Source organism: Clupea harengus, chromosome 15 (genome assembly GCF_900700415.2).
Source record: "Clupea harengus chromosome 15, Ch_v2.0.2, whole genome shotgun sequence".
Classification (NCBI taxonomy): Eukaryota; Metazoa; Chordata; class Actinopteri; order Clupeiformes; family Clupeidae; genus Clupea; species Clupea harengus.
In genome coordinates, this window is record NC_045166.1 from 4,554,708 (window position 1) to 4,843,065 (window position 288,358).

The 288,358-nt window shown below is 40.3% G+C and overlaps 4 protein-coding genes across 10 annotated transcripts; 2 read left to right on the forward strand and 2 right to left on the reverse strand.

The window, feature by feature from the left end:
• The first annotated feature begins 14,449 nt into the window (after nucleotides 1-14,449).
• Nucleotides 14,450-88,280, forward strand: enah (ENAH actin regulator). Of its 7 annotated transcripts, XM_031581937.2 has the most exons (17): nucleotides 14,451-14,878; nucleotides 18,530-18,661; nucleotides 20,119-20,197; nucleotides 20,290-20,344; nucleotides 51,956-52,121; nucleotides 53,345-53,522; nucleotides 65,025-65,097; nucleotides 65,737-66,080; nucleotides 76,078-76,185; nucleotides 77,626-77,942; nucleotides 78,369-78,508; nucleotides 78,605-78,653; nucleotides 81,594-81,642; nucleotides 81,810-81,876; nucleotides 83,843-83,927; nucleotides 84,511-84,568; nucleotides 84,815-88,280. In XM_031581937.2, the coding sequence occupies exons 5-17, from the start codon at nucleotides 51,990-51,992 to the stop codon at nucleotides 84,850-84,852; spliced, it is 1,638 nt and encodes a 545-aa protein (XP_031437797.1). In that variant the 5' UTR covers nucleotides 14,451-14,878; nucleotides 18,530-18,661; nucleotides 20,119-20,197; nucleotides 20,290-20,344; nucleotides 51,956-51,989; the 3' UTR covers nucleotides 84,853-88,280. The 7 variants fall into 7 exon arrangements, with proteins under 7 accessions (XP_031437795.1, XP_031437797.1, XP_031437798.1 ...); XM_031581938.2 differs by lacking the exon at nucleotides 18,530-18,661; XM_031581935.2 differs by lacking the exons at nucleotides 18,530-18,661; nucleotides 20,119-20,197; nucleotides 20,290-20,344 and having other exon boundaries at nucleotides 14,450-14,878.
• A 5,655-nt stretch (nucleotides 88,281-93,935) lies between these two features.
• lbr (lamin B receptor) lies at nucleotides 93,936-123,619 on the reverse strand. The gene is made up of 14 exons (XM_031581437.1): nucleotides 123,459-123,619; nucleotides 113,477-113,668; nucleotides 113,200-113,388; nucleotides 111,785-111,847; nucleotides 110,198-110,357; nucleotides 109,765-109,961; nucleotides 109,208-109,262; nucleotides 108,890-109,084; nucleotides 103,807-103,910; nucleotides 103,518-103,643; nucleotides 97,189-97,357; nucleotides 96,979-97,059; nucleotides 96,773-96,895; nucleotides 93,936-94,913 (listed from the first exon to the last, which is right to left on the reverse strand). Exons 2-14 carry the CDS (start codon nucleotides 113,636-113,638, stop codon nucleotides 94,753-94,755), a joined length of 1,785 nt encoding a protein of 594 aa, XP_031437297.1. The 5' UTR covers nucleotides 113,639-113,668; nucleotides 123,459-123,619; the 3' UTR covers nucleotides 93,936-94,752.
• Nucleotides 123,620-194,684: 71,065 nt separating this feature from the next.
• On the reverse strand, nucleotides 194,685-232,482 carry cnih3 (cornichon family AMPA receptor auxiliary protein 3). The gene is made up of 6 exons (XM_031581766.1): nucleotides 231,796-232,482; nucleotides 226,833-226,901; nucleotides 214,777-214,824; nucleotides 206,882-206,994; nucleotides 203,284-203,427; nucleotides 194,685-195,869 (listed from the first exon to the last, which is right to left on the reverse strand). Exons 1-6 carry the CDS (start codon nucleotides 231,874-231,876, stop codon nucleotides 195,842-195,844), a joined length of 483 nt encoding a protein of 160 aa, XP_031437626.1. The 5' UTR covers nucleotides 231,877-232,482; the 3' UTR covers nucleotides 194,685-195,841.
• Nucleotides 232,483-240,468: 7,986 nt separating this feature from the next.
• Nucleotides 240,469-280,515, forward strand: LOC105900088 (CD2-associated protein). The gene is made up of 17 exons (XM_012827341.3): nucleotides 240,469-240,786; nucleotides 243,993-244,150; nucleotides 247,624-247,789; nucleotides 250,234-250,334; nucleotides 250,791-250,914; nucleotides 257,982-258,151; nucleotides 260,303-260,390; nucleotides 260,666-260,760; nucleotides 263,290-263,388; nucleotides 268,779-268,815; nucleotides 269,207-269,366; nucleotides 271,558-271,667; nucleotides 272,819-272,937; nucleotides 275,696-275,785; nucleotides 276,471-276,649; nucleotides 277,192-277,255; nucleotides 278,618-280,515. Exons 1-17 carry the CDS (start codon nucleotides 240,783-240,785, stop codon nucleotides 278,657-278,659), a joined length of 1,806 nt encoding a protein of 601 aa, XP_012682795.1. The 5' UTR covers nucleotides 240,469-240,782; the 3' UTR covers nucleotides 278,660-280,515.
• The last annotated feature ends 7,843 nt before the right edge of the window (nucleotides 280,516-288,358 follow it).

A 288,358-nucleotide genomic window follows, 5' to 3' on the forward strand; every position in this document is an offset into this window, starting at 1 on the left:
GACAGCAGGGTGTTCAACACAGCAGGCTGCTGCTCCCAAAAACGCTCCAACATGTCAAGGGAACTGTTCCATCTTGTGGGAACATCATGGACGAGCTTGTGATTTGGCATGTGTAACTGGGCATGCATTTCACGTAAAACCTCAGTTGCTTGTGGGCTTCTGTGAAAAAAAGTTGTCATCTTCCTCACTTTCACCAGAAGCTCTGACACCCTGTCCACCTTCAGAGATTTTTGCGAGGCCAGATTTAGTGTGTGGGCGATGCATCGCACATGGGGGTTCATCTCTGCATGAACTCCAGCCAGTATCATGTTTTTTGCGTTATCCGTGACCAACGCTGGGTTCTTGTCTTTGATCTTCCACTCGCGACAAATGTCCTTCAGTAAAACGGATAGATTATTCCCTGTGTGAGCATCGTTGAACACTCTGGTTTGTAGAACGTGGTTTTGCAAAACCCACTCGTCATCAATGTAGTGTGCCGTGACTGTGACATACGAGTCAGTGGCACAAGACGTCCAATCATCAACTGTTATTGCAACTCTTTGGGCATTGCTCAATGATTCAGCTATCTCTTGTCTTACTTTATCGTACAGAAGAGGGATTTGTTTCTCTGTGAATAGCTTTCTATTTGGAATGTGGTACCTCGGCTCCAGTATGTTGAGGAGGTATTGGAAGCCCTAGTTTTCTACAACACTGTAAGTCTGGATATCTTTACAAATAAAGAAGGCAATGGCTTCGGTTATTGCTTTTGAACGAGCTGAGTTGGTAGCCAGCGGGGCATGAAAAAAAGTGGCAGTACTTTGCTCAGTCTGCTTGCTAGGTGTACTGGTGGAGCTAGCCACTGTAGCCATAACTGAATCCGAGGAGGAGGCAGATGTCTCACCATGTCGCCTTTTCAGGTGAGTACCTAAATTAGTCGTGCTGCCTGTGTGTTTATGGCAGCACGACATATTTTGCAGATTGCATGGGTCTTATCGAATTTCCCATCTTTCTTCGTAAATCCAAAGTGTTGCCAAACCTTGGATTTATTACAAGTTGTAGGGACGTCTAACTCTTCATCCGCCATGGTAACACTCTCCCAAACATGCCTCCAACTCGCGCGAAACTTGGCCGAGAGACTTCACGAGAATCGGCCACTGACAGCAGTGGAGATGAGAGCACGCTTAAGAAACAGTTAGAGAGGAGGAATCTATCTAAATATAAAATTATTGGTCACAAATCATTAGTGACATTTCTAAATATTAAATGGTGCTCGCCTACACACGATTCTATATAAATACAACTGATTATACCGATGCAAAAATGTTAGAAACGATGCATCGCGAATCATCCCAGATTGTATCCGGTGTACACTTTTTTGATCCGGGCCATCGCATCGTGAGCTTTTATGCCGATGCATCGATGCGAACCGGTGAATCTTCCCATCCCTAATATACATATACATTTGCACATAACTTGTAAGTCACAAACACCCCTAGGTTCTCTGTGTGACAAGCAAGCAAAGGAATGCAGGATATGGTAATGAGTTAAACTGTGTCCATCCCAGTGTATCTGATAGCCCTCAATGCACAAGGGTTGCTGTGAATACACACAATGGACGTCTTTTGGTGTGAGGAGATCAGCAAGAGGTCCTCTGGTAAGATGCCATTTGGCCTTCTGGCCAGACTGGGAGTCCATTATGTAGATTTGATTGACATTTTTAAAGGGTTTTCTGCCTTACACTTGCAACTGTGATAGCTATATATACCACCTTCCAACCTTGTGTACAACACTTTTATAACACAGGTTTGAATCACTGCCTATTTTTATGTATTGGTATTTGTCCTTCTTGAAACGTTCTAAAATAAACATTATTTCTACCCGCCACTTCTTTAATTTGGTTGCTGTCTTCTCAGAGGTTATGAAGGAAGAAGACTTGCTGGGAAATGCTCATTTGTTTGTCCAATGACCTTGCTCCCAGCCATTTGTGATAACTTGTGTGGACGTCATGGCGTCAATTTCTTCTCAAGTTTTCTACAGCAAATGGATGATACGACAAGTAATACATAATGTTTATCAGGCACACACAGACAAGTGGTACACCAAAGACGAAGGAAAAGAGAGAATAATGAGTGTACTGCTAAACTGACTAAATTAGATCCATGCTCAATCGAATGGCTATACTCTCAATAGGGAACAGCAGAGCCAGGAATTTGAAGCAGTACTGTTAATGACTTGTGCTCGACAAGGCCCATAGGATGAACTTGTAATGGGTGAGTGCAAGTTTTTCTTTGTTATGGAGTGGGATCAGGGATTGACATCTATAGCAATGTACCTCTCACATGTTGGAAAATCTGCACCTTCTGCAATCTGTGTAATTTGGCCGCTGTGCCTCTGTTATGATTGTTACACCCCTCTGCCCAAATGGAGATCTTTAGAAAAAGGTCTTGTCTTTATTTCCTAAAACACAGAAGATCCAGATGAAAAAAGAGGGACAGGAACATCCCCAAAACACAAAATATCCAAAAAGAACTAAAGATATCACTGCCAAAAATAGGGCAGAAAAGCTCGGTAAATACAAACTCCAGAATGAGTAAAAAAAAAAAAAAAGCATCTAACTGCTCAACAGTAAAGAAAGAAAGAAAGAAAACAGGAACTTCCCAAATAAAAACCTCACGGGTAGACACAAGGTAACTTCAGCGTGGTGACTTGAGATACAAAGACCAATAAGACTCAGTGATGAGTATGCCAAAGGGTCAGGTATAAATACTGGGTTAAATGGTCATGTGGTTTACTGATGAGCAGGTGGGAACAGAAAATGGCAGGAAAAACAAACAAAGGCAGGAAATAAATGCAAAAGGTTAAAGGTCAGGACTAAAGCACATGGACAACCAAAATAAACACACAAACACAGGGAGACGCCAAACACAGGTAAAGAGTCCTTTGGCATCCTCTAGAGGCCAACAAATGTCCAAACTCATGACAAGGTCAGAGTAAGGGGCTTAAGTTTAATTCTAGCAGCTACAGGGTGCCAGTAAAGGGGGACCAGCAGAGGAGTTACGTGTGTGTGTGTGTGTGTGTGTGTGTGTGTGTGGAGCCAGTGAAGGGTGACCAGCAGAGGAGTTACATGTGTCCCCTTTGGCTGATCAAAGACCAAACGTGCTGTCACTTTCTGAATCATCTGCAACAATTGCAATAGTCTAGTTTAGAAATAACCAGGGTCTGCAAAAGAAGTTGTGTATAATATTCAGAAGATTAGACCTTCTCACCCAATATGTTAGAGTGTAAACCGACAAGACCTCGAGACAGAAGCTACTGTTCATGCTGAGAGAAATTAAGTTGTTCATTGATTATAGCACCCAAGTTTTGTGCAGTTTTAGTTGGGGTCAATACCAAGCTGAATACAAATATTGTGTGGGATGGACAGATTGACTGGGAATACCAGGAGCTCAGGTTTTGAACGACTGAGCTGAAGGTGTCGATCCCTCATCCAAACTGAAATATCTCTAAGGAATGTTGAAATTCGAGTCAATATTAAGGAATCATCCATGGGGGAAGGACACCTGTTGCTGCTTCAGGTGTGTTGTAGTAACTTTGGTTAAGTGACTCTTTTGGTTTATGTCTGTTGTGAGTCTGTAACAGACTGTTTGTGCAGTCTGTTGTGTTTTGTGTTGGTTACTTTTGTTGCTGTTTGAACTGAGTTGTAGCAAGTTTGTTTCATTTGATCACGAGTAGTTATGTTGAAGCTCCCATTTGTGTTGAATATTTGGTTTCTGTGTCTCCCTGCCTGCCTTTTGTCCTAGGACCCAGGACTTGAAGGATTGAAAGATGGATGAGGACACACAGGGTCTTTGTTTTAGCAGTGCAATAGCAAGGGCGGAATCACTTAATTGTCCACACCTGAGAATGTGTGGATATAAGAAAAAAATCTCTCTGGATACTCTGTCTGGAGCTCTCACCATGCCCTCCCTTTGGGTTGGGATTTGGCGGGGGGGGTTTTTGTGAGTGCACATTGACACATTTATCCTTACTATAGTTTTTGTAATAGTCTGTTGTTATAGTCATTTTATGTTGCGGCCCACAAGGCGGGTCATAACAATGATGAATGATGAATTCTATAAAAAGTGTTTGTGTGATCAGGTGCTGTCATCTATTCATTAATACTGTTTAGAACTATAATGAGTTGCTGTAGGCTGGCTAAAGCGATGTTGATGTTTGATTGACCTCTTCAAACTTGTCTGTTCTGTATGCTTTGTACGCATAAGTAGTGTTCAGAATGGTTATTTTATTCAAGGATACAGCCAGGGGACAAGGGTAACAGGGAAACAGACAAGGTAGACTAACAGGCACACTTGGGTTACGAACAGGACAGATATCAAAACGGAGAACTCAAAAGATAACGCTTAACCAAAACAAAGGTACACAGGCTCAAAGCACTGGTATTAACTATAACTTCAAACAGGGTAAACTGAAACAGGCTAAGCGCAGGGGCACGGAAAACAAAAACCGAGTCTCACTCTGGCAAACTAAGCGCATGAGCGCGAACAGAGAACTACGAGTATAAAGCCCAATTTATGGTTGTCTGTTTACGGAGACATGGAGAGCCCTCTCCGTCGTTGCAAACCCTCTCCGAGCACCTCTCCGTGGCCTGACGTGCATCTCCCAATTTTTTTAACTATCCGTCAAAATGACGGAGAGCCCTCGGAGACCACCAGGGCCGTGATTGGTCCGCTAACTACATCATGTCCGGTTTCATTCCCTCTATATCACAATACCACCATTTTTAAAAGCCAAGGAGAACTTGCAGAGCGTTTCAACAATGGACCAAATTTAAGAGCGCCTGATGGAGGAAGTCAGAAAGTATGAGCACCTTTACAATCCGTCTCTTAAATACTACAAGGACACACAGATGTCGGCGAACGTGGGTTTGGAGGTCCCAGACTGCGTGAAGAAATGGAGGAGGATTCGGAACAAATTTGTCCGTCAAAAGAAAGCCATTAAAGGCAGCAGTGGAGATGCAGGGGGCCAGAAAGTCCCTGCATTTGATTTGTTCTTGTCGTGGTTGACGCCACACATCAAGCACCGTGAGACGGTGTCAAACTACGATGAAAAGGTAAATATTTCTTGGTTTTTGAACAGCCTCTTTGTGGACATTGTCACGTTACATGAAAATCAGCTCATACCTGCGTTATGCCTTTATTTTACTATTAGCCAATCATAGGCCAAGTTTTGGAAAATCTGGAATATGATTATCCTAGATTTTATGCCATGAGTTCTAAATAGTGCATAGACAACTTGGTAACCATCGGAATTGAGTTCTATGGTTGACAATCCCCCCTGACAGACCTTTCACACGAACGCGTTGGAATGCGTTGATCCGTCAGGGTTGACGGATCTCCATTCACTTTGAATGGGGTGATGTCATCCTTTGCCGAACTGAGTTGTGGCTCCGTTGGGTTCCCGTGCGTTGCGTTTCATGCTTTGCTTGCAGCAAGAGTTGAAGAATGTTCAACTTTTCGTGAGGCAATGCATGCATCAGCCAATCAAATTGCCTTTCATGCATAACTGACAGCACAGGCGCTAGCCAATCAGATCCCGTATATGCTCAGGTCTAAAACGCGGCAAGCTCAAAAAAAAAGAGATGGCGACCAAACTCCGTAGATGGTCGTATTTGTACCTAAAAGTTGTTTGTTTGACTTTTTTTTGCTTAGATTTTTTAAAAGTTACCGAGAAATAGACTGTACAATGTAAAAACCCCTTTATTGTAACTGAAAAATACGTCTGAAAGGATTTGCGAGGTGTGTGAGCACCCTACCTAATGTTAGCATGCTTACTAGTGGCGTGATTGGTTTGTTGACCTGTCAATCTCACTATAACGTCTCTGGTATCAACAGAACCCCACACGCCAGACTCCTCCTCCGTCATCCGTTGGCGCAACGCATTCCAACATGCACATCTGAATGCTGCCTGAGCCACAAAGCAGGAGTCGAGGAAGTTCTCCTCTGCAGGGCTCTACGCTAATGTTTTCCCCAAGGAGTGCTCCTAAATGAAAAAATGTAGGAGCACACAAAGAAATTTAGGAGCACAATGTTTTTTATTGTATTCGTTATACACAAGTTTCATGCATATACTGCGCGTGCAAAATCACACATTGGCCTAGATGCAAAGGATATCGGTTGTGCAGCTGCTTTTATATGTTTATATCAGGGCTGTCAATAGATACAAAAAAATGACTAATTAATCTCACATTTTGAAATTCATTCATCTAGATTAATCGCGTTTAAAAATGTGTTTGTCTGTTTTTTTTTTTTTTTTACTTCCAATGAAAAATATCTCAATTTCCAAATACATTGTCAATAAAATGAGCTGTGACACCCAGGTAATTGTCATTGCTGTCAGTGGTCACCAGTAAGGGCGACAGTGGCAGCTTGCTCGAGGAGCTGAATTTTTTGTGCTCTCTCGCCGTCATACAAGGAATGTATGCGAGACACAATGGTGCCCCTCAACGGTAAATCGTAAGAGTTGTCCCCTGAAGTAATTCGAATCACCTCAGTCAGCCCAACGTCCTTAACTATGTTGATGGTCCGACAGTCACCGGCAACCCAAACTGCTAAAGCGTTGGTAACCTTTTCACGGACTGGTCTAGTTATTTTCCTAGAGAAGTCGTGGAGTGTGGGTTGGCGACCATCTAACCTGGGACTGCTTTCTGTCGGGTGCTTTGCATTAAGGTGATAACTTAAAGACGAGCTGCTTCTGTGCTAAATTCAATTTGACAAATGATGCATTGATTGTTCCGTCATTTTGCCTATTAAACAGAAACTTTCCGCCCAACAATCACTCAGCTCTCTCCATGTTCAACTCCCGTCTCGGTCTCTCCTATTTAACTGACTGCAGGCACGCAGCGGTTTTGTGTCAAGGGTTAACGCACACCGGAAATAAACAAAGTTGCGTTAACTGCGTTAAAATATTTTATCTCGGCCACAATAATCTCATAGATTAACGCGTTAACTTTGACAGCCGTAGTTTATATGTTGGTGTTCGTTGGCATACAAAGTTAGTCTTATTAGCCTAGTTAATACATCTGATTAGAGCTAGCAACAATGAATTGCAGATTAAGGGGTGCCCTATCGTCCAGCTAGCTCTCGACGCTCGGCAGGTATAAGATATAAAGTATCAGACAAATACATGATACAACACACCAGTAACCAATTGATATTATGTGTTAATATACCGAAAATGTCAGTAAATCGAGATGGTGCTGCTGTCTGTCCCGTCGAAAACCATTCAAACGGGTTACCAGCAGTGGGTTTATTGCGAGCTACTTGAACCAAGTGATCACGTGTCGGCGAGATCAGAGAACTCTCTTTTTATATGGCTCTGGCCCATTGGTTGCGAATCGTCACTCTCATTTGCATAAATATAAGCGCGTCATCATGCTATGTTCACATCGTGCAGTCGCGACCCCGTCACTTGCTTTCCATGTGAAATCAATGCTTCACTTAATCGCGCTGTTCCGTGTATTGACAACAGCCCGTCACTCGCGCACTGTGCTCGTAAATTATTTTTCAAGTTCGCACATACCTATTTTTAGGCGCAAATGCGACTGAAATACTCGCTCTGTAGAGCCCTGCTCCGCGCCGGAATAAATCAACGCCACCACCTCCTGTTGTTGGTACCCCTACTTCAGGATGGCAGGAAGAAGAGTGCGTTGTTCTAAGGAGGGCTGAACGGGTGTCACGCTCACCAGTACCTCTCTTACTGGTGAGCATTGGTTTTTACTGGGAAGGAAGAGACGAAGTGCCCTGGCTGGCTACAGTACAGGCAGGAACGGGAGCTGAACCTTCTCTGCCACTCAGCCAGGGTCAGACGGGTACGGTCTACCTGCATGGGTTCTGGTCCAGAGGTGTCAGAAGCCGATAAGGGTGCTGGTTGGGTGGCAGGGGTGACCAAAGAGGACCTAGGAGAACCCCCAAAGGCTCTCATGCGTCGGCGCTGTTGTAGCCACATATCGATCATGATGGCAAGGTTAACCAGGGCCTCGCAGGTGTGAGGTAGGTCATGGGCGACAAGCTCGTCCTTGATTTCCTCCGACAGCCCATTCAAGAAAGCGTCGAAGAGACCATCGGCGTTCCAGCCGGAAGGTCTGGGAGGGTCTGGAAGTCGATGGCGTAGTCTGAAACAGACCTGTGCCCCTGGCGCATGTGCAGAAGCTCACGAGCTGCCTCATGCCTGTGTTTGGAAAGATCAAAGTCCAACCTAGGAGTCCAAAAACAGGCAAGGTAAAAAACACCAAGACATGGAAGCAAGGCAGACAAAGAATACGGGCTAAAATACAGAACCAGAATCTCTCACCATGCTAAAACTGACAAATCCAAGCGAAACACAAGACAGACTGAACTTAAATACCAAAGGGGGAACTAGACAACAAGACACAGGTGAGCTAAACAAGGGGAATTTAACAAGACAACCTGTAAAACGCAGGTGTGGTAGGTGACGGTAAAAACCAGGAACTGGTAGAGGGCAGGAGTTTCAGGACAAAGACAGAAAACGCATGACAAAACAAACACAAGAAGCATATGCCAAAATAAACAAACAGGGGAAAGGAATCAAGGAATCACGGGATCAAGGAAACACAAAACAAAGACAGAGCAGGATCCTGACACTACCCAGCTCATGATACTCTGATTTAGCCTATTTACCCATAATGTAAAGAATTGATTGAGTTTTCTGTTTCATTGCTCTCTTACACTTGTAATAACCTTACGAGCACACTGTATACCCACTAAGCTGTTCTACAATACTTGAATGCTCTCTCCCCATCTTATCCCCATCTCCTCATCTTATTTTATATGTATCATACAGTTAGGTCCATAAATATTTGGACATTGACACAATTTTCATCATTTTGGCTCTGTACACCACCACAATGGATTTGAAATGAAACAATCAAGATGTGCTTTAAGTGCAGACTTTCAGCTTTAATTTCAGGGTATTTACATAAAAATCAGGTGAACGGTGTAGGAGTTACAACACATTTTATATGTGGCCCCCCCTTTTTAAGGGACCAAAAGTAATTGGACAAACTAACATAATCATAAATCTAATTGTCACTTTTAATTAGGGCTGTCAGCGTTAACGCGTTAATCTATGCGATTAATGCGGCCGCGATTAACGCGATAAAATATTTTAACGCAGTTAACGCAACTAAAAAAAAAAAAAGAAATTAATTATTATTTTTTTTTTTTTAACTTTAGTTTAGTTAGGGCTGTGTAGGCTACGGTTAACTCACCTTGCTCCTATATTGATGTCAGGTGAAAACTTATGAGTGAAACAATTATACACAAGAAACCAAACACAGAAAAGTTACTATTAGATTCATTACACCAAGGATCAGAGCAACAACAGATTACAACACAGCTGGCTAATAAGTGCTAACGTCTGCCACCAACTGGGTAATGATTGAATGGTGTGCTAACGGTCACATATTAGAACGTAACGTATCTAAATTAATAATAATTACATTTTACGTTACAACGAACTAACACAGTTCATAGAATTTAAACATAGGTCACTTAAACATATTTATCACAGTGTGAGACAGCTAAATAACTTAGTCATTGTTTTTGAGTGTGCAAGGGAAAGCATAATTTAATAGAGGCTTACTAGACATGTGCGTTACTAACTGTCACAGTTATCAAAGTAAAAGTCTGTCAACAGAAATAAATACAATAGTGTGTGCGTGTGCAGGGATGGATTACCGAACGGGCTGAACGGGCCCAGGCCCAAGGGCCCCTGAGCTCAGGGGGGCCCTAAACCAGAGCCTCTGTGTGAAGTCGCTGTTATTAACTTTGCTTGCTGTCAATTGTTTTTAGACTTTGTATTTGTTAATATCAGAAGTGGCTTAAATGTATCTCTTATTTGTGGTTGGAAGCTTGAAAAGCCCCCCTTGTTCAAAGTGGGGAATGACAGAAAAAGTTTGAGAACCACTGTGGTAGTTGAAGATGGAGAGAGATGAGGGATTGTTGGGCGGAAAGTCTGTTTAAGAGCCAAAATGACGGAACAATCGACAAAACTGAAGTTGTATGTAGCATTTGTCAAGCTGAATTTAGCTATCACAGAGGCAGCTCGTCTTTAAGTTATCACCTTAATGCAAAGCACATTAACGATCTTACGATTTACTGTCGAGGGGCACCATTGTGTTGAATTTTTTTTTTTAAATACAATTAAACAACAGTGTCTAAAATTCACGCTGTATGAAGAGATTATTAGTTAATTTATAAGATTTAGTTTTAAGAAGAAAAACAAACTTTGAATCGCGATTAATTCATTTCAAAATGTGCGATTAATTAGTAAAAAAAATGTAATCTATTGACAGCCCTACTTTTAATACTTGGTTGTAAATCCTTTGCAGTCACAGGGTTCCCGCGGGTCCTTAAAAAGTCTTAAAATGTCTTAAATTAAAATTCGGGTAATTAAGGTCTTAAATTGTCTTAAATTTCACGTAAAGTTGCTGTAGGTATTATTTTTTTTGCCGGTGCGCTTAATGACGATGAGAAAGCACAGTGGCGCATCGTAAAACATCTAATAGTTGATTCATTTAGTATTGTGTGAATTGAGTCTCCGCAATTTAATAGCTGTTTACGGTACGTCGGCTACAGACGCTGACGTCAGGCTGCGTGTCGCCATTACGCGGTTGTCGATGTGAGGTTCAAAATGCAAAGAAGATGGGGAAGTGCAACGCAGATTTCGGTGCTTCATTTCGGTGCCTGAGCAAATTGAACACGGTCGCTAGGCAGATTCCGTGGGGCACATGTAAAACTGCCCCAGCTCCCAATGTAAACTTTGTCCTGTGTCGCTCACGCTCATTGGTGTTTTCATAGCAACAGTCTTACGACAGTGAAGAGCATGCAGCATTTCACAGAGCAAGCACAAACAGAACTAGTCAATCAACCTTTTAACAGAGAAAATACCGAAAGGTAAACGGTCAAAAGTGTGACTGTATTTCGCACAAAAAGATTAAAACATTGCGACGGGCAGCAAATGCAACAAAAAAATTGCGTGAAAAGAGGGGAGAGAAGGCAAGAGTCAAAGGCAGATCAGCAACCGAAGACTGAAAAATAAACGGAGATGACAGCTAAAGGTAGTCTCTTAAAGGGGCAGTACACATTTTCTCGTACTCAGTGTGTTCAAGTAACAAGATTAACTATAAACAATATAGAAAAGATAGGTATAAACAAATCATAAAATGGTGAAATTTCATGAAATAAATGCAAACAAAATAATACATTTTTGACTCCAATAATACTATTTTTGCAAAAGAAGTTTGAAGCTGTTTTTTGTATTTATTTATATTTATTTAAGTATACTATAAACTGTTGTTTACAGTTAATATAATGTTCATAGTTTGAAGTTAAAAAGTTTGAAGCTGTAGTTGGAAGCCAAGTGTTTTGTATGTATTTATATTTATAATATACTTTAAACAGTTAATATATTGTTCAATTTGAAGAAAAAAGCCTTTCTTTAATGTCGTCAATCGTCGCTTTGTGCTTTAAAAGAAGTATCGGTTCAGGCACCGTTTATGCACCGGTATCATTTTAAAAGTATCGGTTTAGCACCGGTATCGGGGGAAAAAAAAAAAAACGATACCCATCCCTACTAAAGACGATACAAGTTCAGTGATTTCCATTGTAGGAGGCAATAAATTGAGTATTCCAAAGAAATTGTGACATTTTTGGGTCTTAAATTATATTTGTTGAGGTCTTAAAAAGGTCTTAAAAAGCATTACATTTTACTTTTGAAATGGTGCAAGAACCCTGAGTCAATCACAGCCTGAAGTCTGGAACCCATAGACATCACCAGACGCTGGGGTTCGTCCCTGGTGATGCTTTGCCAGGCCTCTACTGCAACTGTCTTCAGTTCCTGCTTGTTCTTGGGGCATTTTCCCTTCAGTTTTGTCTTCAGCAAGTGAAATGCATGCTCAATTGGATTTAGGTCAGGTGATTGACTTGGCCATTGCAGAACATTCCACTTCTTTGCCTTAAAAAACTCTTTGGTTGCTTTCGCAGTATGCTTCGGGTCATTGTCCATCTGCACTGTGAAGCGCTGTCCTATGAGTTCTGAAGCATTTGGCTGAATCTGAGCAGATACTATTGCCCGAAACACTTCAGAATTCATCCTACTGCTTTTGTCAGCAGTCACATCATCAATAAATACAAGGGAACCAGTTCCATTGGCAGCCATACATGCCCACGCCATAACACTACCTCCACCATGCTTCACTGATGAGGTGGTATGCTTTGGATCATGAGCAGTTCCTTCCCTTCTCCATACTCTTCTCTTCCCATCATTCTGGTACAAGTTGATCTTGGTCTCATCTGTCCATAGGATGTTGTTCCAGAACTGTACAGGCTCTTTTAGATGTTTTTTGGCAAACTCTAATCTGGTCTTCCTGTTTTTGAGACTCACCAATGGTTTACATCTTGTGGTGAACCCTCTGTATTTACTCTGTTGAAGTCTTCTCTTGATTGTTGACTTTGACACAGATACGCCTACCTCCTGGAGAGTGTTCTTGATCTGGCCAACTGATGTGAAGGGGTTTTTCTTCACCAGGGAAATAATTCTTCTGTCATCCACCACAGTTGTTTTCCGTGGTCCTCCGGGTCTTTTGGTGTTGCTGAGCTCACCAGTGCGTTCTTTCTTTTTAAGAATGTACCAAACAGTTGATTTGGCCACACCTAATGTTTTTGCTATCTGATGGTTTGTTTCGATTTTTCAGCCTAACGATGGCTTGCTTCACTGATGGTGACAGCTCTTTGGACTTCATATTGAGAGTTGACAGCAACAGATTCCGAACACAAATACCATACTTGAAATTAACTCTAGACCTTTTATCTGCTCCTTGTCAATGAAATAACGAACTCCCTTTATGAAGGAATAACAAACACCTGGCCATGGAACAGCTGAGCAGCCAATTGTCCAATTACTTTTGGTCCCTTAAAAAGGGGGGGGGGGGGGCACATATAAAATGTGTTGTAATTCCTACACCGTTCACCTGATTTTGATGTAAATACCCTGAAATTAAAGCTGAAAGTCTGCACTTTCATTTCAAATCCATTGTGGTGGTGTACAGAGCCAAAATGATGAAAATTGTGTCAATGTCCAAATATTTATGGACCTAACTGTATATACACCATCTTATGTTTGTATGTATTGTCTACATTGGTCACATGTATGCTAGCATGCTTATCCTGATACGTGTATGAATTATTCTGCCATGTTTCTGATTCTCTACCCTCCTTTCCATTCTGCCACCCCCTCCCCTTTTCTCTGTCTCTACCTCTTTACCTGGCCATCTCCAAACAGATGCTGAGGTTATGACCTGCTAATGAGCTGAGGTTCTGCCCAAGGTTTCTTCTGTTAACAGGGAGTTTTTTTTGGCTCCTGTCACCTTTGTGCTTGCTCCAGAGGGTGGGAAGTAGTGAGTTGCCACAGACTGTAGTGCTCTTTTTGAGGTAATACCATAGGTGGCCACTGTGGTGTGACACATATGTGTGTGTAATAATGCTGGCTGTTATGAGTGGGGTTGGTTGATGGTCAGCTTTAGGCACATTTATACACACCAGTTCTACTACCACCTAATAGAGTTTGAAGACATCAAATTGTGATTTATTCTTTTGATTATTTTAATTAGTTTTATTCATTCTCTGCCCCAACCTAAAAACACTAACCACTAAAAGCAATGGATCTTTCCTTTAGTATCCTGTAGTTTTACATAAATGAGTGTTCAGTTGCAAAACAACTATGACTCCATTTAATAGTGCATAATGCAATACAACAAAGGCTACACTATTCCTCAAAATTGAAATATTTAATGTGGTATAATTTCAGTAGTATGCTGTAGTATAAAAGTGCCCAAGTAGTCATTATGCTAATTCAGGACATAACTTTTTGGTCTGTTTCATTACCTCTAGACAGTAGACATTGACATTGTTTAGCATTTAATGTAAATGCAAATTTACTTCTAAACAAGGCATGCAAAAACTTTGATAAACCTGAGAATCATTAAGGTTCAGACTAGTTTAATTTTTTCTGCATGGACACAGAGTATTTCTGTCTGAAGTTTACAAATATTGTGTGAGGTTTCTAACCATTGGTTGTGTTCAGAAGAGTTTGTACAATTATGCTAAACTAGTTGAAGGTAAAGAGTTTTGCTGGTGGTGGCCGTTGAAAGGAAGCCTATTAATGAATTTCGATATGAGCATTGGATGCAATACGCATGAAATACAAATTTAAAACATATTATTACACTCAAGGCAAGAATGTATAGTGATTTCAATGAATGATCTGCGCCAAACCAATTAAAACACCTAGAATCTGAGAATCACTCTATAAATGATCACTAGAATGCGAAGCCTTGGAGGGGGCGTGGCACCATGTTCTCTGTGCGTCCCTTGCGTGACTCACGTTGTTCGCAAAGGCTCTGCGTCTGTCTGGGGATAGAACGGGTGCTTGGCTATATGTCTATGCTTGGCGGCACTTCTACATAGAGACTGCAGGTTTTTGTAAATTCTGTTTGAGGATTAACGCTAGAGGTTTCTAGTTTCCAGCCATATCTGCTGCGATGTGTTAAGTAATTTACAGTGATTGTTCTATTTATAATTTTATTTCAATTTATTTTATGCTTTGGTTGTTAAATGGATTTAACGTTTCAGTCCTTATCCTTGAGCAACGTTAGTCTGTTTTTGATAACAAAAGTGTGAACTTTCCAAAAAAAACCTAGCTATTGCTAGCATGCTAACATAACTTGCTGCGAAACATCTGAGGCTTGGTATTCCTGACGAAGCATCACCCAATTACACTTACTTGGTTCTATCTCTGAAGACTTTTGGCTAACCACAATGAGGTAAGGAATATGGAGTTTTAAATTCCCATCACGTTGTGCAGCAAAACCCTGTTCAAAGCCCCGTTTTAATCACGTTTTTTGTTGTCGTTTTGTTGTTTTGTGTGTGAGCTAAAGGGGTAGTGGAGCTTTTTGAGACGGCAAATAATTCCGATTTGCTTTCTAATGCTGGATGCAACGTTATGAATCAGTAGCAAGTTCCAGCGTCAACGTTAGCTTTGTGTCACAGTGTTGCTACTTACTCGCACTAAAAAACGGTATAACGTTAGATCACTAATAGTGGTTGATTTCAGTAGATTAATAGTGTCGATATATTACATATGTATAATATGTGTTTGTGTCTTAGTTTGCACATGTGTCTTATGCATGGTCATCATAAAGGCATTGCTACAATTAACACTGGCTAGTCAGTTTTTGCAATGCAGCTGTTATAATTGCTGACGCAACCAGTGAAATCTATGTAAAATTTCAACAGCCTCAGTTTAGTACATGTAATTACTACCAGCATTGTTTATTATTTAGATAGATTAATTAATGCCCAGAATGACCAGGATTTAAATATGCCCACTCAGCGCTAATGCTTTTGCCCACGTTTAGGTCTTCATCAGACACACAAAGACGAAAGGAGAGTTTACTAGGCAAAACAAAACATGTAGTTGATCTTTCATATAAAAAAAAACCCAAGGTAAAGTTACGCAACACAGATTACACAAATAACCAGACAGATCAGTTACTTCGCTCGTTGACAATTCATTTTAACTTTTGATTTAACTTTTTCTCTTCATTATACTGATGATCATTTTTTTTTTTTATGGACACTGCTTTTTTTTCAGTCCCTTTGTTTATACTTGTGTGTGTGTGAAATAAGCCATATCTGCATGAGTCAAACCACACCTCCATCAAAGAACTGTGCTTTTGATCCAACTATGAAAATGCAGACTAGATTTAATTTATCTTACTGTGTAATTTAACAAAATGCTAGCCAAATTGATAAGAAATAAGCCTAATGTTCATGTGGGTATGACCTTGGATGCTAATGTGATGAGTTGATGGTTAAGTTTTATAGGCCATTACCCCCATTCCAAATAACACACAAGAGAAATGCAAAATTAAGTGTTACTATGAAGTTACTCTAGTAACTGTAACTGCCAGGGAATTATATAATACTGTACCCCCTTACTGCCAGACACATATGGCTGACCTACATTCTTAATAACAAAAATCTGTATTTTTTGTTTTACACATTTTTCTGATGGCTGTAGTCAAATAACAAAGAAACACCACTGGCTCTTAAAACAAGGGCTGGGTGATATAGCGATACATAATCATAATTTTTAAAGACCTATTTTAAAGGTGCAGTCCGTGATTCAAACCGAATACACTTTTTTAATGTCAGCTAATTGCTCCTCATGATCCTCTAGCTGTTAAGTGTAATTTTAAAGTGTGCATATTCATAAAAACGCCGGTGTTCGTACCCAGTCCTGGCTCTGGAAATAAAAAAACCCTGTCCTAAAGGTCCAGCCAATCAGCACGTTACCTCAGCATAGAAGTTAGGGCTATAATTTGATAGGCCATTGAGCTTGAATATCAACAATCTTTCACCAGAATTGCGACTGCATCTTAAAGGCTATATTTGTTAAATATGAGCGGGTGGGAAAAGAAGAATATAACTACTTTAATATACAAAAAAAATCATATGGTGTGCAACTAAGTACTGAAGGAGTTGCAAATAAAAGATCAGAATTAGTAGTGAATCCAATTCATCTCATTTGTATTTTGCCTCTTAATAAGACTTAGGTTAGAATTTAAGGGTCCTGCCATCTGGAATACTGTGTCCTAAGGATAGCAAGAGGTGTGATGTAATGTGTATTTCAACCTCTTCTCCGGTCATATCAGAGTGGCATTGTATTCCCCACTTATATCCCCCACCCCCATGATACAGGCCTTTGAAATATTTGCTCACGGCTGGATCCTTGTGGCAGTTCCCATATTAGAGAAGCTGCCTGATACATATTCATGTGGGGTCAGGGCTATTGGTTGACATCCATTCTTCTGTTTAGAATACTTAAACTTGGACTGTTTCTATGTCTAATCAGACACAGGTTAATCTGCTGTGTGAAACCTTCCTCTAATATTGTTGGTATTAGAAAAACTTACCAACAGTACCTCTCCATTGTAGATTGTGGGCTGTTTCTTGACATTTAGCAGAGGCAGGACGTGACTGATGACAAGTTGCATGCTCAAATGGATGGAAGTGGCTATAATGGCCAAATCTGAGCTGTATAGAGTTGTGTCAACAGAAATCACTGATGAAAAGAGTCATCATCTTTAAGTTGGCTATAGTCTTTGTTGTCCTTACATTTAGTGAAATGTTCATACACCACAAATGAGCCACTAATGACTTAATACGGCCCACTACTTTAATATCAGCTAACTTCATGAGGTGAGCCTAGATGATCCTGTTCAATTATACATTAACTGTGTACATATGGAATGAATATTAGGGGTGGGAATCTCTTGGCACCTCACGATTCGATTCCGATTCAGTGGTCAACGATTCGATTCTAAACCGATTATCGATTCTACACCGATTATCGATTCTAAACCGATTATCGATTATCAATTCTAAACCGATAAAACGATTATCGATGCATGTCGATTTTTTAAAAATCTGAGTTTGCTACTCAGTCTCAAATCACTTCCTACTTTGTGTTTGATAATTAAAGAAAATCAACAGATGAATTACCTTCTCTATTTTTTTATTAGAGAAAAAGCTTTCCCTTGTCACAATTATGACTTTCAATGAACAATGCAATAATCGATGCAGCTTGCATTTCAACACAAAATGAATGTGTAAAAAAAAAAAAAAAATTTTTTTATTAAAAAGTCGATTATGAACTTTTCTGAATCGAGACAGAATCGTTCTAGAGAGAATCGAGAGAAATCGAAAAATCGATTTTTTTCCCCCACCCCTAATGAATATCATGCCATATTTCAAATGAAATAAAAAAAAGCTCTGAAATTTTTGAAGGCTTGTAAAATGTTTTGATAAGCTGAAAAGAAATTCTGCAAACATTATTTAGTATTTGAGATATCCTTCTTCACAACTGCAGCACTTTTTTTTTACAGTGTTTTGCCAACACGTTTTCAGAGTTTCAAATTTGTCACTGTTGGCCTGGTGCATTTAGTTTGTTTTCCAGGTTTGAAACCTTGTAAATGATCTGAAAACTACTGTTTATCTGTTGGGGAAAATTTTTCTGAATTGTTGGAACTTGAGTTTCGAAAGGGTGAATCTTTTGGAGATGTACATTTGCAGTCCCGTTGCAGGCTGCGAGTTTACAACACCCACTTTTCAGAGATTTGCCCACACAGTTGCGAGCTTGCGAGTCATGTGATGTTTGGCAGTGTTGTCTCACAGCTCTGATTTTAAACTCTGGGGGAAAAAAGCTGGAACACTGAAGTCAGGGGCATTTGCTTGTAAATTATTGGTTGCTCTCTGCTGAAGCACAGTTCTATCACATGTCGTATTTATGGGGTTAGGTGGGATTGACAGATGGCTGTGCCAGTGACTGACGTGCAGGGTTCTCCGGCTGTCCACAAGCTGTGCCTTTGACAGGCATGGACGTCTGCAGTTGATTAGCTCATTTTTGACAGGTCGACTGAAAGACAAGGGTTCGTGGTTCACGTTTGATGTTCATCGAATGGTACCTTTGGAGGAGCCTTACTGTGATAGATAAAACGATGTTGCTAGCGTTGCTGGAGACCCAACCATGCACGGATTACCAGGTAGGCTCTGATCTTGCACCCTTGAATAGATGGTTACCCAAGTATAATTACCTAGATGTACATTTGTGTTTTAATGCATGCTTCATGTTTGGTCGTTTTTATTAGCCTAGACCTAGCTAGCTAATGAAAAAAGTTTTTAATTCAGATGGCTTGCTTGCTAGATAGCTAGGTATCTAGCATGCAGGACTCGGCATGTTATTGACAGCTGGACTGTGGCTGTACTGTAGCCTACACCAGTGGTTCTCAACTGGTCTAGCCTTGGGCCCACAATTTCCCATGATCATTATGTCACCAGAGCTGATAGAATTCAAACATAGGGCCAAGTTTTCTCCCTACATTCATAGCACATTCACGTCCATAAGATTCCTTAGAGTCCATAAATCTGACATCATATTTTAGGAGGTTTTTATTTATTTACTGATTTATTTTAAAACCATCTAGGGACTATTTGCTTCATCTTTCACCTGACTGAATGATTCAAACAATACTTTATGTTCTTCATCAAATTACGTCGTTATACAAACATACATCGATTTCTTTCCCCCAAACAAAATTGCATATACAACGTGCTAACCACAAATGACAAGGCAATACCTTACCCAACAATATATATACAGCAGTTAGTTAAACGTTTCACTTTTCTAACAGAAATATGAATTCTAAAACAAAGATTCAACTAACTCACCCCTGGTATCCCTGTAGAAAGCTAGTACGTTGAAGCTCTCCCCACTCATGTTCAAGTGCTACTGAAGCTGGCACTCTCATACAGCAGGCCGCTCACGCAGGATTTCCTCTGTCTCTTTCCGAGAGCTCCCTTTTCCCATTGTGATTGAGGCATGAGAACCGAGAGGACTCAGCTTCTTCCATTTAAAAATGTAAGCTATTGTTCATATATTAGAATACAGAAGTTATTAAAGTTCTGAAGGAACACACACACACTGTGCAACTCATTTAGAATGATTCTGCGATCCACCAGTTGAGAAACACTGGCCTACACAGTACTTGCAAAGCCATTCTTAAAACGTTTGTGCTTTATGTTTGGAAATGTTCATTAGACCTATATAGCCAATAAAAACCTTTTAGCAGAGTTTAATCAACCAGATGGCTTGCTTGCTAGCTAGCTATCTAGCTTGCAGGACTTGTTATCGATAGCTGTTCTGTAGCTTACACAGTACTTCCAAAGTGCTTCTTAAAACGTTTCTGGTAAAGTTACTCTTGTACTTTCGTGTAACCTATTGAATTGGAATTTAGTTGGTAAAATTCCTAAAGAAGACAGTCAATAAATCCATACACCAGCCTGGGAATTAATTTGTGATTGTGGTGTTAAGGCATGTCCAAATACTGAAATACACATTCATCTGATGCTGTGCAGTGGTACATAGCAAAATCGATACAATTCTCTTCCACTCTGCCTGTACTCTTTGTATGCTTACACTTGTCTTGTGTGCTCACATCAGGTGCACTGGATACAGCTCTAGTGGAGAACCATGGGTCAGAAGACTGACAGACATCCAGCAGCTCCAGCTCAATAGATTGGTGAGTGGGATTTCAAGTCAGGTTACTTAGGTCTTCCCCTTTTAACATGTTTTGTGATCTCTGCCTTTTTTCATACACATTGTGTGTTTCAGGAATAATAGTTGTGATTCACCCCTGTGGCACAGGATGCAAGGCTAGTGATAGCAAGTGAGTCATTTCATTTTCCTGCTCTTCTGTACACACACACACACACACACACACACACACACACACACACTCTCTCACATACGCAGTCAAGTAGAGTTGCTGTCAGATGTGACAGTAATGTCAGCACAGAATCCATAAAATATATAGAAAAAGTAATATTTCATTGTTGGATTTTGGGATGTAATTTTAATTGTGTTTGTGATTACAACAAAGTAATTGTATAATGAATTTGTCCCCTGACCCTCCAACACATACAGAACAAGCCAAGTGTGTATCTCCCTTTCTCTCTCACACACACACACACACACACACTATAAATGGAATGAAATTTCAACAAAATATTGGGTGAATTCACCTAGCTCCACACACACACACACACACACACACACACACACACACACACACACACACACACACACACACACACACACACACACACACACACACACACACACACACACACACACACACACACACACACACACAAACAAACGCACGCACGCACCTGGGTGTTTTTTTTTTTCTTTTCCCCACAGTGAGCTTCATGTGGGATGCCTCTGTGATTGCGGTGTTAATGTTGGGACACTTAACCTCCACCAGCCCAAAGGGTAGATCTCTAGGGTCTACGATCTGGTCACCTGGACTTCAGACAAGTGCACAGTTAAGCCACAGGGGTTTACTTGGCAGATGTTTGTATACTGCTAGAGCACTTCTGCCGCCAGCTCCAATCTTCTTGTACATTAAACGTCTTTATTTTTACATGAGCTTTTCCTGTCTGTTTATTCAAATATAACCTGCTATCTGAAACAGTAATGTTTACCTGAGTGAGTGGCTGGAGCCAAGCCACAGGGAGCAAATGAACGATAGCTGGCCCATGGCGCTGTAGTGTGCTGTCTGGTACAGGAGTGCTATGATGTGGTTCCAAAATCCTCTACCTGCAGTACACGAACAGGCACACCTCCACAGTCCAACAGGTTTGGTAGTGTGAATGGTCATCTACAACATTTACATGGTGGTGTCACAGTTTTAAGTAAAGCCTGTGGCTTCAGATTATCACACGCTGCTAAAGTCATGGGGGTACTAGCTAGTTAGCTAACATTAACATATACAACATGGTAATGTTAACAAAGTGTCTCACCTCTCTCTCAGCCATAACTTTGTCAAGAAAAATTAGGTAGTCGACTGCAGACTGTTTTATTAGACTGCTTGTGGACAGCCGGACAACACAGAGAACCATGCATCCTGCATGTCAGTCGTTGGCACAGCCGTTTGTAAATTCCACTTAACCCTGTAAATGCAACATGTGATAGGACTGTACTCAAGCAGAGAGCAACCAATAGGGTACGATGCCCCTAACTTAAGTTTCTTGGCTCTAAGCCCTCTTTAATGTCAAAGAGAAAACAGATTTCTACACAGTAATGTCAATTAAATAGTCTGTGTGGATAAGTCTCAACCAGGCTTGCACATCTGGACACTGCAATTTTACTCCATTCTTCTTTGCAAAACTGCTCAAGCTCCGTCAGGTGCCCTTTTCAAGTCCAGCCACAAATTCTTTATTGGATTTAGGTGTGGACTTTGACTTGACCACTCAAGAACATCCACCGTGTTGTCTTTTAACCATTTCTCTGTAGCTTTCGCAGTTTGCTTTGGGTCATTGTCTTGCTGGAAAATAAATCTTCTCCCAAGCCGTAGTTCTCTTGCAGACAGAATCAGATTGTCCTCCAGGATTCCCCTATATTTTGCTGCATTCATTCTACCCTCTATCTTTACAAACCTTCCAGGGCCGGCTACCTAGAAGCATCCACACAGCACGATGCTGCCACCACCATGCTTCACAGTGGGGGTGGTGCGTTTGTGGTGATGTGCAGTGTTTGGTGTCCGCCAAACATAGCGTCTTGTCTGATGGCTGAAAAGCTCCAATTTGGTCTCATCAGACCTCAGGACTTTCTTCCAGTTTACCATAGAGTCTCCCACTTGCCTTTTGGCGAACTCTAGTTGATATTTAATGAGTTTTCTTCAACAGTGGATCTCTTCCATAAAGCTTTGATTGGTGAAGAACCCGGGCAACAGTCTCTCCCATCTTAGCTGCTGAAGCTTGTAACTCCTTCAGAGTAGTCATAGGTGTCTTGGTGGCCTCTCTCACTAGTCTCCTTCTTGCATGGTCACTCAGTTTGTGAGGACGGCCTGCTCTAAGCAGATTTACACATGTGCCATATTCCTTCCATTTCTTGATGATGGATTTAACAGAACTCCAGGGGATGTTTAGTGCCTTGGACATTGCCTGACTTATACTTTTCAGTAACCTTTTCTCTGAGTTGCTTGGAGTGTTATTTTGTCTTCATGGTGTAACGGTAGCCAGGAATACTGATTAACCAGTGAATGGACCTTCCAGACACAGGTATTATTATACTACGATCACATTAACTGCACACTGATCCCCATTTCACTAATTGTGAGACTACTAGCACCAATTGGCTGGACCTCTGTTGAATTAGGTCAGTCACTTAAGGGGGTGAATACTTATGCAATCACTTATTTTACATTACATATTTTTATTTAATGGACATTACTGTGTAGAAATCTGTTTTCACTTTGACATTAAAGAGGGCTTTTTTGTAAAACGTGTCAAAAAAGCCAATTTATATTGACCATGATTGATTTATAAAAGGGTAAAACATCCAAGGGGGTGAATACTTATGCAAGGCACTATATGACAAAATAGGCTTTACATCAGGATGATGCACAAATACGAGTGTAAAGCCACGTTATGTAAGAATTGGTATTGGGCACTGCCTGCCGTTGCAGAGTGTAATTCACTTTTACGCCACTGTCGTAAATACAAATCATGCTTTGAGCACCCCTCATGGACAACGGTACACTAGCATGTGTTGACAAGCTGAATGATACAGAACTGGCAAGGACAACGTCAAAAGCCAAAGAACCGGTGTGTATTAACTGCAGTTTATTGAGATTATAAGATTATCGACCTGGTACTAGGTCGCCAGGGGGTCAATTAATTAGACTTGTTTAGGATCCATTCCCACACCACAACATTCAGTAAATGCTCAAGGAATGGTTTTCACTGTAAGTAGGAATGGGCTATTTGTGTGTGTGTGTGTGTGTGCGTGTGATGAGTGGGTGTAGGTGTAGTGTTTTTTTTTTTTGCCTGAAATGCGTACTTCATAGAACTTTTAAATGGCTTGTAGTGCTTATATCACAACTGACATGGCATGATGTTATGTTCAATAAACTGCGGTTAATACACGGGTGTGGTCAATACACAGGTTTGTTTTGTAAAATTGCATAAAATACTGTAATGCAGTTTATTTACGGTGCGGTTAATAGATGGGAAAATACGGTCCACAAGTGGTTGTGATCACACTGAACCCAAGTCTGCCTTTTATTGGTCAGCTGATTTTGAGAAATGAAACTTTGCCTCAGGGTATGCCCAGGGGCGGAGATCCCATTTCATTGTAGGGGGGGACAATACATGGTCAAATTTCAGTGAGTAATTCCGGGGGGGGGGGGACGTGAAAAAATTGCTTTCACGAGAGCTAGCATAAGCTGCTAAATACCGAATTCTCTTATCACATTTACAAACAGAAATTCGAAGTAATTTTAGAATTATCTAAACAGCATTAAATATACTCACACGAAATATTTATTTACAGACAAATAATGTCCAAAGTTCAAGAGAACTTGATGCTCAAAATAAGTTATAAAACAGCTCACGGACACTTCAACTGGGAATCGAACTAGCAACCTTTTGATTACAATACGACTTCTCTACCCCCTGTACCACTGCCACCCCATATTGCAATACCAGCATAGTTAATGGACCGCAGGAAGAGATGACATTAATTTACCTTCAGATAATTTAACAAATCTGGAGAGGCACTGAGATGTAGACCTACGTTTATTAACTAGCATGAACCTGCCCCTGACAGGACAGTGTCCTAGACTGTCTAGCTAGCTATCTTAACGGTGTTAATTACCGGCAAGCGTGTGTTATCGGCAAACGTTAACGTTGTCATGCCAATCCATTAATAAACTTATGTATACTTGTGCATATCGATTGGAACTTCGTAAATGAAGTTTAGAAAAAAACTTCTTCTTTACATGTTCTTACTGCGTTCGAGAATGAGGTAAATCTCTTTACATTCGTGTATCATAGCGGCAGCGACAGGGGACAGAGGAGGAAACAGTCTGACAATCTGACCGTGTAGGCTACTGGGCTGATGAACTGAAACACGGAGCTGCTGGTAGCCCTGCCCGTTAGAAACAGCATGTGAACCAATCCACTTTGAGGAATAGGGGGAACATGATTTTTAAACACTTAAAAAACACATTGTTTTACGTCTATAATTAGCACCGCTTGTGTCGTCGTATTTTTATTTCATATTACTATATTTTTCAAAACAAAAAATGTTCTCAGGATCTCCGCCTATGGGTATGCCACAAACGGTGTTACTTGGTTGCCTAGTTGCTATGCTAGCTAACCTTAAATGGTTTAAATGCTAGAGTTCCATTTGCATGACAAGATTGATCGTTATCTACAGTCCCTTCAAAAGTATAACAGGAAAAGGTGGAGAGATTCAGGGTTTCGGTGCAGCTTTTAACACAAGTTCATATTAACACAAGCTAGCAGCTGTCAACTGTGAAGATGGTTTTCCTAAACATGAGAACTTGGATAGTAGGAAAAGTAGGTAGAAGGTAGAAACCCTCTGGGTCCCTGTGCAGCTTCATATTAAACATGCTATTAACTACCAGCTGTTAAGATGGTTCCCTAAGCTAAAGATAGCAAGTATAGTTCATAGCTAGGTTAACTGGTGAGAGACTGCATGTTTTACACGCGCCTCTCGCAGAGGTTCGAGCTCCGTAGCATCCCGTTAAATAGGCTACAGTTAGGTGGTACAAAGGCCTGTTTCTTTATCGTTATGGAAGACTGACTGTCAATGAAAATGTGTTCTATCCCTTGTTGTTTTTACCTGATACATTAATTGGGTTTGTATGTGAAAGAGGGAAAGAGACCTATTCTACCTGGCAGAGTTACTGTGTGCGTTACTGACTGCCAGGCGAGAAAAATGCATTCCCATGTAGACTGCACCCGAGTATTAACCGCAGGGCTGCAGACATAACAAAAAGAATAATAAAATAACATACTGCCCATAGTTGTTGGTATGTGATGTGGTTTCAAAACCAAATAATGCAGTTTCTCACGAGAGGTCTTCTGCACAATCCAGTTTCGTAGTGCAATTCCAGCTATTCTGGATGCAGAATGGCAATGACAGACACCACTCTCCCCATTTCACTTCAGTATTCCATTAAAATTATTTTGAAGCTATTATTTTAAGGTAAAAGTGTTGCTTAGCAACCTAAAGTTTAGCCTACTGACAACATTACCTAATATTAGCCTTTGTTAGCGATCGTTAAAATTAGCTAGCAAGCTGCAGTAGTATCAATCATCATTTAATCATTTCACAAGGCCATGTATGTGCTGGATAAAAAAAAGTAAAAAATAGATATAAATGATTATTTCACTCCAACATCCTCCTGTTTTCCAGTGCATGTTGATAACTGCTGTACATAATCCAAAATAACTCAACCCAGCATCTTATTAAAGTGTAAGTAATTATAATATAAAATAACTTTTCATTGTTCAATACAGGCCATTTCGGTAGAGGGATTAAATATAGGACAAAACAATAGAAAACCTGTGGATATATTTAGTTTACTTTTGTTTGGAAACAGCATCCCATTGTACATTTTATTTTATATTCATATTATTATTTATTTCTTGTTTCGTAACAACCATAGTGCATCCTAGGAAAATAAAACCAATTAATTTAGTCTTCCAATGAATTGCACTACGATTGTAATTGTTTTTTTTATCATAGAAATACTCACTTAGAAGTATCAGTACTCTGTACTAGCAAATACATAAACTCATACTCTGTGCATTCCTATTTTATAGTCTTGCTCAAGGACACCTACGAAGCTGGGTTTTGACAGAAATATATTAATATTAGGAGTGAACACATTCAAGGACGTGCAGGTGCAGGTGTTCTGATAAGGGGTGAACCTCAGTTTAAGGCAACGCACCTGGCCGGACACCTGGCGAGCTATTGTTCAAGGAAACTTGACAAGATATGACCACACATTAAAACATATATATGTAATGTTAAAAGATCAGCTACAGTACATACTACTTTTCTGCATACAAAGAGGAATATATTTCATGTCAACAGTCACGCACACAGCATGGGTGAAATTAGCATACATGGATAATCTTATATGTATTGTAAGTAGGGCTGGGCAACGATTAAAAGTTTTAATCGCGATTAATCGCATGATTTCCCTGATTAATCACGATTAATCGCATTTGTATACGCAAAATCCAATAATGAATTCAAAAGTAATGTATAGCGCACTTTTATTTTAAATGTTCTGCCATATGAATGAAAGTGGCATAACATTTGTTGTGCAAACACTTATCAGCATTTTTATATGGTAGCAGTTAAATACAATAAATACTTTGTGTAAATCTCAATTTAAACAATGTTATCAAAACAAACACAAGACTAAAGCTTATTGCCACTGCCATGGCATTAATGTGAGTGTGGTGAAGCACCAAAAAGTTCACTGCTGGCAGTTACTGTGCTGTACGTAGTCTGCCGAAGCCTCGCTCCACTGTCTGTTTCGTTGAATGATTTGCTGGTATCAACTGTCTGTTTTGCATTTAGGTGATATTTTAGACTGGTTTATTTCGATATTTTCTTTTCAGTATTTCAAAGTGAATGAGCTGTGGGAGCACCAGAAAAGTGAGCGTCTAGCAGCGATTATCACATGTATGTATATATGTCTATGGCGATTTTAGCCTAACTATCGAGATTATCGAAGTAACATGGAGACTAAACTTTGTTTGGTACTCCACGTAGATCCTAAACCCTTGAATATACAAGCGACTCAATAAAATCGGTTGAGAAATGTAAACGCCATAGTGCTTTTTATCCAGAAACACTGCAGCTCCACCGTTCACTTGCGTTTGTTTACAGTCCAGTCTTCACCTCCCCAAGATGGCTGCGAGTTGGCACGTCGCAGCAACGTTCTGAAGCAGTCAATGGGGCGTCTATGTATATACAGTATGTCTATGCCCTTCTCCATGTTTATTTATCCGCCCATTCTTTTCTTTTCCGGTTCCGCAGCAGTCAGCAGCAGAATTTTACTAAATAAAAGCCTGTGAGCAACAGACTTTTACAATAATAAAATAAATAATAAAACCTGCGTTAATGTGCGATAAAATTATTGTTGCCGTTAAATAATTGACGAGTTAACGCGATAATAACGCGTTAACTTGTTTAGCCCTAATTGTAATCATCAAAAGAAGAATTTTTCCCTCATTCTGTATTTACCAACATTTTTGCAACACTGGGAACTATTTAACTGAACACGGAAACATGTAACCACTACATCTTCTACCAGTGCTGGAAACATTCTCTTTGATTATCTGGGTTTTCATTCCAGGACACATTTTTCAGACATCAGTATCCCTAAACAGAAAAGCATCATCATACTCAGGTACAGCATATGCATAAGCAGGATTTTGATTTGCTTGTAGATGACGGGGAGGCTTTTTGAAAAAACTATAGCACAGAAGTCTGAGGACAAAATAAAGCACAATAATGTTAAGTACAGGAGTTAATATGGGCAATAATAACATATTATTCTGTAGTTACATAAACATGAAAGAAATCCTATTCCCTAGTCTTCAACAGGACACCAATTAGAGGGTTTCTACACCCTCCCCTGGTTACTGCTAAAAAAGAACAAACACAAAATAACAAACCTGTGATGCTAAACTGGGTTATCTCTTAATTTTATGTCAATCAGTATGACATTTTGTATAACAGCATTTACAAGGGTTCTGTGTGATGTCCGAGTGGGTGTTTTAGGTCTTAGAGGACATGCAATAACATGGTCTTACAATACTGATATAAAATCGTTGCTTTGAGTTGGCGTGTTGTGGTGTGTGAAAAAAGTGTAACAGACTGAACTAGCGAGCTAGTTAGTGGGCTATCCAGTCACTTGTCTTTATATCAGACCTGTTATTCTGTTAAAGTAAGTACACAATTAAATATCTAACATACCAAGAACAACAACCACCCTTTAAAAGGCCCCCAAGCTTTTCTATTTAACAAATTAAATGACCGAACAACGCCATAGTTCTGCCATTTTCATTCAAACCATCAGAGACAGCAACAAACAATCTGATTGGCCGCTGCTAGCGAAATTAGTTCCTCATTTGTATAGGATTACTTTTCTCGTCTAACTTGTTTTGCCCAATTTGCTCGTCTTCGTCACAATCGCCTGCATCCAACAGAAATAAATGGAATACAGAACTTCGCTTTGTTGCTTCACTGGCATAAATTGGCAAACACTGTTATTTTGTGTACACATTGTATAGTTTTTTTTTATTATCCTTTACACATACTGATTACAATACACATTTTTGGAATGATCAAATACACATACACACCCTTTCCAACAGTCATTCACGCATATCACAAGCCTGCCACTCACATATACTTCCACACAAGATTGCAAAAGCTCGAAATTCAGATCATGTGATGGTGAATACAATGAATTCAGTTCAATCATTTGCTGCAAAGCCTACCCTATTGTTTTTGTAAGGATTACTGCTCTTATATTCTTTTGTAAAAGTGTATGGGCAGCAAAAAAGTGAAGCCGTACAGGTACCAAACTTGGTATATTCGTTCCTTAACTAGGAGTGATCTCACTAAATTGTAATTCCTCCATGACTCTAGGGGGTGCTGTAATAAGTACATTTACATTTGGGCTCATATCTCAAGAATCATATGGGTTGGAACCAAAATGCTTATTTTGTATCTGATTCCTTGAAAGCTCACAAATCTAACACACTGTAGGTACAATGGGTACCATCCTCACATGGGCACAAGAATAATGTAGGTACCTTACCTTGTGAGCGGGCGCCGAATAAATGTGGATGCAATTGTGCATAAATAGTAATACTGTCTTCACAAGGGCCACCAAAACAGTCCTTGTACATTGGTACTAGCCTGAAAACAGCACCAATAATATGTTGGTGATCTCACCCGATTGGACAGGCATCAACCATGCAACACTACAGCAGATCAATTAAGTTACCTACCACAGTGGTCAAAATAAAGATCAGCCACAAATCTGTCTCATAAATCAATGTAATATATCAGTCTCATAATATATATTAAACTATCAATTTGAAACTGAATAATTATTAAATTAATAACTGCACCCAAAGTTACCTTAGCAAGTAAAAGTTGAAGGTCTTGGCAGCATTCATTCTTGTGTAACATTAAATAGATCTGCGTATATAATCAAAGCATTTATTCACACAATATGTAATTAACTAAATGTAACTAACTAATTAATTAAAGGAGAGTGTGTGTGTGTGTGAAAGAGAGGGATCTTATGTGCTTGAGGATGCGCTGTTGGGTGCGCACAAGAAAGAATGTTTGTGTGTGTTCCTTTGTTTGGTCACCGTAGTTCCGCGTGCATGACGATGCTTGTGCGAAATAAGGGGCGAATTCGCCTTGGCAGGTGAATCAAAGTTGGTGAATCTTTAACTTTATGCAAATGAGAACTACCCAAGAGCCAATCAGTTCGGCGTGTGTATGATTTGGAAGCATAGGTTGTTCACAGGGGCGGGAGTAATTAAAAAAATCGAAAACAAGATGGCGGAGTCTCGGGAGTCTGTTTTAACATATGAAATATTTTATGTGAAATACTATACTACACTACTTTTTACATGTCTACATCGACTCGGTTTGTTTTTTATATGCTACACGAATGCTGTCAGGGCAAACAGAATATTGTAGGTCTTAACTGAAGCTCTCAACCATTATTGTTAGCTTGCTGCTAACACTAACCGAAGATCCATTAGAACACATTGGAGATAGCTAGCTTCTAATAAGTTACATATAACATTAGCATGCTGATATGAATTATTTGGTGTTTCTGTAGAACATGAGTTGTTGTCAACAAACAATTGATTGTTGTTTACTTTGCACATGAACGTATTTGGGGCAAATAACCCACTGTGTATGAAATCTGAAGCACTGACCCGTTTTCTACTAGCTATTTAGCTCTTTAGCTTCCTAACTGCCGGCGCCGGGCGGGACGCTGCACTTTAACTGATCTTGCTACTTGACAGCCAAACCTGATGTTTCTGACCACGTCCCCTTGGCGAAATTTCGCCAGGTGATAAGCTGTGTGGAAACCTACCGTTAGGGAAAAGGGTTGCGCTGGCAGATCCGATGTTGATGAGGCAAAGAGAAGAGTGTCAGTAAATGAAGCTTGTCGTAGCTGATGTCGTTGTTGCTGTGTTCGCGGGTTGTCTTTGCAATGGGAGCAAGCAAAGCAAAAAAAGTTAGCTAGCAAGCTTTCTGTTAGCTGCTCGTTCTAAACTAGCTTACTCTCGGTTAACGGTGCGTTCCTGGCTAACAAGAAATCTTTGGCGGTCGTTGCCGTAAGACAAATAGTTTGTTGCATTGAATGTGAGAGCGAGGGCCTGCTCTTCTGAGTGTATAAGAGACAAGTGTGTGGGGGAGAGGAGAGATGAGACGTGTTTTCCCGCTAAATGCCGGTAGAAGAGAGAAAGATATGTGTGACTTGTGTCTTTTGTCCACTAGTGCACAGTTAAGGTGACATCAGGCTACAGTTACAGATTGATTGGAGGAGAAGCTGACTGTTTACGTAGGTTCCGGATTAAACCATACACAAGTTCCAAACCCAATGGGCGAATTCCAGGTGTACCATCAACACCCATTCATGTCAATTGACCTTTAGCTGGGAGTTTGATTGATAGGCAATCTGACCATTCAGAAGGCCGATATTATAAGCCGATATTGTTGCTATCCGCCATTTGCATCAAAGTATCTCTGTCAACTTTGGATCCTGGGAGGTATCCCTGATGTTTGTCAGCGATAGATAGATCAAACGCTCAATGTCACTATAAACAAAAGCACATGTTTGGGTTGTTTACACTGACCACAGAGATACACGAAGATGGTGCACTTTAGGGAGGCAATGGTACATGGTATTATGTCGAACTGTCAAGCCTGTCATTTTCCTTTCATTTCCAGTCTGCGCTTGTACATTCAGATCAACAGAACATCTCTGGAGTCTGTCAGAATTTCCCTGGAGTCTGTAATCATATAAGCTGGGGGAACTAAAAACAAAGTTATTTCAGCTCCAACTCAACAATGGCGAACACTAGCTAGACAGTGAGAAGCAAATTTGGAGAGGCACCGCAGTCTTTTAAATCTGCTGTGAGGGAATATTTTGGACAAGGTGTAGTCAGTATACTATGCAAATTATTCATTGGTCCGCTTGAAGGCATCTTAGACTTTACTTTTGCAGTGTTTGCCAAACAACCTTTTCCTCTGTTACATGATGATGCAATCTCGCAACAGAGTCCTTATTGCCCAATGACGATGTCAGAACATACTGTGCTGATTGGGAGCAGGGGGCTCAAAGACAGTAGCTCTCACAAAGCGTTTCAGACAAAGGGTGAATAGAGATGTTCAGTATAAGAGAAGTAATGAGGTTTTGGATTAGTGAAGCATTCAGATCTATTCTAGTAGACCCCCAAAATTAAATTATGAACATTTAAAATGAGCATAAGAGGTCGTATTTAAGTAAACACATCAATTACCAAAGGATTTGATAGCCGCAACCTGTTGCATAGACTACACCAGATATTTTATGTTGCTAGAGCTGTAAAGTTGTGTTTCATAAGATACCGCAGGGAGTTAAGAGTTGTGTGGTAACCATGGAGTTCTGGAACCATGGGTGAAGCTCCACATGCTGCTTGACACGTATGTTTCGTACGCATGTTTGTAGCAACATCTTTAGACAAGACAATAGTTATTTGCAAATTACCAACATTTTCTACTGGCGTTGTTTCGCTCACACCATAGTTTTGTCGATTTAGTGAAAACCCATTCATTTTTCCAGAGGGTTTTTTTTTTGGAACCAGAGAGAGTTAAAGTGCTGACACCAAAAACTACAAATTTCCGGCCGACATGCATACTCTGTCTCACTCAAGGACTGTGTACTATATATTGAAAGCAACACAATGCAATAATTTGTCTCTTTTTGAGGTATGGTTTTATAAGCAATTACTTTTGGTATTATCTTCAAATTAATTTTGATGGTATATGGTCATGTGAAGGACAGATAAACACATCCGGCATTCCCACTAGCTGTTCAGGCTAGGCTCTGTGTAGTTCTGTGGTCCGGGACCCAGTGAAAATGTTAGAAAAGCCTTCACAGCACGACATCAGTAACAGTATCGCCAAAACACGCCAGTTAGCATGTTAGAAAACATTTATCCGGTTCCTCCGGGCTATTGGTGATGTTTGCAATGTTTTTGCATACTTTTTAGGTAGTTAGCTCACTATTTTCTGACCAAAACTCTATAATGCTGTGTTAAATGGACAGCAGCTTGAGATCACTGTAATCACCAAAACTATTATTCTTCAATTTAAATCAAACACAGCTTTTTTCTGTTTGATTTTTGAGGAAGCATTTACCCTGCCTTGCTTGCCCCTAGAAGCCTCCTGTGTCAAGCACATGCATGTGTTTTTCCCTCTTAGTGTTGCATAACCACAGTCCTTACTGATGAAGTTACTTCATTCTTAAAATAGCCCTCATGCTCTCCTGCAACGTAGAAGGTTTGAAAACTGAGGTGACTTTACTTAAAGCAAGTTAAGTCTAGAGGAGCTCTAGAGATACTGAATGGCTTTTATGTATATGATGTGTTACTATGTTCTGACTCACAGGGTGATGACTTTGGATTGGGTATCCACCTATCCACCATAGTTTGTTTTCTGCACCAGAGATTTGAAGGTAGTAGTATAGCGATGCAAGTCAACCATTCTAAAAGTCTGTTTTATTTTTGTTTTTGTTCACACCTGTTGCTTTTGTCTGTTATGTACCCTTTGCCATCTGTGATTCTGATTTACTTACTGTTACATAGAGACAGACTCCCAGTAACCTAAGAGTTGGAGACTCCCTCTATCCCACCCCCCTGCATTTGAGCTCATGAAGCCTTTCAGTCAGCAGGTTTATTCTGGGGTTAGGAGACATTCTTGTAGGGCTGCCCAGTTGCCTCTTTTAGCAAGGAGGGAGGGGATTCATCAGCAGGGTGCTCAGAGCACTAACAGGACCCTTCCACTTTCATCAGGCAGCTCAGAGGACACCTTGGAAACCTAGGACACGAGGAGAATCTTTTGGGGAAATTTTTTAGGGCAGTGTGACTCCTTGCGGGTGGAGTTTTTGGATATACTGCCAAGATGACACTTGATGTGTAAGTCTGCTTGTGTATGTGACCATCAACTAACTTCAATCAATTAACATTTCATCTATTTATTTTGTATCTGGGAGTTTATCCAAATCTGTGTTGTATGTTCAGAAGAAAATACCAGCCTAGAGGTTTTGGTCATACAAAGTGTCTACCGGGTCTCATTCATTTGAATGGTTAACATGGAAAGGCAAATACAACCCTTTATTTTGAAGGAGTTAATATCATCATGTTTGTTGTTTGTTGTCATTTTCAATATTACTGCATCTGTTGGCTGCCTCAAACAGCAATGTGAACTGTAATGTTCAGAGATTATGTTTCTCTATGTCCCAATCAAATCAGTACCCCCATTCATGCCATTTTCCTTCTCTGCCAGGCAGGATGTGCTTGATCTGAGTATATGAAAGAACAGCATACTTGTACTACTATCAGAGTTAGCCTAATGTTGACCTTTTCTGCTTTTTTCGGAAACTTGTGTCAGTGTGCCTGGACTGCCAGTTAGTTTATTTTTTTCAGTGTCTGGCATCATTCTCGGAGAAAAATTAAATGGATTTAGTAATTGTCTTGGTGTGCTTTGCTTTATATTCTAACTGCTGGCAGACGCAGATACTCCTAGAACGTTGGCTAATAAATGTGGTCTAAGCTCTTAAAAACCACAGGACAGCAAACAGATGGATTTAAAAAGATACGGAATGCATTTCATCCAACATTCATCACTACTTTAGGTCAGAGTTTTCTTTTTTTAGTGTCTTCTCGTCAGTACTTGGTATTGGTTAACTTCAGGTGACTTTTGGAATGTCTGGTTCTATGCTGGGATCCTGTTTTCATTCCATTCTCAGTATGTAGTGTCATAGTTTGTGCTGAGACAGTGAGTGTGAGGCCACCTGTTTCCTTTAATCACCATGTGTTCCATGGTCACCTGTTTCCTTTAATCACCATGTGTTCCATGGTCACCTGTTTTGAAGTTGTAACTGATGACAAGTGTGTAGAATGTGGGCTATCCCCATGACAAACACCTTTTGCTCCTCCATGTAAAAGAAACATAATGCACTTACTTAACTACGATTTGTAGTTTGAAACTTGGGATTACTGCTTTAAACTCTCACATCTTTCATTCAGAAGTCTATTCACTCTGACTTCTATGAATGAAATATTGAATGGCCTCCAGATACATTGCATTTACCATAAACAGCTCTTCATTGAAAGTATCTACCCTCTGATAAGTACGGGTTTGTTCCAAGACCCACGTTAATCCACCCAACACATACCTGGGAACCAACAATAGTAGATGATGACACGCATTCCTGCAGTGTTCTGTCAGTGAGGGTCCATCAAGCTTTGTGCTGTCCTCGAGGTCAGGCTGTTGACATCCTTGGTGTGATGTTTCATGTTGTTTCATCATCCATCATAACACGTCTATCTAAACATTTAGGTCTATGACACAAGCATAGTAGAACTAATCCTGCACTCTATTTTGAATATAAGTGCCCGTTCAGGCAGTAGAGAAATTGATGTCATGCCAAGTTGTAAAGATAAGCATGTCTTTGTCTCTATATTTTAAAAGGCACTTTCTTGCTGTTTGAAATCGCAATAAGTTTCCCATGGTGTACTCCGTGATGTTTTCACCATCCCTTATGGTCCATCAGCCATGGTATTCTGTCAAATGTAGCTGACTTTAGCAGTGAGAGGACCATGTTCCAAAAAGACTTGTCACATACACTAGTAATGTAGAAATATACTGTTACATATACATACTTAGGTTTTTTTTTTACAACCATTCTATGTGTGGTTTGTTGTGGTTGGCTTTGTGAAAGGTACATTATGCATGCATGTCCACAAGAGGGCCGCAAGTGTGGCTTAAAAAGAGAGGCTATCCTTAATATGTAGGGCTGGGTTCAAAAAGGCCATTATTTATGCAATGCAGTTTTTTCAGATACAGTATTCATTTGCCAAAATTAAATATCAAGACTTGTGATACTTCTGCAGAAAAACATGACTAGTCTTTTTCCCGCTGTAATTGTATTATCTTCACCTGAATTCACGCTGAATATAGTTTATTTGTTGATGTATCTGTGTTGTAATTGTTCATTCAGCCACGACATCTATATATTGTAGAAATATATATACATAGGAAATCATATGGCCAACCAACTACACCCCCTACAATACAGAATGAAAAGTTAATTTGATTCATTAAAAGATGTATTGGGATGTTTCATGACTACAGTGTTAATGCAGTTGTAACTGCTAGTTTTCATTATAATTTATAATATTCAGTCTATATTTCAACCATATTGGGTTATTATTACTCCTTATTGGATTTACATTCCAAATCTTTGCTGCAGCCCTATGAGTGAGTTTACTAAACATGTGTGCAGTCAGTGGTGGGACATTTCCAGGCTGAATTTGGGGTGCTATGAGTGTCCTTCTTACTACAATATTTACATTATTTTTAATGCTCAATACATTATTATTTTCATTTTGAGTGGGAATTAGGTATTTGTGTGTGAGCGTGTGTGGGTAGGGCGTCGAATATTTGCTTGAAATGCCCATCCCTTTCTTCTTACAACTTTTAAATGGCTATTAGCGCTCGCACCAAAACTACACTGCATTTATTTGTATGTGACATAACACTGAACAATCTGCGGTATTAACAGATGCATGTTTGTTTTATAAAATGACATAAAAAACTGTAATGCGGTTTAGAAACGGTGCTAATGTTAAAGCGTTAAAGTTACCCATAGTCTGCTGTTGATTCAATGTAATTGAATGGTAACATTAGAATGTTGTTAAAGTTAACGTTAGTCGCTTTCTCAGTAGGGCCTAAGGTATTAAGGTACTTATAAATTATAAGTATATACTGTAAATAACTTTAGATAACGTGACCTGGTAGTGTAAAGGCCGAAATATGCTTCTACGACTGCGTTACGCAGTTGCTTCGACGATCCAATGACCAGATCAATCAAATCGCGACACTGAAAAAAGAAGATGGCGGACCAAACTCCGTAGATGGTCGTATTTGTAAGTTGTTTGTTTGACTTTTTTTTGCCTTCGATTTTTTTTTTTTTTTAAAGTTACCAAGAAATAGATACTGTGCAATGTAAAAACCCCGTTATTGTAAATGAAAAATACGTCTGAGGGGATTTGCTAGGTTTCTGAGCCAGCTATCTAATGTTAGCATGCTACAACCTACAAGGTAAACAGCGATGTATTGACGGATTGACGTAGACGGATAGTTAAAAAATTTGGGAGGTGCACGTCAGGCCACGGAGAGGTGCTTGGAGGAGGTTCGCAACAACGCAAGGGGCTCTGCATGTCTGCGTTAAGGCCGACCATAAATTAGGCTTAAGTGTTCATTCATTCGTCATTGGTGTTGTCGCTTGTGTCACTTTTGGCGAGGCTAGCCTTCAGGCCTACAAGATTTGGTTATTTTATTATTTTGTTTATTCAGTGGTTTGTGATTAAGTACTTGAATGTGCATATGTTTATTAGACATTGCATTGTAACCAGTGGCGGTGCGTCAATACAGGGCGCAAGGGCGCCGCCCCTCCTAAAATTTTGAGATGAAAAAAAAAAAAAAAAGTAAAAAAAACATTATATACCAAACAATTAAAATAGGAACTGTACTGTGTTAACGCATTACATGTGTGTGGGAGACCGTAAGCCCCTGCCAACAACCACTTAAATGAGAGCAACATAGCTAGCAGAGACTTTGATTCTGTGAGTATGCCGACTGAAAACTTTCGAATCGACGATCAGATGTCGATAAGAAGAGACTGAAAGACATGGGACCCGAACGTCCGGATTTAAAAATGCAGCAGCAGAGCATCGACCGCGGGAGGACGTACAACCGTAGCTTCTCCTCAAGCCTGTATGCTAACCGGAGCTGGTTAGCTGGTTGTTCAGACAATCTGGACTGCAACGGGGATGAGGGATCTAAAGCACTTTAACGATAAATGTAAGAAGCACGAATCTTGCTGCAGCCATCTAACTAACAGCCTGAAGCTAAGCCTCTTTGGAAGACGAAGTATTGCAGAGCAGTTGGACGAAGGGTACCAAATTGGCATTCGAAAACATGTAGTATCATCCAGTGTTTCTGAATCTATTCTGCTCTAAACCTCTAGTATAATCCAGTATTTCTGAATCTATTCTGCTCTAAACTACTGGTATCATTCAGTCTTTCTCACTCTATTCTGCTCTAAACCTCTACACCCTGTGTTTTTTCATTTTTTTATCTACTCTGTTTTAAACTTGTACACAATGTTTCTGAATCTAGTCTACTCTAAACCTCTACTACCCAATATTTAAACCTCTGGAACCCAACCCAATGTTTCTTAAACCATTCTGCTCTAAACCTCTCATGCCCAATTTTACAGTTTGTTGAGAGTTGTTAGTGGACAGTGTTGAGCACTGTGTTTTTCATGAAATAAATCTTTTGGTTTTTAATATATTCTACTCAAAACCTCTCTTGTGTTTTTGTTTTCTCATTGTGGAGTGCTATTTAAATCGCACTGCCCAACTGCGCCTATAGTCTATATATGTCTATGATTGCGCCCCCCCAAAAAAATAAATCACCAGCCGCCACTGATTGTAACATTTTATATTTTGGGCATAACCCTACATTTGAATATAAAGTAACAATAGTTTAACTTGAGTATAGCTTTTGTTTACTTTACCCACCTCTGTTCTCCACATACCCAGTGAGCTCTATTTAGACAAAGACCACATCAATTCCACTCTGCAATATCACATGTAAAGAAAAACTGTTCATGTGTGGCAGGCAAAGTGGCGTGGATCTCTAATCTGAGGTGTTAGTTTCATGTGTGGCAGGCAAAGTGGCGTGGGTCTCTAATCTGAGCTGCTAGTTTCATGTGTGGCAGGCAAAGTGGAGTAGGTCTCTAATCTGAGCTGCTAGTTTCATGTGTGGCAGGCAAAGTGGAGTGGGTCTCTAATCTGAGCTGCTAGTTTCTTCATTTTTGTGGAGAGAAGAGGTGAGGTGCTTCCCTCCTTTGCATCATGTGTACTGCCAAGACCTTGCTGTAGGCACCCTCACACTCTGCTCACCGAATACATGCATACGTGCACATGCGCGCACACACACACACACACACACACACACACACACACACACACACACACACACACACACAAACACAGTCTAATCTTGCCTGCCTGCCTCCTGCTCCCAATACTCACAGTTGGCCAACTTCCTCTGCGTGTGGATCCTAGCCACGGATTGTGTGTATGAGGAATTTCAAAAAAAAAAAAAAAATTTTATCTCTTCAGCTAATTCAGTTGAGGTACCATCATGCATTTGCAGTCTATACTGTTTGGATGTCATGGACATTGTCATTTTGCCTTGAATCAGCTAAAACATATGTGTTTGATATCCCAGCATGGCTGTGTCACCTGTGGAAGCAAACACTAGTATAGAGACAATTATGTGACCCCAGAAGTTTGGAAATCACGAGGCCAGTTAACATTGGCCATGCCCTTAAATGTTATTGCCTCATTTTAAAATGTTTCAATGAATCAAAGTACCCTAACAAGTTCTGGAGATGGTGCACATATAATATTGTGCAAATCTTGTTGAATGGTTCAATTTTGTTTAAACAACTATATGCCATGATGGTTAGGAGAAATTTTAAAATGGCTGTCCTTATGTTCTTTTTTTTGTGAATATGGCTGTAATATACAAAGGTGCAGACAGCTGAGTTTTCTGCATTTATATCTTCACTTTTACAAACAACTGATTTGAGGGTTTTCCCTGCCTAAGCGTTTTTGCAGAGCGTCTAAGTTGACTGACCATAAAAATGGATTTGCAGATCATCCAAGTTGAATGAACAGTAAGAATTCTAAATGCTGAAAAAAAAGTGATTCTATCCCAAACTGGCAGTTTTGTTAGAGTGTCTGTACAATTCAGTTTGAAACAATTAGCCATACTTGATATTTAGTGTCAGTTCTGTACAATTAGCCAGACCTTTTTTTTAGTGTCAGTTGTGTACAATTAGCCAGACTTGTTTTTTAGTGTCAGTTGTGTACAATTAGCCAGACTTGTTATTTAGTGTCTGTTGTGTACGATTAGCCAGACTTGTTATTGAGTGTCAGTTGTGTGTGAATTATGAGAGTGGACACGTCTGCAGCTCGTCCCCTCAAAGACTTTGCATCATCGGCACTTAGAAACTGACAGACTTAATGTGGATTATCTGGCAAGTAAGATGGCCGTACACAGCCTTTGGTGAGGGGAAAGCAATGATTGACATGTCGTTGTCTAGAAAAAAAACAATGGCTTGCTACAACAACCACATGTTAAGTATGTGAACACTGATCATGATGAAGCCTAGGCTAATTTCATTCATTTTAGTGGCTTAAATGTATGCTATAGAGTAGCATAGAGTACATACAAAGCCACATTTTTAAATGGATATCTGCCCTGTTTAATTTAGTAACAATAGTGTCTCAAACAAGTTTATAGCTCGCTAAGAAAATGTATGCTAACCTTATTTTACTCATCATGCTTCATACTCTTAAGCTCAAACTGTTTGATGCTTTCATGCAGCAATGCTCATTAACATGACTTATTGTAGAGTATTACTCCATAATAATGATAGATACATCAGTGCATTTTCTATTCTTACGTCACAGTAAACTATCAACATATGTATAATAATGTGTAATTTAACAATGCCCTGGGACAAGGGCTGAAGAAACCACAGGATGATTGTAGACTACACACACACACACACACACACACAAACACACACACACACACACACACACACTTTGCATCTTTTGTTTTCTGGAATCTGGAAGTTAGGTAGTTAGCAAACTTTTAGTTTGTAGTGTAATTGATTTATAGTTGCATGAAAGCAGGCTATGTAGCATAGAGTAACAAGAGTTGAATAAGTTGCTGGTTTGAATAGTGCGGTGTGGTTGGCTTGTTGAACAATTGTGAGGGTAGCGGTTTGTTTGTGTGCAATCGGTGCTTGTGAGGATGCTGGAGTAAGTGAATTCAGGGAGTGTGTGTGCTTCTTTGGAGAATGTGCTTGAGTGAGTGGAAAGAGCTTGTATCAAATGACAAGTACCATTGAATCATGTGCTTTTAAAAGCTGAGCAGGCTTCTCTTTTCTTCAGTTTATTTATCAGCTTATCTTGACAGAAATATTATTGTCCTCACTAAATGTTACTGTTGTAAACCTGTTGGTATAAAAATGTTAACAGCAGGTCACTGGCAGAGAAGTGAACTAGATCTAGGAAGGAGAGCACAAGAACAAGGCTGAGAGGGGGAATAGAGAGTGGAAGAACGATGCTCTGTTGAACAGTAATAATACTGTGCAGTGAATCTATCTTCCTTAAGGATGATTCTCCACCCAACAGCTGCTAGTGTCTGCTTCAGTGCTTGTTGCCAGGTTACCCTTCATCACTGCGAGCGTTGGAGGGGGATGTTGTGGGGGTTTTCAGCACTCTACCAGCTTGGAGCAGCACCATTGATCTGCGGCACTCTTTAAATAATGAAGCAGTGATGTGTTCCCTCGCAGAGCTAAGAGAATGAATCGACAAACATAATTCTGTGGGGCGGACTGCTAGCCGCAGATAGTAAGGCTTAAGCCACACTACACCCGCGCTGGAGTGCTATTACACGTCAAAGGAGCCATGCAGCTTCAGTCCGCCTCCAACTGCAAGGCTTCGGGTTTCATTCTGAGCGAGAGATGCACCCTGGCATCTAAGATGGAAATCCACCGGTATGTATGTATGTATGTATGCTGGGACTGATCTGCTGCAGCTGCAGTGCTGGTGAGGCTATTGTACAGAAGGGATAGTGTGCTGACAGAGAGATGTGCCCTTATCAAAGCAACTGTTGCATGATCCAATTGTGGGTCATGTGTAGCATCAAAGCTGTAGGTCTATGGAGAGGAAATGGTGTGTTTATGTACAACACGAGCTGATGTGATATTTACTGATGCCCTGCACATGTTTTCATGTGAACTTGCTTCAAACTGCAACTGTGCATGTTTTTAGACTGCTCTGGGGTTTGCGTACTTGAGAGTCTTTTGTTAAGATGATTGCAGAAGAGCACAGTAATGAGGGAATAGGTATTTTTTGTGTACAGAATGCATGTCTCTTTATGTCATGAATTGTCCCTTACAGTTACAATTCAGCAGTGGATTTGTGTAGTGGTGCTGTTGTGTCATGAATAATTTATGGTTGGATCTCAAGCGATAGGCTAACACGTGTGCAATGTATACCTCAGGATAACTCTTTGTTGCACCCTGCACTCCACTCTTTTCTAGCATGGAGATGTTCATTTCTCTTGTTTTTTCCACTGTAACCTGTCATTATTAATGAGGGCTTCCATAAGGATGTAGTGGAGAGTAAATCTTCCATATTCCCTTTTAGGGAATGCTTTAACAACATGGACATTGTTTTGGCTGACAACCAATGACAGCTTTAGCAGGACTATCACACTATGTGTTGAAAGTGGCGCATGGTCATAAAATGCTTTGTTAGAAAATGTATTTGTGTTAGAGACAGTGTGATTAGAGTTTGTGTGTTTGAGTATGCTATGCAAATGAATGGTCAGTGTTCAGTGGTAGGATAAAGTGGCCTGCAAGGGAAACTGGTTCCTCTGACTTACCACCATCACACCACCAGCTCAACAAACATTGCTGATAATCTTTCTCTCTTTTTTTCTTTTTCTCTCTATGAGAATTAAGTACAACATTAAGGTTTTGCACACAGTGAGAGAAATATGAAATGGGTCCATTGGAAAGACAGGCAAGCCTGAGACAATTCATATGCAGGCCAGGCATCTACAACGTTTGGCATTTTGACATTACAGTTCCATAGCAAGTGTTATGTCAGTTAGAAGTGAGGCCATTGAACAAGAAAGAGTACAAATACTATAGAAACTCTGAATTTACTAAAGATGCTATGATGATTTAAATTTTGCATATTTAAACAGTTTTTCTAAAGAGAACAGATGAATGCTGAGCATGGAACTGATACAGCCTTAAAGAAGAACTTAAAATATTGAATAATGTATTATGTAAAAAAGATACAGGAGCTTAACCATAATACTGTTGTGTAAAAGCAAGTACTATAGCAGTATATTATGCATTTAAGATATTTAAAGCCTAGTTAAAAATAAGACAGATTCTCTCATTCATGTGGTTCGATTTTATGTTTTCTCTCTATGCTTAGCCTGTTGGAGTTACATGTGCATAAGTGTAGCCCTGGATAGATTTTAGCATATGTCCTCAGAAAAATGGTAGCAGTAATTATTCATGAAAATGATATGTTCAGTTTGAAAAGTACTCTATTTGTTCCTAAAGGGGCTGTTTATTGGGACAGTGATGCATGAACATGCAGTGTACATAAACCCAACATAACTGACAATAGAGAATAATCAATGCAATGGACAGTCTGTAGTCTATATAGAGTAACACTATTAATGAGAGTCCATTGTAAAGTTTTATTGTAAAGCAATATGAAAAACCAAGGTGCTTCATGCACCTACAGCACCTACAGCTATGGGGTGGGGATAGTGTGTATTGGTTAGCCTGGTTAGCCTGCTACATGCTACATGCTTTTCTCAGTCACTACTTCAAAAGCAAGAAAAATTCAACAGGAGACTTATGGTATGGCTTATTAAATCTGTTGAATTTTTCTCCAAATTCATTTTTGTCTAGATTCTGTATTTTCCATTGTACTTTCCTGGATTCCGTATCTGAATCTTGAATTATGTATGTGGATTAAAGTCATTAAATGACGAAGACTCTGACGTGCTTTTACACTGATTCTCTATCAACCTAACTTGATGGTGAACACTGATGGTGTGGCCATCATGGCACACAGTTTCATTTGTTCAAACTTTCAGACTGATGAAATCTATGCAAAATATTCAAAAAGTCAGTAAAAAAAGTCATGATACATGTCCATTCTATTTTAACTTTATTTAGACACTGCTCTATGACTTATTTGAAGTCCTCTGTATGCATCAGTTTGATGTCAATGTGGCAGTGTAGTACCTGAGTACATGTAGCCTCAAATGGCATTTGCTAATGAAACAGCTAATGTAGAAAGCCTTGTTAGCCCTGAGCATTCTCTCTTGTGGCAAATCACATTATAGCCTATTTTTATGATCTATACCAGGGACTTTGCCAGTACTTAATCAGTCGTATTACCAAGTTATTGAAAGGCCAGTCTGCTCATCTGTTGTTGCCAGATGTCGCCTGGGCTTGAGTTTGCATAACTTATGCTCTATAACTAATGTTTTTAAGAAGCCAACTGCTGTAGCCTACCTATGAGGGTGTTTGACAATCTTTTGTGGTGTTAACCTGTTGAAGATGGCAGCATCATTGGGGATGCTGAGGGAAAAGAGATCCATTTTCTTCTGGAATCTCGATTATCACATTATCATACCAACATGATAACAACAAACCTTTGTTGTTAAAACGTTCCCTCCAATAAATCCATACCAAATAGGGAAAAAAAACCTTTTCATTAGTGAATCTATTCACATGCTTGAGTCTTAATCATTACCTTTTGGTTTGAAGATTTAAAGTCTTAATCATTACCGTTGGTTTTAAGTCCACATTAAACAAAATGCAACCCAGGTCCAAGCATAGTTCCCTTATTGTGAGGCAAAGCAGCCATGTGGGAGTAGATATGGAATGACATGTAATGATACCTTTGTCCTCTCGCCCGTAACCTGAGAAGAGATGGCTGGGAGTAGGCCTGTGTTTTCTACATTTTTTTGCTGTGTGTGCTAGAATGAGTTCTGAAGCAGTTCATGCAGTATGCTGGTTTGAACAGTCATGGGGATAATATGTGCCCAAATGTACAACTGCATGTGTGAGTCGAGTGTATTTTTCTAGTGTATGCTGTGGAGTAGTAGTCTTCAGTTCATCTTGAAAAGATAATCACTTGTGAAAGGCTTTGTGTTCGGATGGCAAGGGGTGTTAAAGGCTGTTAGCCCTCCCATTGTTACCTTGTTGATAGCACAATGACTGTGTCTTTATCGTTAAATGGCCATTTATTTGTCCATATCAGTGGAGTGACCAATGCTTACAGCCTATCCAAGACCTTAAGTGAATCATTGCAGGTGGCCAAAATAGTTTGTCATCTTTATTTAGAATATGTTTTTGCAGGTATGCCAGAACAAGCTAAAAATACTTTTTTACTGTATGGCGTGTGTACTACTTGCATATTATTGTACCTGAACTTTTTTTAATAGACTTTGGAACCCCTCTTACTTAAGTTAAGTTACTTAATCATCAAAGTGCCTGAATCTAGCCCCGGACTCCTGCCAAAAAGTATTCCTCCTAGGGGTTAGTTGCGCTGTGGCGTCTCAGCCGGGTTCTGGCCATGTCACTGTACCGCTTAAATCACAGATTACTTGACTCACAGGAAGAGCATTGAAAATCATAGAAGTCCCTTCCAGTGCAGAACTGCTCATCATGCATTTAGTGGATCCACAGTAATGACCAATCATAGGTGCTTTTAGTGGAGCCACAGGAATGACCAATCATAAGTGCATTTAGTGGAGCCACAGGAATGACCAATCATAGGTGCTTTTAGTGGAGCCACAGGAATGACCAATCATAGGTGCTGAAATGACGTTAGGCATTGCTCCTGCTCCTGCTCTGTGTTAAGAGTGTTTGAGCAGGACTCCAGAACTCTGCATTTCAGTGGGTCACGTAGAGAGGAACAGAAAGCACAGGTAGACACTCAAAAACTTGTTGTAGTTTTCAATATTGAAATACACTGAACATTTCCATGATTATTCAAAATCACTTGTTGATATCTATGTATAAATACAAATGTGTTCTTTTTAGTGCAGTTTGAGGTTGGTTTTTTTTCACTGGTTCAGCTTGTAATCAACTGTTGTTCAACTGTTTTATAGTACTCTTGATGAAGTACCCGGACATTTAAATTCCCAAAAATGTTATTGTTTGCCCTTGTTCATTTTGGTGTTGTTTGGTATGCTATGTTCCGTGTTGCACAGATTGTTGCAGCATCAGCCAGGTCAAGCCAAGTTGGCCTCACTGCTCATGGGGATATTCAAACCTTCCTATCATCAATGAATTTGATCTCCACCTGAACTAAACTCCACTCCATATCGTCATGAGAATGAGAGCGCAATATCCCTATTGTGTGCCTTTGTACTATTGTCCTCACATTGCCATTTCAGAGATTGTCTATGTGACGCGGGACATTAGCAATGATCTCATGAATGTATCATATTGATGTATCATATTCAAATGCATCATCTATTTCACTGCTAGAACTCATTGCTATGTATTTGCTGAGCTTGTATGGCAACATCCACTCCAATCTGTCTGTAGCAAGAGACTGCAGTCCAAGACTTATTATAAGAAATGCTATGCTACTATGCTATGCTATTATAAGAAATGCTTTGGTGCTACTTCCTACTCTCAAGCAAGTAGGGCGCTTTTTGTACTGCTCCTGCTTGACCCTTCACCCTTGTTCTGTAATCTCCATTCTTTCTGGATTCTTTTATTTTCATTGTCTTGCGTTTCGTTTACAAAGTTAGTGAAACTGGCACATATTGACATTGAACTTAAGTGGTTAGTTTTAAAATACAACAACTTTACAGGAGCCAGCTGAGTCAACTGGCAACAACTTAACAGCAAGTCACCTAGAAGCTGGAACAAAAAATGTACTGAGCTACTACAGAGGATTAAAATTTTGGAATCAATGATCAATGATGAGCTACGAGAGGCATCCCAGTAAAGTGGGTACAATGACAGTTCTCCCAGGGAATGCTGAGAATGTGCCCCAACAGTCTAGGAGCGGATGAATACATCAACCTAACAAAGCCTAATGTGAGTACTGACTCTGAACTCAAATGTAGCCCAACCTGTGAACCTCAGGCATCATTACAAGAGTATAGCCCGACCTGTGAACCCCAGGCATCATTACACGGCTATAGCCTGACCTGCAGTGCTCACAGTCCCATGGTAACACTCAGCCCCTAAGGCTGCGGAGCAGATTTGAATGCTTCAGAGACTTGGGAGAGGAATTTCTTAGCGAAAACACTGAAGGTAGAAAGTAAACAAACATTAAAGGTTGGCACCAACAGTAAGTGGCTCTTAACACTGCTATCAGATATGTGGAGAAGGGATGATTACATGCTGCCTTCTAAATGCAGCCATCTCTGACACAAAAACATTTTACATGTTTAATACATAATTTATTTTAATGAATTATGTCATTGTGTTAAGTAAAACTAAATGCCATGTACTCGTGGTGCAAGTGTTCCTAGCCTTTTAAAAGTTGTATGAAGTAGGGATGGGTATTTCAAGCAAAAAACACACACACACTCGCAGTGAAAACCATTTATTGAGACTTTATTTAGTGTTATGGTGTCATGTGGGATCAAATCATTAATCGAACCCCTGGCGACCTAGTACCAGAAACAATAATCTTCTTCAGATGCTTGCATGCTATATGTATTGTGTGTGTGTATATATATATATATATATATATATATATATATATATATACATAGTACTATAACAGGGAAAGCTAGAAACCCCCAGGGTGCCTGCAAGACCCACTTGCTAAGCTGTGATTTTGTGTGTTCTTTGGGTTGTGCGGTGTATGGGAAACGGCAGTTAGACTAATAAAGTGTCATTTCCCCAGGTCATGTGGTGTATGGGGCACCGGACTTGCCTTCAAACTGCGTCCATTCTGCTGGGCTAGCTCGCCACTATATTTTAAGGAACTTCTTTGTGCCCTAAATGAGCTAGAAATGGAAGCTTTTATCAGTGGTCTACTCAAAACACAGGAAGGTTTTGTGTTCTCTCAGCAGCTCACCTGGCTTACAAAAGCGTGTTTTTCAACTGGGATGAATAGACAATTTCAACCTATTCTGGAATCGCAGAGAATATTTCAGACCAAATAGCATGGAACCCAGCTGGAGAGGAACTAAAGTTTGTAGCTTTATCATTTCTCCCCCCTTCACCCAGTGGCCTTGGGGCCCTCTGACTGGCACTTGGCAGCCATACAGAGTGAACACGGCATGTGTGGAACGGAAACATCTGCCCCCACAAGCTGAAACCAGAGGTGGAGTGCACAAGCACCTCCACTGGAAAAATGCAAGATAAGGACATTGCTGGAATGACACAAAGGCAATCACCTGCTCCAAACTCCCTGGGATCTCAGCAGTCAAATGGAGATCGTCAGCATGCGGATACTGTTAACGTTGGACTGCAGCAGCTGTCGCTATCACCAGTGGCATCTCTGGCACGGAAACCTTGGTGGGGCACAATAAACTCTGTATGGGCAGCATCTGATTCCTCAATGAAACTACACACAAACCTTGCTCAATGAACAAACACAAACACAGCTCATCAACGAAATCTCAAATGCACACATAAACATAACGCAGCACAGGAGTTATCAAGCAGTATATAATCACTGTGGTCTGCATCTGTAATTACACATCCAAAGTAACATTTCCAAGCAGGGAAACTGATTGCTTTCCAGGCTTTAATCTACAGCCAACCTTTTTGGCAAAGTACTAAATTGAACTTCTAATGTCGACTTGATTCATTATATTGCCTTGCTTTTACATTTACATTACATTTAGTCATTTAGCAGATGCTTTTGTACAAAGCGACGTACAAGGGAGAGAATAGTCAAGCTACGAGCAATAGAACCTGGTGTAACAATAAATACTACTTTACATAAGAAATATAACAAAATGAAATAAAGAAAAAGAAGTGCAGGAATGTAACTGCTGTAATTGCAAGTTACGCACTAGTCGAAGTGCCAGTTAGGACGGGAGGTGCTCTCTGAAGAGTTGGGTCTTCAAAATCTTCTTAATGGTAGAGAGGAACTATTACTAGTGGCTAGCATAACTGTGATGACTAAAAGTGGCTAGCAGTGTAGCAATGCTGATAATATAAACAACGTTTACTAAACGTCTTGATGTATGTCATTCTGTTATTTTTTATCGGCTGTGGGGCCGGCATCGTCATGCCCCACAGATCATTAATAAAAGTGTGTTGAACATGCACACTTCAACTTTCAACTTGGTTAAACAAAAGCAGAGGGGCTAGACTGCTAGGAGAAGTACTGTCCTTGACTCAACAGGTACAGGAAGATATTTGGAATGTATCGGACAACACTACCATGGTGATATGTAATAAATGCACACCAATGTTAGTTATGAAGAAAAAAATATATTGCCAAATGTCTATCTATATGAGACTCGTGACATGTGAACTGCGGAATAGTACATTTATTAATTGTAACTTCAGGACATTTTAGCCATAATCCTATGTTCAAAATATAGTTTGAATATTTTATTTGTGCATTCATTTATTTGGTTGCGTTATGTTGTGTGGGTACCTGTCAATGGGCATGATGCCACTTTGTAGATAGCATATAGCAAACGTATGTTGGTCCTGTGGCGGATTTTGGTCTGCACCCAGCTGGTGGTGTGCCACTTCTGGTCCGCTCTTGGAACATCATCATCTTTAGTTTATAGAAAAATTGTAAATGAGAACCAGACCCAGACACAAATTCACAGACAAGCATTACATTTGTTCTGGGGGGCACAAATGAGGTCAAGCTCATCGTGGGATGGAGGGAGGGTATTGATGAGATTGATAGATAGGTTGGATGAGATTGATAGATAGGTTGGATGAGATTGATAGATAGATAGATTGTTTATTAGCCACACGACCAAGGCTGGTGGATTTGTTCCTCGGTTAAGCATGTGAAACTCTGGAGTACAATATATATACATGGACAACAGCATACATAACACATTATAAATAATGAACAATACAGTGTTGGATACATAGGTGAATGATATGCATGATAGTGTGAGGAGAAGACTAGAGCAAGAAGTTCAGAGTCGTGATAGCTGTGGGAAAAAAGTTGTTTGTGAGGCGGCCTGTAGCGCCTTCCCGATGGGTGACGAACAGGATTTGAGTGGTCAGAGATGATCTTCTTTCCTCGTTTTGCAGTCTGGTGAAATATATAGAGATTCGACTGAGGGGAGTGGGTTGCCTATGATTATGAATGCCTAGTTAACAATATGCTGTAATTTTTCCTGTGTTTGATTGTCCGTGCTACCGTACCATACTGTAACAGACGATATTACAAATTACGTTACAGATAAAATTAATTATTATTATTAGTATTATGTTGTGACTTGATGATGGCTGAGTAGAACAGGACGAGAAATTGATGATTGATCCGGTATTTTTTAAGCTGTCTAGGGAAGTAAAGCCCCTCCGGATTATGAACCCGGTTTAGGGAAAAGAGTGGGATACAAACCCTAGTCACCTTAGACACCCAAGTAATATGGCCATTCCATCTGTATCAATGACACTCTACAATGATATAGAGAGAGAGAGAGAGAGAGAGAGAGATACAGGTAGAAGGAAAGGGAGAGGTTGACAGGTATGGTAAATTAAAATTGTAGTTATACACAGGAAAAGATGTTTAATTCCTCATGCTATTTATTGGAGACTTCCCGGGTTTGAGTTAGATTAAGTTCCCAGGTTTGGATAAGTCTGTGTTCCAATCGCTCCTTAACTTGACTGCTGAATTTGTGCCAGTGCCATTGGTAGATATAGGGCAAACCCAGAGATGGCTTTGGCTGCTGATGTTTCTGATAGATTATAGAATATAGATTATAGAATACAGTTTTGATTGGTTGGCCACAATGTGTCACAATCAAAATTAGATTTTCGATTCACTGCCACTCCTAAAGATGTGGTGAAGGCTTTGCACTGAACTTTACAACCGATACAGCCAAGTTAAAAGAAGACCAGGCGTAGCTCAGCACCTCCATTTACATAAGCCTACTGTAAGACTTAGCACACGACCAGATCAAATCCTCTTAGAATTATTGTTAATAATCAGACCAAACACATTTTTATTTTTATTCAGGAGTAACGTAGCCGACACAGAACGCTAATGGTAATTGGTGGGAGCTGGGAGGTGGAGCCTGCCAGGCCCCTCAGTGCCCACCCAGGGAAACAGCTCCTATAAATCCCCTTTCCAAAAAGAATAATCTTTACGCTTCCATACTAAACAACTGTCCATCTAAACCCAACTGTTCTCAGATGCTTTTTGTTAACTGATTTAATTTTAATATTTTTTTCTTTGTTGAGAGATGAAAGAAAAACATGCATTGGTGGCTATCAAGTTTACAGGTTGCTCCTGTTTTGGGTTGATGATTTAGTGCATGGGTGTTTTTGACCAAACAGGCTTTCTCATTTGAACTTTTTGTTAACTTTGTTTTCACTCTTTCCATAGTTGAATTAAGTTGTTTGTGGATTTTCATTGAACTTTCAGCAAATCACCAGAATGTCTTGAGGACTAAGTGGGGTTGTATCATCCCAAATACGATCTCATTCTTTTCGATTAGGATAACATAATACAACTGTTCAGAAACTGTTCTTGGGGGTTCAATTATGGTCTAAAAATGATCAAACCTTTTTTCAGAAATCACGGTGTTCCATGCAATCAATTTCCAAAAAAACGAAGATACCTCACAAAAGTGTGTACCAAATTATTGTTATTATTATTATGGAACAAACACTCTGAAAACATTCAGAAATCAAGAACTGACTTTTTGTGAGATTTTATCTCTTTCCCATCCATATGAAAGTCACCCCTCACAAAAACATCTGCAGCATACTTCTTTGCCGACAATAGCAGTATGGGACAGAACCACGCTGAAAGAAAAACCAATGGAAAATTATGAATCCAGTGATAATTCATGCAGCTGTTTCATATGTAGTCAAAATAGTTATGTTGCACCCAGAACAAATCTTGTGGATTTTGCTAATGATAACCTTTGGATTGAATCGATCTGGCTTTTTCTGAACTAAGTGTTTTACAAGGAAGCATCATTTGTTGTCTGTTTATTTTTCTACTGTTTGTAACTGCCTATTCAGAGTGAACAACATGAGAGCTTGCTCTGTTCTGCAAAGATTAAACCAATCTTGGTCCAATCAAGAACTAACAATAAAGGAAAGACAGGCATTTCTTTAGTACCATGTATATTTATAACTTGCCATATGCTTTTGCCAATGAGTTCTTTCCGGTTTTCTAGCTAAAACCAGAGGTAATCCCAAACACCTTGGGTGAAAACACTGTTCACATTGTTGTATAATAAATGTCTCATGTTTTATGTTCCACCCGCTCATGATGATTCTCCCCATATTCCTTCACAGCGAGCAGAGTATCTGTCAGGCAAGAGCCGCTGTCATGGTATATGACGATGCCAATAAGAAGTGGGTTCCTGCTGGTGGTTCCACAGGCTTCAGCAGAGTTCACATCTACCACCACACAGGAAACAATGCCTTCCGTGTGGTGGGCCGCAAAATCCAGGACCATCAGGTGAGTGGGAGATGAATAGAGACTGATAGGATCAATAGGATTAATCAGCTAATATATCTATAAACCAGATATGCCTTTATATGCAGATATGTGTATATTACTTCAGTGTGCGTTATGTTTTTCATTTGATCATCTCCTTTATTCGTTTGTTCTTTTGGGGTCCTTCCCTCCTCTAGACCATTCCACCAACACTATGAATGTTCATTCACTTTGGTAGCCCACTAATGTGTATGAAAATTAGTTTTCGTCCATTTGAAAAGCACAAATAAAATACAATTCAAAAATGTACAATTACTACATTGTAGAGGAGGAAATATATAGTATAGCTGCAAATGGCAAAACTCCTGGTCCAAGCAGCATGCACAGTGGCCAAAGTTTGAAAGATTTCAACATATGGAAAAGAAAATTGGATTTTTGGAATTTTAACTAAATGTGTCCAATTAAAAATACATCAAGTGTGAACCCACAACACAGAATATATCAGGTATCACGGGATCCGTGAAGGCCGTAAAGGATGAACATTGAACAAACTTTGTGGGCAGAGTAGCAAAACATGGCAAATCAAGTTTCCCTATTCTAGTCTAATGAGAGCGCCAAACTTAAAGAATGGACCGGAAGGCGTAGTCTGGATTTTGGAGTTTATTTTGAGAACCCTCTTAGCATGTTACTTACAGAATGGCTTACATGACAGTAAGAACGTATTTATAGCAATCAGTCAGGTGGGAGAATACAGGAGAGTGATATAAGGTGTGGTCTTAAGTTTATGGTGAAGGGGAGACAATGGGGGATTTCACCTATGGGGGAGCTGTACCCCTGAGGGGGGTGTTAGGACAGACGACAACAGGTGGGAGGAGGTTCATAGCAGGAAGGAGGGTATCTGGGGGAAAGGAGTTGAAATGCATAAAGGAGACCATCAATCCTCACAAGAGCCATTTGAATGCTGAATCAGGTCTCCGCTATTTGCTCTTACTGAGACAAAGACAGAGTACATGAAAAGGAACATGGGTTACAGAGTAAGATAATACAAAATAACGTAAGCACTTAGTTCATGACACGACAGGAAAACGGCAATATTCAGTTCCATCACCTTGAAATAAATTGTCAGAATATTAACCATTGGAAATAGTTTTTTTTTTTTATATGTTATTCATATGGGTGCCATCCATCTTTTTTGCAAAGAGTAATCACGGTTGAATTAAAGGAGACATCTGGTTGCATTCCAGGTGGTGATAAACTGTGCCATTCCCAAGGGGCTCAAATACAACCAGGCCACACAAACCTTCCACCAGTGGCGGGACGCCCGGCAGGTGTACGGCCTTAACTTCGGTAGCAAAGAGGACGCTAATGTGTTCGCCAGTGCCATGACGCACGCCCTGGAGGTGCTGAACTCTCAGGATTCAGGTAAGACATTTGATTCAATGATGAAAAGATCAACAGCGTAAACTCAATTCTGCACCCACAGATTTGGTGTTCAGGAGATCAAGTTACTCAAAGCACCGTAGTCCTTGATTTTCAAGGACTTGTTTGGGGATTTGAGGTTATTTGGAGAACATCAGCACATTTTTTGAAACACTTGATACTCCTTGTGCTGTATATTGTGAACAGCTTGAACCAGGTAGAGGGTTGGTGAAAGAGCCCCTGTACAGCCCCTCCACCGCTGGCCCAGATCATGCTTGTGTTGATGCAGGGACAGCAAGCAAGATCCTCTTCAGGACATCAGTGGTTTCTTTGCTCATGTCCCATTGTGTCTGGTCTCCTCCCTGAAAAAAAGATTTTAAAATATACATAAATGAACATGCATGTTACATTTATTTATACATACATTTATTTATATGTTTCTATTGTCAGCAAAGTGCTAGGGCAAGTCATGAATTTGATGATTTTGTCCATCGGCATCACTCTTGTGTCTCCAGAATGGGCATCACTCTTGTGTCTCCAGAATGGGCATCACTGTGAGTCCCCTGCTCTGGCACTCCTCAGGCTCAGCACCTTGATCTTTACTTATCCCTACGATATTGAGGTAGAGCATAAAGAAAGCAGAGTAGAAATGTGCTATGACTCAAAGTAAACAAACCCGACCACAAGGCCCAACTGTTTATTTACAGAGATGTTGGTTTCCTTGTCGACCTTAAGTCCTCAAAGCTGGAGACCTGGACACCTCTGCCACCAGCTCCTCAGCTAGCTCAAGACCTACTATGTCAATCATCTCATTGATGATGCAGGCACTTGTGTAATTTGTGTTTGAGTCATTCTAAAATGGAAATGTGATTGGATCTCTCAGTACACAACAGATTCAGCCTAACGTGGCATTCAGTGAATGCCCTGAGTTGATAGAACAGAGAAATATTCATTAAGCCATTTGGTCTTGAACTGAGCCAATGTGGGCAGCATTCTGATCATGGTTTCATTACAATCTCTCAATTCTCTTTGCTCTTGCTTTCTGATTCTCTTGTTTTGCTTTCACCTACACTCTCATTTTCTCCCTCCCTTCTCTTTCCTCTATCAATTCCCTTTTCATCTCTTTATCTCATTCACTCACTCATTCAGGTTGGGGTTTCATTTCTTTACATCTGATGCATTCAGGTTTTTCAAGTATATTTGGTAATTTAAGTGTATTTGGTCTAATTGGCATGCAATTTGTGTATTCAATAATTTCATGGAGTCAGATTAATTGTACATTTTCCGCAACATTTACTACTATAATGCATTCTAGTGTCCCATAATGTTCAGACACATATTAACCTTCCTGGGGTTTGGCGTCTTTATTAACATTTTGACTGCCCTCTTACACAGGCCACTCCTGTTGCCAGCTTCGCTTTTTTGGTCAGTGCATAGAATTCTCACAGTTCTCATTTTGTATTTGCGATTTCTAGCAGAAATTCAATTACAAGGCTCAATGGGTAGGCGGGACAGGCTATTAAGACATTAAAACACACAATGTGTCTTGGTTAGTATAACATTTGTCAAAAAAAGAATTAACCTAGTACACAGCAAATCAGTCTATTTAATGCAATACACTGGTTGCACTTTGACCTCGGCCCAATTGATTTTACCCACACACAATAATGTCTGTTCTGTTCATAGCCCAAGAGAAAATGATCCAAGATAATCATAATGAAGTACATTCCGAGGGCTGAGGAGGCTATAGTGGGGCAAAATTCATGTTGTCTCTGCGGCAGGGTAATCTATGGATTAAAGTCTTTTATATAGCCAGGGTTCTTTTTAAATAGGCCTACTTTTACAGAAAGAGATCATTAGGAGACCCACCCTCAGGGAGAGTTAAAGAGGGACACACACTAGTCTCGTTGCCACTCACTTTGAAAGACATGATTTTGCTGGCAGTATGCCACATTGGCGTCATTTGAGAAAAGGAGCCACTATCGATGTGCCGGGAAAGTAAATCTGGATTTGACCTACTTGGGGCCTAGTAACAATGCAAGCAATCTTCTGCGATGGTTTTAGTGAGAATGGGATCTACAAGATTCCCGTCTTCAAGTAGTGCAAAGGGGAGGGGGTACTTACCCCCTTCATAAATTACGTTCATATCAGAGTAAGCCCTCGCCCCACTGATCACTGATTAAACACTGACTTGTTTAATTGGTATGCGCAGCCATTTACCACCATCCACAAATGGTTGCGATCACTTTGAGCCCAATACTTTCTTTAAGGGGTGAACAGAGAAATGTACCTTTATTTCAGGCTTTGCTGCAAACTATTTGTATTTCCTAGGATTGCCTGGTTTCTGTGCTAGCTATCTAGCTAGCCAGCTAAGGAAACTTTTACATAACCTTAACCCTAATATTTTAAACAGATTAGTTCCATCTGCATGAAATAGTAGCTACTTACCTAGCTGATGTTTCAGTTTCCTCAAATTAACGTACAACATTATAATAAAAGATAAAAATACTCCTGGTACACGTGCAGCTTCGCTGCTTGGCTCCTGTCACTCATCAGCCCTAGCCTTGGAAAGAGATGAATCTGTGTTTGCAAACATGACTCACCTGAAATCCATCCATAAAACACGACAATCTTTCAATCATGGATTGGATTCAATTATTATTGGATTAGTATCGCAAACTGTACCTTTTAAAATAAGTCTTTAAAAAACATCAATAATTATCAGTTATCAAAATAATCAATGAATTAACTATATCGACAGATATGAAAAAAATGATCATGATAATGTTTTCAGCTATATCGCCGAGTTGAGAGTGTAAACTCTTTTTACAAATTCTTCAAGGTTTCAAACAACAACAACAACACTCTATCTTGTGTTGGACCTTTGCTTTTTGCTGAGGACATTATAAGTTTATACATACTGAAATGATTGGTTTAAAAGATGGTTCCCACAAATAGACTTTACTTGTGTAGACTGCCCAGGTCTGGTAATGGCTACAATTTACGCATTTCTTTTAACCTTTCAAGTGAACAATGCAACTCCTTCTCTCATTATTGTCTACTTGTTCTCTGACTTTGGTAGTCGCTTCGATTTCTATGAAAGTGACAAGACTCAAGCGTGCTTAGCTAAGGTTAGACTACTCATTTTTCATTAGCACATTAGCATATATAGTAATATGGCAATAAATGAATGCATAAGCCATAATAATTTCATGTGTCGATTAATTTGATATGAAATTACAATTGTAGTCAGCCATGAAACGAAATGCAGATACCAAAGATTCAAGCTCAGGCATGTGCACAGGTAGTGTGCCCTTTTTGGTGGACAATTTTTTTCTATTTCTAAATTTATATCTTAGTTTTTCAAAAAACACTTACATTTTGAATTGGCTCATGGTATCAATTTTCAAGTAAACAGCATGAGTTCAACAACTGCTTTTGAGTTCTAATTCTGAAAGACCACCCAAGCCCCTGCCTCGGTCTCTCCCTTCCCCCCACATCAGTGTAAATTACAATGCCCAAGCAGTCCCAGGGTTAATATAAGGCTGTTTGCAGTGCATTGGGCTCATCTCTGATGAAGATGAGTCTGCCAACACAGACCGAAAGTTAATATAGTCTCGTGTGGTCATTTTACACAATTGAGTTTTGTTTTTCCAAGCTTTCGAGAAAAACTCACAACTAAGCCATTTAACCCTTTTTAACATTCCACGACATTTATCATTCTAATAGAGGGTATAACAATGCCTAAACTAAAAAATAAATCAACCATAATCAGCAGCTGAAAAACAGTAGGTAAAATACTGTGTACACTATATGTTACCAAATGCTTTGGCGAGAGGGACACCTATATAAAGCAGAAACAAATGTCAAATTCCTCCTATGGAACATTACCCCAAACCCAAGAACCCCAGAACCCCTACAAAAACAAAGTAAACATTATAAAAATATTCACTGTGAAGTAAGACAAAAAAGCATTTACCAACATATCCTAAACCCATCGTCCAAAGACAATTGTCAGTGCTGTCAGTGCTGTGACAAGAAGGCTTCCCCATTATTCGGTGGACATGAAATAGCAACACCAGACCCTGGTTCTTGCTTGAGAGAAGGGTAGATATCTATAGTACTCCTAGTAAGTAGCAAACTTAAGAGGGTGAGGAATTTTTCCTGTCCTTATTTTTAAACACATTGTCTAATAAAAGCACCCCTGCTTAGAGACAGTCCTGCCATAAGTGGTCAAAGTACTGGGGGTTGGGGGCCTAAAGCTGACACACCATGCCACATGCAATCCAACACCTGTTGATGATCTCATGACTGAATCACTCAGGACCATGCCTTCATCCCCATTTCCAGCTGCACTGGAAAAAAAGGTCAACTTCAACTTCCTGTTCGAAACATTTGGAATTTGTATATTAATTCATGTGATTAATAGATTTTACATCTGACCACAATTTGAAGTACTCAAAACAACTAGATTTGCATTTCCTGGAGGAAATACCAGCACTTTCAAAGCAAAAAATAAATAAATACAAAGGGCATGTACTGTATACGCAGAGAGCACATTACTAACATAATTACTGACATAATACAATATAAATACATTGTAGATTGACTGACTGATTGATGACCTCAGACTACAAAAATAATTAAGTACTTAAGATTAAAAAGCACTCAAGCGCTGTAATACGTACAGAACATTTTTTTATTAACGAAGTACATACGATTAAAGGAATACAGATAGGCCAATGCATTAATTTATTAAATAAAACCCAATATGACGGGGTAATTACAATTTATTAAAAAGAGTGAGACGGTATAGAGTATCTTTGATGAAGACAAACATAAGGATAGAGAAGTAAAGAAAGAGGAAATAGATAGAGGAATAGAGGCAGTAAGTGAGGGAAAGAGATTAAACTGTTTAAGAGAGAAAGAAATAAAGAAAAAGGCAGATAGTTGTAGTGATAGTGTGATGGTAATAATGACAGGGATCAAGTGAGGAAGTTAGATAGTAAAGAGATACTCTGCAGATAGAAGCATACTTGTGCTTAAAACAAGCACATTTGACTGCCAGTGCAGTAAGTGAGTTCCACTTGATAAGATGTATTGAAATAAACCAGGCTGTCCGACTGGCGATGCGATCTTGACATACGATCAAAAAGACAAATTCCAAGCAATCTAATTAAGCCTAGTTAATTCAAAAGAAGCCTAGTATCACTCAAAACTATGGTATGTTTTAGCATCAAATTACTTAAAATAAAAGTCTTATTTTTAGGGGGCTAAATTAGACCACATACTCTTTGAATAAGGAAATATGACAACACATTTTTATTAACAAGGACCCAGGAAAGATGCAGTAATTCTCATGGTTATTTCTTGACTACTAGCTTTTAACTGTTATGTTGTCCTTCTGTGGCTAACAAAGTTGTCAACATTATTAAACCAAAGAACTGATCATTTGCTGTGTATGGGCAGAACAAACGATACAGACACAACATAAAGGCCATTGGTGGTCAAGTTGAAAATGAAAATGTAAGACCTATGGCAAGATAGTAAACGTAACAGTGCTCTAAACCTTATAATAAACATTAAACGCCCTGCCTATTAATTCAAAGCAATTCAATCGGATCACTTCTCTGATAGGCCGATACATACAGTTCTTGATCAGAAATGAACACAAGTGTATCGTGCAACCCTAGTCAGTCATGAACTATTTCCACTTGACAAATGGGCCGTGGACAACTCCGGTGTCTGAGAGGACAGAGAGGCTCTTCGGCCATGTGAGGTGAAAGGTGTAATAACAGGCCATGAGTCACATCACCCTTTCATAGATGTCCTCTTTTGGGAAGGTCACCACAGGCGTGATGCAAACGGCCAGTATGCAGTTGATTGTGAAGGCAGTCACGACAGGGCTGAACAGTGGTCTCGCCTGAAGAAAGGGGTCGTGGGTCATCTGCAGACTGACACAAACATAAAAGAGAAAAACAAATATGATCAAAAAAACAATTCACACCCTTTGTATCTTATGGTCAAGTAATGTGAAAATGCTCATACTCGCACAAATGTCTTACCTCACATAGCTATGTGTGAAGCATAGCCTCACTGGAATGTCCCAACTTCTTGGCTGGAGCCACAGATGATGAGAACATGTCTGGTGCATCACTTCTACCAACAAAAATAGTCTCATTTGATTTACTGCAGGTTCAGGTTTTGCATCTCATATGCCTAAATATAGCATCTACTGTATATATCTATGGGCGTATAGGTTATGAGACACTAGCATACTGTCTCCCCTTTTACAAAGCTAGCTAACATTAGCGTTAGAGATTACCTGCATATCATTAACATTGACATAACATTTAATTACTTTAAACCAAAGGAATAACAATACGACAGTGTCAATCATTAGGCCACATTTACACCTTATTGACACTATTTCTATCTATCAGATCTGTTTCTATCATTATCTGTCTAACCAAAGTTCAAGTGTTTTCAACAAATGGCTGTTCATGCAGTTATCAACTGCTAATGTTAACAGTCAATGTAACCTAACTAGTTAAAATTAGCATGCTAACTTCATTGGCCAACTTCAAACTAACGTTAGCCTGCTAAGGAGAAAGTTAACATTAGATGGGTATAAACAAATTAACATTAACTTTTAATACGGCAGTTGATGCCTACCTGGATAGATTCGCAGATGCTTTCCACTGAAGTAATATTAATTCATGATTAGTTAATACCAGGACCTTTACTTTTTCGTTGACTAATGGTGTCGATTGCCTGACTTTTAAATTATTATTATTATTTTTTTTTTTTATCCTGTTAAGGTATTAATTTAAATCAATTTTATTTATATAGTTATCTCTAGGCGCTTTACAGAGCCCAGAGCCGGAACCCCCTTAGTGCAAGCACAATGGTAACAGGGGCAAGAAAAAACTCCCTGTTTGTCAGGAAGGAACCTTAAGCAGAACCACGACACATAAGGGGGGACCCATCTGCTTGAGGTCGGCCGGGTGGAGATAGGCAGGGGGGGATGGGGGAGGGTTGTGTGGCAGAAGGGGAAGGGAAACAACAGGTGTTGTACACAGCCTACATTTGGTAGATGTACATAATATATATACAGACATCCGGTGGTAAATACATGATACAAACAAGACCAGTTTAGTGGGTATACACTGTGCTCATAGGGTTACTGTTACAGGGGTAAGGGGAGTAAGAGTAGAGAAACATGTCGGTGGTGGCAATAATATATATTGTATATAAATGCTAGCATAGGGTATGGGGTAGAGTAAGTGTACGGCAGTGCGGTGGCGGTGGGTGCAATTGGCCGAGGGTTTCTACAGGTAGACCGGGTGGAGAGACTACAGCAGTGTCCCATAGTGAAGATTAGGAGAGAAAGAAAAAGAACAGAGTGAGTGGGTAGAGTTTGGCTGTCCATATGCGTAGATGAGGAGTAGTGGGGGTGAGGAGCAATGTTTTCACTTCCATCAGCAATTGGAACATGCATACTGGCACCGTAAAGGAGTGCTCAGGACGGTTATCGTCAAACTAAGAGACAGCTGCTGGATATGTTGTATATGTCTTTTGAGTCTGCTAGCAGTTGCTATTTCGGGCGAAATTCGGTTTTCGGTTTGCTAATCTGTGGCTAATTTTCCTTTGGTATATTAGAGTAGGCTAATAGTTACTAGTACACTCAGCTATACAGTACAGTACAGTACAGTAAAGGGCCACCCAAATGACTGAATGAACAGCCTGCATTGCTGTCTGTGTGTTTAGCTCTGTCTACTACCGCACACTTGTGCACTTCAAACACTGACTTTCAGTGCTTAGGGTGTTCACACTGACAGAACCAGCAGAATTCAGGGCACTGAAAGTACCTGGATGGCGCACTGCAAACGGTAAAAAAATGCAGTGTGAAACAATGGACACTATTGCCCTAAACGTAGCAGAAGAGGAGGAGCCCTTTCGGCAGCTTTTTAGTTTGCTGACTGACGCCTCGCAAATCACTTCAACCATTATTGCTGGTTACAATAACTGTGTTATCTGATAGTACAGTGTCTATTTTCGGTAACTTAAAAAAAATCTAAGCGAGAAACCACCAAAAGATGTACATTTACATACAAAACACAGCCGTCAGCGGAGTTTGGTCTGCCATCTTTGTTTAAAATTTCCAGTTGGCCTGGAGGAAGCTGGCGCACAGATTTATGGGTAAAAGGCTTGCACATTTGCGTCAGTCAGTGTTCCATTTGAGACAACACTAATCAGCGACAGAACACACTACAGATGTAAATGCACTGTATTGCAGTGCACTGTATTGCAGTGTACTTCGTAAAGTGCGCGGTAGTAGACATAGCTTTTGTGTGTGTGTGTGTGTGTATGTGTGTGTGCTAGCGTGAGCTAACCAAACACCATGCTAGTTAGCTTGCATAAGCTATTGTAATTTAACCTTGCCCTAGGTAAAAATACCACGATTATGTGTGTTTGTGATGTGTGATATCAGTCCTTTACGTTATCTACCGCTAGTAATTACATACACTGACATTACTCCGCCACAAGTGTAATTTGGGTACTATTAATGTTAAACAGCTGCAATAAACATGACACAACATTAAAATCAGGCAATCGACATTGTATCTCAAGGACAAATAAAGGTCCTGGTATTAACCAATCATTGATTAATATTACTGCCATGAATAAGGATTGTTTTTCTGTTTTCCGATCAGGTGACTAAATTAACCACTCATTAGTTAGTATTACTTCTGGTTATACCGATCGTCCACCCTTCCACCCATCGTCTACTGACGATATCTTCAGCTGCAACTGACTTTGCACGCTCTCTAAAGAAAAGGAAAAAAACTTCTAAAAGATTACGCTCTTTGACGTTCTTTCCATGGGAAGATGCCATTTCAAGCGGGCTGTTCAAGTTTCTATTTTACAGTGCTGTGCTGTCAGGGCTAGAAAGGCAGCTAAATCTAAAAATAGTTATGAATTTGAATTATATTGTTGCGGTAAATATCTGTAGCATATCTCTCCATTTACAATCTAGTACTGTTTTGAGTTTTGCCCTTACTTCCCTCTTGTGATCATTGCGCTGGCCTGAAATAATGACTCTTTCCAATAAGGTGACCAGACGTCCCCGTTTTTGGTGGCCTGTCCCCGGCTGGAGCTGTCCCCAGAAATGTCCCAGGTTTTCACTGTGACCAACAACAGACCCGCAATACAAATAAAAAAAAGAAAGAAAGAAAACAATGACCAAACGTTTAGTTGCGTAGCCTACACGCCACGGGCTCAAGCAATCCAGCCAGCAGCCAGGGCGGCAATCTCTAGCTCAGAGCTCAAAGATGTTCTAGAATGCCCGTCTTTGTAGTATTTTGATTGGTGGGATATGCAGCGCGGTAAAATCTTTGCCATTAGCTTCTTTTTTTTTTTATTCAGAGAGAGATCGCGTCCAATTATTCATTTAGCCAGCGAGCTCTGACAATTCGAGTACAACAAGACAGGATAGCATTGGGATAGGCGATTAGCGAACGGTGTTTCTTTTAAGTTTCATTGTTTATCATCTATGTCATATATTATTTAACCTATGATATGTATGTAGCCTATGATCTACAATTTGCAACAATGTGTGTGTGTTAAGCAACAGCTATCAAGGTCAGGTGTCAGCCACAGCTTTACTTGCTAACTAACTTTGTTAACTTTTTAACATTAGCAGTGATACTAACTACAGTACTATGACATTTCTATGACTATGACTACCCTAGCAACCAGCATAGCAACCACTTCAAAGACCAGCAACCACCTCAACTAACCTAGCAACCACCTCAACTTACTTAGCAGCCACTACCATAGTGACATCCTAGCAACCACCTAAACCACCATAGCAACACCTTAACAACCACGTTTTGGAAAACAAATCAAATTGACAGGCATACTACATACAAAACATGTTTATTGCGCTGCAGACTGCACGCACGTTGTACATTCAGACAGATCCACAGAACATCTCTGGATTCTATCAGCACTCTGTATGCAAATATGAGCTGGAGAAGAGAGGGGAAACTTAACACAAATATTCTCTTAACTCCAATGGCGAACACAAGCTAGACAGAGAGAAGCTAATTTGAAGAGGCACTGCTGTCTTTGAAATCCACTATGTTGGAACATTTTGGATTCAACGTTCAATACAATGACAAGGGTAGCGACACTGTAAACAAAATACAGTCTGCAAGCATTTCTTTGTCACTGTTTGCTACTCAAGTGGAAACACTTCCAACATGAAGTGTCACGTCGCCATCACCCGGCCGTATCCTAGGTGGAGCAAGGAGACTTATTAGCAGAAACACAATAATCTCTCACTATTGCCTTCCAACCACAATTTGCGACAAAAAAAAAACCGAACAAAAACAAAACTAGAAGGGCCCTCGGAGAGCACAAACCTTCACCAAGGTCAAATGCCGTCATCAGCAAGAGAAAGGGAATTCATGGAGCCATCTGCTATTCTTGGAAGTTTCCTGAAAGTTGTGCCAGTAGTTTTTGCATAAACCTGCTTACAGACAGAACATTTTTACAAACACACCGCACAGAAAACCTAACCTCCTTGGTGACGATAATAATGAAAGCAGTAGGAGTATTCATTGCCAAATATTTGCAGCCCTATTGTTTAAAAGGTGAGGTACAGTGTGTAGTTTTTAGTGCCATCTGGTGATGAGGTTGCTGAATTGCAATCAGCTGAATACCCTTCCCTTATATTCATGTTTTCCTTGGTGGCCATCAGGGACAAGAAGTTGTGTGCGTAAAAAGAACGGTCACTGTTCCACTGATTCTGATCTTTTGCACCCATCTGCGGAATAGGCAAGCTCCGACCCTGATGTTAGCCTTGTTCGCATGAATGATTTCATGAATCTGTCACTAAAGACATGTTATTACAGATCAAGGACCAACCAAATAATCAGAAGGTTGAGATTTGTTTTGCATTGGACTCTAGCTAGGATCTTGAAATACATTGAAGGGCTTGAACAGCAAACTGTCAAAACAAGTTCACTTTATTTTGAAAGCCTCTGTTTTACCTGCAGGAGGACCCAATGAAAGCAGGAACACACTTGTTTATGCAGACTAAAAGCCTATGCTTCTTTCATTTGCTGCAGCGGTTATGACATTAGACAAGTAGGGCCATTGGTTTGACAGGGATGTTGGCTTCAGAAAGGGGTGAAGACATGATGAGGACAATAAGTAATTGTCACGGTGAAGAGTAAGACCATTAAACAGAAATGAATAACTAGAAGAATCTATTGACAAACCCTGACACTGGACACTCAATATGAACATAACTCTCAATGAAATCAGAAAGGATGAAACCTTTTGTCACATTACGCTATCCTTTTATGCAGCAATATAGAATGGTCAAGTGTCAACCATGGGTGTGTGCGTGTGTGTGTGTGTGCCTGTGACATAGTGTAAACAGTTTTGGATGCGTATTTGGAGTCTACAGTTTGTGTATGTCTGTTTCAACAGGTTCAACGTTGCCTCGACAAAGCCCTCAGGTTCAGAATGGCCCTTCACCAGAGGACCTGGAGATGCAGAGAAGGTGAATCACCTGACCGAGGTTTTCATATGGCTGTTTATATCATACAATAATTACTCACACACTGAGTATCATATGTATATACTCACAGATTATCTCTACATGTTGTAACCCTATGGAGTACCTGTCAGGCACTTCTTGTGATTGTCATGCTCTAATACATTCGAATAGTCAAGTCACTTTATTTTTGTAGCACATTTAAAACAACAGCAGTTATACCAAAGTGTCAGCTTTACCACTTTGTCAGTTTGTCTATGCAATACGTAGCAACACAGGCAAGTAATGGATCGCTAACAGACACATGCTGTTTGACTCCATGCGTGTCGTTTTTTTCTTTTGTATTTTTTTTTATTAAGTATTGCTTCGTCTGCTTAAATGGGCAAGCCGCCCTTGCTTTATCACTGAGGAAAAAATCTCACATGTATCTTAAATTATGAGAATGTTGCCCTTGTGTGTTACTGCTCATTCACTAACTAACTTAAACCCATCAATGACTGATTTTGTGTTTTCAAGTTTTGCAGTTAAAAATAAGATATGAACTGTTACTGGTCACTGAAATTGTTACCTTTCAGTTCTTCCCTCCCCTCCATATATACACCTCTCTTCCATTCTGTGTTTTTTTTTCTCTTTTGATGTCCTCAGGCAGCTGCAAGACCTTCAGCGCGAGAAGGACCAGGAGCGGGAACGGCAAGAGCAGGATATGCAGGAGCGGGATCGCCAGGAGCACAAACGGCAAGAACGCGAACGTTTGGAGCAGGAGAAGCTGGAAAAGGAGCAGTCGGAGCGTGAACGCGCAGAACGTCAGCGTCAAGAACAGGAACGGCAAGAGCAAGAGCGTCAGGAACAAGAGCAGCTTGAGCGTGAGCGGCTGGAGAGAGAACTGACGGAGCGAGAGAGGTTGGGAAGGGAGAAGCAAGACAGGGAGCAGGAGCAGCTGGACAGAGAACAGATGGACTGGGAAAGAGGCAGGCGCATCTCCAATGCTGGTGAGTCTCTGTTTGTATTTATTGCTTCATCTACACCCCACACTGTAGATTATTCAACCTAATTGAACAGCAACACATTACAAGTTTAGATATTTCCTTAATCTATTTACTAGTGCAAAGTGTCCCCTTATCCCTTAGCATTTGTAGTGCCTATATTTTATGCAGTGATTCCTTGTGTTCCCACCATTTTAACTATACCCCTCGGGCAACAGTATTTTCGACTTCTAACCATACTATTTGAAATAGAACTTGTGAGCTTAATGCATGTGACTTTGCATGGTGCTACGTCATGGTACCTAACTTGCTCTCACCCATCCACTCTTTGTAGTATTGTGTGGGTGATGCTTAGGATGGGTGATTTTAACTCCTAGCCCCCTTAGTGCCAAAGCAGGCAGCTGCCAGAAATGGGTGTCTGCCAGTCCTCTCCTCTGAAAGGCAGGGGTTGAGAGGAACTGAGCTACTTTGGAACACAAGCTGCTTACCTGTGTGTGTGAATCCCATGCTTAACCACATTCAATTAGTCAGATTGCTCTGCTCTTCAAACATAGGTCTGTTGCACTGATTCCATGCGAAGGGTTATGTAGTTCTCGTCCCCATGTGGGATTCCTAGACTGTGATTATGTAGTTCTCGTCCCCATGTGGGCTTCCTAGACTGTGATTATGTAGTTCTCGTCCCAATGTGGCCTTCCTAGACTGTGATTATGTAGTTCTCGTCCCCATGTGGGCTTCCTAGACTGTGATTATGTAGTTCTCGTCCCCATGTGGGCTTCCTAGACTGTGATTATGTAGTTCTCGTCCCCATGTGGCCTTTCCTAGACTGTGATTTTGAAATATCGTCACTGTAATAACTCAAAGGTGCATTCCCAGGTGACTAGTATTTCTTATTTCCAGAAAGTCAGTTACCTGGAGAAATACATTATTTAATATGAATGTGATCTTTATTCACCATATACATAAATCATAGAAAATAAATACCTTGCCATTTAGCACCCGAAGACTGTTAAGGATGCCAGTGTTAAATTGATACAAAAAAATCCAATTCTGAGATAGCCAATTGGGAAGGTTCTCAAATTTGGATTGATTTCAGAATGTGTTTTAATGTATAATCAGTCAAATAAGATTTATTATCATGGCCTGCTCCAACAGTATTTAATAATGAGCAAACACAGTTTAAAGGGCCCTTAAGGTTTCCCTATGATGATGTGGAAGTCTTTGGTATGGGTGGATCCCAGTTTTATTATTGAAATCATCCTGTACTAATTAAAAGATGGTCTAGTGTTAGTGATGCACATAAATAGCTGTACTAAAAACAAGTGACAAAAATGTGAACATCCCTCTGTTGCTGAACATCTCTCTGTTGAAATAACATCAGTCTGAATGTCATGGCATATTATGATTTACTCTGTCGTACTGTGTGTATGTGTTTTTGAATTCATGACACCTCAGGATTCCTTAGTGATTGGAGTTTATAGCATCAAAAGGGCCCCTATCCTTCGCATGTATGACTGCAGTGAATTGTATCTCCTCATCTTTCTTTCTTTTTTTTCATCCAGTTAAACGCATGTTTCATGTAAATGCATGTTTTGTGATTTCATCTGCTTCCTGTCTTGCAGTGTTTTACAGTCTTTAGTATATTTCTACACTGAGCTACTCATTTATCCCACTTAAAGTAGGCTTTGAATGCATATGGATGACAGAGGTTCTGAACTGGCTGCCAAGCAGGTCATAGTTATGGCCTTGCAGACAGATAAGGGTATTGTTTGCCATCTAATTTTGCTTTGGCAACTGTGATGGACACACAATCTCTGTGATATCAAAGTAAATATGTGCATAAACACATTTAGTGTACTGAGAAGATGAGGAAATAAGTATTAAACAGGGACGGTATTCACAAAGCATTTTATCTTATCACTAAGAGTACTCAGTCACACTAAAAGTTTCCAACCAAAAGTTTTCTCCTATATCCTATTCATAAAGTTGTTGAGACCGACTTTTACTTAGGAAAAGCTAGAACTCCTAAGCTAAGAGAAACTCTGTTGGTATGGTTGACGTCAAGTCTCATGCACGAGAGCTTGCTTCCAAAGACCTTGTGATTGGTTGATGAGTGACAGACCTGTGCCGGTGAGTAGGCATGCGCTTAATAGCCTACCGCAAAGTGTGATAGATAAATAGACAAATAAATATATATCAGCAAGTTCAGAGCTACTTAAAGCCTTAAGATGCTTTAGGGAATAGTGGCCCAGGACTGTAAAGCTTTATTTGAAAGGGTTTGGAATGTGCCGTTTTGTCCAGAGTATTTTCATTAAGTCATTTGGCAGAAAAAATTAGAATAATTATGTTTCAAGCATGATTGTGTTATGAAGTTGCAAGTGTAGCCTACACTATTGGGAGACAGGTAGGTTTTGGACATGATCTATTCATGTTGAATTTAGTGTATCCCCTCTGTGCTTTTCGAATGGAAACGCCCAAACCTATGTTGACAGTTTTTGACAGCTCTGAAGACATAGTGTGTGCAATTTGTTTTTATTTTTTATTTCAAATGAACACAATTATTTACAGCTTTAGATATTTTTTGAGTGCTTTTTTAATATTACAAATAAATACTAATAATTTACCATTATACTTTTCATCATATATCATATCATATCATGTCACCTTTTCCCTTTGAGACATTTTTTTTCTCACGAAATGGCAACAAAATCACTTTAATAGTAATATTTTGGAGGAAGGTCTTTTTATGGTTTTGGCAAGTAACAAATAATAAGCGGTATAATGTATCAGGACGAAACAAGACCCCTCGGTTGCACATCATTATCCCTTCCATATCGCCCAGTGCTATGGAAATAGTCTTCTTGTCATATTTGTATTCTTCTCTGAAATCACAAAACAATGTGACAACAATGACAATAGCCGTTTAAAAAGTAGCTTTACTTAATGTGCTGGGATATTTGCCAAAACATATACAGAACCATAGTGATAAACTGAAAACTACGATTTAAAAAGGTAAAATGCATTAAAACAGTTAAAAGAACAGAGAAAAATAAAAGATTGAAAAAGAATAGTGCATTAAATCAGCTAAAAGAACAGAATATATGAATAACTAAAAGGGTACTCTGAGAGCAAGGCTAATAGTCCACCCTTGACTAAATATGCCCTCCCTACTACAAAATACAAATATTACAGAAAGTGAAAAAAGAAATCCTGGATCGCCCCTTGATCCTCATCCACTCCTAAATATAATGGGTTCTTCTTCAGCCCGTTCCCCTCCACCCCTCACGCTTCATGAAAATGGTCTGGTAGTTTTTGCATAATCCTGCTGTCAGATAGACAAACAAACCAACAAATGCCAATAAAAACATAGACTCCTTGGCGGAGGTAAAAAAATAAATAAATAAAAACCTACCCTGTTTTCGATCATTTAACAAAAAGCATATAAGAACTGCTGGGTCTTTGAGATTTGAAACTGGCTACAGTTGGGTCACCGTCTATGTCATCAGGAAGTTGGTTCTAGAGCTGAGCAACATAGCAGCTCAAATCTGATCACCATGTTTAGTTCTGACAGTTAGTTATTACTAACAGAACTCTCTCCAGGGATCTTAGATGTCTAGTAGGTGTGTACTGCTCAAACCTGTCGGCCAGATATTTTGGTCCTGTCCCATTTAGTGTTTTATAAATAAGTAGCAGTAAATTCTGTGACTTACTGGAAGCCAACGTAAGGACTTTTGGATTTGGAGCACAAGCTGAAGCCCATTGCCAACCCTAGTCAACCCTTCTGGAAATAAAAGCATTGAGAGTTTTTTTTTTTTCTAAATCATGCTTTGGCATAAGGTTCCTAAGTTTGGTTTTGTTTCTGAGATGATAAAAAGCCAATTTACTTACAGCTTTCACATGGTTGTTAAAACTGAGATGGCAGTCAATTAAAAGTCCCAAGGTTTTTAACAGTGTTCTTTGCTTTAAGTCCTTTGGTGTCAAAATGAGTAGCAATCCTAAATCTCTCCTAATTTTTTTTCCAAATGAGATTAATTCAGTTTTGGTAACTTAAGGTTACACTAGTATTTAACTTTAAGACAGAGAGCTATTACTGTGCAAATTTGAAAGTTAATTTTTCATTGTCATGCAGAGGAGGTGTCTCCCCTGCCGGTGCAGAGAGAAGTTGCTATACTGGGTGACTACAGGGAGTAGGAATGACTTCCTGTAACATTCCTTATCACAGTAGAGCTGAAGAATAAAATTATTCTTGCTGTCCGATCAGAAGACCATGAAGGGGATGTGAAGTGTTGTCCGTTATGTTAAGCAACATCCCTCTCTCCACCACCAACTCTAAGGCTCCAGACGAGTCCCCGCCACAGAGCCAGCCTTCTTCATCAGCTTGGGTCTTAGTATCACTGGCTCTAATGCTGCCTTCAGCCTTCTTCATCAGCTTGGGTCTTAGTATCACTGGCTCTAATGCTGCCTTCAGCCTTCTTCATCAGCTTGGGTCTTAGTATCACTGGCTCTAATGCTGCCTTCAGCCTTCTTCATCAGCTTGGGTCTTAGTATCACTGGCTCTAATGCTGCCTTCAGCCTTCTTCATCAGCTTGGGTCTTAGTATCACTGGCTCTAATGCTGTGGCACCAACAGATGGCTGCAGAAAAATTGCACTTGGTACAACAGACTGAGAAAAGAAACACATTACAGGACTTCAACTTCCTCAAGAAGTGGAGTCTGCTCTGTCCCTTCCTGTGTGCAGCTTTAGTGTTACTCCAGTGAGAGAGACACTCACCTGAGGTCTGAGAAGGGCCAAAGCCAGTTTCTCTAGGACTTTCAGTATGTGAGATGTTTGGGCAACCAGTCTGTAGTCGATGAGGGCAGATGAAGTTGATGACTTTGGTATCGTAACAAGGCAGGATGTCTTCCACAGGAACCACTGGAACCTTCTCCTGGCTCAGGCTAAGGTTAAAATGTTGGTGTAGAATCTGACACAGCAGGTCCACACAGGCCTTCGGGACCCTGAGGCTGTTGCCATCCAGACCAGCAGTCTTGTTCTGGCGTATTCTCTCCAGCTGCCTCATCACCTAGCTGCTGGAAACAGACAGGCAGGTGAGCGAGGTAGAGGGGCCCTCAATGTTTCTTAAGACGCCTGCAGGCCCCCAGCTCACTCTTTGTGACCCACTGGTGTAAAGTGAGTCAATGTCAAGAATGAACAAAACAATTTGACTAAGAGGTGGAAGACTTTTCAAAAACAATACAAATGTGTACTATCTTTTGCTTTCAGAGGAAACTCATTGATTAGAAATGTTGATTCTTTTAGGAGATCAACGTTATGTACACATTCTTCACAAAGTATTGTCAGTTCATTGGAGAATTACTTTGTGGGATCACATTTCATAAAAACCCTCATTCTCGAACATTTTCTGAAGTTTCTTCTGAAATGTTTCTTACGGGCTTCGGAAAAACAACGTAAGCAAAAGACATCCGCCAAATTCATGCACGCTTGAAAATGTGGTCCTACGCAGCAGAAGTTTTCTGGGCTGTGCTCCCCCGGAAGAGTTTTCTTAAATTGAAAGCGCGTTCTCGTGCTCCTGAATTTGCATACATACACGCCCTGCCAGCTCCTTATAAGGGCACGCAACCGTAGTGACGTGTGCAGTCGGAATCGACCGAATCTACACGAAAGCAACAGCAGTGTTCGTGTACATTACATTTAGTCATTTAGCAGACATTTTTGTCCAAAGCGACGTACAAGGGATAGAACAGTCAAGCTACGAGCAATAGAGACATAGTGTAACAATAAATACTACTTTACATAAGAAATAGAAAAACGAAATAGGAAATAAAAACGAAGTGCAGGAATGTAACTGCTATAAGTGCAAGTTAAGCACTAGTCGAAGTGTCAGTTAGGAAGGGAGGTGCTCTCTGAAGAGTTGGGTCTTCAAAAGCTTCTTAAAGGTAGAATGGGACGCGCCTGCTCTGGTAGTGCTAGGCAGTTCGTTCCACCAACGTGGAACTACTTGAAAATTCTGGATTGCCGTACTTGCACAGACGGCAGTGCCAAACGACGCTCACTAGACGAGCGCAGCATTCCGGTGTAGTGCTTTTATTTATTTTATGACATCACGGTGCCTCGTAGAATCATGACTATAGGCCTACATGTGAAACGTAATTGTTAATGATACTTTAATCCGAGGATCTGTAGAGTTGATGTGAACGCAATCACCAACGATTTCTCACAAATTCATTAACACAGAGAGTTTTCTTAAATGCGATTCCTCAAAAAACCACAAGATGGCCCATGGGGCCATCTTGTGGTTTTTTAAGGAATCGCATTTGAGAAAACTCTGGCCGAGTTACGACTGCTATTTCGAGTTCGGAAAGTCTTCTGAAGTTCAGAGCAAATCCCAGATGAGAAAACTTTCATGAATGCCAAATGTTGTCCTAAATCCAATTCAGAAGAAATTCCTCTTAAATTCCTCTTAAATTCTTCTTAACTGCGTTCGAGAATGAGGCCCATTGTCTGTAAAAATCATCGTCATACTTTTCCTTGTCCATCACAACACTAGCCACTGTCCTTGAACAAAAGGACACAACAGTCCATGATCCTTCTCTGTGTGAGGCCCTACATCATTAGTTCTTCCAGCTTGTTCGTTAGGACGGGACATCGTCAAGGAAGATGCTGGGTACTTATAGCTAGAAGTAAGTTGTTGCTCTAGTGTAAGGTTGTAATCAATTCAATTTGATTTAAATAATAACAGAGCCCAGGGCCCGAACCCCCATAGAGTACCTTTTGAGTAATCATATTTCTTTGCTCTAATGTTTTTTAAGGTCTTTTTAAAACTATTTCTAAATCTTTCTCACCACTCTGAAATGCCCTTTTCTTCCTGTTTAGTCCCTCGTTCATATCTTTTCATGTATGGCTTATTGTTAGGGATACAATTCGCTTTTTAAAAGAAATTACAGCATCAACACAGCAATTAATCTATCCTATGACACAGTCTGAAAGGTCTTCTACATATATGCCCCAAACATTGATGGACAAGCCCCAGTTTGTGCTTTCCAGGCAGTTTTGCAGATCTACTTTAGCGTCCCCGCTCCACTGCTGACCACTGGACTATGGTAGCAGCAAAACTAGGCTGTGATTCTAACAGTGACATTGCAGAACTCTCGCAATGATAATACGGTCTGTAGCCAACGGAAAGTGCCTTTGGGTAAATACCAGAGACCTAGCGCCAGATAGCTGCATGTATGTCTTATGCAACCCAGGCCTTTGTAACTCAATGAAATGTACTCAGTTAAGAGTACAAGAGTCCTGTCTTAAAGTTTGTTGTTGACTGTCTCTATCAATCTCGATAATGACCCCAAGATTTCTGGCAAACTTTGATGGGACAATCAGCGACAGCCCCAAGTTAACACTGACGCTATTGAATATGGATGTACTGATTAGACCCCACTTTTCACACTTAATTTGCGAAATCCTTCACAGGCTTTGCAGCTTATGTATTAGCCCAAAGCTAAGGCTAGCACAGTAGATTATGTGTACACGTACTTTGTATGTAATCTATCTGTGTGTATGTTCACAGGTGTTTGCATTGTAGTTGTGGGAGTGTCGTTTGAGGGTATTTATCCTATGTTAGTTTTTTGGCTTTGAACAGGATGCTTTAGGAATGTGGTGATGTAGTTCTGAGAATGAGACATGAGGTAGTTGGATGCGGTTAGCGATGACGATTCACTGTGCTTTTCTCCCCAACGTTAAACGCTCTCTCTCTCTTGCTCCAGTAGCCAGGCAGTGTGCGTTAATGTGTTTTGTAGGAGTGCCTGAAGGAAGGGGCTGAGATTTTTTCAGTTGTAAACTTTCTAAATCTATTGCGTGTTTCTCCAGAATCACCTACCCTACCTTTTAATTCAAGTTGTGATTGGTTGGGCATTTGTCAGTCATATTCAGGTTGTGCATAATTGAATGAAATGATTGAGGGAATACTTCATGTCTTCAATTTTTCAAGTTTTTCACAGTTGTCCAATCAACTGCCAGTCATACTGTGAGAATGGACCTGTGAGGCAGTGACACCAATGTCTCACTGACTTTTATTTTGGACACCTGAGGCTGAGAGTGGTGCTGCTTTGTTTCACCAACGGTAAAATTAGCGACTGGAGTTACACATGAAAATGGCCTCATGTCCGTAACGCAAGGATACAAAAAAAAAGAAAAGAAAAGAAAAAAAAAATTTTTTTTTTTTTGGTCACCCATAGTCTTAAAGGGACATTCGCTTGTACTGAGCAAAGTAACAATTTCTGTTATATTTTACACCAAATGTGTTAAACTACTCACTAATTAGCCATATAACAACATGAGGTCATAATAGAACAAACTGGTTTTTATGCAATTACCATTTTTGAATAAGACTTATGACCTATGAAAACCTCTGGGTTTTGCACAGTGAAAAAAAAAAACATGCAACAATTGGATTTATGGTCTAAAAGTCCAAAGGATTTATGGTCTAAAACTAGTGAACTACCTACTTCAAAGGTATGCAAAAAACGTCACTGATAAAACCTTGCTATCATGCAAACTTGTGTCTTTTGGCAATACATTTGGCCATGTCGTGCTGTGAGAGCTTTTCTTCCAGTTTCATGGGGTTGTCCGACTTGGACCACATAGCCTGGGCGCTAGAGGGAATGACCATAAACCTTGTATATGAATTTAAAGATGATACCAAAACAAGTTGCCTATAAAACATACCTCAAATGCGGTACATTCCTGTATACTGTTGCTTTAAATAACTGAATGCTGAACAAAATAGCTTTGATATTGCAATGCCACTGGTACTACATGACATTAACTCACCAAAGTTTCACATTCATTATTTCTGTATGAAGTCAGTTGCAGTTGTGGCATGGGCCTTATAATTAGTTGTCATTTTAACATCTAACGTTTTGTCTTCCCCTTGTGTGTGTGTGATTTTGGATGCACACAATATATACTACATCAGTTGCATTCCAGAGCTAATATTTCCTAGACCAAACGCACCATAAGTTTTACTTTGAGTCAGTGAAGCCACATCCGTTCTAGTTATAGGCTGATGCATTTCTACAGTGCGTCTGTGGTTTGTCCCAAAAGCTAACCCTTAGTACTAATTGTAGTGTTTTGTGAAAGACAAATCCAAAAACACAAAAAGGTGATGTAGCCTGATGTGCTAGTTGTCTTGCTTCATTGCCCCTTTCTCTCTTCTTTCTTTTTCTCTCTTTCTCTGTCTGGTCTGTTTCTCTTCCTCTGCACGGTGGCTGCTTATTCCCCCGTCATGTCATCTGCTGTGTTCAGCATTTGAAAGCACCCTCTACACTCCTCCAACCCCTGATTACTCCAGGACCACTTCTTCCTCCCGCGCTGCCTCTCCTTCCACTCCTAGCCACCCTTCCCCCACATCCTTACCTCCTTGTTCAACGCCTCCCACCCCACCCCTGCGACACTCTGCCTCCCGGTTTGCCACCTCACTGGGTTCTGCTTTCCACCCGGTCCTGCCACATTATGCCACGGTGCCCCGCAAGCAACCAACCCTGGCGTCTTCCCCGACCCCACACTCTCCCCCAGCTCCTGTCCCTATCCCTCCAGCTGCACACAAGTCTTCAATCTGGTCAGCTTCTAACTTCAGTCCCCTTCCCCCATCTCCTCCAGTCATGATCAGCAGTCCTCCAGCCAAAGCCACGGGTCCACGGCCAGTCATTGCCATTCCATCCCCTAGCCCTCTTATGCAGAAGCCCCCATCACCCACACCACCCAATGGCCAGCCAGCATCACCTAAACTCCACTCACCCTCACCTAAACTCCACTCCCCCTCACCTAAGCTCCATGCACCCTCACCGATATTAGCCCCGCCTCCACCATCAGCGTCCACACCCACCCCCCCTCTCCCGCCCCCGCCCCCTCTGCCCTTCTCTCCATGCCATCCAGCCCCCCCCATGCCCACCTCACCTCATGTGTCCTCTCCCTCACCCCTGCCTGCTGTTGTCCCCTCTCCTTCCGCAGCCTCCCCTGCCTCTGCTGAACTCTCTGTATACTCTGTGCTTGGAGACTCCTGCTCCACTCCTCCAGGTCTGCCAGCCTGTCCACCTGCTGATGTCCCCTGTCAGCCGGGTAAGGGCCTCTTCTGTCTGACTCTCTCTGCCTCCACTAATCCACTAACAGTGCTGGGAGTAGTGGACTTTTCACTTGCTATGCTTCTCTGTGCTGAGTTCCATGAGGCCTATAGCTAGACCTAGCTATGGGCTGCTCTGTGGCAAGCCATGGGCGTGTCTCCTTGGGTTATCCCAGAGCTTGGTAGTATCATTGGTTTCAAAGTATAGCTTTATTTTTGCTTTTTGATGGGCTGTTTTTTTGCAGGTTTTTTTTTAATCTGCCCATGATTCTTTCAGTTGGCCTGCATCTGACCCTTTTGGCATGAGATTACATACCTTATGACCACCCGACAGTGCCTAATATTAAACTCTGAATTAAAATCTTTCTAACCCAAGTCATGCTTATAAAAGTTTGTCCTGAATTTTTTTGTTGTAATCGCATGCTGTGTATTAATGTATTTCATTTTTATATGATAATCAAAGGAAGTATTTTTTATAGAATGGTCTCTGTTAAAAACAGAAGTAGATACGTTTGCATTGCACATTAACTTTTCCCCCTTTCTTTTTAGGGGTGGAAAATGGCCGTGTATAATTTACTTTGACCTCATTTGCTTTGTGTCATTCTTGCCAATGCATATCTACCTCACTTTTTCTGAATGGTTGTAGTCCACACCAGGTCTATCACCCCTTCCTGGCATGGCGTTCCATAATGTTTAGTTTCTCCATCTACTGCACTTGGCCCAGTGGTTCAGTCCGTCAGTCTCCTCTTTTTGAATTGGACTCATTCGTTGACTAATTCAGATGACAAAAAGTATATCTTGGTGTAACTGAAATTCTTTGCATCTCAACGCCCAATAAGTATGGAGGATTCTTTAAGCTGATACATTATTAATGTTGTCTTAGCATCCACTGTGACAGAGTGCCCTTGATACAGCTGAACTTGATATAATTCAACCCTCTCAACCCTCAAGTCATTCTTGTGATTTGTGGACAATTTAGTGAACATATATCTAATAAGACCCTTATCAAAAAATAAACTATCGAAAGGTTTGAGTCACAAAACATCCATGAACTAAATGATTCAACCCCTTTTCAATTTTGCCTTTGATTATTTGCAACTGTATAGCTCATGTTATAAGATCAGATGAGGAATACTTTCTAAGACTTCTAGGATTTCCTGATGAAATGGGAACAAAAGCTTCAATGCAGACTTTCAGAAAAACACTAAAGCATCAGATTTCTCATTTCAAGTACGTATTTGTAAACACAACTTTATGTTGGCTAATGTGTAAAGGTGTTAGTTTAGATTTTCAACTGTCTGCAAACCACCAGAATGTCTGTCAGAACTAAGGGGGCTGAGTAATCTCAAGTTCAGTTGTATGTGCAACTGAATGCACTAGCTTTGTGCCCATGTATGATCTTCTGATGGTGTAATCTCCACCTCTTCACCTCCTTGTAGATGCAGTGCAGGGCCTTGGTCTACCCATGCCCACGCCCACACCCCCTCCACCTCCACCCCTTCCTCCAGGCTCCAGTGTAACCTCTGCCATTACTGGACCTCCGCCTCCTCCACCTCCCCCCCCTCCTCCCCTCCCTCCTACACTCACTCTTCAGCCTGCATCTGGACACGCACCCATTCCACCTCCTCCCACTCCTCCCCCACCTCCACCCCTGCCAAGTGGTCTGTTCACAATCTCACGCACTCTGGAAGATAACCAGCCCCTGTCTGGCCTGGCAGCTGCCATCGCCGGAGCGAAACTGCGGAAAGTGCCAAGGGTGAGGAAACAATGCAGTACTCCCCCTACCTCTGTCATCCCATCCTGCTTTACTTCAACACCATAGACATACGTGTATGCATGATGTGCAGTGGAAATAAGTCATTGTTATAGATTACTGTTGGTACAAGTCCTTTATTTCATCCAGAAATCATGACATCCCATGCTCAGCCTAGGGATCATTAAGCAGCATGAAGGTGGTTCAAACCCACATTACATACACATGTGTTGAAGTGCAAACTGGCTGATTGATTTACAGTCCAAGCTGTGGCATTGTTTGGTGTTTAGAAAGTTATATTGTTTGCTGTATTCTAACCATAACTTAGTCAATAAGTGTAATGGCGTAATGCAATTAGCCATTAAGTGTATCTGTGTATTAATTCTATATAATTTTACAATGTGGTGTAATATGAGTTTGTGTTTACAGAGTGATGACGCCTCAGGCGCAGGTGTTGGAGCAGCTGTAGCAGGGGTAGGTGGTGCTAAAGCGGAGGCGGCGCGGGGCAATGGACCACTGTCTGCGGGAGGAGGTCTGATGGAGGAGATGAGCGCTCTCTTAGCTCGGAGGTGAAACCTGCACTTTTTGGGTGTTTTTCTTTATTTTCTATAATTTGTAATCAGTATAACTGACCAGCCAATATGTTTTTTTTTTTTCCTACACAGAAGAAGAATTGCAGAAAAGGGGTCGTCACCTGAGCCAGAGCAGAGAGCAGTAAGTAACTAGTGATTCATTTCGGCCATAAAAACAAAAAAAAGTGTGATTGCACCTCAGCAGCAGTTGGTCGTGTCATTATGTAGCCTATGCAAGATACACAGATGCCAACACTTTGACTTACCAAAAGGAGTTATCATTTAAATAAAGTTTTCACTAGCCTACACTCCTGACTACCACAGCTTGCATCAAGATGATAAAGACCATTTCAAATTAAAAAAAACATCACACGTTGTCCGACAGAGCGCAAGTTGTCACAATGGACATATCTGCTTGTGTTGGTAAAGTCAAGGCTAGTCCATTTGAAGTGTGGGCTGCAATGGGAACTACATAAGCTGTTCACAGTCCTGGCTCTGTACATGGGAAACAAACAGTGGCGCGGACTGAGCCATGAACAATTCTAGCAACACCTTGCTTTAGGACCACATAAATGTAGCGGTACAATTTTATTGGCTATCAACATTAACAACCTTTCACCAGAATTGCAGACTCTGCCTTTAAGTGTGCCTTGAATTCTGAATTAATCACCTACTGCGTCACCAGCAAAGCACCCCCACACTATCACACCTCCTCACCTGTGCTTCCTCTGCATCTGCCAAACTATGAACACATTTAGACTTATCAGACAGACAATTTCACTTCGCTCTCATTCAGAATGTCTGTGGGCAAAATTAACTCTGATTGGGTGAAACCGGGGCGAAGCAAGCGAAATTAAGATTCCCCAAATTCCCCACTTTATGCAAATGAGAACCATATGACAGTCAGTTCAACGTGTGTTGTGTTGTGTTGTGTGATTTGTTCGGTAGAGATGGCGGAGGCTTATGGCTGCATGTAGCATGAAATCATTCATATGATTAAAAGATGTCTGGGCAACCATTAGTGTCTACATCAACACAAATTGTTGTTTACATGTTACGTGAACTTAGTCGGGGCAAATAGACCACTACATTTCGTTATGACTCCAGGATAGGATCATCATTTAAGCACTCAAACTTTTGCACAAGCTGACAGGCTAACTGGTAGCTAGTTTGCCGGCTATGCATCCCGTCATAACTACACTTGCTACCAAAAGGATAGCCAAATGAGCTTGCTGTATTCGCAACCATACCCCTAGAGCGAAAAATGTTTAGCGAAATTCACAAGGTGTTTCGATGTAAGCCTAGTGTAATGTCCATTCCCTATTTCTTGACCCAATCAATTCTCTTCAAATGAGTTAGAAGCTATCCAACCGTAAAGATCTGATTCAGTCTTCTATGGAGATGTGTCTGTCACTTGAATTCTGGGGAGCATTGATGTAGGTTATAATCTGAGGCGCTATTAATTGTTGATTTGTGAGGCTGGTAATTCTAATGAAGTCATCCTCTGCAGTAAAGGCAAGTCTTGGTCTTCTTTACCTGTGATGGGCCTTTTGAGAGCCAGTTTCATCATAGCATTTGGGGGCTTTTCATATTGACTGAGCTTCACATTTGATCTAATGATGGACTGTCGTTTCTCCTTACTTAGTTAAGCAGTTCTTGCCATAATAAGGATTATTATAGTGAAATGTGGCTTTGTTGTATACCAACTCTGCCTCAGCAGTACACAACTGATGGTCTAAAACGCATTAAGAAGGCAAGAAATTCTACCAGTTAGCTTTTGACAAGGCATACTTTAAAACTCCTTCAGAGTGATTTCATGAAGTTACTTTACTGAAGCTACCACAGTGGCTATTATTTAGCAATCTGACATAGGAAACTTATTTTGCCTTGTTTGCTTCTGTACTAAGGTATGCGTAATATAAAATATTCTTTAATTAATCATTAATCATCATAAAATAATTCATAAAATTATCAATACAATATATGGTTAGGACCAAGTTAGGAGTTAACATTAACTGCAGCATTTTGCATCTCGTGAAATTGAAGTTCAGCAGTGTGGTGCTTACTTTGATCTGATGAATCTAGACAAAAATATTAATGTAATTATACAACAGTTCCACTCGAGCAATTTATTCATTTCTGGCTAGAAAAGAGGCATTCTATGAGTGGGGATTTCCCCACTTTAAATTCTCCCATTCATTCTTAAAAAGCAAGAGAGCAGAAAGTCAGGCACTATTTTTGACATTACTAGACACCCAGAAAAGCTAATCAATTATGTACTCAACTGTGCCCACTACCCATGAGCAGCTGTCACATTTCACCAGGTGCACTATCCAGGGTAATGTACAAATTATCATGTACAAATGCCCACTACTCCTAGTGTGTGTGTGCTAACTGCTCACTGCTCCTAGTGTGTGTGTGCGTGTGCGTGTGCGTGTGCGTGTGCGCGTGCGCGTGTGCGTTTACTGCCAACGGATGGGTTAAGTACAGAATCCTGATTTCCCTCAGGGAATTAATAGGGTTTAAAAAAAATGTGGTGTCCTTAACTGTCTACTATCGGTTAGTTTGAAGCAGAGCTGTTGTACAAAAGCAATGTGCCACTTGTGTTTGTAGGGTTGGTAAAGGATATCTCCATGGCGATGATCATCTGCAGCACTAAGCCTGTGGCCTCATGCCTACAGCAGCATCGCAGTCTTGGGCTTATCCTTTAACGCCATAGTACCAAACATGCTGAAGATGGGCTCTGACCTGAAACTTCTGTTTGGTGTCAATAAGAGGGAAAAGTCACGTGTGCATACTATTTACTTTTCCTTTGTCTTGTACAGTTGATGTGGCCGAGCACTCGTTCAAGTCAACCTTCCCTTTTTTTCCTGAGTTAACCACAATTTCCAATGTTATACTTTGATATCCTTTACCAACCCCACTCTCACTTGTCATATTGCTTTAACATCAGTTTTTCATCCATTTCATCATGTGTCTGAACATCTATCTAGCCCTCTCCTATGTCAGCTCTTAGAAAGGCAAGAGCACACATTAACGCCATGTAAATGGTTTTTGAACTAATCCTTTATGTTTACAACAGGATGAACCTGAGACTGCAACTTCAAAATTCACTCCATGTAGCACTCCAGGTAAGTGTAATGTAACTAGATGAACCATATAGCTGTTCTTCAGCTGTTCTACATTTAGTAACACTGTTGTACTATAGATACTCCAGGAGCACAGGTACTTATACTTGATGCTTCTTAAGCTCAATGGTGATGTAAATTCTGAAGGAATCTCACTATCTCCTTTTCAGACATGCCACGAAAAATTTGGGAGAGAACAAACACTATGAACGGTAGCAAATCACCAGTCATCGGAAGGTAATCAGAAGCATGTACTTTTATTAGAAACATTTTGTTTGCATTTTGTTTTCAGCCTTTCCAGTGAGATGGTTATGCTAAGAATACAACACCTGGCAAGGTAGCGAGTCGAGATAATAATCCAAAGTTTATACTGTCTTGAGTGTATTATATACCAGGGGCCTTGAGTGTATTATTGCTTTTACTTGACTATCAACACATATTTAGATCATATTCATCATTTTATTCATCATTGCTTGTTTAACCATGGTGGAGCTTTGTCTTATCATGGGTTTTGTTATTAGTGGGCAGACATCAATGCCACCATAACAGATATGAAGAGTATTAGCAGGGCTGTTAAAGCTGTATCAATGACAGGAGAAATCCCTGAGGACTGGAAATTAAAAGTCTTGTATTCTGATGCTACATAGTTACTCAACAAAGTTTAGTCAGTCTTTCAGTGAGTCCTTTTTTATTTGAACCAGTGCTAAGTGTATTGGGCCCACTGCAGATACAGTAAGATCAGTGGTAGTAGAGCAGAACATTTAGCAAATTCTTGCTTACCTGGGAAGAGTGCTCCCATTTTAACAAAATGCTTAAGTAATAAAATTAAACGGGAGCTGTAAAACTTTCTATATAGCTCCGGCACTTACAAGATGGACATATACAGTGCCTTGCATAAGTATTCACCCCCTTGGATGTTTTACCCTTTTATTGCTTTTATAAATCAATCATGGTCAACATAAGTTGTCTTTTTTGACAAAAAAAAAAAAAGCCCTCTTTAATGTCAAAGTGAAAACAGATTTCTACACAGTAATGTCAATTAAATACAAATATGTAATGTAAAATAAGTGATAGCATAAGTATTCGCCCCCTTTAAAGTGACTGACCTAATTCAACAGAGGTCCAGCCAATTGGTGCTGGTCCATTCACTGGTCAGTATTCAGTAATCAGTATTCCTGGCTACCATTACACCATGAAGACAAAAGAACACTCCGAGCAACTCAGAGAAAAGGTTATTGAAAAGTATAAGTCAGGGGAAGGATACAAAAAAATGTCCAAGGCACTAAACATTCCCGTGGAATTCTGTTAAATCCATCATCAAGAAATGGAAGGAATATGGCACATGTGTAAATCTGCCTAGAGCAGGCCGTCCTCACAAACTGAGTGACAGTGCAAGAAGGAGACTAGTAAGAGAGGCCACCAAGACTCCTATGACTACTCTGAAGGAGTTACAAGCTTAAGCAGCTGAGATGGGAGAGACTCTGCAACAACTGTTGCCCGGGTTCTTCACCAATCAAAGCTTTATGGAAGAGAGCCACAAAAACACATTCTGAACATTTCTGGCCAAGACTTTCAAGCTCTTAACATTGTAGACACATGTGTTGGCTACATATTGGTGATTAAGACATTTAAGTTCTATACATTTTAATTTGATTAGGCCACTAACTTTCAAACAAACAGTGTCACTCCATGTGGACAGTGTGGACAGTGTGAATACTTATGACCATGTGATATTTCAGTTTTTATTTTTTAATAAATTTGCAAAAATGTCTACATTTCAGTTTTTTTCTGTCAAGATGGGTTGCTGAGTGTACATTAATGCGAAAATGCAAATGGCTGCAATGAAACAAAGAGTGAAAAATGTATAGGGGTCTGAATACTTTCCGTACCCACTGTATATTAAATCTAGATGATTATGATTATTTTATTTTGGCTGAACCATAACCATAGCAGGCACAACTAGAAATACCATGCTCCGCTCCATAGATCATTCATTGAACTCTCTCGTTTGGATGCTTCTGTCTTTTAAGTGAGGTTTATTCATCATGGTGTCCACAGAGGGGATGGAATAGGGTTTGTGCCATTTAAGTATGGTGGTATAATGTGCTTTTCTATTACTGCTAGACAGGCAGATAAGTATCAGGAGGATCCCTGGAATGACTTTAGCATCAACCTTACCATGTCATGCCTCTGCTCTCCTCAGATCCAAATCAACACCCTCAACCCCAGGATCCTTAAGCACCAATGGAGTTCTAACAGAAGGACTTGACTACGACAGATTGAAACAGGTATTATGATTTTTAAGATCACACAAGTACTATTGGCGTTGTCTGAGCTTAGTGACTATTTTAAGGAACAATGGAAGGAAAGGAACGAAGGAAAGAACAAATGAATACACCCCATTTGTCCTTGTTAGCCCACACACCTGAAACACAAACCAACCTTGTCTCTCAGAGCAACATGGCCCAAACACAAGATAATCAATTGCAGTGCAAAATGCTGATTTACACCATGAAAAAGACTGTCAATAAGAAAGCTGTGCACTACTTAGAAGATATGTGTTCTTTATCAAATCAAATCAAATCAAACTTTATTTGTACGGCGCATTTCATACAAGGAAGTAACACAATGCGCCTCACAGTAGGAAAGAAAAGGGGGGGGGGGTTACAAACACTTGTAAAAAAAAAAAAAACACAGATTTTCAAGAGATAAATGAATAAAATAAAATAAACGTACTAACCGCACTGGCACCGTAAAGGACTACTCAGCACGGTCATCGTCAAACTAAGCTGCTGGGGGGGGGGGGGGGGCCATAATTTGGTACTAGATCCAAACGAATTTTTCTTCTGTTTGTTTTTTTAATTACTACAGGACATTTTGGAGGAGATGAGAAAGGAACTTTCCAGACTGAAGGAAGAGTTAATTGATGGTAAGTCGTCTGAGTATACTACTTTCCTTTATGATGTCTTTGCATGAGTGTCAGGCTGAGTATGTAACTGTTTAAGTATTATTATTGTTGTAGTTGTTGTGTTTAATATCAATAGATAAATATATAATATATTGAGTGAATAAAATGTAGGGTCAATAACACATTATCAATATATAAAAAAACAAGTTATTTGACTATGTTCTGTTGTGTTGTGATTTATGTGTGCCCCTATCTCTTTATTCACAGCAATCAGAGAGGAGCTTGGCAAGTCAAACTCTGCATAGAAGTCCCTCAAGCATACTATTACTTTCATTACCAGATGCTTAAGATATACTACGGTGTCATTGGAGAGTTATAAAAGAAGTGAAACATACACAGATTAAAAAGTTGGATATTAACAGTTATCATACTAATGAAGATACATTTGAGGGCAAGTAGAAACGTACAGTTGGAGCAGGCAAATTGATTGGAGGATTGACTCATAGATGCCTACATACACCTCTGTTTGGCCTGTGGCAAGGACTAGACACAGTCTTTACAATAAGGAGTTATCATGTGAAGATGGATCTCAATCTGTAGATGATGGGGATAGATCTGTATCTGAACAACAAACCCTATTAATGAGTCAGGTTATGCTGTTATTCAAACATAAGGCATTAAGACTAAAGGCTTAGGCATAAGGCTTACAGCTGGAATTTGGAGAGATCCCCGCAGGAGATAAAAGGAAGAGATTGTTGGACCAAGTCTGTTTTTGGTTTTAATAAAGCCTCGCAATCTTGATGAAAGACGACTGGTTTTAGTCGACTGCTGCTGGCCTGTGTAGCTTGTCTTCCTGAGATACTATTTTGACTTGGATCTAAACATTGCTAAAACATGAGAAGTGTTTTCATGTCATGTATGTCATAAAGTACATCATGGCCACATCAGGTAGCTGAATCCTATCATTAAAGGATGCCGTGTCTTTACAAGATATTTATGAATGCTCCACAGCTGATTTCATGAATCTGACATTGTAGCTCTTTTCCTCTTTTCTTTTGTTTTCTGGATGAGCGATGGGATACTTACGAGGGACGATGCCTTTCTACTGTAAATCATTGTAGCTCTTTAACCAAAATCACAGTAATGGGTTGCACCAATATCAACAAGACCACATCTGTAGATAGTGCTCTGAAGAGCTAACTTTTTTATCTGAAAATCTTTTTTTTAACTTCTGTCAGACTTAGTGCATGTCATATTTTGTATCGTGAAGGAGCAATGTCTGCCATAAAATTAATGTTGTCAGTTTAAAAGCAATAAGTGTGGCATTTATTTTTTGTTTTGTTTGCTCATTGTCTAAACCAATTCACCTTCATCAACAAACATCTGTATCCCCTCTATTGTTTATCTTAGGAAGCCCACCCATTTTTAAACATAATGATTTTACAATGGCAAACCATATTGCTCTGTACAATCTACATTAATCAATGTTATCCAATAATTCTCTGTTGGGTGCCGCCTCAGTGTAATGCAAGGTCACAGTCAGAGTTGCAGGCTGCATGTTTTTATTTGGTGCCATTTGTAGTGTTTTCAATTGTCAATATTGATTATGCATCTATCTATGTTTTTGTTTGTTTTGACCTTTATACAGTGGCTAAATCAGGCACACGCGTACCCTCGTGTTTTTCATTTGGATCTTTGGCTATGCTCAGATAAGAAGGAAAAGAATATCAGATAAGAAGGCAACAAAAAATAATGCACATGTAATATTTACATGAATCATGATCAGTAATAAAATACCAGTTCTGATTGTTCTCACTCAAGGTCACATGGCATATGAACATATAACCTGTTGGCAAAAATTAGAACTGGGTTGCATCCTCCCTGTAATACAAATTGTTACCTTTGATTTGGCAGTTTCTCTTTATTGAGGTTCAAGGCCTCCGTTCTTGCTCCTGTAAGGGGATCTGCAGTGATCAGGATTTGTTTCCTCGTTGGTGAGTGAACAGAAATGGACTTTATAGTATGTTGTGCTTCACAAATATAATCAGTCTCAGTTCTTGACCATGTATCTGTATGACAGAGCCAGCAAGTTGTACAAAGAGTGTTTACAGCATTGATTGCACTTTAATAAGAGTAGAAATGCACAGTGTGTTACTGTTAGTATATCAAAACCATAACCCTCAGTGGCTATCTCACCAAAGTTTCTGCTGGAGTTCCTCAACTCATTCAGTCTCTGACAAAAATATTGGCACCCTTGGACACTAAAAGAAAAACTCACAAACTTTTTTTACTGTTAGTAGTAAACATTTACACACAGAACACATCATTTTAAATCATAAAACAGACATCCTAAATTATCATAAATTACACCCTAAATTCATTATTTGGTTGCACAACCTTTGGAGAAAATAACTGCTGGCAAGCCCTTCCTCTAAACTTCAATGAGATTCCTCCATGGCTGTACTGACAGCTTGAGCCACTCCGCTTTTGCATACTGCTCCAGTTCTCTCAGATTTAAATGGTGCTTTCTTCCAACTGCTGTTTTCAGAGTTTCACAAGGGGTTCAATGAGATTTAGATCTTGACTCAATGCTGGCCACTTTAGAACAGTGCAGTGTTTTCATTTGAACCATTTCTTGGTGCTTTTTAATGTTTTGGGTCATTGTCCTGTAAGAAGGCCCATAACCTTTGTCAGTGTCAGAGTCAGCTTGGTGACAATAGGAGGAACCTCGGGCTCGGAAAGGAACTCCAAAATTATTATTCTAGGTTTCATGATCCAAACCAGATTCAATACCCAGTACCAGAAGCAGCCAAGCCATCCCAAAACATCAGTGGGATGTCCTCCATATTGGACTGTTGGGAAGAGTGTTCTTTTCTCTGATGGCTTTTTCTGTGTGAAAAAACACTAATTTGGTCTCATTGGTCCTCAGGACTTTGGCTTGTTTGGGTTTGTTATATATGTGGATACCAAAATATATTTTCATTTCATAATAATCTGAAAGAAATAATGTGTTATTTGAAAGTATGCAAGTGTGCCAATATTTTCAGCCACGAATGTATTTCTCATCTGAGCCATCTTTTCCAAAATCACAATCAAGAGAAAAATAAGTATATATTCTTTTTGTTTTGAAAATATTTTCATCAAGGTAAGTTCCCACATGAATGAACCTGTGAATTTCATTGTTTGTGCCTTGTTCTTAAGTTGAATTTAATGTCACAAATTCTGATCTAAAATTGCTTATGATAATTCTTGGTCCTTACATAAGCTCATCCACACAAGTCACACACACACAAGACAGATTGATGTGTTTGTTTTACTTATTTAAACATTTTTGGTTGCTTGTTTTCAAATGATTTTTCCTACTTTCTGTCTTCCTTATTCAATGCAGAATGTTCCAGAGTGATTTGGATATGTTCAGCTTGTTGGTATTTAAGTCTCTCACAATGCAGTAAGAATTATTTGGACGATGTAGTTAAAATACGGTCTGTAAATTGTTCATTTGTAGATCATACTATCTACTATATGCGGAGGCTATAACAAGTGGACAATTTTGATCAAACTGAAGAAATTCTGTTGAATGTTCCTGAGAAGCATTTATCAGTTTCCTTGCTCTTTATTTGTTTCTCTTATTTGCCTTGTTCCATAGTGGTCTTGTGTTAATTAGTATTTTCATACATGCTAGAATTGTTTGGATAAATGAAATAAAAATCGCAATACTCCATCAAAAGAAAAATGCCTTGCAACATCTTATTGTTCTTTTGGTTATTATTTGTGTGCCCTACCTTATCTTTAAAAATACTTTGTGAAGGACTGTAAAGTACACTGTGTTCTTAGTGTAGTAACTGGATGCTAGAATTTTCATGAATCCCCTTTTCAGTAAGTATCATCCATCAATTGGCAATGCATACTAAATCTGTCATAGCTGTGAATCAATTTGGCATTTTTCTGTGTCTGGATTTCAATTCAGAGGAAAAAAGACTTTCACAGCCATTACCAAAAAAGGAAAAAGATGCAATTCATCACATTCATAAAAGAATTTCTACAACTCCGCTCTTTTACGCAGTGCAAATCATGATAAGATTGCTTCAACCTAGGGCCCCATTTATGAAATTTTCATATGTATATGAAATTATAACGTGCATACGCTAATATCCATGCCAAAGTTCAGATATATGTATAGGTCATGTTGTTCATTTTTGGTGATGTACAGTATGTTATCCATAGTCATAAGCTGTACTTGGCCCCACTTCAACACCTCTGCCACAGAATGTCCATCTTCCCCATACTGTGGGGCATATGCTGTACCATGGCACAAAAAAAGCCTAATGTTCGCCTTGGTTAAAAAGAAAAGACCAAAGCCTGGAGTCATTGATGATGTACTCAGTAAAGAGCATGGAGGGCCTGGAAGAGCAAAGATGCTGGAGATTGCCAGCAGATTTCAGAGCAATTCAATTTTATTCATATAGCGCCAAAGCAAGCACAATGACAACAGGGATAGGGCTTGTGGCAGAAGGGGAGGGGAAACAATCAGGAACATGGCCGATAAATCATACACGTATCAGGATCAGCATGCTAGCATTCATGTGGTATATGTACACAATACATACAAACAGAACATGGTATATACATGATACATACAAACATAAGATGGTATATACATGATGCATACAAACAGAACATGGTATATACATGATACATACAAAATTGATAGAGCATAAGGTGGGGAGAGAACATTGAAGTATTGTAGAACAGCTTAGTGGGTATACAGTGTGCTCGTAAGATTACATTACAAGGGTAAGTAGAGTAATGGAACAGAAAACTATGCTGATGGTGGCAATTATTTACACTGCAGGAAAATGCTAGCACAGAGTATGGGGTAGAATAAGTGTATGACAGTGTGGTGAGTAGGTGTAGGCCGAGGGTTTCTACAAGTAGATGGAGAGACCACAGCAGCATCCCACAGCGAAGGTAGTCTAGACTAGGATGGGACGAAGTGAGTGGGTAGAGTTCAGCTACCTATATGCATACATGTACTTAATGGATATGGTGATGAGGGACAATGTCTCCACAGCAAATTAACATTTGTGAGCAAAGGTCACGCTATATGAGAGAGAAAATTTGGTTAGTAAACATCAATTTGATAAACAGGTAAAGAGATGGATTTAAGTAAACCATTAACAGTAGGTAATATGGCCACTTTATCAGTATCCGTATTGGCATAATATGATTTAGAAGGACAGGGAGAGTCAGAGGCTGCCCAGCAAGGTCTAGGGGAATTTTATTTATGTGTAGTTTTTTGATGAGTTATGTTTACTTAGTTAGGTGCGGAAATATTTGGACAGTGACACCATTTTCATAATTTTGGCCCTGGAGTTTAGGAATTGCAACAATTTTCATACATAGTCCCTTTATTTCAACGGACCTTTTCCTAAACCCTTCCTCCAATTTTGATATAAATAGCCTCAAATTAAAGCGGAAGGGCATCTCGTTATTATTTAACGACTACAGGGCACAACATTATGAAAATTGTGTCATTGTCCAAATATTTTCAGACCTAACTGTATGGTTGGCTGACATGGTGCATGTGCATTTTAGTTAGGATAGCAAGGCTGGCAGGATGTACAACAGTAAAGGCCCTCCTTCACAGTACAACATGCGTCTTTAGGCCAGCTTTATTGATATTGGGAATTTAGTTGTGATGAGTTATGTTGGCTGGCTTGGTGCATGGGGATTTTTAGTTATACAAGCATAGTAAGGCTGGCAAGATACAATAGCAGTGCACAACTGGCTGGCGACAGCCACAACACGTGCTGTATGCTGTAGGATCCGTAAGGACCCTCCTTCACAGTACAACATGCACTGTCTGTAGCCTACTCCTGCTAAACACAACAACATGCACTGTCTGTAGCCCACTCCTGCTAAACACAACAACATGCACTGTCTGTAGCCCACTCCTGCTAAACACAACAACATGCACTGTCTGTAGCCCACTCCTGCTAAACACAACAACATACCAGCAAGAAGAAGTGAAGAATGTTGTGACAGGTGACGCATTATTCGTGACTATGGGACGCACTAAAGAGGAATGTCTTTTGTTTCGCCGTTTAGGGCTCTGCATGTTAGAAGGTGTACTTTGAAATCATACTTTTGACAGGGAGCCAGTGTAGAGAGGCAAGTACAGGTGAGATGTTAATTTTTTTGTAGTTCTAGTGTGTGAGCAGCAGCATTCTGTATAAGGTGGAGGCTCTTTATCGAGTTGTTGCAACATCCGGACAGGAGAGCATTGCAGTAGCCTAGTCGTGGTATATTAAAAGCGTGGATACGTTTTTTTTTTTTTTGCATCTTGGAGGGATAGGACTTTTTCTAATTTTGGCAATATTGCATAGATGAAAAAATGATGTCTTGGAGATCTGTTTTATGTGAGTCAAGTAGCGGCTCTTGGTTGATAATTACACCAAGATTTTTGATACCAGTGTTGGACGTTGATGAGATGCCATTGAGTGTGGGTAGATGACTAGATAGTGTAATTCTCAATTGGTTAGGGCCTACAAGCATAGCCTCAGTTTTATCTATTGAGTTAAAGCAGCACAACAGAGGAATTGCTAATCGCTAATGAGATGCTAGCAGCTAAACCTAGCAAAACCTGTTGAAATTGGATTACTTTGACACTATGACAAAACTAGTGAGTTAACAACTTTCCTAACACAGTCAAACATCATGCAAGTGCAACACAAGACAAAGCAAGACGGCAAATAAGTTACTTACCAGTCCGGCAGAGAGTAGTACTCGGGCGGCTTCCAGAAACTTACATAGCGCAGTAATATGCCTACAGACCCTGGTATGGCATTGGCACAGAGGCTGTCATGGCAAAAAGTGACCAGGTGCCAAAAAGAGCCCGGGTGATGTAATATTGGCTTTCGAACGACTTTTGAGTGACAGTTGCTATACCAACGCTTGCATTACGTAACCCGGATACTACGTAACCCGGGCACTTTTTGGTCAGTCTCGTTCGAAAGCCATCAGCTACTTGTTAGTCACTTAATATTGTGCCTAAAACTATTAAGTATTCCGTTTTAGCTACACCTGCCGGTATCCTGTACATCAACATTTGCAGTCAATACTACTTTTTTAATCGCTATATATTGTGGCTAAACAAATTTTTACCCGGTAAATAAAGTGTTCCATTTTAGCCGTTTACATCATCATTTGCATTTCAATTGAAATTGTTTAGAGTAGAAATTCGTTTTTATAACAAGGAGAAAATATACTGATATACGGTGCTTGTTTATCTACCGTTTTAGCAAGCCAGCCAGTTAATTTGCTAACATCTTAAATAATATACGGTGCTTGTTCATCTACCTTTTTAGCAGGCCAGCCAGTTAATTTGCTCACATCTTAAATAATATACGGTACGGTGCTTGTTCATATACCTTTTAAGCAAGCTAGCCAGTTAATTTAATAACATCTTAAATAATATATGGTGCTTGTTCATCTACCTTTTAAGCAAGCCAGCAAGTTAATTTGCTAACATCTTAAATACTATACGGTGCTTGTTCATCTACCTTTTTAGCAAGCCAGCCAGTTCATTTGCTAACATCTTAAATAATATACGGTGCTTGTTCATCTACCTTTTTAGCAAGCCAGCCAGTTCATTTGCTAACATCTTAAATAATTTAAGATCTACCATTATGTGTTGATATAGGCCTATTTAGAAATACTTGGGAGAGTTCATACTAGCTTGCTAGCTAAACACTAAGCAAAATAATGTGCCCCAGCTAACGGAGTAATCGCTAACGAGATGCTAGCGGCGAAACCGGTTGAAATGTACTTACTTTGACACTATAACAAAGTTGTGAGTCAACAACTTTCCTAACACAATCAAACATCAAGCACATGGTTGTTTTGCTTGGTTTATTGCAGGTAAAATACAGGCAAGCTGGTCTCAGGTAGCGAAGTATAATGCGAGATGCTCTGGGGTAAATTGCGTTATTGAGGTTGTCTGACTTCCAAAAAGAGCCCGGGTGACGTAATGCTAACGTTGGTATGGCAACTGTCACTCAAGAGTCGTTCGAAAGCCAATATTACATCACCCGGGCTCTTTTTGGCACCCGGTCACTTTTTGCCATGACAAGGCCATTCGCCATATTAAACGTCATTCCAGCGCCCCAATTTTTTTAAGATGTTATTTTAAGGTAAAATTGCTAATCCTAACCCTAAAGTACAATTGCTACATACTGTTACTTTAAGGAGCATCAATATCCCAGAGAGAGAGAGCTCAATGGAACTAAAGTAATTGGAACAGGATATGGTGCTCTTTTTATACAGCTAGAAAACAGATGAAAATGTTCAGAGGCCATTAACCATTAGCTCAGCAAAGAGGCCAGCAGCGGCTGAAGATGCAGTGGGGAAAAAGTCAGTCAATCAGATGGCTAAGGATGTGTGGAGAGGCAGCCTGCTATTGAGGGGACCTCAGAATGAATGAAAATGAATTGATTGAGTGCCATCTTCAGGAGATGTCTCAATTGATGGCCGAAACATATTGCATCCAGCGTGCAACCATCAACAAAGGAAGCCCTGTAAAGACAGTATTGGAAGAATGGCCCTTCCTTTTTGAAGCTGTTCATCTGTTTGATCACACATGTACCCTCCTTGGCTTTCTGGTACAAACATAGCTAAACCGAGGAATTGACAATTAAAAATGTCCTTGACTGGAAAAGGGATGAAGATACAACTAGGTGAAGATCAAGTACAGCTGATCTCTGGTATTGCAAAATTCTTCAATGAAAAACCCTTTTTTACCAAAATGAGGTAAGAGGTTTTTGTTTTACAGATATGCTGTCAGGTATTACAATTTGAAACATTGGAGAGGTTAAACATATGTCCAGCATATGAGCAGCAAAAATTACTCAGTTTTCAAAAGGCTGAATTAACTTTTCAATTGGAAGGACAAAAAAAACTAATTTTTGTGGTTATCAGGATACAGAACTAAACAAGTTTAATGTGACTGCTTTGTGGGTAGTTAGCTTGCTAGCTAACGTGCTAACTGGTCGCATTGTGTTTCTACTATGTTCCACGTCTGACCATAAGCTTAAAGATGTGACTACATCGGTACGCAGACCCCTGGAACGATCTTAATGTACCATGAACAGGTCGATGGCCCTATTTTAAGTTATGAATCGGTTGACTGGGTTCTGCTTCAGTATAAACTAAGCTGCTGCAGAAGAATCTTAAAAGTCATGTTACTTTCAAAATAATGACTGCCTCTCATTTGCTAATAAATCTGCACGACTTCTGGTGTTGAACTTTTACGACACTTTGTATGGATAATGTCCAAATGTTAGAAGATTTCTATATGTACTATATTACTAAATGAAAATTGAAAAACAGAAATCATTATTTATATTTATTCTTCTCAAATGTAAACTGTGAAAACATCAACATATCTGAAAGACCAATGCAAAAAAATTAAAATAAATACAAAAAACACAGGTGCCAAAATGTAACTGCGATCAATGAAACGATCTGTGGAAATGACTTCTATTCTGTTCAAAACAAACCCTAAAAACCACCTTCAGTCTACAACTACAACAGACATTATATAAAAAAAAATCAAAATCTACCTCAACATGATAATCTATATTTACATTTCAAATTACAATTCATTTGGGTTTAAGAGAGCAAAATTTGGATACAAAATATACTACAAATCAACACAAATCTAGTATAAAAATATACACAACCATGAAGATATTTTTTTCTTTCAACGTTGAAGTCCTGAGAGGGAACACCTGTTTTACTGTACATAAGAGCATTAATATCTCTTAATACAAGATACACACTGATACCAAAATATACCTTTCAAAATAAAAATGTTAAATATCAAGCTGAGACTGATTCTTTAATACTTAAGGTAACAAAAATGAATAACTTCATAAGACAAGCAATGTTGCTGGTTATCATGCGAACTTTAAAACAGATCTATGTACAGGAATGTACACCACAAAACTGATCTTTTTCTAAATGAACAAAAAGTCAAAAAGTATCAGTATCCAGTTTACTTTAGCATTAAAAACGCCAACCTTAATTGTACTCATGTTAAAAACAAACTAAAAGATTTGATCCCATTTAAAACAGTCTCAACATGAAAGATTATTTTTTCCTGGCCATCTTGTTCCAAATCCGTGGCTGGGGTGAGGCAGTGAGGTTCAGTAGATCCGGGGAAAGAAGCGGTAAGGTACTGCCTTGCAGTACTCGTCCCACGCAGAGCCATACTTTTTCCTGCACTGATGCTCATCTCTGGAGTTGCGGTGTATCAGCAGGAGGACCAGATAAATAAGATAGAAGTACGGCGCAGCGTGCACAAACCCTACAAAAAAGGTCAAACAATTAAAAGTCAACACAAAAAAACTAAACAAACAAACATAACTATAGGTAACTTTTTTGTTTGTTTAACGATTATCTATAAAATGAAGGACCTCAAATTAATCTTGAGATTCAGTCAAAATCGGACGGTGCTTAACTGCATTAAAAAAGCAGAATTTGCATGGATGGATGCCTTAAACTCCATTCAGAGGTAGTCAGTGAAAAAGTTTGGTCAAGTTCAACAACAGTGTTGATGTAAGTGCCAGGCTGCCTGCCATTGTTTTATACCACAATCTTGTATCAATTCTGTACACAATGATTAATTGATCAATTAGCCAAATTAAACTACCATGAAGTGAATTGCTTTTTTGTGTACACAAGTAAATATGGGCTATTTCTATTCTATACAATCAGAAGCTCCACGGTGAGATCTAAGGAAGAGATCCCATTCTGACCCTATATTAACCCTATTTGAGATGTGTTTTTTCTAGGGCTGTCAGCGTTAACGCGTTAATCTATGCGATTAATGCAGCCGCGATTAACGCGATAAAATATTTTAACGCAATTAACGCAACTTAAAAAAAAAAAAAATATATATTTTTTTTTTTTTTAATGCCTTTATTTGGATAGTTATGAAGTTATGACAGGAAGCGATGCGGAGAAGAGGTGGGGAGAGGATTGGGAAATTACATCAGGCCAGACTTGAACCTGTGTCCCCTCGGGCAATGTAAGTAGGGGGCTTGGCCTACCAATAGCCCCCCTTGTTCAAAGTGGGGAATGACAGAAAAAGTTTGACAACCACTGCGGTAGTTGAAGATGGAGAGAGCTGAGGGATTGTTGGGCGGAAAGTTTCTGTTTAATAGGCAAAATTACGGAACAATCGACAAAACTAAAGTTGTATGTAGCATTTGTCAAATTGAATTTAGCCATCACAGAAGCAGCTCGTCTTTAAGTTATCACCTTAATGCAAAGCACCCGACAGAAAGCAGTCCCAGGTTATATGGTCGCCAACCCACACTCTACGACTTCTCTAGTAAAATAACTAGACCAGTCCGTGAAAAGGTTACCAACGCTTTAGCAGTTTGGGTTGCCGGTGATTGTCGGACCATCAACATAGTTAAGGACGTTGGGCTGACTGAGGTGATTCGAATTGCTTCAGGAGACAACTCTTACGATTTACCGTTGAGGGGCACCATTGTGTCTTGCATACATTCCTTTTATGACGGCGAGAGAGCACAAAAAATTCAGTTCCTCGAGCAAGCTGCCACCGTCACCCTTACTGGTGACCACTGGACATCAGTCAGCAATGACAATTACCTGGGTGTCACAGCTCATTTGATTGACAATGTATGGAAATTGTCTGTTTTTTTTTTTTACTTCCAATGAAAAATATCTCAAACAAATTTTTAATCGCGATTAATCTAGATTAATGAATTTCAAAATGTGAGATTAATTAGTTATTTTTTTTTTATCTATTGACAGCCCTAGTTTTTTCACACACATCATTGCTTTCCCTAGTTGCCCAATCCCCAAGCAGTTTCAGACTTATTCTACAGTCACCATTTCCACACATAGTAACATTAGATACAATGCACAAATGAATTCTGCATGAAAGGTGATTCAGAATTTTTGTGAATTGCCCATTTTCATCAGAAGATTATTTCACAAATACGACCTAATAGCACATTCTTCTTTTTTTAAATCTGTGTATATTGGTAACTGGTACTTGCTTATGAAAAGGTTTGAAACAAAGACCATTAATCCCTTTGTTTTCACAGCAACATAAAATAACTGAATTTATTCATTTAAATCCACAACATGACCTGTACAGCTCTAGGTGATTTAACGTGGAATGTCACTCACCACACGGGAGAGACCAAGCCAGGCCCATGAGTAGGTCACCCAAGTAGTTTGGATGGCGGACGAAGCCCCACAATCCAGACACAATGAGGCTCTTTCCAGTGGCCGTAGAGATGGTCTTCAGATCTGCACAAAAGCCAATATCTTAATAAACATATTCAATTACACAATACACCTGTACAAAAAATATTTCAAATTGCTTCACTTACGGGAATGTGATGGATCAGATGGGTTTTTTCTGAAGTTATTTTTCTGGGAGTTCGCTTTGCGAAATACAAAGTATCCAATTCCTTTGGGTCAGAACAAAATGTAATGAAAAACAATTCTAGTTTACATACTATAACATACTATTCAAAAGTTAGTTACTAAATGCAACACTGCCAGTTGCTCTGAAACTAAGCATTTTTGTCTTTACTCACCTTTGATAGTGATAATGACGGCAATGAACAACATAGAGAGCTCACTTGGGTGACTGACCAAGTAGTGTGCTTGGCAGGTAAAAGTGAAAGGGACCCACACCAGGTCTCCAAAAGCCAGCATGAACCCAAAACCATCATGAACTATATCCATAGTTGTCAGAAGTTTCTCCTAAAATTCAAGAGGTAAATGAAAGTCTGTTACAGCTTCAAACCTTAACTAGATAACAACTAGGGCCCACTTGTGATCCTAGCTGTTCATATCACTACACAGCTGGGTTCAGTCCTTCAATACAGGTAAGACCCAAATGGTGGTAAGTAAGGCACAGCTTAAATAAAGTACTGCTTTTGTGGCATGAAGCAACCGTTTGTGGCATGCAAATGTCAATTCTGAATCACCTCTATGAAGCTACTGATAAGAACAGGGAAAACACCTGTGCTTATACCTGACCCTAATAATAGCATCACACAGCTGATTCAGAATTAACATTTAATGAAGAAAAATGCAAATTCCTAAATTTGTTTAAATCAAGGTAAATTAAATGTACCATGATCAACCAACACAGATGTCCTACAGTATTATACGGGAACAATAGGACAGAGAAAACAATAGCATATATCCAAATAAATTGTTATAAAAATGTACTAATTAAGTAATAAAGAGTGACTGCTTGTTATGCCATGGGTTATTCAGGAAACATACAATGATGTCATAAAAATGACAATAAGAGAATGGGGGCCAGTTGCACAACGTTAATAGCTTAACTGAATGTTTCTCTCTTAATTCAAATGCATTGCGAAAAGAATTGACCTTTCAGACAACAAAATATTTCAGTTGCTGACTAAAGTGTTCAGTCACAGGCAGCTGAGGCTGTATGCAGTTGTTAGGGCAGAATGTTTTCATGAATGTAAAGAGTTGTAAACAGTATTATTGACTTATATTTAGTGTGTACTCACTTTAGTGACAAGGGTCTGAAGTAGTTTTTAGGTGTATAAATATATGAATCTATATAACTGTTTTGAGAAATGTTCACATTTGGCAGAGGTAACTTGTAAAGTCACCAATACTAGCCAGCAAATAGTATAATAGGTAGAGCCACGCCTGTGAACCCATTAAATTGTAGTCATCTGTAGCCGTCAATCATCATCAATGGAAGTGGCCACAGCTGTCCAGTCAAGAAGGGACTCAATCGCAATTGGAATTGAACTCGTATTTTCTGTGTTGGATGGTATGGCCACTATAGTGAGTGACATTAACTTTGTGATAAAATGGAGCTCAAAAAGTTGTCTTAGGCACCAGCAACAGGCCTAATTAGCTAACAATGCTAACGTGGTTTTGTCAGCCGTCTTCAGTCACAGCACAATTCTAAAAGACCAATATGTAATCAATTATTGTATATATAAAAAAAATAAAAAAATAATGACTGTACTAAAATGACACAATAAACATGATATGTTGTCAGAGATTAAGGAAGCATGTTTCACACGTCTGTGTTTTGGCTTGTGTGATTCCGCCCTTTGCTCATTTCTCTAGTACTATTTTGACACGCCAGATAAGAACGCAAACACAGCATGCAACTGCCATGGAAGTAAGCAAACTAACTGGACCAACAGAAATAATGTTTGATTCTACCCAACCAAAACCGGTGAAGTGATCCCAAGTAGAGCTGGCTAATGCATCATCCTAACACTCATTAATTTACTACCATCAGCCACACCGAATGGTCAATGGATGTGGTCAAATTTTGCCAGCGTTAGACACTCTGTCCTCTCTGTCGTTCTTCCTCTGGCTCTTCCTCGCTGTACTCTGCATCTTGGACCAGAACCATACTGGTCAAGCCTCGTTTTATCGGTTTCATCACAAATTTTGTAAGTGCGTGACACTGTATCTCAGGGATCTCACTTAATATCATGGATTTTCACTCCCAACAGCATAAAATAATAATTACAAGTACATTAGACTCCTGTGCAGTGCAAGTCAGAAACTGCCATGGCCGCACTGTATGGCTTACTGTCTGTGTAGCAGGTTTAGGCTACTATAGGTCAACAAAGTTTCTGCATCACTGTACAACTTCTCTCAAGGCGAACCAGACCTATTTTCGAAATGACTTGCAAATGTAACAATATTCTTGCACGTGTTGTCTTTTGTTTGTATCTCACAGATTTCAACCACTGACCTCACAGATTTCAGTCATATTAAAATTCACAGGTATGCTGGACCTGCACTCTCTCTTGTCTGTCCATTTCTCTCTCTAGCTCATCCTTTCCGCCTTCTCCCTTTCACGGCGACACCTGACCTTGGCTTCATTTGACTCTGGTGAGGGCACTTCATAACCAAGGTCTGCATCGACCTGGAACAAGGGGCAACTGTAGGCTACTACGAAATAGATGTGAAGTCATGTATATGTTATCTGTTAAATTGAGCAATATGTTATCATCAGGGCCTGGAAAAAAGTAACTCAAAATCCAGTCTGTAGCCTATTTTCGGAGCAGTAGGCTTGTTTTCAGGATAATAGGTTTAGCTTTGGCTAATGTTCATAGCCAGCCTAGCATCTAGCCAACACTGCAGTGTCTATTGTTTGCAAATCATAAACCAGCTCATATTTTTTTATATACTCTGTCAAACATATACTGTACATTAGCTGATCTACTACTAGTGTAGGACTCGTTGTTGTTTGCTACTGTCAAAGTTTAATGTTGCTCATCTTGCACTCCTTCGCGTATGTTCAGTGTCCTCAACCTGGCATCCTGCTTGTGCTTCGAGTCCGGGTGAGGAGGGGCTCAGCGGGAGACCATGCTCTCCACAATATTTGAAATTTGAAATGCATGACTGATTGTAAACTACAGATAGCTCCTTTAATAAGTGCTGCTCCTGTTCACTGCCCTAAAATTCTGTGGGTGGTTAGGTGAATTGGAATTGTGTTTGATGGCACACTGGGTTCTCATTGCGTAGCTTTCTTTGCAGCCAACTATATCACTTGGTGGAACGGTCAAGAGATTTGCTTTGCTCTTTCGTGACTGTGTTTACAGCCTGGGCAAGCTCCTGACACTTCAGTGCATTGCGAATTATATTAAGCATACATAATGTAAATGCTTAAAAACCTATATGCACTATTCATGCGGTTCAATCACGTTCTGCTAGACACAGTCATTACAGTGGTTTTGAGAAACAACTGAATGGTTAGCCCACTTCGTAAAAAACACGGATATATGTTGTATATCGTATTCAGCATACAAATACTGGGGGGAGCTGTGGCGCAAGCAGCAGCATCTCTGTACCATGAATGCATCTGAACGCCCATGGGGACCCAGGTTCGAGTCCGGTTTGCGGTCATTTGCCAGTGCCCCTCCAGCTCACTTCCTGTCTCTCTCTACTGTCCTATCTGATTAAAGGCATAAAAGTCCAAAAATGATTCTTGAATGAATGAATGAATGAATGAATGAATGAATGAATGAATGAATGAAAAACAGGGATGTAATTGTTGGCCCATATCACCCAGGCTTAGTAGTTGTGTAGTGAGACATGAACCACAACTAGTCACAGACGATCATAGACTCATCACAAGGAGATCAGACAGGACTGATACCCATTATCATACAAATGTGATAACAGCACAAGCCTGAAAGCCTTCTCTAAATCCACTGATCAAGAATGACCTAAAATAGTACCTAAAATAAGAGAAATGTTCAGCTAGGGTGGGATACCCAATGAAATCAAACTGAAAATGATTTACGGTCAGAGAATTTACTTTGGAATTGTCTGGAATGCAGCGTAAGCACAGTGAGGAGTATGTTACATTAACCTTTCACCTATTTTACACAAAGCCATCATTTACCCCCGGCGCTTGGTTCTGACATGCTGTGATGTGTTTTGAAATGTTCTTACAATAAAGTCACATCTATTTGTTTAAATACTAGAATATGTAAGTGGTATATGCAGGTCATTTTTTTTCATTTGTGCTGAAATATGTGCATGTGTGCGAAAATCATGGACCACAGTGACAAACTGTTTTGGTCACTTGAAGTAAATCTCTCTTCTAAATATTGTTTTTAACATCGCTTATTCACTCTGCACACTAACGAGAATGGCATGATATCACTTTCAGAACACTGACAGCCTACACAATGAATGTTGATAAGATAGTGGGAAGAGGGACTATTACAGTTGTGTTGACACCGGTCAAAGGTAATGACCCATCAGTCTGATATGTCATTGTGGCCCTCTGCCCCCTACACAGGTGAATTGTAAGTCAGGAACTATGGAAGTCAGTGTGAATTGTAAGAAAAGAGGGAAGAAAAGGCTTTCTACAGTTTAGAGAAAATGCTGTAGTCCAAATCCAAACATGAAATGGATAAAATGTTAATGCATTCCCAGAATAATATGGAACGATGTAAGTCCATAGAATGCTATTCATTATAATGGCGATAATATTATAACTTTATCTTAGGTAGGCTATTTGAGTAAACTATTGAACATGTGGCCGATGTATGGGATCCATCATATACATTGTTCACTATAAAAGCTAGGCAACTTATCATTGGTCTGAAACACTCATTGCAAAAATCCTCCTTAAATGGGATCACAGGAATAAAATGAGCTGCTTTGATCCATACGACTATCATTAACGTTAGCTGTATTTAGCAGTTTTTACTACATCATAGGCCTTCTGTAGTGAAAGCTGATATTTGTTGTGCAAACAAAAAAAATTAAGTCTACTTGTCTGTGTAAGCTAAGGGAAATTTGTAAAACAGGAATGACTTAAGAGAGAGCCAAAGATAAAAACAGTTTGCATGTAGAAAATGAGTTGCTGATACCGCTTGTTTCAATATATGTTACTGACATTTTTTTGGTTTTTAACTGACAGAGAAGTTGGGCTACTATAGCTAACAAACTATGTTTGCCTACTATGTAAAGCCTACATAAAGTTGAGCATGCTAAGATAATTCAGAGTCTACTCTAAAACATGTGTGCACTGTAACACTATGGAGAGAAAAAACCTTTAGTCCAACTTAAGCCTTAGGGCCAATGATTTTCCACTATAACGGAAAACGGACGGAATTTGCGGAAAGTACCCTTTGAAACAGAATTGCAATTTTCAGACGGAAACATCATTTTGTGCATCAAAATCGCTAGGGTTGGGGGGGAGAAAAAAAAAATCGATTTTTCGATTTCTCTCGATTCTCTCTAGAACTATTCGGTCTCGATTCAGAAAATTTCATAATCGATTTTTTTTTTTTTACACATTCATTTTGTGTTGAAATGCAAGCTGCATCGATTATTGCATTGTTCATAGAAAATCATAATTGTGACAAGGAAAAACTTTTTCTCTAATAAAAAAAATAGAGATTTGAGACTGATGTTAAAAACTCAAATGTTTTAAAAATCGAGATGCATCGATAATCGTTTTAGAATTGATAATCGGTTTAGAATCGATAATCGGTTTAGAACCGAATCGTGAGGTGCCAAGAGATTCCCACCCCTAAAAATCGCCCAAATTCCCGTTTTTTGCCCTGCAAGACTGTATTTATTTCAAATAAGCACAACAACGATCGCAAGGATGAACAAACATTAATTAAAAAACAAAACCACTGAGAAAATGTCACGTCTGCGTTGAATTCCGCTCCGGCCACGCCCCCCCTTTTTGACGCACACACCTCCACTACAGCCTGTCACATTAATTCGCTCATCTTCCCAATCGCCTGCAAATAATGTTTTTTTTAGTCTTCTGTTTTGTTGATGGCTGACAAACAACAATCTTATAAGGTTTGGGTCACTTGTGGCACACATTATTCCCTCATTTTAAGCCATCAATCTACCTCAGGGTGAACAAAATGAGCCAAAACGAAAAACCGGAATTCACCAAAATGTGAAACGGAAAATCATTGGCCCTAAAGCCTGTGTTTACAAATCACATAAGTTGGAGAGCTGAGACAAGTTAGCTAGCTAGTCTAACCTAACTACAGGCTAATCAGCATAGCACAGCTCAACATAGCAAAACTAGTTACGACAAATCACTTAGCTACTAGTCATAAACAAAATTGTATTGAAACAAAGGTAAAAAAGAAACCTTCAGAAACTTTAAATAGTTAAAATGAACTAGATGGCAGCCTTTCATGGGTAATTTTCAAAATCAACTGTAGCGGGCATTAATTGATTTGATGCTGACACCTTTGTACACCATTTACCTACATGATTTTGAGCTGTACTCAACACTGTGCTTTTTTAAAAGTATTTTGTACCTGCACGGTATATTAAAGGATAGATTAATGTAAATACCAGCGTGTACATTGTCTTCAAATCTTGTTTAAACCTTAAAAGAAAAGTACTTCACCTCATGCCAAAGTCCATCTGCCACCCAGAGGAATTGGAAGATGGTCACCAGCCACATGGCAGGGGAGGGGCTGTCCAGCTTCTGTACTTTCATCTCAGCAAGCAGCATGGAGAAATTGATAAGAAGCTGAAGACATTTGAGATATTAGTGTTATTCCCATTAAGTAATGCATTAAGACCGATTGCATTTTAAAAGACACCTTTCAAATGCAGTGTTAAAACTAAGAAACAAGGGTCTAGCTTTGAGGGAGCCATTCAAATCAAAATAACAGACCTAAAGACACACTCACCCAACCAATTAAACCTGGACGCATTTCACAGAAGAATTTCACATCGAAGCTCCTGATGCGTGGGTTCAGCTCCCGGCCCATGAAGAAGTCATGAAATAGATATCCTAAGGGACCAATCGCAGAAACTTCAATCTCTGAAATAAGCAACACCTCAGTCCCAGTATCTACTGTACTCTAATCATGAGAACAGTTAATACAATGTGTGCTATTATGTGTGATATTAAAGAATGTAACATAGTATTGCACACAGCAAGACAGCACAAAATGTTTTTTCTTAGCTCATTAATGAAAACCTCACTGTAGGCCCTTTCTAGCTGACTGTTCCAAAGCCTCTCATGGGACAGACGTGCTGGAACTCTGAGAGCACCCAACTTTAAGTTTTTTCGGGTTGGCCTCTTGACAGTACTGCAGGAACTACAATGGAATGCAACAGCCTCAACTGAATTTTATTTTCCGAAATTCAGACAGAGATTTTTAGTTGTTTTGTTCATTGTTTTTGTCAAAGTCTCATCACTGGCTTTGTAGCGTGATGACATTAAAAATGCAGCTTGCTGCTGTCCACGCTCAATAGTTCACTAGGTATAACACAAGATACTTTATGACACTAATGTTTTTGGTATTAGCCATAGACATATCAGCCTAGCAATAAAATAACCCAACTGCTGTGTTCAAAGAACGTAGCTGAAACAAGCTTGCTATGCACACTTCACCAGTGAACAACCAAACACAGTAAATCTTAATGATGACATCTTTCAGTGGACCATATAACGTAGAGGTAAGGTAAGAGAGTTTATCAACCACGTATCACATAGTCCACTTATTTCAGTTATGGTTATAAAGTATGCTAGTCATGGTGAACTAGTAGATAACTAGTTTGAGATTAGCCTGGTCGGAGTTCCTAGTGTTATTACAGTCTTTTTTTTATTTTTAAAGACCGTTTTAAGCAACATTTTCTTTTTGTTTGGACCGGCAAACCGAACCAAAATTGCGATTGTAGCAACACTTAGACACTGTTAGAGCATTTAAAACCACATAACACCAGGAAGACATGATGCTTCTGAATATGATAGCCATTCATCTAAAACGCATGCTTTTCTGACATAATGCTCTGAAACAAAGGTGATTGCGTCCGACTAGGGGTCATCCAAGTACATTGTAGACTAACGTTATCCACAAGTTTCATTTACGTGTACCAATTCGAACCATCTATCAACTGGTGATTATACACATCAAATCAGTTCTTTGTTGTTTGGACGAACATTACAATGTATATACAATTAATACCATAGTGACACCCTAGTAACCATCTGAACTACTTTACAGCTTAGCAACCACCCTGATTAGCATAGTGATACCCTAGCAACCACCATATCAACCAACTGAACCATCATACCAACACCCTAGCAACCACTTTGAGTACCATGGCGAAACCCTACAACCACCATAGCAACAACCCCAACTATCCTATCAACAACATAGCAACCACGTTGACACCCTAACAACCACCATCTCTTTAATGTATTTGCATCTAAACTGCATATCCTCTCTCTCCATCTATCTACCTGCTTACCTTTCTTTATTTATATCTATATTTAGGTCCTCATCTCCTTTCTAGTCTCACATTCCTCTTTCGCTCACCTATTCTGTCTATCTTTCAATGTACCTGTCTTTACACACCTCTCTCCTCTTCCTTTCTGCCTTCTTTGTCCCTCTCTGCATGCAATGAATTGCATTAAAACGTTCTGATCTTTTACTTAATATTTATTTTTTGCTTTGCAAGCACTAGTTACTGTAGCAGGCTATAGGTTGAGTATGGATTATGAGCGGCATTAGTTTTCAACGGTTTTTGGCTAATTTGACCATGAGGAACAAAACTAGGGTGCTGTCGTTTACTGTAACCCGAGCGAACATCGAGATTTTGCCACGCCCTTTTAGAGCGTGTCCAGCGCATCTGTATCTCAGCTTCCGAAGGTCGTAGACACTTGAATTTGGTCTCAAAATGACCAGAATACGCATGTCATGATATGCACTAATTCTTACTGAGAGACTTACTGAGAGCTCATTCAGAACTCTGCAGCTCAGCTATTAACCAGAACCAAGAGGAGGGAGCACATTAGTCCAGTTTTAGCTGCTCTGCACTGGCTTCGGGTGACATTTAGAATTGATTTTAAAAGGTCCTTCTCCCTATATACAAAGCCCTAAATGTGCTAGGACCAAGTTACATTGCAAACTCCCTTGTCAAAATGCTTGCCTTCAAGAACACCGCGATCATCTAATGCTGGTTTATTGGAGGTTCCCAGCAACAGCCGTAAGAAAATCGGGGATGCAGCCTTTGTCAATTACGCCTCAAAGCTATGGAACACACTGCCTATAGATATCAGGGAAGCCAGCTCGCTACACATTTTTTTAAAAGAAAGCTAAAAATGTATCTATCCACCTTAGCCTTTAACTAGCTACGACTTTGCACTATCTTACTGCCGCATTTTTGTCAATTTTTAAAAATGTATTTGACTTGGATTTTCATCGTGATATAAACGTGATATAAAGGAGATAGGTAAACTATATCTCTGCAGTTTTATTTTCTATCTTATGTTATGCATTGTATGTATTCTATTTTTATATCTTAAAGATTATATATTTTAATCTTTCTCACTCCATCCCTGTTTTTATGTTAATTTTATTTTATTTTATGCACTCTATCCCAGTTTTATGTTTATTTGTATGTGAATCACTGTGCATGTAATTTCTTTGTGCACGTAATTTCTTGGCTGTGTAATTACACCCCTTAATCAGGGGTGCAAACTCATCAGGGATGAAAAAGGTGACATCGATGCGAACCCCCTAGGAGGGTCCGGGGCATGCTCCCCGGGGAATATATTTTATATACAAGAACATTTTGCACATTTTAAAAGGTCAATGCATCAATCTGGTGCACTTTGACAATGAAATTATGAGGCTAGATCTATGAAAAACTTTGTGCTGTTGTAAACAATTTTGTGCTCTGGTAACAGTTTCATCATAAACATTCCTGTGTTGAATGTTGCATGGGCACAGGCCAACCCAACCCAACCACCCACCCCAATACCCTCCCGACCACCCACTCCAGCCCACTTCACCAAACCACATTACGTCACAGATCTCCATCAGGTATTAAGCCAAAAAAAAAAGGGCCAACTATAGGAAGCGAAAATCAATATAGGCTGCATCAGGCATGGCTTAGCTTCTCCGTGTTCTTGAAAAACTGTGACAGTGGGAACACATATTCTTTTCCCTTTACATTACTCTTTGAGTCTAGCTTGTCAGGACAAGGCCCATTTGCACCTAACTCCTAGTTGAGCCACAGTAATGGCATCCTCCTCCTAAAATTCTCTCATTCTGAAAACAAACTGACGTGGGAGAGTGGTAAGTTTGTTCAGTTGCAGTGAAGCGCCCGGCAATAGAAAATGGGTCAGTGCTTCAGATTACATACACTGAGGGACGTGCGGTCAGTGGAGGCAGAGCCTCATGAAAAGTAAAACAACAAATAATGATGAAATAAATATTAATATGTATCTACTGATCTTTGCTTTAAATTAAATTTTTGTATGATTCCGATCATTTTTATAATCAAGATCGCTGAATTTGACCATGTCCTGTTCAAACAGAGAGGCGACTCGCGAGGTGAGGCAGCGATGAGCTGCGCCTCATCTCAGATTGTGCAATCCCTCACACACTGGGTTGAGCGCATGACTTTTGCTTCCTCATTGTTTGTCAATATTTGTAGACACTTTTATTATATGTAGTTTGTATCCATATAATAGGTAATGTAATGTATTTCATGTATGTGAAGAAGCTATTTAGTCTTGCTAATCTGTCATAAAACCACAGTGAAAAAGCACATAGGGGAGGCAAACCTAACCTCTGCCTCAATGAAGGGGGCGTGCGATAGCCTGGAAAATGGACTTCCAATCCAGTGAAGTGATGGATAAATACATAATGGGAGACCAATGCCAGAGCTAAAAGGTTTGCTTCAAACGACAGGACAGAATATAACTTTAGCAGCTAAACTCCGGACCAAACTCAGCTGACGGCCATGTCTTTTAAGTAAATGTAAATTTGTCTGCGTTTTCACGCTTAGATTTTTCAAAAGTTACCGAGAAAAAGACACTGTACTATCCGATAACACCGTCATTGTAACCAGCAAAAATGGTTGATGTGATTTGCGAGGCGTCTGTCAGCCAACTGTCTGACATTAGCACGTTAGATAGTATAACGTTCTTGCAGCGTACCAACGTCACACGTTACCGTAAATGCCATCTTAAAAAGGCATGTCTTGTAATACACCTGTCTATTACGGCATCGAGGCAGCTACCTTCCATTTCGAACAGACCCGAAATAAAAAGCGTGCCTGTCATGGTGAAAAAAAATATTCATGACAGCTTGCGTTCGCAGACTACTTGGAGATCTACACGAATCACACAAATGACCTATTTTGGATCAAAAACGGCGAATTTTGCCGAAAGGTGACGAGTTTGCACCCCTGTTAATACCCAGTTGCACACTGCAAGTAGTAGAGAAAAAGTATGCTTTTTTTAATGAGTTGTTATGGTGTTGCTCTCTAAATGAGTAATAATTAAACATTTCAAGTGAATACAATTGTTGACCCAAGTGTCTTATTTAGTGTAGGCCATGAATGATTATGCATTTTGTAAAACCGTAGGTACTGAAATTTATAGTGAAACCATCAAAATGATATAATATGATAAAATGATCTAATTTACTCCTACACGATGAGAAGATGTCAGGCGATCATTCGATTTTCTGTGAACTACAGGTTGTTGTTTGTATGCTACAATAAATTAGTAAAGGCAAACTAGGCACCTGTATGTCTTCACTTGACTTTTGAATTAGCAGACAGCCACTAATGTTATTCGAAATGCTTGCTAGTAAAGCCATGTCACTGCACCACACCACTACTAACAGCATAGCCAAACTTGCTTGTGGTTTTTGCTACCAAACCTGCAATGGAGGGCTACCATTACATGCAAATCCTTTCATTGATCAATAAAAAATAAAAAAAAGTCGATTGCTGAATTGCACTCACCAGAGTTCCCACTAGGGGCCTGCTCTTCCTCAGAGAGGTGGCGTGAACGAGTGTAGAGGTACACACTCAGTAGAACAGATATCATCACTGCTGATGAAAAGAACTGCAGGAAATGAGTATGGATGTAAGTGAGGTCCACCTCCTGTTGCAGAGCGACGCCAACAGCCACCGCACTGATGAGCAGTGCAAGGAAACCTGTGAGTAGATGCACAAAAGAGATCAGCAGCAACTCAATAAGCAGAGACTTGACCTGTATTTGAACCCTGTATTTCAGTTCAAACAGCACTCTCTTTAATAGAAAACACTTTAGAAGCATACCATTAATCCTATACTTCAATTTCTTTCCAGTCTTCAAGGGCATTCCATCCACAACCTGTAGATACATCATTTGAGTACATGTTTTACCTTTGCATGCAAGTGGGAAAAGAGGGAACATACTCTAGTCACGACAAACTATTCTTTTTGTGATAAGTTAACATGGACGCTACACTGAACATATGCCTTAAACCATTATTGCACAGAATGGTTGAGAATTTGGACACAAGAGCCCATAGTGAGTTTACTCTCAAGAATTTCACTAAGGTACAGTCCACGGTCCAGGGAGCAACTCACCGAATTTGACAAAAAGTGTATTAGAATTGCAGACCTTTGAGCTGTGGCCATTTTTAGTCAAAAGTTAAAGTAGGATACTAAGGTATGCCTGATTTCAATAAATCGGTTTGGATTAGGCAGACAGGACATTTTGCATGGGGGGGGGGGGTTGGGGGCGCACTGTATTTACAGCCCTCAACATTTCTGAATACAAGACATTTACTTCATCTGAGAAAGATAATCATTTGCGGTCATGCAGTTCCAGTCATGTGTGCCTATATTACCTTCCCCAACGGCAGCATACACAGCACAGCCTGAAAACACAGCCAGAGTAGGACCAGGCCAAACACCTGCCAGTCCCACAGAGCCTCAGCAGTGGGCACGCTGGCAGGGAGGGTCAGTAGGCTGCCATCATCCTGGGACACTTGGAGGAGGAGATGCAGCACAACAGATGGCAGGAACAGTAGCATGATAAACGTGCCTTCAAGGAACAATAGAATGGGAAAAGAAAAGAAAACATAAATAAACATTGTGATTGTAATAGAAAGTATATTAAGACTTTACACTTAGCAGAACATGTGAAACTATACTACTTTATAACTCTTTATAACATAATTGGTAATAAAGTTGAGGAAATAAGGATTTAAAATAAATCAATCAAATGCATATTTGAAGCATTTGCTTCCTATTTGTAGGCTTGCATTCACACAATCCTACCAATCCTGCCACCAAACTCCAGCTCAGTGGTCTTTAAGGTTGGGCATGGCGATGCTGTAGGTTCCTTCTCCACCTTCACCTCTTCAGTGGGTTTGGGGTCACCATCCTTCCGGCGACGCAGATTGTAACGGCTCCGCTGCTGCTCCGGCTCCACCTTTGGCTTTTGAGAGACGGACAACAGGAACAAGTTTGAAATGAGATGACTGGCTGTCAACTTTGATAACTAAAAGGTTACAAAATGATGGGATACTGAACACATTTAAGGACTGAGGGTAGTGTCCGAGATGAGTGAATGTGGAGGAATGGTTCAGGTTTATCTTTACCGGTAACACATCCTAACACATACTACATTTTTGGGTGTTTTGGAAGGTCAGCGTTCTAGAGTGGACCACACAACACGCATTGAGACACATGACCGTGGGAGGGCCTGCTGGCTTTGCCCCCGTCAGCTTAGTCTTTGTGAAAAGAGGCACAAGGCCCCATCAAAAATGGAAAAAACAACATGCACTCACGATGTCTCAATTTAAGGATCCACTCACCTGTTCTTTTTACTCTAAATATCTATGCTCTAGTACATTTCCAAATGCAAAAACAAGTCATTTGTATACCTGCATTAAACATGATTAAAAAACTAAAACTAAATTAACTGCTTGCATAAATTCAGTCCTTTAAATAAATATATTGTAGGAAATCCTTTCACTGCAATAATATTGTGGTACATATGTACCTGTTTTGCCCATTGTTCTACAGTGATTTTTCCCTATTCTTGGCCAAATGTATCCAGATCTAAGAGCTCTAAGTCATAACAGTAACTAGTGCTACTAATCTGGGGAAGCTGGCAGTACACTGTTAAGCATTGGAGAGTTTGCAGAAAATATGAATGAATCTGTGCTGATCCTGCTCCAGTTTGTTAATCTTAATTAAGGAATCAATACAATTATAGCCTCCATATAGCTTCCATTTCAAACAGTGCTGACAAATTGGTGAATCATTTCAGTAATGAAACATGAGCATCTATGTTTTGATCACTTCCCAATAAGTCCCCATGCAAAGCCATTTTCACGGTGTGGATTGAAGTTATTATAATACTCATGTCCATCTTTAAGCACTTGAAGCCAAGCAAACACATGTGGTCCAAGGCTATACGAGCTCTGTCTCCCTCCCTCTCAAAACACACATTACAGACCAAATGAGTGGTATTGGTGGGGTGGGTACCTTTTAGATTAGTTTAAAAAACTACTGGTAGCAAGATTTTAATGAGTTCAGGTAAGAGTATCTCTTTATTGCAGCCATACATTAAATTGCAGATAAGAGTCAGAGAATTAGAATTGCTATTCATCCAACTATGGACAAATTAGTGACACCTCTGCATCATTTGTGAATTACTCATCATCCGTCAAAAAAACAAAGAGGGGTGGATAACTTATGCAAGCAGTATATATATATACATACATATATATATATATATATATATATATATATAATTGTATGTTTGTTTATTAGTAAATAGTGATAGCTTTTCAATTTCAATTTCAATTTTGCAAGGCTCTGTATAGAGCACTTGTTCTGCAAAACCTGTAAGCTCACCTCAATGGTTTCCTGTTTCTGTTCATGCTTGTTGTTGCTGTTATTTTCAGTTGGTGGAAGCACCTGAAAGGATTGGATATGGACCCAAGGTGAAGGGAAGTAAAAATGATGACATAAATGGTTATAAAGATAAGGGAAATCATTCATTCAAAATAAAAACCGTCATTTTCTAGGTAGTTCTTTTCACAAATGGAATAATAAACTGGAGGTAGTCAGATATTTTGTATTTTAGTAATTTCACTATGACAGCCACAGGATCTACAACAGGTTTAAAACTAGGCATCTTCAACTTCAAAAGCAACACTGAGCAAAGTTCACTTGACTGAATGATGAGATGGTCAGAAAACATATGGGGGAAAATATGGCCACAATTGTTCCATAACTTTGTCTATAAGGCCACAAGCATATTATGTTCTGGGAAACTGCATCAGCATCATCTTTGTTTGTTAATGAAAGCACATTCCAAACACCTTGAGCTCTTTTGAAAGACAAATACGTTCATGATGAAGAGGAATCTCAAGGTATTCTGCTACCTTTAGCAAAGCTACCAGGCTAATAAAAGCAAATATGATCCGTATTCTTTAAAGGCATGTGTAGAACCTTTACAATTCCAGTGAACAGAAAAGTACAAATGACTAAAAAGGCTTGTGAATGGCCAGCTAGTGTTTCAGCTGGCAATGTAGGCAATCAATGGTTGATCCACAATTCTGATTCTTTGCCCATAAGAACCATTTCTGAACCATCTACTTGCATTTCCAACATGATGTGAAACAATAAGAATGTGCACACAAACTTGTATGGCACTGTAGTAACCATAATCTATCATGTAGGAGTAATCAACCCAACCAAACACACAAACTTGTATGCCACTGTAGTAACCGTAATCTATCATGTGGGAGTCAACCAAACCAAACACACAAACTTGTATGCCACTGTAGTAACCGTAATCTATCATGTGGGAGTCAACCAAACCAAACACACAAACTTGTATGCCACTGTAGTAACCGTAATCTATCATGTGGGAGTCAACCAAACCAAACACACAAACTTGTATGCCACTGTAGTAATCGTAATCTATCATGTGGGAGTCAACCAAACCAAAAGCCTATAAGGTATTAATAATCAAAACACTGGTAATGATGGGAAAAGAAAGAGAAGTGCTCTGATCTTAACCTGGCCTTGCAGAACTGACATAAGAATTGCATCAACCTTAGAATTCCAACCTGTGTGGTTACATAGTAGTTGCTTAGGCAGATTCATTTGGTTTCCCTATTCATATCAAAGTGATTACTAAATGTAGAGGCAGGGATTTGAAGATAACTCATCTATGCAAAAAAAAATAATACAAATCACACACTCTGTAAACATGGCCCTGTGTTGCCATTCTTCATGTCTCAATGCCTTGCAGATCTTACCACAGGGGTGAGCCGGACTTCCAACACCTCCTTCAATTTGTCTTTTCTTCCTTCATTGGTGCGAGAAGAGGTGCGAGATGGGGAGCGGCGTGAGGTTCTAGCTGGCGAGCGAGAACGGCTACGGCGCCGTGAGGGTGAGCGAGAGCGAGAGCGAGAACGCCCCGATACCTGCCGGAATGCGGTGTGGTTCTGCACAGAACAGGATAGAGAAAATCAATACACATTTTTTCTTGATCCTGACATTAGATCATGACCTGACAAAAAGTGTCCATTATACCTTGATATCACTGTCCTTCAGCTCCAACTCTGTGCCATCCTTGTAAATGACGGTGTACAGCTCGGTTTCTGTGTCATAACTTAGAACTTTCACCTCATAGTAGAGAGTACTGCCAGGCCAACGGCCCATCACAGTGTCCCCACTCTGGATCTTGCTTGGCATCCTAAAAACTGTTGGCAAGAGAAATATGTCCTGTACCAAAAAAAAAAAAATTACAAGCTTATAAAAGGCACAGTCAAGCCACCAAAACCCTACTCCTGTAGAAATGCATTAGAGTGACTGGACAGATAGGTCTAACATCACGCCCAAGTACATAACAGAAATTAGAGGTACTAGGTTTTTAGGTTTCTAGGTCTAAAAGTAGTGACAATGGCCTTGGACCCACAACATCGGACACAAAGAGTCTGTGATGTCAGCGAAATTGTGAGGGATGAGCTGTGCTCCTGACCAAAGTGCTGACAGACCTAATGAGCTGTGCTCCATCAGTAGGTCCCCTCTTCACTTTTGTCTGTTTAAACAATATTATGCACAAGGGACTCCAGTGAGCTCAATTGATGGCTCTGCAGAGAGACTTTGAATGTTATTTTAGAGAACAATTTTCACTGCAACGACTGCAGTGAGACATTAATAGTGCAGTCCACGATTCTAATCCACCACGACTCCAATACACTTTTTATCCAAGTCAGCAAAATGCTCGTCACAGTCCTCTAGCTGTTCGTTCTGTGTGTGTGCTCAAAACAACAAACTAAAAAAATGGTGTTTGTTTCCCCATTGACAGCGTCAGGACTGTGTACACAGTGGCTCAGACGAGCCATAAACAATTACAGCAAATCAAAATGTTGCTTTAGAAGCACAGAGGGGAGGGGTGTAATCTGATTGGCTTTGGAAGGGATTGGGATGTAAACTGCAAACTGCACTTTTAAGCTCTTTTCTGTCCTAGTCAGAAAGAGAACCAATCTTCAAAAAATGTAAAGTATGTTACATACCAACATGAATCTGTCACACACTCTACACTTAAAAGCTAACTCATCTGAACATTAGATCTCTTGTACACAAGACAGTTTGGATCAAGCAAGTGGTGTTACTACTGTCATCGAATCAACTCCCCAAACAGACACAAGAGGAGGAGAGGATAGCCACATTGTTAAAAAAATCAAAGTCAATGCATTGGTTTATATCATTTGAATACCTTTGCGCTTTCATTAAGCGTTTTCATATTTTATTAAAAACTATTTACAGGCCTTCAAAGCGCTCACTTAAAGGTTTTCTTGATGAGTTAGGTGAACTGTTTCAGGCACTGTAAAGTGCCTTGAGACAATTGTATTGTTTTGTTGCTATACAAATAAAATTGAATTGAACTAGGGATGCACCGATACCACTTTTTTACAAACCGATATGAGTATTTTTATTTGTGTACTTGCCGATACCGAGGACCGATACCTCTTAGATTTGGTCTCCATGAAAGTGCAATTAATTATCCCAAGCCAAAAATAAACAGAGCTGTCTGGTTTTAACAAAAAAAAGCCTTCAAACAGACAATATCATCACATTAGACAAAATGCAAATATAACCAGATAAAGGCAATTCAATTTGCTGCATAGTTAACAACAGTCTGCTTAACAAAAAGTGAACAGAACTATTACTGGATTAGCACAAGAGCACATTTCAGTTACAAATGGATCAAAATAGTCTCCTGCTCAAGTACACAAACAATCACTTAACCTATGTTGCACTATAAGTCTTTCTCTCTACCTCTCTCTGTGTGTGCATGTTTTTTTCTTTTGCAAGACGTCAGTTAAGATTGGTTGCTTCGGTCTTGCCCCACTAGCATCAGTGAACTCTGTGTACTTAGCACTATGGTGCATCTTCAGATGTTTAATCAAATTGCTTGTGTTAAACAAAGTACTTTCCTTTCCGCCCCTCGACACCGTAACAGTGCAGTTCTTACACTGTGCCTTTCTCCTGTCGTCGTCATTTATCTTAAAATGAGCCCAAATCGCCGTTAAGGCAGCACAACGTAATTGCTAATCGCTAACGAGATGCTAGCGGCTAAATTTAGCGAAACCTGTATACTGAAATACTTTGACACTATGACAAACTTTCCTAACACAGTCAAACATCAAGCAAGTGCAACACAAGACGGCAAATAAGCTACTTACTAGTCCGGCAGAGAGTGGTAGGACAGGTAGGACAACAAATCACATTTTGTGTCCGCATAGCCCGACCAGTTTGATGCCGTGAAATTCTGTTGAGTGGTATCGGTGCTTGGTATCGGCAATTCAAAAACAAGTACGAGTACGAGTATTTTAACGAAGTATCGGCCCGATACCCGATACTGGTATCGGTGCATCCCTAAATTGAACTGTTATTGGTCATTTGTACACATTACATCAGGGGATGTAGGGCCAATGATTTTCCGCGATAACGGAAAACGGACGGAATTCGCAGAATGAACACTTTGAAACGGAATTGCACCTTTGAAACGGAAACATCATTTTGTTCATACAAATCGCCCAAATTCCCCTGTATTTTGGGCTGCAAGGCTATATTTCTTTCAAATAAACACAACAACGATTGCAACAATGAACAAACATTAATTAAAGAACAAAACCACTGAGAAAATGTCACGTCTGCGCTGAACTCTGCTCCGGCCACGCCCCCCTTTTCAACGGTTGACCCACAGATCTCCGCTAAAGCCACATTCAGTCACATTCACGCGCTCGTCTTCCCAATCGCATTTAAAACAAAAAATGTTTAGTCTTCTGTTCTGTTGATGGCTGGCAAACAACAATCTAAGAAGGGCACATATTATTCACTCATTTTAAGCCATCAATCTACCTCAGGGTGAACAAAATGAGCTGAAACGGAAAAAAAACGGAATTCACCAAATTTGAAACGGAAAATGCATTTTTTTTTAAACGGAAAATCATTGGCCCTATGGATGTCAACTTGCATGTAGATAGTCTAGAAAACTATGGAGTTAGAATATTTCCAAAACAGCACATTTACTTCCTACAGAACTTCTGGACTTCTACTGCTGTACCATTGAGAGCATATGCACAAACTACATCTCAGTGTGGTATGGCAACTGCTCCGCATCAGACTGTAAGACTATCCAGTGGGTGGTGGAAAATGCCCAACGCATCACCAGCACCCAGTTACACACCATCAAGAGCATTTATCACAAACACTGCCTGGGCAGGACGAGAATCATCAAGGATGTCCCTCATCCTAACAGTTTCACCCTCCTCCCATCTGGCAGGTGTTACATGAGCCTCTACTCCCACACCAGTAGGCTCAGGAAGAGCTCCTTCCCCAAGTCTATGGCCCTGCTGAACTCCACACTACCACTCTAATAGCATCATTGCACTCATTACTGCACTGTTTGCAGTACTTTTCACCTTCACATTATAACTGCATGACGTAAGGTCCATCATCAGCCCATGGGGCTGGTTCTAGCAGTTCACTGTGATCCTTGAATACTTTTCTTACTGTTTCCCTTTTTTTTTTACACAGTATCTGGCCATTAAACACTACCTTATGCACATAGAAATGCAAGACTTGTTTGTTGTTTATGAATATGTGGTATATAACTACTCATCATAACACCATTCAGTATGTTAAGCTAAAAACGTTACCCTACGCTAACAGCGTTATTCTGTACAACACGCAAATGTCCTCATGTGATAGGAATATTAAAATGTACTCATCCAGTTCCTCTCATATCGTAGTAATTTATGAAGTTGTAACTCCATTTCACCCTATGTCTCAATGTCCTAGGAATTTAAAAGCTTGGTTTAAAAAAATAAATACAAAAAAACACAATACTCCATTTACACATGCCCTCTCCTTCAATGGAATTCCATCATACCATCTACATCCAAAATGGCAGGACTTGCCTCAAAATAAATGAATTATACTTGGACCTTGGTGGAGTTTGTTTACAATATACTATCTTCCGCATGGTCTTCACTGTTATTGTCTACATTGTCTCTGTTTGCTTATGTAGAAGTAATCAAAAAACTAAACGTTTATGAATAATAATAAAAATGCGTATGTGCGTAATGTGCGCATGCTCCAATGGTCAAAGTGTGCACGGAGGTAGGAACATGTCTTTACGTAACTCAATAACCTTCAGATAACTCTTCTAAATGCTCAGGACACAGCATAGATCTCTCCAATCACGTTTGTAAATTGGCGATACACCATTTCGCAACCATCAGTGGTTCAGCTTTTTGCGATCTCATTCCCCAAAACAGTAGAGTTGTTTGTACCGTTGATAACATAAAACTATCGCTTTTATCGCTGCAGACCACATGCTATCCAACAATGAAAGGCTTCACAGTTACACTTACAAGATGTGTCTGCAGACGTTTTTTGCCTAGTGAGCACAAACATCGGCCGATGGCGATTAACTCAAAATATCAGATATCGGCCCGATTAATCGCCTGACCACTAAAACATACTAATGAAAATGTGCAACTGTACGCTTCAGATAAAAGTGTCTGCTGAATGAATAAACAGTGCAAACACAGTCAAAGCGTACAAGTTCGTACAACATTTTGGCACTGCATGGATAGTCCACACGGACTGTGCTGATGACAAAATTTGCATCATCCGCACTGTGTGCAGACTAGGGCTGAACGATTAATTGCATTTGCGATTTAATCGTGATTTTCTAACCGCAACATTCGCGATTAAAAACGTGGTGTTTATTCTTACAATGACTTTGTTTAAATTACTTAAATGCACAGTGGCAAAACCACCGATTGGTTGTTCTTGATTCTGTAATGAGCAGTTAAATAAAAATGTAAAATGTGGGAAATAACATTTTACACTAAATGTATCTAATATTGTGTTGGTCATATTTAAATCATTCATTACAATTTGTTGGGGAAAAAATGAGGATAAAATTAAAGCTTCTTAAACTGATAGCATGACCATTTCTTCACTGAAGAAAAAATACCTTAATATTCTGCTGACCACATTCAACACTAATATTTACAAACTGCCAATGTTCCTGCATCCCAAACTACTTGATAACAACAGTGAACAAGATGCAATTTCTTGTGGAAGGTAGGTGATGTCATTAGTTCCATTGTGTATTATTTAGGGCTGTCAACGTTAACACGTTAATCTATGCGATTAATGCGGCCGCGATTAACGCAATGAAATATTTTAACGCAATTTAAAAAACATTTTAAACAATTACATTTTTTTTTTTATAATGCCTTTATTTGGATAGGACATGAAGTTATGACAGGAAGTGAGGCAGAGAAGAGGTGGGGAGAGGATTGGGAAATTGCATCAGGCCAGACTTGAACCTGTGTCCCCTCGGGCAATGTAGCCCGTAAGTAGGCTTGGCCTACCATTTTATGGGAGCGATGAGGGACAGGTGGGGCTTAAATAGCCCCCCTTGTTCAAAGTGGGGAATGACTGGGTTGCCGGTGACTGTCGGCCCATCAACATAGTTGAGGACAGTGGGCTGATTGAGGTGATTCAAATTGCTTCAGGGGAAATTCTTACGATTTTACCGTCGAGGGGCACCATTGTGTTTAAAAAAAAAAAGGATGACTCTTTTGATGTGCTGTTCTGGTGAAGAGAGCATGTTCTTTTATTCCCATACATTGCTCAGAGTGCAAGATCTATTCTCGCCATCACTGCGTCAAGCTTTGCAAGTGTCAGAGACTCCTATGCTGGATCTGTTATTCAGGAGGAGAAAGTCAGCCCAGAGAGTCAAGAGTGGATGACATTCTTTTTTTACACAGCAACCTAAAGCATTGCACATGAAAATTCATGCCCTGTCGTAGAAAAAGGTAGGCCACTGTAGTGTAGGGCTGTCAAAATTGCTCAAAAATGACGTTTGAATATTCGCTTTAAAAAAACACACATATATTCGAACATATTCGAATTTCTGGTTGCGCATTAGGCACGTCAATAACAGGACAAATTAATACAACGAAACATAACTACTTGTATAGGTAATTTATTTAAGTTTAAACATATTTAACAACATATTACCTACACAAAAATAAGTAAATTAACTAATGGCCAAGACCGCAGAGCTCTCGCACACACGCACTCTTTCTTTTAACAACTATTCGAATATATATTCGAATTTAGAATATTCGTTGACAGCCCTACTGTAGTGTAGGAAATTGAAAAATATATTCATATTTGAGGGGGACTTGCATGAAATTGCTGTTCTTAAATGTGAAATGAGCCCAGATTAAAATTCATACAGCAATCACCACCTTCTGCCAACACAAGTACTATTGCGGTTTAGCGAAGTGTGCTAATCATCTGTAAAATCCAAGTGTGATGAAAAGACCCAGACTTTTTTTGTTTCCATCTCTGTGGCTGGACCGGGGTCTTGGCCCAAATGGCCTAGTTTGGTCCTGGAGTGGGGTAGGGCCGGGGCTGAACTAGGGACTTTTGGAATGGAATACAATGCATCAATAAAACCAGAGAAATTCAAAATAAAAAAAATAGGTAGAGGGTAGGTTACTTTCAGGTTGCCTACCAATGGAATTTAATTTCTTTACGAATACAAGCTATCTAAAGATAAATGAAAATTTCAAAAGAATCAAAATCACTGTTTCCAACAATTTAAATGTAATTTTAATTACTTTCACATGTACTCGCGCAACCTTTTGTTAAGCACGGTTTAGAGGTTTCTAACGTTTATGTTCTCAGTTTGCAAATGTCCCCGATATCACAACTCCTAATGGAAACAGATGACCAGGACTATTCACTCACGCTTTAGCCTGAGGAAAAGCCTTAAAATGGAAAAGTGTGAAAATACCATCTGTGTGTGTGAGAGAAAACAGGAGACCATTCCAACTATTTAGGCATCTACATAGTTCTGAATAGCCTTTGTGTATGTATAATGCATAGAATAATTGAAAACTTTGCATTCCTACTTAAGCCGTGGCGAAAGACTGTCGTCAATGTTGTTAGTTCACCAGGCTAACGTAGTTTCTATCACAGTTAAACATACAATTATGCTAAGTGATTGTTTTTAGAAACGAATGTTACAAGATGAGATGACTAAGATGTATTCTGTAAGTCTGCTCAGTTTTACAGTGCTTCCTAAGTAAAGGTTTGAAAAGAACTTCAAGCTTCAGACTTTCTCTTGGGGAAACTTATCTATCTGCCAAGCCAATGTAGCAGGCTGGAGTGACCACGCCACACACACAGAGGCGGGGGCAGAATAGTAAAAAAGAAATTGGTGCACTTGGAAGTTGTTTGCCAGTTAAATGAATGAAATTCTAAACAACTGATACAGTTCACCTGAACTGAGTGATGACATTTGAAACACATTTCCTTGATAGAATACCATGCACTTTTAAGTTGTTGCAATTCTATTCGGTTCCATGCAATGCACTGTGTTGGTGGAGATACATTTCATTCTGCCTGTCACTCAAATCAGTTTAATCTTAAATATTGAGGATAATGACCAGTAAAGTTGTGTTGGTACAGCTATGTACAATGAAGTGCATGTTTTTGTTAGTTAATTGCAGTTCTCCAATTGTCTGTTAATATGGCTTGGTTATTGCTCACCTGGTTTGATTTTTGAAAACTTGGGCCTATGCGGCCTCTTGGGCATATGTTGTTAAGCACTTACAAAATAGAATATATCGACTCCTTCAGTATGTTGTTGTAATTTCTTTATTCGTTACCGTGATTACTCATATCCTCTGGCCCCTGACTTTGCCTCAGTTTCAAGAACCGGCCCCAGCTCCAAACTAATTGAAGAGCCCTGTGGTAGACAGTCTACCTAATTTTAGATGGAAGTCTAATTTTAGCAGACTAATGTTTGGCTACTCGCCATATCAGAATAGGTGTTAAACTATTTAGCTAGTTACATTTTGGAGACAAGCACCTGCTCAGAAGACAAAATAACATTAAGTTACATGATAGTATGCAAACGCTTTTGTCACATGGACCACAGCATCCCTCTCGTTGATCGATCTAGCACCAACCATCAAAACGCCAGCTATGTTTGAATGAATAAACATTATATGAATACTGATTAGCAGCACCGTTTGTCCAGGAGCTTATCAATACTTTGGTTCTGACCAATTAGGAACTGGTACCGCTAAATTAGCTAAATTCTGAATTGCACTAAAGGGGAAAGTATGCTCCCACGGACACAAAGACATTTAGGTCCATGCATGGCGCATTACCCAAATTCATCACCAGGATGGTCCATGCGGACTTTCCAAGCACCACAAAAAAAATGTGTGTCTGTCGGGACTTGTGTGCATTGACTGCCCATGGGCATGCCAGTTTTGAAGTACTGGCCCTAAACCTAGGTCAAAAGAAAACAAAATGTATGCTATTTATCTATTTAACAGAGAGACGGTATAAATGGACATTTTCACTAGTATGTTTGCTCCCTGGGAATAACACTACTGGAGACCTGTGATAAAAGTAGTCTTTCATTTATTTCATGCCTTAGCAAATCATAGCTGATAAGATTAACTGCAACATATTTTCAGGTGGGTAGCTATCACTATTTAGATAGAGGAGTAAACTGTTATGAAAGAGAAGAGAAAATTACAAAATAAAAAAATAAACAGAAAATAGCATTTGCTGCAGATTCACACGAAGTAGAAATATTATTTAAAACACTGTGGTTAAGCTTTTGCCAAAACAGGTGTCCACAACAGCAAAACTAATATACCGGTACTTTGGAGACACAAGTGGGCACATATGCATCGGTGTTGCGCGAACGCACACATTTTGGCCTATACTTAAGCCCACAGGCTAGACACGGGGTCATTTAAGGACAATTTAGCGAGTTCAGTGCTAACTTCACAATAAATGTCAAACCAACGTTATCGTTGCCTTGCTAGCTAAAGTTACCCTTATACAAATCATTGGGACATCCCTTCGCTATCCAAAACAAATGATCTAGCTAACTGCATACCTAACGTTAGATGGTTGGCTTTACAGCTGTTAACATTGTTGTAGTTTCGATATTTCTCCTTTAACAGTGTCAAAAAGGAAATGGAGGGAAAACGTCATATATTCAAATGTAGAAGCTTAATAATTAACAAGGACGTTATCTAGATACCTAGCCTGGGCTCGCTTCTAACGTTAACATAAATTGGCAAGCAGAGGAGCACATACGATTTGTACAATAACGTTAATATGCTAGTAATATTAACGTTACTCGAACAATCAAACTGTTTCTAGCTAAGTACGTTAGCTAACGTTAGCAATTAGATTGTTACCAAAGATATGTAACCTTAACGTTTACCTAGCGTTGAAGTTTAATGGCTAGTTAACGTTAAGTTGTGTGTTCATCCTAATAAACTGGCAAGTAAATTGAACAATGAGGACACAACAGTATGTTAGCTTTAGCTCCCCAAGCTGCTAACTTTAGCCAGTTAGCAAGCAATTTGGCTGAGACAAGACAAATGACGCACAGCATTAATCTTAGCTAGCGATAGCAAACTGATAGTATCGTAAACGTAACGTCACACTCTCATACACGGCAAACAAGTTGACACAAAACCCTTCAAGGAAAAGATTCAAAGCCAAACAAACTGTTGACACTAGTCAACATTACCTTATACAGTTATCCACACTGCTTAAAATCATATATTCTTCGGTGCAACCTTAATTAGTCAAAACATCACGCAGTTAACGTTGCAGTTGCCTGGTATGAACTTAGGATAACGTTACAGAACACTGACTCCGTTATGTTGTCATGTTACCAACCTCGGTATCCTAACTAACACAGCAAACACAAAATTGCAGATGAGTCCAACTCCTTTACTGGAACGAATTAATCATACCCAACACGTATTTGCTGCTCGTGGTTAAATCATAAATGTTAGCTTGGCGCCCAACACTGCAGCAATAGCTAGATATATGTTAGGCTACCGTTACTTCAACTTTTCGAATTGCAATATTTACATTTTGGACAATTACATCTTTTCGCTTAACAAAACAACTGTAGCATGCTTACCTGATGTACACTGTTATAGTGGTTCCTTAAGCAGTGGACAAAACGTACGTAACAAGACTTTTAATTTAACAGTAATTTTAAAAAGTTACTCTGAAACACAACTAACGTTCCTCCTTGTGAACGACATACCAGGTTCTGTGATGGCGCGAAGCTCATTGATTGGCTTGGAGAATGCTCATTTTGAATTCATATTTTTTCCTGATTGGTCAAGGTAGGATTTTAACGAAGCAGCGATTGGTCTTTATGGACGTCACATTCTTCAAGGTCTTGTCTCATCCACATCTTAGACCCAAATACAGTAAAAGCAAATATTTTAGATAGGGCTCCGTTAATGCCTAGATCAAGATATATGGCTACGTCTAGATTAAGAAAATTATGGCGGTGGGGAGGGGGCCTTTATTGGTTCTATTTAATCAGTGCAGTCATTACAGAGATACTTTAAAACTTTTACTTTTAAAATAGGCCAGGTCTGACGAAGAAAACATACATCAGATCATATATGAAACAATGCACTACAAATATGATTCACAAAGCACAAAAAAAAGTGTCTTTCAGCAACTAGGATCAACTTAACAGGTGAAACAGACAGGGGCGTCAGTCGCGACCAGGATTTGAGCCCAAATAACTGTTGAAAGCATGTCAAATGAATCATAATCTTTCGATTTTGCTGGTTGATAATATGGCTACAAGTAGCTTGTAATATATGAGCTTTGAAAATATACCCAGTTGATCTGTCGAACATCATTTGCATATCTGACAGACGTGTTTATTGTAGATTCTAATTTTAGCAAGTAAAGTACATTTTGTCTGCTTTACTGTTTCCTAAAGTGTTAAAAAAAAAGTGCTGATCACCTGTAGCCTTCCACATGTCTGTATTTGCAATACCATTATTATATTAAGCATAAAAGAAAAATAAGAGGAAGGCAGATCATTCATACTCAATCAAGCAAGTACTTCAGACACATTATACTGACATACATGGGACAGGTGAACATCAGGCATACATCCAGGTTGCAGAGAGTGGGATATTAAAGTAAGAGTAATCCAGCATACAAATATAATGTTCTTGCAACATATTGAGGATTTAAATGTACTCCTAAAGTTAATATTATTAATAGAATGAGCGGATGATTGTGCTCACATTAGCAGAGAAATTGATAGTCAGGCTGGAAACCCAAATGTGCACTCTAAATAATGGTGGATTGTTTTTTCAACCCAAAGGCTGGGTTGAGGCTGGTGATCATTTTTTCTTGGGTTATTTGAACTAATTCCGGGTTGTTTTCTGTTACCAAGCAGCTGGATTAGTGGTTGGACAGTGCCCTCTCCTCTCCTACACCAGATGTGACATAATCTGCCCAGTGGCTGGGTCACTTTCACTCTGTTGTTTCATTATATGAGCTAGAAACAAGTTGAAAAGAAGCCAATACTTTTCCAACTGTCCTGTCCAGGAGTTAACATGCACTGGATAGGCTAATTTCTGAGTGAAATAAAGGTTTGTATCTACTTATAACCTTTTTATCCACCAGAGATATGGCCTTTGTGGAAGGATTGAATGAAGATTGATAATTATTGCAGCTTGTTGACTGATTTTGTTGATTTTTAAAGTGTCATGTTAGCCCAAATCAATCAGAGATTCACAAAGTTGGACAATAGCAATGCTATTGTAGATAAATTAATGCAATACAGTTCTCTGGCCATTCCTGGCTAACATGAATGGTGACTGAGGCACGTCTATTTCGTGTTTGATTTACAGATCTAACGTTACCCCCAAAATGGATGGAACAGTGGAATTCTCCCTCATGATGGAAAGTAACACTTGATTTTTAAAACTAGGCCTATTATGTTATGTCAAATAAAAATCAGTTTTCTAGCATACACAGGCAATTTTTATTTATAATTGCACCGCCATGTTTCTACAGTAGCAACGGACAAACCAAAACACTGGCTCGAGATCGCTTTTTGGGTTGTTATGGCATTTGATGGCCCCCACAGATACTCACACACTCTTGTAAAGAGAAAGGTATTCAGCTGGTTGCAATTCAGCAATCTCACCACTAGATGCCACTACAAACTACACACTGTCAGAAGGGTTTAGACAAATTCTTACTGGAGGTCATGCATCAAAACAGGAAAGGTGAAAGGTTACCAAGACATGTAGCTTCTCCTCCAGCTCCTGATTGGCCCTCTGAGAGGCAGTATGGCTGTTCTGTAGTCTGTTAACACACACACACACACACACACACACACACACACACAGAGAGACACACACACACAGATAGGTAAACATTAAGATCTTTGGATTTATTTTGGACTGTCTCATCCCATTCACTGACACACCTCACCATTGACACACAAAAGGCACATTCAAATTTGGTGCCGAGTGGCAATAGTATTGTAGTCTGTGCGATTCGTTGGGTTCACGAAGGTCCAAGATTGTACTGGTTGACTGGGAAAAAAATATTAATTTGGCCACTAAGATTAAATAATGCTGCAAAAACAGTATAAATAAATTCATTAATTTACTTAGTTTGACTACAGCACACATTTCCATACAGTCCAACTGACATGCATCACTCTAAAGACCTAGTTTAAAAATAAATACATCTGTCACCTTTGCAAATACCTCTTTAATAGGCTGACATTAGGCCTGTTTGAAATTGAATGCATTTACGTTGTTTGTTTGCTTTTTTTCCCTCAGTTGCCTAGGTGCATCTTTAAAAGTTTGACTAATGTGAACCTCCACATCACTCTCTGTCACCCCTGGCATAGCTTTCACGGCTGGATATAAACATATTCAGCATCTTCATTAATGTTGCGGGAGCAATAGTGAGGCATACTTCTGAGTTCTTCTCCAATTTCAAAGTCATTAAAATGAAATATCCAAAATCCAAATATCCTAAAGTAGTTATTAAGTTCAGGGGGGCAAATACTTTTTCACGCCACTGTATATCTTGTACACAAATATTCCACCAGTTTCCACTATGTTGTCCAGTTTCATTAATACATGTATCATTGGACCTGTTGAATATAAAACATATCAATATTTCTGAAATCAGGTCAATAATTGTCCTCTTTAATTTTGTTCAGGAGAGTGTTGGTGGGAGTGTACCAATGCTAAATTTTAATTAGAATCATTTTGACATGATCAATATCAAATGTGATTTTAATATATTCATATAGGGATGTTCTCATCCTTTTTTCTTCAGTTTGTTTCTTGTTTACGATGTGTCTGATGCCTTTGCTGTCTGGAAAGTAAATAAAGACAGGAGCATTCATTCATACATTGGGCTTAATTGTGTCCTTTTGTGAAGTACCACCTTCCATTTTGGTTGCTTGTCCATCCACTGGTCACCACTGTGCATTCGTGTCTGTAAAATGGGTCATTGGCATTATTATGTAATGTTTTGGGAAATGCGCACTTCAGATTCATAATTTTAGTCTTATTTTAGCCTTGTATGTATGAGGCCTGGCAGATTGGGCATGTTCTTTGAAGTTGTCTGAGAAAACAGTCAAGCATTTGAGTTAAACGAATTTCACCTGAAATGTTGTATTGTAGTAATGGTACAATAGCTTTGGAAGTTGCTGGATATGTTTGCCCCCATCTATTCTCCTCCTGATGGATGTGCATCTCATAGATAAATAGAGATTGTTAGGCAGGCTACTGTATTCTTGGAATACAGGAATATTCTCAGAGGGTAATGCAGCTATCAATTGCATAAAACAGCAAAAAAAATAAGATCAAATAAATCAAAGCATTGCATTTTAAATAAGTTTCATTATCTCAGAAGATGGATGTGAACCGCAAATGAGCCCTCCAAAGTGCATGCACACAACCCTGTATTTAGTGATATTGAGATGATTTCTTACGCTGAAAGTGAAATTGCTGGTATCTGAGATCTAAATGAAAAAGTGAAAAATGTGAAATGTGAAAAAACTCTCAAAACTACAGCAAAATGAGAGCCAAATCATATTTCGGCAAGAGCAGCCCCTTAAAATACATAAAGTAGGCTTGTTTCACAGTACAGTCTTTACCGTTTACCGAAAATGAGCTGCTGCCACTTAGGTTATGCATGGCACACTCTTCTGGTGTCACAATTTTCTTGGCCTACCATGAACGAGAATCCAGCAGGAGCCCCTGGTGAAAACCTATGTCATATTGTTTGACTAAAGTACAGGTTGAAATATTAAATCGCGTTCTTGCCTATTATGGCTTCTTCAGACTGCCAACCCAAATCCGATTTTTGTCATAACCAGATTGTGTCCAACCTGTGTCTGGACAGCAAAAAACACATAAAATCCAATATTTTGCAAATCCCATCCAAAGCACATGTGGAGGTGGTTGCAATGTCTACCGATGCATCTCAGTCTGGACACTCTGGTTGCTCAAATTGGATTTCAAGTGTGTTTTGTGTTACTCGCAGTGCAACACACAACAATGTAATCAATCTAGAGTGACTGGAGTACTGGAATTCATGCTGCTATTAGCAGTGTGCCACAGAACTTACATTGATTGAAAAGAAAAGCGCCACATAATTGACATTGATTGATTGATTGATTGCTTCTATGCTTTTTGAGAGCACAATGGAGAAGTGTCAACATGACAACATTAGGGATGGGAATCGAGAACCGGTTCTTGTTGAGAACCGGTTCCCAGTGGATCGATTCCTTGGAATCGTTAGCCAAAGTCCTTAACGATTCCGCTATCGATTCCTGTATAGCGTTGTGCATGCGCGATGACGTCACACGCAGCCTTCTTTTGTTTAAACCGCAGCCAACATGGTGTCTAGGCTGAGGCATTCAAAAGTGTGGTTATATTTCATGCGAAAAGATGACCACAGGGTAACTTGCAATGCTTGCTAAACGTCTATTTCGTCAAAGGGGGGAAATATTACCAATATGCAGAAACATTTGTTCACACAGCATGCAATAACTTTGCAGGAATGTCACGTTTTCGATGCGCTACGGAGTGACGATAACGTTAATGAATCTCAACCAAGCAACAGCAACGTTAGTGCTTCGTCTGTTAATATCGAAAGTAAACTCCTCCAGACCCTGTCCATTTCCACTTTGTCCATTTCCACTTTGAGGTTTGTTTTTGGTTATTTAAAATATGTAAATGTATACATACATATGCTGTGCATCATTTATTCAGAGAATATTATATAAAAGAAAATTAATGTTAATAAACCCGTTTGTACTCTTTTTTTTTTCTTGCCCAATGAGAATTGATAAGAGAATCAATAACGAATCGAATCGATAAGCAGAGTCTAAAGTGGAATCGGAATTGCTAAAAATCGTATCAATTCCCATCCCTAGAAAACATGGAGAACAACAGTCCGTGCACAGATGCTGAAAACAATAGACTGCTGGCACTTTGGGGGAGTCTTCTGTACAGGCAAAGCTGGAAGGAATCTACCGTAGTTACTGACGCCTACATCATGACCACAGCAACCCATGCGGATAGGTTGGTGATGTAAGGACACACAAATCCAATCTGATTACTTGCAAATGGACAGTCATCTCAAAAGGTCTGATTTAAGAAACACATCTGATTTGCCTGCAGTCTGAACATAGCCTATACGTTGGCTAATTGAAAGTGTAATTCGTGATTCTAAACCCATACACTTTTTGTCAAATTTAGCGAATTGCTCCTCAGTCCTCTATCAGTCCTGGCTCTGATAATGAGAAATAAACATAGTGCCTCACACCGAGCCTTAACCAATCCCAGCCACAGTGCTTCAGGAGCACGGAAGGGAGGTGTGTCATTGTAATGGCTGTTGAGCACACATATCAACAACACCAACTGGCCTGACTCTTGCTCTAACTCTCTAACTCTTGCTCTAACTCTCGCTCTAACTCCTTCTCTACAACTCTTTTGCTCTGAAACGCTTACTCTCTTTTTTGTTCCCTCTCTCTTCATTTCACCTTTATCTTTCCCCATCTCATCTCTTTATCTTATTCACTCATTGAGGTTGGGATTAATTTATTAACATTTGATGCATTCATGGTTTATTAAGGTTCCTTTGGTCGTTGAAGTTTATTTGGTTTATTTGGCATCCAACCTGTTCATTCAATTATTATGTAGAGTTATTATGTTATTATGTTAGGTCTATTTGGTTTACACCTAACATCCAGTTTGGTTGATACTTTTAACATTTAAGCTTACCCTTTACTGTACTAATAAACTGATGAACTATCCATTTAACTCCTTGTGTGCCATGCCATTACTGTGCCACTAGTTTATATACTGCTTGGTAATATTGGAGGTAATTTAATAACTTCATGGAGTCAGATTAATCTTTTCATTTTTCACAATATTTACCACTCTAATGCATTCTTCTCTCCCATGAAGTTCAGACACGCTTCAGCCTTCCAGTCTGGTGTTTTTCCATTGATTTGGTAACACTTTTGGCTGTCTGGCACATGTATCCATACAAAATTGCCAGTGTGAGTTACCAGCATTAACAGACTGGTGTAATTGTGTCTCCAGTCCCACATACTGCGTCGTGTGGATCAGCTACAGGGACAGAGTGTTAAAGGTGGAGACTAAGTCCACAAACCGTCTCCACAATATTAACATTCTTAATCAGCTGTCTCTTTCGTAGGTCACTCTCTCTCACACTATGCTGTCATTTCTTCTCCTTTTTGGCAGACAAACTCCAGTTTCATGGATCTCTGTCATAATCTGGGTGTGCTATTTCTCTCTAGACACTGTGACATTACAGGTGCGTGTTGCTTGATAGAGATTTTGGATAAAATACCCAGCGTCAGGAGGATGATAGTTCCAGCAGAAGAGAACAGTCAACAGATCAGACCCAGAGAGGGAAATCAAAGGTCTGAAATACTAGGGTCAGAGCAAGGAAAGAGATCCTATGAAATAGCATTTATTCCTTAGCTGGGAATAAATGTCAAAATTGTTCTCTAATCCTAATGTTATTTTCTGTCTGGTTAAATTTCAAAGCCACCAATGATTGTTCAGTTCGATTAATATATCACAACTCCCTGTTCTGGATTATATTTCTTTCCTAGAGGAAATGGGTCTCTTCAGATGGCTGTCAATGTTGGTTCTCTTGGGAGTGAGTACAGCCCAAAGCTGTCCTGATAACTGTAGGTGCACTCAGAAGGCTAGCGCTGAAAGGACTGAAGTCAACTGCCACAAGAGAGGATTTACTTCTGTCCCCTCCAATCTCCCTACGGACACATGGATTTTGAAAATGGGTAAGATATGGGTCTTATACAGATTTGAACTTGGTTATATCCATAAATGAAATCACATCCATTCATTGGGCTAATAGTCTTTATTGTAGCCCATTATTTGCCTAAATACAATATTTTATTCAGGTAGTTTTGGTGCGAGTAAAATGTCAGATTTTGTTTTATTTATTCCCAAGGGGAAAATTTATTGGAAGAAATTCAACCAAACATTATTCGTGTGATTCCCAAAATTGAAAGTGTAAACCTCGAACGCAACGTGATCAAATCAATACATCCTCAAGCTTTTACTGGAGGGAGGAAATTGATGCTTCTCAACTTGTATGGAAACCAGATCAGCAAATTACCATCGAAAGGTTTCAAAGACCTCCTCAGTTTACGCTTCCTTCTTTTGGGACAGAATCAGATAACCACCATCAAAGCAGACATGTTCACTGGGATGAGAAACCTATCAGATCTGGACCTTCCTCTTAACTCTCTAACGGCTCTCCCCCCCAATGGCTTCAAGCCATTAATTGCCCTCAAGGTTCTGGACTTGGCTTTAAATAAGATTCAGAAAATTTCTCGCAAAGCTTTTGTTGGCCTCCAAGAGTTACTTTTCCTTAACCTAGACAATAACAGTCTGAAGAACATTCCTACTGGAGCTTTCAAGCCCTTAACCGGGCTGGAGATGCTGGTTCTGGATAACAATCGGCTCACAACGCTCACGTCCTCCACATTTGAAGGCCTACACAACCTGCAGGAGTTCTACCTGAGGAACAATGAGATAGACAAGCTGCCGGCGGATGTGTTCAGACACACACCTAAGCTTGTGCAGGTGGCTCTGAGCGGGAATAGGATGCATACTATTGATGGTAACATGCTGGCCAATCTGCAGGGTAAGTGCAAGTCTTCAAAGCAGAAATTCTGTTTACAATATATTGCAGCATGGAGTAAACAAATTCAACACTAACTGCATGTTGATTTTTTATCAGGTCTGAAGGAAGTTTATCTCCATGATAATCCTTGGATGTGCGACTGCAATATCAACTCCCTGGTACACTGGATAGCTCAAGCAAAGGTCAACCAATCTCCCTTAGAAAGGTTACATTGTGTTGGCCCAGAGGAGCTCCGAGACAAAGCACTCCACACCCTGACATCTCAGAGCCTTATCTGTGCTGCTTAGACATAGGCTGCTTAGACATATGCTGTTTAGTGGTGTGCACACACCTCAGGTTGAAGATGAACATAGAGATGTGCAATGACATTTGGTTTCTATAATATAATCACATTATACTACTACATATATTAATATTTGTTACTTTGCTTGACCTGCTATTATCCTCTTGTTTTTTAACTTTGTTTTTTTTTTCAACTGAATTTTGCTTGTCCATTGTTAACCCTCCTCTATTTCTTACTTGTTAGATTCGCTGTATATTGGAGTATTTTCATTCATGTGATTTTTGTAAAACCAGCTTTATCAAATTACTTCAATCTAAATCTAGATCTAGCAACTGGATCTTTGTGTGGGCTTATTATTAACATTAGTCAAATTGCTTGTATTTTGAGGTAGTGCACAAATAATTATTACGTTTAATGTGTCTTGTTCTTCTGACTGATTATGGTGAGACATTTTGGCAGGCTACAACCTATAGCATTCTTCCTGCTGCCTCTCAGAGCTCCACAGCACCTAAGAGGAAATATCTCATAGAATTGCTGAATAAGCATCCCGTGCAATTGTCGCTCCCCCTCTAAATTCCATCTAGGGGAGTGGGTACATTCAGGCTTCTAAATCCTGTTAGTTGTCGATTAAGTGTTGTAAAGAGAAAAGAGCCTTTATCTATTTTGTTCTTAAAGAATGTAATGGTTGTATATAGGCTTTATATGAAATATTACACATTCGTATGCAATATTTCATTCATGTTGTGGGATTTTGGTAAGATTTTTAGGTGAAGATCTATATGTAATGTAAGGATTTGTGTTAAACCATTTCTACTTCTCAGTGTGACAATGTAAGGGAGTTTTCTAGTATACGTCACTATAACCCATCAGGAGTGTGTTGTCTTTAAAATGTGTTTTGCACAGGCAGTGTGCGTCAGAAGTGGCCTCTGGATATACCATTGTGTGGGTCAAAGGCTGCAATAGGCACCTCTGGCACTAACTTTGGCCTTTTGCCTTGTTAGGATTCCCAGACAGATGTAAGCAACACTGCTTCCCAATCTGTTACTGTAATGTGAAACTATTAGGTATATGATTTACGCCCCTTTGGTATAATTGAGGGCTTCTCAGACATTCACTTGACAGCCATCTTGGAGAGCCGCAGGGAAGAGTCACCAGAAGAGACACTGGAGATAGAATATTCCATGAGGGTCAACATGAAGCCATGAGCACATTATTAGTCTACTTAGCAACTTTCAATTTTATGTTAATCAATAAACGTCTCCAAGATTTTTTCCCAGTGTCATCTTTATTTTCAGTTCAGTTTAGCTCAGTTTAGAAACACATCATAAGACACAATTGAGGAAAACCATCAAATTTCAACAATATTTTTTTGGTGTTGTCAACAAAAGTCAATTTCCCAAAAGTAGCACAAGTAGCATTATACTTAAACAACATTACTGATGTCTAGATTTACTGAGGTATAGGTACCAGCTGTATAATTTTCTCTCAAGTATAATCCAATTTGTCGGTGTGACATGGCCTCTAGAATTATATTTGTTATTACATTATGTAGTTATCCACTGTAGTTATCCACTGTACAAGACTTGCTACTTGTTGCATTACATACAGGCTGTCACAACATGAGTCAGTATAGTGAAATGGAACTTACTGTTACTCTTGATTGACTGGAGCTGCCTCAACCTTAGATCTGAGTGGGTGCAAACAAGAGCAAATCTGAGCAAACAAGAAGACTCTTGTTAAGTTAAGGAGACTCTTGTTGAGTTAAGGAGACTCTTGTTAAGTCAAGGTGACTCTTCTGAAGTTAATGAGACTCTTGTTAAGTTAAGGAGACTCTTGTTGAGTTAAGGAGACTCTTGTTAAGTCAAGAAGACTTGTGAAGTTAAGGAGACTCTTGTGAAGTCAAGAAGACTATTGTTAAGTTAATGAGACTCTTGTTAAGTCAAGGAGACTCTTGTTAAGTCAAGGAGACTCTTGTTAAGTCAAGAAGACTCTTGTGAAGTTAAGGACAATTTCATATCCATCCAATATGTAGCCTAGTTGACCCATGATTGTGTTTAGGAAGTCTTTGATTTATACCATTTTTATTATGTTTTATAAGGCTATGTGTTTTTTTAGGCCTGATTCAAAGAGATTCAAAAGATTCCATCTTAATTTCATTGTAGGACATTGTATTGAAATAAAGGCTATAGTTTTATCATACAATACACCATTACATTTGGCTCGGTCTTTTATACTATACATTACTTTAAGCTACTACATGCATGAATCACCTACCAGTTACACCTAACACTCAATAGTGAAGATGCCAACTGAAATCCACCTAGATTAGAACAGAAAACAGAAAAAATGCTCGAGTGAAACGCTATAATCATCATTGAAACTACAAAGAACTTTAACACACGGTTCTGTTCACTTCACAGCAGCCCTCTCACTTTAACTCACACGGTTCTGTTCACTTCACAGCAGCCCTCTCACTTTAACTCACACGGTTCTGTTCACTTCACAGCAGCCCTCTCACTTTAACTCACACGGTTCTGTTCACTTCACACTGGCCCTCTTACATTATGCACAAACTTGGTAAGAACTCAGTGCACTGATGTGCAGACAGTGGTTGCGACACCTTCTGAACACTTTTTTTAGAATGCCAGTGTGGCGGTGGACATTCCTGACTGAAAATGTCTCTCCCGACTGCTCAGCCAGATTTATAAGTGTTGCTGAGACAGACCAAGTGTGTCTGTGAAGATGAGCTCTCTTCCCAAAACCAAAACCACAGGTTTGTTGCACTTGGCACCCCATAAAAAGCCTGTTTAGCTGAGCTTAGCTTAGCTGATCACTGGGAGAGAGTGGACATAAAGGTGTTCATTTGTGTAACACGAGGCTAGTGGTGACCATGTGTAGATTTACTAACGATATGAGATATCACACAGACAGAGAAAGAGCAGTATAGAAATAACAAGATATGTCATCACTGTGTATTTACATCATGCATGACATTTGTTTACTGCTGTCTGAGCATTTACTTCAAATGGGACAAATTAGACTACCTCTTCCCATACACTTTTAACCTTTTGAAACATTTTTTTCTTTTTTTAAAAGTCTGTCAGGATATGTGTTAATTTTGAGGATATCCGAGCTAAATTAATTACATAAACCCTCTGATGGGATAGACCCTCTAAACTGATGATTTTGACATGCTCTGATATATTTTGAAAATTAACCTTAAATAGTGGTTCCAAAGTCAAATGTATGTATTTATATTTATGTGTATTTATTTATATTCAGGTACAATAAAATGTAAGTGGTATGCATGTCATATGTATTTTTGTCTCAAATCCCTATCAAATAAACATATTTGTAAAACATATGTTTTAGAACTACATTATCATCACTCAATCACTGTCTATCAGAATAGTGTTCATGTAATGATGTAGGCTCCATTGACAACTAGAAAACATTCTGGAGGAACCATAGGCTGCAGCTGAGAGACTGTATTCATCCATGGGAGGGTGCCAGTCTCTTTTCTAGAAATCTAACACATTACCTAACCGAAGTAGACTGCGGACAATAATAGTGTCTAATGCATATCTAATACTCTAATCAGCATTACAAATCAGTATACCACCAAAATTATTTCGAAGCTATTATTTTCTGGTAAAATTGTTACATAATGTTGCTCTAAGTAAGAAAATCAATGTAACTGCTGATAGGCATCTGTTTTTTTATTTAAAGTTAAATTGCAGGTCATATGAGAATGTCTCAAACTTTTGAAATTGTGCTTGGACATGGATAACATTTCATTTAGTTTACAGTGGACCACCTCCTGCATGACCGCAGACATGAGTGTGAAATGTGCACACCTCTACATGTCACTTATCTTTAAGTACTTAGTGAATGATGACTGTGGGCCAAGAAGCAAAGCTGCATGGGCACCCCTTGTATTTCTAGCTTGTTTTATCTCTGAACTGTCTCTGACATGTGCAAACAAGTCCAGTCCGCCAGTCCCACAAGACCTACAGTGAATATCACCGTTTTTTGCAGGAGCTGTGTCGTTGGAAATGCCTGGCCAAATCTGATGGCATTCTGTTACTGAGAAAGTGTGCCAGATCACTAGGGCTGCTGCTGTTCTCCGGAATATGGTGCAATGGTGTTCTTGCATTGTGCCAGATGACATGGACCAGGATCACCCTATAGATGAAGCATTACAGCAGTACATGAACAAAAGATACGCCATCTACAGACCACAGAAATGCTTTTAACACAGCACACATTTATCCAAGTACAATTCTCACAGCATCAGTGAGGACATGCTTCGCTGAGAACGTGGCTCGGACCTGGTACAGTCAAGACGCCGCTGGGGCCTAGTGTACACTGTGGTCACTCCAGAGTAAGCTACGGTGATCCCCAAGGCTCTTTCCTTGGACCACTGCTATTCTCCTTGTACATGCTACCTTTAGGTGCTGTCATAAGGAAACATGGCATTACCTTCCATTGGTATACTGATGAAAAGATGATAAGATAGAAGCCTGCCTATACAAGATGTAAAATCTTGGATGGCTAACAACTTCCTGCTCCTTAACTCATATAAAACTGAGGTTTTGCTTGTAGGCCCTAAAAAATTGAGAATGACACTATCTAGCCATCTACCCACACTTGATGGCATCTCATTAACATCCAAAACTAGTTTAAAAAACCTTGGTGTAATTATCAACCAAGACCTCCTACTTGATTCGCACATAAAATAATATTTTCATCTACGCAATATTGCCAAAATTAGAAAAGTCCTATCCCTCCAAGATGCCGAAAAACTAATCCACACTTTTATTACAGCGCAATTAGATTACAGCAATGCTCTCCTGTCTGGATGTAGCAACAACTCAATAAAAAGCCTCCAGCTTACACAGAACGCTCACTAGAACTAAAAAATATGAACATATCTCACCTGTGCTTGCCTCTCTGCACTGGCTCCCTGTCAAAAGGAGAATTGATTTCAAAGTACTCCTTCTAACATACAAAGCCCTAAACGGATTGACTCCAAATGACCTCAAGGAATTAGTTGCCCCCTATTGCCCGTCATGATCATTTCGTTCCCAGAGTGCAGGTCTCCTTGTAATTCCAAGAATATCTAAAAGCACAATAGAAGGCAGAGCCTTCAGCTATCGAGCCCCCTCCAGTGGAATAATCTCCCTGCCTCCATCCCAGATGCAGACACCCTTTCCATATTCAAATCGAGACTAAAGACATTACTTTTTAGTGCATCCCATAGTCATGAATAATTGTGTCAAAAACCTGTCACCTGTCACAACATTTTTCACCTCTTCTTGCTGGCCATGTTGTTGTATTTAGCAGGAGTGGGCTACAGACAGCGCATGTTGTTGTGTTTAGCAGGACTGGGCTACAGACAGTGTATGTTGTACTGTGAAGGAGGGCCTTTACGGATCCCATGTACAGCATGTGACGTGTGTTGTGGCTGTCACCAGCCAGTTGGGCCCTGCCACCCTTAATACCCTAACTTAAATCTGTCCATGTCAGCCAACCATAACTAAACATAACTCATCAAAACACATCAGTAATATAAGCACTGTGTCTTTTGAAAGTGAGCTGGGACAAGAAAATCTAAAAAAAAATCTCTTGAAAAGGAAGTAGGCAGACTTTTATAAGACAAGATGACACCCATCCCCACCTTCTGCTTCCATGAAATGGGACAAGATGAACAACACAAGGCAAGAGGGCAGCTTATGAGAGGGATGTCCCAACTGTACATGTGTACATATGTGACAAGACAACGCTGCCATAGTCATCATATTGCAAATCAGTGATTTGAGAGGGAAGAAAAAGGATACAGACCAAACAGTGATGAAACTGTCATGTGACAGCCATATACGTATCAGAGAGGTGGGAAAGAGGAAGAGGAGGAAGAAGAAGAAGCAATGTTGCACAGCATGACATGAGGGACATCTTCGGCAGCCTAGAACTATGACAGCGTTACAAAGGGATGGTGCATGTTGAGCCAACAGCATCATGGGTGTGCCTTGGAGCTGACTATACCCAACTACTACTTGCAAGCCAGAGTTGCAGAAGAAGTAAAAGAAACCAGAGGCTTGTGCTACATTTTCATGCTCCATTCCTAATTGTACAATAAACTAAAGGTTTATATTATGACATGAAAGAGAAATGGATAGGATGTCTGCTTGCTTAAGATAATCATTATATAGGGGAGAATTCATGAAATTATTCTGAGCCATTCATGCAGAGTTACGTGGCTTGTCTCTCATGTACACTCCTCCTATTAAAAAGGGCATTATTGTTGTGCTTCAGTACGTTCTCATCATGACAAAAATATCTCCTCTGAGTTAGTTATACTTGACTGCACAAATTAAATGACATGCATTGTCCAAACTCATCAATGTTAGAATAACTAACTGAAAATGAGATGAACTGTTATCTCTCAGTCAGTCAATGGCAGATATATTTGAAGAGGGATTTAAAATTGGGCTGGCAGTGAGTAAACATTTGTGAAGAAATTTACAAAAATATGTGACTGTGGTTGAAATATAATTAATTAATTTATTTCCTGTAATGGCAGTGGCAAATCATCGTCATTTTCAATCCAAATAGTTTGTAGCTTTGACTGTACTTGTACAACTAGTCTAGTAATGCATTTTACAATCATGAAAAACGTCCCCCCCCCCTTTTGCCAGCTCTATAACTGCTTGAGGATCTAATAAATTACAAGATTAATATTCTGAAGTACTAAATGGTTTGAAATTATTAAATAGGATTACAAAGAAAGCTCCTTAAAATACAGCAAGAGCTCTGAGAGGCTTTCTATTTCTGTCCTCTTAATAAATCAATATTAGATCTGTGACTCACTGTGCAGATAGAGAGACAGCCTCCCTATACCCCTAAGCCCCAAGCCTTCCAGAACAGCACAGGGAATAATAATAATCATTATAATTATTATTATCACACATAACAAAGTGCATGGGCGCATTTGCAAAACAAAATAACTAAAACACCACCTAATCTTAGAAATAGAAAAAAAAAATCATTTTTAGAGAGTACTATAGTTACTTAAAATAATTTAAATAGTCTTTAATTAGTCAAAACCAGGGATATGCTTACTATGAATGAAAGTGGATGTTATTATAATACATATCTTACAAGTGTATCACTGGAAAGCTCATTTACATTGACACGTATCAACAGGGGGAGTGTAGACCTTCAGCAGAGATTAAACATGGTTGTTGATATTTTATACACATCCAAAATGTTCCTCCATTACATGCTGTGATCAAGTAGTGAAATCTGTGTCAGTGTCAGTACGGGCTCAAATCTACACAATGTTCCATTGAAGACTGAGGATTGGTGGTCTTCATCCTCTGGCTGATTGATAAATGACCCATCTCCCTGCATACTCTGTTCATTAGCCACTACATACAGATTCAGCTGCCTATTAAGACATGGGAACAGGGGGAGGTATTTATTTATATATATTTAGCAGACATTGGTGGTTTAAATCACATTTAGTAGAGCAGCACAGACACTGAGGCAGTGAGGTGTGACATTTGATATGAAATATGATACTCTATACTGCACATGACAAGAGTGGCATTAGGCACGACTAACTGCATTCATGGAGCCTCTGTGAAATGTGCTGTTTAGTCTGATACCATTTCATTAGTTTGGTCATCATCATCATCTGTGTTAAGACTGATGCTTTTGAATATTAAAAATCAAATTGTCATGTGGTCTTGAGATGTAACTCAAATTCAGTGAAGATTAGAGAAACAAGTACAAGTAAACTGTTTTTTTCCAACAGTCAAAATGGTAAACATCCTAATATGACTTAAAGAGTGAGGAAATGAGAGTCATGACTCTAGGCCATGTACAGCTACTATGGTTCATACTACAGGCTCTCAAACGCTTGTCCATTTGTAAATCAAATAATGAATCTAGCCATTTTGGCCTCCTGCGGGCACATACATATTTATTGGCACCCTGGGTTCCATCTCTTTGGCAGTAATAAGGTCATATACACCACATGAAAGACATATCTCTGTGGGCTGTTCGGATTATGAAGCCGACTGTAATTATGCAGACATCTAAAGGAGAATAGAAATAAACTCCCATTTCCACATAATTCTCCTTATCCATAGCCAATGTAAATACAGCTAATGTAAATATCTCTCTCTTGGTTGTATACCTCCCTTTCTCCTTCTCTTCTCTTCCTCTCTCAATGCCTGGCCTAAAGCAGATGTCCACTTCCCCCAGATTTAATGCAGCCAACATAAGAGTGAAATAAGAGTGATGGGTTTTCATCATCAGTAATTGGGCACTTAATAGTTCAAGTTGAAGTTTTTTTTATATAGCACATTGTCATACACAGAGATCATTCAAAATGCTTCACTCTTAAAGCTGAAGAGACTTTAAACTTTGGCAATAGGAAATGTAAAATAAACAGCAGTACAAAGGTGTATCTAAACTTTTGACTGGCACTGTATATGCTACTTTCAAATCAGTCTCGTGCATTTTATTACCCTTGTTTAGAGAGAGGGTGTGAGAGAAAGATATAGCGCTACAGAATACTATTAACTTATCAATATAATGTAATTATAGCAATATTTATAGCTTCCACTTTCCTCTTTTATAACATTAGACTGCTAAAATGGTAAAAAAAAAAAAATGATATTACTATAGTGTCTGTGACATATAATCCAGACATCGAAACTGCAGTGAAAGGTGTCAGTTTATGTAATATTGCTCTAAGCTGTTAAGATGGGCATCTCACCCAGGCAGTGGGCATGCTTTAAGCTGTTAACATGGGCGTCTCACCCAGGCAGTGTGCATGCTTTAAGCGGTTAACATGGGCGCTGAAATGAAAATGAACAGGCAGCGCACACACAACGCAGGCAGTGTGAAACAGGCCTTTCTCTGATATCAATATAGTGAATGAAGGGGGAGAAGTCTCCCTCCCCCTTGCCCTTCTCCAACACATTCATTCATTCATTGCGATTCCAACTGCAAGCGTGTCAGAAGATTATTGTTAATTGTACTGGGTCGCCAGGGGATTAACAAAATGGCTTCAACTTGGAAACTCAAATTATTAAATATTCTTCAAGTTAGGAGGTGCAAATAGTTACATTAAATAACACAAGACAAAACAATGTCTCTCAATATTTAAGGATAATGCACATGCCAATAATTCTGAAAAATGAAATAACAAAGAAAATATGCATAGCAAGCCATACTAAGTCTCTTGATGTTTTAGTCCCTTGTGAGGTTGAATAAAGGAGGGCCAAAAAAGAAAAAGTAGGCCTTCAAACAATGTCCAGCCCTGATATGCAACAAACAAAAAAAGATTGGTCTCACCCAAAGAAAAAACTCCTATTCTCTTGCAAAAAAAGGTAAAAAAAAATCAAAGTACCGTATATTCCAATGATTCCCCCAAATAGGCAAGACAGAGAGGATGTTCTCCATGAACTGGCCCCAGGCTCCTTGCAGAAATCCTCCAGTTTTTTCTGGCACACGAAATGGCTTCTCCAGCAGCTAGGCAAGTCTCAGGTGTCCCACACATGCACACCTCCTGTTTCCTCAGGTGTGCTTTTTATGACTACTTCAAAATCCTACTTCCTGTATAAAACAGTAAAAGTCCTGATAACAATTATACACAGGGAATGAAAATAAAATATACAATTATTCCGAAAAATAAAGAATATAATGTCACCATAGTAACTTGTTAGAAAACTGGGGTTACCTTAACAGTTTAGTGCAAACTTTGTAATTTATTTATTTGTGAGGGTGTTTAAGTCCTTATTCATCTGTGGTGCCACACGTTTAGTGTCCATTCCCACATGACACCATAATACCAAATAACGCTCTCACTATGAGTGGGAATGTGAGTGGGAATGTGTGTCTCATCATTGGACACTTGGACAGTGTGTGCGTGTGCGCGTGTGCACATACGGTGGAGGGGGTATAGTATTTTTGCTTGAAATGCCCATTCCTATTTCATACAAGAGGCTAGTATCGCTCGTGCCACAACTACATGGAATTTAGTTTTACCAGACGCTGCAATCATGGGCCATTTAGAACTTCAATGGCACCCCCACAGCCCACAAATAGGTCAAGTGTGATCTTTACAAAAAATATCTTAGGTCTAACTAAATGCACAAAACGTTCCTATCTGAAAAACAAGTGTCCTAGTCCAGTGTCACACTGTCCAAGTGTCCAATGATGAGCCAATACTCGTGCAAGATGATGGATCAGGAAAGAGACAAAATGACAGAGGCACAACTTCTAGCACATCCGTTTCATCCATCCCCTAGAACAACCCACTGAATATTCTGACAAACTGGTCTTCTATGACTTGAAACTTGTCAAGATACAGGTATACATGTCCCTATTTACAACCTCAAATCAGAAAAAGTTGAGACGGTATGTTAAATTAAAATTAAAACTGAAAACAGTGATTTGTAAATTCTCTTTGACCTGTATTACATTAAAAACAACAGCACATGATTTGATTTTTTTACCTAATAAATGTTATTGTTTTTTCAAAATATACACTTAATTTAATTTTAAATCTTGCAACATATTTAAAAAAAAGTTGGGACAGTAAAGCATTTACCACTTTGTAATGTTGCCAATCCTTTTCACAACACTTAAAAGATGTTTAGGGACTGAAGACACCAAGTGCTGAAGCTTTTCAGGTGTATCTTTGTCCCATTCTGCCTGCAAACAAGTCTTAAGGGGTGTAACTGTACAGGGTATTCGTTGTCGCATTTTTTGTTTCAAAACGTGCCACACATTCTCCATTGGGGACAAGCCAGCCCAGTCAGTCAAGCCCCCGCACACTCTTCTTCCGCAGCCATGCCTTTGTAATGTGTGCAGAATGTGGTTTTGCATTGTCTTGTTGAAATATGCATTGGCATTCCTGGAAAAGATGTTGTCTTTAATGGCAGCATATGTTGCTCCAAAATCTCTTTGTACTTTTCGATATTAATGTGCCATCACAGAAGTGTAAGTTACCTTTGCCAAGGGCACTGACACAACCCCATACCATGACAGAGCCTGGCTTTTGGACTTGTTGCTGGTAACAGTCTGGATGGTCCTTTCCTTCTTTGGTCCGGAGCACACGGCGTCCATTTCTTCCAAAAAAGACCTGAAATTGATTCGTCTGACCACAATACACATTTCCACTGTGTGATGGTCTATCCCAGAGCCTAGGGAAGTTGACGGCACTTTTGGACACGGTTAACATAAGGCTTCCTTTTGGCACAGTAAAGTTTGAACTGCCATTTGTGGATGTAACTACGTATTGTAGTGCTTGACAAAGGTTTGCCAAAGTAATCCTGAGCCCATGTGTTCTATTGCTTATAGATAAATGGCGGTTCTTGATGCAGTGCCGTCTGCGGGATCAGAGATCAGGGTTATTCAGCTTAGGCTTGTGCCCTTGTCCTCACCACACTGACATTTCTCCCAGGGGTGCAAACTCATCAGGGATGAAAAAGGTGACAACGATGCAAACCCCCTAGGAGGGTCCGGGGCATGCTCCCCGGGGAATATATTTTATATATAAGAACATTTTGCACATTTTAAAGTTCAATGCATCAATCTGGTGCACTTTGACAACAAAATGGTGAGGCTAGATCTATGAAGAACTGTGCTGTTTTTTTGTGCTCTGGTAACAGTTTAATCATAAACATTCCTGTGTTGAATGTTGCACGGGCACAGGCCAACCCAACCACCCACCCCAATACCCTCCCGACCACCCACTCCAGTCCACTTCACCAAAGCACATTACGTCACAGATCTCCATCAGGTATTAAGCCAAAAAAAAGGGCCAACTATTGGAACAGAAAATCAACAGAGGCTGCATCAGACATGGCCTAGCTTCTCCATGTTCTTGAAAAACGGTGACAGTGGGAACACATATTCTTTTCCCTTTACATTACTCTTTGAGTCTAGCTTGTCAGGGCAAGGCCTATTTGCACCTGCCTCCTGCCTCTAGTTGAGCCACAGTAATCTCATCCTCCTCCTAAAATTCTCTCATTCTGAAAACAAACTGATGTGGGAGAGTGGTAAGTTTGTTCAGTTGCAGGGAAGCGCCCGGCAATAGAAAACGGGTCAGTGCTTCAGATTACATACACTTAATGACGTGCGGTCAGGGGAGGCAGAGCCTCATGAAAAGTAAAAAACAAAAAATGATAAAATAAAATTAATATTAATATGTATCTACTGATTTGTGCTTTAAATTTAATTTTGTATGATTCCGATCATTTTTATAATCAAAATCGCTGAATTTGACCATGTCCTTTTCAAACAGAGAGGCGACTCGCAAGGTGAGGCAGCGACGATCTGCGCCTCGTCTCAGATTGCGCAATCCCTCACACACTGGGTTGAGCGCATGCCTTTTGCTTTCTCATTGTTTGTCATCTGAAATATTTGTAGACACTTTTATTATATGTCGTTTGTATCCATAGAATAGGCAATGTAATGTATTAAACGTATGTAAAGAAGCTATTTAGTCATGCTGATATGTCATAAAACCACAGTGAAAGGCATAGGGGAGGCAAACCTAACCTCTGCCTCAATGAAGGGGGCGTGCGAGAGCCTGGAAAATGGACTTCCAATCCAGTGAAGTGATAAATACATAATGGGAGACCAATGCAAGAGCTAAAAGGTTTGCTTCAAACGACAGGACAGAAGATAACTTTAGATCTGTTATGTAGGACAAGGTGTTAATATCCCTTTCTGCATACTCGAGACTCTGTGGGTTGGTCGAATGATTGATGGCATCCTATGGGTTGTCAAGTGGGCGCCCTCCTTCTTCGATGTTTCGCTGATTGACCCACGACACCTCCAGAGGGTTCAGCAGTGAGATCCGGCGTCCCGGGCTCACTCCCTAGATGCCATCACTCATCCGACAGCCCAGGCGGAGTCCTTCCTCTTTATCCACAGCCACTGACTTCCCTTTTCAGCAGCCCTGGAAAGGTCTTTGACTGCCTGCCTGTGGGCCTTCCCCCGCACTCCCATCTCTCGAAGAAGCCTGGATGTTGAGGTGGCTACAAATCCTCTGCAGCCTACTTCAACTGGGCAGACCTTAGCTTTCCAGCCTCGTTGTTGTGCGTCTGCTGCAAGGTCCGCATACCTTAGCTTCTTGCGCTCGTAAGCCTCTTCCACCGCACTCTCCCAGGGCACCGTGAGCTCGACGATATAGACCTGCTTGAGTGAGGCCGACCAAAGCACAAGGTCTGGTCGCAGATTTGATGTTGCTATTTCTGCTGGAAATCGGAGCTTCTGGCCTAGGTCTGCCAGCATCTTCCAGTCCCGTGCCCCACCTAGCTGTCCAGTTTCTGGTCTTGTGGTGGTGAGAGTGGCTTGGCCCCCGCCCTCCCGGACAAATGTTGTTGCCGGCCTACGAGATGGTGGAGGAAGGGCATTGACGCTCATCCGTCGACTCTCCATCACTGCCGCAAGACACTGTAGCACCTGGTTGTGCCGCCAGGTGTACCGGCCTTGAGTGAGGCCGGTCTTGCAGCCCACCAGGATGTGCTTTAGTGTAGCTGGAGTCGGGCAGAGGGAGCATGTCGGGTCTTCTCCGTACCACTGGCTAAGATTCTTGGGAGACGGCAGTACATCATAAGCGGCCCTGATGGTGAAGCTAGCCTTAAATGCCTCCATCTCCCACAGCTCCTGCCAGGAGATCTTCCTCTTCTCCACTCCCTCCCAAGTCATCCACTGCCCCTGCTTTGCCTGTGAAACAGCTTTTGCACACCTTGCTGCCTCCTCTTGCTGACGTACCTCCTGGACCACCAGCTTGCGTCTCTGGAACGGAGTAGCCTTGTTCCAGGCCGGTGTACTGGCTCCGGCTCCAAGACCACTCCTCCCGTGCTGCACTCGGCCCACGATGTCCCTGTGCTTGAGTGCTGCCTTTGCCTGCTTGGTTACTTCCAGTGGGGTCCACTTCCTCCCAGTAGCCAGGATGGGTGCAGCTTGGGCTACAAATGGATCACTCGAATCCAATAGCATCATCTCCAGTCTAACTTTGGCGCATTTATACTCCTCTGCTAGACTGGAAATGGGCAGTTCTAATACTCCTTTGCCATAGAGCCCTATACTGCTGAGGCACCTGGGAAGCCCAAGCCACTTCCTTGCATATGAGCTCACCAGCCTCTCCAGCTTTTCCACCTTTGAGATCGGGACTTCATACATGGTAAGTGGCCATACGAGGCGTGGAAGGAGCCCAAACTGCATACACCAGAGCTTCAACTTGCCAGGTAGTGCGGTTCTGTTGATGTTCTCCAGGCCGCTGGCTACATCCTTCCTGAGCTGATCTACTTGCTCTTTGTCCTTAAGGGAGGCATCATACCATCGGCCAAGGCTCTTCACAGGCTTCTCAGAGACAGTTGGAATAGGCTCATCGCCAATGAGAAAGCGTTGGTCTGACAGCTTCCCCTTGACGATGGAGATGCTTCTGGACTTGCTCGGCTTGATCTTCATCCGAGCCAGCTCGATGTTATCTTGCAGCTTTTTCAGTAGCCGTACAGTGCAAGCCTTGGTCGTGGTGAGGGTGGTAAGGTCGTCCATGTAAGCTCTCACAGGCGGCAGCCTCAGGCCAGGTCTTATAAGCTGTCCTCCAACCACCCACCGAGATGCTCGAATTATCATCTCCATGGCCATTGTGAAGGCTAGCGGGGAGATGGTGCAGCCGGCCATAATTCCCACTTCTAGATGCTGCCATGCTGTGGTGTACTCTGCTGTTGATAGGCACACCTGCACGTCCTGGAAGTAGGCCTTGACGAGGCTTGTTAGGGCTACAGGGACCCTGAAGAAGTCAAATGCGGTCCAGAGGAGGTTGTGAGGGACTGAGCCAAAGGCGTTGGCGAGATCCAGGAACACCACGTGAAGATCTGTTCCCTCCGTCTTGGCAACTTTGATCTGATGCCAGATGGTACTCGCATGTTCCAGACAACCGGAGAAGCCAGAGATGCCTGCTTTCTGGGATTGATGTGTCAATCAGATGGTTTCTTTGCAGGTATCCTGCCAGCCTGTGAGCGACCACACTGAAGAATATCTTCCCCTCGACGTTTAGGAGGCTGATCTGGCGGAATTGGCCGATTTCTGAGGAGTCCTTTTCCTTTGGGATAAGGATTCCTCCAGCTCTCTGCCAGGATGTTGGTATCTCCTTCTTTTGCCAGACCACCCTCATGAGCTTCCAGAGGAATCGCAGGGCATCTGGTGCATTTTTGTAGAGCCTGTATGGAACTCCGTTAGGACCTGGGGCTGAAGCAGCCCTTGCTCTACGCACAGTTTTCTCCACTTCGCTCCATCTGGGTGGGCTGATATCTAGCTGGTGCTCTGGCGGGTTGATTGGTGGCATATCAGATGGGAGAATAACCTCTTCGTGGCGTTTGGCATCTGTGCAGCTAGCAGCTAAACTCCGGACCAAACTCCGCTGACGGCTTTTATGTCTTTTATGTAAATGTACATTTTTCGGCGTTTTCACGCTTAGATTTTTCAAAAGTTACCGATAAATAGACACTGTACTATCCAATAACACCGTTATTGTAACCAGCAAAAATGGTTGATGTGATTTGCGAGGCGTCTGTCAGCCAACTGTCTGACATTAGCACGTTAGCCTACGTTAGATAGCCTAACATTCTTGCAGCGTACCAACGTCACACGTTACCGTAAATGCCATCTCGAAACCAACGCTTTACCCGAAAGACATGTCCTGTCTATTACAGCATCAAGACAGCTACCTTCCATTTCGAACAGACCCGAAGACTCGAAATAAAAAGCGTGCCTGTCATGGTGACATGGGTTGACCAAACGAACAAGCTTGAAAAAAATATTGATGACAGCTTGCGTTCACAGATTACTTGGAGGACAAATTACCTATTTTGGATCAAAAACGGCGAATTTCGCCGAAAGGTGACGAGTTTGCACCCCTGTCTCCAGATTCCTTGAATCTTTTAATTATATTATGCACAGTTTCACCTAGTCTGTTAAAAGCCGAACTGAAGGAAGCTGTTGTGCGCATGTTAGTGATGCTAACACTTTCCTTGTCTTCTAGCGAAGAGAAGGACAACAGGGGAGGAAAAGGTAGTTGAGCTGGTTTAGGTTGAGTCAGTTCCTTCAGATGTGGCCTCTAATTTGGAGCTTAAGCCTCCTCGTACTGTGCCCCGATTTTCTCAGTTTTCCTTACCTAGGGCAAGCGATGATGCCCGCCATAGGCTACGCTTAGCGCGTTTGCAAATTGAGATGCAGGAGAAAGAGAGAGATGCGAAATATAGTCACCGGTTGGCTATTCAGAAGATGAAATGGAGGTGGACACCTCTAACCGCAGAATAGAGTTAGAAATAGCAGCTGATAAAGAGGTGAAGATGAAGCGCCTAGAACTAGAGTTCAGCTCAATCCCCTGGTCCTACTAGGTCCATACATACTGATCCCTCCGCGGCTGCAAAGGTTTTGAGGTGAGCAGAAATGTAGGGTTAGTACCTCAATTTCGTGAGGCGGAAGTAGACTCGTATTTTAGTGCTTTTGAGCGAGTTGCTACCTCCCTGAAATGGCCAAAAGAGGTCTGGTCTATACCGCTCCAGTGTAAACTGACAGGTAAAGCCCAGGAGATTTTAGCTGCTCTCTCTCTGGAAGATAGTTTGTCTTATGAAGCGATCAAGACAGCTGTGCTTCGTGCCTACGAACTAGTGCCTGAGGCATATAGACAAAAGTTCAGAACATAAGAAATCGCCTGGTAAAACATTAGTGGAGTTCGCCCACAAGAAAGAATCTCTGTTTTATCGATGGTGCAAGGCAAGCAACGCGACTAATCTATCAGAATTAATTCTCCTCGAAGAGTTAAAGAATAGTCTCCCTGATCGGTTAGTGTCTTATCTCAATGAGCAAAAAAGTTGGGAAGTTAGCGCAAGCTGCTGTTCTTGTTGATGAGTTTGTGTTAACGCACAAGCAAACATTTGGGACTCCCCGATATGAGAGTAGGGCTTTTACGCCTTCTGCCTCGGCCAGAATGCCGTCTAGTCCGCCACGTCCATTGCCTCTCCGATCCAACGAGGAACGGAAGTGTTACTATTGTCACCAAACCGGTCACATCAAGGCTGACTGTTTTGTGTTAAAATGCAAGCTGTCACAGCCAAGTAAAGACCAAAATAGGTTGGTTTAGTGCAAACGTTGGTGGGTCCAGTGTCACTAGCCCCGGAGATGGAGGGCGACACTCTGGAACCCTGTTACGCACCATTTATGTTGGACGGGCTGGTTTCCCTCAGTGCAAATGCGTTGAACCAGTGTCCATGCGCATACTAAGGGATACTGGCGCAGCACAGTCTTTTATATTGTCAGACGTGTTTCCTTTTTCTAATGACACTTTAAGTGTCTCTAGTGTGCTTGTGCAAGGCATTGAAATGGGTTTTGTGTTTGTGCCTCTCCATCAGATACATTTAACCTGTGACTTGGCAAATGGAGTGTTTAAAGTGGGCGTCCGCCCGTCTTTGCCCGTTAGAGGTGTCACATTTCTGCTAGGGAATGACATCGCTGGTGGCAAGGTTTAGAGGTTCTAGAATGACCTGAGATTTTGCAGCCTGATGTGTTGGCTTAGGACTTTCCTGAAGTGTTCCCTGTGTGTGTGGTCACCCGTGCTCAAGCACGTAGTTTGGGTGAAGCAGTTGATTTGTCGGATACCCTGTTCGCGACTGAGTTGACTGGCCAGACTGCCTCACCACCTGGGTTTTACTCAGTCTACTGCTGAGCTGAGTGTCCAGCTTAAGGTTCAGTGCGTTACTCCCACCTCAGAGGTTGCCTATGGTTCGAAGTAGTCTTATTGCTGCTCAGAAGGAGGACGTTACTTTAGCCAAGTGTCTTGCTGCGGCTCTTGCTCCAGAGAGAGCTCAAAATAAAGAAATGGATTATTTTGTGGAAAATTATCTCCTGATGCGGAGATGGAAATCCCGCGCTGATTTTGATAATGAGTGGAGTAATGTCTTTCAAATAGTTGTGCCTACACATTACCGACAGTCCGTTTTATCCCTGGCTCATGAACATCTCTGGTCTGGTCATCTAGGTATTACGAAAACCTATGACAGAGTGTTGCGACATTTCTTCTGGTCAGGTTTGAAGCGAGATGTGTCTATGTTTTGCCCCACGTGTCATGTATGTCAGATCACGGGGAAGCCTAATCAGGTTATTAAGCCTGCCCCTCTTCACCCGGTCCTGGCTATAGGGGAACCGTTTGAACACGTATTGGTTGATTGTGTTGGCCCTCTGCCAAAAACGAAATCAGGCAACCAAATCAAATCAAACAAACAAACAAAAAGTTGTAAAGACACACAGATTTTTTTTCTTTAGAGATAAATAAACTTACGAACCATACTGGCACCGTAAAGGACTGATCAGCACGGTTATTGTCAAACTAAGAGACAGCTGCTGGGGTGGGTTACAAACACTTGTAAAGACACACAGATTTTTCAGAGATAAATAAACGTAATAACCATACTGGCACTGTAAAGGACTGCTCAGCACGGTTATTGTCAAACTAAGAGACAGCTGCTGGGGTGGGTTACAAACACTTGTAAAGACACACAGATTTTTCAGAGATAAATAAACATACTAACCATACTGGCACTGTAAAGGACTGCTCAGTACGGTTGTCGTCAAACTAAGAGAGCTGCTGGATATGTTATATATGTCTTTTGAGTCTGCTAGCAGTTGCTATTTCGGGCGAAATACGGTTTTCAGTTAGCTAATCTGTGGCTAATTTGCCTTTGGTATATTAGAGTAGGCTAATAGTTACTAGTACACTCAGCTATCAGGGAATACAGTAAAATATTTAGTTGCATATGTTTTTTGAGTCTGCTAGCAGTTGCTATTTCGGGCAAAATTCGGTTTTCGGTTGGCTAATCTGTGGCTAATTATTTTTTTTTTTTATTATATTTTTCCTCTTAACAATTATGTGTGTAGCTACCCGGTATCCTGAAGCTACCCCTCTTAGGAGAATAACATCTCAGTCAGTAGTAAGGGCCCTGATCAAGTTCTTTTCTACTTTCGGCCTCCCTAAGATCGTACAAACCGATCATGGTACCAACTTCCTTTCGGGAATTTTTGAAAAGGTGTTAACATCACTGTCGAGATCACACAGGATCTCTAGTGCTTATCACCCAGAGTCGCAGGGGGCACTCGAAAGATGGCATCAGACGTTTAAGTCAGTGTTGCGCAAATACATCATGGAGAGTGGTAGGGAATGGGATGAAGGCGTCCCTTTGGCTCTATTTGCAGTTAGGGAAATAGTACAAGAGTCACTAGGTTTTAGTCCAGCCAAGCTGGTATTTGGTCACACAGTGAGAGGCCCTTTAAGAGTGTTGAAGGATCAGCTAACGGGCGAGAGTTCACCCACCCAGCGAAACATGCTGTCCTACGTGAGTCGCTTTCGAGAACGACTGCACGAGGCTTGCAGTATCGCTAGGGAAAGTCTCTCTGTTTCACAACAGGGTATGAAGCGGCAGTTTGATAAAAAAAAACCTTCCACGTTCTCTACAACCAGGTGACCTGATTTTAGTGTTACTGCCCATTCCAGGTACTTCAATGAGTGCTCGTTTTTCAGGACCTTATACTATTGACAGGAGGTTGAGTGCTACTGACTATGTTGTCAGGACCCCTGATAGAAGAACCAGAGTGTCTCATATAAATATGTTGAAAAATTACTACACTAGAGGTGACGTCCAGCCTGAGACACGCAGAGTTTTTGAACTAGAGTCATAAAAAGAACACCCCCAGAAACCTTTAATCTTCTACATATATGACACTTGTGCATCAATGTTTTTAGTTAGAGGAAATATACAAAAACATCAAGGCATGTCAGGCTACCTAAAAAAGTCTAACAGGCCTTTGTCCCTTGGGAGCTAAGCAGAACCACGGCACATAAGGGGGGTCCCATCTACTTGAGGTCGGCCGGGAGGAGATAGGAACAGGGGATCGGGGTTGTGTGACAAATGACGAGGTGTCTGCACAGACCTACAGAAGGGGGGAATATCAAATGTGGAAGATGATCTGTATGAAAGCATGCAGGAGATCCTGCAAAATCCAAGACTAAAATCCTCATGAAAAAAGTCATGCAGCTAGTTGCTCCAAAGATATCTCAGCCTGATCTCGCTGGAGCTGCAAGAAATTAAGCTATCCCGTCCCCCTGATATCTCAGCTCCCAAGACCTCTAAGGATAAAATCCAGGCCTCTGAGGATAAAATTGTAGGAGATGTATTCAAACATCTGCCCTCCCGAAAGAAGTACAAATTATGTTCTGTTACGGGCCTGGTCGTTGTTGTTGTGTGTTCACTGTTTGTCTTCCCTACAGATACCTTGGCTGTCACCTGCAATCACAGATGATTGCCTGCAGGTGTCGGCTCCCTTTAAGAACTGGCCACACCCCTCTTTCACTCTCTCTCTCACACTGCAACTGCTTACCTGGCGGCAGGACAAGCACCTTGCTCTCCACTTACATTTTCCTTTATACTTAATAAATATACTGGTTAACGTAAGGTTTTTGTGTCTGTGTTCACCTTATGTTGCTTCCCTAGAGCCGGGTCGTAACATATCGGGGGCTCGGCCGTTTTTTTGTAGAATTCAGTTTTTTGTTTTCATATTCCCCTAGATTTGTGGTTACGTTTTTTTGGTTTGTGGAGCAGAACCAGGCAGGGCGGTTGCAGTGAATTCCCTCCTTCGGTTTGGTGAGTGTGGCTGTTTAAGTTGTCTTTTCTTTGAACACAGTGCTTAAGCTCCCTGGATAGGTAGGGTGAGTATTCCAGCTGGACCTTTCAACGGTTCACTCTTTTGTTATTTTCCTTTTTTGTTTTTGAGGCTATCCTAGGGAGGGGGTACACTTCAGGTTCTTGCAGTGGGCTGCATCAATGGTTCATTGTAGAACTCTTGAGTTAAGTGTTTAAAGTCGCCTCGAGCCTGGTATGCCTCCGAAGACAGTTTATTTTAGCTTAATTTGACGGGTATATGGGGTTTGCTTAGTACTATTGTGTAAATCTGCACTGTTTGCACTGTGTTTTGGAGAAAGGGCACTTAACAAACATACTCACCTGTGTTTTTGCTGGGGGAGAGAAGGGAGCATTTTTGTGATTGAGTCAGGTGAGTTTTGTGCATTTTGAGGCATTAAATGGGGTCTATGATCCTGACTCTTGTGTTTAGTGGCTATTTGTAAGGTTCTAGTTAGAACTTTTGTAGGCTGGAAGTACTATAAGTGTTAACGCTTGAAAAGCGTAATTTAGGATTGAGGCTATTTACTGAGGCTGATTACTGGCAGGTTCTATTTTGGGCTTGCATGAGGCAGGTAATCATTTTGTGTGCTACATTAGTAGCTCGAGGGGTACTATCCAGGCCTACTTTAGACAATGGTGTGACAGCCATTTTATTGTGTAGTTTTGACACTTTGATAGCTGTGTGCTATATAGGACCCATTTGGTGTGTTTTTGCATGTAAAGCAGCAGCAGCAGTAAAAGTTTAGAGCCTCATTTGTGGCTGTTGCTGATCTGTGCATGACTTTAGTAGGTGAAATAATGGCAACTCTTGAGGATTTTTGTGAACAACCTATTGAAGAGCTGCTAGATAGTTTCACCAAGGAACAACTCCTTCAGCTGGGGTATCATTATGAAATTGATATTTCTAATGATGATAAAAAAAGCTGAAGGAAAAACATTAAGTTGTCATTAAAAAAGAGCTTGTGGCTAGAGGTGTTTTAGAATCACCTCTGACTTCAATGGCAGAGAGTATGCCTATAAATCCTGGTCAGACGATGTTATTCAGTTAAAGCATAGGGAGTTGGCATTGAAAGAAAAATAATTGGAGGAAAGGCAGGATCAACTGAAATTGAAAGAAAGTTGTTATTAAAACACGAACGACTCTTGAAAGAGTTGGAGTTGAGGCCGGTTTCTCGGCTACCTAGAGATGAATTTAATGTGACTAGGCACATAAAATGAGTTCCTCCTTTTCAGGAGAAATACTTTCAGGAGAGATATTTTCAGGAGAGATACAATCACGCAGACAATACAAATGGACAGAGGATCAGAGTCGCCCTCACAGATTACCTGAGTGCAAACTTCCCCCTGCGCAGACCATACCTTTAGACGTCTTGGTATTCATTACATAATTGCCAGTTTTTTTATAGGTTTGTAAATACAATTATTGTACAGTTCATGTGTGTTTCATTCCACAAATAAAGAAACTCACAGAAGTTTTAGTTAAGTGTTTTATTTATAAGAAATATTAAGAAAAGTAAAACAAGGTATAAGCACACAAGAAAGTATAAAAGGTAAAACCTTGAATGTCACAAAAAAACTAATATTTATACATATATTTATATATGTATAAATTCAGATTGTGTGTGTGTGTGTGTGTGTGTGTGTGTGTGTGTGTGTATATATATATATATATATATATACACACACACACACACACTCTGAGGTAGAGTCTAGAAATTGTGCTGTATGAACGGTAAGGTGCTTTTCAGGCGGTAGTGCAAATAAGTAAGGCGGTGTATATGGACAGTGCATATATGGACAATATAAGAGAAGACATGGTAATATTATAACATCTATTGAGAGAATGGAGATTGGAAAGAACAATAAATATAGTTTAAAGTGAGGTCTGTGCAGGTTGAGTCCAAGGTGCAAAATGACATGTGCTGAATGAGCCTAGTTCAGCTGATGGTAGTGGGAGGTGGATGGGAATCCATAACCATAATACGCATCTTGCGGTGTTTGATGATGTGGTGGTGGTGAGAATGTGTTTGGTTGAGGTGGTGGTGAGAATGTGTTTGGTTGAGGTTGAATGTTATCCATTCTCTGCATCAGCTTCTCAACCATACTGTCAGTGCGGAGGATGCTGGCGATCAACCGTTCCTCCCGGGCCTCACTTCTTGCCATGTCCTCCTTCCATTCTTGAGTCATGATTTGCATCTGGTTCACGAGCACATCGACGTCTCTCATTCGCCTTGATTGCTGGGTCCTTGTTCCTTTAAGAAATGGCAGGTATAAAGTCAGTTGTATCCCTACCGATTAGGCATGTGGTAGTAACCATCTTGGCATCAGCTGTTTGTTAGACTACACAGGATGAGTGGATGCATGGCATGAGAATTCTTTGTGATGCCCATATGTTGATGCAGTTATAATATTGCAGAACTTACCAGGTAGATCATCTGTAATTGTAGCACGCAGTGGAGTACTTGAAGGTGGTGGAGTGCAAGCTAGAGTCGACCTAACTGAGGAGATAGCACGCAGTGGAGTAGTACTTGAAGGTGGTGGAGTTGACCTAGGTGAGGAGGATCCAGGTGAGCCTCCGAGCAGCGTCTCTTCCGGGTCCATTGTAGTATCTATAAGATGGTACAGCACAAATAATAATAAAACGTTATTTATATAGCACCTTTCATGCAAAAGAATGCAGCTCAGTGCTTTACAGCAAATACGTGCGTAATTATGTGCGCAATTACGTGCACAAAGAAATTACATGTGTAACACCAGGTTCTCGGATCAACCAGTGGTAAAGCACCAAAGAAGAGTCACAGTCAGTCAATAAGTTAACAATTTATTAAGATGACCATTGGGCACACAAAGGGGAGTTTGGGGGATAACTGCTCTACTTTCAGGGGCTAAGACACGCTAGGAGCTCACAGCAAAGTGAATACACTACAAATCAACAGTTGCAAAGTTTAAAGTGAGTTAGAATCTCAACCATGACACAAATCGAAAAAGCCTAAAAGCAAGCAGCTAACCCCCCTAGCTACAGCCAGTGGCCCGTAGATGGTTATGGCAATAAATAGATTAAAAGCTTTGTTCTTTATTAAGTTAATTCCCAAGACTTAGATTAAAAATAGGGCTATCAATGCTGATCTTAAAACACCAAGCTGACCGCTGGCTGAGCCACTTAAAAGTAGTAGATGGCGTAAACAAACTCAAAAGAATCATCATGCCAAACAATTCCACTGCCACATGCAAACAACAATCACATAACAATCAAACTAAATAAACTACACGCCATCTACCTTACCCCCGTGCACAAAGGAGACCAAGAGACCCAGAAAACCAAGAGGGAGTGGATTGTTTGCAGACAGTTTTTATATGGCAGTCTTCTCCCACTCTCCTCATTACTTCCTGCTTAAGCGCGTTGGCTCCCCCGCTGTATTGGTCCCGGCATTACACCCTCATCAGTCCATCCTCTTACACATGCACATAAAAACAAACATCAAAGAAACATAAAAACTCAACTATAGTGCAAAAACAAATGTAGAAAGTACACTTTATGTAATGTACACTTCATTACGTTTGTAACTAGCTTTCATCCTAAATTGAATTCCTTGCAAGTTAGTGGGAAGGTCTACACGTTTCTCACAGACAAAGGGCTAGCTAGCAAGTGGCACCCATGTTAGCTTCGAAAGTTACGGTTATCAAGTGGGACCCAGGTTAGCCTTACGTTTTATGATTGTACATTGTTTTCATCGTCGATTTAATTCCTCGCAAGTTATGTGAAGGTACACATGTTTCAACACATATTTAGCACTGCTAACACATCTCACAAACAGCATCAGCTAGCATCTGGTATCTAGCACTTGTTTTAGTGTGATGCAACTGAAATTAACTTACCCATGGTAGTTGGCAACTGAACACCCGAATCTACGCCGTTGTGCTCTACTAGGGACAGAGGCCTGCTCCCAAGAAGGTAATCTAGGACATCATAGAACGGGCACGTAGTGCGACCACGGCCACTTACTCCATTGTCCCGTTTGGCCTGGAAGAACGCCTTCTTCACGTTCTTCCAGCGAATCCTGATCTGTTCAGGGGTCCTGGGAAAGCCAGCCTCTACCATCTTCAGTGCCACCTTTTTTAAACAGTTCACCATTTCTGGTCTTCCTCCCATCCATGAACTTTAGTATGTTCAACTCCTTCAATACATTAAGCATAAATTCTGTCTGCTCTTCGGTCCAGAAATGTGTGGTGGCTCTTGTGTTGTCCATAGCGTTGTTTGTTTGTTTTCTGCCGGCCAGGCTCCCAGCAGTGACAACTTATCGTCTCTTTCGACTTCCGGGTCACGACCTGGGAGGGAGGGAGGAGGGCGGCGGGATCTCAAGCATGCGCAAAGACGCAAAGTCCAGTTCCTTATCCAATTCACTGTTACATGCCGCAATAGTCGAATTATCAACTGGATCGGATCGAGTTATCCAGGGGTGTTAATCAAATCGTAGTCGGACCGCACATAGTCGGACAAAGGTGTTTACATGAAACGGATAATTCGATTTCAGTCCGACTAAGCCAGTTATTCGAATCCATGTAACCACGGTCATTGAGATGTGGCTACAACTTCCAAGTGGCCTAAACAATTTTGGACATTGCTCTTACAGAGTGTTCTTGTGGGGAAGGCACAAGAGGCATACTCTGCCTTACGTATTGAACAGAGTTCCAATTATGACTTGGTCAAAGAGGTTATTCTAAAGGCATATGAGCTGGTTCCTGAGGCTTATCGCCAGCATTTCAGGAGCTATATAAAACAAGAGGCAAACCTATGTTGAATTTGCAAGAGAGAAAGAGCGCTTAGGCACCACCTGTTGAACATCTCAGAAAGCTGACTCTATAGAACAGCTTCGACAGCTTGTATTACTTGAAGAATTTAAGAGTTGTTTGCCAGAGGCTGTGTGTGTGTATTTGAATGAGCAAAAGGCGGTAACCTTGGATCAAGCTGCTATACTTGCAGAGGAGTTTGTCCTCACTCACAAAATGAGCTTTACTGTGGGGCAATATCCAGGCAGTAGGAGAGGAGGCCTGCTTTCTAAGATGCCTTTTAAATCATCTCCTGTGCCTGACTCTGTTTCCAAAAGGTCTCCTTTGGCCTCTTCGGAAGAAAAACTGTTTCTATTGCAAGAAACCAGGACATATCGTTGCTGATTGTCCTGTACTCAGTAAAAAGCAGAAGTATATAAAACCTGTGGCCTTTGTGAAATCTATTGAGAAAAACGGCCTGGTGCCACCAGATGGTGAGATTTCTGACAACAAAGAGCTAGCTGGTTTGTTGTTTTTCTTGACGGATGGCTTTGTGTCTTTAAATTCTGATCCTGAGATTAAATGTCCTATCAAAATCTGGAGGGACACTGGAGCTTTTCAGTCGGTGATGCTCCATAATGTGCTCCCATTTACTGAGAAGTCTGCTCTGGGTTCTCATGCTTTGGTGAAGGGGTTTGGGGAAGGGTTTTTGATGTTACCATTACACAAACTCAATTTGGACTCTGAATTGGTGTCTGGTGAAGTTGTGGTTGCCCTTTGTTCACAGATTCCAATTGTTGGTGTTTCATTCATCCTTGGGAATGATCTAGCTGGAGGTAGAGTGCTGGTCACTCCAAAGGTAACATCTATTCCTCAGATAGCTGATGTTCCTGATGAACTAGAGAAAATGTATCCAGACACTTTTCCTGTTTGTGCTGTTACCCCTGCTATGTCCAGGCAAAAGCAGGTCATATTAAAGATGTCTGATCAATTTGACATTGGCCTGTCAGACACTTTTATGGCAAGGGGTGATTAAGATCTTACTGGGTTTGGTGACGCAATACTCTTAAAATGTGCACATATATTGGCCGCCTATCAGTGGCGCAGAAGTTAGCTTGACCTAATCCTTCCTATCCTCCGCATTTGGCCATAGATTTCCGTCCATCAGACCGAATGCTGTCTCCTGCCATACACCGTGGCTGATACCTTTGTGTGCCTTATCCAGGCCTGGATGTCTTCGACTGCTATGTCCATACACCCAGCAGCCATTGCCTTTAAAAGAGACATCTGGTCATGTGGGCGGTGGTCATAGACCTTCCACCTCCATGCTGAGAAATTCCTCAATGGGGTCGAGGAAAGGAGCGTATGGTGGCAGGAATAGAGACATCATCCTGGGATGCGCTGTAAACCACCCTGTAACTTGGTGGGAGTGGTGAAAGGCCACATTGTATGGGACAATCACCAATGTTGGCAAATTCTGCCTGTCTTGCTCTCTTGCTCAGAGCCTTTCATAAAGTTCATAAAGAAAAGCAATAAGGTGTTCTGTGTTGTATGGGCCAATCTGCAGCTCCAGTCCATCAACTGATATTGCCGCGCACATAGTGATGTTAGCACCCCTCAGGCCTGGAATATTTACAGTCGCCCTTTTCCCGATCAGATTTGTCCCACGGCGGCGTGTTTTGGCCAAGTTGAAGCCAGCCTCATCCACAAAGATGAACAAATGTTCATTTTCGCTGGCTTCAAGTTCCATGGTTCTCTTCAGTAAATTAGAGAATACACAAGATACTGTAAGACAAAAACTGCATAGCTTAATGCAATATCTCAAACGAAATGCCTGTGTGTGCTGTGTTCAGTCTTTACCTAGACGTATTGGTACCTGAGTTCCTTGATCCGCTCAGAGTTCCTCTCAAAGGGGACAGTGTACAGCTCTTTCATCCTTACTTGATGTTTCTGCAGCACTCTTGAGATGGTTGTGGTTCCAACATTGTCATGATAATATATTGCATATTTTCCTCAGCCTGATGCTGTTGTCGGCGATGACCATCTGCACTATCGCATTCTCCTGTTGAGGTGTAAATGTTCTTCCCCTTCCCCCGGAGGCAGGCAACCGCTGGGTCCTACAGTAGTGAATCAGACAGATATGCACTGATACGTCGTGAGAAAAGTCTCCAGAAAGTCTCCTATCACATTACTACTGTAACTTACACATCAGATATGCCTTCAGTCAGAATGCTGTAAATACTGTATAGTACCTGTTGGTTTGCCTGAAAATCCTCACAATTGATGCCACTGTGGATCTAGGCAAGTTAGGTTGAACCCTCAGACCTGCTTCCTTCATGGACAGACCATGATTTATGACGTGATCAATTACTGTGGCTCTGATTCCATCAGACACACCTGATCTGGCTCTTCCTCTTCCTCTCGCTGCATCCATTTTACGGTACTGACTACGTAAAGAAGTCCAAAGAAAGCAAATGCCAAAGATGGGCCCTTTTGTATATGTGGCAACGAGGCACAAACCAAAAAACATCTGGGTAGGTCTTTAGCTGAAATGACAACCAGGTGTTTTTTTTTTTTAGCTTCACAACTTGAAGCATTGCAAAACGTATCCTCTGATCTCACTGTTGAGTAAATCAGTACTGTAGACCTCACTGTTGAGAATCAGTACTGTCGATCTCACTATTGAGTGGTTACATTTACTGTAATTGCATTCTTCAATCACTATCTTTCACTGATAGCCTATGATCTTACATATAGAGCAGTACTGTAATAGTGGAAACAACTCTTCAGGAACAGCTACATCTATGTTTGCCTTCTGTAGAGATAGTAAGAAGTCTGCAAGCCAAAAAATCTAAATATTATTTCTGCTAAAATAAGACTACTTTGTCTTATTCAAGCAGATGACTTAATTTGTCTGTCCAAATACAGCATCTTTCCATCTACAGTGATCTAAATGACTAAGTTAGGTTTTGAACTGAAAGTTAACAGTTTTGAACACAGTATCTAAACATCGGCAAAAAATGCTGTAGTTGCACAGCGTTTTGCTGGTAGTGAACATTGACTGAGACAGTTATCCATGAATTTTGGAAGAAGTGGTTATTGACTGCATTTGTATCTAAGCATAGGGGCAAGTATCCACAGTTTGGTTCACATAGTCTACTGGTATGCTCAATGTGTTAAGTGATTTGGGATGTGTACATAGTATTGAGATAAGAGTGTGAATGATTGGAAAAAACTGTAATATGAAACTCAGCCGAGGTCCCTCCATCTCCCAGACGTCTCTCCAGCTGAGTTTCCTCTTTTCCAGGCTCTCCCAGTTAATTGGCCTTGTTTGACCATTAACACAGCCTTGGCGTGCCACTCTGCTTCCTCCTGTCTTATCTCCTCCACCACAATATGTCTCCTTTGCACTGATGTTGCCTTGTGCCATTGAGGAGTGCTTGGGATGACCCCAAGGCCAGCTCTTCCTTGCTGGACCTGGCCAATTATATCCTTGAAGTGAAGAGCAAACATGGTCATTAATCAGGACGACAAAGACTCTCGCTACCGGGAACTGAATGTTGGCTGCTCTCAGGAGTTTGAGGATGCTTGGTGCATTTTAATTCCTCCGTCACGCCTGTGATGGGTAACTCCAGCTTGCCTTCCCCGTACAGTCCAACTGGACTCAAGCATCTTGGAAGACCCAGCCACTGTTTCACATGTGTGCTGATCAAACGCTCCAGCTTTTACACTTTGCTTATGGGGATTTCATACATTGTCAGAGGCCACATGAGCCTTGGAAGTTTTCCAAACTGGAAACACCACAATTGGAGCTTTCCTGACAGCAAGGTTTTGTTGAGGTGAGTTATATGAGATGGTATCCTTTCTCAGTTGCTCAAAGTGCTCTGTATCTCTGAGCTATGCGTTGTACCATCTGCCCCAGCTCTTCACTGGCACCTCTGAGACCGTTGGGATAAGTGTTCCATCAATGTGGAATCTGCTCAGAGATGTGGCCTTTGACAATGGAGATGCTCCTGCACTTGCTGGGCTTTATTTTCCATCTTGCCCATGTGCATTGCAAAAAATCAGCTTTAAAAAAATAATAATAATAAAATGGGGGATATATTACTTAAAATAAGCAAAATTATCTGCCAACAGAACAGGAAGATTTGACTTACCAAGATTTTGTAAAACAAGTGAAAATATCTAGCCTCAAAGAACCCAAACATATCTTGAAACTAGTGTGGCCTGACTAAAAACAAGTACATTTGTCAAAATATTTAAGAATTATTTTCTCAGTATGTAGGAAAATGTGCTTAAATTCAGCAAATGCTAGTCCCATCATCTTGAAATGCGGCTATATGCTAGGCAGTTAATCTTGAAATCAGTACAGCTACACTAAAAACAAGTACATTTGCCTAACTACCCAAAAGATTTAAGAATTATTTTCTCAATATGTAGGAAAATGTGCTTTAATTCAGCATCCAATGATTTTTCATTGCAATATTTTTGAAATAAGGTTAAATACCCTGGAATTTACAGAGAGAATATTCTGCTTAAAAACAGTTATGATAAATGTAATAGGCTTACTTAAAGAAAGATATGACTCCATGCATTTCTTTTCACTTTATTGTGGGTGAAGACGCAGCAATGCGTCATATTCATATGAGGCTGTGTATTCAAAATAAGAGACCTGGAAACATTTCAGTCATCAGGTACATGTAAAGGAATACAAATAGTACAACAACAAAAAATCCCTCTCAAATGAAAACAATGCAATCTTATTCTGTAAACTTTTTCCACTCTGCCATAGCTTTTTTCTAAGAAGCGGTCATGTCCCCGTTGTGGATATTGTCCAACAGAACCTCTGTCTGCAGCACAGAGAGGAGTGTCGCAATACATTTAGGATACAACAGATGTTTATATATATACATATATATATATATATATATATATATATATTTTCAACAAAACAAAAAGTGTAAAATGATCCTGTCTTCTTAGAACATGACCTACAGATCTACATGAGTGGGATATTCTGATTCCTAAGGGCTCCCTGGCCAGTCATGGGTCCTGAGAAACCAGTTTGAGAAATCAATTTGCTCACATGATGTAGTTCTTTGAAGCAGGAATATGCTGCAAGAATCTTGGTAGGCCTGTCCTGCTCCCTAATAACATCACAATTAATGAAGGTCCATCTTGTTTGAAATTCAAGGTCCAGGAGCTGGTAAACGTCCTTGTTGTTGGGTTTGGCCTTGTTTTTGTACAACCATGTCTCGCCTGGCTCTGGAGGCTCTCAGTAGTTTCCCACAAATGAACATCTAAAAATGTAGCCTGAAATTAAAACCACTGTTTCAGTTTCTGCCGTTACAGTTCGGCTGGGACATTAACACACACACGCACAGTGACTGAAATAGGACAATAATACTTAAGCTGAGTAATCCAGAAGAAAAACTGTTGAAAACAGCATGATTAGTGTTGAATTTACTAAATTTAAGAGATGAATTGTCCTTAGAGTAGAAGTTACATTAATACTAAAACACTATTTCCAATTTGTGTACTTACTATCCCGCTGTTCAACCTCTGGGGTGCTGCATCGAGATTGTGGTGATCCCTCCAAGATTAACGTTGAGGTGGTGGACCCATCAGTCTCATCAGTGGACGTCTCCTGGCTCCGTGGCCTCTTTTCTTGAAGGAGTTGCTCCCTCCTTCTTTTTGGAGGGTGTGACATTTTGAACCCTTTTCAGAAGCTGCTTCACAGATTCCTGAGGAGATACAGATGATTGATCAGGATGAAGCACATCCCTCCTATTTTGAGTGCAAAATGTTTGCATTTTGCCTGCCAGCTATCCAACAGTGTTGCGTTTGGAAACACGTATTGAATACCTGAGTAGCAACTTACCCACTCAGCTCCACTGGTCACATCTGTCCCGTATCATTGGGTGATACTCAATGAAACGCTTTGCCATTAGTCAGTTCACGGCTGCATGGATAAGGGTCCTCTACTGCCCTCTTAATGGAGATCATGCTTGTTATGGCATTCTTTATTAATCGGCAGCGAAGATATTTGAAAAGAATTAAGTCCCCTTCTCCAGCACGCTGTTTATCAAAAAAGGTGCTCCTTGACTGCTCCAACTCTGTGTCCGTGTATATGACGTACTGTGGGCTGAGATATTGTGGAGCTCTGCTGACACCATGTTGGTCTCTTGGGTTTGGAGAGGGGAAGGGGGATGGAGAAGGGAAGGGGGATGGGGAGGCAGGTGGTGGAGGAGGAAGAGGGGGGTGGGAATGGTGTTGAAATGACAGGTCCCAGAGGAGGTGGCTGGTCTACAGCAGTCTGCTTCCTGACCCTGTATAAAAAAATACATGTATTTAATCGTAATTGGAAGGCAAAGAACACTACACTGCAACAGCCAAACAACACCAGAAAACCCCTACATCTTTATATGATAGTCAGGAAATGCTTCCTTGATAACAGGAAACACTGCTTGGTTTAATGTCTCCCAAATGTTAAAATCAAACATCACCTCATTTTCATCATGACTGAGTCTCCAAATGGTTCTGGCCCAGGAAAGAGATCACGCAAGTCTTCCCTAGAGAAGCTGGATAGCATGTCTGTGCTTATATTAGCACCTGGAAAAACACATTCAACCACATGGTAAATACTTAAGTAATTAGCAATACATAGTTTATAGACGCAAAGAGTCAGGTTGATATTTTCACTAATATATCGTGTATATCCAGTATATCAGCGGGGTTGTACAGAGTAACAGTTAACTTAGTTTTGTACCAAGCCTGCTAACGTTAGCCAACAGAAGGGGTGCCAAAGCAAGAAGCTAAATAATTGACTGTCAGTAACTAAAGGCTCATTTGCACTTTAACACTGTTTCTGGAAATGAAACCAAAGTTAGATTTTTTTTTTTGAGGTAGACAGGCATGAAAAATGTACATTAACGTTTAATACTGTGGTTGCTGTATGATCCATGCCCGGATATGTGACATCCCTTCTATCTTCATCCATGGCATAGTTAACTTGCAGAGGCTCAGACTTAATGACGATAGAAAAAATAGCCACCAAAATGCTAGTTAGCTGAAAAGTACCTTTTCACACTTTCACATGGGAAGGTACCATTTCATAAAGAGGGGTGTTCTAAATATTATAAATATTGAGAATATGATTAACTAATAGTCAATTGAAAATTCATACATCTATTTAAAAATCCACCTCCCGCCACAGGTTATTTACATACACGTTATTATGATATATATATATATATATATGTTACCGGCCTCAAGCCTAGGGGAACTTGGGCCAGCACAAACAGGTTCCTTACACTTGAAAAGTGAAGGAACAAACACAGGTGTCAAGGCATGGAGTTCGCTTTATTAAAGATCAATAAGACAGGCTACAATAAAAGACAGGCTACCACCATCATTTCATGTTCACTGCCAAATGCATAATTAGTCAATACAGGCTCCAAACATAATTTCAGGTTCACTAACAATTGCATAATTATTCAAGACAGGCTACCACCATCAGTGGCCCAAAACAATGTTCAATCACAATCTACAAACATATTTAAACACACACACAGACATCCTTTAACAAAGTAACACCCCATTAACCAGTATGCTTGTTTTTAGATCATACACATTCATTTGCAGCAGTTCAAACCCACAAGAAAAAGTTATATTACCTTGAAAAGTGAAGGAACAAATACAGGTGTCAAGGCATGGAGTTCAAACAAAAGCTCCCCCAAGTTCTTTTCTTATCCTTCCCTGCCTTGCAGAGTGCGTCCAATGACACCTCGCTGTCCCTAGTGGACTGGAGTGAACCAAGCATGATCGGGTGCATGCGTGTGTGTGTGGGCGTGCGACACTGAGGATAGCCCGCTACATATACATAATTACATATATTAAAGTCATTTCACAGGCCTCCCCTATGTAGCTAGATAATGTGATAGCGGTGCATCAGTAAATACTAGTAGTTAATCAGTTTCGCTGACTTTATTCCAACCTCTTCATGGACTACTGTGGGAACGTTTTACTTGCGTTTGCTTTGAGTAAAGTTCAAGATGCGTTTGTGTGCACTATCTGCTGCGTTTTTACTATTTTTTTTTCATTGAAACTATTATTGAGCCATATCAATCGACTGCACAGTCGCAGCCCTGATTTCAGGTTGCTCTGTGGTATTGACGGGTGCACTGAGGAATATCTAGTGTACAACTCCTTTTATTATCATGTAAAGAGAAGACACTCTCAACACCTTCTTTAAGGCACCAGACCAGGTGAAGGCATCTGAGCAGGTGAACAGCCACTGGAGGAAAGCCGTCAGAGACAACACTTTGTAAAGGTTACCTGAAATCACCTTTGTACATGGCTAGTGAGAATGAGAATAATATGTGTGATTTTGATATGTATGTATGTTCTCATGTCATGTATGTCAATTTGTAATCAGCTGACGGTAATGAATCTGAGTTACGGGAACATGTGACGTTCATTGAGAGGACTTTAAATATGAAGGCGGGGGCGTGAGCCCGAGGGAGAGCTTTTCCGTTTACCTGTATGGAGTTGGAGAGAAACGCGTGGCGATTTAAAGAAAACCAAAGTATTGGATTATACCCTGCATCATTGGCTTTGGATGCCGTCTTTCCAAACGGTGGAGCACTTACCAAGGCAGTTGGAATATCCTGAGTTTCGTATGGGTTCTATATCAAGCGAAGTGGTGAGATTGCGCTACCCAGGCTGTGTGGAGCGGCCTCTCACCACTAGGGTTGGGTACCGAGAACCGGTACCAATACGGAACCGGTTCCAATACAACCGGTACCTACCCGGACCGAAATGCAACGCAGATTTCGGTGCTTCATTTCGGTGCCTGAGCCAATTGAAAACAGTTGCTAGGCAGATTCCGCGGGGCACATGTAAAACTGCCCCAGCTCCCAATGTAAACTTTGTCCTGTGTCGCTCACGCTCATTGGTGTTTTCATAGCAACAGTCTTATGACAGTGAAGAGCATGCAGCATTTCACAGAGCAAGCACAAACAGAACTAGCCATCAACCTTTTAACAGAGAAAATACCGAAAGGTAAACGGTCAAAAGTGTGGCTGTATTTCGCATCAAAATATTCAAACATCGCGACGTGCAGCAAATGCAACAAAACAATTGCGTGAAAAGAGTGGAGAGAAGGCAAAGAGTCAACGGCAGATCAGCAACCGAAGACTGAAAAATAAACGGAGATGACAGCTATACTTAACCTACGGTAGTCTCTTAAAGGGGCAGTACACATTTTCTCGTACTCAGTGTGTTCAAGTAACAAGATTAACTATAAACAAGATAGAAAAGATAGGTATAAACAAATCATAAAATGGTAAAATTTCATGAAATAAATGCCAACAAAATAATACATTTTTGACTCCAAAGGCAAATATGCTCATATTTTTGCAAAAGAAGTTTGAAGCTGTTTTTTGTATTTATTTATATTTATTTAAGTATACTATAAACTGTTGTTTACAGTTAATATAATGTTCATAGTTTGAAGTTAAAAAGTTTGAAGCCAAGTGTTTTGTATGTATTTATATTTATAATATACTTTAAACAGTTAATATATTGTTCAATTTGAAGAAAACAAATTTAATTGAACAAAAGAATTGCTGAAGTATTGAAGCTGTAGTGTGTGTACAGAGTGTGTGTGTGTGTGTGTGTTTTGTATTTATTTGTATTTATTTAAGTATAGTCTAAACTTTTGTTAACAGTTCATATATTATTTAAGTTTTAAGTCAAAAGGTGTTTTGTATTTATTTATATATATATAATCTACTTTAAACCGTTCATATATTTGGCAATAAAGCCTTTCTTAAATGTCGTCAATCGTAAACATTTTTTTATTTTTTATAAAAGTATCGGTTCCGGCACCGTTTAGGCACCGGTATCGTTTTAAAAGTATCGGTTATGTACCGGTATCGGATAAAAACCAAACGATACCCATCCCTACTCACCACACTGTAAGACGTTGAACTCTCTCTCTGTGCACCGGACAATAGTTTCGTAAGAGAAACTACTTTTGTGTTTTCACTGTGGGGTTTGATCGGGAGACTTTGGGACTGTTGGGTGGATGAACTCTGGGGATGTTTTGATTGTTGGATGGAAAGTTTGGCGTTGTTGTTTATGTGTCGGCTGTGTCCGACGTTTGAGTTCGGTACGCGCCATAGAAGCGTGTTTAATTTCCTGTTGACAGAATACAACGTGCATTTCACTTAGATACCTGTGTTTGTGTCTTGTATATTGTCTAAAAGTTTGGGGTGTATGGTGAAGGTAGCCCTTAGTATTGATCTGGCAGCAACAGTTCCAGTTATAGTCAAATAGAATCTGCCAGCGACCTACATTTATAAGCGTAGTAACTGTTCTCTCTCATTAAGAAAGGGCGAATTGTTACTTCTTTCGCTCCTCATTTGCATAGGATTAAACTTTTTATACGTTTATAAGATATATATATACAGTATAGTGTATATACTATATTTAACTGGGTAATCAAATATCTAATTCAAATGTTCCTTTTTGATGCCCACAAAAAACCCTGATTGTGTGTTTTTGTTTTATGGATTGAAAAAAAGATAATACTTCAGGGGTCTCAAACTACCTGGGGGCCGATGAGCGTCCAGTCTGGTCAGTAGGGGGCCAGATTTGTTGATATGTTGGCTTGCCTATCACAATACTGTAGATACCACTTTTGAGTGTGGCAGATTTACCAAGTGTGATCAGTGGTACAATGGTTAGTGTTGTTTAATAGCAAGTAGCTTACCTTGGTTTGACCCCTGGGCAATGCAAGAGGCTCTTTTGATAAAGGTATTTGTTGTTGCATTTTTGGGTCACTTTGTGTCATTGATAGCCCATGACTTATATATACAGCAGTAATAGCGGGATAATGTCTTCATCGCCAACTACATCTATATTTTTTTCTCCATACATGCACATTTCAAAGCAAATGCTGTACTGCACCACTTTTGTATAGTTGCTGTTGCTACGCCCCTCTACACCCCCACTGGCTTTGCAGTGGCAGTGCAACAGCCTGTTGGTGGTGAAGGGGCATAATCAGTTTAATTGTCCACACCTGAGGAGTACTTAAAAACTAATATCGCTCCAGCTCACTAAAGCTGTTAGCCTGCGCTGGAGCAGGTTCAAATTTATTGATTTGTTGCTATGCTGATTTAGCCAAAGTTGCTTAGATGAACCGAAAAGGCGTACTTATGTTATCTTATCCTGAAAATTATCTCTGTAACTCGCTAAATGAGGTAAGACGAATAGGGCCCTAGTCCGAGATTTCCTCGTGACGCAGAAGGTGAGGGACGAGGCTCGGCAGGAGGCTATGGTGAGGAGGGATGAAGCCATTAAGGTTTTTCAGGCAATGCGTCCTCGGCAAGAACAACCCCTCTCACACCAGAGGGCGTTGTCACGATCCAGCCTGGTCTGCCCCGCCCCCTGCTATCATTGCTCTCTCTGTTTCCACAGCTGGGTAGCAGAGTCTGTGCAGGTTCCCGCAGGTGTGAGAAATGGTGGCTTGATGAGCTCCACCACAAGAGGACCATGGCGCAGGGTGCAGGAGGCTCCCTCTCCTTTACCCGTCGGTTATGTTTTTTTGTTTGGACATATGTAGACCCATTAGACACCGGGCTACCTACAGGGCTACCTTATCTGGTGTGGCTTGGTGTTTGGGGCCTGGTGGAGAACCAAATAGGGCAAGTTATGAGCTAAGTGCAACCCCGGTCATAGGTGAGACGCCTAAACGTTTGTTGTTTTGTGTTAAACTGTTAGCTTAAATTGGCGTGTCGAACGTGGGGGGACTGAATAGCAGTTCAATCGCAGGCGGCCACGCTGAAGACCTAGGCTGTGGACATAGTTAGGGTGTGTTTCCAGGTAGATGCCGGGCAGCTCCTTGTGTGGTATTGGCAGGCTTATTTTTCTCCGCTGTGTTTCTGATACCGAGTCACATTAGGAATGAAGGACGTGCATGAGTGAGGTGGAGTTTAAGGGTTTGGACTTTCTTGGTGAATGAGAGAGGCATTCTATAGGAAAAGGTAAACTGGCACCTGTTTTGTTTTCTTGGCAGTGAAGATTCTGTCGACGTGTTTCGGAAGATTGATCGACATGAATGTTATTTCATTAAACACAGAACCTGACTCGGTTATTCCCGAAGAGATTGACACCAATGGGTGTGTTTTTGTCATTTGATGAGCAGAAAGCTTTATTAGAATTGCAAATATACCGGCAACATTTTTTATTTTTTTTTTGCAGCAGCAGAGGCAGCCAAGAGGGCTGCAGAGCGTAAACGAGAACACAAATTTGAAGCCGTAGAGAGGGAACAAGAGCGGCATTTAGAATTGGCAAAATTAAAAGCTCATGAATGTGAGGCCGAAAGGAAAAATGCGCTTTAACTGGCTAACATTGACCAAGAGAGAAAGAGGTTTCAGCTTGTGGCGGAGGGAGGACTTTTGGGTTTTGCTCGTCGGCCATCGCCTCCACCAAGTGGTCCTGAGGATGGCCTGTCGGGTATGGTCAGGTGTCTGCAGGGTGGTGTTGTCGTGGCCGTGCTTCCTTAGTTGCCCGTTCCGGCGAGGTGGAGTTGGTGGGCCGGTTGTTTGGGCCGGTGTGCCACATCCTCCTGTTGTTGATGCTGAGCCTGTTTTGTCTGAGGGGTCTGACTGTGCAGGTGAATTTCCGGACGACGTTGCTGCTTGTGCGGTGGCTCGCTCACTGGAGGCAGATCATGCAGAGAGCCGGAGCTGTCCAGTTTTGCCTGGTTTGCCGTCGTTTCTCCCCCGTGCTGATTTGATTGAGGCACGGAGAGATGACGAGGAGTAAGCTGAAGTGCTTAATGCCGCTTTGTCTGAGGGTGAGCATGCTGGGGTGGATACTGTTGATTGTGGTTCCGTCAGTCCTCATCTAGTGGCAGTAGATGAGGATATGATTGGTCCAGATGATGCGGTACTGTGACCCCGGCTGAAAAATTCTGAAACTTTTGAATACCTGGACAGTCTTTTGAATCACCTTTCTGAATGTAAGGAGGAGTTAATTAATTCTGTTTTTTTATGTCTTGTTTTCCAATACTTTTACTGGTATGGATGTAATACAGCTTGATGTTGGCGACGCTCAGCCCATCCGTCAACGTTTTTATCAGTTTGCGCCGAAAGTTTTTAGGTTTTAGCATCCCTATAACTTAGAGAAGTTTTGGGTAAGACCTGGGAGAACCAGCAGCTGGTGGGACAACTTTATCAATGGCGTTGTCGTGGGCAATGAATGGATGGAGAACTTCCGCATGTCCAGAGCATCTCTCTTCGCCCTGAGCGAAGAACTTTGCCCGTATATTGCAGGACAATCGACCAACATGAGGGCATCGATTGAAACGGTCAAAAAGGCTGTATTATTTAATGCTTAATGCTGTATTATTTAAGCGATGAGGGTAGACTACGGAAAACTGCTAACACCTTCGGCATATCGCGATCGGCAGTGTCCATCATTGTCAGACAGACATGCAAGGCGATCGCTATACACCTGGGTCCAAAATACATTAAGCTACCTTTTACGGAGCCCGAGGCCATGGATCTAGTTTTGAGCTTTCATCGGGCTCACGGAATGCCACAGTGATTGGGAGCAGTCGACGGCACCCACATCGATATTAAGCAGCCATCCTCCAACTCCACGGACTACATCAACAGGAAAAGTAAACATTCTTTAAATTGTAGGTGAAACCGGGTTTGTTACATTAGTTTAATTAAATCAGTCTCATAAAATGTAATAATCATTAAATTTAGTATTTTATATTTTATAATTAAATTACTAAAATAATAGGAAGCTCTAGTTAATAATTAATTCATAGCGCACTCTATATTCATCTGAATCTCAGAGTGCTACAGTAAAAACAGTTAAAAAAAGTTAAAAAAAACAGTTTACAAACATAGTTAAAAACATATGTGGTGGGCCGACTGCACAGTGGTTAGGCCTCTCACCAGCCTGGCTGAACTAGTCGTAATACAGGCCAGTCAACCGAATGACAGACAGAGATGAGAGTTTCCACAAAAGCATATGGTTTTATTTGATCAAAGGAAAAGGACAACAGTTAGACATGCACTGGTACTGATAGGAGGGCTTTGATGTGCAGACCGTTCAGGAGCTAAGCATCCATGGCCTACTGAGTTTAACCTAACAAAAAGAGAAAACGGAAACAAAACACACAAGCACAGCAAATTATATGATCCAACCCAAAATCAAATGATAAATAAATCAGTGCTGCCAAATCAAATCACCAAACACAATCCTTGGGTGTAAAACCAAACATCAAACTATAATAATAATGGCAGGAAAACTCAGCAAGGCCTTAGCACACTTTTCACTCCGGGATAACACAACAAACATAAATAAACTAAAATTGCTCCGACAGTGTGGTTAGTCAAACAGTACAGTGATTCATATGATCATACGAACGAGACAAGTTTATTGATGGTCGAACTCGCCCACGCACTTACACACCACAAGCATACAATACACAGAACACACCGCAGACACGCCACAACTGCACCATACAGCCTGCCTGGAGCACGTCAGATGTTTAGTTCGTCGGGTAGCTCCGTTGGATTAACCAGGCGGTGACAGTCAGGCAGTGAAACCAAGCAGTGGAGCCAAGCAGTGTAGCAACAAGCAGCCCACAAATAAAGCAGCGTTGCGTAGTGAGAACGCAGCACAAGATGGTAGCAGACAAACGCAGCAAAGTAGCAGCCAACAAGCCTCTGTAACAAAAGGTCAGACTATAACTCATGCAGAGATTTTACGTAATTATGTACCCACCCTTTGCAGCAACATACCTGTAACGCTGCATGTTAGATCTATGGCCAGGAGACTGTAACAGTCCATACACCTCCACCTATACTGCACCAGAGAACAAGCAACCATTACCCCACGCTTATTTCCCACAATACTAAATAGCGCTCACCAACGGCACTCACCGGTCCTGGATAAGAGCTGGTTATGGAACGTGATGAATCCAACATCCAACTCCTAGTCGCTAATGACTTCCAAGAACCACGAACTAGACGCACGCCACACAAGCAATCTTTTTCCCACGAGCTCAACCAGCAGACAACGTTCCAACACTACTCTGGGCTTCAGACGATGTAACTGCAAACACCTGCGTGTTTAAATAGGCCCAGGCTAGTAGAGACACGGGAAAGGTATGGGTGGAGCTACTAATTAGCAGGGATCACCCTACCACACATAGTTAAAACATAGACAACAGTCCAGTGTCTGTGTTGCCCTTAAGTGGTCAGGGAGGCTGTTCCACAGGTGCGGCGCTGCCGAGCAAAAGGCCCGGTCGCCCATGGTGCGTAGCTTGGTGTTTGGGACCTGCAGGAGCGAGCTGTTTGTGGATCTGTGGGGAACGGTTGGATATTTGGGGAGTGATGTGTTCTTGTAGGTAGGGGGGTGCATGACCATTTATTCATTGATGGGTGAGTAGTAGGACTTTGTAGATAATACGGAATGGGACAGGGAGCCAGTGTAGTGAGTGTAAAATGTCTTTACGTACTCTCTTCTTAAGTGAAAGAGAAGGACAACTCACCTTTTTCACGCAGTCGACAGATTTTTCTGTGCCAGAGACCTTTAGCTTTCTTAGGTAGAAGGTGTTCCAGGCCACAAGTTGCTGATCTGACAGGTGTACTAAGGGAGGCGCGTCTCGAGCGCGGAGGAAACTCACTCCATAAACTGACCCAGAAGCGAGTTGTTTTTTTTTTTTTTTTTTCCTACAAGACATGTTTAATAAACCTGTTAAAAAGAACTAATAAAACTGTACAGAATTTGAAAGATTTTCCAGCATCTGGGATCAGAAGCGAGTTTTTAGTATTGGATATGTACCTCAAAGATTTATTCTCAAAGAGGTCAAAAAGATAAAAGTAAAAGAAAAACTACAAAACAACTCAAAAAGGTACTTCGGTTTAACAAACAATTCAAAGAACAAAAAGATAATCCACTTCGTCAAAAAGTGGTCAAGCTCTCAATCAGTGTACAATCCACAAAGCAAAAGAAGAGAGTGAACACACAGTGTGTTCTGCCTTTTATCACCCCTTGCTTCCTTTTAGTTACGGACCTTTTCTTATTAGGTCATGAATCTCTTTCAGATTACTCAATGCCCTTTTCCCTAAGTCATGGTTAACAAAGATGTGTTTCTCTACCTCACACATTTCAATGAACACTCAAGATTATATCAGCACTTAAACTACATACATTGTTCTCCCACAGGCATTCGTACTAAAACCTTTTCCACACAGTAAGCATATCTCACTCTTAAAAACAGCTATTAGCAGGAGATATAGATTTGTTAAACATCATTCAAGCAATTTCATACATGATTATATGGTTATAAGGCAGGATTCAAACAATTTAAAATGCATACATTTGTTTAAATGATTACAAGACATAGCTCCAGCCTTTTCAGAAAAGCATACATTTGGTATATGATTATCAGTATGAGGTAAGCCTAACATGCATATGGATCCATGTCGTGGCTGCCGGGTCCATCTTTCCGTGAATCGTTCATCAAAGTCTAAATAAACAATTTATTACAAGTGACTGTGGGAGCCTGGCCTTACAAGGGTAAACAGTGGGTACACAAACTGGAAAAGAAAAGTTCAGAAACAAGAGTTGCGGTGAATATAACTTTGGAGTTTATTTTACAAACTGAGGGGGAAAAGGGAGGGTGCGCACAAAGGTAACTCAAAAGGCTTCACCGGACTGGCAGTTGGCGTCAGGGGCTCCGTCGGGCTCTTCCTGAGGCAAGAGAGAGAGAGAGACAGCGATTATTCCTCTTCAGAAATACAAAAGGCAGGCCGCTGCTCTCTTACCCGGAGACTGGCTTGGAAGGCATCCAGTGTTGCCAACTTTTCTGTAAGGAAAGTAGCTTTTAGCTCTCCCAAAAGTCGCCAGAAGTCGCGAGATGACGTAATCAACTAATTTGCATAATATGCAAATAAGATGCGCATGCGCACAATATGAGAGAGGTACAATTTGCGCGTGAATAAAAAGTTCTAAAAATGTTCCCGCGAATACAAAGTTCTAATATTTTGCTGCTAGCTAGTCAGACTGGCCGCGCAGGCGCTGTGTGAGTGGAGAGGAGACGACCACAGCCTTAGCTGTACTCAGCTCTCGTGAGATCGGTTGTAATGTGAACTGCAGAACGCGATATGTGAGATGCTTTTTCAGTGCTTTGTCAACACAATAATCCACCAAATGACAAAAAAAGTCGCTAGATTTGTCGCTAGTCGCTTTTTGCAAATTAAGTCGCCAAGGGGGTCTGGAAAGTCGCCAGATATAGCAACAAAGTCTCTAAGTTGGCAACACTGAAGGCATCTGGTTCTCACTTTCAATGGGGTGACGTCATCCTTTGCCGAACTGAATTGTGGCTTCGTTGGGTTCTGTTGGGTTCCGTTGCGTTGCGTTTCATGCCTTGCTTGCAGTAAGAGTTGAAAAATGTTCAACTTTTCGAGAGGCGACACATGCGTCAGCCAATCAAATTGCCTTTCATGCATAACTGACAGCACAGGCGCTAGCCAATCAGATTGCGTTAATGCTCACGTCTGAAAAGCGGGAAGCTAAAAAAATTAAAGATGGCGGACCAAACTCCGTAGATGGTCGTATTTGTACCTAACGGTTGTTTGTTTGACTTTTTTTTTGCTTAGATTTTTTTAAAGTTACCGAGAAATAGACACTGTACAATGTAAAAACCCCTTTATTGTAACTGAAAAATACGTCTGATAGGATTTGCGAGGTGTCTGAGTCTCCTATCTAATGTTAGAATGCTACTACTCACAAGGTAAACAGCTTGCTAGTGGCGTGATTGGTTTGTTGACCTGTCAATCTCACTATAACATCTCTGGTATCAACACAACCCCATACGCCAGACTCCTCCTCCGCCATCCGTTGGATCAACGCATTCTAATGCGTACGTGTGCATGGTCCCTGAGAATCCTCTGGGGTAGTACCGCCCATCCAACACCATGCCTCTTGATTGCCTTCGTTTGGCTGTACTTAGCCATGTGGGGCACTGCTCACCGGCTGGGCCATCATATGACAAACAGTAATTAATGGCTAATAGTAATCAGGTATAATCACATAAACAATTTAGTATGCAGACTTCCAATAGAACAGCGTGGAACGCAGGTTCGGGGGAAAATGTCCGTGTCCTTCTCAGCAGCTCGTCAGCTGAAACTCGTGGAGGCCTTCATGGACGTCCGATCGGTTTTGAAGGATGTAGAGTTCTGTGTCGACGTAGAGAAACGTAGAAGGGAAGCCGGTCGCCTTTTCTTACTCAGAACACTGCTGGGCTGCAGTATAATTCTACCGGTATAACTTAGGTTGCAACTAAACGAGTCAAAGTATTTTCGTAACTTTGGCCAAAAGTTCAATACGAGTCGTCGTTGCGTGGTCCTTTGTTCTTGTTCTGCAGTGAGGGTATCTCTTAAATTAATGGTATTCACTAGGGATGCACCGATACCAGTATCGGTATCGGTGCCGATACTTCGTTAAAATACTCGTACTCGTTTTGAATTGCCGATACCAAGCACCGATACCACTCATCAGTATTTCACTGCATCAAACTGGCCGGGCTATGCTGACACAAAATGTGATTTATTGTCCTACCTGTCCTACCACTCTCTGCCAGACTAGTAAGTAGCTTATTTGCCGTCTTGTGTTGCATTTGCTTGATGTTTGACTGTGTTAGGAAAGTTTGTCATAGTGTCAAAGTATTTCAGTATACAGGTTTCGCTAAATTTAGCTGCTAGCATCTCGTTAGCGATTAGCAATTCCGTTGAGCTGCCTTAACGGCGATTTGGGCTCATTTTAAGATAAATGACGACCACAGAGAGTAAGGCACAGTGTAAGATCTGCACTGCTACGGTGTGGAGGGGCGGAAAGGAAAGTACTTTGTTTAACACAAGCAATTTGATTAAACATCTGAAGACACACCATAGTGCTTAGTACACAGCGTTCACTGATGCTAGTGGCACAAGACCGAAGCAACCAATCTTAACTGACGTCTTCCAAAAGAAAAAAACGCGCACGCACACACAGAGAGAGAGGTAGAGAGAAAGACTGTGCCACATAGGTTAAGTGATTGTTTGTGTACTTGAGCAGGAGATTCTTCTGATCCTTTTGTAACTGGAATGTGCTCTTGTGCTAATCTAGTAATAGTTCTGTTCACTTTTTGTTAAGCAGACTGTGTTGTTAACTATGCAGCAAATTGAATTGCCTTTATCTGGTTATATTTGCATTTTGTCTCATGTGATGATATTGTCTGTTTGAAGGCTTTTTTGTGTGTTAAACCAGAAAGCTCTGTTTATTTTTGGCTTGGGATAGCCTTCTGTTAATTTTGTACTATAGGCTTGACATAATCTGCAGAGGATAAAATAAAATCTGCCTCCAAATTAATTGCACTTTCATGGAGACCAAATCTAAGAAGTATCGGTATCGGTACTCGGTATCGGCAAGTACACGAATAAAAATACTCGTACTCGTATCGGTTTGTAAAAAAGTGGTATCGGTGCATCCCTAGTATTCACTGTTGTAAACCCACCATGAGAGAGACAGAAATTTGATTTCAACGCTGCTTTAAAGGGAAAAGTGCGTCACCTTTTTACTCCCTTGTTTGCAGCCAATTCTGTCTCAATGAAATGTAGATAAGAAAGTTAAGGTGATAAGAGAATTGTGGGTAAAGTAGTCTATGGTGGGACTACACCTACAAAATGTACAGGCCGTCTGTGATTACCACGACATCTATGAATCTGTCCTACCCTCTGTTGCCTTACCTTATGAAAGAGTATGCAAGCAGTGGTTCAACACCGCAAGAACAATACTTTGGGCTATGTTTGTGTAGGGCACACATGGTCATAGAGTGCTATGTTTGTGTAGGGCACACATGGTCATAGAGTGCTATGTTTGTGTAGGGCACACATGGTCATAGATTGCTATGTTTGTGTAGGGCACACATGGTCATAGAGTGTGCTTTTGGACGCCTCAAGGCCAGATTTGCTGCACTGCGAAGGCCTGTGGACATTAACTTGAATGACCTGCCCCATGTCATTTATGCCTGCTTTGTTCTGCACAGTTTCTGTGAGGTCAGTAAGGACACTGTGGATGAACAATCTGTGCTGGGAACAACATGACAACGACTTGCAGCCTCCTTCACAATGCAATAACCATCCAACAATCAGAGTCTAATGGCACTAGCTCCAAGACACAAAACCATGTCTGATGGCTCTCAACATAGACAAAAGCCCAGGAGCCCAGCCTGATCGCTCTGGCCTGGTGCTATTTGAGATTAAATAGATCTACAATCTGTGCTGGGAACAATACAAGGTGACGACTTCCATCCTCCTTCACAATGCAACAACCATCTCACTGACTGTCATGAGATGGAGGGTAGGAGAATGCTTACAAAGTACCTTGACCCTTAACAAAAACTGTTTTCATTCTGTGCAGTCCTCAAAAGTCATCTGTACTTTATTGCTCGTGCCATTTTTAACATTGTGTGAAATATGTGTCTACAGTAGTACTTTTGTTTTATTGTGCAATTGCAAAAACTGTCATTAGGACAGAGAAGAAAATCACAAACACACACACAAAGGAATGAACTATATACAATACAAACTAAAACAGTGTAAAGTGCAACAAAGTGAAACCCAGTGCATTGGTCACTCGGCATCCTCCTGCAGCAGTGCTCTTCTGTAGGAAAGGGACCTTTGGGCGGCATGTGTTGGTGTGTATTGCGGTGGCAAGTATTGTGGATTTGCAGGTTGAGGATATGGGTAGGGTTAGGTTTAGAAGCTGGGGTAGGAGTGGGTGAATGTTTGTGAGTAGAGGTAGAGGGAGGGGTAGTTAGGTGTGTGGGGTTAGTGGAGGAGGGAGGAGACCGGTTAGGGTTAGCTGTGAGGGAGTTGAGTGGTGCTGTGGTCATGATGGGAGGGGGCTGGTGAGAGACTGCAGTGTTGGTGATGAGAAGTTTGCTCTGTAAAGTGGCTATGGATGAGGGGGTCAGCTTCCTCCGGTAGCGAGAACGGGCCCACTTAATGGCCTTTAGTTCTGCCGCCGGTTCAAAGGGACCTAGGTTACTATGTATAGCCTCAGCTAGGTCAGCATAATGGTTCCGGAGAGCCATAATGCAATCCCATACCCATGATTCAGTGTGAGCTGCAATTACAGCATGAATAAAAGGATCAGGGGAGGCTGGTTTTATGAAGCTAGCCAGCTTCTCCACCTTTCGCTTCATTCCTGTGGGGCAGACTTTTGTTTTTAAACAGGTTTCTAAAATTTCCAGGTGATGTATGCACTGTTACATTTTAGAAATAGGCCTTGACTGGGTCTAGGGTGGGTGGATCTATATAGTCCTCTGATCTGGTTTCCCCCATACTAACGCTCTCTGTTCTTAGGACAGAGATTCTGTTCCCGGTGATGTGGGCCATCCTGTCAATGGAGGGGACAGGCAACAGAGGAGGGGGAGAGGAGGAGGAGTGGCACCAGGCCAGGTGAGACTACAGAGGTGAGTATAAATGGCGTGTGTGGGTGCGTGTGTGAGTGTAACTATGTGTGCGTATATAGATGTGGTGGGTAAGAGGTGTTTGGTGGGTACTGTGACGCCCACCTGTGCCCCCCTTCAGGCTTCGCCCTGCCAGTGCACGGGAAGGACGAACCTGAGCCTAAATGCTTTATTGTCTGCACCTGTATTTAGGGTGGGGCTATAAAAGGGTTTCTCTCTCTCTCTCTCATGAGGCACTTCTTTTCGGTACTTGTAGGCACTATATTGATATTCTCTCTCTCACACGGGCTCTTTGACTTCTGTCTCTCACTTTCTTATTCATTTACCTAACAAATTGATACATTCATTCACCCATTCATGCACGACATTGAACATTACCTTTTTCATACCCCTATTTGGTTGATTGTTGACATTGGTATAAATAAATTCGTATTATTGAATTTAAACTGTCTTGTGTCTTGTCCCTCATTATGTGACGGTAACCTTTAACGAGTCTGCCGTTACATAATTTGGGTTGCTCGTCCGCGTAACCTGTTAAAAAATATCCGGATCAAAGACTTTCGTGAGTTCAGGTGAGAACGTCTGTTTTGCATTGGCTATTCGTAATTTCGTGCAGTCTCTGGCTAAGGAAGAGTGCTCCAGCTGGGCCTTGCCTTTCCTTCGGAGTACTGGTTATTGTTCTCTCTTTATTGTTTTAGTTTGTTATTTTGAGACAATCCTGGTCCGAAGTTGTTGTTAAATAACTCTGTCAGGGGCACGCTTCGTGCAGCTTGTCTGTAGCGAGTTCAGCGTTATCCAGTCGCCTCAAGGCCAGCACGTCTCAGAAGAGCTAGCTAGGACAGTTAGCTTATTTGGTTAGATATTTAGGACGCCAGTGGACTGCCTTATTAGACACACCTTTTCAGTGGGAATTAGCGCCGGCAATCAATGGACGATTTCACCTGGATGCATGGGAGTATTTTGGTTCGTGCTTGCCGATGTGGTGAGTTCTTTTCTTTTGTTAGTCTGTAAATTAGTTTACTGCTATCTGCGTTTGCAGTGCAAGTTGGTTAACTTGTAGCTGAAAAATGCTTAGTTTGAAAGTTACTGTGCTTTGTTTGGAGGTGTCTCCGTTGGCTTGTTTGTTCTCAGTAACTTTGCCCTTTGAGAAGCAGTAAACTGAGCTAGTGAGTGCTTGTTTGAACTTTAATGTTCTTGATGTTTAGCTAAGCTAAATATTGGTAAACAGTTATCTGTTTGTAGATTTGTGTCTACTTGGTTCTGGTTATTAGTTACCAGTTCATTGGTGTGGTGCACTGCCTTGTGTATCACAGTCTGTTTGCCATTGTGTGTAGCTTACATGTGTGAAAGAGAACTAGTGGCCTAGTCTGTAATTTTCTTTGTGCCTCAAATTTTGATTTTGTTTTTGTGTCCGCTTGGTAGCCCGTTGCTGTGCATGCTTGTGTTTCTTTAAATTCCTATTGTGGCAGAATAGGTAGCACATAGCTATACTTCAGAGTGAACTGGGTTTAGGGCTGTACTGGTTTGTGAGTTTGACTGAGTTAAAATGGCAACCCCTGAAGAATTTATTGCCAAGCCGTCTGAGGAAGGATTGTCTAATTTAACTAAGGTGCAACTCTGTGCAGTGGCTGAACATTATGAACTGGCCTTAACTACTTTAGAGAAAAGCTTGAAAGAAACATTGTTTAAGTCTATAAAAAGCCAGCTTATACTTAAAGGAGTTTTGGAATCTGATTCAGATCAGTTACAATTTGAGAAACTGAAGGCTGAGAGGGAGACTAGGTTTCTTAGAGAAAAAGAGATTGAATCAGAAAGGGCTTTAGAGGTTCGCAAACTCGAGCATGAGCTCCAGCTAAAGCGTATGGAGATGGAGGAGCGTGAGCATGAGCGAGAACATGCTTTGACATTAAAGAAGCTTGATCTTGAACTTAAACAACTGCCATCTCAGCCCCCCTCTCCTGCCCATCAACAACCTGGTTTTGATGTCAGTAAGAATATTCGCCTTGTACCACCCTTCATAGAGAAAGACGTGGAGAAATATTTTTCTCACTTTGAGAGAGTGGCGACCACTCTTAAATGGCCCGAGAATGTGTGGCCTCTGTTGCTTCAGTGTGTTTTTACAGGGAAGGCGCAGGAAGTGTTTTCTGCTCTAGGTTTGGAACAAGCTATGAACTATGAGGATTTGAAAACGGCCATCCTTCAAGCTTATGAGCTTGTCCCTGAGGCTTATCGCCAAAAGTTTAGGAAGACCAGGAAGTCAGAACAGCAAACTTTTGTTGAATTTGCACGTGAGAAAGAGCGTCTGTTTGATAGGTGGTGCAGTTCACAGAAAGCAGATTCCAGGGAAGACCTACGGCAACTTGTCCTCATAGAGGATTTCATGAACTGTCTCCCTGAGGCTGTGGCTGTCCATCTGTCTGAACAGGAAGTGCAAAAGTTGCACGAGGCTGCTGTTCTTGCTGATAAGTTTGTGCTTACGCATAAGCGTGTACCTGGTAGCGGCTGGGTAAGCCATCAGAGCAGAACACGACCACTTGTTAACAGTCAGCAACAGTATGGAGGTGGAAATGATGCTCCGCGCTCATCTCCCCCTGCTAATGCTAGCCGTCCTCCTTATAACAACACAGAAGTCATTTGCAACTATTGCAAGAAGGTAGGCCATATGAAGTATGACTGTGTAGAACTTCGTAAGAGGAAAGAGAAAGATAAAGGGAAGTCCAAGAGTTTTGGCCTAGTGACTTCCTGTGGAAGCACCCTGTTTTCTTTAAATGATACTTTGAGTGTTGGACCTGTGGTTGCTTCTAAGCAAGATAAAGGTGAAGTTGATGCAGATTACACTCCCTTTGTCACCAAAGGCTCTGTGTCTTTGCCTGATGGGCATTGTAGTGTGCCAGTTCGCATACTAAGAGATACTGGGGCAGCTCAGTCTTTTATGCTGTCTGGTGTTTTGCCTTTGTCTGACAGCACTTACACCGGAACACATGTTCTAGTCAGGGGTTTTGAAATGACTCCTGTCCAGGTGCCGTTGCATCGAGTTTGTCTCTCTTCAAAACTGGTCAAAGGTGATGTGGTAGGAGTTCGTCAAGGTCTCCCTGTACCAGGTATTTCATTTATCTTAGGCAATGATTTAGCTGGGGGGAAGGTTTGGGGTAACACCGAGGCCGTCTCGCCACCTGTTGTCTCTGATTCGGTGCCTGAGGTACCACCAAAGCCTGATCAGTGCGCACGGCAGCATCCTGATGTGTTTCCTAGCTGTGCTCACTCGTGCCATGGTAAAACGTGGTCTTGATTCTGATTTGGTGTCTCTAAACGACACTTTCCTTACTAAACCTGATGTTTCATGTAGTGGTTCCTCACAATCACCTGTAGGGGAGCTAGAGACTACCAACACTAACTTGGATGACTCCACTGGAGGGGGGGGGGGGGTGTCATGACCCAGGGGGGGGTGTCATGACCCAGCCTGGTGTCTGCCCTGCTATCAGTGCTCTCTCTGTTTCCACATCTGGGTAGCAGAGTCTGCGCAGGTGTGCAAAATGGTGGCTTGATGAGCTCCACCATAAGAGGGCCAGGGTGCAGGAGGCTCCCTCTCCTCTATGTGTCATTTACGCGCCATTACCGGTCATTTGGACATATGTACACTCATTAGACACCCGCTTGCCCTACCCTTTTATTTCTTGCAATTATACTGACTTTTCAATTATTCTTTAATAAATATTCTTTACTCATTATAACCGTGCGTGTGGAACTCCCTTTCATGTTCATGCATTGAGCCGTGCAGCGTTTTCCAGCCTTCTTGGAGATGGAAGCCCAAGGTTTGATCTTCCGCCAGCAACACCATTCCAGCCCCCGGGAGATCTCCAGCAAAGAGAACTGGCCCCATCAAGACCGGTGCAGAGTTCAGACCTGCTTCGCAACCAGCCGTTCCAGCCGCCAGCAGGTCCAGCACGCCCGCCATTTCCGAGTCATCCAGTACGACCCAAACGTTTTGAACGGTTGGCACGTACCTGGCAGTGGCCAGAGAGTGAGTGGGGGTTCCGACTGAGTCCATTGCTGACTGGTAAAGCCCTGGAAGCCTACTCAGCGATGGATGAAGACCATAAGACCTTAACTTCCAGCAACTCAAGGAGGCGCTGAAGTTCAACATTACCCCAGAGACCTACCGTCAGCGGTTCCCGGAGGAGTGCTGTACCAGCAGGAGAAGCACCTCTGGAGACATACCACCGGTTAAAGCATCTCTACAGCCGCTGGGTGCAACAGGAGCTACACACCAAAGAGGGGGTCGGCGAAAAGGTCATTTTGGAGCAGCTGCTGAATATCCTGTCCCCAGAGGTACGGACCTGGGTCCGTGAGCATGAGCCAGAAGATGGAATGACTGCAGCAGGGCTTGCATTTTTATACCTCAACGCCCACAAGGTGGCACCCAACGCACCCAGCCGTCCAGCGTTCTCCTAAAGACCTGCCAGAGACTACAAGCAGGGTGGAGGTAACACTGGGGTGGGAATTGGTAGTGACAAGTTCGAAAGTAAAGGGAAGTCAGCCCTCATTTGTTTTTTCTGCCAACAGCCAGGTCACAAGGCCTCATTCTGTCCATTAAGGAAAGCCAAGTTAACAGGGTTTTGCTCTGTTCCTAGAGATGGGGATGACTGATCTGATGATAATGTGGAACCTGTAAACCAGAAAGTGAAAGTTAATGGGGTCATTCTTGACGCCATGGTGGACACTGGTAGCGCTGTTTCTTTAATTAAGAAATGTCATGTGCCTTTGAACTGTGTTGATTATCAGAACAAAAAGGTGATTGAATGTGTGCATGGTGATCAAAAACAACATCCTCAAGCTGAACTTGTTGTTGAAATTGATGGGGTAAAGTATCTGTTAAAGATGGTGGTAGTTGAGAACTTACCTTGTGATGTCATACTGGGGAGGGATGTACCAGTGTGGGGTGAGTTATTGGGGGTTGCCATTAATGAAGGGATGACTTGTGGCAATGCTGATGTAAATATGTCATGCCCTGTTGTTATGCGCTCACAGAAGGTTTTGAAATCACTACCCAACTTTGCGGATCTTTTCCAAGGTGGGGAAAAAGGGCCCCGGAAGTCACGGCGCCAGCGAAGGCTGGAAAAGTACTGTAATGGTGGTGCCTTTGAAAAGCTAGACACCCAAGGGTTAGAGGTAGAATGGGAAGTACCACATGACATTGTTAAACTTCAGAGAGAAGATGAATCTTTGAAACCCCTGTTTGAGAAGGCAGAAGCTAAGCTCAGTGAGCGGTACTTTGCAGACCGGGTTGAGAACAACATTCTCTTCTATCAGTCAGAGGCAGATGTGAAGAGACTAGTGGTGCCAGCTAGCTGTAGACCGCTAGTGCTCCATGTTGCACACACAGTTCTGTGGGCTGGGCATTTGGGACGGCAGAAAACGTACCTTAGATTAGGGAGTAGGGTTTTCTGGCCAACCATGTACACTGACACACTACATTGTTGCAGAACATGCTCTATCTGTCAAAAAACCTCAATTGTCCGCAGGTCTGAGCGAGTACCTATGTGTCAATTACCGGTCATTACATCTCCGTTCCGAAGAATTGCCATGGACATCGTTGGGCCATTGGAGAAGAGCAGTGCGGGTTACAGGTATATCCTGGTGGTATGTGACTATGCAACTCGATTTCCAGAGGCTTTTCCATTAAGAAGCATCACAACCCCAAAGGTGATCAGTGCTCTTGTCCAGTTGTTTTCCAGAGTCGGCATTCCGGAAGAAATCCTCACTGATCAAGGTACAAACTTTGTGTCACGGTTGATGAAACGGCTTCATCGTCAGCTGGGTATCAAGGCCTTGAAGACTACGCCATACCATCCCCAGACGGACAGATTGGTAGAGCGGTTCAACCAGACCCTCAAGTCGATGCTCCGCAAGTTTGTGGAAGACACAGGCCGAGATTGGGACAAATGGTTGCCATTCCTGTTGGTGGAATAGTTGGTCTCTTCCATTGGGTGGGGACAGGGTGTATATCTAGCCCTCTGAAGGGAGATCATTGAGAGTGGAGTTATCACAAGTCGGGTATGTAGTCAAGGAGGATGTACTTGAGAAACTAAGCTGTGTATAGCAATATTGCTCTGTTGTAACCTGGAGAACTTTTGTTTATAATTGCTGTTTTGAAATACATTTTTGTTGTTTTTTGACACTGGGAACCAGACCAATAAAATAACACCTTTAACTGAAGTGCTTGCTTTGGCCGTGTCCATCATTTAGTCACATTAAAGAGCCTATGTGACAGACATAAACCATGCTGTATCAGTCAAATGGATTGTGATAAATGGTACTAAATACACATGATCCTTGCCAAAACGCTGAATGGTAATATGCCAGAATTTGGACTGATGAAAAACATGTTTGTTGTTGATTTTAGGGTTTTTCTGTTTTGAATATCAACCATATCAAACAATATGCTTTGATCGAAACGTCATGGCTTATCAAGTCTATGTCCCACACCTTGGACAGGCCACTGAGTTAGTGGATGCTGAGAAGCTGGTTGATTATACCTCGTATTACACAACCAGCAGCAAGAGCCAAACTGCAGTCCAAGTAAAATACCATCTTGGGGATGTCAGAATTGCACACCAGTTCAAATGACTCGTAGTGTGTTCCCCAGATATCACATGGTATTTGAATGGCCAAAATAATGTAATGGCAACCTTTATATTCCAAATTAGATGTGCTCATTCACTTTAAGTTGCTAAAGGATGATAAAGTATGTTCTTAAAGCAAAAGTTTGACTTAGTTAAATACTGACTTTACACTGTATTGTGAAGCGTTTCAGGTGTAACTTTGTCCCAATCTTCCTGCAAACAAGTCTTAAGGTGTGCAACGGTAAGGAGTCTTCGTTGTCGCATTTTGCATTTCAAAATGCGCCACACATTCTCTATTGGGGACAAGTCAGGACTAGCAGGCAGGCCAGTCCAGCACCCACACAATCTTCTTCCTCAGCCATGCCTTTGAAATGTGTGCAGAATGTGGTTTTGCATTGTCTTGTTAAAATATGGGCTTCCCTGGAAAGGATGTCGTCTTGAAGGCAGCATATGTTAGTCCAAAATCTTTATGTACTTTTCGGCGTTAATGGTGCCATCACAGAAGTGTAAGTTACCTTTGCCAAGGGCACTAACAACCCCATACTATGGCAGACCCTGGCTTTTGGACTTGTTGCTGGTAACAGTCTAGATGCTCCTTTTTTTCTTTGGTCCGGAGCACACGGCGTCCATTTCTTCCAAAAAAGACCTGAAATACTGATTCGTCTGACGACAATACACGTTTCCAATGTGTGATGGTCCATCCCAGATGCCTCCGAGCCCAGAGAAGTCGACGGCGCTTCTGGACACGGTTAACATAAGGCTTCCTTTTGGCACAGTAAAGTTTTAACTGACATTTGTGGATGTGACTAAATATTGTAGTGCTTGACAATGTACGCCTTCAGAGGATGAGGTCGGGGCTGCAGCACCAGCGGCGGCTGGGACCGCCTGGTCAGCGATGGCTGGGTTTGCCCCAGCCACTGGTCCTGCAGTCACAGCACCTGGGTTGCCTGGTTAACTCAGGCTGGGGGTCTCCAGGACTGCTGCGTCCAGGCTGGGTGCTTCTGGAACTGCAGCATCTGGGTTGCCTGGTTCACTCAGGCTGGGGGCATCCAGGACTGCTGCATCCAGGCTGGGTGCATCTGGAACTGCAGCATCTGGGTTGCCTGGTGCACGGGGACTGGCAACTTCAGGAACGGCAGCAGCCGTCATCGGGAGAGCAAAGTTCAGGGCAGCATCTCTCTCCAGAGCAGAGGCAATGGCGGCCTTGAAGCTGTCCATGGTAATGCGGTCATAGACCCACAACATCACCGCCTGAAAAGCCCTGAGGCTGGAGCACTCGGGGCCTTGCTTCTCCCACATAGCGGTTGCCAATGCCAAGGCCTTGCCTGAGAGCAAGATTATCATGTAGGCAGAGGGTCTTGGGCCGGTGGCTGCACTCCAGATCGAATTTGAGGAGAGAACCTCTGCAGCCACCCGGATTGCCATCGTAGAGTGGGAACTGAATCTCCACGGAAGAATGGAGAGAAGGTGGTTGGTCCAGTTGTTGCTGGCGACGAGCTAGATCCTCCTGCTGGCGGTCGAGATCCTTCTGCAGCTGCACCAAGACCTGCTCGCGCTGAAGCAGCGTTTCCAACGTCTGCTTCAACTTCTTGCATCCCTGTTGAGCAATACCCGCTGGGTCCATGATGGTCAGGTCGTTCTGTCAGGCTTCTCTCAGGGATAAAACCTGAGTCGCTGGTTTGGCTAACCAACGCTTTATTTTGAGACCTGTATCAGGAATCTAATTTGAAATGAGCTCATTTTGTGTATAAAATTGTAAAATTTCTCTGTTTAAACATTTGTTATGTTATCTATGTTCTATTGTGAATAAAATATTGGCTTATGTGATTTGAAAGTCATTTAGTTTTAATTTTATTCAAATTTAAAAAACTGGGTTATTATCCTGGTTATTATTCAGCTTAGGCTTGCGCCCTTGCCCTTTATGCACTGAAATTCTTTCAGATTCCTTGAACCTTTTAATAATGTTATGCACCGTGGAGGGTGAAATATCCAAATCCCTTCCAATCTTTCTGTGAGAAACATTGTTTTTTAAACATTTCAATAATCTGCTCACGCATTTGTTGGCAAACTGGCGATCCTCAGCCCATCTTTGCTCTTAAAGGACTAGGCCTTTCCTGGATGCTGCTTTTGTACCAAATCATGATTACAATGACCTGTTGACATCACTTGTTTCAAATCACATCATTGTTTAATTATTTTACCTCATTACTACCCCTAAATTGCCCCCGTCCCAACTTTTTTTGGAATGTGTTGCAGGCCTAAATGGCAGGATGGATGGATATTTACAAATCAAATGAATTTGACCAGACAAAACATAAAATATATTGTGTTCATACTGTCAATGAAATACAAGTCAAGGTAAATTTATAAATCGCTGCTTTCTTTTTTATTTGCATTTTCCATTCCGTCCCAACATTTTCTGATTTGGGGTTGCATATATGTAGAGATGAGAAGGATAAGATGCTAGAAATGACATTCTGCCTTTACAAAGCAGTTTTGTACTTGTCAGTGGTGATCAAACAGCCTTATAATTATGGCAATTCTAGTTTCAAGCATTAACGTGCTCAGAACCACTAATAAAATGTCAGTAACAAGTAATAATACCTTATTAAGATAATTAAGGACTGAAACGCTGGTGACGTTGCTGAATTGCAACCAGCTGAATACCCTTCCCTTTACCAGCGTGTGCGAGTACCTACCGTAGCCGTCAAATACCATAACAACACGAAAAGCCCTATCTCGAGCCAGTGTTTTGGTTTGTCCATTTTAGGCTACTTTGAAAACATGGCGATGCAACATGGTGGACTCCGTGGAAAAGGAACCACTCCCATGTAGATACGAAGGGCTCAAGCTAACGAAAACGAAAAAGAATTTTAGTTACACTAATGAAAACATACAATGGGTACGGAAAGTATTCAGACCCCTTTACATTTTTCACTCTTTGTTTCATTGCAGCCATTTGCTAAAATCGAAAAAGTTAATTTTTTTTCGCATTAATGTACACACAGCAACCCATCTTGACAGAAAAAAACAGAAATGTAGACATTTTTGCAAATTTATTAAAAAATTAAAACTGAAATATCACATGGTCATAAGTATTCAGACCCTTTGCTCAGTATTGAGTAGAAGCACCCTTTTGAGCTAGTACAGCCATGAGTCTTCTTGGGAATGATGCAACAAGTTTCTCACACCTGGATTTGGGGATCCTCTGCCATTCTTCCTTGCAGATCCTCTCCAGTTCTGTCAGGTTGGATGGTGAACGTTGGTGGACAGCCATTTTCAGGTCTCTCCAGAGATGCTCAATTGGGTTTAGGTCAGGGCTCTGGCTGGGCCAGTCAAGAATGGTCACAGACTTGTTCCGAAGCCACTCCTTTGTTATTTTAGCTGTGTGCTTCATTGTCTTGTTGGAAGGTGAACCTTCTGCCCAGTCTGAGGTCCTGAGCAGTCTGGAGGAGGTTTTCTTCCAGGATATCTCTGTACTTGGCCGCATTCATCTTTCCTTCAATTGCAACCAGTCGTCCTGTCCCTGCAGCTGAAAAACACCCCCATAGCATGATGCTGCCACCACCATGTTTCACTGTTGGGATTGTATTGGGCAGGTGATGAGCAGTGCCTGGTTTTCTCCACACATACCGCTTTGAACTTTTTGGCATTAATTCTATCTTGGTCTCATCAGACCAGAGAATCTTATTTCTCATAGTTTGGGAGTCCTCCATGTGTTTTTTGGCAAACTCTATGCGGGCTTTCATATGTCTTCCGTCGGGCCACTCTGCCATAGAGCCCCGACTGGTGGAGGGCTGCAGTGATAGTTGACTTTGTGGAACTTTCTCCCATCTCCCTACTGCATCTCTGGAGCTCAGCCACAGTGGTCTTTGGGTTCTTCTTTACCTCTCTCACCAAGGCTCTTCTCCCACGATTGCTCAGTTTGGCTGGACGGCCAGGTCTAGGAAGAGTTCTGGTCATCCTATACTTCTTCCATTTAAGGATTATGGAGGCCACTGTGCTCTTAGGAACCTTGAGTGCGGCAGAAATTCTTTTGTAACCTTGGCCAGATCTGTGCCTTGCCACAATTCTGTCTCTGAGCTCCTTGGGCAGTTCCTTCGACCTCATGATTCTCATTTGTTCTGACATGCACTGTGAGCTGTAAGATCTTATACAGACAGGTGTGTGCCTTTCCTAATCAAGTCCAATCAGTTTAATTAAACACAGCTGGACTCCAATGAAGGAGTAGGACCATCTCAAGGAGGATCAGAAAAAAATTGACAGCATTTGAGTTAAATATGAGTGTCACAGCAAAGGGTCTGAATACTTATGACTAGTGCTGTCAAACGATTCAAATATTTAATCGCGATTAATCGCATTTATGTCATAGTTAACTCAAAATTAATCGCGATTAATCGCAATTTTTTTATCTATTCTAAATGTCCCTTCGTTTATTTATTTTTTCCATCATTTTATTTTTATTTTAATGCCCTTATCAACATGGAAAAGTTGATTGGCTTGCTTTATGCAAATGTTTTATTTTATTGAAAACCAATATTGCCAAACAGGGCGGTACAAAATAAAATTAAAAAGTGCACATTTCAGGTAAACAAGGACTCAGCCTATAGTGCAGTTAAACCATGGCTTAATATTTTCTTTTTTTCAAGTTTGCTGGGAACATAGCAGTCAGGCCTCTTATTTCAGAAACATTGAACCGTAACAGTTAGGTTACCAATAAAAGGTAAGCCTACTACTTCTTTGCTTTCAGCCAGCTGCCCGTTGACAGTTTCAGACAACAGTGAAGCTCGCTTCTTTTGCACAACACAACTTTTAAAAGTAAACTTTCCATTCAGAATCTTTTTATCATCCATTTCGCCGTATCGCGCTCACCATTCACTCAAACCGTAACGTTAGCCTACTACACAGTTTGCGATGCCAAAAAGAATGTTAATCTAAAAAAAATTAAAAAAAAATGAAAATAAAATCGCGTTAATCTCGCGATAACAAAATTAACGGCGTAAAAAAAATGGGTTTGCGTTAACGCCGTTAATAACGCGTTAAACTGACAGCACTACTTATGACCATGTGATATCAGTTTTTCTTTTTTAATAAATTTGCAAAAATTTCTACATTTCTGTTTTTTTCTGTCAAGATGGGTTGCTGAGTGTACATTAATGCGGAAAAAAATGAACTTTTTCGATTTTAGCAAATGGCTGCAATGAAACAAAGAGTGAAAAATGTAAAGGGGTCTGAATACTTTCCGTACCCACTGTAATTATAAATACTATATTCCATTTCTACTGATAGATGCCACTAAAAAATACACACTGCACCTTAAAAAGAAAACTGATAAATGTTTTTTTTAATTTCCAAAGCAGGTGACTTGGCTTTTCTACAGACATTGTTAGCTCACACCTCATTTTGTAAATTTAGCAATAACCATTGGTTCTTTGCTATAGAAACTGGAAGTGTAACTTATTGACATAAATTTCGTACAGTTCTGTTCTCTTCATTCTGGAATCAAGGAAGTAGACTAAATATGTGTTTATTTACCAGATTACCAGAAAAAATAGGATAACAATTTCTTAGAAATTTCTTTGAAACTAGATCTATGTAAAGTGTCATTCAAGATATGAAACATATGTCTTTAATAACATTAAAATGACTGACTGGACTAAAAAAATGTAACACTATCTTCAAAAGTTTCATTAACATTTATTGTAAATATTATGAAATATTGTCAAACATTTTTTTTATAATAACAACAGAATGTGCTGGAAGACCTATTACTGTCTGGGCTCAGACAGTTACCTTGACACAATACACAATTGTAAATATTGTAAAATTGTAGTATTTCAAAACTTGCTTCAAACATTATCCACAATTTAAGCCTTGGTTCTACCATACTGTATTGACCAGTTTTGTTTAACAAGTCCACTAAACACTGTTATGACAATCACAAAAGGTTCCCATGGCTACACAGTAATGCATCACAGATTATAATTATTATAGTGCTCGCAAAGCAAAGGCTTCTTATTCTTATCCTTCCAAGATGAATTCCTCAAGAACCACTGTACATTGAAACTTTCTTCAAAAGTTGGTGCGTAGGTCTTGTAAATAGCTAAAAGGCTATATATCTATTTCTTTATTTCCATTCCTTTATCTTTATATCTAACTTCCCAATATCTTGAATTTCTCTCCCCCTTACTCACTCTCTCACTTTCAATCCATCCATCGATCTATCTTCATTTCTTTCTTTATTTTAATATCTTCATCAACTTCCTTCTCTTTCTTAATTTCTTTGTGTCTAAACTCTGTATATCCCCTGTATTCTCTGTATATCCCCTGTATTCTCTGTATATCCCCTGTATTCTCTGTATATCCGCTTTCATTCTGTAGTTTTTGACTGTCTCTATGTTTGTCTTTACCACCTTCCCTATCTCAACTGCTCTCACACAGCTTTCCATTTATGTACCCCCCCCCCCCCCCTCTCTGCGCATGCATTAGATCTCTTTTCCAGTTTCTGATATTTTACTTTATATTTGTTTTACATTTATTTTTATATTTTGCTTTGCAAGCACTAGTATTTACTTCAGTAAAATGCAAATCTAGTTAAAAATGATTTTGCACATAGTAATTCACTAATGCCATTCACACCTGCACCCCACACATGCATACTGTATATTGTTGGACATGTGGGTTGGGGGAAAGTGCAACTTTCATATTTCAAGTTGGTCACATCTACATTGTTTGAACAAGCTGTACATTCCACGGCATGGCAGTATTACAGATGATATGGGCAAAGTGAATGTATAGTTACTGGAATCTTAAGTACTTCTTTGTGAACAACAGTGATAGCAGCACCAGGCACACTTAGTTAGGTTGATCTGATTTCCTTGGGTAAGAGTAGGCCATTCCTCTCCTTACTGATACCCTAGTTTATACTTTTTATATTACTATTTATATTACTATTATATTACTTTTTATATTACAAGATTCCCTTTAAGAGACACATGTAAATTTAATTAGATTAATACATTCCCGTCTCCGTCTCCAGGCCATTAAAAGCCAGCTCTCTCATTATCTCCCTGTTTACTTTGCAAATCTTTCAAACCTTGATATAGTGATCTATATATATATATATATAAATGTGAACAATGCCTCAGCATCCCTTTAAAAAGCTACATGAGGCGGGTAAATATATGCATCTGAAAGATGGAGACTGCTAAGGGCCCAGAAGGATTTCAAGATAAATACCAAGTTGGCTAATTTTCTCCTGAAGAGGTAAGCATTGGGCTTCAGCTAAGGTTAGTTAACCTTAACTCATTTATCACGGCTATGAGTAGAGGTTTTTAAGAGTAGATAACGAGTACACATTTTAAGTAATTTCAACATTCCAGTACACAACCCTGTGGTACATGTGCAGCTGGGTTATCAAGACAGCGAGTATCTGAAACACACAGCCGGTAAAGTGGTCCCATGTAGAGCTGGCTAAAGCCGTCATGCTAAGACACGCTAATGTACTGCTGTCAGTCACACCAGAGGAGCAATGGACCATAGGTGTTTAAATACAGTGCCCTCCACAATTATTGGCACCCCTAGTGAATATGAGCAAAACAGGCTATAAAAAAATATGTCTTTGCTGTTTATCCTCTTGGTCTTTCACTCAAAATATTCACAAAAATCTTACCTTTTCATTGAAGTAAAATTATTGAAAGAAAAAAAAACAGTTGAGATTAAATAAATATTTTTCCCCAAAACATGTGTGCCACATTTATTGGCACCCCTAGAAAAATCTTATAATTAAAATCTAGAAAAGTACATTTCCAATCATGTTTTAAATTTTTAAGTTCACCTGTTTGATAAGGAACTCTTAAGAGGTCAACCATGACTTCCTTTTCCACTGGCGTACAAATATGAGGTGACACAGGCCAAATTCCATTAGTCATTCATCACTATGGGAAAGACCCAAGAACACAGTGACGATGTGCGACAAAAAGTTGTTGAGCTGCACAAATCAAGAAATGGACACAAGAAAATCTCTAAACAGTTGAAAATACCCATTTCCACTATCATGGAAATAATTAAGAAGTTTAAAGCGACAGGAGGTGGAAGCCTGGAAGAGGACGTGTGTGTACATTGACCCCACGCACCGTGAGGAGGATGGTTCGACTGGTAAAAGAATCTTCAAGGATCACAGCTGGAGAATTGTAGAGGTTAGTTGAGTCTTGGGGTCAGAAAGTCTCCAAAACTACCATCAGACGCCAGCTACATCACCACAAGTTGTTTTGGAGGGTTGCCAGAAAAAAGCCTCTGCTGTCAATCAACAGCAAACTAAAGCGCCTACAGTTTGCCAAATGTAAGTCAGACTTTCAATGGAACCGAGTTATATGGTCAGATGAGACCAAAATAAAGCTTTTTGGCAACAAACATCAAAGATGGGTTTGGCGTAGACAGAAAGATAGCCATACAGAAAAGCACCTCATACCCAATGTGAAGTATGGTGGCGGATCTTTGATGTTGTGGGGCTGTTTTTCTTCCAAAGGCCCTGGACATCTTGTTAGGATACATGGTATCATGGACTCCATCAAATACCAGCAGATATTAAATGAAAACCTAACAGCCCCCTCCAGTAAGCTTAAAATGGGCCATGGTTGGACCTTCCAGCAGGACAATGATCCGAAGCGCACCTCAAAATCAACACAAAAATGGTTCACCGACCGCAGAATAAAGGTTTTGCCATGGCCATCACAGTCCCCCCACCTAAACCCCATAGAAAATATGTGGGATGAGCTGAAGCCGAGTCTTCAAATGTTGACCTCAGAATCTGAAGGTTCTGGAGCGATACTGCATGTAGGAATGGTCTCAGATCCCGTGCCATGTGTTCACCAACCTCATCACGCATTATAGGAGAAGACTCAGAGCTGTTATCTTGGCAAAGGGAGGCTGCACAAAACATTAAATTAAGGGGTGCCAATAATTGTGGCACACATGTTTTGGGGAAAAATATTTATTTAATCTCAACAGTTTTTTTTTCTTTCAATAATTTTACTTCAATGAAAAGGTAAGATTTTTGTGAATATTTTGAGTGAAAGACCAAGAGGATAAACAGCAAAGATATATTTTTTCATAGCCTGTTTTGCTCATATTCACTAGGGGTGCCAATAATTGTGGAGGGCACTGTAAGTCCAAATAATTACGTCTAAGTAGAGTAATGTTACACAAGCCCATCCCTAGCTATTAGGTATCTTATCGAATAGAAACCCGTTTTAGAAGAGTTTATTACATTTTGTGACAATCAATGGCCAGCCACTCTCTTCCCTCTCTCTGTCATGCTTCCTCTGGCTGTTCCTCTCTGTACTCTGCATCTTAGACCAGGACCATACTGGTCAAGTCTTGTTTTATTAGCGGATTTTCAACATTTCTCATATCTCACCTACGTGACACTAAATCTCACAGATTTTCACTCCCAATAGCATAGAATAATAATTACAAGTCCATTAGACTGCTGTGCAGTGTGAGACTGCCATGTTTGCACTGTGCAGCTCACTATGTCTGTGTAGCAGTTTTAGGCTACTTGTCAACGAAGTTTCAATATTCAGCATCACTGAACAACTCCTTATCTCGAGGCGAACCAGACTTGTTTACGATATGTCTCGCAAATGTAACAATATGCTTGCTGTTGTGGAGGGCGGTAGCTAGATCTTTTTTTGTCAATTATGGCGGATTTGTACCAGAAAGTGCCTTATCTCATTTCTGTCTCAAACTGTTTCTCCTAAGAATTTTAGGAGAAATATCTGTGATTAAATTGAAACAATGAGATTACATTTAGGTCTCCTGAGCTATAAAATATCCATTGTGAAGAACTTACATTTTCCTATGGGATTAACCAACAACTTTTACACTATACTCATAACAAACACAATATAGCAAAAATGGTATAAGTGGATTTACATCTATTGGCAGTTTGCATTGGAATGCATATGTCCTCACCTATCTCTCTCCTGGCATGAATTTGAATTTTTAGTTAGTGTATGTGAATCACATCACAGGCTCAAGGGACAGGGACGACGTTTACCCTAGGATATCAGAGCAACCCTCTTACTGTTTTAGGTTAACATGCGGTGAATATATTCATTCATTTAAGAACAACAATAGATACAAAATAATATATAAAGACTCCACTTCATCAAGGGAGCAACGAAAGTGGATATCCATCCCAGAAGAACAGCATTTCCATTGCTTATGTAATGCTTGCATTTCAGAAAACAATCCCTGATGTTTCATCAACTCTCTTCAGTGGTGAGGGATCTTCTGTTATGATGGGACCAACGAGTAGCTCATACTGTGAGAAAAAAGAAGAGAAAATTAATATTACCCACAGTGAAATTCAGTGAAAAAGCAGTTGGTTTGTCATGGTCACTACTGTTCAAAGGTTTGCAATCACTGAGAACTTTGTTTTAGATTTTTTTTTTCCAAATAAACATCAAATTGATCAGAAATATTGTGAAGATATTGTTTATTGACATTTAAACCTGGGGTTTTGTTGTTCTGGGACAGGAAGTGGTCCAGGTGATTTGGGAAAGTATGATTGTTTTCCTAAAAGCTGTCACGTTTCACGGTCAATTTAAATCACACAATTAACAAATTAATTTGTGGAAAGTCCAATGTGTGAATACAATGTTGTAGATGACTATTACTGCAGGAAACAGCTGATTTTGAATGGATCATCTACAACATAGGCGTAAAAGGTAAATTTTCTGCCCCCATCACTCCTGTGTTTTTATGAGACAATATGTTGTCTAATCCTATAATACCATGTTTAAAGGGCAAATACAGAATTAGAAAACCCTTTTCCCATCATGTGTGTGGAAGCAGAGCAGTTCTTTAACCCTTGGGACACAGAGGCCTGTTAGACTCTTTTAGGTAGTCCTCCATGCCTTGATATACAAAAATATTTCACCTAACTAAAAACATTGACACAAAAGTGGCATAAATGATTATATTCTAGAAGACCTCAGTAATAATAACATGAGATCTTTTTTTATTTAAATCAAATGTAAACATACCCTTACAAAAACCTACTTTCAGAGGTGCTCAGACTTTGTAAACATTGTAAAGATTTCGTGCTACGTCATTACCCAATAGCGATCACCGATTTACCATCCCTCAATATGTGAATAGCCCTCATTTGCTAATGGGTGGATCGTTAACAGCTGATTCCCCACTCAGAGAGTGAAATGTGAAAGATTTTAGTTATATTCACTGTACAAAGTCCTCATTTTGAAAAATAAAAGATTCAAAGTTTCTGGGGGTGTAATTTTTATGTCCGTAGGACAAAAACTCGCAGAGCTTTAAAGGCAATTCCCCACAACACCACAATATTTCCCACGGGACCATCGTGCTCCATGGGTGACACAAACAATGGCTCAAACACTTGAACAGAACAGAAATCCAGAGTCAAAAACAGGCATTGATCAAAATAGGTAGACAAGAACAGGCAGGGGCACAGAGGAAGGCAAAAGAATAAACACCAGGGTCAAGAATCAGTGAACACTCCGTCAGACAGAGGTTCCAAAAACACCAGCTTACTCAGCCCAACAACCAGGCAAGAGTCAAAAAGCACAGCGAAACAGAGAGTCCAGGCAGGAATCACCAGGTCAAAACGAGCTCTTGACATGAGACTTGAGAGAATCAGTGTGATAATCCAGCAATGACTGCAAGGTGAGACACGGTTGTAAGCAGGTCCTTATGAGGTGAATAGGAAACCGGTGAGTCCAGCGTAACTGGTGAAGACGCGGAGTGGAATCTGGAGGGGAGAGTGGGAAAACGTAGACCCGGATGGAAGGCCTAGGGTAAAACAGAGCCTGGAGCGGGAAGTGCTGGGCCAGACCGTTACATTCTGTGGACTAATTGAGGTTACGTCTACACGCGGCCTGGATTGCCTGAATCTGGAATTTTTTTGGGATCCGGTGCCTTTTTTTATCGCGTCCACACGGAGCCGTGGAAATTGAGATTGAGATTCAGACCAGATGCAACCTGGCAAAATCAGGGCTTCAACCCTGAACCTTAGGATTACAAAATGAACAATTTACCACTAAGCTATAGAGCAACTCAAAGTTTGAATGTGTGTGTCTGAGTATACAAAATACTGAGGATTTTTGGAGACAGACACCTTGTCACTGAGCAACTGGGAAATACATATTTCACTTGAATGTCTTCAGTAAAAAAAAGTGTTCCAGGAAGCCAGGAAGTTCTTGAAACACAGAATACATTAGGAATAGAATGGATTTTAGAGTTTAGAGGCTTACGTTAAATTGATACTTTATGCCAAATTTGATGCATATCAGAGATATGGCGCTTGATAATATAGACTCTGAAGTCCCTGGTTCCACGAGCAGGACCAATGGGAAGAAGGTTTAGAGGAGGAGCAAGATATTGTGTCACCAATCCAAGGTAACACTTATGACCAATTGAAGAATACCTCGTGTCCCAAGGTGTGAAATGCAATGTTCCTTCGCAAGCACCCCCAGAGGATTATTCACCATCGCAACTAATGTCTCCAGACAAGCCCCCAACCCTGGTACACATCCAGGAGTATCTGGGACTGTGTAACAGGACAGCAAACTCCCGGACACATCCAATTATCCAAATAGTACACAGGAGTACAGGAGATTGTTAGATTTTGATGTATTTCACATCAATAGGCCCACACGTAGTCTCAGACGGTCCTGGAGCCAGAGCCATCAGACTTGGTTCCTTGCCTTTGTCTATGTTTGGAGCCAGGCCGGTAGAATTGATTGTTGGCTTTTGTCTACAGTCCGGGAGAGGGCCCAGGAACATTTCCTCCAGACAGATACCAGTGGATAATTGAATTATGCCATTGTGTTGATATGTTAATTCTACCGTATTTCACCTACGTATGTCTAACATCATTGAAGGATGTGACCGTGCTAACCCAGGTTACTGTGCTACGTGTCGGAAAAAACTGATTTCTATGGCTAAAGCCGCCTTCCCAAGTGCCTTATTGCCTCCAAGCTAACTGGAACCAACTTTGGCGTTCTTCGCCAAGAGCAGCATACTCTTTCAAGTCCTAGATACACCTCTTTTCATGCAGGGTACCTATGGGCTAATTGGCATAGCAGAGCATAGCACAGCACAGCACAGCAAAATATAGCACAACAAAGCAAAGCATAGCACTGCAGAGCAGAGCAGAGCACAGCACAGCATGGAAAAACTAGTCACCACAACATTTGTGAGTTAACAAATCACTTACTAGGTCAAAAACAGTATCCTCATTTGTGTCACAACCTGGGCAATGCTTGGACTTATAGCAGGACATCAGCAACACAGATCTCTTTGAAGAGTGAGTGTATCGTGTTCTTGTACCTGTGTGGTCAAACATCTCTTTTGGTTTATAGGAGTCGCATTGGGCATTTTCAAGTTGTCTGTAAGGCAAAGATCCCAACGCAGACCAGATGAGAGGAAATCCGAATTTAATTGCAGCCAGTCCAAAACAGGAGGCACAATTAAGAAGAAGGTTCCAGCCAGATCACTCACAATAATCCAGAGAAGCAGTACAGATCAATAGACTATCTCAAGAGTGTGCAACCAAAAAAATACTAAGCATTAGACACAATACTTACAGACAGACAGACTATGATACTAAGCTTTAGTTGCAATACTAACAGACAGACAGACTATGATACTAAGCATTAGTAGTGATACTAAGCATTAGTTGCAATACTAAGACAGACAGACTATGATACTAAGCATTAGTAGTGATACTAAGCTTTAGTTGCAATACTAACAGACAGACAGACAGACTATGATACTAAGCATTAGTAGTGATACTAAGCTTTAGTTGCAATACTAACAGACAGACAGACAGACTATGATACTAAGCATTAGTCGCAATGCTAACAGACAGACAGACAGACAGACTGATACTAGGCAGCATAAAACAGACTTGGGTACTCAAGCACAATCTGACAAAGAGCAAGTGTAAGCACATAACTTAAATGCGCAGATCAATTAACAAAACAGGCCAACACAACAGAGAACAAGAAGTAACAATTAAGGTGATTACTGAGATCAGTTGAGGGGCGGAAACAAAAGAAGCACATGGCACTACAAACACAAACCAGAGCGCGTGGCACACAAAACACAAACAAAAAGCACATGCACAGAATGGCCAGCAGGACCGCTAATAGTCCCAGTCTAGGCAAGAATACTGACATCAGCCTTAACCACTGGCTCACCACTTGGCACCAACAACAACCAGAACGATGCAGAACAGACTGTAGGCCTACAACTGTGAGCCCATTGGATTTAAAAACTAAAAGTCTACATAAATGATTTTCTTGCAATGGCATCACATGTTGGGGTCTTTTAAGGTTTAAGATTCAAGGCAGACTCTCAGTTGTTTAACAAATTATAAGTAAAGTAAAACTGAAGGCCTATTTTTTTTAAAGGTATGGTTAAGTTAATGGTTGTGTTATATTAATGAACTATTTAGGAACTATTGAACTATTTAGGTCGTTGCAGGAATGCCAGCATCACCAACAGCTGTGTTTCATGCCAGAACATGTTGCTTGGGAAAGAAAAGAAAAAATGAGGCCATTGGGAGTGGACAGGGACAAAGTCATTGCCAGTGCTGCAGATCTTGACTGTGTCACTTTAAATGTTTGAGGAGCTTCTTCATGACTACTCCAGAGGGCAGAATATGAAGACTTTTGTCACAAAGTGTTGCCTTAAAGGCTCAGTCCTAATCCAATACATTTTTGTCAGATTCAGACAATAAGACCGTGTTCGTGCACAGTCCTGGCTCCGTAAATGAACAACAAACTCATTATTTCAGCCAAACAACAATGTTGTATCAGGCACTTAAGGGAGGGTTGGATTTAGATTAGTCTTCTGCCAGTAACCCTATTGTATCTGTGATTGATACAAATGGAAAGCTTCTCCACATAAAACTGAAAAAAAATTAAGTTGGGGTTGGGTGATGACTTGGCCTGGCATGATTGGACTGTGAATGTCTTATTATATGACTCAATTATTGCAATAAATGTCATGTATGCTCTCCTCACTTAAAATTATTTGGTGTTACAGACACAGTTAATGACAATTGCAATATAAGTAACAGATGTTCTCATAATTTGAAATAATGGTAATAAACTGTTTTGACATTTTAGTGTAAGATTTGCCCATGCTAAGTAAAAATGTTCCTTACACATTTCCAAGTCCTTCCAAGACAGGTGTGGGACAGCTGAAATAATATGCTACACTCTGGTATATGGTAAGCAGTTTTCACTTTAGATTAAGGGGATATAAAAACGTTTGTAAATTAGCATGTACAGATTATACTATAATATCGTAACGCTTTATCAGTGAAGTCATCATTATGTATAAATAAATATCTAGACTTAGGTCAATCATTGAGGCATTGTAAATACTTTATAGCCCTTTATGAATGTCTTTATAATGCTTTGTGAATACTGGGTTTAAGTGAAGTGTTACCTAGTCTTCTCAGGTGGGTAGCCAGCCAGGATACCCAAGAGAGTCTCAAACTCCACCAGTCATCCTACATTATTGTCTGAACCTGTCGTGGTACAGCTTTTCTTGAACGAGATTATGTAACTCTCCCCGTTGTCGTATCCATTCCAAAAGTGGGTGTACCCTAAACGTTCTCTTTACAGAGAGCAAGTCTATAATTATTATGTCTTTTCAGAGAGCTAGTCTATCATTATTATGTCTTTTCAGAGAGCTAGTCTATCATTATTATGTCTTGTCGGGTGTGAAAGGCGCATTCGATAGAATGCAAAAAAAAATCATTCGATAGAATGCATACTCTCTGTGCAAAATTCTGCACACACATTTTTTTGCATTCTGTCATTACAGTTTTATGTTGTATCCGCTGTGTAAAGCCCTTCACTCTGGGACTTCATAGTTCAACATAATTGCTTTATCTCTTCCCCTCTTTCCAGGGGCACTTGTTCGAATCCCAGTGCCAAATCCCAAATGTTATTTTCAAAGAACAGGTTCTATTTTGCAAATCTAATTTAATTTATGTGTTATGACTTGCAGCATTCATGCTGTCTATACTTAGGGTATATCTGTACTTAAAAATATCTACAAAGCCATTGTCACTAGCTAACTTTGATTAAAGATTGTCGGAGTAAGTAGTACTGAACTAAGTATTGTAGTATAATCAACAAGAGACCACTGACGTGTGAAGTGATCTTAATGATACTACACTGTAAGTGTGAAGTTGTTGACGTTTCCTAAACACTCACTTCACAGCCGGCTGCACATAGCCGATGCATTATGTCCAGCTTGAAGGACAGCTCGTTTTCTACCTTATTACAGTTGTAAAGAGACATTGTTTGTTTTAACAACGTTTCGCTTATAACTTACTGACCCAAGAACTTCAAGTCTGTGAATATCTTTCCAACTTTACCAGTCATTTTCTCCACAACCGTGACGTCCCAAGTGCACGCTGAGGAGCTTTGATTTGCTCCCATATAGCAAAAATGTTAGTTTGCCCTCTTAACAGCATGGAAGACCACATGATCCACTCAAATCCAAGTCAGATGACAAAAGTATGTAGGGCAAAACGGCAGCATGTCAGCGTGCTTTGTTACGGACAGAGTAGGAGTGATTATTCAAAATCCGTTATTCTCCATAGAAAAAATCTTCTGCTTTGACACTGAAGTCCATGACGGACTACAAAATGACGCACATCCTCTGAGGGGTGGAGGTAGCAGAACTTGCTTGCTGTAAATGATAAATGTCAGTGGGGTATTGTGAATGATGATGGTAGACAGTCATTTATCAAATCAATTGACAGTTTATTACTGTAGTTTTCAATTCACATCAAATTTTACCCCTCTATTTTATGAATTTATCATATCTGTTTTTATCAATTCATTTGTGTTACTTTCACCCTTCATAGAGAACTGTTACTGTAAATGTTGATATTGCCACAGTACCTAATTTCTGCTCAAATACACAATGTAAAAAAACTTGTAAGAGCAAACTATGGCTAAGTTTAATTTCATACTGGCTGCATTGCATGTACTTTGCGACTGTTTTACCTGTTTTTTTCATTGATTTCCAAGACACGCAACTCAAGTAGGCAGTATACATGCTCTAACCTGTTAACATGGGCGCCAAAATGAAATTCAACAGCCAATGCAGCTGCAACACATGCAATGCAGCCAGTTAGCATGAGGCCTAATACTCGTTCTTATTTCATTAAAGATCTGCAGACCTATAGCCATAGCTCAACTACAGAGAGGATTCGAAACCCTCCACCAAGGAACAGGCATTCAGAAAATAAGGACATGCAGAGTGGGGAGCAAACAGATTGTCAAAAGATGTCCAGCATCAGTGGGAAATAGGCTGCTGTGGAAACATAACAGAGGAGAGCACAACGAGAGGGGGCAAATGGTGCAGGTTGCTGTAAGGGGGGTGAGGTTGGACTTCCACTGGAGATAGGGGTAACAGTGACGGTTAACAAAATAACAGCATGAAGAGAAACTCACTATTGCCATTGGAGCATGACATCACCTGTACTCAGGTCCAGTACACACTAATGAAACAAATCAATCCATCCATCAATCAAAATTCAGCCAATGTGGAGAATGCTACCACATGACCACATGGAGTGTTGGGATCTATTACGTTTTAAAATAAAATAAAATTAGTTTGGGACAAAATACTGGTTGGAAAAGACTGAACAAAATAAGAGCACTCACCAGTACAGATAGTAGAAGAAGGAGAGCACGAAAAAGGACATCTTGCACCAGGCCTCTTTTTGGCAAAACCTCAGCGTGTCCCCATTCATGACGGAGGCAGGGTCATAGATAAGTTCTTTAGTATCAGTCGGGCTATGGAAGTACCTGCCAAAGAGGGAAAATATACCGGTTGAGTAGTTATTCTGCTTCAATCACTGGTATGTGTTTTCCAAATCTGCCACACCCTGACATGGTGCAATCATGCAGGACAGCAGGAGGATCTCAACAAGAATTACGACTGTTATGAAAAAATTAACCAACATAGACAATGAGTCTTGCAAGTAACAGAGTGATAGATTATGCTAATGTATTAGTTTCCAAGCCGTCAACCCTTCTGTTCATGTTGATTGGTTCTGCTTTTACTGTTGGAATGGAAGTGTATCGGTACTGAAAAACATAATGCTAATCCTCTAGTGATGTCATAGATATACAGTAGATAGATAGCTGACACTTTATTTAATCTCACTCAAACTACTTCAATGTCTATAACACTTAATGAATATGTGTATACAGGGACATTTAGCATAAAATCCACATATGTATTTCAAACCCAGCGTTATGTATATGAATATTTGGCGGGTTGAAGAACAAAAGACCACAGGATATCAGTAGCCCTGCTACAGCTGAAGCACCTGGCACACTTGCAGAGAATGGTGGACCTCATGCAGCTGGTGAACAGCAGGGACAAAATCAAGCAGACTAAGAAGGAAACATGCAGTGCACAGAAACAAAAGGTTAGTTGGCCGGGGGCTTCTGAAGTCATGGAATGGAGTTGAATAATTAATGATTTTAAAAGAATTATGGAAGGATTGAAGGGTACAGCAAAGAGTAAATGTAATCGCATGGGTGAGGTTATCTATAATGATGGCCTAGAAAGATATGGAGTTTGTCAGAAAGCTAGGAGGAAAAGTAAGATCAAGCCAAGGCAAGACAGGTTAAAAGGAAGGTTGATTTGAGAGAGTAGGCAGCTGAAGAAAGAATGGAAGCAAGTACATGGTGAACAGAGAGTAGGTATAAGGGTACTGCAGGCAGAGGTAAAGAGTAGACTGGTTACACTGAGGAGGGCAGAGCTCCTCTGAACAAGAAGGAGGAAGAAGAAAGAACAAGGACCCATTACGTGAAGTCTTTATTCACTCAAGAAAAAAATGAGAAGTTTGAGAGTTAAAAGCAAGGACCTGGAGGAGTATCTTCAACAGGTACATACTGACATTCAGAGGCAAGTGGAACTTGAGTTACCCGACAGACATTCCTCCAGTTGGAGAGATTCCCCAATGGACGATGGCCTGCCCAGGTGGAAAGGTGCAAGAGGTTGTGCATTGTGCAAGGGCTGGGTCGGCTCCTGGCCCTAATGGGGTGCCTTATTGTGTCTATAAATGACAATTCCGAGGATGTGGCGTCAGGCAAGTGTTTTTTTTTCATTCCACAGGAGAGGAACGCCATGACCATAGGCCAATTTCGACCAATCAGTCTTCTTAATGAGGAAGTAAAGATGTGGTAACAAGGTGGTTGATCTCCTATTTGAAGGCAAATAGCTTGATGCATACTTCTGTGCAGAAAGCAGGAATCCCAGGATGTTTGGAACATAGTAGCATGACTTAGCATTAAATTCAGGCAGCGAGGACAAAAGGCAGAGACTTCCGTGTGGTCATTTTGGATCTTACTAACGCCTTTGGATCAGTGCCACACAGTCTGTTGTGGAAGGCATTTATTTACTTTCAGGTCCCTACGAAGATTTAAGCGTTAGACAAACCATATTTTGAGGATATTCCTTTGTGCTTCAATACAAGTAACTACTCCACCGCATTTGGAGATTGGCACCATGGCTGGATGCACCATTTCAGAGAATCAGAATCAGAATAGTATTTATTGCCAAGTAGGTTTACACCTACCTGGAATTTGTTCTGATGTATAGGTGCATACAGTAAACATAAAAACATACAAACACAGTAAGTACTACACATAACATAAAACATAAAAACACAGTAAGTACTACACAAACACAATAATACAAAAAGCAGGGCAGGAGTGCAAAAGTGGATGTGCAATGTGCAGTGTGCAATGTAGTGTGTGTTAACATAACACAGGCTTGAGGTGTGGGGGCGGGATGAGAGTCCACGTCAGGTGGCCTTGTTACTAAGGCCAACGGCAGCCGGGAAGAAGCTTTCCCCATGGCAATGGATGCAATTATAAGGACATCCAAATGGGTTGTTGATGGCGAGAGGCTGCAGGACGACACCCGATTATCTCCCCTCCAAGCTTATTTGGACAACATAATGACGCTTATAACAACTGTTCCGTGTTCCCATTGGCTGTTAGCCAAGTTGAATGCCAATATGAAATGAGCAAGGATGAAGAGTTTTTAAATTGATGGTGAGGTGATTCCTTATATCAAACACCTGTTGTTTCCCATCCCCTTCTGCCACACAACCCTCCCCCCATCCCCCCTTCCTATCTCCACCCGGCCGACCTCAAGCAGATGGGTCCCCCCTTATGTGCCGTGGTTCTGCTTAAGGTTCCTTCCTGACTAACAGGGAGTTTTTTCTTGCCCGTGTTGCCAATGTGCTTGCACTAAGGGGGTTCAGGCTCTGGGCTCTGTAAAGCGCCTAGAGACAATTGTATTGTTATGGCGCTATATAAATAAAATTGAATTTAATTGAATTGAATTATATTGTAGAGAAACTGCTGAAGAGTTTAGGCGAGTGGTACAATTCCATTGGTCATTAGAATTAGACAATTCATTGTTAAGGCTATCAATACCATTGATATGACCTTGCCTGGTAAATTGTATTAATAGAATGTGTATGATATAGCTTTTTCAGTGGTGGAGAATATGGTAGCTTGGAAATGGCTTGGGGTGCTGCGTTGAGTAAGTACATGAAAGTACTGGAGCATTGTATGGAAAAGCAATTTTGAAGCTACAAATGACCAGCTTGGTGGAGGAGTTCAAATGTGCTAAGACCAGCCTGGAGATGACTGTCACAGTCCAAGGATCCAGCAGTCAAGAACACGGCTCCAATGGTGAAAACAGGGAAGAAGTGGAATCCACAAGAAGCAGTTCAACATGCACACGGCGCATTACAGCATAGGGATATCCTCTCTTTTCAGACAGCAAAAAGACCACACAAACATATTGTAATATAGAGAGGTGGGAACATTTATAAAATTATACAAGGTATAAAGTGCTACAAATCTTGTGTAAATATAAAGGGTTGTAACACATTGTGGGCAATTAACTAGGACAATTAAAATGTGATAATTTAGCTGACCTATCAATATTAGCATGTTCATTAGCCTTCAAGGAGATCCAGAGTTTTTACTGGTGTACATGAATGTAAACAGGTTCATTTCCATTTAAGTTACCTGGACCTGTAAAGAGGGAGTGTGGAGTCTAGTTGAAGTTAGCAAGACCTGCTCAAGTTGTGTAGAAGTAGCAGATCTAATAATGATCTATATGATTATTACTAAGGCTTGGTCTTTTTCATTTCTAATGCATTAAGGATATAGCACAATTCACAACTCAACAACTTTCAGATATGTTCATGGTCATCGTACGGTTTACCTCCATGTATTGTAGAACAAGAGAGGGATATTGAGTCCCACTGTCAGCCACTCCTGAGCACAAAGGAACATGATGCAAAAAAGGCTATGAATGGCAAACTCTGGGAGGACCAGCTGGAACAAACAAGCAAAGAGAAAAATGCATTTATTTGGATCCATAAGCAAAAGCAATAAGCCAAGATCCAAATACTTTGGGAAGAGTCAGTGGCAGGTTAACAGGTTTACACATATTTCTACCAATAAATGATGAAAGTGACCACTGACATACAAGACAGCGTTGGCTTCAAATTTCAGTTCAGTTTTTCTGTGATAGATGAGCAAAACTTGGCCAGTCTCTTAGCCTCCCTCTAATGCAGCCCCCGATGACACTTTCTGTAAATGAATGTATTCTACCAGTGGATTATATTTCAGTCATTTTGAAAAGTAGCATGTGTCCATATACAAGTCACCCAAACAAGCAACCCACTCGAATAATAAGTACATGATAAGCTCATTTACTATTACAATGTCAGAATGTTGATGGGTACCATGGAAACAGCCTGTGTTTGCAGTACTATGTTTGTGCACCTTGGTATCCTGAGTATGCATCGCTCCATTATAAGACGATCTGATACATATCTAGATACATGGGCTACGATAGGATTCAGGAACAATACATTTTAATACATTTCGGTGCGATTCGATGCAATCTGATAGCGCTCTTAACATTTACAAGAGTGAGTGTCACTGCTTACCTTAAAATAGATGCATTTCATAAAAGACCAGGGAATCCCAAGTATTTTTGTTACTTTATGGCACAAGAATAAATAGAGGGCAAATCATTTCAGGCTTGTTTTTGAAATATACATTTTGTAAAATCTTTATATATGTTTAAAAAAAATAAAGCTCCTGACTTGCCGACCTCAGGATGTTAAACCGCCTTTGAAACATAGAGACTAATACTGCTCTTGTGCAACAAGGCTTGTTTTTTTAAATATACATTTTGTACAATTGTTTATAATAAAAAATAACTAAATCCTAAATGCTCCCTAACCAATTGACCTTAGGATGTCAAACCAACTGTGCAACATAGAGACTAATATTGCTCATGTGCAACACGGTTTGTTTTTGTACAATTGCTTACAGTTAAAAAAGAAAAAAAGTAAAATCCATTATGCTCCCTGACCAACTGGCCTCATGATGTCAAACCAACTGTAGAGACTAGAAGGATATTAGTATCTATGCTACACCATAGAGACTATGAGGATATTAGTATCTATGCTGTGTGCACCATAGAGACTAGGAGGATATTAGTATCTATGCTACACCATAGAGACTATAAGGATATTAGTATCTATGCTATGTGCACCATAGAGACTAGGAGGATATTAGTATCTATGCTACACCATAGAGACTATGGGGATATTAGTATCTATGCTGCACAGTTGGTTTGACATCCTGATGATGTTTAATTATTGAAAAAAAAAAAATGACAAATGTATGTTTCAAAAACAAAGGAAACATGATTTAGAATGTTGTCAGAATCCCTATCCAAACACATTCTCTTTCTCACCAAAACGTAAAAGTATGCATAAAAACTGATAATGAAGACAGACACAATGGTTTACATTTATTTAATCTATAAGAATAAACCATTAATTTGTATATACGCAAATGATGCAGTCAATAACAGTTCACCAGAAGTAAATATATATTTATTTAAGACCATTTCAGGCATAATTCAGAGACATAAAATAAATGTTATTCCACAAATGCAACTTTATACTGACTTATTATTATGAACAAAGGATATACAAGATATAATACATATTTATTAGTGCTGTCAAACGATTAAAATATTTAATCGCGATTAATCGCATTTATGTCATAGTTAACTCAAAATGAATCGCGATTAATCGCAAATTTTTATCTATTCTAAATGACCCTTCATTTATTTATTTTTTCCATCATTTTATTTTTATTGTAATGCCCTTATCAACATGGAAAAGTGGATTGGCTTGCTTTATGCAAATGTTTTATTTTATTGAAAACCAACATCGCCAAACAGGGCGGTACAAAATAAAATTATAAAGTGCACATTTCAGGTAAACAAGGACTCAGCCTATAGTGCAGTTAAACCATGGCTTAATATTTTTCAAGTTTGCTGGGAACATAGCAGTCAGGCCTCTTATTTCAGAAACAATAAACCGTAACAGTTAAGTTACCAATAAAAGGTAAGCCTACTACTTCTTTGCTTTCAGCCAGCTGCCTGTTGACATTTTCAGACAACAGTGAAGCTCGCTTCTTTTGCACAACACAACTTTTAAAAGTAAACTTTCCATTCAGAAGCTTTTTATCATCCATTTCGCCGTATCGCGCTCACCATTCACTCAAACCGTAACGTTAGCCTACTACACAGTTTGCGAGGCCAAAAAGAACGTTAATCTAAAAAAAAAAAGAATCTCGCGATAAAAAAAATGAACGGCCTTAAAATGGGTTTGCGTTAACGCCGTTAATAACGCGTTAAACTGACAGCACTAATACAGTAATATTTTAATATTTATATAATAATATCCAATATTAAAACAACAACCAAGACATAAACCTCAGACGCGCTTGGTGTAGCATTTTAAGGTGGTATGACTTCAAATAGATGATAGCTATTTTCACACCTCTGAATGTGTAATTATGGGAAACATTATGTGAAATCACAGATGTCGTCACTATTGCCTTTTGTCAGGTAGTTACCTCAGTAGGTAGTTTTACCAGGGTACCTTTGAGTGAACTGACTAGTTTGCCAACCACACTGTGTAAATGGCAACCAAGACATGAAGCTCAGATGCGCTTGATGTAACATTTTACAGTGGTATGTCGTATCAGTCAAAACTATAATATATTTCCCAATTTCCCATAATTACACATTCAGAGGTGAGAAAATAGCCATCATCTATTTGAAGTCATACCACCTTAAAATGTTACACCAATCGCATCTGAGGTTTATGTCTTTGTTGTCTTTTATGCAGTGAGGTTAGCAAGTTAACTTAGTCATTTCACAAAAAACGTCTCTAGTTAAACCACCTAGCGAGGTGACTACCTGACAAAAGGTAATAAGGACAATTCTGTATCTGATTTCACATAATGTTTTCCATAACTACACAAAAATAACTATTATCTATTTCAAGTCAGAGATGGTAGAAATGCGTAGCCCACAAATTTGTTCTGCTTTGATACGCTAAACTGAATGCTAGCTGATAATGTCACCATTTCCCATCTTGTAATGTTATTGTTTAGCCAGCCAGCTAAGATTAACCTACACAGGGTCATTCAATGTAAAAAGAGAGTTGAGAAAATTGAGATTTCACCAACCTAACGCAATGTACTACTCTACGTTTCTATCACTAACCAATTTAATTTCGGACATCGGATCGAGGAAGAGCATCCCTTAAGCCTAATTTATGGTAATCCATATCATATGCGTCGTTGCAAACCCCCACCTCCCAGATTTTGTAACTATCCATCGAAACGACGGAGACCGCAGGGCTGTGATTGATCCAATCCATCGCTGTTTACCTTGTGGGTAGTAACATGCTAACATTAGATAGCTGGCTCAGACACCTCGCAAATCCCCTCAGACGTATTTTCCAGTTACAATAACGGGGTTTTTACATTGCACAGTGTCTGTTTCTCGGTTACCTTTAAAAAATCTAAGCAAAAAAAAGTCAAACAAACAACTTTTATGTACAAATACAACCATCTATGGAGTTTGGTCCGCCATCTTTTTTTTCATCGTCGTGATTGTTCAGTCCCCCTACTGTTTTGGCGGTGAATTGCTTTGCGAAACCCACCAACCGACGGAGAACCTCGAAAGGTTCACGACTCCGTCGAAGCAACTGTGTGTCCACACAGTAACGCAGTCATAGAAGCATATCTCAGCCTTTAGTGTTGGCTAAGTAAGCACTAAATCTGTCACTCACAAGTACATACTATCTAAGAAAACAAACTGGCTGTTTGAATAACTTGCTAATGTTAGATGTTATTTGAGTGATAAATGATTATCATAACCAAAAAAGTCTTCTTACCTTAGTCAATCCACATATGTTTTTGCGGTAAATAAATGATACACAGCAAATTCATCCTCTTTTTTCTCACGAACTGCCCGTAGTCCGTCACCTGACCAGAACATCAAAGATAACTTTTGCTCATTTGTAATACAGCTAGAAAATAGGCAACATGCAAACTGGCACTAGAAAAATGTTCTGAGTTTTTTTATGTAATTGTTAAATGGAAATAACTAATATTAAAATTATAAATAGTTCAGAGTAATGCAGCTAGCTAAAGTTATACCATCATTTTGGCGCTGGTTGTATGAACTGTCCACGAGGTTTAAAAAAAAATGTGTTCTTTCAAATTTGTCTCTGCTTTCCCCTGTTTAAAAAACCCCCACCAAATCCTCTCGCTCTGTTGCAAAGCTGCCACACTACGAAATGTCAGCTATGAACTAAAAGTTGTTTATGGCATTAGCCAATATGCTAGCTATTCAAGATACATGAGTGGTTAACTTTCACAATCTGCAGCCAGTCAAAGTCCAGTGTATATTCTTGGTTCGGGAAGTCCGTAGACAAGGCTGTTTTGATGTAGTCCAAAGCCAACTGTGGGTCTGTAAATCGATGCTCAGTTCCACCAGGCAATGTGATCCTAAAAGTGGCTGGATGTCAGAAGCCAAACAGGGCACCCGAGATGGTCCGCAGCGTCCTCCTCACCTCATGGAAAGCAGTCCTTCTTTTAGCCTCATCAGCTGTGAAGTCAGCAAAGAGGTGCACAGGTTTGTCTTTGTGCAGAAGGTGGTGTCCTTTCTCCTGAGCACGGTGAAGAATCTGCTCTTTGATGTGAGTGAGTGAACACTCAAGAACACTCAAGAACACACTTCTTGGATTTAGGTAGAGTTAATCAGTGAGATTCAACAGGTCTTTCAGGCGGCTAGAGATGAACTTAGTTGGAGCATTGGAGCTTTAGCAATGCCGATGATCCTTAGGTTGTTCCTCCTCAACCTGTTCTCTAGGTCTTTGCGCTTGAACCTCACTTTTGAGAGTCATCACTGTTACTTCCAGCTCAGTCATAACTTTGCTGGTTTTAGTGGAGGAGTCCTCGACAGCATCCAGCCTCTCCTCTTGAAGATTGATAGTCTGCTGTATGGCTCCAGCTGTTGTACTTAACTCTAATTTGATGGAGTTGACATCAGCTTGGAGATTGCTGACCATAGACTCAATTTTGTCTCTAAAGGCCAGAGAGCTCAGAGAGAAGGCATTCATGGATGTTTCCTGATATTAAAAGTGGCCTTACAATTGCTATACCCAGTATGTACAAAGGTGTAAGACACGATTTGTGAGAAGTGACAACGGTTGAAGAAACCAGAAGAGCTTTTTTTCCCAAAGAAACTTTGTAGCCAAACGTCAGCATAAATCTGCGGCATTTAATTATTGATCTTGTTAAGGTTTATAATGATGACGACAACGATTAATTAAAGCTTCATATATTAACACACGTTCATATTACACACACTAACAGCTACCAACTGTTAAGATGGTTCCCTTAGCTAGAAACAGCTAGGATAGTTCTGGCATGAGACACCTTGCATGTTCCACGGCACGCTCCATTGCATCCTGTTAAATACAGTCGGGTGGGAACACACCCGTTACTTTATAGTTATGAGTATATGCCACACCCTGACCCAATAGCAATCGCCAAATTACCATACTCTTATCATATGAATAGCCCTCATTTGCAAATGGCGGGTCATTAGGAGCTGCTACCTCACTCAGACTGAAATGTGCCTTCTCCTTACAAAGTGCTGTTTTTTTTTTGTTTTTTTTTAAGCTGTATACATTTCAAACGTAGAAGGTTCAGGGTTTCTGGGGGTGTTATTTGTATGTCTCTAGGACAAAAACTCACAGAGCTTTCAAGGCATATTGACAACAAGACCAACATATTCCCCACGGGGAATGCCGACCTTTAAGGGATAACATCTTCCAAACTCTCTCCTGATGCTGTCTGAGGTGACTTGTGCCTGTGTGGATTATTAACTTGGTTTGCCAAAGTCTGCGGTGCTATGAACCTATTTTGTCTTGTTTTGTCTTTTGTCCTGGGAAAAGGTTTTGTTCATTTAGATATTTCCTATTTGAGATTATCAGGACAGAAATATCAGTGTGTGTTTGGGGCAGCTGTGCTGGTGTTTCATTTTCTCTCTGTCCCTCTGTCTGTACTGGAAGGGATGCAGCCCAGTTAGTGTCAGTGGACCTGCCTGTTGCTGAGGACTTTGATGGGGTTTGAATGTTGGTGGGGCATTATGGGTGAGTTCAAAAAAACAAATCCAGGCTTTTATTACATTGCGTCTAGACTACTGCAATGCTCTTCTGTCCGGATATAGCAACAACTCAAGCTTATACAGAACGCTCACTAGAACTAAAAAAATATGAACATATCTCACCTGTACTTGCCTCTCTGCACTGGCTCCCTGTCAAAAGCAGAATTGATTTCAAAGTACTCCTTCTAACATACAAAGCCCTAAACGGCTTAGCTCCAAATTACCTCAAGGAATTAGTTGTCCCCTATTGCCCACCAAGATCCCTTTGTAATTCCAAGAATATCAAAAAGCACATTAGAAGGCAGAGCCTTCAGCTACCAAGCCTCCCTCCTGTGGAATAATCTTATCATGAATTGGCTTCTTTCTAGAAAGCCCAACTGTTAATTGCTTGTCCATGGACACTGTAGAGGTGCAAATGAGTTCAATAAATAATTCAAGTCAGTTCTTTTACGTCTCTCAACTTTAGTTAAGGACAATAAATCATCAAGAAATAAACATGGCAATCATTCTGGAAAAAAACTAAATAACAAAGAAATGATACACATCACGCCATACATTAAGTCCCTTGAAGCTTTTGTCCATTATGAGACGGAAGAAAGGAGGGCCCAAAAAGAAAAAGTAGGCCTTTGAATAATATCCATGCCCTGGCAGTGCATGTGTGGGACACCTGGAATACCTTCCTGGCAGGTGGAGAAGCCATTGCAGTGTGCTGAACAAAAGAAAAACTGGAGGATTATAGACCTCTCTTACTTGCATGTTTGGAAATCGTGGATTATACGTTACTTTGATTCTCTGATCCTTTTTGCAAGAGAAGAGGATTTTTTTTGGGTGAGACCAATCATTTTGTTTGTTGTTTAACCAGGGCTGTTCCTCATCACCATATCCATTAAGTACATATATTCATTTTGGCAGCCAAACTTCTACCCACTCACTTTGTCTCTTTCTTCCCCTCCTAGTCTAGTCTAATCTTCGCTGTGGGATGCTGCTGTAGTCTCTCCACCCAATCTCCACCCAATCGGCCTACACATACCCACCCCAACCACACTGTCATACACTTATTCTACCCCATACTCTGTGCTAGCATTTTCCTGCATTATAAATAATTGCCACCATCAAAATAGTTTTCTGTTCCATTACTCTACATATCCTTGTAATAGTAACCTTACGAGCACACTGTATACCCACTAAGTTGTTCTACAATACTTGACAATACCCCCTCTTATCATCTACCAATTTTGTATGCATCATGTACTGTATAGACCATATTATGTTTGTATGTATTATGCACATTTACCACAAGTATGCTGTGCTACATTTACCACATGGATGCTAGCATGCTCATCCTGATAGGTATATGATTTCACCTGCCATGTTCCTGATTGGTTAATTTTGCTTTTAGGTAGTTTCCTTACTAATATTAGACCCAAACTCCTTCTAGCTGCTTTAAGTTAAATAAATATAGAAATTTCTTCTGAATGTACATGTAACTCAAATAACACAGAGAACAAGCAAGAAAATGAACCAAGGAAAGATCTTTTAATTTCTATTGAACTCACCTTTCGCAGAAGACTACAGATTCTTTCTATATTCCGGAGCCTTTCACGCTGAAAATAAAAAGCAAATAGAGTAAGTCAGTTAAATACCCCATGATCAAACATATTTACATAAACAGAACAGTTAAATACCCCATGATCAAACATATTTACATAAACAGAACAGTTAAATACCCCATGATCAAACATATTTACATAAACAGAACAGTTAAATACCCCATGATCAAACATATTTACATAAACAGAACAGTTAAATACCCCATGATCAAACATATTTACATAAACAGAACAGTGCTCTCATTGGAAAGGAGTACAATAACTGAATACAAGATACGGGAGTGAGAAGAAATCTTATAAACTAAATGTTACTATACCAAATGGAAGAAATCTTATAAACTAAATGTTACTATACCAAATGGAATAAACTGCTCGGACTTTCACCCATAAGACCTGGTCATTCTATGTTGAATCCACCCATCATTCTCCTTGGGTGTTTCGACAACAAGTTTTGTATTTTGATGTAGTACTAATTTTGTATATCTATTAAACTTTAAATTGTTCTCTGCATCTGATACATCATATATATGTATATGTTTAGTGCCTATTTACCCATAATTGTACTAACAAACACCATCATTGACATGGTTCCCTGCTTCATAGCGTATCCTCATAATAGTAACCTTGTGAGCGCGCTGTGTACCCACTACTTTGTACTTTGCATTCTGGCTGTTCACTCTTCCCCATCTTCACCCACTGATAGTCTAGTATGTATCATTCTGGCTGTTGACTCTTCCCCATCTTCACCCACTGATAGTCTAGTATGTATCATTCTGGCTGTTGACTCTTCCCCATCTTCACCCACTGATAGTCTAGTATGTATCATTCTGGCTGTTGACTCTTCCCCATCTTCACCCACTGATAGTCTAGTATGTATCATTCTGGCTGTTGACTCTTCCCCATCTTCACCCACTGATAGTCTAGTATGTATCATTCTGGCTGTTGACTCTTCCCCATCTTCACCCACTGATAGTCTAGTATGTATCATTCTGGCTGTTGACTCTTCCCCATCTTCACCCACTGATAGTCTAGTATGTATCATTCTGGCTGTTGACTCTTCCCCATCTTCACCCACTGATAGTCTAGTATGTATCATTCTGGCTGTTGACTCTTCCCCATCTTCACCCACTGATAGTCTAGTATGTATCATTCTGGCTGTTGACTCTTCCCCATCTTCACCCACTGATAGTCTAGTATGTATCATTCTGGCTGTTCACTCTTCCCCATCTTCACCCACTGATAGTCTAGTATGTATCATTCTGGCTGTTGACTCTTCCCCATCTTCACCCACTGATAGTCTAGTATGTATCATTCTGGCTGTTCACTCTTCCCCATCTTCACCCACTGATAGTCTAGTATGTATCATTCTGGCTGTTGACTCGTCCCCATCTTCACCCACTGATAGTCTAGTATGTATCCTTGAGTATGTATGTGCTGCATGTAGGCTCATATGTTTTCCCTTCCCTTCTGCTCTCCCTTTTCTCTCCATTTTCATTCTCTCTACTGGGCCAGCCTCAGGCAGATGGGTCTCTCTACCGGGCCAGCCTCAGGCAGATAGGTATTTTGTGCAACCATTCCTCAATGCTGATCTCTCTCAGATCTTGCAAAGTCCTGGGTCTTCTCTTGTGCACTTTCTTATTGAGCTCAACCCACAGGTGTTGGATTTAGATCAGGCAAACGCTTGATTTTGTGTCCCTTTTAATATTTTTTGTGTATTTTGATTTGCGCTTTGGATCTACAGAGGCAGTCAGATTTTGATTGTAAATCAGCTGGTACTTCCTGGTATCTCTAATGAATGTGAACAGTACTGCCAGGGCTTTGGGAGGAGAAACAGCGCCACAGCATCACAGATCCTCCACTGTATTTGAATGCTTAGTATTAGGTACTTTTTTCTATAGCCATTTTTGTATCTATGCCAAGCCCACCTTCACCATCTTTATATCTATGCCAAACCCACCTTCACCATCTTTATATCTATGCCAAACCTGCCTTCACCATTTGGAGTCAAAGGGCTTAATTTTTGTTTGGTCTGACCACAATACCCTAGCCCAGTTAAAGTTCAAAGTGCTTTTGTTTGTGATGAAAGGAGAGAAAAAGTTTATTTCTGGCATACCTTCCAAACTGTTTGTTGGCATGGAGGTGACAGGATTTGGAAACATAATGACCCCAAGACGCTACCAAACACTGCACATCTGCAGCAGTGTTCTTGACTAATGGATCCTTAGACTGTGACAGTCATCTCCATTCTGGTCTGGCCACATTTGAACTCTTCCACCAAGCTGGTCATTGGTAACTCCAATATTCCTTTTCCATACAAAGCTTCAGTACTTACACAACATAGCATCCCGAGCTATTTCCGAACTGCCTTCTCAAAATGTTACACCTCCTGAAATAGGAACTTCATACACAGTCAAAGACCACCTTACGCATGGCAAAAGCCCAAACTGAAAGCACCACAATTTCAGTTTACCAGGCAAGAAGGTGTTATCAATGGTACTGATAGCCTTAACAATGAATCCTCTAGCTCTGAAACCTGTCCTCGGTCACTCAATGTGGAATTGTCCCACCTGTCTAAACTCTTCACAGGTTTTTCTACAATATGAGGAATCACCTCACCATCAATATAAAACCTCTCTTCCACCAGTTTTCCCTTCCTGATAGAAACACTTCACATTACATTGTTACACTACATTTGCTAGGTTTGCATGGTAGACAATCTAAAGTCCTGTGAAATGATGAAATTGATGATGTAAAACACAACAGAGGTATGGTAGTTATGCATGATGTATCCAATGATGAACTTTAAACTACACAGACTTATTTATGCAGTGAACATAATGCCATCTCCATGTGCCTATGGTACAGCGTCACCATCTGGAAAATAGTGCCATCAATGTCTCATGAAATTTCACACACACAGCAGATATGAGTGCATTACTTGATGACAGAATGTAACGAGACTACCTCACGAGACTACCTCACGAGACTACCTCACGAAGCTGACTGAGACAATGACAAGAGTGTGCAAAGCTGTCAAAGCAAAAGGTGGCTACTTCGAAGAATCTAAAATATAAAACATATTCAGGTTTGTTTAACACGTTTTTATTTACTATATAATTCCATATGTGTTCTTTCATAGTATTGATGTCTTCAGTATTAATCTCCAATGTAGAAAATAATAAAAATAAAGAAAACAATTGAATGAGAAGGTGTGTCCAAACTTTTGACTGGTACGGTATGTACACACATATAATTAAAAAAAAATTCTTTATATATGTTTGGTTCTCTTTACAATGTACTATTTCGTATAATTGTTGGTACACCTGAAATTCGGTATTTGTGTGATTTAATCTGGAACTCACGTGTGTTTTAATAAAGAACTTGTGTAAATGGTCCACCCCTCTCCTCCGATCAATTATTGTAACTGTAGCCTGATCAATCACTGTAACTGTAGCCTGATCAATCGCTGTATCTGTAGCCTGATGTCACCTGAACTACGCCCTGTGACATGGTGGACAAGACCCCAAGTCTCTTCTGGCACCGTAATCACACAGATTACACAAACGTTGGCCTTAACATAGCCAGCACACCGAGGTGCAGACAGTGGTTGTGACGCCTTCCCAACAACTTTTTTAGAATACCAGTGTGGTCAGACATTCATGACTGACATTTTTCCCTCCGCACTTAACAAATGCTCGTTCTGTGTCCACCTCACATGCATGTTCACAAACCTGCACACACACGCATGGGAATTACAGTGACCAAACAGTGGAGTACACACCCACATTCTTTCTGATGGTGTGTTTTACTTCTAATCATTTTGTGAATAAATGCTTTTGATTGTAGATGCTGGTCTATTTAATGTTGCATAAGAATGAATGCTGCCAACCTCTTCCATTCAGAACTCCTAACCTTCAACCTTTTTTAGTTGTAGTTGTTTATTTAATTATTAAATCAGGGTTCCAAATTGATAGTTTTAATATATTTTATGAGACTGAGAATTGATTTGCTGTTGTGTTGAATATATTATTGGTGCTGTTGTCAGGATAGTACCAATGTTATCTTAGTGGCCTTCATGAGGAGAGTATTATGACACAATCACACTGCTATTTATTTGGCGCCCGTTCATAATGTAAGGTACCTCCATTACTCTGGTGCCCTCCAGAGAACCCCCAGATGTCTCTACTACTGTTTCTGTGCTGGGGGTCAGACAAGCGTCACACTGGCATTATTCCCTTGATTTCAACACTAATGTCACATTGTCTTAAAGCATAGGCCTACAGTAGTACTTTTTCAGACAATTGTATCAATTCAAAAAGTGAAGTATCAGTAATATGCTAGAATAAAAGTAGTTCTACAGTAGCCTATATATTAAATATTTAACTTAATGTCTACTCCCCTGAAAATACAAAATACATACATGGTCCTTTGCTAAATGTTTCCAATTATTTTTTCTTGTTCTTTGCCTTGGTTGCCAATAAAGTATTCATAGGACCACTCTCATATTTAATATGATGAATACACTTACAGCAGTTTGTTGACAGCAGGTCCAAATGTAAATTTTTAATAACTTTTGTATTCATTGGATTGTAGCCCCACAAACACTTGAAATAATTTTCTCTCACTTAAATTATATTTCTCCAGAAAAGTTGCATATTTCAAGATAAATGCTTTCTTGTTTTGTACAGTTGAAGTACCCGAACGTCAGCATAGTTTGTTTTATTTACCCCTCGTGATCTGGCTTGGCATCCATTATTCCATTATTCAGGGGGGGGGGGGGGGGACTGTAAAATCAAAAAGTATTGCGGGAACCTCTCAGTTGACATGGAATGACTTGTAGGCATAGCAACGAAAGGAAGGACTATGGGCTGCCCCTCTCTCTGTGTGTGAGTGTGTGTGTGAGTGAGTGAGTGTGTGTGTGTGTGAGTGTGTGTGTGTGTGAGTGAGTGAGAGCTTTAATGGATGGGTGCAAGCCAGGTGTTACAAGCAAACATGGACTAAGAAGCTAGTTTTTTCTAGCTCTTGGACTATTCTCCCATCTAGAGTCACAAAGTAACATGGTTTGGCAACAACATTAAGGGCCATATTTTTTGCTTTTGAACAGGGATTTCTTTCTTCGTCCTTTGGAGATTGTCAATGACCCCCCACTAGAATAAAGGTTCTGGATAAATATTCTGTATGGCACAATAACATCAACTCATTCCAGGTTATGCTATTAGGCTATTTCATAAAACTTGCAACAATTCCTGAACATGCATATTTGAGTGTCCTTTTTAAAAACCTTAAGCCAAGTTAGTGCATTATTCATACCAGTAACCTCTGTTACTTTGCTTTGCCTCTAAATAATGCACTGTGATCTGAGGATGCACCATAAAAGGGAATCCAACCAAAGAGCACTGCAACGGTGCTCCAAAATCCTCTCGCAGAATATCCTGATGTGCTGGCTTTAAAAATCATTGTATTTGTCACATAAAATATGGAAAACTTAGCGGCGCCTGGAAACACTATGTAATATTTTAGCGTCTTCCAATTTGGAGTTGGGACACCAACATTAAAGAAATAATAAAATGAGAAAAACAAGGCACTCAACCAAAGTTGTAGTAAAGTAAAGTCATCCCTTCTTAGGCAAATAACACATTAGGTTTTCACATAAGGAGCATCAGGCAGCATCAAGAGAAGCCCCAGCTTACAGGACAAACTTGTTGGCAGTTATTTGACACGTCTGCCACAGTTGGTTGAAGCAACCCTGTGGGTAATTCAGATGTAACCAGAGTATCTTCTGCTCCAGTGCTACACAAGACATCTTTTATACATCCAAATTCAGCGTACAAGATTAACAAACAATATGAGAGACTGGCAATTTAACTGTGCAGTCTTACCCAAGATAGATATCTAGTTCAATCAATCATCAATAGTCATGGTTTCATATTCGCCACATTTCTATAATCTCATGTGGCATATACTAGCTGAACAAGTGATGCGGACTGTATGAGTTGTGGGAACAGAATAGGGAGATACTCAAGTGTAAAACATTTTTTTTTTTTTTAATAAATAAATAAAAACATGATGTCATCGAATATTCTGTTCCTCCTACCTGTAGCAGTAACAATTTTAACAAAATGTAAACAATAAGAGAAAATAATTCACAGTCTCCTCCCCCTGCATGACCTGTAGCCCTTTCAGGATGCACTAAGACCACTTCTGTCACCTCCACAAACTGGTGTACCCCTAGAATCCTTCACATCAATTGACCTGTCTGAACTCACTTCCCTAATCTCCTCATCTACGTAAATCATCCTTGCGCCTACAAGACCCCATCCCTACAAAACTACTTAAAAACTTGCATTGCCCTTATTAAGGCAGTACTTAAAGTAATAAACAATTCACTAATTTCAGGATACATTTTCCCAATGATTCAAAATAGCAGTGCTCCATCCATCTCTCAAAAAACCTAACCAGGATAACCTGGCTACTAGTCCAGGCAAAGTAGCGTTTTACGACAGACTAATTGACCGATCGCGAAACTCCTCCCTAGAACGGCCCTCGTCCAATCATACCTTAGCAACCGCTACTAAGAGAAGAAGGTCCAACAACTTTGAGGTCTGAGCAGCATGGTGAAGCAGTGTGCTTACGGGACTTTTAGATCTGACACAGAAATTAGAGGGATGCGTGTTTTTTTCCCGCATTTCCAAAGCCCAAAACACAAGAGGAAAGGTGCCGGCGGTGGATTAAACAGTGTGGGAGACCCCACTCCCACCTCAATATATCGAAAAACACACATATGTCTGCTCCAAAGTAAATGAAGCTGCTTGCAGCTAGCTATGATATCTATCTAGCGAACTACGCTATCGCTAGGTATGATAACTAACTGTCTAGTTGAGAGAACATCCCCAAACAGTTATGGTTCATGACAACTTGTATCATTACCACTACAAGTACATAACTAGTCTCTCCAACTAAAGTGTTAATGTTAAAATCTAAATGTTACCGTCAAAATGTTAATGTTACCGTCTGTAAAATTGCACTCTGAGCTATCCTAGCTAGCGATAGCAAACGCCAGCATTGAACAGAACTTTTAACGTACTCGCCATGGCTTTTAGCTTGACAGTTCCGGGAATTGTGTCGGACGTAGCAACAGTAACTAAGGGGGCGGGGCCCTGGCGATCGGTCAATTGTAAAATAATTTTTTTCAGCATAGATCATTTCTATGAGGTGTCCAGAACAAAAGTCCTAAGAAATCCTAGTTGAGGAAATATGTTTAATTCTCATCAATCTAAGATGTGTGCTAATAACGCCAGGCAACAATACACCCCAAAAATGTAATGTTTTTCCTTTACTCCTATCAAAATGAAACTTTACACAATGAAAGTACCCATGAAAAGTAAAATTTTTTGTATTACAAGTTTCTTTGAAAAAAATAATGTAATATGACAAATGAGCTATACACTAATCGAATATGCCCAAAATACACCCAAATAGGCTTAATTTTTTCCTTTACTCCTACCACAATATAACTAAAAGTATACATGAAAAGTAACTTTTTTTGTATTACAAGTTTCTTTTGAAATTTATTTGAATATGCACATGAGCTCCACATTTATTGAACATGTCCTAATTTGCATAGGCAGAAACACCATTCATGTGTATGACAAATACATCGGCCCAATCTTCATCCAATCATCCTACTGCCAATGGGTGATAGCAATGCTGCTTTTAGACTGGCCTCTAACCTGAAAACTGCCTGGCTTGGTAGTACCTGCCAGGGGTATGGTGTTTCTGCCTATGCAAATTAGGACATATTCAATAAAAGTGGAGCTCATGTGCATATTGAAATTAATTTCAAAAGAAACTGATCCATAATGTAAATAGGTTTTAATGACGTGCTGTAACTCTATGCACTTAGGCTACAGTTATGCCCATTCCACTGTATATGGGAAGTTAAAAGTTTTATATACATTTTCTATTACTGAAGTAATCAGCAGAGAAGCCAATGCTTTTGATCTGATGCTATATGTTCACACCAAAGCCTGAAGGCAATGTTTTGATTTATTTTCTAAAGGAAAATAAAAGAAAGAAAATTCAACAGTTTCGCCTCTGTCTCCCCGATGCTTGACCATTGTTACACTGGTCCTAAATAAACCCTAGGCCTATATCCAACCTCCCTTTCTTGTCTATTCTAGCCATTGTCAACTGTTCTCTGCTTACAGGTATTTTCCCATCAGAACTTAAAACTGCCCTGGTGAGACCCCTCCTGAAGAAAAGTAATTTAGACTCTTCAGTCCTTAACCATTTTAGACCCATCTCCAACCTTCCCTTTCTAAGTAAAATTCTGGGAGAAATTGTCTTTAAACAGTTAAATAATTTCCTAGATGCTAACTGTGCCTTCCAATCTGGCTTTCGTTCCCATCACAACACAGAAACGGCATTAGTCAAGGTTGTAAATTACCTCAGGATTAATGCTGACTCTAAAAAACTTCTGGATCTGAGCGCAGTCCTAAACTGGGAATACTTTGGATACTTGGAGACCACAGCTCAAAAAACATTTGTATGACCTGTGGGGTCCCTCAAGGATCCAATTTAGGGCCCTTTCTTTTCAGTCTGTACACCCCTTGGGTAGTGTCATTAGGAGGCACAACATCAATTATCATAGTTATGCAGATGACACCCAGCTCTATAATTCTGTAACACCCAACAATTACAGCTCTATTGATTGCTTGGTAAATTGCATTGCTGATTTAAATATATGGATGCCACAAAACTTTCACCAGCTCAACCGAGATAGTCATTGATGAAAAAGCCAAAGGAGAGAAACTATCTGCACATTTAGAAACACTAGGACTTAACCCATAGCACCAGGCCAGAAACCTAGATGTCATATTTGACACAGATCTACATTTTTAAACCCATATCAAAAATATAATTAAAAGGTCTTTTTATCACTTAAGAAACATTGCTACGGTGCAACCGTTTCTCTCTCAAGACTGTGGATATTATGTTTAAAAATGTATCTATTTTTGTTACTGTTTTGTAAAGCAGATGATTTCTATGTGCAATGTAGACATGTTTTCTCACTCCTACGCCACCAGACCTGATACTGTAACTGTCGATAAGAGAAATACGTTTTCATCCTGGAAGTAGGTTGCTAATTTGGACCATGTTTGACAGAAGCCTGTGCAGAGTTTTAAGTGTCATTCACATGTACAGCAAATTACCAGTTTGGGCAACAAATGTCAGATTATTGTATTGTGTTGTCACCACATTTGGAGGTGGTGTGTTTTCTAATTAGATCTGTGGTGTAAATATTGCTGATATAGCCAGATGTTTAAAACATGTATGGATAATGTATCACCTTCTGCTCAGTCTTTCGAAAACTGAGCTCCACGTATTCTCAGCCAACCCAGCTATCCCACAAAATATTAACATCCAACATATTAATCTTCATTGACCCCCACTAAATATGCACGAAACTTGGGAGTTATACTTGATGACCAACTTAATTTCTCTGAGCACGTAGCATATGTCTCGACTTGTTGGTTCACACTCGGAACATCAGACACTATCTCACTCAATATGCTACACAACATATTGTGCAGGCCTTGGTTATGTCTAAACTAGACACATTTTATGTCTAAATTTTAAAAGGCCTGTTATTTATCATCTGTGTAAGTAGTTCATTTGCTTTAGGCCTACTCTATAGTCAGAGTTTTGGTATTTGTTATTGTTGTTATTATTATTAACTTCATTAATTGGTGCTATAAGTACTTGTATAAGTACTTGTTGTACAATAAGTACTACAGATATTTCCCTTACTAGAAAGATGAACATCATCACTAAAATTAATATATGAAAAACACTTTCTAACTCGTCTCTATAGGCTAGCAAAACAGCAACTGTAGTTTCACAGGCATTACATTCCAACATGTGATCTACCATCATGTGATAAACGTCAGTTAATAGTTGACCCACCAGCTTCCACGCCAAAAAGTTACTTTTTTATGTTAAAACAAGGATTGTTTTTGTACATGTTAGGAGGTCTGGTCCTTTAACTGGTGTGGTGATATTAATTGTACAAAATCTTTTATTATTCAATTCTTTACTGCAAAATGGCATGTTCCTCTGAAAGGGCTATGTTTAGGAAGATCATGTAAATACATGAGCATAGGTGTGAATTTCCAGTGTGGAAAGGCCATTATCCTTTCCATCCTTATCTTTTGGTACCTCAACATAACAAGGAGCAGACTACATGGAACCATGGCACCTACATGACACTGACATCTACATTTCCCTTAGCCAACTCTTTTTTTGGCCAACTTTTTTTTGGCTTTTTTTGGCGGAAATCTCCTCCTTAGAACTGTCTACAACGAGCATGGTCGCAAAAATAGCTATGCTAGCTACATGTATCTGACATAGGAATTGGACATCTGCCAAATGAAGCATATTAGCATTATAAATATTATTAATTTACATTTTTTAGAGGTGCCCCACAAAATATGTAAGAAATAGGCACAGCAAGCAACAAGTCTGCTAGCTAGCTTTAACTAGCTGACATTTGATTTGCCAGAGTTATGAACAGTTAAAACATTCGATTTAGAAACACTAATTTACTTCATGTAGTTTAGACAACCAGATAATCCTGCACACTGAATAGCTGGATGGCAAGCCAACTACTTAAAGTGTCTCTCCGTCAAGTCTGTATGCCACTGCACTCATTCACTAAAAGCATGTGATGCTTCATGGTGGTTTTTCATGGGGAGTACAAATGATAAGAGCCACCTTAGGCGTGTGTGATATTGTATAAGGCACTTATTAGGGCCATGAATGTAAAAATATATTCTAATATTTATTATGTAAATGATGACAATTATACTCCATTAAGTACCAGTCCTTTCATTTGATTCTGGTATCGTCTAACCTGTAAGCTAGCTAGCTATAAAGTATTTTCTAACCATTCACTTTTAGTCAAGACCCCACCCCCTGGTGGTAGCATTCCTAACAAAATGAATTTAATTGTCCATAGAGATATAGAGATAATCTTTATTGGTTCTGTTGATCACAGTTTATTTTTTAGCCATTTTTTTTGTAACAAGGTGTTAAGGAACTACAGTGAATATGTTGTATAGATGACGTTGGTTGGTTGATAGATGGGTTGCATGCCATATACAGAGCTGATCAAAATGCTGATTTTTATTGCTTGCTGTTCTGAAAGTTTTTGACAAAACAAAAAAATGCATACCGTGTGGTGATAACCATTATAGGTCAGAGCCTGTGGCGCAGTGCTTTTACTCACAGGGAGAGTGGTTATGTGGCACCAGGGAGAGTGGTTAGGTGGCACCAGAGCTAACATTAAGAACAAGGCATATGCTATGGTGAACAGGGCATGTGACTTGATTTGGAGTCCTTTTATGAAATGAAAGGGGCAATTTCCAAATGAGGTAGTAGGTTATACTTGTACAAACACTGAACTGACTAGAGGCCTAGAGTTTAACTTTCCCTCCCTATAGCCTTGGCCTTGGAGGTGGTGTGACCTCATTTTCATTGGTGTGACCTCGGCTATTTAAGTGATGATCAGCTGGCTCACATCTTATGCATTGGTTGCAAAGCTCAACGTAATGTTTGATTTTAGGCTTTGTCGATAAGCTATATTGTAAAGGGGCTGTGGTAAAATGTCATCAACTGGCACATGCACAACAATTAAACCGGCCATATTAATGAAGTAGGTCAAAGGTCACTGTTGTTTGGTATGTTTTTTTGGCATATTCGTAAACCATTTCAATATATTCAATTCTTGGTGTTTTTTAAAACATTGCCTTCACCTTGTGAAAAAAAAAATCAGTGACTTTGGAAACCCTATCAAATGCTCAAATTAAAAAAATATCAGAGCATGACAGTCATCAAAGTGCCTCAAGAGGATTAAGCATTTACCCATAAATAGGCACAGACTTGAACACACAGACAAACTGATCAGCATGTGAGGTTACTGTTCACCTCCAAGTATTTCTTACCGCATGGTGTGGATTGCCCTGGTCAATAGGGACTTTGAAATCTGACTGCAGCTCATCAAAGGCTGTTATCTGGGGGGGGGGGGGGGGGGGAAGAACAGGTCAGCATGAGTGTTGACGATCAGGAGAACAACATTAGCAGATGAAAATGATGGCCATTTAATATTAATTAAGTATGAATTCCTAAGGCATTTACAGCATTTGTTATTTCATCTGCATGAAGAGAAATCAACGTTTCAAAGAATAACTGATGCTACAGCACATTGAAAGCCATAGTTTTACAGATCATACATATCCCCACAGCATGTTGTTACCACTGACGCATTTCACTATAGGGATTAGATGTGTACACAGATGTCATTATCTTTATCTGTATCTGTTCAACCGACCAAATGATCTGTCTTTCAATCCGCATAGAAGTGGGCAGGGTTTTTAACAGAAGTCACGTTAGTAACCAAACATTTGACAATGCATTTGCTGTGCCTTCAAAGCATCACATAGATTTATGAGTGGCGGGTGATGGGTGATGACGATTTATACATCATGACATCATGTTAGAAGTGTTTACACTCAAGTAGACTACAGTGGAAAAGCAATGCTTGCAGACTGTACTTTACGTATTGAATACTGAATCCAAAATGTTCCCACACAGCGGATTTGAAAGACGGAGGTGTCTCTCCCAATTTGCTTCTCTCTGTCTAGCTAGCGTTTGACCATTGTCAGGTTGGAGCTGAGATCATTTAATTTTTAGTTTCTCTACTCCAGCTCCTATATGCATGCAGACCACTGATAGGCACCAGGGACATTCTGACAGGCTCCAGAGATGTTCTGTAGATCTGAATGTACAATGTGTGTGCAGTCTGCAGCGCAATGAACAAGGTTTGGAAATGAAAGGAAAACGACAGATGCATCGTTACACTGCGGTTCTCTTCTGCGTATTGAATCGTAGAGGGCGTACCAAGCAGTTTGACATAATACTGTGTCCTGTTGCATCCCTAGAGCCAATGGGGATTCATGATTGAACAGCCAGGGAACCCACCGTCACTTTATGAAGAAATACCTCTCCTTGCTGCTGCCCCATCCACTGGCTTTTTATCTCCATCCAAAGCAGACAAACTACACTGTTGATCTATGGTAAGTTAACAATGGAACAAAAGGTGTAAATGTAAAGATATTTATCCTTGTGAGTAAAAAGTATATTTTCTACTCCCGCAGCCAACCAAACAGTTTATGCTTTGTCGTCTGTTGTCTTCACCAGTTTAACCATGTAACTGCATCAGGTAGGCTATGACAAACAGTGCAACCACTTGCGTAGCTTCAATGGGTCCTGTGGGTGCCGCACATCCACGGCCCAGCCCCATGGCGAGTCAGCAGTGTACATTTATATAATCACTTTGAGTGACGTGTTTCACAAACGGGTTTTTTAATGAAAGATCTTAATCGATATTCCCCGCCTGAAAGGGAGACAAACACAGGACTATGTTCTTTGACCTGTACAATGAAAGCTCGAGTTTCACAATGTTCTCCTGTCACAACATGTACAGAAGTCTGGAGATGAATGAGCTTCCCACTGGCCATGTTTTAGCCTTTCTTATAGCCAATGACATGGATTGAGCGTTCCCAAATCTGGCTGCCCTCACAATTCCTGTGAGTAGCATACAGGCACAATGTTTCTTCAGTCGCCTTAAACTATTCAAAACGTTTTGCCTGCCACCATGGGCAAGGAGCGCTACTTATGATCGAAAGAAAAAACTGCAAACATTTGGATAAGGTGTTCAACAAGTTTGTGGGAATGAAATGTCAACGTGTTGATGTCTCAGTTATTGGCCTATAGCACGGTCACTTTGAATGTGAGATCAAATACAGGCTGTTAGCCTTTTTAGTCCATCAATCAGTTGTATTAATTACATTAATGCAATTTATTGTAATTTTAATGCAGTTTGTTGAAACCATGTATTTCTACAATTAATATGTTGAAAAAAAATGTGTTTTGTGTCTTTACCTATCCTATGCCCACAGCTCAGTTGCTATTTGCGTTTGGCAAGATAGTATGTATGCGCAGGCTACAGCCTGTGTGTGCGGTACCATAGGTGTTTATTATGTTTGTAGAAAATAAAGAAACACACACGCACTACCAAGCTAACAAAAATGTTGATTTCACCTAACTTACTAACTTTGAATCAGTGGTTCATTGATTTCTTTTAACTGACTTTCACTAAACTAAACACAACATAATTAGGACACCTGTGGTCTAGAATTGACCTACTTCAGTGTACTAACAGGTTTTTCTTAGCCTAGACTATCAGGGACAGGAAGGTATGTGCATAAATAGAATACCCACTGTTCGACTGATAATTCACGCCCATCGACAGGAAAGGCAAGTTCTGCCCCTGACTGCAACATCCATATCATGAATCCTACATGACCAAAACACACACACACTACCGGTATACCATGCACCCCAACCCCCTACTTGCCTATATATATATAGAGCCACCTGCAAATGGCCACTGGATGTTAACTATTCAACAAAGACAGCATGGTCAACAAGTGTGCTGACATTTCCTTTCTTCTCAGGTTTGTCAATAAAGCTAGTCATCAAAAACTATTATACAGGAAAATATGAATTCCCCAAAATTGTCTGAAAATTACCAAAAATTCGCTAATATACTAACATGGAAAGTTTCCTCCTCTGAAAGTTCTAAGAACTTTGCAACCCTAACTGCATATTGCCAAAATGTAATGGTAGCACACAACTGAAAAAAAAAACATGATTGAACACACAGTCAGAAGTGCTGAGATGAGATAAGGATGAAGACTCATCTGAGAGACAGCCTTGCACATGCCAACCACTGGCAGAAAATGCACAAACTCATCTGTCCGCCATAGGGGAGCTCCCGTTTGACAGAGGAAGAGTGCATGCTGGAGTGTGAGGTTACAGTTATTATTGTAGCTGTCTATCTATTACATGCAGAGAAGTGGCTGAGAAAGGAGACTGAGAGAGGTAGGAGAACTCCCTGGCAGAAACAGCACACCTCAGCCACTGCTGAGCAACATTGTGTATTAATAATTAATTTACACTTATCACATTAAAAGTGAAAACCTTTTCATTAAATGAAATGAACAAAAACAAAAAAGAAAGAAAAAACAAACACCCTGGTCTTATCTGCATAAGGTCAAATTTGTGGAAGTAGTATGCTTTGGTGCTACTGGTTTGGTTTGATGTCATTAGATTAGATTAGATTAGATTAGATTAGATTAGATTCAACTTTATTGTCATTGCACAGAGTACAAGTACTGAGGCAACGAAATGCAGTTAGCATCTAACCAGAAGTGCAACGCAAAAGAGTGCAGAGTATGTGCATATGTATAGTGGTAATATAAATAGGATATATACAGTATGATATAAGATATAAGTGGTATGAACAGTAAGAACATGAGCAGCAATAATGGTGATTAGTGCAGATGTGATATAGATATATTTAAAGTGCAGGTGAAGTACGTCAAGATATGCATAACGTACAGTTAACATTAGAGTAGCCAACAGTTGGCACTCTGAGAAACCTATTTTTGGATCACAGGCACAAAATGCTCCACAAAAGAAACGCCCAGTTGATTTAGGTTGTGATAACCCAAAAATGCACAACTGAGTGGAAGGACCCAAGGAGGTAAGCCATGCATTTAATTCATGTTATGATGCTAGCCTTGGCTTTCATGATTATTACACAAAACGTTTTTGGGTCTGTCTGCATTTATTCAGTAAGAGTATATAGTTTATTTCAAATTATGTTCTAATGACACGCACAGTGCAGTGTGTGTGTGAGTGTGTGTGTGTGAGAGAGAGAGGCATGGCTTGTACATAGGCTATATTTTGGATGCACAGTGCAGTGTGTGTGTGTGTGTGTGTGTGTGTGTGTGTGTGTGTATGTATGTGTCTGTCTGTGTAAGAGACACTTTACAGCATGTTTTGAACTTGGAATTGGGTTGGTGTGTTGGTTGTTGACAGCAAACTCATATTATCAAACATTTACATCATAGACTGAGTTATAAAACAGCATGCACGCTTGCACGCTCATTCATGAAACATGTCCTGTTCCATTTTATTTCAAAGCTATATGAATTCAGGAACACAGATCAAGTTTGAAAGTCTGTGGACCTAAAGTCTATGGAGGATGTTTTGTACAACCAGCACACATTTCAGCTAAATCCAAGATTTGAGGCTTTGGTGAGGATGAACATATGTGGATTCAAAATGACGCTGTTTTCAGCCTTGGGCACCAACTTTAAATATTTGACACACAAAAACTATTTAGAGTTTTAAGATGTTGTAAAATGACATGAATACTGAATTTTTTGACCTGTGTCAAAGGTGATTTGGCGTGGAATGACCCTCTAGTCAATTGCTATATAAGAGCATGTACTATACAAGAGTTGGCACTGACTACAAATATGTTTATGTCTGAAGGATCTGTTTATCGCAGCTAACTTTCATAGCATACATTGCTGCGTGATAAAGCAATCTTCAGCATTTTGAGATGATGCAAAATAAAGCAATAACTCCTCAGTTAACAGTCTTGCGCAATCCTACTTAGGTTGTTAAAGAGATTGAAACACTTTGTGAAGGCGCAATTACGAAGTTTATGTTATATTCTGATGCACAAAGATGTTAGTTTAACAACCACAGTAAAAAGTGATTTTCTTAAAGGCAATGCTTTTAATACATTTAAGCTTTTAAATAAACACATGCAGCAAATATTTTTAAAGGACTGGATACATTTTCACCGATAATGGGTTAATTGGTTGAAATCGACGTGAGTCTCAGTACCTCTCACATGAATGTTACGTACCGGGCACAATTAGCCACCTTATTTTTGCTCATATATCGACATAATCAACATCAACAACTGCTTTGTTTTTCTTTCATTTCGGCCACTGAACAAAGTTAACTGCGGATTTAAACACTTACGTGCCAAATGGCGAAGAAGATCAAGGAAGCGCAGAGAACCAAGGAGAGCATATAGCAGAAGGCAGCGAAAGTGAATATCATTGTCAAAGCAACTGAGGGATTCCCCCAAAATTCGAGAGGCTCTGAATTTAAGCGTTGAAGGAAAACGTAACGTATAAACAAAACCAAGCCTCAAATCCTTTCTGACGACCACCAAATCATCATTCCTGAACAGTCTCCAGTGAAGATTTGTCTCGTTTTGACCTACGTGTAATCCTATTGGGTAGCATGGGCTATCTTATGACGACCGGTTCGATGATATGGAGACAATGCGATAGAAAAAAAATATTTCACATTCTCGTAGGAATGAAAATGTCCATGTAGGATTTCTCCCTCGGGGAGGAGGGTTGTACGATAAATACTGCCAGTTGCGGTAGGGTAAATATAGCACATAAGGTGATAGCCTATGTACCCTAGTATATCACAAGACGTGGATGGTGAGATCAAAAGCGGCAGCCAATTAGCCTGCTGTGGCAGTATAAAATAGGCAAGGAACGTGTCTTCTGGTTCCAGTTTTAAATAGGCTTAGGTTGTAGACTAGCTCCTCCAATTTGTTTAAGCATAAGAAAATCTCAAGCATCTTTCTTACAGGTGAGTTGCGCTAGTCTCTCCCCCCCTCTCTCTCTCTCTCCCTCTCCCTCTCTCTCTCTCCCCCTCTGTCTCCCTCTCTCTCTCTGTGTATGTGTGTGTGTGTGTGCGTGTGTGGGCAACATAAAGAATAATCGAGTTAGGTAGTTTTGCTGTTATTGTACAGGTTTAAGAGCAACCTACCTTTAAAATGCTCATTATTTTATCATTTTTAAAGTAGACAATAGACCATATTCCTCATTATAATCCAGCCAATCCAATCCATCACCTGTTTACCTATTTACTCTCATACTGCAACGTTGGATCTGAGTTCACGGAACACTTTTGAGGACAGTTGTTTTTCAGTTTTATATCCTACAGGATAGACATTCTGTTTACATTTAAACTAAAAAAAACAGTTGCAACTCCAAGAAAAACCAAGAGGAGAGAGGCTTCCTGAGAATGAAAAGACTTGAGACATGGACATCTCTTAAACAATAACATGTGAATTGAATGCATGTAGGAGTAGGAAGGCAAAAAGAAAGAGGAGAGAAAGAGGTGTGGGTCATGCAGACATACAAAATAAAACATTAAAGGATAGAGAGAAAGATCCAGAGAAAATTAGAGAGTTTATAGTTTAAATTGTTCTCAGGATATTGCAATTTTTCAGTTATAGCTTCCTCTGTGAACAGAATTTCACAAAATGTGGCATGCATCCAAAAAATTATGTAGTTATTGACTATTGAATTTAATGAAATTTGAACTTTTACATTACAAGATATTTGCCATAGAATAGAAATAATGCCCCCTGAAGTCATGTGGTGGTAATTACAATTTTGTGACATTTATCCCATTTCAGGGACCAATATATCAAGTTTGGTGCTTGTACGACTTATAGTTTTTGCTGCCTGCATCTTTATAAAGGAAAAGGAATAATATCTAGAGAAATGGACACTGTAACCTATGGAATTACGTGGATGCTAACATTTCACACTTCGAATGAAAGGTTTGGCTCTCCTACCACCTGATGGAACCGCATATTGATGTTTTCCTGTTCTGATTTGGTTGTTGCATGGTGGTTCTTGTGTGAGCATAGAAATGCTCATATGGGGGACTGATGGAACTGGATATTGCTATTCTACTGTTGTAAGAGACATGAACTAAGTGTAGCATTATTTTGTATCTGTAACTCATACCCTTGGATGTGTACTCTGTCTGTTTCACTGAGACCTGAACAATTAACATCTGAACCCCTTCCCCACAGAAAGCCTCCTTCCTGCTATCACCCTCTGTAATCACCTCCCTCCCCCTATAGGTGAACCCGTCCACCTCACTGTCTCCCCTTCCTGCCATCACCTATAGGGTGTGGTCTCCCATCCCCTCCTGTATTCTACCTGACTGAATGGTATAAATGCCAACATATTCTACAATCAGGTTGGCCATTTTCTGAGCAGCACGCTTAGAGTGGCTCTCCAGGCTGAAATAAAATCCAGAAATCCTGACCTCCGGTCCGTTCTTCAAGTTTTGCGTGCTCATTTAGATTCTATCACACCGTTTGGACAAACAATAAATATCATCTAACAATTGCAGGGCAGCGATTATCTAACACCAATGACCCACTGACCCATACCATCTGCTATTAAAATAGTTATCAGTCAGTGTTTAAAATTAGTTGATGGACTCCCTTCATTGTGTGTAATGCACTTTATCGAGAACTTTGAAGAACATATGTTGCCTTTGCCCTCTCTCCACAGCAAGAGTTGGCAATTAAGACTCTTTTCATTAGTGGTACCTCGTGGTGGAATGACCTGCCTAGTGCTATCTGATCAAGTGACAGGCATGGTGCATGCAAATAGTACCAGCAGCAGCAGCATAAAAAGTATACCAGCAAAGCTGCTGGAGCCATTTTGTTTCCGATTATTCTTATTACAGGTCCAAGTAACGAAGCTGCTGGAACCCTTTTGTTTTTGTTCTCATAAGCACCACAGCACCAAAAATGCGGCCCCTCCGGTCTCCACCGGCCCTATTGTTTCTGTAAGCATTATTATTATTATCATTATTATTATTATTATTATTATATTTGCCATTTTAAAGGAGGTTCCCAAGGGCGAAAACTCATGGAACCTGGTACACATCAGTAACATATCAAGGCGGTGGGCCGAAGCCCTGTATCTGTTCAACTTTGCAAATGAAACGATGGAGAACCTGAATTTCTAAAGTTGGGATGATTATTTTATTTCTAACGACACAGTCTAATTTGTGCACTGAGCATAATGCCATCGCAGGTGTCTATGTTACAGCACCAGGAAAATAGTGCTTTCAAATGTCTAAAACTCTCTCTCTCACACACACACACACACTCAAGCATCAATGTGAGTACATTGTCTGATGATAGAATGTCACAGGTTGCGGACCAAATGTGCAAGGGCCCTTCGTCGCCACATCGTTGCTATATTTCGTCTACTTCTTCTTCAACTTTTTCTCTACTAAAAGTGTTTGTGCTGCAAAAATTATAAGGCCTTATCACCAAAATTGGCAGTTGGGTTGAAAATTACACCCACCACTCAGGCACAAAAAATTACACATATTGACCTCATGGTGGCGCTGTAACAGTCCAGTTTACGATTTAGAAATTTTGTTTTGTAAGATTCAGTGAAAAGCATCTAAAGATCATAAGAACAGAATGGGATTAAAGAAAATGTCATATGTCAAACCATTTTAAGGAAATCATAACAACATTACCTGCACTGAGAAAATTACCTACTTTTCCAAAAAGAAACAATCATCCATTACAAAACTTTACATGCATCATCATAAAGTCAGTATGAGAAACACTGCAAAATTTCAGCAAATACCTTAATTTTATTACGAAATGTTTACATTGCTTGGAGTTTTGACAATTCAACAATTTTAGTGGGTGAATTCGGCAGACAGCTTTTGATCTCACCATCCACGTATGGTTTTCTGTGGGCAGTTAAGATGACCAGGGTTCATATCCCAGTTTCTTCCCTTGCCCTAATCCTGGTTCATAATCCCAAGGGCTCTCCCACACCCAACCCCTTCCTTTACCCTAATCTGGGTTCGTATCCAATTCCTACCCTTACCCTAACCCCGGTTCGTGCTGCATCCCCCCATCCCAGATAGCCTTTGGCCTGCCATAGTATAATTAATTTGATATTAAATAATTGACAGTGCATCGTTTATTGAATTATTTATTGTGTGAATGACACATTTTCTTATATTCTTTCTCTAAGCTGTCCCTGCTCTTTCCCATATAGTAGGACCCTCATAATTACATATACACATATAAGGCAATTTAGCTCTGCCCACTCACTTTGTCTCTTTTCCACCCCTCCTACTGTAGATTATTTCCACTGCGGGATGCTGCCACAGTCTTTCCACCTGATCTACCAGCAGAAACCCTCTGCTTACAGCTGCCCATTCCCACCAAACTATTATGCACAAATTCTACTCTGCTTATAATACATACTGTATACCAGTTTATTTACTCATAACAGTGATATTGGCAGTTGCCTGCTTCCTTGCTCTGAGGAGATTAAGCTGTTCTACAACCAATACTTTGAATGCCGGCTCTCTCCAATTTTATCCACTATTAATTTCATGTTTCATGTTTATACCTTCTTCTATGTTTCTTGGAATCATATATGTATAATGTACATATATGTACTGATATGTTTTATACTCTGATACGTGTATGAATGAATATGCTTGCTCCTAATTCTCCCTTCTCCTTCTCTCCTCCCTTACCTTCTGCCCCTTCCCTTTTCTATCTCTATCTCTCTACCTGGCCGGCCCCAAGCAGATGGGTCCCCCCTTTGAGCTGAGGTTCTGCACAAGGTTTCTTCCTGTTAAAAGGTAGTTTTTCCTTGCCCCACGTCACCTTAGGGCTTGCACTAGAGGTTTCAGGCTCTGGGCTCTGTAAAGCGCCTAGAGGCAATTTAAATAGTTTTTGGCACTATATAAATAAAATTGAATTGAATTTTGACAAAGACTGCAGAACACTCTTTGGGAATCCCTGTCCGTGCCCTCACCCAGGAATATGTTGCAGCCCATTATTTACTAAAACAACATTTTCTTTTCTTTGTGGCCATGATGTTGCCTGGTTGGTGCTTTTACTTTATCTGCAAAGTTTGTGTAAGTTTGTTTTTTGTAACTTAGCAAAGGTGTTCACCAGCCAAACATCTGCACAGTTTGATTTTCCACATTCATTGCGCTTTTCTCATTTGTATGAGCCAGGTTGCTGCTGTTGACGTAGCGCTATTAAATAGAGCAGAAACTATGCCCCAACAGCATAAGTGGCTAATATGACGTAGCGCTATTACATAGAGCAGAAACTATGCCCCAACAGCATAAGTGGCTAATATGACGTAGCGCTATTACATAGAGCAGAAACTATGCCCCAACAGCATAAGTGGCTAATATGACATAGCGCTATTACATAGAGCAGAAACTATGCCCCAACAGCATAAGTGGCTAATATGACGTAGCGCTATTACATAGAGCAGAAACTATTCCCCAACAGCATAAGTGGCTAATATGACGTAGCGCTATTACATAGAGCAGAAACTATGCCCCAACAGCATAAGTGGCTAATATGACATAGCGCTATTACATAGAGCAGAAACTATGCCCCAACAGCATAAGTGGCTAATATGACGTAGCGCTATTACATAGAGCAGAAACTATTCCCCAACAGCATAAGTGGCTCATATGACGTAGCGCTATTAAATAGAGCAGAAACTATGCCCCAACAGCGCTATTACATAGAGCAGAAACTATGCCCCAACAGCATAAGTGGCTAATATGACGTAGCGCTATTACATAGAGTAGAAACTATGCCCCAACAGTATAAGTGGCTCATATGACGTAGCGCTATTAAATAGAGTAGAAACTATGCCCCAACAGCACCTGGTCACCCTAACTGCATTCTGGGCAATTCAGCATGATTCTAAACTTTGAAGGCCTGTGAAGATGTACTGCTCAAGACAATCATACTTTACATCAACAGAAATGGACATGTCTTTTCCCATTAGCCACATTTAAATATCTGAAACGATCAGAAATGATAGCTGAAAGAAACGACACCACAATTTCTGGATTGTATATTACAGTCAATGAGATCAAACTATGAGGAGATCCAACCTATCCTGGAAACAGACATTTCCACCCTCTATAGCTACCTCACCCGCTGGCACCTGAAACTGAGCGAGCCTAAAAAATCTACCACCTGGCCAACCGACTTGCAAAAAAGGAGCTGGAAATAAAGATGGAGGGCAAAAGGCTGAGTTTCGACCCACAACCTATATACCTCGGAGTGACACTGGACCGCAGTCTGACGTTTGGTCCCCACCTCAAGAACGTGGCCGAGAAAACCTCCAAACGTGTCAACATAATCAGGAAGCTCACCGGAGTGAACTGGGGGGCAAACTTCACGACCCTCCGAACCTCGGTCCTTGCCCTGGTATATTCGGCTGCTGAATATGCTGTCGCAGTCTGGGAGTCTCAGGAATCCCACCTGCTAGTATCCGGCGTGACCACCAGGTCCTAAAGCTGGCAGAGAAGGCAGTCAAGGAGGATAGCCTGGTCCCTCCCGTCCAGGACGATACCATCCCCCAGCGCTTACCAAGGCAGCACTTTGTTACCAAAGCTGCAGCGCTCCGCAGGCAAGGCCCACTCTCCCCCTCCTGGGTGGAGCAGAAATGGCAGGGAGAATGGAGAAGCTCACACACCACTGCACACCTTCATCGAGTCCCCATCCACAGAGCCAAGCAGCCACCACCTAAGCCGCAAGGCCTGGTCTTGCCTCAACCACCTCCGTACTGGATGGGGAAGGACTCGGTTCTTTCTCAAGATGGTTGGCGCTTGTGAAAATGACCTATGTGAGTGTGGTGCCCCGCAGACTATCCCACACCTCCTTCAGGAATGCCCAATATTCAAGCCACCCAATGGGCTAGACGGTCTCTTCACTCTCAACCACACTACTATTAAGTGGTTGGAGGATGCAGACATCCCAGTCTGAATTGTGAAAGACAAAATTAAACGAACGACGACGACGACGAATGAGATCAACCTACAAAGCTACAATAACCAATCATATAGATAACTCAACTCACTCCCCCCCACAACATTTTCTTTGGTCTCTTTGCGGCCTATGCCACCTCAGTCCATACTGAAAATATCAAGCTAGCTTCTTCTTCAAGTTAGCTGAAGGGTCTGACTCATAGTTGTTGATGTGTGACGTGGTGAGGTAAAGCATTACGCAGTTCTTCATTTTGATTTTTTTCCCCATCGTGAGACATAGTGACAATGTGTTTGCAATTGAGAAGATTTTTGAAGAAGAGAGTATGCTTATACACTAGATTTGGTCATCCTCTGTGCATGGGATCTCTATCAGGTCTTCAAGTCTGCCGTGTCTGGCATACAGCCCTTTAAGAGAGCTTTCATTTTGATTGCAGAATCAAAAGAAACTGAGTGCAGGAGAAAGAAATGACTCACGGGACTCCAGCTAAATGTATATATCTATGAAATGAAATAAAAGCAGATTGTTTGTTCTTTAAATACAGAATGTTATCCTTGTGTGCACGACAGCGGCAAGAAATGACCCATGTTTTAGATAAACAGGTGCAAGTTTGGTGTTTTTTACGCATGGCACATTTTCATGGGAGCGGGCAGGAGCAGGATTGAAAAATCCATCACATGTCCACCTGCGGGATTTTGCGAGCAGGAACGGCACAAAATATTACATATTTTTGCGGGACAGGATCTTGCATGAGCACGACTGAAAAATCCATCCCTCGCAGGCCTCGTCTACAGTGGTTTAACATATGGGCTACTGACTCCAGATATTGAGGAGGATCATATCGCATACGGGCGGGGTGGTAGACTGCAAACACACAAACACATATGTTATGTTCGTTGGTCAGAAATGACGGTGTTCAGAAAATGAATGCTAGAAACGCTTTTCACCCCCAACATGGTAATATTATCCTGGAAGTATTGAAACATCCCTCATAAAGGCTACACCCTGCATATCGAACACACTTCTTGTAGTTCACTAATACTGTTGCATTAAATCATTGAACACAACAACATTGGTTCATATTTAATTAGGAACTTGGCTTATGAGGAGGATCGCTGTCAGCCTTATGGGTGCAGTGCCACCATCTTGAGGCGCCGTTTAGTTAGCAGAGGACCATCTTGCTGTCCACTGGGCTAAATCTTAGAAGATGAAGCCATCAGCAAAGCCTTATCAAGACTTAGCCCCTCGCTGGAAGACTTGCAGTCCTGTTCCTCCTTCTCTTCCCCTTCTCTCGTCCTCTTTAGTCCCTCAGGGAGGCATCCAGAAGCCTAGGCAGGAGTGCTGCTGTGGGTGGTCCGGGCACACATGGGTAAAATGATGGTGTTGTGAGTGTTCTCAAGGGTTAATAAATTATTAGTGTGGCGGTTGTGATGCACCCAAATGTGTCATCGCACATTGTTTAGGTTGTTTGGGTATGATAACTTATATGTGATGTTGAGGGGTCTGACCATTGTAGTTATCATTTGTATGACATTCCTTGTGGCTAGCATAGGTGGCTAGTGAAAATTAAAGTTTTTCTCTCTCCTTCACATGACCGTGTACTTTCAAAATTAATTTGAGAATGTTATAAAACCTAGCTAACATTAAAAATGCTTAAATAGTAAGAAGCTGACATACAAGTTGGGGAAGCAACCAATTCGCAATGAATGTACAATTATGAACACAGATTGGAGATCTAGATGTCTGTTAGGGAAGCAACCAATTTACAATTAATGTACAATTATGAACGCACACATGGGCCTACTGGAGTGATTGTGACTTTGTCTGTCAGAATCTTACACCGACTCTCCAGATTTGATTATAGACATATAAGACTATACCTGCACTGTCAAAACAATGCAACATGCAAGAATGAACTGAACCAAGCAGAATGAGCTGAAACAGCAAACAGGATGAAATATGTTCAAGCGTTTAGTGTACGGGTCACGTGACAACAAAGGTAACTTAGCCGAACTATCGCGGGATTTTGTGAAAGTTGGTATGGTGTAACATTAGCAAATCCAAGACAGGCGGAGACTGGGGCGCAGTTCCTGCAAAATAATCTTAAAATCTGCCATCGGACGCCTTCCGCAAAGTGAAATAAGCCGTCGAAATTATTCAACTTTTCAACACGTTTATATCGCCCGTTTCTAGTTATCTAGTTGCAAACCTAGGGTTAAGTACAAATACCCAGCAGGAGTAGCTACTTAGATAGCTGGCTAGTTAGTTAGAAAGACAACGTAAAGCACGGGATAGGACAACATCACAGAGTAAGACTGTCCTGCATTGAAGAGCAGTAGCTATGGGTGAGTTCATAACACTACCTTTTGATTATGTAATCACGTGAGCGGATTCGTTTTCTGGGGACCATATATTGACGACAGGTCGGAAAACTGAGTGACCTGATAAACTGTATCTAACGTTACTGGTTATCCATGGTGTAAGAATGTTTCATCCCTGATATGTAACGTAGCTGGCTAGCTAGCATGCTACCATTAGCTATGTAGCTAGCTCATCTAATTAGCGTGAGGTGTCACTGCAACCAGGTTGCTGTAAAGTAGTCTTCGCTGCAGTTCAGTCTTACTGAATGTACAGCCAAGATCGTAATGCAAACCTTCAGCGGCGTAATAGTTAATTAGTTATTTCGTGGCAGAAGTCAACTTCTGATGCTTAATGGTTTGGAAGTAAGTTTATCTAACGTTAAGAAAGACAGCATTTTCATTTCGCCATGTAACTTAGGTATGTGAAATTAGAGGCGTGCTGAGTTTAAATAAACGTACATAATTTTCTCTATGACATTTAATACTACACGCGAACAAATGTAAGTGATGTCCGCGAGCCTGGAGTTTGTAAAGTTAAGTAACATTCTCTTAATTTAGGGTTGTCTTGAAAGCTATGTCGGTATTATGTCGACAAGCACTTGCAAACGTTGGGACCACTTACTTTACCCTCCGCCTTTACAATTGGTAAATTCCTTTAGATTACATGTCGGTGCACTTCGATGCTGAAGTCATGGCTTTAAAAAAGAGAAAGAAAAATTGGTCCACCCAGGAACTGTTTGAGTGAAACTGTTTTATTACCAGATTTATACAGATTTAGAAAATGTATTCCCTCCCTTTTCCTTCAGGGGTAAATAAACGTAGAAGTTATCTACTTGTCATTCTTTGTTCTTTTCTTGGTGTAGGGCAATGTGGCCCATGAAGCCCTGGAAGTATGATCCGCACGAATGGTGAAACTATGCAGGCACACACTGTTGTTTTTCCTATAGTTTTTCCTCTGTATCTGCTTTCACCACTTCTTACAGTGTTTAGTGAAGAAAAAGGGGTATTTAAAGAGTTAATTATGTATTGAGGTCAGAATCGTGCTGTCTCACATCCCCAAGGATTGGAACCCTTTGACAGCTAGGTGTTGTGAACATCCATAGACAAACCTCAGACTGCGCACAGTCTTGCTTCCCCATTTGCAGCTGCACCACTCTATGTGACTCCACTGCAATTATCAAATGAATTAATTAATATGATTGTGCAAGAAATCCTTTTTTTTTTTATTATTTTCTTACAGGTCCCTCCTATACTGCCCTTGTGTACAGCTTTTTGATAGGCCTGCAAGTGTTTTTAAATGACCACTTTTAATCCCATTTTTTTCCCATTGAAAATGAATAGGGACAAAGTATAATGTCTTTGGTGGCACTCTGTAATTTTAATTATACACAACAAAGCATGTTAACTTAGCACAGCGGCCAATCCTCTCACTGTCACATGCAACTGCTCATAGCTAGCAACTTAACCAATATAACAACTGTCCAACCATATGATAGATCCTGTGCAGCAGGATCCAACATCAACGCACAACTGGCTGGAGACAGCCACAACACGTGCCTCATGCTGGACCTCAATCCGTAAAGGCACTCCTTTATAGTATAACATTAGCTTTCTGTAGCCCACGAGTGCTAAACACAATAACATGACTGCCCAGCCATAAAACCTGAGCAACAGGATATAACATCAGCAAAGCTGCCTTCATGAGTTTTTCACTGGGTTTTTCAAGGAAGCACCTTCCTTCATCAGTGTTGAATTAGGCCCACAACCCCTCCTGAGGGCTCTGGGGTCCCAGACCAACCCTCCCTCCCTCCATACTCATGATTAGAACACATGCCACTACCAGAGACACTACCACTGGCTTACTTTTTCCATCAGCCTCAGACAACTTCTTTAAAGCTCCTTTGAGTGACTGTCCTCAAACCAAAATAGAAGCAATTGTTGTGGTTGATTTGGCTACAAAGCCTTTAACACCAATCTCCACTGGTCTTCTGTGTGCCTCGCTTCTGCTACCAGTTCTGCGCATTGCAGCTTCTTCCTTGCAAAAGGTTCCTCAATCACATCCTCAAAGGGAATTGTTAGCTCAATAAAGTAAACACACTCAGAATACAAGAACATGCCTGGTCTCATAGCAGCAACAGTGCATAGCGGAACTTGAAGTTGTCTACCGATATCAGCCAGCAATCTCCAATTCCGCACTTTTTGTCCCATTTGCTAGTCCTGTTTGCGCTCTCCTTGTTTTTCTGTTTTTCTGACCCTCTCACACAAAATAAATACTACTACTATCTATTATCCCTCTCATTAACCAGCAAAGAGTTAGCCTCAACTCGTTTATTCTCAAACTGTCGTCATGTATAAGCAACCCTGGCTAGTTTTACATCCAACAAAATATTTTGATGAGCCAACACCCAAACTCAATTTGCAGCTTCTGAAAAGGTTTTATCAATAGTATTGATACACAATACTTAACCAATGCATTCCCTAGACTCTGAAACCTGTCCTCTGTCACTCAACGTGGAATTGTATCACCTGCCTAAACTCTTTGCAGGTTTTTCTACACTAGAAGGAATGGCCTCATCATCAATATACCTGTATATATTGATGGTCATTACATTTTTGGGTGAAACAACTCTATTCACCCTACCCCACCACACACACACACACACACACACCACTACCTAACCCCTCGTTCTCAAAAAAACAATTGAAAGTGTATTGATGTTGGCTAAGAAATGACAGCAAATTTATAGCATACAGCATATGGCATATATAAATACATTTCTGTTTGATTTTTTGACTTGCTAAAACTGCTGTCAAGTCAAAGAAAACAAACAGCAATGAAAATAGTTGGCTTGGTGAGGCATTCTGTCATTGATGTCCTTTAATTCAGCAACAGAATGTACCCACTCCCAGAGAAAGCCATTTTTTTATATCTCTCTTTTTTTTTTTACCTATTTTGGTTTCAATGAATTTTGTTTGTGTAGAGCCAATGCAATTGAAATGTCTCAAGGCACTTTAGAGCCTTGGACTAGAATCAAAGAATGTTTTTGGCATGTTGCAATTTGTCTGGATAATAAATTACTCAATTGGACCAATAATATAATCATTATTGACACCTCTGAAGTACTTAACTACTGATGCAATCTCCCGATTTACAGTTGCATGTAGGCTAACTTCATATTTGTCTCAAGTAGAAGTCGTGGTGGAGTACGAGTATGAGGGAGCACATGAAGATGAACTGACACTGAGGCCTGGGGATGTGATCAAACATGTCCGCCGAGTGGAGGAGGAAGGATGGATGGAGGGAGAGCTCAATGGAAAGAGGGGAGTCTTCCCTGACAATTTTGTCAAGGTGAGGTACAAAATATGATTATCTACAACTGATCTGTTATGCTTAGTGCTAAGTGGACAGTTATAGCATTGCACCAGGAGGAAGGAGTCATATTACTCCGCTTACTGGCAAATGGCTGTTGCTCTAGCTCTCAATAGAGTACATGCACAGTTTGTCAGTATTAAATGGCAGACGTTTCAGTTGTGAATTTAGTTATGTAGAAGGGTAATTACAAATGTAAATAGAGAGGGTTGGATGTCAAACTTGCTGAAAATGTTTCTTTCTAGCCAGAAAAATCTTTCACTGCTGATTTTGATAGGTTGTCATTGATGGATGGTTTCAGAACTTTCGTGGTCTAAAGATCATCTGAACAAAATCTGTATGAAGAGTAGTAGTGGAGGAAGATGTTTAATAATAAGAAAGGTAGAAACACCATAGACTTCAAAGGCAGAGGAGGAAGATGTTTAATAAGAAAAAAAGATAGAACCACCATGGACTTTACAAAACAAAAAATATGCCAGGTCGGTTTATTTAGTGGTTGTCCTTCTGCAAGTTTCTTCCATCTCCACACAGGACTGTTGGGTAGAGTCACCTCTCTTAACAAAGCCCTTCTCCACCAGCTCTAGGAAGTCCTGGTTCAAAACGTCTTCCATTTAAGAATTATGGAGACCACGGTGCTCTTCAATCTTCAATGCAGCACAAATGTTTTTGTAGCCTTCCCCAGACCTGTGACTCAGCACAATCCTTCGACCTTGTCAGCTGTGAGACCTTCTATAGACAGATGTGTGCTTTTCCAATTCATGTCCTATCAATTGAATTGACCACAGGTGGACTCCAATCCATCGAAGATGATTAAGAGAAATGGGAGGCACCTGAGTTAAATTTCAAGTGTTACAGTAAAGGGTCTGAATACTTATGTTAATGTGATTTTCAAAAATGTAAAATCCTGTTTTCCCTTTGTCATCAGGAGTTATAGTGTAGATTGATAAGGGAAACAAAAATTGAAAACATTTTAGTATTAGGCTGCAAAATACCAAAATGTTAAAGGATCTGAATACTTTCTGAATGCTTGTAGGCCTATACTTATTAATGGTCCACTGTCATTTAAAAATAATCTGCTGGTTTAGATGATATTTTTATGTTGGGACGTGTGTGTATGATGAACAACATGAACTTGACGCTGTAAAATCTATTGTTGCACCAAACATAAGTGAGCTGTAGGTGACGTTTAGGACTGCAACATATGGTGGATGAACTTGGCAACATCTCATGCTAAACACTTCGACTTACCTAGGAATGAAAGAGTATTCGTAGAAATGTCAGCGTGTTTAAAGGGGCTATATGTAAGCCTTACTAGCTAAATGATTTCATACCCCCCACTCCAAGCAGATTGGGAGCAGTATATAACCACGTTTGCACACCCCACCTCATCTCCCTTTGCAGAAGTAAACAAAAAGTTGCCATTTGCACCAATAAATATAAAAGTGAATTGAAGTCAATGGACAAAAAAAAGATTGGATAGCTTGATTACGATTGGTAGCTGTAATCATAGCGGTGCTGGTATATATTGACCTTACCAACACCACTATGATTAATTAAAGCATATATTTAATTAGAAATATAGCATACATTTACCTTGTATTCATTCAGTGACTAACCTCAACAAGCTGAGCTATAATTTATTAGCTCAGAAGTACTTACCCTGGAGTAGGTAGTTATTTTACCCCCAGAAATGGTCCTGAAAGAGCTCATGCAGAGGCAGGGGCAGGTCTCTACGGTCCAAACATGCTGGCCCCCTAAAATGGCCCACGTGGTCCCGCTGCTTGGGAGCCTCTCACAAGCCCCGCCTTCTTGGAGATGATCCGGCCCAGTCATCTTGCTGCAATGTTTTGTCCTTTTGCTCTGATTTCCTCTCTACACCTTTACTGATTAGGTCTTTGCACCTGTTATGCATCTGCCAGGTCAACTTGACCATTTATATCACCACTTATATCATATAATATATCCCAGACTTACACTCACAGCCACTTCAGTAGGTACACCTTGCTAGTACCAAGTTGGACCTCCTTTTGCCTTCAGAACTGCCTTAATTATTTGTGGCATAGATTCAACAAGGCGCTGGAAACATTCCTCAGAGATTTTCCATATTTTTCCATATTGTCATGAGAGCATCACGCAGTTGCTGCAGATTTGTCGGCTGCACATCCATGATGCGAATCTCCCATTCCACCACATCCCAAAGGTGTTCTATTCTAAGCGCCTAGAGACAATTGTATTGTTATGGCGCTATATAAATAAAATTGAATTGAATTATTAGATTGAGATCTGGTGTTTTTGGAGGCTACTGGAGTACAGTGAACTGAAACCAGTTTGAGATGATTTGAGCTATGTGACATGGCACGTTATCCTGCTGGAAGTACCCATCAGAAAATGGGTACACTGTGGTCATAGTGGGGTGGACATGGTCAGCAACAATACTCAGGTAGGCTGTGGCATTTAAATGATGCTCAATTGGTACTAAGGGGCCTAAAGTGTGCCAAGAAAATATCCCCCACACCATTACACCACCACCACCAGCCTGAACCATTGATACAAGGCAGCATGGTTCCATGCGTTCATGTTGTTTACGCCAAATTCTACTACCATCTGAATGTCACAGCAGAAATCGAGACTCATTAGACCAGGCAACATTTATCCAATCTTCTATTGTCCAATTTTGGTGAGCCCGGGAGAATTGTAGCCTCAGTTTCCTGTTCCTAGCTGACAGGAGGGGCACCCGGTGTGTTCTTCTGCTGCTGTAGCCCATCTGCTTCAAGGTTCGACGTGTTGTGCGTTCAAAGATGCTCTTCTGCATACCTTGGTGGTAACGAGTGGTCATTTCAGTTACTGTTGCCTTTCTATCATCTTGAACCAGACTGGCCGTTCTCCTCTGACCTCTGGCATCAACAAGGCATTTCCTTCCCATCGAAGTGCCGCTCACTGGATATTTTCTCTCTTTCGGACCATTCTCTGTAAACCCTAGAGATGGTTGTGTGTGAAAATCCCAGTAAATCAGCAGTTTCTGAAATACTCAGACCAGCCCGTCTGGCACCAACAACCTGGCCACATTCAAAGTCACTTAAATCACCTTTTTTCCCCATTCTGATGTTGGGTTTGAATTTAAGATCCTCTTCACCATATTTACATGCCTAAATGCATTGAGATATTTACTTTAACAAGCAGTTGAACCGGTGTACCTAATGAAGTGGCCGGTGAGTGTAGAAAAGTGTTGTTAGAATCTATTCGATGCTCTTCACATCATACTTAAGTGGTCATAATGTTTTGGCTCGGGTGCAAAATGCTCTCAAATGACTTTGGAAAGGTTAATCAGTCAGGTAATCAGTCCTTACAGTCATTGCATTGTTTTTCAATTGTGGTGTCTTGATTATTTGAAATATCATAAATAAGTGTGCACCTGGATTTCAATTAATCATTTCTGTCCCTTGATTTTTCAGGAACTGAAAAAAGAATCAAAGGAAACCAAAGAGGAGGTAAAAGAAGAATCTCAGCCCTCAAGACGTGTGTCTGGAAATGTGGCCAGTCTTGTCCAGAGGATCAGCACATACGGCATCCCAGTGGGGGGCTTCCAGCCATGCTCCCAGCCTCGTGTCAACAAAAAGAGTCAGTTGTCCTGATACACATTATCTTCTGTTTCTCAATCACCGTTAGTCATTTTGTCTCTCTGTGTCTTCCTCAGACCTGGCTCCAGGTGATCATAATGTACATCATAAAGTTCTCACTCTGTACACACCAAATCTTGAGAACAGAGACTCAAACTTTTGCCTTCAGGGAGCGGTAAATGGTAAAATCCCCCCGAAATAGGGGATAATACGCTGACTTAACCTGTAGACAGGCTTCTCTTATTTGTAGGTTTCCGTTCAACTTGGTATTAGATCATATTAAAATAAGCATAAATGTATACATTTTAAAACAATTGTCTTGATGTACACAAGCTATCTAATTCAATAACCTTTTCATTGACCCAAAGGCAATGATCACTGTGAGGTGAAATTGATGGGGACCTCCAAGTACTCAAGTAGTTTCCTTACTATGCACAGATATCTGACATTAGTTGTTTGACCAACTGCCGACAGCAGTGGAGTAGCCTGCTTCTTAATAGAACCAAACCGGCTGGTGGAAACGGCTGATTCGGCCTGGGCTGTTTGTCTATCTACGGCGATAAACAAAATGAACATGAAATGAACAAAAAGACATTAGAATGCACCAATCCTAAACCATCGTTGCCCAAGTGTAATGTATTTATCTGGCACAAAATATCACGTTTCCTTTAACGGAAGAGTGGTGCATTATGCCTACATATTTCTGTATTTAGCAAGGAAGCAGGAGCAAACCTGTGTTATGAGTTAATGCAATTAATCGATCTCTGATATCCTCAAAGTAAATGCATATCCTGGCAGGCTTCTGAAAAAGAAAAGAAGTTTTTTTTTTTTTTCCAAGGTTAAACCCCTTGAATAACTCGAGCGTTTCCACTATCCGTTGTCGTCCTCAAAATAGTCCTATATGCGATTGCGGTAGCTAATGCGATTGCAGCTGCTGTGTGAGAACCTGAGCATGCAATCCATTGAGCACAGAGGCTCGAACATGCTGACAGGGCTGGCTCTCCTGGAGCATTTCCACTATGGGGTAAAACCCTGGTGTCTGCTGTGTCGAAAAGGCCCATATTCTGCCACCATCACTCCTATGTTTCAACGGCACATTGGTATTCTAAATTGCCATGTTTAAAAGGTGGGTTTATTATTAGAGAACCCTTTTGTAATTATGATTATTTGGATAAAATCTAACTATCAATCAGGTAGCAATCTAACTAGCTTTCTTTGGGCTGCTTGAGTATCTGGAGCATCTGCACCATCAGTGGATTTGATTATCTCTAAAAATAGCCAGAGGGAAAGAGCTTTCTTCTGAAATATGTCAGTCTGTTCTCAAATATTAAGGCTATTCCATGAATGAAATTGATAAGAAACTGGCGATATCTGACAAACGTCTACCGTATCCTTCATAAAAAAGTGTAAACCAGATCTAACCAAAATACAAAGACAAGCGGGTCGCTCAGGTGCACAGCTGTACTGGTGAATCAAAACATCAGAATTCTAGTTTGAGAAACAGATGTCTCGCAGGTCCTCAGCTTGCTGCTTTATTAAATAGTAGCCAGAAGACCAGTCTTTTCTTCAGGGAATGCTGGCCTTCCAAGCAAAATTTCAAAGAAAACAACATATCTGAAATTGGCGAACTAAAGGAAAAGTGAAAAATGGAAACCAAAAGGAAACCAATACTGGGTCGAAGATGAAACTTAAGTTGAGGTGGTTGGATCACAGAGAAGAAACTGAGATGCAGAACAAATGAAAATCTGCTGGAGGAGTGCTTGACTGATTTCTCAAGCATGGTAGAGGAGATGTGATGTTTTGGGGGTGTTTTGTTGCAAGTTAAGTATATAATTTGTAATTTCTCGCCATACCATACCTTGTTGGACAAAATGATGTGATATCCCGATGCTGGAATGTGCATACACAGTCAAAGGCCACCTTTATGTGTGTGAAAAGACCAAACTGCAAGCATCACAATTTCAATCTACCAGGAAAATATCAATGGTATTGATAGCCTTAACAATGAATTCTCAAAGCTCTCCAACATGTCTTTGGTCACTCGACTGCCTAATTGCCTCGTTTACAAACCTCTTAAATTTCTTCACCTCTAATTGCAACCTCTTAAGTAGTCAAAGGCACACTTTGTGACCCAATCGGTCAAATCTGTAGCTCAATAGGCAAACACCACTCTTGCAACTTTTCTGGCTGAAGGATCTTATCAATGGTATTGACAGAACTAACTTCAATTCTCTGTTTGTATTTTCTGTCACCTCTCATCCTTGTCAAATCTTGTGCTAATAACTGATTCTTGATGATGCTTTTTTTTGTGGTGGTCAGTCACTGCTAGAAGGTCAAAAACATTCTGGATTCTTTCACCTCACTTGCTGAATCTTATGAAATGTTCTGCTGCTGTTATTTTAGAATAAATATATTAATAAAAACATTTTTTTTTGCCTTTTCTAGAGCCCAAGAAGCGTCTGTGCAAGGCTCTATTTGAATATGTACCTCAGAATGAGGATGAGCTGGAATTAAAAATGGGAGACATCATTGAGGTCACAGAAGAAGTGAGCTGATCTTAATTTAAATGCAATATTTTCCTTGTTTAACTAACTGAAATGACCTTTGCTTTTGTGGTTGTTCCTATCATATTTAGACTTGAGAACCTACAGATACAACTTAAGGATATTCAAATTCAAATTAGATTTTAATGTATTGTTCTGTAACAATGTAATGTTGGTAATGTACTGTAATTGTATTGCCTGTAGACACTGTAGAAAACAGACAGGCAATAAGTAATCTCGGTCTGTGCAGTAAGAAGGCACTAGACCCACTAAATCAGGTGTATTCATAACACGAGATGTACAACTGATGAGTTTCTTCAAGTGTACAGAGCAGAGAAAAGGAAAACTATCTGAACAGTGTTGGCCAGGACCAGGATTGAAAAGGCCAGCTCTAGACAGTAGTGGTGATGTATTCTGAGTGATGTGGTTGAGGGTGTGAACTGTGAACTCTGTCTACAGGTGGAAGAGGGGTGGTGGAGTGGTCTCTTGAATGGGAAGTTTGGTCTCTTTCCCTCCAACTTTGTGAAGGAAATGGAGGAAAGTGATGAGGCAGACGCACCAGACAATGGTACCACTGAACCAGGTACAGATGCACTGAGCTAAGATACCATTTAACTACATAAAGTCATCAGAGATGCTCCAGGGCTACATTGCCATAACTTTTAGTATCTCTCAATAGACAAAAAAATATGTTTTAGTGGAATCTTACAATGCAGCTGTCCACTGATGACACACACACGCACACACACACACACACACACACACACACATATTTAGTCAGCTAGGGTGTAGCTGTGTTAACCCAATTTCTTGACCTGGTTGTTGTTTTACAAAGGCACACAAGCCCCATCGGGCCAAATCCGGGCAAGGTTCAAGGTGAAAGGCGGGCTTAGAGACACTTAAATATCAAAATTGGTCCCATATTCAATTAGAACGCTAAAGCCAGCAGCCCCAAAATGCTGTGGAATCCTCTGATGGAAGCAGGTGCCTCAGAGCCCATAAGAAGAGACCGATAAAACACAGATGGTACAATCATTTCTACATCTTCGTACGTTTTCGACAGTGTTTTTTTACTGTTTTTGAGGTAAACAGACGCATATGTATCTCTGTAGGGATCCTTTCCGTGTTGTCTGACACAATAATATTTATTGGCAATATCAAGCGGTTTACTTTGACGCAGGTGTGCTTGCCTCTTAGGATTCCATCGTATAGCCGTTTTTAGGTTGCTGGTTTTAGTGTTCTAATTCAATACCGGACCGATTTCAGTCATTAAGTGTTCCCTTTCAAGTTTTGGACCCAACAAGCTCTAAAAATAGGGCCCAGGTTAATCCTAAAGGTTTCCTTTAACAAAATACTATATTTGCCCCTTGTTACAAACATAATGCAGGCAGGTTTTATAAACGATGCATGTCATGATCCACAACACTCTCAACATATTTCTATACAAAACACAACTTGCTCAAATGAACACAATATTTATGGATGTTTAATTACCATCAAATTCAGATGGGATGATCATAAAAGCTAATTTATTCCAAGGGATGGTTAGCATGTTATGCCCTAGTTGGCACTGCCTAGAAGGTAGACACCTGGCTACAGACTCCTCAAAGCCCCACATATTCCCATTCATCCTCTTAAAATAACCCCATCAATCAATATGAACGTCAAACAGATTGCTATAATCTCATTCCATGGATTTTTGAGAGTAATGTGTTCCTGAAGTGAGGGGCAGAGAGCAAGCATATTACACGACGCCTCACCATGATCACCTTATATATGTGCCATCCAATACTCTTACACATTTTCACTAGTTGTGACCTAAACAGATGTGCTCTGTGCTTAAACATACTCTTGAGTACACTATTAGAGGAGTTGACTGGTAAATCCACCTATAATAGATGGTCAAAATCGAGCTCCTTGATTGGTCATGAGTGTTCAGGAAATCAGTGTGGTGTACAATGCAAACACTTTCAGCACAGACATTCATATTATGACGCAGTCTCAGCCGTCTGTATGTTTATTGGTCATTAGTTGTTGGCTATAGCCTATTCCGGTCGCATATCTATTGTGTGTTTGAAGTAGAAGGTGACATGGGAGTGGATTTTCTCTCCTGTCCCATCCCTCTCCCACAAAAATACTCCTGTCGGGGACTCCCATCCCAGTCACATGCAGACCATCCCTGGTTTCTTTTGTTTCTTTTTTTGGGGGGGGCTGGGTAAGTCATTAGGCAATGTAATGATTTTGATTTGATTTTCTTGCTATCCTTTCCTTAGATTACTTTGTGTTCTTGTGCACAGATTTTTTAAATGATTTATTTAGTCACATAATTTTGCCGGTATGTTGGTTCGAGATTTGACCACCTGGCATCTTAGGCTACTCGTCCCCCAGTCAGTGGTGTGTGTGATAACTACTTTACACATCTTATTAACTGTTGACAGAGTTTTAATACGGACCTAGGGTTGCATGATTCCTGTCCCACCTGCTTCCTGTCCCATTGCAGTCACGTGATGGCTTGTGAAATTGACTCCCATCCTGAGGGAATCCCACAGGAATCATGTGACCCACAGAAGTCCGGAAAAATGTCAGCCTCTAGTTTGGAGCACTGAAGCCACTGAAAATGCAGGGCAGCTTTATGGGATTATATTTACATGAAACGGAAGTTTGCCCTCCCTCTCTGTGTTGTGTTTAATGATGGTAAAAATGACATGTGACACCAACTAGATTGGGTGTGCTTTATTGCTCTTCAAAGCAGTTGGCTAACTTTCCATAGCTGACTAGCAAGATTAGCTAACAGTACTGGTGTCAGGGTTTACACGGGTCATGGAAAACCCGGAAGAATTTCAAATTTGTTTATAGCAATCTCCAGGCCTGGAGAAGTTTTGAAAAATGAATAAAAAAAACAGAAAGGTGAAGTTGACATGACAGTAGACATTCAGTTGACATTCACCACATACAGGTCCCCTCCACAACTATTGGCACCCTGGTAAAGATGAGTAAAAAAGCCTTTTGGTGAATAGATTTACACTCACTGAAATAATGAGAAAAATCCATATACATCAAGTAAATGTATTCTGTGTGAGAGAAATACCTCAAGAAATAATTATTTTGAACAAAACCGCATGTGAACAGTTATTGGCAGTTAGAACATTTGATACTTTCTACAACCTCCCTTTGCCTATAAAACAGAACTGAGTCGTCTTCTATAACATCTTATAAGGTTGGACAAATACAGACCAAGGAATTTGAGGCCATTCATCTTTCTAGAATGTCCAGATTGTCCAGGGTTAGCGTTAGTGTTAGGTCCTCCAGTGTTTCCCCTAGGTTTACAGCTTTGGGGGGGGGGGGCACGGTGCGCGGCGCGGCCACCGACACAAACGCTTAAAGGAATCATGGTGTTCATGTATTTCTTTTAATGACAGCAGTCAATATAACAACTGAACAATTATTTTAACTGTACATTGAACTAAACATCGGAACATGTCTTTTTATGACAATTATCCCCAAAGTGTGCAGCTTTTGTCACTGCAGTTTACCTTTTTGGCCTTCTGGAAGAAAATGTTTTGAGATATTTGCGGCCTAAAATTCCTGATTTCGCTGGAGCTTTTCCAAAAAGTTGCGATGAAAGTTTTTATTTGTAGGTGTTTTTTGCAATGAAATTGCCGAAAACAAGTGAAAGTTGGGATATAAAGTTGCGAATTGTCCTCTTTGTAATTATAATTGAATTATATGTTGAAAAATAACAAATAATAAATTAATAAACAAACATTAATTCATCAAGAACAAAACGATTGAGAAATGGTCCTCTTAATAACCTCACCAATATGCCAAACAAAAGATTACCAGGACTACAAAAATGTAGCAGAATAGGCTTTACTTATCCACAACGAAGTGCACATGTTGGCATTACAAAAGGACCATCAGTAAGACTGAATTAAATGTTATGAATGTCTCAGCCTTCATATGACGAAAAAAAAACAGCCTGTGTCACTATGATCTGTCTCGTCATCTACAGTCCTGCCTGTGTTTCTGCCGTTCTCATTCTATGCTTATCAATCTGTTTTGCTATCCTTGTTTATTTATTTTATCCGTATAGGTGTTAATGTTCAATTTCATATATTAATTTAAAGTCGTCCAATTTAAAGTCATCCATTCTTCAACACTAGCTGCTACCTTATCTTCAAACAGAAAGTAACGTTAAATCTCCATGGCAACAGCTCTTGAGGGTTTGGGAAATAATCAGATGTATTGCTTCCTTCATTATTCACAGCAAAATAAATAATGTTCATTACATTTCATAGATTTATTACCAGACTCTATGTAAAAAGGGCCACGCACAACTCGCGGAAAATGATAACAAATGGAAGCCAGATCTATTTCTGAATTTTCGGTGCGGACATGGGCGTACGTTATGTTTCCACGTCTGTTGTAGCCATTCTCATTAGGCCTCATTCTCGACCCTACCTAGGAAAAGATCGCTGGATTCATGAACGCCTGGAAATGTGTTTTTTTAAACCTTAAGTGTCCGTAGCTGGGCACTGATTCTTAAGCCCAATTCTGTCCGCTGATGTGTGTGTGTGTGTGTGTGTGTGTGTGTGTGTGTGTGTGTGTGTGTGTGTGTGTGTGTGTGTGTGTGTGTGTGTGTGTGTGTGTGTGTGTGTGTGTGTGTGTGTGTGTGTGTGTGTGTGTGTGTGTGTGTGTGTGTGTGTGTGTGTGTGTGTGCGTGTTTGTGCGCATCGTGGCGGAACTCCGCCATGCGTGATACAGAGAGCAGAGAATTGTAATCGCGCGACCATGTAGAGACAGAAATTACATGCCGTCGTGTAAATAAGATAAATAACATAAGGCTATTTATTTTGTTTAATAAAATAACAAGCTATAGACCTGTTCTATAGGAAAGGTAATCTTAAATGACTTCCGTTGTGATCTGGCGCTTTATAGAAAATAAAATTGAACAAAATTAACTTGACCTTCCAGGAGGGGCGGGGGGTGCCGTGGGGGGGGGGGGGCGGGGCGCCCCCCTAATATAACGGTAGGGGAAACACTGTCCTCTCTTGTGCAGTCTCATCTTTAGCTCACCTCACTTTTAGGTCAGGGGACTGAGATGGTCATGGCAGAAGATTGATTTTTGTGTTGATCTGGACATATGTTTTGGTTCATTGTCCTACTGGAAGACTCAATGATGACCCTGTTTTAGTTTCTTGGCAGAGGCAGCCAGATTTTGATTTAATATGTCCTGGTATTTCATGGAGTCCATGATGCCATGCAACCTAACGAGGTTCCCAGGCCCTTGGAGGAAAATCAACCCCACATCATCACAGACCCTCCACCATACTCAACAGTGGGGATTGGGTTCTTTTCAGTATAGTCGTCCTTTTTTCACCAAACTCGCCTTGAGTGTTTGTTTGCATAAAAGCTCAATTTTCGTTTACTCTGACCAAAGAACCTGGCTCCAGTTTAAGTCCCAGTTGCGTTAATCAAACTCCAGGCACTTACGTTTGTGGTTACACGACAGGTGGCAGTTTTGGAGACTTGGTGACTCCAAGATGTTACTTTTTTCTGTAACTTGTCAGCAGTGATCCTTGGGGATCTTTTGCCTCTTACCATCCTCCTCACTGTACATGCGGGCAAAATAAACTTGGATCCCCTTCCAAGCAAGTTTGTAACAGGCCTAATATTTATACCCCAGTGAAACAGAAAGTCATGGATTATTGTTAGAAATGTCCTAAACATACTGATCAACTTTAAAGTAAAATATAAATGGAAAAAGGCAACAGTTACATCATGTTTATAAGAATATTGTGGCACATGTGATTTTGTTAAAAATATGTATTTTGTATGTATCAATTGGTCGACCACTATTATAGTGTATGTTTTGTTCCTTTTGTTTTTCCGCACTCTGTAGTTTTCCAACGCTGCAGTCTGTTAGCAGCTTGTTGCAAAAGACCTACTGATAACTACATTTTAACTCACCAATCCGTTTGCCTTGTTTTTCTACTGCCATGGTTTCACTCACACATTATTTTCGCTGATTTTCCAAAAACCCATTCATTTTTTCTTTGGAACCAGGAAGTATTCAAATGCTAACACTAAAAAGTGCAAACTTCCAGTTGACTCCCAAACTCCATGAAAGGAGCACCATGCATACGTTTCAGCACCTCAAGAGATTTGACCTCTCACATAACTTTTACCAAGGTAGAATTAATTAGCTTGTTAGTCCTGATAACTTTTTGGCCGCAATAAGCAAAGGTATGTTTGTAGAAAAAAGGGCAATGAATTTCATGAGTAGAACACCCCTTCAACTGTTTAGCACGGAGGTGGATCGATTATGCTTTGGGCTTGTATTGCAGTCAGTGGCAAAAGAGCAGTGCATATTAGATGGCCCAAGAATCACACAAATGAATGGGTAAAAATCCCCCCCAAAATAATTGAAAGACCTTCTATATACAGTACTGTGCGCCACTACCCCCTTCCCTAATCCAAATGTTTTTGCATACAATGGTTTGTATATGTTTCTTTAACAACACGCAAAATTGATTGTTTAGCATTCAAAGCTGTGGTTACCCATTAAACACACTACCTAAGCGCTAGCCTATTTGATCATGTTTGTTTAAAATGCTCCAGCTAACAAAATGTTCTACGCAAGTAGGCCTACCTATTTAGCGCAAGGCTAATTGCACATTCTTTAACAAGGCGGAAGCTTAATGCACTAGTGTGTGCAGTGACATTAGTAAGGGAGGCCTTCAAGTTTGCGATAGAATAGCCTAGTGTACCAACTGACCACATTCATGATACCATTACAATCATTTATATCTCAACACATTCTAAACGGGTAGGTTGTATTGATTGTTTAATTCAATCTATAGACCAAGCAATGGTTCTTCTATATAGAATAGAAATCCACTGAAATGTCCCTAATCTGCGGAATAGAGAAGAGTGCTAGAGTGAAGCGATCCAAACATCACTGACACTAATGGTGCTTATTCAACTCTGCACATTGGTAAAAATTCGTATAGAGTGCAGTATGTGTAAAATAACTTAATGTAAAACTCTTCTTAGACAGTTGCTCTGATTTCAAAATATAGAAATGGTATTCAGATGCAAGAATATATGTAGTCCTTAAGCATATTCAATAAACCATAAATTATCCCTTGGTTCCGTTCTTTTTTTTCATAAGCCCCTTACCCCAATCCTGGCTAACATAACGTCATATGAAGCTGTTTCACTCTTTAGCACCCTCCATTCTTGACGTGTTGGCACTGCGGGTGATTTCCAATGTCTCAATATCCCAGCCTATCCCAAACATCAAAACAAACTTGGTTGCAGTCCATAAACAAAACAGACCGTGTAAATGTGGTGAAATGTTATAATTCATTACTCAATTGCTATCTGTCGAGTTTAAGCATCAGCGCCATCTTGGCACAACCATTCCAAGCTTTGTGTACATTTCTGCTTAATGGGCTGCTAATGCTAAAACAACACATCTGGAGATCCCCTAATGTTTTTATTTCATGTATATTTTTCTGTCTGTGATTAGAGCTGGCTATGGAATGGTTATGTGTGTGTGTCTTTGTGTGTGTGTCTTTGTGTGTGTGTCTTTGTGTGTATGTATTTATGTGTAATTGTGGGTGTATGTGTTTGGTTGGCTTGCAGACAGCAGCAGCAAAGATGACCACAGTACTCCATCTTCTCTTCCGTCTGGTAATGGGACCAAAGCTCAACCTAAAAAGGTCAAAGGCGTTGGCTTCGGTGACATCTTCAGCCAGGGCTCTGTGAAGCTCAAGCCCCGACTGCCTTCAGAAGCTGACGAGAAGAAGGAGAAGGTAAGGCTTCTGCTGACGAGTGGCTGTGATAGGTGGGGTGGCTGTTAAAGACCTTGCATAACAAAAAAATATTAAATAGATGGAAAGATTACAGTATCTTGATGATTTAACAGTGTCAACATCTGTTTAATTTACCACATAAATTCAGTCAATTCTTCCAATATTGCAAAACATGGAAAAATGGTATATACGCATTCAGCAACAACATGTAGTACTATGCGACTTAGCCTGCATCCCATACTTTACTGTAAATGGAAATGAAAAAATGAGAATATGGTATGACATAAGGTATGACACATAATTATGTAATGCAATGTCCTTTCAGCACATATGCCCCATCTGGTTATCTAATGGAACTGCACATATTTTTTTTTTTTACCTGCTGCACTCACATTTATGGACTGTTGTTTTGCCTACCAAGACACTTTCTCCCATGACTACAGAGTTTTCCAATACATAACATACATTCCTAAAAGTGGGCCAAGCCTAAAATGGCAAAACCTGAATTATTTAATAGTCTTAACAACCAATCATTGGTCAGGATATAAGCACAAGAATTAAACAAACTCCTGAGATGGTCTGTGTCACTTTAGCAGCAGTGAACTGTTTGGGGGAAATGCTTGAAACTGGAAAATGCACTTATTGCCTTATCATACGCAAAGGTAAAATCACAATGATTCAAATGTTTGATATAAAATTCAAACTAACATGTCTGGGTGTGCAAAGTTTTCCAAAAATAATCATTATTTAAAGATCTGCCACACCTGATGCAGCCCATCAAAGGCATGCTAACTGCTAACATGCTAACTAACTGACTTTTCTCACACCCCTGCTGACTCTGCCCTCTGTCTGGTTCTCTCCCTGTGCTTCACCACACAAGGGTCAAACTAAGGGCAGGAAAATGGAATTAAGGGTACTAAGAGTTGTATTGCATTGTAAGATGATTTCTTTGTACCATGTTTGGGTTCATTTGAATGGTCTCAGTGTGAGTTGTGCCGTGCGTGCGTGTTTGGAGGGAGTACAGCATTTTTGCTTGAAATGCCCATCACTACTTCATAAAAAATACAGTACATCCTTCAAACCGGCTCGGATTACCCCTTTGCTTAAGAAAGTTCACTTAACCCATCTGATGTGAAGAATTATAGACCTGTTGTTATTATTATTAGTCATGTATTTTAAATATATACTTTGTTGTGTGTAATGTTTCTTTTCTAATGTTTTGTAAGTAGCTTTGTACAGTACTAAATACCTTAATTATACCTTACCTTACCAAACTATCTACTAATTACTATCAATTTGGATCTTTGGTTAATAAGTAGATGAATAACTACAATATCACAGACCATATGTAATGTAGTGTGTCTGATAAACCTGGAATAATTTTAACAGTAATTGGTTAAGTTATGGGCTATTAGCTAAAACAGGAACAGTGAAGCTTTGATTTAAAAATGTCCAAGTATTGAATGAAAATGATATGCAGGCAGATGGACTCTAACAGCGTGTAGAAGTACGAAAACTATCAATCTAACTACTGAAAATGCAGGCAAAATCCTTACAAACACCAACAACAGCACAATTGGTACTGATGAAAGGTTTGCTGGCATGCTAACATATATCTTTTGGCAATATAGTTGTGCTTTTTTTTTACCTTTTCGCAAGTTGGTCAGACCTGGACCACCAAACTGCTTAATGGATAGCCTAGACAGCTAAATGGAACAACATTGATAAATAATTATCTTAGACAACGTAGATGGCTAGGGTTAGATGTATCTAACTCGAATTGTAAACAGTAGTCATAAGTTGACGATCAGCAACTGGAAGAAGCACACTATGACTTATGGGAAATTTGAAGGAGTTGAGGAATACTGTGGATATTTCCTCAGCAGTATCACTATCAAGACTCACCTTTTTTCCTTCTCCCTGGCCTGTCTCTAATTGATCCTTTATGGCTTTCTCCTCTCTACTGACAGTATTAGACTTTAGTATGTTCAATGACTTTATAGGGGTGACATGAAAGTGGTCCTAGTCTCTTGCAGTCTGATGTGAATGGTCCCATTACAACACAAGACATTCTATATGCCGTCTAGATTTGGCAGTGTCTGTAAGTTCGGCCATATCAGTAAAGCCATCTGTGCTTTTGCTTCATTTTAGCCAGTTCCATCATTGTCATCAGCTGCAAAACCCACCAATTCCAACGTGACAGAGTCCCTGAAAGTAGACGGAGACAGCAAAACTAAAGGTAAGAGGTTATCCAGGTTGCATGGCCATCTTTATATGTATCATTTGACATTTGAAATGTTCATTGGAGTCTCAGATTAGGGAATTAGACAGTTTTTAATATGACCAGATGAGCACATCACTTCAAGTGACTGGTTGGTACTTCTCTGCTCTTTTGAGGGAGGAGCCATCATTGTTTTTATTCACATATTCTCAATATGCATTGCAAAACCTATTTTTACGATTGTTATTGATACTAGACTCGTTCAAATCATGTTGTTTCTTGTCACTATTAAGTGAAAGAGTACTGCAAGGCTTCCTATGCTTACGATGCCACAAATCAAGATGAGTTGGACATTAAGGAAGGAGACATCGTTGAGATTCTCACCAAGGTATCGTCACCTTTATTGAATCCTCAGCAGACATGTACACATTGTGCAAACCAAGAATACATTATACCCTTTTATTTAAATCATAATGCTCTGCCAAGACCTGACTGTCTATAAATTAATTGTTTTGGTCTGGAACATTTTCTTAAGTGTCTTCTTAAACGTCTTCTTACGAACTGGTGGAAATGTGTTCTTAAACCGCCAAAGTGTTCTCAGCTGTGCACTGATTCTTAAATCAGAAGATTTAAGAAGAATTTCTTAACTTTTTCTTAACTGCGTTCAGGAATGAGATCCACTGTTTTTGTCTTGGTTGTTTATTGTTACTTATATTATTAGTGTTCTCGGTTGCCTCTAGATAATACGTTTCAGAAATGTTAGGATGGCAAATAAGCCAAGAATGTGTTGGTTTGGACAAGAAGCATTGTTTGTTAGTTATACACAGGAAAAGATGTTACATTCTCTGTTCTATTGGTTAGGCACTTCCCACAGCGGGCAATCCTCCCACTGTCACATGTAAATACTCATAGCCAGCAACTTAACCAATATAACAACTGCCCAAGCATAGATAGAATAAAAACGCACAACTGTCTGAACACAGCCGCAACACGTGCCGGGTGTTGTACCTGGGATCTGTAAAGGCACTCCTTCACACTACAACAGTACAGCTGTCTGTAGCTCACAAGTGCTAAACACAACAACATGACTGCCCAACCATAAAACCTGAGCAGCAGGATACAGCATCATCATCAAAGTTGCCTTGGGGAGCGTTTCACTGGGGTTTTCAAGCAAGTGTTTTTCATCAGTGTTTCGTTGAATAAGGCCCATGACCTCTCCAGAAGGCTCAACATTGGAGGCTGGCGCTCCAGAGCCATCCCCCTCCATGCTCGTGATAAGTTAGAAAACATGCCACTACCAGACACAACAACAGATACACCTCAGATAGATCTGGACGAGATTTGATGTATCTCAGTGGTAGTTCCGCTTCATTCGCGACCCCAAGTAGTCTGCAAGCACCACTGGCTTGCTTTTTCAGCAGCCACAGACAACTTCTTTAAACTTCCTTTGAGTGAAAACCAAACCATCCTCGAAAACCAAAATCCAACAGAATTGTTGTGGTTTATTTAGCTATAACGCCTCCAACCTCCACTGGTCTTGTGTATGCTTGCCAACCTCATTGCCTTTTAGATGTTTTGACACAAATGAACACACTGTTCTCAGGCCTATAGTTCATGAGGGAGAGTTGGCTAGCTACTTCAATGGGTCGTTTGGTCATTCAATAAGCACAACATAACGTTAATTATAACGTCACACAAGGTTAGAAACTAATTTGTAAGACCCCCCTTGTCTTTACTGTCAGTTTTCCAGGTTTGCTTAGAAAAGCTGATGTTGGCTTGCTAGCTTGCCAGAGCAGCTATCTAGAATACAAAGATGCTAACTTGTTGTTGACAATCAGCCTAATTTACCTCGGTGACAATTACAGCTGCAAGACGTAAATCTATATCCTTGTGGGAAAATGAGTGATGGTCTATTGAAAGCTGGTCTATTGAAAAGCGGGAGAGTAAGTTGGAGAGGCACTACCTTTATTAGTTCATGACATTAGCATTACCCTGTCCCTGAAATGACTGTATCCTTGATACATATGCGAGCCTAGCTAGTGCAGCTAGTGACTATTAGCTGGTTTAAGACAGAGATATGCCTCCATGCATAAGGCTAGCATACTGTATCATTACAAAGCTTTACTTAGATAGAAGATAGAACTTTCCTCTAGTTATGTCAGTGTGACATCTGGCTCTGTTTTGGTTTGGGAAAAATAAAATATACCCGATTGCGTAGACTCTCAGGATACCCTACCCTATTGGCCAAGAGTTCAATTCCTTTTTGGCAGCTGTGCTGCCGAATTCTATTTGCTGTTATGCGCAAACAGTTTTGAAAATCTGAAATATTTATAATAACCTTTGTGAGGATTTTCTGTTCATTTACGCTACTGCAGAGCTGAGGACGCAGAGAAAGATTTGGACAAAATGTGATTGGATAAAATCCATTTCCCCCTTTCTGTGTTCCTCCTCGCTCTGAAATCACGTAATGGAATGTAATGAGAGAAGGAAGTGATTGGGGAAACGGGCAGAGGTAGATAGATAATTAACAGTAAAATAATGTATTATTAATGAATGCATAATTGTTTCTTCCTTTTGAAAGTTGTTTAGCCTTCAAAGAAGGCTTAGAAGGCCCTGACGGTACGCCACTGCTGTAATTGTAGATTGATATGTGCACACCCAGCTGTATCAGTTTGGCATGGAGATGATCTGGGATAATGGTCCATGATGATAGACGACCAAACTGAAGTCAACAGACAATTACAATGAATAAACCAATGATGACACTAGACCAACTTGTAGAGTATCAATGTAGGAGCAGAGCAGTGGTGTAAAGACATTATTCCACTGCAGATGCAGTGTGTTTCAATGTGGTGCTCCCATCAACCATGTTATAATAGCATTTATTCTGATAGAATCTAAATCTCTGCTGTTATAGGACACAGGAGAACCTGGATGGTGGAGAGGTGAAATTAATGGCAGAGCAGGAGTCTTCCCTGATAATTTTGTGGTCTTGGTCTCAGAAATTGACAAAGAGGTAAGTGCATTACTTGTCAATGTTTCTACTCCTCTTTTAACAGAATTATTTGAAGTGAAAAAGGCTATTTTAATTTAATTTTGTTTATGAAAATGGTTGGAAATGTATTTAGTTGCTTTTGCAGGTTGAAACAAGTAAAATAAGTTGAAAGGATCTCTTTCCAGTGAATTCAGAATACACCAGTTGCAACAGTAGCTGTCAGTCAGTCATTCACTCACTGATGTATCACCAGTGAACAGTGGTGACCGACAGTTGTGGTGGTGGGATTTTAAAGTATACCCATCTTAGTATGTCTGTCTGTTATCACTGCTAGGATCGGACAACAACCAAGATCCCAAAGTTAAACTTTATACGATACATCGTTGGTGCTTAAAGTTAGCTAGGCATGGTATGGTATACTACAGGCACTGAATGGGGTGCTCTGTGAGCGACTACAGGCACTGAATGGGGTGCTCTGTGAGCGACTACAGGCACTGAATGGGGTGCTCTGTGAGCGACTACATGCACTGAATGGGGTGCTCTGTGAGCGACTACAGGCACTGAATGGGGTGCTCTGTGAGCGACTACAGGCACTGAATGGGTGCTCTGTGAGCGACTACAGGCACTGAATGGGGTGCTCTGTGAGCGACTACAGGCACTGAATGGGTGCTCTGTGAGCGACTAGAGGCACTGAATGGGGTGCTCTGTGAGAGACTGGAAGAAGAGAAAGGTAAAACACTGACTGCAGAAACATTTTCTACAGTTTCTTTACAGTCATTGAGGTAAACAGACACAGGTGTATCTCTTTAGGGATCCGCTCCATGTTGTCAGACCCGTAAAACAACATTTATGAGCCTGTCGGCAAAAACAAGCGGTTTGCTTTGACATGCATGTTTGTCTCATAGGATTCCATTGTAGGCTATGAAAATATATATCATTCTGCAAAACACACGCCCATTTAAAATATGTAGTTAAGAAATTAACAATGGTTGCAATTTCTGTGGCATGTTTATGCTATATAGCATTTAACCCTTCACTGTGTAAGTTTTTAACATTCCATTAAAATCAATAATAATAGACTGGAGAATTCCATGAAATGCCTTACTTTTCCTGTGAAATAGGACCTTCGTACATTAAACTTTCATTTGAACTTTTTCTAGACTTTTATTTTAATGATGCTGTCATTTTTAACCTGTAGGAGGCGCTATAATAAGGACATTTTGCTCAAATCTTGGGGATTGTATGGGTGTGAACTAAAGTTCCTTTTTCCTCTTAGCTTAGTTTGGAACTGCTTAGCTGGCTAACCTTTAGCTTAAAGCCATGTCATGCAGAACATTTACGAGTGGGAGTTGTAGCTCAAACTGGTCATTCTATCTTTTACCCATTTTATACATTTAAATGTTTGCAGTCTTTGGTTATAATATACTTTATATGTTACTGTGAGATATGACATTTGTTTTCATGTCCCAGCAGTTTCTTCACATTACAGTCTAACCACAGACAGGAAGTGGTACATTGTCAGGGCAATGCAGATGAGTTTTGAGTCTTAAGTTTGTGGTGGATGATATGCTCTAGAAGCGCAGGCCAAACTAAAAGTCTGGTTCACTTTCTGAAATAAAGTAGGGTCATATTGTCGCAGCTAAGGTGGCAAAGGTGGCAGGAAACTTGTCCTCTAAAGTTAGAAACTACATACAGAGAGACAGTAAATCAGTTAGATAATCAGCAGATCAAAAACAGAAGAAACTAATACATTAAGATGAACACTAATACATTATAGAAAAAGTACCTCGTCTTCTAAACTTGTTAAGGAAGGGGTAATGCCTGGAATTGGAAAAAACACACACAAAGACAAAACATGTCCTCACCTGTGTCTGCCATCTTGCAGTATATGTGATCAGGCATTACAATAAAAAACAAAATTAGGAAAAAGGAACATAAAACACCACAGTTACAATTACTTTCAACTTCACATGACCATACATAGTGCCGAAGTACCATGTTGAACAAATACCTACACATCATTTTCAGCTTTCATTGCGATGTCACACAATATAGTCAACTTGAACATCAGAAGCACTGTCTACATCTTCAGCCTTTTCACCTTGTGACGTCGCTTGGAAATACCCTCACTGTCAACCGGAGTGGACACTTCTTTGGTTGAGATGGACTCCACTTTAAAAGGTCCTGTCCAACGTTCCTTCATCCCCTTTTCCTAGCTTAATAGCTTCTTTGTTTTTTGCCAAGAGGACCTCACCACCCCTCCTTGACATTAAAAACACTTAACAGTACGCCTCTGTCTTAATTCAAAATCTACCTTTTGTCTACCCTGGGTAATTTAAATGTTCTCCTGAACCTTGGCATGAACTTCAGCAAGTAGGTCTGCTCTTCTCTGCATAATCTCTTCACTATCGTCAATCACAAAGTCATCTAACTGTGGATCGGCACTGCTGTTGGGATGTAACCCATAAACCGCAAAGAATGGGCTTACCATTGTGGAACGCTGTTTCGAGGTGTTTATCGAGTGAACAGTGTGTTGAAGGTATATGTCCCAGTCATTTTGCTCCTCATTACGGTACTTTGCAAGATGGCGCTTATTTGTTATGATTTGATTGCTCATCTTGCCCATTGCTCTGCGGGTGGTAGACAGAAGTTACGGCATGGCCTCAAGAAGGGACTTGTTCATCTGCAGAGAAAAGAAAACGTGAAAAAGAGAACTTAATAAGTACTAAAAACATTACAAATGAACAAACTCAACTGGACCTGTTCAACACGTTCACATGTATTATATGTTGGGCAATATGTACCGCATTCACAAACTCGCTGCCTTGGTCGGTTATTATCTTTCTGACTCTGCCCAATGCGGTAATAGCATTGCCAAAAACCTTAAAGGCTTTACCTTCCAATTATTACACTGACAAATAAAATGACTGTCTGAAATCCTAAAACAAGTCAAATGTACCGGTATGTCCATCTGTCAGAGCACCAGTATAACAGGTTTACACTGCCCTTCATAAGTTGTTCTATTCACATGCTTAAGACTTCGTCATTACCTTTGGCTTTGAGGGAGGAGATGGAACACACGTCAGAGTCCACTGTAAACAAAACTCCACCCAAGTCCATGTACAATTCCTTTAGATTGAGGCAAACCCTGCTGTTTGGAAGTAGCGTTTTTTTTTTGGTTGTCAAACGTTCACAAGCTAGCAAGATTTGATGGGTCCTTTTGCTGTTGGTGTAGTCAAACATTACCCTCGCTAGCTTTAGACAAACTATGAGATGCGTTAATCAGGAATAAAGAAAATGTGTTCTTCATTAAAAAAAAAAGTAATGCGAAGCCAAGGCTTGTTTACTTTGTAACTTCACATCAATGGCAAATCTGAGGGATGCTTCTCATGGCCAATTAGTATATGCGATTAGAAACAAACCATGTTATTAATTAGATTAATCTTTAAAAATCGCTTCATAGCCCTAATAATACATTTTTTTAAGGTTGTTGATTTGTGGTAGGTAGGTTATATTGTCTGACAAAAAAAAATAAAAAATGACACATAAAGTAAAATATAAATTATTAAACATTTAAGTGGTTGTATACGTCAATGTGCAATGACACATATGATATAATGTAATACAGTTAGTTCTGTCAATTGATAAAAATCGCACAATTTGCTGTGGTTAATTGTGATAAATCGATTTTGACTGAAGTTTGTAATAATAGAATAGAATAGAATAGAAAAGCCTTTATTGTCATTGTATTCATACAACGAAATTTTGAGTGCTTCTCCTGTTGGTGTGACGAGGGACAACATATAACACAACAACAACATATAACATAACAATACTACAACTATCCAAAAACAGTAGGATGGATATTTAAATGTAAAATGAATGTAGAATCAACACAAAGGAAGAATATTGAACTAGAAATACTGTTGTTTAACCCGACAGACACAAAGGAAGAATATTGAAATAGAAATACTGTTGTTTAACCCGACAGACACAAAGGAAGAATATTGAAATAGAAATACTGTTGTTTAACCCGACAGACACAAAGCAGGTAGGAGTAATAAATAGAAGTAATGAATGTGGAGAATGGAGTGAGACTAAACATGATGGAGCAAATGCTTAAAATGTCCTTAAATGTGACTTAATTATGGGGATTGATACCTCATAATTAAGCAATATGACATGGTGAACATGTGGTTGGTAAAGAATATTCCCATGGCCCTGATTCAGCCACAGGGAATCTAAACCCCACTAACACGAATGTCATATAGCTTTTATACAACAGTTCAGTTGGTTCTACTACCAACTAATTGAGTTTGAAGGCACCAGGTTGTGATTTCTGATTTTGATTTTGTTTATTCATTATCCCCCCTCCTCCTCCACACAATTTGTTTTCTATCTGGAGTGTTATGCATGCTTGGCTCGCCGCATGGCAACATAAAGATGAGGCCCTACGCAGGTTGCAATTCATAATTATACTAATTAATAAGTACATTTATTAAAGAATCAATAAGAAATGTAAAGAATGTCGGTGTAGTGGAAGAAAGCAAAATTGTCACACCAGTCAGTGTGAAATAACATTGCCAATAAATGGAAAACAAAAGCCAAATGCTGTCGGAGAGGACAGCCATAGTGGATAGAGAAGGCCTCTTATCCCCCTGCCAATCAGAGAGGACAGTAGTGTTTAGTGTTAATCCTTGACAAGTAACGAATGTTCATTTCTACATTGCCCCTACACCATTTGCGCCCTTTCCTCAATAGAAAACTGTCCAATGTAACGTTAAAAAATAATTGCCTCCCATTCTGTGCGCTCCATCTATTTTAGGAATGAATGGAATGTTGATTTATTACAATTCAACACTTAAAGTATATTGAATGCGCAGTGATAGCTTCTGCTTAAGAGACAGAGGGGTTGTGCCAGGATATCCCTACTCATGGAATGACTCTTGTTCAATCAGAAATTAACAAATGTTTTGACCAGAACTGTTGTATAATTATGTCAATAACTCATTTCACCATATTGCTCTTCCTCTCGTGAAAACATGTCGTGAAAACATGTGTGTCTTAAGTGCCTTAACATGAATGGAATAGCACTCAGCTGTGCTGAAAGGTGTCGAGTTTTCATTTTAATGTTCAATCACTGTTGTGCTTGGCTTGCATATCCAAAAGGAAACAGTCACTTGATGAATTTTGCTTAAGTATATGTGAATAGACTATGTGATTGCAATTCATAACATCTTACCACTGAGTTTGTCCAAGCACACAAAGAAAACTAGCAGTCCAGGGCACAAATTGAGAATGTTTGATTTCTATAGCATTTATAGAAAACAATGTGTTCTTTATTGTATGGCTGAACAGAGGACAAGTATAATGGTGAAATATGGTCTTTTTTCTTATGTTTTATGTCACAGAAACCAAAGAAGCCACCGCCTCCTTTGAAAACTACAGGTAAGATCAGTAGATGTTGGGCGGATGTGTTTCTTTGTGATTGATTCATAGTTTCATATTATGTTGCATGCTCAAATTTGATGTAATACTCAATGTAATGCTCCAAACTAGGGCCGTAGACAAAAGTTACTAGAAAAGCTACCGTATTTCCCTGGCTATTAACCGCACCTTATATAAACCGCAGTACAGTATTTTGTGTAATTTTATAAAACAAACCACATGTTGACCGCAGTTAATTCAACGGTACGTCATTGTGTCATGTAAAACTAAATGCCATAGTGGTATGAGCGCTACTAGCCATTTAAAAGTTGTATGAAGTAGGAATGGTCATTTAAAACAAAAATACTACACCCTTTTGCAGCTGGCCCATTCTGATTTCTGTTCTATTCAGGTGACAAAGTGGCTCCAGATCCCAAACCATTAAAGCCTGTTGCTCCCGTGGTTCCACCCAAAAAACCCATCCCTCCCCCTGGCAAGGGGCGCTCAGGAGCTGGACCTCCAAAACGACCTGACAAACCTCTAGCATCATCTACTGCCACTCCAGCTGCTAGGTTAGTTTCATCATTTCTGCATGTCTTCCTTAAGTAACTCAAACTGTAGTCTTAGAGTCCCACACATACTTACCACTTAATCTCTCTTGAATTGTATGGACAGCTATCCATAAAATATCTGCTTTGCTGAAGCAACTAGTAATTCAACATTTAGGGGCTTCATGGGTGAAACGATGTATTCCATTTGGGGCAGGGACACACCCACACACACACCAGTTATCAATAAAAGTACACAGAAACACACATGTCAGAGATGCCAGAGAGAACATCAGCGTTAGCTATAACAGTTTATTATACGGCTCTTCAGAATGTTCCAAAAAGTTCCGTTGATTTGAATGGGCCATCCCAACGTTCGCCGGTGAATATTTCCTGATATTCACCGCTGCGAAAAGATATTGACCGCTGTCATTGGCAACGGTTTTTTTTGCTTCTAATTCACATCTTTCATATCATTCCGCAAGTAGTCCGGTCATTTAACGTAACAGACTCATTGTAATTTGAAGTCAGCAAGTAATGGGTTGCTACGCAACACCTGAAACTTAAAAGTTCTATTTGCTTGAAGAACTATTTATTTCTTAGCGGAAATCACGAAACGGCAACTAAATCATTAAAAAGAGGTATTTTGGAGGAATGTCTTCTATAGTTTTTGGCAAGTAACCGTATAATAAGCGGGATAATGTATTGTCCGTCGGTCATTATCCAAAAATAAATCCCTTCAGGACGAAATAACACCCCTCCGCTGCGCGTCGGGGTGTTGTTCGCCCCGTCGGGATTTATTTTTGGATAATGACCTCCGGACAATACATTATCCCTTACTTATTATACGGCTCTTCAGAATGTTCCAAGAGGTTCCGTTGATTTGAATGCACCACCCCAACGTTTGCAGGTCTGTTATTTCTGTATAGTGACCGCTGCGAAGAATTGCCCATGAAGCCCCTAAATGTTCAATTACTAGTTGCTTCAGCAAAGCAGATATTTTATGGACAGCTGTCCAGACAATTGAAAATGACCTGAATTAAAAAAGAAAGTAATAGGTAGTGCCCCCGCGATGAATCCACATATTTTGAATCTCACTAACAACTGAAATTCTAATGAGCTGAAATTAATGCTGGATGTAAGCAGAGTTTGAAGTAACGCATTACAAAGTAAAGCACTACTGTAATTCGCCTAAGAAGCACCTCGCTTGTATAGCTGAAGCACTTTAGTCCGAAACGTTTTTTTTTTTTTAAGACACTTTCCCCCTGTTTTTTTTTTTTTTAAAGAAACTTTGTATGCAGCACTAATTATTTCTACCTCCCCTTTACCCACTTTTATATCAAAGAGGGTAGGCTAAATAACAAACAAACAAACACAGCTCTGTATAATGCGATACAGTTATGACAACATTACAAAGTTTGTAGGATTTTTTGCTAACTGTTGTATTAGACTGCATGAGTTTTAACTAGGCGTACCTAATCAGCTGTTTACCCATGTGTGTGTGTACACAGACAGGAGAAAGAGAAAGATGACAATATATGGAAAAAGGAATCTAGTTTCCAGGAAGACAATTACAACAATAATACTGACAATAAACATTTTTCTTTATTTTACACTCCTCACATAGCTCCACTAAATATTTGCAATGTATTATTGTATACATAAACAAAAGTGGAGAGTTGAATAAACTTAAATTGAAGATATGAATGTGTCATTATATAGTTGTCATATGGTACTCTGTAGAGCAAACATTTAGTTTATGAACGTCAAAGATCATGCCGTAGGTTGGTTTTGTTTGACTTAATGTTGAACATCAGAGGTGAGGTTTCCAGAAATGCACTTAGGTTGTATGAAATGAATTCCTCCGGAGTCCTATAGTCTATATATAGCAGTGAAAATTCCTCCCAATGCTCATTGGGTCTTTATGGACCATTTCTGTGTCCTTATATGTCAAACAGTAACGGTCAACAGCTATGTATGCAGCTCTTTATGGTAAGCACAGATGAATAGGCACAACAGCTAGGTAGGCAGTCATGTGGAGTATGGTATGTATGCTTGTGTTCACTATACATAGAGATACAAAGTATGATACAAAAATAAAACTGAATTCTTCACACCATGTCCCCCCTAATGAAAGAAATGTAATTTCATTCAGCTTGGAAAACAAATGGAGTTCTTCACTCAACATTTCTTGCTTTGCTCTTTCCCCTTATAGACACAATGGAGAGGTACCTTCCACACGACCAAAGTCAGACTTGGAACCAGCATTACACATGAAACCAAAAACAATGTCTGGTGACTGGGGGGAGAAGACAGCTGACATGGGTATACTTTTTTTTAAGCCTCTGTATTTCACCTAATAGGATCCTATGGCTGATCTTTCACCCGCTTGAGTTGGAGGGCAAGTTGAGGCACTTTGATGGTGTTACAATGCAGGAATATAAACATGAACTCATGCATGTTCAAGTTCAGCTACAATAATATGTACATAGTGTGTGCATGTCACAATTGCGTGTTTTTTTTCTGAAATCACACAAGTAAGTGTGTTGTAAAATGTGGTTTTGGACTTGTGCAGGACTCTCTAAAAAGCATATACCCAACTACTAACTGCTCCGTACATAAACCGCATTACAGTATTTCATGTTATTTTAAACAAACCCATGTATTGACACACCTGTGTATTACCTGCAGTTTATTCAACGGTACGTCATGCCATGCCGTTGTGGTTTGAGCGCTACTATCCATTTTAAAGTTCTATGCAGCAGGGATGGGCATATCAACCAAAAACACTGCGCCTACACCCAGTAACACACACACAAACACACACACACACACACACGCTTCCTATAAGTGTACTGCCTCCATATCCACAAACTATAGTTCCTTACATTTTCACTCAGAATAAGACATAAAACAAACTTTTTAGTCTATTTATGCCAGAAACGATATCATTCCAGGTAGCCTACTTTTCTTGGAACGGAAAATATCTTATTTCACTTCATTCTTGCTCATTCTCTGGCCTGGATGCATTGGGTCTATCAGGCACATGCCCAGGGGCTCTAAAAACCTGCACCTGGTGAGTCCCACTGCTCCAGGTTTGACCCTTGAAGGCCCTAGCCAAACACAAAAAGATATATGGGCCCCCAGCCTGAAGGCAAGTAGTGTAAAGCTAGTCTGATCCAGTGGGGTTAGTTAGGTCTGAGCTATAGCCTGAGTATTTCGGCCCTGAAGGCAGATGTGCTCATAGCACGACAGACAGAATGACTGTGACTTAATGCATCTGGAGGGGGGTGGAATCAAACAGTGCACACAAAGTTGGAAGATAGGCGCACCCAGATGAAAAGGTTTCTCTTGTCACTCATGTAATCTTAATATCTAGGTAGATATAGCTTTTCCTAAGTTTCACCCCTTTTGTTTCAGTCTAGAAGTGTTGTGCCAAGATGATTGTTTATTGATTGACATTTTCCTTTTCATAGATGATCTCATGAAGTTTGATGACGTCTCCTCAAACTCTGAGAAACTCTCTCATCCAACAGCAAACAGACCCAAGATGCCTGGGAGAAGACTACCTGCTCAGTTTGGTGGAGCCCAGTCTGTGAGTCTCATTCCAATGTTTCAGATTTTTATGTAGTCGCTCTGTCAGCTTGCTTTACTATGTGCATGACACTGACAGAAAACAAGATGTGTAAATTAGAAAATCTCAAAAAAGAGAAAAGAAAAAGGAGTGACAGAAGATGTTGAATACTGATGTTGAAGATTTTAAGCAGATTTGAGTGCTACAAAAAAGCCTCGACTTGCTTGCCAAATAGTTTGTAAAAGCTGGAAAGTTGATATTATTAGAATCAGAATCAGAATCAGAATTGGATTTTACACCTACTTGGATTTTTTTATGGTCTATAGGTGCATACAGTAAACATAAAAACATACAAACACAAATAAGTACTACACATAAGAAAAGTACTACACATAAGAACCAAAGAACACAATATATACGATACAAATATATGAACAATGAATATAAAAAAGTAAAGTGGAAGTAGAATGCAAAATGCAAAACAGGAGTGCAATGTGAATGAGCAATGTGCAATGTAATGTGTGTTAATGTAACACAGACTTGGGGTGTGGGGGTGGGATAAGAGTCCAGGTCAGGTGGGGGTCCCTGGCCTTGTTAATAAGGCTATTTTCAGATATATTTATTTAAATAATGTATGTTTTATATAATATAAACATATATTATTTAAATAAATGTATCTGAAAATAGATTTTTAATAGTGTTTCCCCTTCATCCACCCTGACACCACATTGTGCCAAGCCAACAGTTGCCCCACTAGTGGTTCCTTATCACTATTAAAAAAAGCACAAGTTGTCCAGGGACACGATCAGACCCAACAGACAGGTTATAATATATGGCACAGCAGGACACAATTAGACCCAACAAACAGGTTATAAAATATGCAGCATATCATAAAGTTTAACAGTTGCTTGGCAGTAGGTGATGCTAGGGACACTCCTCAAGTCATTGAACAATGTATCTAGCGGGTGTTGCCCTCTTTGAAAAACAAATAGATGACGCTAACTGCTGGAAAACATTTCTATTGCTGGCACGATGGCTTCCAGCTCTGCTTCCAGTTATGAATAGCGAATACAAGCTAACTACATTGCTAACGTTGTCCCATACAAATGGATGGCTAAACTTAGCTTGCTACAATTATAATAACCATTTATCAAAGGTTTCTCTACAACATTCCAGTGAAAACACATTATACAACAGCTATGCTACAGAAACTTACATTTACATTGCTGCTGTGTGCTAGAGTAAGCCACTGCTGTGAGCTAGAGTAAGCCACTGCTGTGTAAGCCACTGCTGTGTGCTAGAGTAAGCCACTGCTGTGTGCTAGAGTAAGCCACTGCTGTGTGCTAGAGTAAGCCACTGCTGTGTGCTAGAGTAAGCCACTGCTGTGTGCTAGAGTAAGCCACTGCTGTGTGCTAGAGTAAGCCACTGCTGTTATGTTTTTTTTTTTTTTTTTAAATCATTTTTGGAATGTTGGAAATCACCTGTTTCATTTGGAAACTGGAAATGTTTCACATTCTGCTCCAAAATGGCCTGTTGTTTAAAACACTCCATGATACCAATCATATGTTCTAGACTATCAGTTCCCACAGCAGCAAAACATACGCCTAAACAGGACAGTCCTACCACAATGCCTGGCTGTGGGGATGGTACATTTCACATATCAACATTGTTATGAATTTAATTCAATAGAAATAGGTCTGCGACCCTAAGATTGGGAAATGCAGATCTAGTCTGTGCACTGACACCTGCATTTAGATGGTCTGTTTATTTGCTACAATAGGGGTGGAGATCACAATAATTGTTTCATGTTTTCTGCACTGCAGACTGACATTCTGTTTTGAAATAGATTTCTTTTGTGTGTGCTTGTGTACGCCTTTAGGCTTGGTACTGTATGCCAATTTGAACTGGCTAGAATTTTTACAAATATCAGAACATGTCAGAACCACCAAAGTGCCTGAATCTAGCCCCAGACTCCTGAATCAGCCCCAGACTCCTGAATCAGCCCCAGACTCCTGGGGTTTAAATTCAGAATGTAACTTTGTCAGGCACATTGTCCTCTCAATCGTATACATGGCTAGATTATCACTCCCTTCTGTCTTATTCATGATCATGTTTTGTACTTCAAATGGACGAGTGTCACTCCAATCCTCCTGGACATTTTCTAGATTGCCATTTACCTTGAATAAGCGAATCATGTTTGACATTATGGTTAAAACATCTCCTGTATGACCTAGCTCCTCAAAAACCTAAACTAGTGATCAAGTATTTGCTATGTAAGTAGAACTGCAAATGAAGGGGAGGGGCCTACTGAGTGCTGTGCAATGTGCATTAATACTTTTTGAACAATGGTTTTATTTATTTATTTAATGAACAATTTTTTTGTCCTTTCTGTTACCAAGTATATCTCATCAAGTGGTATAATTGTTTCAAATTGAGGTTCAAGACTAACAAGATATACTATATTACGTTGTTGCCAAACTACTCAACATTTTATTGGCCCATTACTCGCCATACCTGGATCCTTGCTGTATGCTAATTGACTGGATCCAAGCTGCTAATCGCTATTTATCAACCTGAATTGAGACATAGCCCAGGTCAAGGTCCATTCTCTTACCATATTTTTGTGAAAAGCTACTCATTTTGCCATAGGCCAAATTGACATTTGATATCACAGATGTAAACAAATCCCAATAGATGGGGTATAACGGGTTGATGGGGTTTAATGTATGCATAGTTCCCTATATAGGTTTTGAGAAATATGCTGTATAATGTCTTCCAGCCAGGCAAGGAGACATGTGATTCCAGTCTGAGGGCAGAAGAGGATGAAGTCACGCAGAGTATTTTGACCAAGCCATCAGACTTTGGGCGGGTAATTCAATTGTTCTTTTAAATCTCTTCAAGTTGTCCATTCTTTGAACATACATTGAATGGAAAGTATTGATGCCTTTTGTAAAAGGTGAATCCATGTGAAGACTAACGGCATGCGCAGGTTTGTTTAATATTTTCAGAAGAAAATGTTCCTTTTTCTTTGTTACTGTAAAGTGGTGCAAGAAAGGAAATCCTGTGGATATAATAATAATAATTGTCAGACTTTATTCGACCCACAACCCAACTCAACAACAATCATTTGATGGTATTAAAATATCATTAGTTTAATTTGAGTGTAAATAAACTGTAAATACAGTGGTCCTGAGATATTGTTTAAAAATAAAAAAAAATAAAAAAAACAGTTTCTGGCCAAGTCTTTTGAGCTCTGAACATTGTAGACGCTGGTGTTGGATACACATAGGTGATTAAAACATTCATCATTACCAAGCAGAAGAGGTAATTTCTACTTTCTATGGACATCAACATTTTCGGATGGAAATCTGTTTTCCAGGCTACTTTCATTCCTTTCCGCAATAGCATAGCATAACAGTACTCTGTGTTGATGTGAAAAAATTATTGAAATTAATTTTTGGCTTTGGACAAAACTGTCTGGTTAAGCTGAAAAATCGGACATGTGTTGTTTTTTAATGTTCCACCTCTTCTGTCTTTGATCCGTCCACATTCAGCCACTGGACTCTGCCGCCTCATCATGCGTAAACAGTAAAGCCAACACTACAATGACAACTTTGCTTGAAACCAAATCCAAAGCTGGCAGGGAGGAGGAGAAAGTCAATGAATTGGAGGATCTTAGGTCTCAGATGAAGGAGGTGCTGTTGACTGTAGAGTTACTGAAGGCCCAGCAAATGTAAGGACACATTAATCAGCTAATACCCTAAGTCTCTCTCTCTCTCTCGCTCGCTCGCTCGCTCGCTCTCTCTCTGTAGTGGCAGTCAAAATTCACAATATTTGTATCCCTAAAGAAATTCTGGTGATGTGATAAAAACATGTCAATGAAACAGTCAAAACTAAATCTTTAAATTGTACACAGGTATGCAAATACATTTTGGTCAACTAGCCACAGTGGCTGGTGTATGTTGAAATATTACCAGCCGCTCAATTCTTTTTTTTAACCAGACATATTTTGAAATATGTTTTAAATACTATTTTGAATATTTCAAATGATATCCATTAATTCCATTATATCTATCGAAAGGATTATTGGAACATAATTTACTTATGGAACCATAATCCACTGATGACAGGGAAGACATAGTTACTGTGTAACTTGATCATTTTAAACTCAAAATCACTTGAATTTGTATTAGTAACATTTTGACTGACTGAATGATCAACAGTCTTGTCGGTTAAACATTGTTATTATTATTACTCCTGTGTCTCTTTCCTCAGGAGAGAACTTGCTGAACTGAGAAATGATTTGGAGGATGAGCGTTCAAAGCGAATGGCCCTACAGGTAATTACATTAAAGTTAGACCAGAATAGCCCAGCCCAATGTATCTTTTTAAAGCACTTCTAAAGCAGAAGTGTATTTATCAGTAAGGGGAAACCGGTGGAAGAGAGTTTTTATATTTGTATTCCTTTCAGTGTAGGTGAAGGTTTTAGGCCGGCGGTATTATTCCATGTTCAGTGACAGAGGACAGGTTGAAGAATTCATTGAGAATTCATTGTTAAGGCTATAAATACAATTGGGTAATGAAATGGTGATCCTTGCAGTTTGGGCTTTTTCCACGCATAAGGTGGCCTTTGACTGTGTATGAAATTGCTATTTCGGAGGTGGAGAAATCATAAATAAGGCAGCTGGGAAATGGCTTGAGGTGCCATGTTGTCCAAGTACTGTAGCATTGTATGGAAAAGGAATTTTGGGCCAATCTTGGTGGAGGTTCAAATGTGCCAAGACCAGCCTGGAGATGTGTATGATCCAGCAGTCAAGGAGAAGTGGAATCCAGGAGAAGCAGTTCACCGTGCACAAGGTGCATTACAGCATAGGGATCTCAATGGCGGGTACAGATGGGAAGAGCAGGGTTTGGGTTAGGTGAAAGATGGGCTAAGGCTCCATTGACACAGAGGAGGCACGTTCTGTCTGGGTGTAAAAGTAGCTTGACCAGGGTCACTACACGTGGAGACAATCAGGTGCAAAAGTCGTTAGCGTCTTTGTTTATTCTTAAACTAAGTTGAGGTAAACTCTGTCAGTTAATGGACAGGAGGATTGATTTAGTGCAGAGGGGCAGAACAGTGGACACCAGGCACGTGCAAACACTACTGGCATATGGGGCTAGGATGCATCACACTACTGGCATATGGGGCTAGGATGGCACGTACCAAATGCATCACATGCTGAACTGATTGCCCATCTCACTTTCACTTGCTGCATTCGCTCCAGTATCACCCAGTCAGAGCACATTTGGCCCCTATACAACCTCAATTAGATCAAAGTGAAATGTGTTGCAGTGGAAGCTTACTGTTACTACCAAGTTCGATACACCAAAGTATGACACGATTTCCTGTTTGGCGGTTTTGTCGAAAAAGAGATGTCATGGTTATTACATCTAAGACTTAGGATAAGGAATTGGTGATTATCCCAGTGATTGTACCTTACATTCCTCCCAAGGTAATTCATTTAGGTTAGCCAACCCCATTCAGTCACTACATTTCCCATTTGGCGAAATGCTTAATTTCCCAAACAAATGTTTCTAGTTTTGTTCTAGCACACCACATATGTCATAGAATTATAGAAACCTAAGTTGTGATGAAAATGTAGTCTGTTTCTTTTTGTGGAGATGTAATTCTGAATTCTTGTTCTATACCCACACATTAGATTGAGATAGACAAATTAAAGAAGATGATGCAGTCAACATGAAGCTGAAGATCAATGGTGTGGGGAGTGCCCCACTACATGGACGTCATGCATTAAGACCTGCCACAGAAGAGGAGAAAGTTACCATTCTTACACCCCTTTACTCCCCGCTCTATTTCACCTTATGGTTATAGTTTTGCACATAATTATTGTAATTTAAATAGAAGAAATTGTAATGGAAACATATGTATATGGGTTCGTTTGCCAACATAAGTTCCTGAGGCCTTACATTACTACTGTGCTGAAAGAATGCCTGACCATTGCTTTCAAATACTACTGACTCTGTATAAAGTGATGGGACATTATTTTGCTTGTTCCTTATTTTTATAAGGTAGTTATTTTAAATATATATATTTTCAGGACCAATGTATTCACCTTTTCTTGAGAGATGATTTATATGACTTGTGCAGTGATTACATATTTCATTGCAGTTTTTAAAGGGAGATGCTCTTCATTTTTTTTATTTAGTTTCCCTAACATTCCTGTAAAGGGTATCACTCTTGTGCCTATGATTCTTTTTCCAAGTCATAATACTGGGAGATGGCATATATCTAATTGCACAAACCAATGGCATGGTAAATATTTGTGGCTAATAGATATGCAACCATGTTAAATATACATAGATTTTCACAAATCATTGAACCATTCAAGAACAAATCTGATATGGAATTCCCAAAGAAAGCCTTCATTTTGATGTCAAGGTTTCTTCAGAAAAGGAACACCACGTGTTCATGAAGACCAGCAGTCATGTTTTCTTGAATCCCCCTTCAGTGTTGTAGCTCAGGATAAATCAAAGCATCCTGTCATTTGGACTCAGATCCAGTAAAGGCCTAATCATGTATTTTATTGGTTGTGGTGGGTGTGTTGATTAGTGTTTGCTTTTAAGTCTACATCTCGTTTTTCATCTTTTTTGCCGGTTCCGATTTTACCAAGTCTTGTATTTTTAAAATGTTTTCTACATCTGAGTGTTTCTGGGATTTAGACAAGAACATGGGAGTGTGGCGACTGGAATACCGAACAAGTTGTTTGAGATATGAATGTGTGGTGTTCACTGAAGAGAAAAAAAACAGCCTTTATGCAAGAGAGCGTTTGTGCGCAGCTCCTCGGTGATGCTATGGTGTCTGGGAGCAAGTAGTACATCCTTAGTCATGTGTGTAGGGTGACAGGATTATCTAATGGTTTACATGGCCCGAAAAGGTAACCTTAATGTGGATTGAACTTTTGTGTCAATCACCAACAGATCATTCATTACAATTACCACATGCACAATGCAGTTTACCCTAATGCTATTGTCCTACAGCATAGGTCTTATAATTGACTGGACCACACTGAGTAGCTCTTGTAGCTCTGAGTAGCTCAAGTGTTCCAGTAGGCCTTTTGTGACTTTCTGCAACCTGCCTTGTTCTTTCAAGAGCTACTCACAATCGCCATTTACAAATGTCTTATTAACCTCCAGGAAAATAGCTCTTTTAAAGTACACTAGTGTGTGTATTTCTCATACCTCTAAGGAGAGATTGAAGCATAAAGAATTCCAGATCAGGTACCTTAAAGGGGTGTAAGCATGTGTATGAGGACTTTGCACTTTTGGAATGAGCCTTGTCTGTGGCTTAGAAATCGTCTCAAGCAATAAGAAACATTATCAATCGTGTTTTTACCATCTTTAGGCCTATTGTGATATGTACATTGTCAAAACATTCTTCATGTGTTGTCATTTGGCAAAGCATATTCTTTTTCAATTCTAAACTCAATGAAATTCTACTCTGCAAATTATTTCTGCAATTGATCTTTATATGCACTGTACATTTGCAGGAGGGAACAGATTTTTCAAACTGAATAAATATTACTTTTATTTACTCTCATTATGGTTTGTTTCTCTTATTCGTATTGTCTTTGCTTTTAAAGGTTTTTTGTGAAATGTCATCTACTTTTTATGCATCTTTGCCTAGGATAGCCATCATACATCTTCTTTACCTACCTCTTTACCCAACATTTACTCTAGATCATCCGTGGAGAATGTGGAGTGTGAACATCCGTCAGCCTTTCAAGCAGTACGCCTCTGTGGCTGAGGTAGATGAAGAGGGATGTTTAAAGCAACACTTCATTTGTTGAATTCAGTCTGGTTTTCGTCTCTAATTCGAATTATCCAGTGTAACCTAGAGAGAGAGCCAAAGGAGACTTCATTGTGTTCTAGCCCAGCAGCTCACTCAGTCATCTATATACAGTACCAGTCAAAAGTTTGGACACACCTTTAATTTTTGTGTTAAGTGTTTTCTTTACTTTTATTATTTTCTACATTGTAGATTAATACTGAAGACATTTAAACTACGAAAGAACACATATGGAATGATGTACTAAACAAAAAAAGTGTTATTTACCATGTAGAAAATAATAAAAGTAAAGAAAAAACTTCTTAAAAAATTAGAAGGTGTGTCCAAACTTTTGACTGGTACTGTAGTATATGGTTAGAATGATTAGACTTCCAAAGTCCAAAGCAACAAATCAATTCCACTGCAACCATTCCACATGCATTTCATACCGACCTGGTTTACTGATCAATCAATGTGGTCACCACCATGTTGGATGGGGGTTATTTAGCCAATCAGGATAGGAAAGCATTCGATGCTAAGTAAATTATAAAGTGCAGCATTGGTAATAAAGGAGTTGGAAGAATGAATGGGTCCGAGTTTATAAGGATTGGCAATATTTAATAATCCAATGCATCTTATATACATTTTTTTCAGTCCATTCTTCAAATGCTTATGAAAGATTGATTTGCTTTTACTCCATGTTGTATGCATGGGAGTGCAAGGATAATGGTCTGTCAGATGACTGTTATACACACATACACACAAGCTCTTCAGCATATATCAAAGTATCATTTTTCCTCCAAAGACTCTTCCTGGCAGCCCTGCACTTCAATGAAAATGCTGGCCATCAGCTGGTGTCACAAGCTTTTAATGGAAATCCCATAAAGTAAATCTATGTGCATACAGCCAATATACAACAAGCAGACTGGAGAAATAATATAATTGGATTATAAAAAACAATACAATCATTTGTCTTTGACAAGGTTTTTCAGGACCCTGACCCATATCGGGATAAGGTGCTGAAGCTCTCTGTCCAGTTTGACAAATCAGACAAGCTGGAAATGATAGCCAGTTTCATGTCATGGTACAATCAAGGGTAGGTCTGAACCCCATGTGCCTTCCTTGAGCGTCAGGGAGCTCTCAGCGTATCCGCAGACCTCGCAGGAGGGCAGTAACGCTCAGATTCTCTGGCCCAGAAAGATGATGGCTTCAAATGATGATGGCTTCAAAAGTTTCTGGAGGCCAAAGACCTGTAACAGCTGAGCAAAGTTTACATTGTATTCAGAGAACAATAAATGGCGACACACATTGTATAATGTGTGCATCTTTTTTTCTGGCGTAGCTACTGTTATTTGTCTTTTTTGTATTTATTACCTATAAACAATCAGCTCTACTGTACTAGCCGATACATTGAATAACTATGTTAAAAAAGCTCTGTGGCATTCAATATTTCTGACAATAAAAGTCTATATACATTTTGTGTGCTTTCAGTGTTCAGTATGTAACATGTTAACAATTGACACATTTAAGATGAGCAGTAAACAGAGTAAGACAGGGAACAGCAATTTGTTGTTTTTTCTTCCTTAGTCTTATTTGTGGTGGCAACTCAGGGAAGCTGCCTTGGCCCCCTTCTCTATTCTATTTTTGTAAATGACATGCCATATGTATTAAAAAATGCAGGAATGGGGATTTATGCGGATGACACGACTATGTATGTATCGTCAGAGAGCATTGAACATGTTAATGAGGTGCTTCAACTAGAGTTAAAGCTGGTTTCTGAATGGATCATGGAAAATAAGCTGAAGTTGAATGTCTTAAAAACTAAATGCATGGTAATAGGTTCTAAATATGCTCTCAGGACAGTAAAGAAATGAAGCCTCTCTTTAAAGGGTGCTGCTATGGAACAGGTTAAAGAAGTCAAACTGTTGGGTGTCACTATTGACGAAACACTGTCATGGTCCACTCAGATTAATAATACAGTGGTGAGAATGATTAATGGTATCTATGCCATTAGAAGGAGTCCTCATCTGCTAACTAACACAACAATTAGACTAGTCATACAATCTGTAGATCTGTCAAATCTGGACTACTGTCCTGTTATTTGGTCTAGTCTAGTGCATCAAAGCAAGAACTCAGTAAACTTCAGCTTGCTCAGAACAGAGCGGCAAGACTAGCACTTCACTGCTCTGTTAGGAGTAGTGTGGATGTTATGCATGCCAGGCTGTCATGGATGAGGGTGGATGAAAGACTGGCATGTAGCCTTATTCTGTTTTTAAATAATGTGTATTCCTCACAGAAACCTGTCAGTTTGTCTTTACAGCTATCACCTGCAAATGAGAGACATGGTTATAATACTAGACAGGCACTAAGTGGTCACTTTACTTTTCCTCTACCCAGAACCAATGCACCTAAGAAAACAGTAATGTACAGAGCCATTGCATACTGGAATGTGCTCCCCTCATATGTGACTCTAACAAGAAATAAATGTGATTTCAAAAGGAAACTTCAGGGGGCAGTAGTGAGAAAGGAAATTATAGTAGATTAGATTATTATTTTAGGTATTTAAGGGATTTTAGGTATCATTTTACTTTTAATGTAAATGTTGTTTTCTAAGTCTGTGTTTTTGTGATAATTGATCATGCTGTACTGCATTTTATGTATTTATATTGTATTGTAATATTTTGTGCCTGGACCCCAGGAAGAATAGTCTCCACCATGGTGTAGACTAATGGGGATCCTTAATAAACAATAAATAAACAACTCATATGCATAACGAAATGTACTGCTGTATTGCCCTTAGACGTAAAGGCCAATAAATAGTCTGCTCTGTAGCTGTTGAATGCTTCTGTAGCGAGAACACATTCAAGCACACAGGTTTGAGGCCGAGATGATCAACCATGCATGCTGGTTGGTTCTGAAGCTGCATAGTCTTGTAACCAGGGGCGTCGTTAGGCCTATTTTAGGGGGGCTGAAGCCCCCCTAAAATGTTCTTCAGCCCCCCCAAATCATGTGGCATTATTGGCTTAAAAAAAAAAATTAAAATAAAAAAAATGTAACTATTGTTTCTCACACGGACAAGTTATTTATAACTCTAACATGCTACTTATGTGCGTGCGTTCTGGTTTGTATGTTTACTCCCCCTTCAAATTATAATCCAATAGCCTTTCATCATACTTTACGATATAAACCCCGGGCACTAGTACCGTCTCTCGTCAACGACAGCCAGTATTATAGACAAGGAGTTCAAAGTAAATGATGCACGGAGTGGAATTGTAAGTACAAGAAGTTACAGAATGTGGCTATCTGTAGTTGTTAACGAGTGTTACCTGCTTTAGGTTTACTTGATATGAGGCAAATGAAAGCGAATATTGTAGTGGGCTATGTTAAAACTAAGCTAGCTTGCTACTTTGTTAGAAACTGTCACCAGTTAGCAAGAGTGTGAACGAGCGAATTCGAAATACAAGAAATAACTATTGACATCTCTCTATTCTTTGCATTGATATATCTCTCTAGTATTTCAAAACAATATTATCAGTCCCTATAGAATGTTGTTATTTATAATCAGTTAATGCTAGTGAAAACTAAATGTCATAGTGTCCCTCATAACGCTATTGTACCGGTATATCATCCAATTCATTGACCAGATGGATATAAGAACATTCTTTAGGAGAGGTGGCAGCTCCGCCCAGTCAGATGAGAGAGAGAAGCAGGAGATTGACAGGGCTGAAGGAGCCGGTGTGATGGAGGTTAGTGGTCTACAGTTGTAGAAGGAAATGAGTGGAGTTTTTTTTATTTTTCTTCTACTGTGGTAGAAATGTATAGGCATTTGTTGTCAGGCCTAGGCTACTCCAAGGGTTAGCCTAAACTAGATTATTACATGATATTTTTATGCCAAGTCATAAAATTGGCTTTTGGATTTCGATCAGTTAATGTTTCAATGTTTGAACTTATCTTAAAGGGTCATGCAGAAGGAGAAGCTAAGGCAGAGTCAGAGAGAGGAAGAGACAGACCAAGCAGCTGCAGCAACTAATGATTTAGGTGAAAAAGACAGGGCCCAGACAGGTTAAGCTGAAGAGCTACCCACAGGACAGCTTTGGTGCTCAGAACAGGTCATTTCACCACAGCTGGTATATTTGTGTTGTCAAATTTCACTATGACCCTGTCATTTTGTCTCTTGTGTCATCATATACTGAATACAAGCAAAACTACAGAGCAAAATCACACTCTTTCTGATTAAACCAATCTATGAACTGTCTGAAACAATGGATATCCGCGGCCCCAAATGGGCCTTAAAAAAATAAAATTGCCGCGCGCAAACATGCCACTCCCCTTGGGGCTAAGCCCCCCCTTTCTTTGAATCCTAGAAACGCCCCTGCTTGTAACCTTTAACATTTGAAAGGGTAAGTGACATTGAATATATAACAGATGATGATATAATTACATGTATATAATTACAATTGCATAATTACAATGTCATCCACAAACAATTACACTACATTATACAAACTACACCTTTATCAGGAAAGAGATTCAAAAAGTGACAACATTGCAGGTGAAGGCTATTTGAATGCTGTGTTACTATTAAAGTCATGCAATGATTTAATGAGAACAACATGTTTAAACCCTGTAATAAATTGAAGTAAACATACATTACAATGAGTTATATGTACACCCTCTCCTTGGCCCATTACTGTTGTCAGATAAAAACGCTGGCTGTAACTTAAACGTTACACCTTGAGATTTACTGGTGTAGCAGGCATAACTTAATGACGTTTGCATTATTTGCATTTACTTGAACTCCAAAAACCTAGTTTTCACAACCAGTAACTTACATAAACGCACTGTATTTGTTAGATATTCGTACCTAAAAATTGACATAATTGACTCACTAGCATTGGGCTGTCTTGGAACGTTACATACACCTTGAACGTTACATACACCTTGAACTTGAACACAATTTCATTTCAATATATATCCCCTCTGTTAGTTCTGTTCCTACTAATGCTCTTGTATTATGATGATGATGAGCCTTTACATTGTGTAACTTGAATGGCCACTGCAAAACTTGGTTGTCCATAATCCATTTTGTTACCATTTTGGAGTTCGGCTCACAATCATTGCCCTGCTGAAAGATGCATTGACGCTTCAGCCTCCTGGCTGATGTCTCAAAATATCCACATAATTCTCCTTGTGATAATAATAATAATAATACTTTAATTTTATATAGCGCTTTTCTAGGTACTCAAAGCCCCTTCTCCATGAATGATGCCACCAAGTATCACTAGCCCATAACATGATGCTCCGATCCCTGTGCTTTATGGTTGGGATGGTGTTCTTTGGGTTAAAAGCCTTATCCTTCTTCCTCCACGCATAACATTGATCATTATGGCCAAGCCGTATTCTTTTTGTTTCATCTGACCAGAGAACATTCCTCCAAAATGCAAGATCACAGTGCTCATCTGCACCCTTTAGTCTAGCTTTTTTATGCTAGTTTTAGAGTATTGGCTTCCTCCCTGTAGAAGCATCCATTCAGGCTCATGACAAGCAAAAGGACACTGGGGGTGTTTCTTAAAGTCAAGGACTGATCCTTGACGGCTGCATTTCAAGGATGCTACGTTGTTTGTTCTCTGAATGCTAGGAAGGAGTCTTGCGTAGCCTCTGACGGACCCGACTTGGAAGGACTCAGAAGGACCCGTCTTACCATGGAATCATCCTTGACTTTGAGAATCACCCTGAAGGGGTCTGAAGGGAGGCCCTAAAATACGCCTATGGATACACCACCAATTGACTCCCAATAACGACAGTTAGGCAATCTGAAGCTGCTGAAGTCATGGCATCAGTTTCCGGATGCTTCCAGGCTGTTTAAAGGCACAGTGAACATGGTGTATGTAAACGTTTAACCCACTAGAATTCTGATGTTGTGAATTAAAAGCGGATCAAATCCATCTGTCCAGGAAAAAAGTAATTTTCCTATAGTTGATCACAGTAGATACCCTAAATGACTTGCCAAAAGTTATTTATGCGAACATGCAATCTCTGAAGTGATTTTTTTAGCACCAGTAGGAGCTCAAGTCGAACTCCGCTGGCAAAGGGCTGCTGGGTTCAACCCTAGATGGCTCAAACCCAATGTTCTCTAAGTACTATGAGGTCAACGACGAAATCAAGTGATTTAAATCAGGCATTCAACATTCACCCTTGTTTTGTTTCCATTTCCCCAATGTCAAAATCCTAAATCTTTAATCTCCAGGTCCACATCTCCCATCTTCAATTTTGAACACGCATCACATTTTACACATTAGTTGCTCAGTAGGTAAGTGGGTAAATAATTTGATTTCAACCCAAAGGTTCAGGCTTCAAGCCCCACTTCTGCCATTGCACATCTTGCCCCAAATGGTGGATCACAGACTTCCTGTCTGACCGGAGGCTGACCCCCGGACCATCAGCACCGGTTCCCCTCAAGGCTGCGTTTCCCCTCTACTCTTCTCCCTGTACACCAACAACTGCACCTCCAGTCATCAGTCCGTCAAGCTCCTCAAGTTCGCGGACGACACCACCCTCATTGGGCTCATCTCTGGTGGGGATGAGTCCGCTTACAGGTGGGAGATTGATCATTTGGTGACCTGGTGTGGACAGAACAACCTGGAGCTCAACGCTCTGAAAACAGTGGAGATGGTTGTAGATTTTAGAAAGAACCCAGCCCCGTCCACCCCCATCACCCTGAGTGACTCCTCAGTCGACAGTGTGGAGTCCATCCGCTTCCCGAGCACCATCATCTCCCAGGACTTCAAGTGGGAGCTGAACATCATCTCCCTCACCAAAAAACCACATCAGAGAATGTACTTCCTGCGGCAGCTGAAGAAGTTCAACCTGCCAAGGACAATGATGGTGAACTTCTACACCTCCATCATTGAGTCCATCCTCACCTCCTCCATCATCATCTGGTACGCTGCTGCCACTGCCCAGGACAAAAGCAGACTGTAGCGTGTTATTCGTTCTGCTGAGAAGGTGATTGGCTGCAATCTGCCATCTCTCCAGGACCTGTATGCATCCAGGACCCTGAGGCGTGCAGGGAAGATTATGGCCGACCCCTCTCACCCTGGACACAAACTCCTTGTGACACTCCCCTCCGGCAGAAGGCTGCGGTCCATCAGGACCAAAACCTCACGCCACCAGAGCAGCTTCTTCCCGTCTGCGGTTGGCCTCATCAACAAGGCCCGGGACCCCCGCCCCCCAACACAGACTCTTATCCCGCACTCTTATTTGCACACTCCTGCACAGACTGCACAGCTCTTTCATTTTTACATTTTCATTTTCCCCTTTAACATATTCTGTAAATGTTTTTATATATTTTTATATATTGTTTTTCCTATGTTTGTAAAAGCCCTTAATATGTTTATTGTTTATTGTGTAAGTTTATTGTTTGCACCAATGTACCATGAAAACTCCTGGTAGGTGTTAACCTACTTGCCCATAAAAACGTTTCTGATTCTGATTCTGAAATCCAAAAATCTCAATTCTCAAATGTCTTGGGTGTTGGGAGTCTCATTGTTTCCACTGTGGCTTACAGTCTCAAATACCTCAATTCTTACATTTTCAATCACCATTGAGTCCTCGA

Excerpts from the sequence above, each read along its gene's own strand:
- enah (XM_031581933.2), top strand. The coding sequence starts at position 41,382 with ATGCAGCTTCAGTCCGCCTCCAACTGCAAGGCTTCGGGTTTCATTCTG. Across the intron at positions 66,081-75,372 it reads CAGGCGCATCTCCAATGCTG|CATTTGAAAGCACCCTCTAC; the intron begins GTGAGTCTCTGT and ends TGCTGTGTTCAG. Across the intron at positions 84,569-84,814 it reads GAAGGAAGAGTTAATTGATG|CAATCAGAGAGGAGCTTGGC; the intron begins GTAAGTCGTCTG and ends CTTTATTCACAG.
- lbr (XM_031581437.1), bottom strand. The coding sequence starts at position 113,638 with ATGCCAAGCAAGATCCAGAGTGGGGACACTGTGATGGGCCGTTGGCCT. Across the intron at positions 109,962-110,197 it reads GGAGTTTGGTGGCAGGATTG|GCACGTTTATCATGCTACTG; the intron begins GTAGGATTGTGT and ends TGTTCCTTGAAG. Across the intron at positions 103,911-108,889 it reads GGCCCCTAGTGGGAACTCTG|GATATCTATTTCATGACTTC; the intron begins GTGAGTGCAATT and ends TTGGTCCCTTAG.
- cnih3 (XM_031581766.1), bottom strand. The coding sequence starts at position 231,876 with ATGATATTCACTTTCGCTGCCTTCTGCTATATGCTCTCCTTGGTTCTC. Across the intron at positions 226,902-231,795 it reads TCTTCTTCGCCATTTGGCAC|ATAACAGCCTTTGATGAGCT; the intron begins GTAAGTGTTTAA and ends CCCCCCCCCCAG. Across the intron at positions 195,870-203,283 it reads TTCTTCTACTATCTGTACTG|TATGAGCTACTCGTTGGTCC; the intron begins GTGAGTGCTCTT and ends TTTTTCTCACAG.
- LOC105900088 (XM_012827341.3), top strand. Across the intron at positions 258,152-260,302 it reads CTGACGAGAAGAAGGAGAAG|CCAGTTCCATCATTGTCATC; the intron begins GTAAGGCTTCTG and ends GCTTCATTTTAG. Across the intron at positions 272,938-275,695 it reads AGTTTGGTGGAGCCCAGTCT|CCAGGCAAGGAGACATGTGA; the intron begins GTGAGTCTCATT and ends AATGTCTTCCAG.